The 246,427-nt window shown below is 43.6% G+C and overlaps 4 protein-coding genes and 1 non-coding gene across 10 annotated transcripts; 2 read left to right on the top strand and 3 right to left on the bottom strand.

Annotated features, from left to right (window-relative positions):
• Nucleotides 1-12,580: 12,580 nt before the first annotated feature.
• Gigyf2 (GRB10 interacting GYF protein 2) lies at nucleotides 12,581-135,172 on the top strand. 4 transcript variants are annotated; one of them, XM_052192301.1, is made up of 29 exons: nucleotides 12,581-12,665; nucleotides 20,672-20,736; nucleotides 40,238-40,320; nucleotides 49,466-49,595; nucleotides 50,532-50,627; nucleotides 60,420-60,534; nucleotides 65,998-66,109; nucleotides 66,995-67,035; nucleotides 90,149-90,328; nucleotides 93,436-93,653; nucleotides 93,741-93,903; nucleotides 93,985-94,170; nucleotides 97,155-97,351; nucleotides 98,211-98,370; nucleotides 103,449-103,615; nucleotides 106,023-106,114; nucleotides 107,213-107,320; nucleotides 108,702-108,802; nucleotides 110,854-110,954; nucleotides 112,502-112,663; nucleotides 116,066-116,224; nucleotides 119,212-119,448; nucleotides 122,203-122,325; nucleotides 126,327-126,551; nucleotides 126,656-126,861; nucleotides 127,949-128,103; nucleotides 129,471-129,691; nucleotides 132,245-132,392; nucleotides 134,967-135,172. In XM_052192301.1, the coding sequence occupies exons 3-29, from the start codon at nucleotides 40,280-40,282 to the stop codon at nucleotides 135,032-135,034; spliced, it is 3,912 nt and encodes a 1,303-aa protein (XP_052048261.1). In that variant the 5' UTR covers nucleotides 12,581-12,665; nucleotides 20,672-20,736; nucleotides 40,238-40,279; the 3' UTR covers nucleotides 135,035-135,172. The 4 variants fall into 4 exon arrangements, with proteins under 4 accessions (XP_052048261.1, XP_052048259.1, XP_052048262.1 ...); XM_052192299.1 differs by having other exon boundaries at nucleotides 93,982-94,170; XM_052192300.1 differs by lacking the exon at nucleotides 20,672-20,736 and having other exon boundaries at nucleotides 12,590-12,665; nucleotides 93,982-94,170.
• Nucleotides 73,907-77,446, bottom strand: Kcnj13 (potassium inwardly rectifying channel subfamily J member 13). Its single transcript, XM_052192314.1, has 2 exons — nucleotides 76,987-77,446; nucleotides 73,907-74,632 (listed from the first exon to the last, which is right to left on the bottom strand). Exons 1-2 carry the CDS (start codon nucleotides 77,444-77,446, stop codon nucleotides 74,010-74,012), a joined length of 1,083 nt encoding a protein of 360 aa, XP_052048274.1. The 3' UTR covers nucleotides 73,907-74,009.
• LOC127693102 (U6 spliceosomal RNA) lies at nucleotides 101,756-101,863 on the bottom strand. Its single transcript, XR_007979582.1, has one exon. It is a non-coding gene; the product is annotated as a U6 spliceosomal RNA (small nuclear RNA).
• Nucleotides 135,173-149,266: 14,094 nt separating the features above from the next.
• On the top strand, nucleotides 149,267-154,252 carry Snorc (secondary ossification center associated regulator of chondrocyte maturation). Of its 2 annotated transcripts, none has more exons than XM_052192313.1 (3): nucleotides 149,267-149,339; nucleotides 153,840-154,019; nucleotides 154,143-154,252. In XM_052192313.1, exons 1-3 carry the CDS (start codon nucleotides 149,267-149,269, stop codon nucleotides 154,250-154,252), a joined length of 363 nt encoding a protein of 120 aa, XP_052048273.1. The 2 variants fall into 2 exon arrangements, with proteins under 2 accessions (XP_052048273.1, XP_052048272.1); XM_052192312.1 differs by having other exon boundaries at nucleotides 153,837-154,019.
• Nucleotides 154,253-155,771: 1,519 nt separating this feature from the next.
• Nucleotides 155,772-220,820, bottom strand: Ngef (neuronal guanine nucleotide exchange factor). 2 transcript variants are annotated; one of them, XM_052192304.1, is made up of 14 exons: nucleotides 220,495-220,820; nucleotides 216,723-216,837; nucleotides 187,257-187,399; nucleotides 181,702-182,000; nucleotides 168,159-168,319; nucleotides 166,354-166,506; nucleotides 164,735-164,864; nucleotides 163,338-163,412; nucleotides 161,497-161,586; nucleotides 160,220-160,383; nucleotides 159,681-159,836; nucleotides 158,824-158,903; nucleotides 158,076-158,180; nucleotides 155,772-156,683 (listed from the first exon to the last, which is right to left on the bottom strand). In XM_052192304.1, exons 1-14 carry the CDS (start codon nucleotides 220,754-220,756, stop codon nucleotides 156,493-156,495), a joined length of 2,124 nt encoding a protein of 707 aa, XP_052048264.1. In that variant the 5' UTR covers nucleotides 220,757-220,820; the 3' UTR covers nucleotides 155,772-156,492. The 2 variants fall into 2 exon arrangements, with proteins under 2 accessions (XP_052048264.1, XP_052048263.1); XM_052192303.1 differs by lacking the exons at nucleotides 216,723-216,837; nucleotides 220,495-220,820 and adding an exon at nucleotides 188,104-188,328.
• Nucleotides 220,821-246,427: the final 25,607 nt, after the last annotated feature.

The raw sequence follows: 246,427 nt of genomic DNA, 5'->3' as shown, positions 1-246,427 counted from the left end.
TACATTCCAAAGGATTTCTCTCTCCGCCCTCCAGTTAGGGCTACAAATCTCTAAAAAAAACCAAAAACAAAAAGTAAACAAACAAACCGCATGTGTTTGGTGTGTGTGTGTGTGCATGTATAGAGGTCAGAAAACAACACACAAGACTCAGTTTTTTTTTCACACCTTGTGGGCCCTGGGATTGAATTTAGGTTGTCCGACTTGAAGGCACAGGACTCTGAAGGAAGGGCAAAAAATCTCCCTTATGCTCTGCTGCTCTAGGTCTACCCCGTAACCAACCAGCAGCCTTGTATGTAAATTTTGTATGCAAATGTATATGCAAATATCATGACGCCATGCCAAGTCTGTTGAATAGATGGATAGACAAGGCAGGATGCTCATCGCTGACGTCAGAGAACTTTCAAGCACCTATTGTTATAATAATGAAATGCCCAAAGCCAAGATGGCATCAGTTCATCCTGTTGAGGGCACTCATAGGAGACCATCAGCAGAGCAGGATCATGTGTGTGGGTTAGTCCTGTTATGGGGCAGATAGGACTTTCAGAGTCAGAACGAGGAGAAAGCTGGGATTACTGTTTTCACAACAGTTCCCTCAGAACCAATTCGTGGGCCTCTGGAGGAAAGTGTGAATCCCCTCAGAAGCTGTACTATCAATGACCTCAGGCTCTCCCTCTCCCTCTCCCTCTCCCTCTCTCTCTCTTTCTCTCAGACAGAGTCTCTGGTATTTCAGGTTGGCCTCTAACTTTCTATGTAGCTTAAGATGACATTGAACTTCTCTTCCCTGACTCTTATTTGATAAGTTCTTGGATTCCTGTTGGCATAGGAGCAGCCCAGGCAGAACATATATCAGGGTTATTGACAGGGAAGTAGACAAACTAACATAGACGGTTGATATCTGCACAGCTCTAGAGCTTTAAGGCTTTTTATAAATATAAAGATTTTGTGTCATTTATTTAGGAACTAAAAGATCTAAGATGAGATAGAAACCCCCAAATAAAGTTTACCGCAACAACATACATGCAAGGAAAACATTCGTACACACAGATATAATTGCAGAACATCTGGCTAAGGATATAGGTCAAGGGGTCGAGTGCTTGCCTCCAATATTCATGGACCTAGATTTGATCACAATCGTTGCATAAACCAGGTGTAGTAGCATGCCTATAACCCAAGCACTTATGAAATAAGAGTGGGGAGGAACAGAAGGTCAATGTCATCTTCAGCTACATAGAAAGTTTGAGGCCAACCTGAACTACCACAGACTCTCTCTCAGAGAGAGAGAGGGAGGGAGGGAGAGGGAGGGAGAGAGAGATTGGTCCTTGGGTCACTGAGAGCACAGCCTTCTGAGGGGATTGCTCAGAGGGTACACTACTATTGTCCCCTTTGCTCATCTGTTTGAGGTAGGGTCTCCATATATAGCCCAGGCTGGCCTGGAACGCATCTTTCCTGCTTCAGTCTCCCAAAGACTAGGGTTATCACTTAGTAACCAGAATGCTTGGTCAGTTATTGTCTTTTTTTTTTTTTAATATTTATTTACTATATGTAAGTATATTGTAGCTGTCTTCAGACACCAGAATAGGGTGTCAGATCTCTTTACAGATGGTTGTGAGCCACCATGTGGATGCTGGGATTTGAACTCATGACCTTTGGAAGAGCAGTCGGTGCTCTTACCCGCTGAGCCATCTCTCCAACCCCAGTTATTGTCTTTTTTAAAGGTTTATTTTTATTTTTCATATTATTCTTTTTATTATTTTGAGACAGAATCTGTCTATGTAGTCTTGGTTCTCCTGGAACTAGTATGTAGACCAGGCTGGTCCAAACTCCCAGACATCTGCCTGCCTCTGCCTCTATTTTTATTATTTTTAAATTACATGTATATTTGTGTATGAGCATTTGTGAGTATAGATACCCACAGAATCCAGAAGAGGGCATCAGGTGCCTTGGAGCTGGAGATGTGGTGCAGGTGGGTGGTTTGAGTCTTCCAATATGGATGATGGGAACTAAACTTAGGCCCTCTGGAAGACTAGCATCTCCTCTCAACTGCTGCCTCATCATCTCACCAGAATCTGTATTGTCTTTTTGACAGATAATTTAGTGATTCTTTTTATTTTTTAACATTGAAATTTCTTTCTGTGTTAGCTACTTATTTCAGCATTAACAAACCATCGGATGACTCCATGGCTTAAAATAATAATTAACATTTATCAGCTCACTGAGCATCTGAGAGGGCTAGGGATTCAGAAGCAGTTTAATTGGGTGAGTCTGACTCAGGATCTCTCGTGTGGCTGCAGTTAAAATGGCAGGTGGGGTGCCGTCATCTAAGGCTGCACTTGGACTGGAAAGCTGTTTGCAATGTGACTCATTCCTGTGGTTTAAAGGTTGGTCCTGGCTGTTGGCAGGAGGCCTCAGTTGTCCGCCATGGAAACTTCTCTGGGTTTTTTCAGTGTCTTCCCAGCATGGAGAAGCACTTGCTGCACCTCTGGCCCTTTCCCAAAAAACCAAGATGTCTTTTGCTTTCAATGCCTGTTTGTATGGATGTGTGAGGCACCTGTGTGCAGACTACCTGATTGTGGTTAAGGGTTTTCTTGTTAGAACACCAGCTGGGGTGGATTTCCACCCAGCACAAGTGCTTCAAGAGAGTAAAGTGTAAGTCATTTTGGACTTTAGATTCAGAAAGCACATTACATTTCCCCTGTAGCCCACTCATTACATAGGCTGGCTTTATTGAGAAGAAACCGGGAGCCATCTTGGAGTTAACCATTACAGGATCAGAGTTCTTAATCACCAGTAACAGGCGCTAAGCCAGACTGATTGAAACAGGAAAGGAACCAACTGAGAAGACATTGATGAGCTCCCAGAAAGACTAGCAGAGGAAGGGGGGTGGGTATCAAGCTAAAAAAAAAAAAAAGAAAAAGAAAATGGGCATGAAGCCAAGCAACTGGGACACAGGCCAAGAGCCCAGCCTGAGAATGAGCCAGGGATAGCTGGGGCCTGCTGCTCAGAACTGTGGTGGTGTGTTTCCTCGGGTCATTGACTTCAGCTCCAGACTCCAAAGCTAAGCTCAGTCATGTGCCAATGAATTGGGGTTGAGGGGTAGCATTTGGAATTATTATTTTCTTCTGTAAAGAAAAGCGGGTGCTGCCAGGTCCTGCTTCCCATTAACAGTCTTACTCTCCCCAAACACGGGGAAATCTTCCAAGTGCAGAAGTCACTAGAAAGTGTCAGGTGCCCACTGCAGAGGCACCCATGGGGTTTTTTGTTTTTTAGTTGGGGTCTTACTGTGTAGCCAAGGCCTGGAATTCACAGTCTTCCTGCCCCAACTTCCCCGGTGCTAAGATAAGAGTGTGCATGGCTACTCCCGCCTTTCTTCATGACTTTGGACCTTGGAATATTTCCTGTAGGTAAAAAGGTCAAAGTAGAAAAGAAAATATATTTAAGGGAACATATATAGTATTCTCTCTTCTTTTAAAAAAAAAGATGCTATTTTTATTTATTCTTTGAGAAGGTCATACACATATACAATGTATTTTGATCATATCCACTGCCCTACTGCTCACCCCCTCCCCACTTCTCCCCAGGCAGTGTTCTTTTTAATGGTAAAACCCTTGAAAGCAAACAGGCAGTCTGTCTACAGGTGGATCACACATCCCCACAAATGGGCATTGTAAACAAAAGACGCCTTGTTTGTCAGGGGCTTGAGGTGGGGGAGTCAGGGTTACAGCAATAGGCACGGTGGTATTACATGTTTAGCTTGCCTTTTTTAGACGGAATGCATACAACCATGTCTCTGCCCAAGAAGACTGGGTGCTTCATGACAGCAGCAACCACGTGGGTTTTGGAGTAAGTAACTACTGTATCCCCAGAACAGAGTAGCACTGAATATGCAGGAACCCATTGTTCTTGTTCATATATGCAAAATTGTGTGCACATGAAACAGAGGGGAAAAGACCCCATAGTCCCATAGGCCAGGGTGAGGACATTCGGGTTTTCCCCCTTTATGTTTTTGTTTATAAAAAGAAAATGTAACTGTATGATAATTGCTTTTACACTATAATACCTTCCACCGCCATCACCACTATTTTTATTTTTCAAGGTAGAGTTTTTGTATTTCAGTCTGGTCATGAGTTTGACATGTAGCCAAGGATGATCTTCAACTTGTGATTCTCCTACCTCTACATCTCAAAACTAGCATTACAGACTTGTGTTTTGTTTATGAGGTACTGGGGACCCAATTGTGGAGAAAATCTTAAGGAGCCATTAAGATTCCTTTGTCTGGAGAGACCCAGTGCCCAAAACATATCCTCTGACCTCTGTGTGCATCATGAGATGGACTCCTTCCTCCAGCATGCTCAGTAAGTACAAAAATGTAATAAAAAAATAAAAATAATTCCTTCTTCCCAGATAACTTTGCCTTTTATCAAGTTTAAAATTGGCCAGCCAAAGCCGGGCATTTGTGGTGCACACTTGTAATCCCAGCACTCTGGGAGGCAGAGGCAGGCGGATTTCTGAGTTCGAGGCCAGCCTGGTCTACAGAGTGAGTTCCAGGACAGCCAGGGCTCTACAGAGAAACCCTGTCTCAAAAAAAAAAAAAAAAAAAAAAAAAAAAAAAAAAAAAAAAAACAAATCCAAAAATCCAAAAAACTAAACCAAACCAAAAAAAACTGGCCAGCCTAATGGCCTACCTAATGTGTGAAAGACTTTTACTGAGGAGACACAACATATACATGTCTACTCACCTCAGATAGGGTCCCCACTACAAAATACAGATATTACTAAAGTGCAACTTGGTGAACCAATGAATTTTATTGGTGTTGCTTACAGCAGTATGGGTGGAGGTTACTTACAGGAGTAGAAATGACTTAAAGACACCAACGTCAATAAAGCCTGCCCCAGCATGGGTGACAGCTCATGAGAGCTGGGAGACTGCAGGCAGCTCATAAGGGTTGGAGAGTGTCCTTTCCAGGTGCTCAGTTGGTCTAATCCTCTTCCAGGCAGCTCCACTAGTATCTGCTTCTTCCAGGAGGCTAGTCTGGTCTGGTCTGAGAATCTTTGTTGCAGCTTGGATTGTCTGAGCGACTCTCAGTAGTCGTCAGTGTTTATTCTTGGAAGGGAATGACCTAGTGAATTCAGTGAGTTTCAGGAACTTCCTGAAGTTAGTTTGTATTGTTTACTTCCCTAGGAGACAGGATGTTTTAACATTGGAGGAAACTGCCACAGAACACCTAGACTATGTAAAACCATATCTCAACCTTTCACCTCCCTACAAAGGGGGAAAAGGGCCCGTGAGATGATTTTATAGATGAATTGCCACCAAGCCTGATGACCTAAGTTCTACATGGTAGAAGGAGAGAAGCAACTCCCGGAAGTTGTCCTATAATCTCCACACTTGGGTTGTGGCATGCATGTACATGCACACACAAAGTCATTATGCTATTTTTTTTTTAAGAAATAAAAAGAACAGAGTCTGGAAGTGGTGATATATACTTGTAATTCTAGCATTCAGCAGGCTGAAGCAGAAAGATCTTCAGTTGGGAGGTCCAGCTGTGTGACAGAGTTTCTTTTTTTTTTGGTTTTGGTTTTGGTTTTTTCGAGTCAGGGTTTCTCTGTGTAGCCCTGTCTGTCCTGGATCTCACTCTGTAGACCAGGCTGGCCTTGAACTCAGAAATCTGCCTGCCTCTGCCTCCCAAGTGCTAGGATTAAAGGAATGTGCCACCACTGCCCATGACAGTTTCAAGCCAGTATAAGTTGCACAGACCCTTTCTCAACCTCCCTCCTAAACAAATTCACAAATAAGAAAGAGATGGTGTCTCAGTTTCTTTTTCTCTTGCTATGATCAAATATCTCAAGGAAAACAACTTCCAGAAGATTTAATTTCTTCCAGCATTCAAAATAGACTGTCATGGCTAGGAAGTCAAGGCAGCAGCAGCTTGAAGCAGCTGGTCATGTCCCATTCACAGTGAGGAGACCAGGATGAAGACATACCGCTCCTTAGTTCTCTCTGTCCATTATACAGCCCAGGATCCTGGTCACTGAATGATGCTACCCACAGTGGGCAGGTCTTTCCATCTCCACCAGTGTTATTACAATAATCCCCTATATGTATCTACTATAAGGCCTGATCTTCTCTGTGACTTTAGTTGACAGTTAACACTGAATTATCACAGATTAGAATAGACATCCAGAAATAAAATGAGAGAGAAAGTTCAATAGTGCTCCAGAGAACTCTCTGGGCTAGCAGAAATATGAACCTGAATATGAAAAAGATTGAGAAAACAGATAATGTTTTGGGACATATCATGGACCATTAGGTAAAAGAACACATTTTTTTTCCAAGATTTCTTTATGACTTAATTTTCTTAGCCATCCAAAGTTTTGACAAGAATTGAAAATGTCCTAGAAGTTTTATAGTAAACATCTGTTTTGGTAAAATGTAAAAATGGATTTATCTCCACAGTTATCATCTCTATGGCCTTTCCTGAGCATGTTTCTTCAGCTCTGTCATTTGGTATCTTCAGTCTTCCTTGTATTTTCCCTTTGCTTACTAGCCCAACCCTCTTAGAGTTCTATGTTGGCCCATTTCCAATTAGTATAATAAAATACTGAAGCCTGGTAACTTTTTAAGAAAAGAGGCTTATTTTACTCACAGTTTTAGAGGTTAGTAATCCAACTAGCACAGCACAAGCTCTAGTAAGGTCTCTAAGGTGTGCCACAAAATGGCAATGGCGTCATGATAGGTGTGTGTGTGTGAGGAGGAGAGCACCTGTAATGAGACAAGAAGTCAGGATGTGGGTTCCGTTGGGCTCAATCCTCTCCTGAGCTACATGTCTCTATGCTCTCAAACCGCCGTCCTACAAACATGGATCAGGTAATGCAGTTTGTCCAGCCAAGTTGGCAGTTTGTAAAGGACTCAGTTTGGCTGGTTAAAAGATGCACCAAACCCGACAGAAAAGAATTCCAGAAGATCGCCATGGCCACAGCTACTATAGGATTTTCTATCGTGGGATTCATTGTCTTCTTCGTGAAGCTGATCCACATCCCTATTGATGACATTATTGAGGGTGGCTTAGTCCTTTCTCATCATGGGACGAGTGAACCAATGAGGGGGTGACAAGCTCATGAAGTAAAACGTTGCCTGGATGCATTATGGTTTCTTTCCTCCTTCCTGTGAGGTTTTCTAGTTCTAAATTTAAATAATTTCAAAATTGAAAAAAAAAAAAAAAGAAGTCAGAATGCGAGGAGAAGCTCTTTCACAATACCCTCTCATGGGAACAATTGGAATCCCATAAGATCCCATAAGAACTACCTTAATGTGTTCCAGGAAAATACCCTTAACACTAATGAATTCTCATGAGGACTCAATCCTTGATGATACCACTACTTCTTAAGCTTACTCAGTGGAGACCAACCTTCCAACATATGAGTCTTTAGTGGTATCTTAGTTAGGGTTACTTAGGGTTACTGTGAAGAGACATCATGATTACAGTAACTCTCTCTCTCTCTCTCTCTCTCTCTCTCTCTCTCTCTCTGTTTTTCAAGACAGGGCTTCTCTATATTGCCCTGGCTGTCCTGGAACTCACTCTATAGACCAGGCTTGCTTCCAGCTCAGAAATCCACCTGCCTCTGCCTCCCCTCCCAAGTGCTGGAATTAAAGGCATGCACCCCCACTGCCTGTAGACCAGGCTGGCCTCGAACTCAGAAATCCACCTGCCTCTGCCTCCCGGAGTGCTGGGATTACAGGTATGCGCCACCACTGCCCGGCCTACAGCAACTCTTATAAAAACATTTAATTGGGGCTGGCTCACAGTTCAGAGCTTCAGTCCATAATCATCGTGGAGGGAAGCATGGCAGCATGCAGGCAGACATGGTGCTGGAGAGGGAGCTCCCTCTCCTCTAGTTCCTGCTCCAACAGTTCTACAACTGTCAGCAGGCAGCAGGAAGAGCTAGGTACTCTAGGTCTTGCTGGAGCTTCTGAAACCTCAAAGACTGTGACATACTTCTTCCAACAAAGCCACACCTACTCCAATAAGGCCATACCTCTCTAACAGTGCTACTCTCTGAGTCTACGAGTTTTTTTCAAATCACTACAAGGGAACAAACTTCATGCAAACCGTAATCTTAGTAGGTCCTAATCTGAGTGGCTACTGGCCTCTGCACCAACAGTTCACTTTCCTTTGCTTCTACTTTTAAACTTTCCAGACCTCTTCTTATCATCATCTCTTTCCTAACTTTCTGTTCCTCCTGCCTGGACATATCTAGGCACTAAATCCAAGACCATTTCATCAGCCCAAACCTCTTGACCCATCTCTAGTTGGCACTACTAACTGGTCCTTTCCTGATTCTGCTGAGATGAGCTCCTTCTTCTAGCCTAATGTACCAGACATCTCCCTCTATCAACAACACTTTTCCTCCCAAAGGCAGGAGCTTCTTACTTCCCTGCTGAATACAGTCAGTTACCTGGGGTTTCAAACACTCAGAGCCTCAGCTAGCATTACCTCTGACCCTGTCTTTTCATCCTTATGATGATTACATTAGTTTGCTAGGGCTGTTATATCTAAAGTGGCTTAATACAGATATTTTAAATCATGTGTGGAGTTTGAACAAGAATGGCTCCTATAGGCTCATATATTTTAATGCACGGTTTCTAGTTGGTGGGATGGTTTGGGGAGTGTATTAATCAGAGTAACTTAGACAAAATGATGAGATAAAATACACACATATATACAATGTAAACATTATATAAATATATAAATATACAATATCTTATATAAATGTAGTATATAACTTTTATATATATACATATATATGTATGTGTATATATATACATTTATATAGTTAAAAAGGGTTTATTACAGCGGCTTACAGGCTGTGTCCTGTAATAGTCCAACAATGTCTGTTTCCCAAGAGCAAATCTGAGAATTTAGTAGCTTTTTAGTTCATAAGGCTGGATGTCTCAGCTGGTATTCAGTATATGTGGGAATCCCGAAGAAATAACCCATAATGCTAGTGAAGTGAGATTGAGGGCAAACAGGCAAAAACCAAAAATCTCTTACTTCTGTTTCATTCCTTAGGCTGCCACAAGGAGGTGTGGCACAGTTTAGGGTGGGTCTTCCTACTTCAAATAAGCCATATAAAAGCAACTGAGACATCATGTTAAATTAGCCAAGTAACTAAAAATCTCTTACAGTGCCCAGTGATTTAGTCAGTGAGTAGGGTTTCTGGTCAATTCCAGAAGTAGCCAAGTTGACAGCCAAGAATAGCCATCCCAGGAAGGATTAGGAGGTGTAGTCTTGTTGGAGGAGGTGTGTCACTGAGAGCAGGCTTTGGGGTTTCAAAAGACTTGGCCATTCCCAGTGTGTCCTCATGTAAAAGTGCTTTTTATTTGCCTGAATAATTGTCATCTCTAAGGTTTACTGCCTCTGTCTGCTAACCTAGGCCTAGTCCTGGAAGTGCCTAGCCTCTGTACAATCTAATCTAGAATGTTTTCAGCCACTGAGACTTCCTGCTGAAAAAGCTCACCCTTTCTTCTTCTTTCTCAACTCTAGCTGGCTGGTTCAACTCAGCTGTTCCGGCTCAGCCTCCTCTCCCAGTCCATTTAGTCAGTTTGGCTTCTTTCTCTGCCTCCGAGTTGTTCGGCTTGACCTCAGACTAACTCTATCAATCTTTTCTAATCTTCTGGCTCCTCCTCATTCTCTGTCTTTACCTGTGTCTAGCATGTTCTCTCTTCAATCTACCGCTGTAAAAATCTCCTGATAAAACTGCTTCCCTCTCCCTCTCTCTGCTGCTCTATTCTTGCTCTCTCAACTCTGTAGCACTGCTGTCCACGAACTCTGCTGTACCCTGTACTGTGCTCTCTTCTTCCAGTCCTGTCTGTTGCTCCCTTAAGTGGCTTCTCTTTCCCCTTTCTTGTGAGAGCTGAGCATTTCCTATTCTGTCAACTTTTTCTCTGATTCGTCACTTTTTCTGCCACTCAATTAGACATGGCTTTCAAACATGGATGTTTTCTTCTACAAATTCACTTTACCTTCATTGTTTGGAATTAAAGGTGAGTACTAAGGGTGTGTCCGTATTTCAGCCAGAGGGATTAAAGGAGTGTGTTAAGAGTTGAGCCATTCAGGTTCAATTATCCTGTAACATTCTCTCTCAACTCCTTGCTTATGGATTGGGATGTGAGCTCTAACATTTCGTTATGCCATCATGCCATCTAATCTTCTGTAACTGGAAGTTCAATTAAGTGCTTTCTTTTGTAAGTTGCCTTGGTCATGGAGTTTTTTTTTTGTTTGTTTGTTTGTTTGTTTTTGTTTTTTGTTTTTTCCACAGCAGTAGATAAGCAACTAAGACATCATGTCTATTTTGGAAGTTGGTTGTCAAATTGGTTGCTGGTTGATTTCAAAGGCTGTGAAAGAGACTGTGTCTCATGCCTCTCTCACTGGTTGCCAGCAATTTTTGGTGTTCCCCAGCTTGTAGAAACATCACCCTCGCTTCTGCCTTCATTTTCAAATGATATTCTCCTTGTGTGTATTTTTGACCAATGCTCCCCTGCTTCCATGAGTTTTGAAAGAGAGTCTTACTATATAGTTCAGAGTGGCCTTGAACTCACAGTGATCCTCCTCTTCATCCTCCTGAGTACAGAGATTACAGACCTGGCTTTATTTCCCCATTTTTATAAGGGCACCAGGCATATTAGATAAGTGCCTACCCTAACTCATCTCATTTTGTCTTGAGTAGCCTTTGAAGGACTGTCTTCAGATAAGGTCACTCTGAGGTACTTGGGGGTTAGGATGTCAGCATATCTTTTTGGGAGACACAATTTAATCCATAATCATGATGTTCCAGACACTGTTGCTGTAAACAAATTACTCCAAGACTTAATGGCTTCAAATGTCCATTTTATTATGCTGAAGGAGTCAATGGCTTAGGAATTCAGACAAAGTGCCACGAAGGTGCTTGTCTCTCCTTCATGATGTCGTGGGCTTTGATGCCCTGGGATGACCTGACTGGCAGGGCCAGATTCATCTAGTGGTTTTTTTCCACTCAGTCTTCTGGCTGTTGATGATGACTGTTGGCTGAGGCTTCAGTTGGGGCTGTTGATGAAAAAGCCACATACATGGGACTCTTCTTGTGGTTTAAACTCAAGGCGGTATTCTAATTAACCCTAATTGTCAATTTGACACAGCCTAGAGTCATCTGAGAGGAATGGGTTTCCGAACATTGGGGAACTGCCTAAATTAGAGTGGCCTGTGGGCTTGTTAGTGGGGGATTGCCTGAGTTGTTAATTGATGTAGAAGGCCCTGGCCCATCACAGGCAGCAAAATCCCCGGGCAGGCAGTCCTGGGTCGTCTAAGAACACTAGTAAGCATGGGCCTAGGAACAAGCTTGTAGGCAACCCTTTCCATGGTTTCTGCTTTGAGGTCCTGCTTAAATTTTCATTGTGAGTCTTTCATAAATTTGCTCAGATATTTGTTTCCATGGTGATTCCAAATCTTATCAAGTTGACAGTCAAGATTAATGATTACTCTCTGAATTTAATGCTTTTTTGTATAGTTTGACTTTGAAAGGGAATCAAGGCTCAGGAAGGGAGGCAGAGGGGGAAGTTGGTATATATATATATATGTTTCTGAGTATTGAGTCCAGGGCTCCCAAATGGCTAGGTTGGGAGTCTACCACTGTGTTTTGAAACTTAAGTTTTTCCTTTTAAGATAAAGACATTTGAGTATGTGTGAAAAAAAAAGAGTTGATGGGAAGCACTTTGATAAATGCTTGAGGATGTTTTCAATGGTTGTGTGAAACTCTTGAGTTGATCCCAAACACCAAAGGTGGTAGAAAGGCAGGAAAAGATTAATGGCCCCAGAAAGACCCGGACGACTTGAAATGGTAGATGAACCAGGTTTAGTAAATCAAAGTATATAGTATGTCCAGGAAAATATGAGTTCCAGAAAGACAGCAGATAATTTCCTGTCTTCTGTGTTGCCTGGTTTCCTATTCGTTATGTAGCAACCCTAAAGTGGGAAGTCAGTATATAAATATATAAAGGTGTTGTAGGTCCGTCCACATGTAGTCCACATGTAGTGCAGGAACTTTAAAACTCTTCCCAGCTGTCACATTCCAGCACGCCGGAATGAATTCCCACTTCTACAAGAAAGGGAACTGCTTAGAATTTCAGCCTCACCATTTGCCCCATGATGAACAAAACTGGCAGGAAAATGCTAGACCAAAAGGTGTGGAAAAGTTCTAGCTTGGGAAACCAGCTCATAAGTGATGTAGAGATTTTTGTACTGCAAACGGGCACTGGATTGGGTGCATTGGACAGTGAGTCATAGAGCCTCTGGCCAGGTTCCAATTAGAGACACCAGCTCAACTCTAAGGCCCTAGGAGATGCAGCTAAAGGCCCCACTGTGCGCCTGCGCTACTCCGGCTCCACCCTCTCCCAGCTCTGCATCCGGGTCTCAGGAAGGGGCGTGTCCGAGTGGAGGGGCGGGCCGTAGAGGAAGGGAACGATGTCGTGGGAAGCTGGAGAGCAGGGAGGGAGTGAGGCGGGGATGTAGGCGGGGCGGGGGGCGGGGCAGCTCGCGGGATCACGTGACGTGCGTGGCGACGTGTCGGCCATCTTGTGTTGTTGAGGCTGAGGATTGACTTGGGTTCTGAGAGACTCCTGTCCCGGACCGCAGGTAACCAGTGGCTCGGTGTGTCTTCCCTGCCCGCGGCCATCCCGCGCCCAGTCCCCGCTATAGCGCCCGGAGCTGCCGTGGCCTGGCGCCCACCGTCGCGTCCCCGCCACTCCGGTCCGAGCCGGCCGCATGGACACACTCTGGCTGCCCGGCAGTGGCCGCGGCCGGCTGGGGGCGTCAGACATGGGGACAGGGCAGGTGCGGGGTCGGCAGGAGTCTTCTCCCGTGCGAGGGCCGTGGCGGGCCGGGAGCGTCCCGGCCGAGGGCGGCCCCCTGCTTTCGCCCCCGTGGCATCGCGGGGGAAGCCGAGGAGAGGAGGCGGGAGGCGGGGTGGGCAGTGTCAGGCCGGAGGGCTCGCCTTCCGCTGCCTGCTCCTCGGGGCCGGTCACCCGCTCAGCCTCGGGGTACCCCGGCTAACAGCTGCTGCGAGCCGACAGCTGCTCCTGCCGGCGCTCCTGCCCGCACCTGCCCCGGGAGGTGCGCCCTTGCCTTCTCCACCGAGCATCTGGACTGGGGAAGTCAGCTTCCACGGCTGGAGGACTGGTCTGGAGCAGGCCCCAGGCAAGGTGGAGTCATGGTCTGATCCTGGGACTGAGAGGCTTGGGAAAGTAGAGCCCGGGGCAGCTCCAGGGACCCGAATGTTCATACCGGGTTGAAATGGGCAAGCAGTTTCCCACGAAGCACTCTTGAACACTTCGGTTTTGTAGCTGGAATAGCAATCAAGCCAGCAAGGAAGGGGAGGGTGTGAAAGGAGCAGGTTGTGTGACCGACCGCGTTTGGGAAACAGTAACGTTGCTTTGCATTTATCTAGTAACGTCTTCCCTCACCTCCAGTTTTCTTGAAAGTCAAAGCACTTAAACACACCTAGTGGTTCTTTAGGAAGGTAAGTATTCCAACATAACTTAAGACATTAAGGGACTCGAATCAGTGATGGTTTCCCACCTACCTTGGATTATAGGTAGTTATGGCTCAGAGTGTTGTATTCAGGGACTGTAGTCCTCCTTATATAGTTTCTCCTCTTTAATAACAAACGACTTCCTAAATTATAAAAACGATTATCATACTTTTTGTACAAGAGTTTTCATCCCCTTTTGTGGCTCCGACGGGCAGGATTTTTCCTTTTTGGTTAGAACACATACTTGGTCTTCATTTAATGATGTTTTCCTAGTGTAGCAGCTTTTGGATTGCTTAAACTGGGATATGTACTTCATTGTCACATTAGAAGACACTAGAAAAACGTTTAGAAGTGACATGTGTCTGGAAAAATACCAACATTGAAGATGTTAGTGATCTGCTAGAAAGGAAAAGACCATACCTTTTTTGATACTTGACAAAGGCTTTAGGGTTTTGTGGTTGGGGAACAAGAGACTATGTACTATATGTTTCTTTTCTTTTCTTTGTTTGTTTTTGTTTTGTTTTGTTTTTTTTCGAGACATGGTTTCTCTGTATGGCCCTGGCTGTCCTGGAACTCACTCTGTAGAACAGGCTGGCCTCCTACGCAGAAATCCGCCTGCCTCTGCCTCCCAAGTGCTGGGATTAAAGGTGTGCGCCACCACCGCCCAGCTCTGCTCTGCTCTGCTCTGCTCTGCTCTGCTCTTCTCTTCTCTTCTCTTCTCTTCTCTTCTCTTCTCTTCTCTTCTCTTCTCTTCTCTTCTCTTCTCTTCTCTTCTCTTCTCTTCTCTTCTCTTCTCGACTACAAGTACTTACAGTGTGTATGCTGAGAGACAAACATTTCTGTTTCTCTTGAGTTCCCTTTTAGACATCTAAATACTTAAGTAAAAATATACAAATACTTCTTGATGTAATGATGGGACTGTGTCCCTTAAACTGATTGAAAGTTGAAATATATAAGCTGACAATGCATTTAAAGCTATCAGTCTGCTGTCCCTTAATAACAGCAAAGCCTATAGAATCTTGATTATTTCCCACTTATAATTGTATGGTTAGAGTTTATGTGATTTTGTGATTCTCTGGTCCTAGCCAGCAGTGCCAGGGAGTATTGTACTACATATTGTTAACTCAGGAAGAAATCATAATTCGAAGTATGAAGAGTGATTTCTACTGAGTCCATATTGTTTTTACCTCATGGTAAAGTGCAAAAACTCTTGTTAAGGCGAACCATTCTGTTCAGGGACCATCTGTTTATGTAGGAGTAACAGAAAAAAGAAAAAAAAGAAATAGCGAGACAGGATAATAATAGTGGGAAGGGTTAATTTTTAAATTTAGTCCTGTGAGGAGACTTTACAGGTAAGCTAAAATCTGAGGAAACACCTGATAGGTAGAGGGCAGGGTACTTCACCAAGAGGCAAAAAGGGCAAAGATCCTGAGACAAGAAGATAAAACTTAGGTGGGACCTATCTAGGGCTTGCTAGGAAGAGTACTGAGTACTATCTAGTCTGGAGAGACTGGAAGAAACTGATCAGAATGTATCTACACACCTCTTTGGCAGGAAGATGAGGTAGATCATTCACAGCTCTGGAGTCTTTTCTTCAGAGTGTGTGTGTGCATGTGTACTCCAGGCGCACCTGAGACTTGCCCTTCTCTTGCCTCAGCCTCCCAAGTTTCTGAGATCTATGGAAAAGTCTTAGGAAAATCAGATTCTATAGACTTGAGCCAAGATCCCTCCCTCCCATTCATTTGGAAAACTCAGGATGTTCATCTGTTTCAGGAATTATAATGAATTTCTTAAAAGTAAGCTTTTAGCCTGGTAGTGGCTAAAACCTAACCCCCCCCCCCAAAAAAAAGAGAGTTTTTAGGTGTGATTGGTGTTAAGACTGCCCGGAAATTCATTCATTCATTCTCTCTCTCTCTCTCTCTCTCTCTCTCTCTCTCTCTCTCTCTCTCTCTCCCCCCCTCTCTCTCCCTCCCCTTCCTCCCTCCCTCCCTCTCTCCTTCTCTCCTTCTCTCCCTCTTTCTCTCTCCCCCCCCTCCCTGCCTCCTCCCCTCCTCCCCTCTTCCCCTCTGTTTTTCAAGATAGGGTTTTTCTGTGTAACCCTGGCTGTCCTGGAACACACTCTGTAGACCAGGCTGGCCTCAGAAATCTGCCTGCCTCTGCCTCCCAAGTGCTGGGATTAAAGGCCTGTGCCACCACTGCCTGACCTGGAAATACTTTTTAAAAGGAATGGCCTTTTGTTTGGTTTAGGTTTTTGGTTTTTGATTTTTCCAGGCAGGGCTTCTTGTAGCCTTGGCAGTCCTGGAACTTGTTCTAGACCAGGCTGGCCTCGAACTCCTGCCTCTGCCTTCTGAGCACTTTGGTTAAAGATGTTTGACAACACTGCCTAGCAAGAAATGGCTTTTAAAGAAAGGTATCTAAGCCAGGCAGTGGTGGCGCACTCCTGTAATCCCAGTACTTGGGAGGCAGAGGCAGAGGCAGACAGATTTCTGAGTTCGAGGCCAGACTGGTCTACAGAGTGAGGTCCAGGACAGCCAGGGCTACACAGAGAAACCCTGTCTCTAAAAACTGAAGGAAAAAAAAAAAAAGGAAGCTTATCTATCCCAGTTTTTTAATTGACTAGGAGCATTTTGTAAGTTTAGGGATTATCTAGTGACATTGTAACTAATACTCAGAAGAGCTAGGAATATAGTTTAGGGGTAGATTACTTGCCTAGCATGCCTGATGACGAGGTTCAGTCATTAGTACTGCCTAATCAAAAAAGAATGGAGAATTCAGAATGTTTGGAAGTAAGGAGTTGTTCTCAGACACTGGTGATTAAGGAATATGATCAAATGAATCAATATACTAACCCAAATATCCACAGTTGGTTAGTGGATATTTAACTCTATACAGCCCAGCCTAGTTTTAACTGGCTCTCCTAATTTTTGGGGCTATCTCTTACATCATTTTGCTTGTGTAGAGTGTTTTCTTTTTGGTTTTTTGGATTTGGTTTTTTTTTTTGAGACAGGGTTTCTCTGTATAGCCCTGGCTGTCCTGGAACTCACTCTGTAGACCAGGCTGGCCTTGAATTCAGAAATCTGCCTGCCTCTGCCTCCCAGAGTGCTGGGATTACAGGCATGCGCCACCACTGCCCGGCTTGTAGAGTGTTTTCTATTTTTCTTTTTTTACCTGTTAAGCTAGATTTCAAATTAATTTGCTCCTTAATAGTCTGGGAACTTTTTTTCTGAGGACCTTCCAGTTTATTTTCATATTCATAAATGGTCGATTTAATAACCTTTTATTTTAACTTACCTGATAAATTTAGTATTGTGACTTTTGGAGCATTTTTTTGCTGATGGATTGGCTGTATGAAAAATAGTAGACCTGCTTCAAAGTCATATGAAGATAGAAACTGCACAGCAGAGTACGAATGGAGCTTTGCAACTAGAGGGCATGCACAGTGATGGTGCTGCTGAGGTGGGGTTCTCACTCTCTGCCTCTACATCCTGTTCCCTTGCTCAGTTTTTGAAATGACATTTTTAAATTATACTCTGATGTCATATCAGTTTATTTGTTCTCATGACTCTGCATTTTAATACTCTGTACATGCATTCTTTATGTTGACCTTCACAGTGGAAGATGTAGTGGTAGTAATTACTGTCTGGGAAGACCTTTTTAGGTGGAAAAATACGTTGTTTTATCCCAAGCCCTCCTCAAAAGCTATGATTTGTGCCATTTAAAAAAAAAATGACTTTTTTTTTTCAGTTCTCCTTTAGTTTATTAGGTTTTCTATACTTTCTGCTTTATTCTATAGTTTGGCCAGTCTCATTGTTAATTAATCTACATATTTTACGCAAGTTAAATGTCCCATTTTCTTCAACAGTTTGAAATGTCTGTCTCTCTCTCTCTCTTTTTTTTTTTTTTTTTTTTTTTTTTGAGACAGGGTTTCTCTGGTTGTCCTAGAAATCATTCTGTAGACCAGGCTGGCCTTGAACTCAGAGATCCACCTGCCTCTGTCTTCCAAGAGCTGGACTTAAACATATGTCATCACCCACTAGCCTTGAAAAATATGTAGCTGCTGGGCAGTGGTGGCACACGCCTGTAATCCCAGCACTCTGGGAGGCAGAGGCCTGCAGATTTCTGAGTTGAGGCCAGCCTGGTCTACAGAGTGAGTTCCAGGACAGCCAGGGCTACACAGAGAAACCCTGTCTTGAAAAAAAACCAAATCCAAAAAACCAACCAACCAACCAAACAAAAAAATACGTAGCCAAGGCTGGCCTGGAGCTCATGTTCCTCCTGCCTTCACCTTCTTTAGCGAATCCACCGCTGTGTGCCACCAAAGCTGTCTGAGCTTTTCTTTAAGGATGCTTGTTAATTCTTGTAAAAATTTGACCCCCCCCAATTTCCCCTTAACCCTTATTAGTATTATTTTAAAATTACATTATTCAAGGTGTGTGTCTGTGTGTATGTATGTGGGTATGTGAATGTATCCATGTCATTGAGTGTCTGTGGCAGTTAGTGGAAACTTGTGGAAGTTGGTTTTCTCCTTCCACTGTGTGAGTTCCAAGGACTGAACTCAGGTTCTCAGGCTTGGCAGCGGGTGCCTTTACTCCCTGAGCCATCTCAGTGGCTCCCTGGTTAGTGTTTCCTGGTAGATATTGTAGTTTTGCCATTGGATTTTGATGCCCTAAAGAATTGTATCTCTAAAATAGAATTTTTTATTTTATAAGTTTACTATTGTTGTTGTTATTATTTTGTTTTGTTTAAAAAGAATTTGTGTGTTGTGTCTGTGGAGGTTAGAGGACAACTTTGTGAAACTGGCTCTTCCCTTCAGGCTCCTGGAGTTGGATCGCAGGGCATCAGGCTTAGGGGCTGTACCCACACCACTGGCCTGTCTCATAGTTGTGTCCTTCCACCTCCACTAGGCTAGGTGAAGGCTGAACTATGTAGCCGAGGATGACCTTGAACCTGATGATCCTCCTGCTTCCAGGGTTACTAGCCTGTGCTTCCTGCCTCTCCCTATGCCCCCCTTATGCTGGGGAATCAAACTAAGATTGATTCTCCAGCCCAGATCTGAGTATTTTGACTAGATTATTATTATTTTTATATTGTCATGCATTCATATGAATGAAAATTACACTAATTTCATAGGATATAAAATAATACCATTAGTTTTCCCTGACCTCATTGTGTGAGGTCAGGAAAAAAGGGAAGAAATCTGAAAAGAAAAGAATATTCTTGTAAGTTAACAAACTTAATTTTGTAAAAATGTTTTCTAAACAGCCTAGTAACCCAGCACTTGGGAGGTGCAGGCTGGAGGATCAGGAGTTCAAGGTCACCTTCTAAGTAGTGAGTTGGAGGCTGGCCTGGGCTACAAGAGAGACCTCAAAAAACAAGAAAACAAGTTTTCAAGGTTACCTCTCTATACTAAGAAACACTTTTTTTTTTTTTAAACTGAAAGGTTGTTTTTATTAACTTGAGCTTAGAGGATATCTTGAACTTAAATTCTGTAGGAGAGTTCTTTGTCTCATTCTACTCCCTATTCTCTCTCCTTTTAAAAACTGTAGAGTTTATGGGGCTGGAGTAGTGGCTTGGCAGCTAGAGCACTTGCTCTTGTCCCACAGCCAGTGGTTCACAACTGTCAGCTCTAGGATGTTCTATGGCCTCCGTTGGCACTCCCCACTTCTGAAGGTGCATGCACCCCCCCACGAACATATTAAGAAAAAATATGTAGCTTTCTAAGGCTATCTGGTGAATTTTATGACATTGTAATATGTCTTTTGGGGGAATTAAAAGTGAAGTGGGGTTTCTTAAGTTATTTCCTTACAGTTCATGAAATTGTCAACTTTTTGTTTTTAACTAAAAATTTACTGTTTATGTGTGTATGGGTGCTTTGTTTGCATGTATTTCCGTATATCATGTGTGTGCCTGGTGCCTGTAGAGGCTTGAAGAGGGCATTGGAGACGTGTGGTTGCTGGGAATTGAATCTGGGTCCTCTGGAAGAGCAGCCACTGCCCTTAACCACTGAACCTTCTTCCTGTCTAGCCCTTTGAGGCAAGTTCTTGCTGTATAGTCCAGGCAAGCCTCAGTGCATGGCCCTCCTGCCTCTTTGCCTTCTCCGTACTGGGATTACAGGTATGTGCCAACATGCTTGAGATTTCTTGCACAGTGTTCTTGTCATCATTTTGGCCAAGAAACTACTTGACAATGTGCTTTAAAACACCTTTTTGTAACTGCAGATCCACTTGTGGGTCATTAAGGTTCTAAGCAGCCCAGTATTTAGGAGGCAGAGGTAGGTGGATTTTTATGATTGCCAGGACTGCATAGTTGAGACCCTGTCTCAAAAACAAGCAGGTTGTGATTTAGCCCCTGAAGCCATACCTGAAGGTTTTACTTGTTAGACATTGTATACCAGTCAGATTCTGGGGCCTCTGGTATTATTTTCATAGGACTCACATTGTTGTGGTGCTGCTGTTTTTCCCTTCCTGCCATCAGATATTCTTTAAAGGTTAGTACCAGAGCTCTATAAAGCAGGGTTTTTTTTGTTTGTTTGTTTGGTTTTTGGTTTTGTTTTTCGAGACAGGGTTTCTTTGTGTGGTCCTGGCTGTCCTGGAATTCACTCTGTAGACCAGGCTGGCCTCAAACTCAGAAATCCACCTGCCTCTGCCTCCTGAGTGCTGGGATTACAGGCCTGTGCCACCACGCCCGTTTATAAAGCAGTTTTTGAAAGGAAACCTCAAGTCATCACTTGTGTTTCTAAGTTGTGTTTGTCATTGTCACCAAAACCACTTAGGACTTTAGTTTAAGTTCTGTACTTTTTCTATCTTTTCATAGAACTAGTGAGGTTGTCTAGATGTGGCAGAGTCTAGTTTGTTGTTGACTTTAGTTGTTTTCTGAGATAGTCTTGCTGTACTGTCTAGGAATCCTCTCTTTCTTAGTCTCATAAGTACTACAGGCACATTGTTGTTGTGCTGGGCAGAGGGTCTGATTCACAAACATACCAGATGCTCTTAGTATTTTGATCAGGCTTGGAAACTATTTCCTGTAAAATACATTCATGAGAAAAACTTTTTCTTGTAAAGTTTACTGAGACTGCTAGATGATTTACATTGATACTTCTTATAATTCACAGTGTTAAAAAGACCTGAAAACATTTGCTGAAACCTCTTGCTGTGAGAAAGCAGAACTTTTGAACAGGTAAGGTTGAAGGGAAGCACAGAATGTATGTTTATGACAGTAGTCCCCTGTCCCCTAAGGATCCAGGCCAGCACCTCGTGTGTCCTAGGTAAGTGCTTTACCACTGAATTTTACCTAGCCCCCAAATAGTAGAGTTCATGTTTGCTTTTAGGGTTCAGTTTTTTTTTTTTTCATTATTTTTTCTGAGGTTACAGATAGTGAAAAGGTACCTGAAAAAGTACCTTTCAGATCCTTTATGAATCAGAATAACATACCCTTTCTGAATTGGTTGTAGTGTGACTTTGTGGAGCAGGAAGAAGAATGCTTTGAGTGCAAATGTGCTGAGAGGTATTTATTTTCAAGAGTTGCGGCTTCGAGAGGAACTTGGACTAGGAGTCATGATGTCTAGCATGTACTTTCCCCCAGTGGGATAAAAGCATCCTTTTTTTCTGTTCTGTTTTAGTTGTGTTTCTGTAGTCAGGACTTTCACGCTTTAATAAACACACGGAAGAATATGGCTGCTTCACTCCTGGGGTTACAGATAAACTTGAGCAAACTGATGACTAGCTCAGGGTCCCAACTGCTATGAAGGGAGATAGGATGGATTGCATTTCCTTTGGTTTCCATCTTTGTTTCATCTAGTATGGCAAAGGTTGGACTCTAGAAGGACAAGTATAGCAAGCTGACAGTCTGCGTTTGCCTCCAAGACTAGTGGCAGATCTCAGAGAATGCATATTGGTAGTTCTAAGGTAGATCCAGTAGAAACTTCTAGACATTTTTCTGTTCTAGCATTCTAGAACAATTTTTATATGTCTTGCTAAACTTAAATGTTCTGAAGATGTGGTGTTTCTTATGCATCTTATTTTGGAGATGAGGCCTAGTAATTCTTACCTTGCATCAGTGTTGGAACCTCCCAGTTCTCTCTCTCTCTCTCTCTCTCTCTCTCTCTCTCTCTCTCTCTCTCTCTCTCCCTCTCCCTCTCTCCCTCTCTCTCCCTCTCTCTCCCTCTCTCTCCCTCTCTCCCCCTCTCTCCCTCTCCCTCCCTCTTCCTTTCTTTTTCCCTCCCTCCCTCCCTCTCTCCTTCCTTTCCCCCCCTCTCTCTCCTGTCTTCTCTTAATTACATTTATTATGTTGTGTATATATGTGAGTATGTGTGTGGGAGTAAATGCCACGCCACTTGTGTAGAGGTCAGGGATTGATTCTCTCCTTCAACCACACTATGTCCAGGGATTATTGAACATAGGTTGTCAAGCTTGGCAACAAGCACCTTTTCTGGCTGACCTGTTTTTGTTAGCCCCAGTTGACAAAAAGTTCTAGATTTGGGGGGTGGGAAAGCCCAGGCTAGAAATTTAGCAAAGTAACAAAAACAGATGACTTTGGTTTGTGGAAAAATTGTTGATTGCTTTTATACATTTTAATTGTTGATACTTCTTACAGTATTAAGCTCATGGGCAGTATTCAGAATTTATAGATGATATTCACAGTATTACAGGACTGTGTAGTGAGACACTTCTCATGGCAGCCTCCCTGACAAAAAAAATGAAAGAAGCAAGAATAAAGAGTAATAGTACTTAGCTGTTGGAGAAGATGAGTGACATAGTATAGATTTTAGAAATTACATATATCTATAAATTATTAGGAAATTTAGAAGTAAACTTAGTGTTTTTAATATGGTATTAGGGATCTAACTCAGGGCATTGGGTATGTCTAAGCACATGATTTATTATTGAACTACATCCTTTGCTCCTTAAGTAAACTGTGTGTATGTGTCTGTATATGTGTAAAACAGGGTCTCAACTGTATATCTGTAGGACTAAGGGGCTCCCCTCCCATTGATGCCAGATAAGGTAATCCTCTGCTACATATGCAGATGGAATGATGACTAATCTTAACTGTATCTAGAATCAGCTAAAACCAAAGATTCTGGGCACACCTTCAAGGGATTTTTTTTCCTTGAGGGAGGGGTTAAAAGGGTGGGGGAGTACCCTCTTAGAAGCAGGGGGGGGGACAGGGGAGGGGATCGAGATTTAACTGGGAAGGGGGATAACATTTGAAATGTAAATAAATAAAATAACCAAAAAAAAAAAAAAAAGGTTAGTCATCACAGTATTGAGGGCCATATCATCAAATAGTGAAAAGCAGAGAGATGTGTGTTTAGTTTTCTGATAGTAGTAGTAGTAGTAGTAGTAGTAGTAGTAGTAATAGTAATAATAACAACAGAAAAAAACTTATTATCTGAAGGTTTAGACAAGTTAAACATTTGGAACCTTAATTTCATAGCCTTAAGTATACTAGGGAAATTGTGAGAATTAATCTAAAATGTCTAAGCAGTTCCTAGCATGAAGTAGTCATTCAATGAATGTGATAACTTTTATGAATGTTATAAGTAAATAAGTAAATCTTGAGTCTAAAATTTTATATATTTTTTTAGAAGTTTAGTTTTTTGCTTTTTTGTTAAGTGTTTTACCTACATGTGTGTATGCACACCACGTATGTGCCTGGTGCCCGAGGAATCCAATTAGATTCCCTGACACTGATTTAGAGTATGTTTGTGAAATACAGTGTGGGTGCTGGGATCTGAGCCTGTCTTCTGCAAGAGCAGTTAAGTGAGCTTAACTTCTAAGGCATTCCTCCAGCCCCCTTGGTATTTGTTGTTGTTTTGAGATAGTTTTTTTTTTTTTTCTTAAGATTTTTTTTATTGTTATATGTAAGTACACTGTAGCTGTCTTCAGGTGCACCATAAGGTTGTGAGCTACCATGTGGTTGCTGGAATTTGAACTCAGGACCTTCAAAAGAGCAGTCAGTGCTCTTAACTGCTGAGCTATCTTTTTAGCCCTGTGTTTGGACAGATCTGGCTTCTTTTTCCTGAGAGCTCAGATTCTAGGCATGTACCATTATTTAAAACTTTATTTTAGGGACTGGAGAAGAGGGCTCAGTGGTTATGAGTACTGTTGCTCTTACAGAAAACCTGGGTTTGGTTCCTGGCACTTACCAGGTGGTTCAGAAACATCTGTAACTTCAGTTCCAGGGGATCTAAAGGCACTAGGTAGCACATGGTGCACAGACTTGAATGCAGACACACAGAAAATTAAAATAATACATCTTTAACAAAACCCTTTATTTTTATGTGTACTAGTATTTGCATGTATGTATGTGTGTATGTATGTGTACCGTATGCATGCCTGGTGAATGAGGAAGCCAGAAGAGGGCATTGCAGCTCTTGGAACAAGATGTAATAGAGCCTGGGACCTCTACAAGAACAACAAGTACTTTTAATCATTGAGCCATTCCTTACTGTATCACCATTTAAAGTATCTTTTCTGTTCTTGTTTTCAAAAATGAGGTCACACTCTATATCCCACTACATGTATTTCTGCATGCAGTGCCCAAAGAGGCCAGAAGAGGCTGTTGGAATCCTCTGGAATTGGATGGTTTTGAGCAGTCATGTGGGTGCTGGGAATTAAATCTTTTGGAAGAACAGTCAGTACTCTTAACTGCTGAGGCAACTTTCCAACTCGAGAAAGATACAATTTTAAAATTGCATTGTCACATTTTAAATCTTAGGGATGGCCAGGTGATCTTTTATGCCCCTTGATAAGCTTTCCAGGGTGTGTGCATGAGTTTATATATTATAATTTGATATTTTGTGGCAGGATCATGCTGTGTAACCCCAGCTGGCTTGGAACTCATTGTGTGGATCAGACTGACTGTCCTTGAACCTGCTGAGTTCTTCCTGCCTCTTGAGTACTGAGTACTGAGATTAAAGATGTGTGTCATCATACCTGACTGTTTGTTTTAAAAAAATTTTTTTTTTTTTAATGTTTTCTTCTTTCTCTGAGATATATGCTGATTTGCAGTTGCTGGGGATTTAACCTCAGGGCTTTGGACATGTTAGGCAAACACTTTTTTTTTTTTTAAAGATTTATTTATTATTATATGTAAGTACACTGTAGCTGTCTTCAGACACACCAGAAGAGGACGTCAGATCTTTTTACAGATGGTTGTGAGCCACCATGTGGTTGCTGGGATTTGAACTCAGGACCTTCAGAAGAGCAGTCAGTGCTCTTAACCTCTGAGCCATCTCTCCAGCCTCAGGCAAACACTTTTTATCATTGACTACCTTCATTCCATTTTGATCTTAGGACCTGCATTAGTCTGATTGTTGCAGTAACAACACACAGGTGTGAACCCCAGTGGAAACATCGTAGCAGCATCTACATAGGCTTGTATTCAGGGTGTACCATCCCATGGTGGAAGGCAGCAAGACAGGGAGGAAGGCAGCAAGAGAGGGAGGAAGGCAGGGGAATGAGGAGGGATTTGAACTTGCTTTCTAATGACTCTCGTTAGTGATGCCTAACCACAGTTAATAGCATTAATTCATTCATGAGACAGAGGCATTCTTTTTACTTAATCATCTCTTGTGACTGTTTGGGAAATTTCCAGCACATGAACTTTGGGGGATGTATTCAAACTGTACCAGGATTTGTTTACTGCTAAAAAGTTACTGAAGACCCAACAAAATCAGTTGTTTTCCTTGTGGTAATAGTCTCTTTGTTTTCTTTGAAAAAAATGACCTAACTCTGATAACCATTTGTCTGTCACCTGTTTTATTTTGTTTTATTTTTTTTTCTTCCAAAATAATCTCCCTTGGGGGGGCGGGAAAACAAAACAGCTTAGTTAATCTAAAACTTATGAGTGGTTGTGCCTTTCTTGATGACATTGGTATGCAGGAAAAGTTAGTGCTTTAGTTTATTCCCTATTTCATCAAACATTATTAAAACACACACTCAGTAGTTTGTTTGTTTGTTTGTTTTTTTACTTGTCAAACAAGGCATTCCTCCCCCCACCCATCATCCCAACACCCCCAACAAGGCATTCTTTAAAAGAGGTGCTTTTCCTCTTTTGTGATGTATGCTGCTAGCAATGAAGAATAGACTGGTTGCTAGTGTGGTTCATTCTTAATAATGTTGTTATAATAACAGTAATAGTACCACTCATTGCATGGTTAGTATGGTGCTGACTCAGAGTAAAGGCAAATAATATTTTGGCAGTATAATGGTCAAATATTGATATTATAAATATCCAATGTCAAATGTTATATAATTACACTGAATTTTGATTTTGTTGGTTCCCTCTTTTTGAGACAGGCCACATGTATTCCAGGTTGGTCTTGAACTTCTGAACCTGTGTTTCCACCTTCTGAGTGCCAAGTTTACGTGTATGTCTTAGTTCTGTGAAGTGCTTGGCATTGAACCCAGGGCTTCATACATGAAAGGCAAACACTACCATCTAAACTACATCTCTAGTTCATATATTGAGTTCTTAAAACCAATTTAAAATTTGTTTGAATTGTAATCAGATATCATTGAGGTTTAAATTTTGTTGTTGCTAGGGATTGAATCCAGGGCCTTGTGTAAGCAAAACCTGTTATTTCCACAGTTTTCAACCTAGAGCCTTCATTGCAGGTTTTTAGGGCTGAGTAGGTACAGATTTTGTGGAAGTTATAATCAGTTACAATTCCTTTAAAAGTACTCTCCAGCACTGTTAAATAGGATTTATGCTATGATGGACTGTTTTGTCAGTCACCATTGACCAGTGCAGTAGCTATACACAAATATGTTTAATGAACTGTGGTTGTGACTGAGGAATTTTTATTTACTTTACTTACTTAATAGTAGTTAGTAGTTCAGGTTGGTCTGGAACTTTATGTGTCGTCTGGGCTGATCTGAAATTCATAGCAATCTTCTTGTGTCTGTCTTGAGTGCTAATACTGTTGGAGGGAATGTGTTAATCACACTTTTTTTTGAATGTTACAAAATGGCTGGAGATGCTGGGTAGTGGTGGCGCACACCTTTAATCTCAGCACTTGGGAGGCAGAGGCAGGCAGATTTCTGAGTTTGAGGCTATTCTGGTCTACAGAGTGAGTTCCAGGACAGCCAGAGCTGCACAGGGAAACTCTGTCTCGAAAAACAAAACAACAACAATAACAAAACAAAATGGCTGGAGATGTATGTAGTTCAGTAGTAGAATCTGGCATGGTCAAAATTGGATTCCATCCCAAGGAACACCAAAAAATGCCGCCAAACCAAAATAATAAGAATTGAATGCAAAAAAGTTAACCTTTGTAGTTATAGTCTTAGCTTTTTTTTTTTTTTTTTTTATGATAGGCTTTAGTTTTAAGAAAGGTTGTAGAAAATTGAAAAGAGAAAAAAAGGAAAGAAGAACAATTGTAGAAAATTGAGAGGATACTATTTCTCCCATGTCTACTATTTCTCCCATGTCTACTGTTTCTGTGATACATTATTATACTTAGTAAGCCAAAATTGGCACCTTGTTGTTAAAATGTGTCATTTGTTCTTTCCCTGTTTGTTTAGTTTTATCTGGTACTTTTTGTTGGCAGATAAGTGCAGGACACCATATGACATTTAGTTTGTATCTTTACCCTTTGGCTCTGACTGCTTTCTTTGTTTTAAAATTCTTGATGAGTTTAGCACTGGTCAGGTGTTTCTGTAGAACTTTATTAGAGTTTGTCTGATGTTTTCCTTATGATTTGATGGGGGTTGTAGGATTTTAGGAGATCACAGGGTAGAAAGTGCCATGTATATCATACTAAGGGAATACATAGAAGGTAGAAGAGGATCTCTTGACTTCAAGGCTAGCCTGGTCTAGTGAGTTCTGGGCTAGTTGAGGCAAAGTGAGACCCTGTCTCAAAAAAAGGGGTGGGGGAATACACTGATCATGTGGTTTATCATATTACTCTTGATAGTCGCCTTGATACATTTGGTCATTGTAGTTATTTCTTCTAAGTTAAGCTGTGGCTACTTTGTTTTCCCTCTTCCCCCTCCCCCCTTCTTCCAACCCTCCCCATTTACTTCTACCTGGTTTCTCAACTGTGTTGCCTCTTATTTTTTACACACACACACACACACACACACACACACACAATCTGTATATGTATTCATCCTTTTGGAATTTTTTTTTTTTTCTGAGACAGGGTTTCTCTGTGTAGCCCTGGCTGTCCTGGATCTCTGTAGACCAGGCTGGCCTCAAACTCAGAAATCCACATGCCTCTGCCTCCCAAGTGCTGGGATTAAAGGTGTGCACCACGAACTGCCCAGCCCTTTTGGAATTTTTAAATTAATTAAATTAATCTTTCTGGAGGCATTTAACTCTTTACTTTTTAAAAAATATCAACCTTTTTGGGCTGTTGAGATAGCTGGTAAAGGTGCCTGTTGCCAAGCCTGCTTGCTGATCCCTATTCCTGGGACCCACATGGTGGGAGGAGAGAACCAATTCCTGCATATTGTCCTCTAATCTCCATAAATGTGCCCAAGGTATGCATGTATCTACACATATACATATATAATACAAAACAAATAAAAACCTTTTTGAAGGTTGGGTGATACTTCTGTTGCTAAGTAACGAGTAATAAGTTTGATTTCCAGAACCCATGTAAAAAAGGCCAGGACTGTAATCCTCTAATGCTGGCCAGCCAGTCTCTAATTTCCATAAGCTTCATTCAGGTCAGTGAGAGATCCAGTTCAAAAGATGGATGGTACCTCAAGAGCAACACCTGAGGCTTTTCTGTGACTTCCATGAACAGTGACTTACATGCATCTCCTGACCCAAATCAAAAGTTTTGGTAACGAAATGTTTGTTTGTTTGTTTGTTTAGTTATTTGGTTTTTTTCGAGACAGGGTTTCTCTGTGTAGCCCTGACTATCCTGGAACTCACTCTATAGACCAGGCTGGCCTTAAACTCAGAAATCTGCCTGCTTCTGCCTCCCGAGTGCTGGGATTAAAGGTGTGAGCCACCACCGTCCAGCTCATTTTTATTATTTTTAATTATGTATATATGTGTTTGTTTATGCTCCTGATCCTTTTGTTTTCCATTTTCTGAGTACTAGGATTATTCAATTTTTCTCTTCATACTCAAGCTGTGGCATGGGTACACACAGACACACACACTGTTTAAAAACAAAACACATCTAAAACTCATGGGCTGGCCAGAGGACTTAACAGGTAAGGATGATTGCCACCAAGCCTGACAACCTGAATTTAGTTCCTGGGACTGGCATGCTGTCCCTCTTCCCCCCAACAGGTAAACAGATATAATATCAAAACGAAAGTAAACATTGTTTTGGATACACACATGTGTGGTCTTTTAAATTGTGTTGGGTGTAGTCTCTGTAATTTTCCCTATAGTCCTTATGTCTGCTTTTACTCAGTTGCTTTTACTAGGCTGGTGTCTTTACTAGATAGTGCCATTGTATTCCTTATTTTAATACAGTCAGGTAGTCTGGTTTTGTGTTATCAAATAGTGTTATCTGAATCCATTAGATTTTTATATTGGACCAAAGGAAATATTATACATTTCTTTTAGAAAACTTACCCTTAAATACTTCTGTGCCTGAATGTTACTCTCTAGAAGCTGGGCCTGCTGGGAAAGAGAATAAGAGAGTAGAAGAGCTTGGGAGAGGGATGTCCTGCTCTGTCAGTAATAAAGTTCCTTCTAGTAGGAAGAATGGCTTTTGCCTTTTTGCAGTTTGGAGTTTTAAAAAAAAAATAATCAGTTGCCGGGTGGTGGTGGTGCACACCTTTAATCCCAGCACTTCGAAGGCAGAGGCAGGCGGATTTCTGAGTTCGAGGCCAGCCTGTTCTACAGAGTGAGTTCCAGGACAGCCAGGGCTATACAGAGAAACCCTGTCTTGAAAAAAACTTAAAAAAAAAAAAATCAGTCAAGATGTTCTTTTCTCCCAAAATAGACACCTTTTTATTGGAAATTAGAAGTGCAAGGTAAGCCGGGCAGTGGTGGCACATTTAATCCTAGCACTTGGGAGGTAGAGGCAGGTGGATTTCTGAGTTCCAGGCTAGCCTGATCTACAGAGTGAGTTCCAGGACAGCCAGGGCTACACAGAGAAACCCTATCTCGAAAAAACAAAACAAAAAAACCCAAAAAAACAGACAAAAAAGAAGTGCAAGGTAAAAGAAAAGCAAAGAGGTCTCATAAACTATGAAGATTTGATCATTTTTTGGGATTGCTCATCAGGAACATTTAAATTTCATAAGCTTTTACGGCAGGAAAACCCTTGGAGTATTTTTATTTGATTTTCATTAGTGATTAGATGGAGTTTCATGAGTTTAAAATTCATTTGAAAATATTTGTGGCAAGATAGTACAAGAGACTAATAGCAAATGCTATGCTTAATTTTTTGGAACAAACAAGGTTTTATTGTTACCCTAGGCTGGCCCAAAACTCATGCTCCTCCTGCATTGACCTTCTTAGCTGGAATAGGAAAAATAGGTGTAGGTTATTTCCTACAACCAGTCATTCTCAGAGAACTAGTGTTTATGTTTTATGTACAGTCTATTACTTTTTCATGTGTATACATTGTATATTTAAGAACATGAATACAGTGCTTTTCCAAAAAACTAATATTTTAAAGTTAAAATTGATTTGTGAAATTAGGCTTTTATTTAATGATTTATTATTATTTTATGTGTATTGGTGTTTTGTCTGAATGTGGAGAGGAAGTGGAGTTACAGACAGTCCTGAGCTGCCATATGGGTGTTGGGAGCTGAAGCCTGCCTGGTCCTGGAAGAGCAGCCAGTGCTCTTAACCACGGAGCCATCTCTCCAGCTCCTCCTAATCTTCTGTTTTAAAATTTTTTAATTGTAGGATAATAGATTGATTCTGATTTACAAGACTTGTAATGCCTCATGTATATTAAGGTTTAAATCTCTTTAATACAAAGTAAGACATTTGGTAACAAACATCTCATAATAAATTGTCAACCTGTATAATGTCAAGAACAGTTCAAGGCCTAGCTGTCACCATTTCAACCCTCTGTAGCTTGACCTTTATGTAGCAGCTATAGGATGAGCAAGGCTGTTCTCTTGATGCTGGAACTTGATTTCCCAATTTCTTTGTCACTTAAAGTGTTCCCTGGACTCATCCATCAAGTCTTCTGTTAAAATCTTGCTTTCTTCTTGAGAGCTTTGAAGCTTTTAAAAAAAATATTTTTTTTTGTTTGATGTGTATTAGTGTTTTGCCTTCATATGTGTCTATGTACTATGTATGTATGTTCCTGGTGCACATGAAGGCATTGGATCTCTTGGAACTAGAGTTCTAGATGGTTGTGAGCCACCATGTGGGTTTGGTGAATCTAACCCAGGTTTTCTTAGAAGGGCAGTCATTAGCCCTTGAGCCATCTCTCCAGTCCCTTTAGTTTCTTGAATGTAGTGCTCCTCTGTTGCCCAGAACCCAACAGGGACTGGTGTTTGGTTGGTATCTGATAGTTTTGGGAGAACACTGTCGTCTTATTGTAAAGTAGGTGCCTTTGTTTTAGACTAGATAGAAACAATAAAGTTTCTATCTTTAAGCTGTATTAGCCCATTTACGACTTTGGACACTCTTGCAGATGAGCAGCACTAGTAGTCTTAAGTTTTGGAAACTGAGTTGTTCATGTTGACTTAGTAGTTGTTTAGCTAGTTTTTGGGATGTCATAGTAATTTTGATCAATAATTGTCCTCACCTTGGTGTCTGTGTGTGTTTTTGTGTGTGTGTGTGTAACTTACACCTAACACATGCTAGACACCAAGTTATATAATCTTCTTTCCCTTTAATATATTTGATACATTTAATATAATTCATATAATCATTTATATAATCATTTGATACATTTAATACAATTCATATAAGTTTGGGCTTACGTTTTTGTGTGGGTATGAGAGAGAGAGAGAGCAAGAGCAAGAGTGAGCGTACCAGCTAGAGAATAACATCTAGTGTTTCACCTTACTGGTTTCCACCTTATTTTATGAGACAGGTTCTCATTGAGCTTAAAGCTCAATTTCAGTTCAACTGGCTATTAGGTACCCCAGTTCTTCTTTCTCAGCCTTTATTTCCCCTAGGGATGCTGTTACAGCTAGGTGCTGCTCTGACCAGCTTTTATGTGGATGCTGGCAGTCTGGTTCTCAAGTTTGTTGCTTAGCAAGCATTTACCCAAAGTCATCTTCCCATATCCTAATGTATGTTTTAACCTTTGCTATGTGTAATTGCTGTTATGAGTCTAAATATAATATGGAGTCCCTCCCTGTCTTTGTGTCTGTGTGTGCATGTGCATATTTGTGTGCCAGATGTGTTTGTATATGTGTATGCTTAAATGTAGTTCCCAGAAGACATTAACTTTTGCTCCTTGGGAACTAATCATCTCATCTTTAAATTAATTAATTAATGCCTCTTTGTGTGTATGTACCCATGTGTATATATGTGTTAGAACACGCACAAGAAGTTAGAGGACTCCCTACAGGAATCTTTTACTATGGGTTCTGGGGATCAAAATCAGCTCCTTAGGCTTAATGGCAATACAAAGCTGAGCCATTTTGTTAGTCCCACTTTTTTTTTTCTTTTTCTTTTTTTTTTTTTTAAAGATTTATTTTATTTATATGAGTACACTGTAGCTTCAGACATACCAGAAGAGGACATCCAATCTTGTTACAGATGGTTGTGAACCACCATGTGGTTGCTGGGAATTGAACTCGGGACCTTTGGAAGAGCAGTCAGTGCTCTTAACCACTGAGCCATCTCTCCAGCCCTTTTTTTTTCTTTTTTAAAGACAAGGGCTCTCATAGGCCTGAGCTCATTGATTAGGCTAAATTGGCTGGCCATTGAACCTCAGATATCCATTTGCCTCTGCCTCCCTAGCACTGGGATTGCCAATGTAGACCATGATGCCTGGCTTTTAAAATGTGGATTCTAAGGCTTGAAATGAGGTCTTACTGTTTGTTTTTTTGTTGTTGTTGTTTTTTGTTTTGTTTTTTTGTTTTTTGTTTTTTTTCCTTTAGTTTTTTCGAGACCAAACATCTGTAACTCTAGTTCCTTGGGGACCAGGAATGCCTGTGGCACACATACATACATGCAGGCAAAACATTCTTACACTAAAAAGTAAACAATTAAATCTAATTTTAAAGGATTAAAAACAAAATTATGACTCAATTGTATACATGTCTGTTCAGCTATACTGAGAATGCATGTTTCAGAATAGAGGATATAATGGGTACAGGGTCTCATGTATCCCAGGGTATCTTCCATCTTGCTATGTAGCTGAGGATTACCTTGAACTTCTGATCTCTCTCCATCTGTCCCCAGTTCTAGGGATTACAGGCATATCCCATTATACCCTGTTATGAGTACTTGAGGATAGAACCCAGAGCATTTTCCATGTTAGGTATCCTTGATTTATAGTGTAATTTTAGTTTGTGGAAATTAATAGCTAATCTCCCTTTCCACTTTGTATAGGTGAACATATAAAGAGTTATGGAGAGACACTTTGTAAGTTTTAACATGTCTGTCTGTCTTTCTTTCTCTCTCTCTCTCTCTCTCTCTCTCTCTCTCTCTCTCTCTCTCTCTCCCTCCCTCCCTCCCTCCCTCCCTCCCTCCCTCTCCCTCCCTTCCTTCCTTCCTTCCTTCCTTCCTTCCTTTCTTCTTTCCTTTCTTTTGGTTTTTTTGGTTTTTTTGGATTTGGTTTTTTCGAGACAGGGTTTCTCTGTATAGCCCTGGCTGCCCTGGAACTCATTCTGTAGACCAGGCTGGCCTCGAACTCAGAAATCCGCCTGCCTCTGCCTCCCAGAGTACTGGGATTACAGGCGTGCGCCACCACCTCCAGGCTTAACATGTTCAGTTTCAAAGTTAGAACTTAAGGGAAGCAAGAATAATCATTGACTTATTAAAATTATTATGTCATGAATATGGATAAACATGGTGACAGTTGTGTCAGCTGCAGATGTCTAGCTATGGCCTTTCTCTATCTCTAACCTCTAGCACAGAGACATTGCACGTACCTCCAGTGCTTGCCCCTTACCCAGGTTGTTTTTTTTGTTTTCTTTTTTTTTTCTCTCTCCTTTTTTAAAGACAGAGCTTGTGTAGCTTAAACTAGCCTCTAACTCACTGTTAGCTGAGGTTGACTGACCTCCTAATCCTTTCTCCTCCATCTCCCTGGGAGGACATTAGAGAGTGCCCAAGTTCCTAGAACTGGAGTTACAGGCAGTGGTGTGCTGCTCTCTGGGGGTGCTGGGAGTTAAACTTTGCACCTCTGCAAGAGCAGTATGTCTCCTAATTACTGTACCAACCCTCTAGCTTTGCAAATTGGGTTTCTACAAAATGAAATTATTTTGGAGATCGGATCTGGCTACATAGCACAGACTAACTATTCCTGAACACATTTCTTCCTTTGCCTTTGTAGTATTCATGCATTTTCACATTTAGCTTAGGCATTTTGTTATAATTAGGTATGAGTTAAAAGAATTCAGACTATTGAGAGACAATGTAAGAAGACTCTTTAAGAGTTAGCAGTAGTTGAGAGAAAATGATTAGGTGAAGGATTGAGAAGTAGAAGGAGTTTTTACATGATTGGCTTTTTCAGTGTGATTGACCAGTAAAATTTTCAAAAACTATGGTACAGTATCAGTAGCTGCTTGCTTTGAGGTAGGCTAATTCAATTGATTTAGAATGATACACAAAGAATGAAAATAATAATAAATAATAAGAAAGAAAAGTTAATACAGAGAAAAAAAACCCAAGTTTGTAATTTGTGGGATGGTGGGCTGGTCCTTCCTCCCACATTCCTTTATCCAGGCCAGTTAGAGACTTGTCCTCATTTCCCGTGTGCCCTTTTACATTTTAAGTGAGCAGAGTTCTAGCCACCTGGACTTAGTAGAAGACAGCACTTGAGCTCACAGTTAAATAAATTAGCCATGGATAGTCTGGGGGAAATTAGGAAAGGAGAAACAAAAGTTTGAGCCAAAACTATCCAGATAATACTAGTCATAGGTAGAAAAATGAACACCACCCCCCCCCCACCCCCCCAGACAGGGTTTCTCTGTATAACTGTCCTGGCCATCCTGGAATTCGATTTGTAGAACAGGTTGGCCTCACGGAGATCCGATTGCCTCTGCCTCCTGTTTGGCTTGAAGAACTGGTTTTAAAAGAAGGCCGTCACATCCCACATTTTACAAACTCAGAGCTATTTTCCAGTGGTCAGGAAGCTTGTAGAGGTTTGAGTTGAGAATATTTGGCTAGGTGGGGTTTGAAGTAATGCCCTTGGGTGAAGTGCATGCAGATTTGAGGGTAGCCTAATCTACAAAATAAGTTCCTCAGGGCAGCCAAGGCTGTGTAGTGAAACCCTGTCCAAAAATAAAAAATAAAAAAGGAAGGCTAGTCTCTCTTCAGCACTTAGCTATAGCTTTAGAAAGGACTCTTCAGAGATAAGGTGTACATTTTATTTCATCTAATTTATAATTATATATTATAATTTATAATATAAAAACTATGTAAGAAGTCCCTTCAGATCATAGAAATCTATAAATTGGCTGTATTAAATTGATTGGAATGAAGATCTAGGGTATGGAACTCAGAATTGAGTACAGTTCTTAATCTCTCCTTTAATTCATAAAGGAAAAGGAGTGGAACACTTCTGTTTGCTCTCCTGAGAATTAATTGCTTTGGTTGTTCTTAGAGTTCTCCAGAAGTGTTTACATCAGGAGATAATTCTAGGGAACTATGTTATAATTGATAGCCCGGTTCAAGTTTTGGAGCATTTGGTGTTTGTGAAGTTTTGCCATACCTAAAGGTTTATAGTGAGGATGATCAAGTGTGCTCATCCTCCCTAGGGAACACACATAGATATATATGTCCATCACAAGTGTTCCCTGTGTCTAGGAGCTTCTCTTACAGTTTAGGAGTTGAGTTCGAACCCAGTCTCAGAGGCTCTATTAGTACCTTCTTTGTTATTAGCACTGGTGGGATTTGGTGCTTTGAAAGCCTGTGTGATCATATGTGCCTTGAGGTAAGTTAAATAGGAAATTTTTTTTTTTAAAATAAGTATTTTCATCAATGCTAAGTAATTTCATTTTTGTTAGTATCTGCTTGCTCTTTAAATCCAGTCTAGTTCAAACCCTAGCTTGCTTTAGAAATTTAGATCCTCTTTGCAATAGTTAGAAGTCCCCTCAAAGTTCATTTGAAAAAAAATTAGCTTGAAATAGTGGCTTAAAAAAACCTTAAGACAGTATGCCTTTAATCCCAACACTTGGGAGGCAGAGGCAGGCGGATTTCTGAGTTCGAGGCCAGCCTGGTCTACAGAGTTCCAGGACAGCCAGGGCTACACAGAGAAACCCTGACTCAAAAAAACCAAAACCAAAAAACAAAACCTTAAGATTTAAAAAAAAAAAAAAGCATGCCTTTAATGCAAATGCTTGGGAGACAGAGGCAGGTGGATCTCAGTGAGTGTGAGGTTAGCCTGGTCTATAGAGCAAGTTCTAGGACAGCCAGAGCTGCACGGTAAGATCTACATAGAAAACAACAAACAATAGCAACAAAAAGATTAAAACACTGTGAAGCTCTTAACCTTATATATTATTTAGAAGAAAATATGCTCACTGAAGGTATGGCACACATTTGTAATCTCAGTACTCATGAGGCAGAGTTTGGGTGTAGATTGGACTATGTGGTCAGTTCTTAGGAACACTGGCACAGAATTTTCAATTTTTAAAAATTTATTTATTTTTATGTGCATTGATGTTTTATCTGCATGAATATATGTAAGAATATATGTATATATATGCATATACATACACACATACACATACACACATAGATATATATGTGCACCACAAGTGTTCTTGGTGCCTGCAGAGGCCAGAAGAGGGATCTCCTGAAATAGTAGTTACAGACAGTTGTGAGCCACCATGTGGGTGTTGGAAACTTCACCTGTATCCTTTGCAAGAACAGCAAGTGTTCTTAACCACTGAGCAATCTCTTTAGCTTCTAAATGTGTTGTATTACGAAAAAAACTTAGAAAACAATTGATACAGTTTTATTTGGTAGTCAGGTGGTTACTTTCACATTCTTGTACAAAACATACTAAGTGGATTATGGCAGTGAAGTTATGGGGCTGATTTTGGTATGCAGAAGTACTTGTTTTTTTGTTTTTTGTTTTTTAAACAGTCTGTGATCTTGTCTGATAACTTAATTTGGAATGTACTATGAATTTAATTAGATCTAACACATCCATTGTGAAGCTCTTAACCTTATATATTATTTAGAAGAAAATATGCTCACTGAATGTATTGGCACACATTTGTAATCTCAGTACTCATGAGGCAGAATTTGGGTGTAGCTGGACTTCGAGGTCAGTCCTTTTCTCAAACAAAAGAAATGGCTTTCTTAGGAACAATATTTTCAGTTTTTAAAAATTTATTTTTTTACCTGCATGTATGTCTGTATGAAGGTGTCAGATTCCCTGAACTAGAGATGCAGACCATTGCGAGCTGCCGTGTGGGTGTTGGGAATTGAACCTAGGTCCTTTGGAAGAGCAACCAGTGTTTTAAATCACTGAGTCATCTCTCTAGCCTCCATATATTTTTTTAAGGTTTATTTATTTATTAATTATATGTGAGTACACTGTAGCTGTCTTCAGACACACCAGAAGAGGACGTCAGATCTTTTTACGGATGGTTGTGAGCCACCATGTGGTTGCTGGGATATGAACTCAGGACCTTCAGAAGAGCAGTCAGTAGTCAGTGCTCTTAACCACTGAGCCATATCTCTAGCCCTAGTGTCTTTTTTTTTTTTTTTTTTTTTGTTTCGTTTTGTTTTTTTGCATTTGGTTTTTTTGAGACAGGGTTACTCTGTATAGCCTTGGCTGTCCTGGAACTCACTCTGTAGACCAGGTTGGCCTTGAACTCAGAAATCCGCCTGCCTCTGCCTCCCAGAGTGCTGGGATTACAGGCATGTGCCACTACCGCCCGGCACATCCATATTTTTAAAAAGAGATCTTTTTGAGGACTTGGGAGATGGCTCAGTGATCTAAGTGTTTGTCATGAAAGCCTGAGGACTATAGTTTGGCTACTCAGAACCCCTATATATGCCAGGTAGGAATGGCAGCCTGCCAGTGAGTCTAACCTCAGAAGTCAGAGACAAGGAATCACCAGATGAGTCTGGCTAGGGATACTTAGTGATTGATGCTGGTGGGCTCTGGGTTTGATTGAGAGACTCTGCCTCAAGGATGCCATCAAGGATGATTCCTAAAACCAGCTTTGGGTCTCTATATGCACAGGCACCCATGCCCCAGGAACATGCAAACATGCAGGCTTAAGGCATACACTACAGGAAAATTGAAAAAGGGAAACATTTTTTAATTAAGGGAGTTTTAGTAGATTTTAATTATACAGTGTATTATTTTTGTGTACCTCTTAGAAGGAACAGGGGCTAGAGAGATGACTATGTTGGTAAAGTACTTGCCATGCAAGCATTGGGCTTGATCCCTTAGAACCATTATCTAAAACCTGGGTACAGTGGTATGTGCCTATGGTTTGAGCACTGGGGAGGCAGAAACAGAAGGGTCCCTGAGCCTTGCTGGTTGGCTAATCTAATCACATTGGTCAGCTTCAGTAAGAAACCTTAACTCAAAAAGCAGTTAGTGATTGGAGAGTATACCAGAGAGCCACCTCTGGTCTTCACATACAACGTGAAAGAACATAGTTCCCACTTCTCCTTTCCCAGATGTGCAGTAGTAGTGATGTGTCACTCAGAGTGGTGAGGAAGCAGTTTCCTTAGGCTCACTCTTGTAATTCAGATTGACCTTGAACTCAGATCCTCCTGCCATAGTCCTCCCCAAGTGTTGGGATTACATGTGTGCTGGGATTACAAATGGCCTAGAATCATAGGTATGTGCATGCCTGGCTCCAGTATTATCAGTATAAAATTCAGTGCTTTGTTTTTTTTTTTTGACAACTTTGGAAACAATATAGCAGTTTAGTCTTAAATTATTTTGACATATTTGGTGTATACTATGTGAGTACTGTGTATATTTGAGTGTTCTGTGTGCATGTGTGTGCATATGAGTATGAAGGCCAGAGGATATTTGGTGTTTTCCTTAGTTGATTTCTACATCATCAACACATCATCAACACATCATCATCGTTTCATCATCATCAGAGACAGGTCTCTGAACCTGGAGTGCACTGGTTTGGATTGACTGTCCAGCCAGCAAGTCCTAGGGATCTTCCTGTCTCTGTACTTTTATAACGTCCATTTAGCAAAACAATCGTAGGTTCCTCTCTAGGGCTTATGACATTCTGAGGGCCATGGGCTTCTGACCATGCTGACAGTACTAGGCATAGATTCCCTTTGGAGCAGGCCTGTAGTCAGAAAGTGTCCAGCTTACCTCCATCACAATCATGTAACTATTGTACAAGTGAACACATTGTACCTAGCACTGGTGTCAGCAGCATTCAGGATTCACTGCTGTATAATACCTTTGGTGGCTTTTCTCCTCCTGCATAGCACTTTCTGGCACTGTGAAAACGAGCCACCAGGAAGGCAAATTTTCTATTGGTTCCACCTTGATTTCTCTATGTCCTACAACCAAAGTGTTATAAAATCAGTAACAGGGTCTTACCATGCTGTTCTAGTAGGTAACCAAGAGCAATGACAAGTGCCTCTGTTATTTTGGGGCTTTGGGGCATCCCTGACTACTGATGGTTTCACTTAATAACTCATGTCTTCTGAGGGAAACATTGCCTACTCACTCAGGGTTATCTGCCCTTAAAGCAAACACACAAAAAATTGTATTTTAACTTTCCAAGTAGTGGGTTTCTATAAGCATTTCCCACATATCCTTTGTTTTCATCCTCACTCTCCACTCCATCTTTTTTTTTTTTTCATGATTTATTTACTCATTTAATGTATATGCCCTATTTGCATGGACTCCTGCCTGCCAGAAGAGGGCATCAGAGCCCATCACAGGTGGTTGTGTGCCACCAGGTGGTTGCTGGGAATTGCTTTTAACCATTGAGCATCTCTCCAGCTCTCTACTCCCATTTTTATTCCCCTTAAATAAATATTAAATATTAAATAAATATTAAAATCAGTTTGAAGACATTTTTAGTGGTAGTTAGGACCAAATTTAGGCCATGTTTGGATAGTAGATACATTTACATCCCAGATATATTTTAATTTTATTATATTTTATTTATTTTAAGGTCTATTTTAATTTTAAAGAAATTAAAGATGAGAAAGATAACTGGGGCTGTTGATGGTAGAGTGCTTACATAGCATGCAGGGGGCTGGGTTCTACTCCCAATACCACATGGTGATTGATAGTGGACCTATTGCAAGAGAATGACAGAAACCGAGATGAAAGTGTTGCTACCATTTATTTGCTCTTCCCTGCTCTAAGGCTAAAGTGGAATAACCACCATGTGGCTCCAGGCCCCTGCATCTGTTTCTCACTGTGTCACACTTTGATGGTACTCCACGCCTCCTTCCCAGATACATGCAGCAGGAAGTTGAAAGAGAGGGAAATACTCACTTCACTTGGCCAGCTGCATTGCCGTAAACAGTCATTAAGCAATCTCATTCTTAGGAGATTATAAGCAGGTCACACATTGTCTGGCTATATGTTCTGGCCTGGTATTCTTAACTTTTTCTTCACATTGTTTGACAAAGATATGTTTCTATTTAACAGGTTTCTCCATACATAAAAAACTTTTTAAAAATACGGAGAAGAATGGCAGCAGAAACACAGACACTAAACTTTGGGCCTGAATGGTGAGTTTTCAGTCTCATCCTGTTTGATATTGGATGACATATTTACTAGTGTGACACATACAGGTGCTGGGTGGTATATAAATACACATATTTGAGACTTGGTTTCATGTGTATAGCTAAAAAATGTGACTAGCTTATGGTAACTTAAATTTGGAAAAGGACTGCATTCTCTAATTTAATTTTTTCATGGTTTGGTTAGGTGTTGATAATGAAATTAAAACTGTAATTTATTACCCTAGAACATTATTTTTGAGCCTTTGTGTATATACCTAAATATTTACAAACTATCATAGTAATATTTAATATCTATGTTTTCTGCTATAAATATACCTATTAAAAAGTTTTAATAAAGCATTTGAAATTTTTTTATTGATGGGCTAGGCAGGTGGTCCAGAATTAATACTGGCTATTAGCAGTAGCCCATCTAGAGCTGAGTTAGCGTTTGCCATAATAACAATTAATTGACCTTTGAGTCTCTTACAGATATGTTTGGACCCCGAATATGGAATTCTCATGGAATTTTGAGATCCATCACATTATAGTGTGGCTTTCCCCCCCTCTTCTTCTTTCCCCCCCAATGTTGGTGATTGAAGATCCTCTCTTCAGTGGCGTGAATAATGATAGTTAACTTTCCATTCACACTTGGAACAAACCCCTTTGGTAATGTCAAAGGCAGTACCTAAACCAGGGACTGAAGTAGTGTCAACATTCTGTTCAGGTAGTAGTTTGTGAGATTTCTTCTGTAAGAGGTCCTTGTTTGAGGAGTCTTACAAACTTAACTGCTCATACATACTTCTTTTGATATGTAATTCCTAGATATTCTTAACATTCATAGTTAACATTCAGAAACTGAAAAAGAAAGCATTTGAAATTCTGAGAATCAACACACTGCCTATAGTTTGAGTTTATTTTGAAATGTTGATTTAAACAATGCTGCACCTGTTTCAGTTATTTTATATTGAAATACTTTTCTTATTATTAAATCATTTTGTTTCTAGAAAGATCAGAAGTTATAAGTAAACAAGGAAAAGATATAATTACCTTAATTTGATTCTTAGTACACACTGTTCATATCTTGATATATCTTTCCAAGTGGTTTTATGTATCTTGCTTGTATATATGTATATTTTACTTCCACAAAACCGGATCATTCTGTGCATTCAATCTTGTAACCTTTAAAAAACGAAGTAAAAAAAAAAACTTTTAATAAATGTTTTTTGGTTCTATTTAATAGTTTCATTGTATGGATGTACTATCATTTAACCAATTCTCCAGATGGAGCATGTAGAGGCTGTTCTCAGCTATTAGTATTATAGAAACATTTTAACATTTTTATAGATAAATCTTTATTCATATCTTAGTAATTCCTTTAACTAGGTGGATTTAAATGCATATAGTTCACTTTGTAAACCATGATTTTTTTGTACAGCTGTTCTGCCATTATTTTCTTTTGTATTTATACATCCTATACATTTTTCTTTGTAAAACCATGATTTAAATTGTTAAGTAATTTAAAGAGTTTTCTTCTTAAAGCGCTTGATAATAATATGTAGTGGAAAAGCAACACCAGAAAATTTAGCCAAAACCAAAGAATTAAAAACAAAACAAAACCAAAACAACCAAACTGGTGATATTCTTGAGTTTGTTCTTCCATCACTGGTTGGCATGTAGAATCCTATTGAAGTGTAAGTAAAATTTTTGTAAATAAAGTTTTATTGGAAGACAGCATGTTCTTTTTTGTTTCCATGTTACCTTGATGTTTTTGTGCTACTCTGGCAAGGATGAGTAGTTCTATCAGAGGTTGTCTAGTTCTCAGAGCTTGTACACTTCCTTTTTGGTCTTTTGCAGAAAGTTTGCTGTCCTACAACATGTGTTACCAAGCTTTAAATCATTTCCAGGTGTTTCTTTGCCATTGGTCCAATTTGTCTGTAGTGCCTTACACGTCCTCTTTATTGTTACCCTGAAGTATTGTATAGTGTTTGATTTTAACTGAGATAACTTTAGCAGAGGATAGTCATCACTTCCATTCCTAAACAGTTGTTACTTTGGCTAAGCTTGTAAGCATTGGTAGCTCGTAGCCTTTACTGAGTCACCTGAAGTGCAGATCTGAGGAGTGGGAGAGCTGAGTAGGCACCGCCTTCTTTGGATATCCATGAATTTTTTTCAGCCAAGATAGTTTATGAGGTCCTTAAACAACTGAAGTACTCCTGAGATAGAAAGCTGCCATGTGCCTGGAGACTGCTGGAATATGTTTATTCCAAATACTGATGTGAGGGATGGTGTTCAGAATAGTTGATCATCATTGAAAAGAGTGATTATGTTGAGTTATATTGTAACTCTGAACCATATTGAAACATTTAGTGAAATTCTTTATATTGAAGTTATCAATGCTTAATGAGCAATGCATAAAATGAATTTTTATGTTTTATTTTTAAAAATTGACTTGTAATTGAAAATTTTATCTTCCCATTTCTCCCTCTAGTCCTGTTTGGGGGCAGTTGTGTTGATAGAAGAACCTTGAAAATTGTGGGGAAGGACCACACCTTCTGTAGCCTTACTAAAGCCAACAGAAGAATCATTAGGTTGTAGATTGTTTAGGATAAGGAAACACAGATTAACCAAAATAGTGTAAAAGGATATGACAGATTTAATGAAGAAAATCATTACTAGGTATTAAAACAATACTCAATTTTTAAATGCCTTCCTACAAATATTACCACTTTAGGATTTCTGACTGTATACCTTTCCCCCTCACTCCCTAGACCTTTAGTGCTCTATATCAAAATGTGATTTGCTAAGTACTTTCTTGCTCATAACGTAACCTCTAGCTCTCACTAGACTGTGAGCTCCACTGTGAGCAGGCATTTGGTCTGGATTGTTGTATAGCTTGTTACTGCTGTGGTTCCAGTGCCTGGCTCATAGGCACTCAATAAATGTTTATTAAATGAATGAGTGAATTGCTGGAAAGTAAAGATGTTTTCAGTGTTTTGTTATTGTAAATGATATATGTATATTTATGAATGATTTTGTTTATATTCTGATCATTTTCCTTGGATTAATTTCCGTGAAGTAGAACTATTAAATTGAAAGTTGGATTTTTAATTTAAGGTTTAGATAACACTTTACAGATTAACCACCAGAAGGACAGTGTGAACTTAATTCACTTCTTCTTTGTTTATGTTGTCTTTGACAAACCTTTTTGTTGTTTATTTGAGACAGGATTTCTCTGTGTAGCCCTGGCTGTTCTGGAACTCTGTAGACCAAGCTGGCCTCGAACTCAAGGAGTTCCACCTGCCTCCTGAATGCTTAAAATACTATATTGAAAAGCTGTTTTGTTGTTTGATTTAGATAGGTCTTCTAGATTTTTTTTTTTTTTTAAAGATTGTAGTAACCAGGAAATCTGGAGGAAATAGTAGTACAGAAAAAAAAAATTGAAAAGGTCTAAATTACCTGTCGTCCTACCTCTTAGTCTGTGCTGACATGTGTGAGTTTATATCCTATGATACTGTATTTGCAAATGTGTATTTCAAAACACCTCAAAATCATATTTAACTTGAGAAAAATTTAAGAATCAGATATCTACTTAGATAATTCCAGATGACTTTTTTTTTTTTTCCTATTCAGCTGACTTTATTATAGGGAGAATAATTATGGACACCTTGCTTTCTGGGGAAGACTTCACAGGAATCTCCCCTGGGGTTTCTGTCATCCTCCCCATTCCCCTCAAAGAAGTCTTAGGTCTTTGCTTACGAAAGAAGGGAGCAACCCTTCCCTCCCACCCACTCAGCACTTCATTTATACCTTTGTTAAAATAGTTAAAATATCCTTTTTCAATTTGATTGTCTTAGGAAAGAACCAATTTCGTTATTAAAGACAGTTATTTTTCAGTTTTGGTCAGTACATCAGAATTATTAATTAGGCAGTTCACAATCTTTCCTTGAAAGAAGGCATTCAGGCTTTACTGGCAAAGGTGGGTAGGGGCAAGAGGATGTCCCCGAGAGGCTGCTAGGTTACTGCCATACTCAGCGAGAAAAAGAGAAGTTCTGTCAGATGGCCTTCTCAGAAAAGGGCTAAGGGGAAGGTGAGTGAGCTGCTAGCCAAAGGAGCTGTGTTTTAGAAGAGAATATTAAAATTTATTTAAAAAAGAAAACAAAGCCCAATTGACAGATATGCCCACTACGGCCTGCCTGCCTGCCTACCCACCCCCCAGCCTCTTGCTTCCTTCCAGTGGCATTCTGCTTGTCTTCCCTGTATTTGAGAGCTAACTTCTGCTGCCCTTAATATCTTTGCTTTCCTGATAAAGGTTCAGAAAAAATTTTAAGTAATTCTGACTGAAGAAGGGGCATGTTAGAAGACATGGATGCAAGAGATTGCAGACTTAAGATGAAGACATTGCCTTTAATGTAGTGTGAAGTGTGGGAGAGGTCAGCCTGTAGGCACACGTCATGTGACTTGTTGGAGTTTTATATGGCCATTGTGCACCAACAAAGAATCAGAGAGTTTTAGTCACATTTGCATTGGAAATGAGAAATGTCAAAGATAGAATAATTGTTCCTAATATCGTTTGAGATGCTTACAAAAATAAAAATGTGAAGAATTGGAGATAGTGTGAGAGATTTAGGATTGAGATATTGTGAGTAGGTGTAGGAGATGGGAGAAGGTGAAGTGTGAGCCCTGAGGATGAAGTGATGGAGAGATGCAGGCTGAAAAGCTGACGATGAGTAAAGGGCTGGGCATGCTGAACCCCATAGACTGTCTGTGGTTGTATATGAAGACCTGCCTCTAAGGGAGAGATCATAGCACAATTAGAAAATCAAAAGCTTATGCAGAAGTGGTTTTTGGTTCTCATGCTGTCACACAAATGTGGACATTCCAAATTGCTTTATAAGTTTAAATGAATTTTGAATAGTCTTATGTCTGGATTCTATGTCTTATTACATATGGTAGGACTGGACTCTTGTAGGTTGGTAGGTGAAGGTTGCAGGATTAGAACCTTTGTCTTGTATTTTTGTTGTTGTTATTGTTTGTTTTTGTTTTTTGCACTTTGTAGAGTAATGCAGTGGTGAGAGAAACCAGGTTGTATTGGGTCTTGAAATTATAAGAAAATAAGTAGAGACATTTCTAGAATGAAGGACAAATAGTTCAGAGCTATAAGTAAGGCGCCGTACTAATGAGTCACTGTTGTACATTATTAATAAGTCACTGTTACATGTTATATTTAAAGACTAGGGAAGGACACAGGAGGCCAGATTCCAGAACGGAGGACTGTTGAAGCGGTTAAAGGTCCCTGGTGAGCTTTGGGGACGGCTATTCCTCCATTCCGCCCAGCTTTCCCATGTGTCTGAGTAGTGGGCCTTGGAATTGACTTTGCGTCAGATCAGTGCTTATTCCAGCTCAATAAATGATCTTTTTTTTTTGTCTTTTCTTTTTTAAATTGCTCTAATCTCTTCACAGATACTGGAGAGGCAGCTCTGATAGTGTTACTGTTAGTGACTATGGTGCCTGTGAGAAGTTCTTGGTCCTTTTTGAGACATCATTGGGGTTCAAGGAAGCAACCAGGGTAGTAAATGAATTGGGAAACTTGATATGAGGAGCTGTTTTAGAATTAGGGCTCTCAGGTTATCAGGGAGTTTCTGGTAAAAAAAACATGGTGACTCTGAGTCACCAGGATTTTCACATGAACTAGCTTAGGTGTACCCTCTGGTGTTAGAAAAACTACTGGGAATAATACTGGCTTAGTATGATACGAAAGATATTAAAACTAATTTCTAATATTTTAAAGTTAGTACCTGGCAAATAAATTGGCTATTCAAAAGAAAAAAATTGGCATCTTTCTAGTATAACATAGCCACTTAAATCAGAAATCCTAGGCTTGACTTTTAGTTCTGTGTGACTGCTCAGATGCAATAGTTGCTCCCCCCCCTTTTTTTGGGCGGGGGCATCTTTTCAGTGCTGGGGACAGAACTCAAGGTCTTCTGTATACTTAGCCAATGCCCTGTCACTGTGCTTCATACTTCTCTTTTGTATTGCAGTTCTTCTAAAGCTTAAGTTAGCAAATATGCCAACATGTATTTATTTCCCAGTTTTTGTTCTAAGAGGCAAACTGCCTACTTTTTCAGGGCAGTCCAATTCACTGTTGTTTGTTTATTGTGTGCATGGCCTCGTGTACATTTATGGAGATTGAGACCAGAGGTTGAAGTACTTATGTATGTATGTATGTATGTATGTATGTGTATATATATGTATTTCAGACAGATTCTCTCATTGAACTTGGAATTTGTTGGGATAGATAGGCTGCCTGGTAAGACAGTTTCTACCTTCTCCACCCTCTGTCCACCGCTCCTGAGCTGTGAGTGTAGACATCTGCCCTCACACCTGTCCTTTTATGAAATGGTTGCATGGGGATCTAAGCGCATGCCTAGGAAGTGCTTTGCTGGCTGAGCTGTGTCCCCAGCAGACCGAGCCCAACTCTTGCGGTTTTGATGGAAAGCAGTTTCTTGAAGGTCTTTATCAGTGGTTGGCTTACTCTTTTGTGGAGTGTTTTCTATCTTTAGTATGTTTTTTGGACACTGAGCAACATCTCTGTCAAGATTAATTTGAAAGTAAACAAAAGACCAATTCAGTAGTAGTGAGTGCTCCTAGTACTTCCTTTGGAGAAATGGGGGATTCTTGAATTGATGCAAGAAGTGATACAAAGTGACTCTGGAACACTTGGTACTAGATAGAAAATAAACTGTTAAAAAGACTAAATAGGGTTGTATTGGACAGCAGGAGCTGTTCGAAGAGTTTACTAGCTAGTAATGAGATGGGAGCATTGTTAAGAGTAATTTCAGTGAATTTAAGTATATTGAGAAGTAATATGTTAGTTAATGTTGGGTTTGCTTTGAAAATGAGACAGGGGTTTTTCCTTCCTTTCCTATGTAGACTATAACATTGAGTTACTGTACCAAATGATATAAGAGACAGGTTTCTCTTTGCAGAAGTGCTACAAGAGAAGATGATGTAGAATAGAGCCGCTTGGCGGCAATTGTAGTTAAGTTAGGGACCCAGGCATTGATTATCAGTGTATGCTAGCTGTACAGAACACCAACCTGGCACTATGTGCCTCATGATGGAGAATATACTACCACAGGGGAGGGATTGCCAACATAACAACATATCTTACTAGTCTCTACACTCACTAGTCAGTTTAAATGGAGAAGAAAGAAGCTTTAAAAACCACATCATAGATAAGACCAGCAAATTCAGACTTTAAATTAAACTCTGAGGTAATTTACATATAAAAGCTTTGTAATACTTTCTTATGGATTCAGAATTTTTAAACAGGATAAGAAGATAGAATCATTCTCACTGTACTTTATTAGTGTCTATTCTTTTTCAGTATTCTCTATGTAAACATGTTTACTATGCATGTACATTTTTGAATAATAAGCAAATGTTTACTCCCCTTTAACATTTTAGATTATCTGTTGAATTTTCCTTTAGGGTATACATGTTGAATTAAAGTAACTTAGTCTCTTTCAGGTATCTGGTATCTGTTACTGGGTCGCCCAAACAGCCAGCTATTTCTAGTGAAGTACAAACCATTCGTCTCATCTCAGCCTTGTCTTGCCTTTTATTTATTTTCCTTTGTTTTTGAGACGGGGTCCCTCTGTGTAGTTCTGACTGATTTGGTAATAGACCCTGCTGGCCTTGAACTTAAAGAGATCCTACCTTGGTTTCCCAAGAGCTGGGATTAAATGTCCTGCATGACTGGCTATTAGTAGCTTTCTTTTGCTAGTTTTGCTGAACATTCCTTTACTGCCCCAGGTTGGTCTTTCTTTATAACATTACTTTGGGTTGGGTAGGTTACCATTATTACCCTAGTACTACTGAGTAGGTTCTTTAACAGCTTAGTTAACAGCGTAGTTAAAGAAACTACCTAGCTGCTAGTATGAATCCCAGGCACTGCCTAGAACTAGGCCTGCTCTTAGACCTTTATATAGGAGGTCAAGGTAGAGGATTGGAAGCTTATGGCCATCCTTGGCTACATAGTGGTGAAAGCAAGTCACCCTAAGCTGTGTGAGACCGTGTCTCACAGCAACCATCCCCCAACCAAATCCCAAGTTGTTTATTATTTATTTTGGTAGTAGTGATTCAAACCTAGGATCAGCTGCTATGCTGATGACTCAAGAGACTGTTAAAATTACTTTTTATTGTAAGTTTCTGTATTTAGCTTTCTTTTTTATGTTCCATACTTTACTAAATATTTTGCTATTATCAAGTAGCCGGAGAACTTTTAAATGCTTAACTGTCTCAAAAATCTTTCTTGGAAGTTGCTATTACAATTTATAATCCTGATCACCTTCTGTATTTCTCCTTTTAGTCTTAACTGTCAGTCAGAAAGTCTGAGGACAGCTTCATGCATTCATATGCCTTATAATCCTTTACAATATTTTTAATTTTGTGCATGTGCATGTGAGTACAGGCTTTAGATTTTCTGGGGCTAGTTATAGGCTCTTGTGAGATGCCTGAAGTAGATTCTGGAAACCAAACTCAGGTACTATGCAAGAGCAGTATGTACTCTTAATTGCTAAGCCATCTCTCTAATCCTAATCTTTTAAAAAATTAAAAATTATTGTTTATATGCGTGTGTGTGTGTGTGTGTGTGTGTGTGGGTGTGGGTGTATGTGTATATATGTGCACATGTGTGCTTAGCTCATATGGAGGTCAGAGGACAGCTTCAGAGTAGGTTCTTTTCTCACCTTTTTTTTTGTTGCCTTCCGGGGCTGCCTTCTTGCCTGTAGACTTTTGAGCAAGTGCCCTTACCTGCTGAGTTTCTGTTATTTCACATCTTCACCAATACTTAGTTAACTTACTCTGAGTCCAATGCTCTCCCTGGTTTGTATTTTGGTTTAAAAAAAAAAGTGTCTTATTTCCAAACTTGAAGCTTCTTAGAGACAGTGGTGGCACCCTTGTAGGTACTGACTGTCTGGTCAGCACTGAGTGCGCGTCTCAGTGTGCTGTGGCAGAGATTTGTGTGAAAGGTAAAAATCTTTGCTGCTTAAGATAACGGAGTTTTTGCTTTTTTAAAAGATCTGCAAAAAGCCAGTGGTGTCAGAATAGCTGTCACTTCATTTTATATTCTCTGTTTTTCCTATTTTAGGCTCCGTGCTCTGTCCAGTGGTGGGAGTATCACGTCCCCTCCTCTTTCTCCGGCCCTGCCAAAGTATAAGTTAGCAGATTATCGATATGGCCGAGAAGAAATGTTAGCCCTTTTCCTTAAAGACTACAAGGTAAGAAAATACAAAATGACTTGAATTGCCGCTGAGCCAGGGATGAACAGTGCAGCTAGTCAGTGTCTGCTGGCCTCCTGTTTCCATCTCACTGCTTTTGGAGTACACCGTGGTTGATGTGACTGATGGATGTGCTGGCCTTAGAGAGGACCCATGATGTCAGTGTGGGAACAGGTGACTGTGCAGCAGACCGGTCAGCACTGTTGATAATCTCCTCTCTCTCTTGTTCGTTCCTTTCCTCTATCCGTGTTGTATCTCTTACCTTCCTTACCAGTTGGGGTCTAGGGGTGAGGAAGGAGCAGCTTTCTTCTGCCTTCCTTAAGTAAAATTAAAAGTTAGTGGGGAGACATCTTGAAATCTAACACTTGTTTCACTTAAAAAAAGATCAGACTGAGACAATGTGAAATAGACTTTTCTTATCTGACTAGGGCAGATAATATCTTCTTTTTTTCAATATACTTTGTTTTTAATTCATTAATGGGTAGGGAATCTCATATTTTACAGATAAAATTGCTTTGAAATTTCCTTAGTATCTGCTTTAAGTTAAATGTGGAGATACTATTCCTTTACTCTGTACTTTGGAATACCAAATTCAATGTCTAATCCAAAGGAAGTGGCTTCATAGGAGGAGAGGGTGGGTGGCTGGAGTATTTTATTTTTTGAGATGGTGTCTTAAAAAATCCCGCTGGCCTAGATCAGACTGACATAAAAGAGGTCTGCTTTGCCTCTGCCTCCCTCTGCTGAGAGTAAAGGCGCGTGCCACCATGCCTGGCTATGCCTGGAGTTTTTAAGTACTGCATAATTAACAGAAATTAATCAAATAAGCTCATTTGATTTTGTAATCAAATAAGCTCATTGCTAGATAACAGTGCCTTTTGTTGAGTTTATCTTGCAGTTGGAGAAATAGCAATCTTTGGCCTTATGTTTATCACACAGATACCTTTTGACCTTCTGGAGAAAGAATTCCTGCCTATCCTACAGGAGGAGCCCTTGCCACCATTGGCTCTAGTACCCTTTACAGAAGAAGAGCAGGTTTGTACATAGTTCTGAGCCTCAGGCCCAACTCTTACTGCTTTTGATACTGTAAGGATATGGAGAGTCGTCATTAAGGTTCTAGGGATAGATAGCCCCTCATCCGCACAGGTTGGCATCTTTACTGATGCTTGCTGTCTCTAAGGCTGTGTGACTTGTCAAGGTTTTGCTTTCTCTGAATTTGTTGAGTGTAATGCAGAGCTCAGAAATTCTTTCTACATTTTTTTAATTTCAAAAATTTAACTTATTCATATATGAATATTTTGCCTTTTCTATATATCTGAACCACATATATGCCTGGACCCCAAAGAGGCTAGAAGAGTGCATCAGAGTTACAGACACTTGTGAGCCACCATGTGGGTGCTGGGAATTGGACCCTTGTCCTCTGGAAGAGCAGCCAGTGTTCTTAACTGCTAACCTGTCTCTGAAGCCTTGTTTCTAGATCTTTTAAGGACATTGGCAATTATTCCTTATGAAATAATCAAGTTTAGAGGAAATGCTCCCCTCTCATTCCCCAAGAAGGAAGGGGAAGATCATCTTTGCAGAAAAGCATACTTTTTCCACAGGTAATTGCCTACCTGAGTTCCCAACAAAGAATTCATTTAACTACTATTTTATTATTGTTTTTCAATTGCATATATTAATTAATTAAATCTTCAGCTTAGAACATACCTGAAACTCACTCTGTCAGCACTGTGCTTGGTGGTTCTTTTTTATAGGTGTTGTGGTAATGTAAGAAAGTAAGGTTTTGGTCTAAAAAGTCGCAGTTTTATGTAGTGACTTTGTTTATTGATGAAAGATTTATTTAAAGGAGTTTATAGATACTACACTACAATGGAGAAAGTGAGATTTTGTTGGAATTCTGTATTCCATGTTAAATGAAGAATCCCCTCAGCTTCACTATTTTTAAAGGTAGATTGTCTCTTGTAACACTGACTGGCCTTGAATTTGAAATGTATCCAAGGATGACCTTGAACTCTTAATCCTCCAATTTGTACCACCAAGTGCTGAGATTGTGTATATTGAGTAGTAAGTCTGATTTTATGCCTTACTGAAGATCATACCCAGAGCTTTGTGCATGATAAGGAAGTGCTGTAGCCATTTCTCTCTCTCTCTCTCTCTCTCTCTCTCTCTCTCTCTCTCTCTCTCTCTCTCTCTCTCTCTCTCAATAGCTTTGATACAAAATCCCCATCATAAAATTGACCTTTTAAATTTTTGAGACTGCCTTGAACTCACTTGCATAACTAAGGATAACCTTGAACTTCTGATCCTACCTTCATCTCCCAAGTGTTGGAATTATATATATCTATCATCACACTCTGTAAAGCCCACCATTTTGTGTGTACAAATATACATGCATGTTCAGGTGCATGTGGAGACTAGAGGAAAAACTCATCATTTTTCAGGTGCTGTGCACCTTCATTTTGTTTATTTTTAATTTTTATTGGATTTTCCAGTTGCTCATATTAATGAATGCTTTGCATGGTGACCATTCTGACCTTCCACCTCCCCATCTCCCCCACTCTGCCCCATCTCACATATCACTCTTGGCTCATCATGTTGGTGACCAATCAGGGACACCTGTGTGACCATTGGCACTGGGTAGGTTAGAGACACAACTGCAGACAGTGATTTCAAACCCCTCTCCCAGATGTTATTAAACATAATAGTTAAGAGGTAAAGGATTGAACCCTGGATCCACCCCCCCTTTACTTGGCTGTTGATCGAGGTAATGATTGCAGTAGTTTTACTAGTCTAGGGGATGGCAATGCTTGGCCCTTCATGCTGTTTTGTATCGGATAACCCTCTTCCTCAGGATTTGTGAGTCTTAGAGAGGCTGATATTAATGGCTTGATTAGCACTAGTCCATATCTGTGACTTAATTTCTGAATTTGGGGCAAGCTGCCCCCCCCCCCCCCCACGTTTGGGTTTTTTTGTTGTTGTTTTTGTTTTTTGAGACAAGGTCTCTAAATTGGAACAGACCAAGTAGGTGTGCTAGCTGGCTGGCTGGCCAGCGAAGCCCAGGAGTCTTTCTCTTCCTTCATAGCTCTGAGAGTTTAGTGTGTGCCAGTAAAACTGCTGGACAGTTATATTTTTTTTTAACTTTAATATGTATTTTAATTTATATTTTAAAACTTATATGTATGTGTCTATATGCAGGCCTGTGTGCTTGTACCCCTAGAGGCCAAAGGTCAGATCCCTGGGAGTTGGAGTTGTTAACTGCCTAACATGGGTGCTGGGAACCAAACTAAGTTTTTCTAGAAGATCAGTGCATACTCTCAACCATTTAGCCACCTTTCCAGCCCCAGTTTGACAATTTTTATGTAGGTTTTGGGGACCCAAACTCAGGTTCTAGTACTTGGGCAAGCGCTTTACCAACTGAGCTATTTCTCTAGCCCAAAATTTACTATTTTAATGAGTATACATGCGTATTAGTCAGGGTTCTCTAGAGTCCTAGAACTTAAGGATAGTCTCTCTATATTAAGACTTACAGTCTAGTCTAACTCCCCAGCAATGGTCAGCTGTAAATAGAAGTCCAAGGATCTAGTAGTTACACAGTCCCATGAGGCTGGTCGGCTGGTCTTCAGTAGCAGTAAGTTCCAGCAGATGTGCTGGTAAGTAAATGCAAGCTGGGAAGTAAATCCTAGAAGAGTGGATCTTCCTTCTTCTAATGTCCTTGTGTATGTGGTCTCCAGCAGAAGGTGTGGCCTAGATTAAAGGTGTGTACTACCTGGATCTAGGACTTGCTTTGTCCCAGGCTGACCTTCAACTCAGAGATCTCCTTGCCTTAGTCTCCTGGGATTAAAGGAATGTACTACCTTGCCTGGGCCTAAGCTTTTCATGGCCACTATGCCTCAAGATCTCTATGCCAAGATCCAGTTCAAAAGCCTGTGTCTTCCAGCTTAAGATCTGGATCATAGGTGAGTCCTCCAATTCTGGATTGTAAGTCATTCCAGATATAGTCAAGCTGACAACTAGGAATAGCCATCACAACACTTCATTGGCGTTTAGAGTATTCACTAGAGTCCTATAGCTAATAATGGTATCTTGTTGAAGAGCATTCTCTTGAATCTACCCTCTCTCGCTCCCTCACTCTTGCTTCTGTCCTCTTTCCATCCCTCCTCATAGCTTTCCCAGTGTGTGCTGTAGGATGTCTGGGTGTTGTGATCATTCTTTTTCATTGTAGATTGTGCTTCAGTGATACTTTTGTGTTCTGTGGTGATGTTGCTGGAGTTAACCCAGGGCCTTATGTATGCTGGGCAAGCCCCTTGTCATGCTGCTCCTGCCGTGTCATTTTGTAGTAAGTGTGAACTAGAAGAGTGGACTATTAGATTTTAGTTCTTAACAGGTTTTTTAAACTCTTTTGGATATTATCTATAGGGTCTATGACAGACTCCATTTGGGTATAGTTTTTCTAGTTCTTGGTTTTTAAGTTTTGTCCAAAGTAGTTGCAATGGTTCTCTCTGTCTCTCTGTCTCTTTGTGTGCGTGCACAAGTGTGTGTGTGTGTGTGTGTGTGTGTGAGACAGTTTTTTTCTGTGTAGTTTAGGGTTGGCTGTAGGTTTGTCATACATAGCTTTGCATTTTGAGATATGCTTCATCTGTTGTTAAGTCTCTAGGATTTTTGTTGTGAAGGTATATTGGACTTTGTTAATTATCCATTCTGCATCAATTGAGATTATATGTTTGCTATTCTTAAGTTTATGATATATTACACTTATTAGTTTGAGTATGTTGAACCAACCTTGCAGCTTTGGGATGAAGCCCACTTGATTATGATGTATCGTCTTCTTAATATGCTTCTGAATTCAGTTTCAGATATTTTGCTGAGAACTTTTATATCATTTAAAAAACTTACATATTTTATTAATGAGCAAGAAATCAGGCGGTTTTAATAGAAAAATATACAGACTGGGCTGTAGAGATAGCTTAGTGGGGAAGAATGATTCCTAGCATCCACATGAAAGCTGTGTGAAATGGTACATGCCTGAAAGCTCAGCTTTTGGATGTGTAAACAAGAGCATCTTGGGCACCTGCTGGCCAGCCAGTTTAGCCTAAATGAAAATATCTGCGTTTAGTGAGAGATTTTTGTCTCAAAAAATAAGGTTAGGGAGATAGGAAGGGGGAGCTGGCTCCACGGTTTAAACATCTGTGCACAGCAAACACTTTGAATCTGCATTCAGATCCTAGTAGCTATGCAAAAGTTGTCTGCATGCCTATAATTTCAGTGATTTTTTTTTGGGGGTGGGTGGTTTTGGGACAGGGTTTCTCTGTGTAGCCCTGGCTGTCCTGGAACTCACTCTGTAGACCTGGCTGGCCTCGAACTCAGAAATCTGCCTGCCTCTGCCTCCCAGAATGCTGGGATTACAGGCATGTGCCACCACCGCAGGCAATTTCAGTGATTTTTGAGGATGGAGACAGGAGGTTCTCTAGAGCTCACTGACTACTGAGAGACCCTGCCTTAAGGAGTAGGCGGGAATGATAGAGCATGGTGTCCTTGGTTGGCCTCCATTCAAGTGTGTGCCAGAACATACACATGTACATATACCACACACATAGCACTTCCCTGCTTACATGTGTGCACTCATTCCTTCTCTGTCTTTCTTTCCCTCTCTGTCTCTCCCTCCTCCTTCCACCCCCGGAAGTAATCAGAAGAGAAAAGGAAATTTAAAAAAGAAAAGGAAATAAAGTAAATTGTCCCATGTTGATTTGGCTTCTGTCTGGGTACACATACTTCACCCCGTACATACATATATGAATACGTATGTATGTACATATACATGTATTCAAATGTTCATCAGGTGAATACCCTTGCTATACAAGCTTGTGACCTGAGTTTGGTCCCTGAAACCTTTGTTTAAAAAAGCAATTCACTGTGTGCAATGGATCACATCCATAATCTCAGCTTTCCTAAGTCAGAAGAAACAGGAGAGCAATCAGACGCTCTGAGGCCAGCTACTATGCAGTATGAAGTACAATAGCAAAAGCAAGAGGGACAGAGACATGATAAAGAGACCTGCTGCCAGACCCTGAGGTCCACATGGTGGAAGGAAAGAATTGAATCCTTGAGTTATCTTCTGCCCTCTATGTGTGGGTAGTGGCACAGGTGTACCTTGCATGTGCAGGCACACACACATACAACTAAAAACATATAATAAGCTGTATTATCAAAATAACTCTTAACAAGGTAGAATGCAAGAATTGGAATCCTAAAGTTGTCCTTTGACCTCTATACATGCACTATAACACATGCTTTCCCTGCCCCATCAAATAATAGATGAATAATAAAAATATAAATTTGTAAGAGATGCTTGAAAATAGAATAAAAACATAGAAAATAATAATAATAATAATAATAATAATAATAATAATAATAATAATAATAATAATAGAAAAGTCCTCTGTCTTGTTCCCTGTATATGCCCTTTTTCTTCACAGGCTACAGTGTTAGCTATATGTATTTGTGTATTTGTTGAGACTAGGTCTCCATATTGTGTAAGTTGGTTTCCAACTTGTGGACTCAAATGAGTTTTCTTCTGTGCAGGGATTACTTGTGGGCATCACTATACCCAGTTATTGTACATTTTCCCAAGTAAATATGTATTTTCCTTTTTATGCAAATGTTATGATATATTATTTTCCCCTTTTGACAAAAGCTGGTTTTATTAAAAGAATTCTTTGCTCATTGGGAAAAAAAAAAGGTTTCCATTGTTTTGAGTTTGCTTTCTGTCCATGTTGATGAAATTGTAGATCCTTACCATTCATATTTCTCTTACAGTTCTTGTCTCTGAATTTTTCTTTCATAGAGGTAGTCTTTACTGGTTTTTATTATTTATGTGAGTTCTTTATATTTTTAGGTCTGTTGTAGAAGCTTTTGAAAATTCTTACTACATTTATGAATGTAGCTAAAGGGGGCTGGAGAGATGGCTCAGTGGTTAAGAGAGCAATGGCTGCTCTTCCAAAAGACCTGGGTTCAATTCACAGTACTCACATAGCAAGCTCACGCCTGTAACTCCAGTTCCAGTGGATCTGACAGTCTCTCACACACATACAAGCAGGAAGAACCCAAGAAATTAAAAAAGTAAATAAGCCATAAAGAAAAAAATATATACATAGCCTAAGGCAGTGAGCCCAGGGCCTTAAGTGTGCTAGCCAAGCCCTTGACCACTAAGCTGTGTTCTAGCCTGATGCACTAATTTTGTACTCCTTATGTAGTTTGCTGGTATTATTTTGTGAACTTTCATGTTGGGAGTTGTTTGTACTTATTGAGATTACAATTTTTTTTCTTAAAACTATTTTTTGATTTTTAGAGATAACAGTGGCCAGAAAAGCCAGATTGGGAGGATGTTTTACTCCTTGTTAAAAATCATAAAAATCGTGCTAGACTCAGGATCAAAAAAATGAGTTTGAAAAGAAAAAAGAAAAAAAAAAACTGGGGCTGGAGAGATTGCTCAATGGTTAAGAGCACTGACTGCTCTTCCGGAGGTCTTGAGTTCAAATCCCAGCAGCCACATGGTGGTGGCTCACAGCCATCTATAAGGAGATCTGACGCCCTCTTCTGGTGTCTGAAGACAGCTACAGTGTACTTTCACATATAATAATAAATAAATCTTAAAAAAAAAAGAATGAGTTTGGAAATCTCCCATAACATTTCTTTTTTTCCCAAGGCAGAGTTTCTCTTTATAGCCTGGCTGTAGCAACTTGCTTTCTCAGGGCAGGGTTGACTTGAACTCACAGAGGTCTGCCAGCCTCTGCCTCCTGAGTGCTAGGATTAAAGGATTCCTGCTTCCATAATATTTCTTAAGAAATCAGGATTTTGTAATTGACTAAATGAATCGTTGGGAAAATTTTAAAGATTGTTCAACAAATATGCTTGAAAACTGTTGGTTAATAGTAGTGAACCAATAACTGGAAATGATGGAATGCTGACTTTATTTTTTAAAATATGCTTAAATTAATGTCTCATCATCTCTCAGGAAATAGTAAGAAGACTTCCAAGCCTTTGCTATTTAAGGTAGCCATTATTGGTTACTATTAGAAGGCTTCCATGTTTTGCCTTTATAAACAGTACTGCATTTAGTAATATACTTACTTATTATCTTATGTGTATATGTAGTAGCAATTTTGCATTAGAAATGGATGAACATTTAAATACCTGAACATTTAAATGTATGTTGAATTTCCCTTTTAAAGAGATTAAACATTGTTTGTACCCTAGCAACAAAATGTGAAATTACATGCTTCTCTATTATTTTTATACATGATACAGTTGGCTTTTATACATCTGTTGAATGGGATCCTGGTATACAAAATGTCGTTAGTATTGATCTTGACCAGGCTGGCCTCGAACTCAGAAATCTGCCTGCCTCTGCCTCCCAAGTGCTGGGATTAAAGGTGTGCGCCACCACCGCCCTGCTCTGCTCTTCTCTTCTCTTCTCTTCTCTTCTCTTCTCTTCTCTTCTCTTCTCGACTACAAGTACTTACAGTGTGTATGCTGAGAGACAAACATTTCTGTTTCTCTTGAGTTCCCTTTTAGACATCTAAATACTTAAGTAAAAATATACAAATACTTCTTGATGTAATGATGGGGCTGTGTTTCTGGGATTACAGGCGTGTGCCACCACGCCCAGCAGTATTGATCTTTCTTTTTTTAAAAAAAAGATTATTTTATGTGTGTGTTAGATTGCATATATATCTGTACATCATGTGTATGCCTAGTATCCATAGAGGTCAGAAGAGGGTACCTGATCCCCTGAAACTGGTGAGCTGCCATTTGATTTCTGGGAACTGAACCAGGTCCTCTGCCAAGAGCAATATGTGCTCTTAACCACTGAGCCACCTCTTAGCCTTGACCCACGCCCCCTCAAGTATTACAATATATTGGTTGAGATTCTGGGACTTTATGGTCTTGCTTAATTTTTGTAATGCCAAGAGGCATATTTGGTAGTCCAATGATTACTTTTAAACAAAAGGTAAGTTAATGTGTGTTTCAACCACTTTTTACTAAAAATTTTTACTAAAATACAGCTTGAAATTCATGATTTTTGAGTTAGGTATTTTCTCTTAACTTTAGTTTTCTATTTTATTGTATGTTTTTTGAAGTTACCTGACTATATGATAAAACAACTTTTTTACACTGATAGTTTCTAAAAGTTATTTGAACAAATTACAGTTAACAAAATTGAAAGATAAGTGATAAGGAGAAAATGATCCACATATCAAAAATTCAATAATGAAGACAGTTTTAATCAGTTGCATGATCTTTAAAAGTGGGTAGTATAGATAAGGTTTTAATTGATTGGAATTTAAGAACGGGGGACTAAAGTAGAATTGAGGTTTTTAACCTTGGATAGTATTGGGAATTGAACCCAGGGGTTCATGCATGGTGGCCACACACAGTACCACTGCCCTACATTCTAGTCCCCCTTTCTCTTTTAAAGTTTGAGATAGGATTTTACCAAGTTGGTCAAGCTGACCTGGAACTTAGGGCTGTACAGGCCTCAACCTCAGAATCCTCCTGAGATCTGGGATTATTGGCATGTACTTCCTCACCCAACCTAAAGTTTACATTTTATTCCCTTGCCTGGCGGCCTGGTTGGTGACTGCAGCCATGTCCAAGGTTTCTTTCTTCATTGTATTACACCTGCACACATCTGTCTAGGTGTATAAGGGTCAATTAATCTGTTACAATATTTTCGTTTAAATTTTCTTGCTGTATTCTCTATTACTTATCCAGAGTTATATATTTTATAGTTCATCTGAAGATGTTTAATACTTGTTGTTACCTTTTCCTAAGCCTCTTAATTTATTTAGGTGTAGTAACAGACATATTTTAAAACCTCTGTGCATCCCCTTTCCCATGTGGCTACCCACTTCCTACTCTAATTGTGCTTGATTATATTCCAGATTGGCTCTGGGTGCAATGCAGGTTTGTATCAAATGATTGTGATCATATACACATGTGCACACACCTCAGCACACATTAATCACATGATTTACACACACACACAAACACACACGCATGCACACAGGTGCACATTTCAGGTGATTGACATCATAGAGATCTTTGCTTGACATTTTCCCATTCTAGCAAATACTTCTTGGGGTTATTGATCCACATTGCTGAGTACTGTCAGGCAGAAAGGGGGTCTTTCCTTTTTATATTACTTTGCTTCAGACGTTTTCGTGACAGTCTTTTCTCCTTTTATAAGTTGAAGAGACATTCAAAAATGAAATGTAATCACTTTATTATAATGAACTCACAAAAACCTCCCACAGCTAGGTTTTGATAACTACCCAAACTTGTCCAGTCCCAAACTTCATGGATCTCTATACAGTTAGAATGGATACTCTTAAAAAGTACCAACCTAGCTTCCTTTATAAAACTTTCTCTGCTGTGTTCATTTTGTCTGTATCTAGATATGTCAAGTACATTTAATTTGTTTCTTGTATAATATCTCAACAAGCCTAGCTTTGTGTAACACATTGGTGTCAACTTGGCTGATCTGAAAGGTCAATTTGAAATTGTCTTTAAGGCCAGCCTGGTCTACATAGGGAGTTCCAGGGCAGGCAGTACTACATAGTGAGACTCTGTCAAAGATAGAAAGAAAGAAATTGTCAGGTAAATAGATATGTGTTGCAAAGTTACAGTTTCTCATTGCTTATAGTAATTAGATACCTTTACATGTATAAGTGCAGTGGGAGGTGGGGAGAAACAATTTGTAGTTTTGTATGTTTTTTCCAGTTTTCTTTTGTTTCCTTTATTTTTATTTTTATTTTTATTTTTTGGCAGAGAAACTTTTCCATGTCTGTAAATAGTGCCGCTGTCCTGCGATTGACAGGACGAGGAGGAGGAGGAGGAACAGTGGTGGGGGCTCCTAGAGGTCGAAGTTCTTCAAGAGGGCGAGGTGAGCTATGTGAAAAAAATAACCCTGGAAGAGGAGCAGGAGGCTAGGGAATCAGTAAATACTTTAATGCCTAATTGAAACATGAAACCAACTGCTCTTTGATGTTGACTGCAAATGCCTGAACATTTATTTTCTGCAACATTTCTGAGATGCTTTCTCTACTGCCCCTGCTTTGGAGAGGAATTTGTTTCTAGCTATATAGGCTGAAGCAAGAAGTAAGATAGTCCAGTTAACTCTAAAGAGTAATTCTTCTTCATGTTCTTTATCCCTCAAGTTTTGCATGTTGGCGCTTGAACATCCTGAAGGTTATGGTTGCTTGAGGCACCAGTGTCCCTGTGGAGCTCTCAGCAGTATAGCATTTCTTTCTAAGGGCCACGTTACATATCACCATAGCCAGGAGGAATTCAGTGAGACATACCATACCATAGGAGGCAGAGCCAAATACAAGCAGGAAGCATCCACTGGTGGGACCTGCAGTTTTATGAATTTATGCCTTAGAGTTTCTGATTTGCTTGTTTTTTGTCATTCCCTATTTTGCATTCATTGGCTTTCTGTTAAAAATAATTCTTGATGTTTATAATAGATATTCTTCCTTTAGCATTAAACTGCATGTGAGTTAGATCATCACATTAGTCCAAACATATGTTGTAATTTTTCTCTAAGAGATGTCTTAGAAGTAGAATTGGGTGTCAGGAGTGGCCAACAGGATTGCCTCTGCATTATGTGTGGGCGTGATTATGGATGTGGAATACCTCCATTTTTTTTTCAATTTTATTTATTAAAAAAACCTGAAAGCCTAATGAATAATTTATATACAAGTTCTTAAAATATGGGGAATATATTGCTTTTCTTTGAATGTGACTTCTCTGCAGGTTCATGAACAATGAAGATGCTAACTACAACTTTCCTTTCCCCCACCCCCAGCTACAACCAGTCTTTTATTTCCCTTTTCTTTTTTAATTTTTAAAAATTTTTGAAATAATAATTTATTTTATGTATGAGTATACTTTGCTGTCTTCAGACACATCAGAAGAGGGCATCTCATCCCATTATAGATGGCTATGGGCCACCGTGTGGCTGCTGGGTATTGCTCAGGACCTCTGGAAGAGCAGTCAGTGTTCTTAAACACTGAGCCATATCTCCAGCTTTTCTTTGTAATTTGTCTTTGTTTATAGCAAAATTTTTAAAATGACTTATTTATATGATTACACTGTATCTGTCTTCAGACATATCAGAAGAGGGCATCAGATGGTTGTGAGCTACCATATGGTTGCTGGGAATTGTCTGTAAGAGCAGTCAGTACTCTTAACTGCTAAGCCTTCTCTCCAGCCTCTAAAGCAGTAGTTTTTAACCTGAATATTGTTGTAGACTTCAAAGAAACAGTATTGCCACAGCCATTGAGTTGGTAAGAGCTAGGCATGTCTGCATCACAAGCCATGTCCACATGCTCATTGTCTGGGATCTGTGCATATTGGTATGGAACAGTATTTTGGAGATGCAACTGACTGGTCACGGGTCTAGTCTCCCTGTGGACATTTCCCTTGCTTTCCTCTTGTGGGAGGTGGTGAGAAGAAGTTTAATTCTCAAAACTTTGCTTCCTGTGTACTTCAGGTCAAGCCAGAGAAAAATTTCCTTAATCGAGAGTGCAGACCACACACATCTTCCACCTGCTCTCTGTAGGCCTTAGAAAAATCTTACGGATTTAGAAGGGAGCAGATCTGGGTGTGGAAATGTACTCCTGTAATCCCAGCACTTGGGCGGTGCTATCCGGAGGGTCAGGAGTTGAGGCCCAAATTTCTGTTATATTGACAGTTTAAGCTAGCCTGAGCTACATTAGGCACCCCCTAGAGCAGCAACAACTAAGCTGTGTCCCCCACCCCCCAACAACAGTATCCCAGAGCAACAGCAGATAGAAACAAGGTAGGGATCATGAGTTGTCTTTTTTTGTTTGTTTCTTTGAAGTAAGAGTTTTTGTAATCAGAGCTTACATAAAGCCCATATAAATGACATATGCTGTGACTTACAAGTCAATTAGTGTGCTGATGCTGAAGGGTACAGAACTAGTCAAATGGATGGATGCTCTTAGCTTTGTGAAAATCCTTGGAATGCTATAGTCACAATGGCCTGTATTGGGTGTGTCTTTGGGTTTTCACTTAATTTTACCTCACTGGTTAAATAATGATTACTGTGACTTTTGATTGCAGTATCTCTTTCCAACTCAAATGCAAATCTTTTGGTTTCTAGACTTAAAGATACCCTGTCCTAGTAATGTTTAAGAGAACAAGGGGCTATGTAATATTGTGCTGTCTTTCCTTTTTTTCATGGTTTGTATGTTAGAAAGAATCCAATATACTGTCAATTGCACCAGTGGCTTTGTTAGAAGGAAACATATTTTATCCTTAAAGAATAGGGTGAGCTCTCAAGTAGTAGTATAGTCCTTCAAGTTGAAAAGGCTGATCTAATGTTTTCCTGCTTGTTCTTGTGCATGGGAGCCACATTCGTAAATGACTTAAATATGGAAAGATCTAGAATCTTATTTCTCTAATGCTGACTTCGCAGTAAAACTTCTTTCACACAAGCAGGGATGGAGCTAATCAGAGTTGCAAAACCCATTGTATGTGTTTTTCTTGATCCTCCCACCCCCCCACCAGTCACCCAAGAGCTATTATTTATATTCTTTATATTCATCTATTTCAAGACTACAATGGTTTTCTCAAAGTGCTTCTACAGAATAGGCTTTCCTGAGAATTTTTGTTTGTTTTTGATTTTTCGAGGCAGGGTTTCTCTGTGTAGCCTCTGTGGCTGTCCTGGAACCCACTCTGTACACTGGGCTGGCTGCACCTGCCACTGACTCCCAAGTGCTGGAATAAATACTATTTTTAAAAATTATATTTATGTGTGGGAATGTGTATTTGAGTAGAGGTGCTGTCAGGGGACAGAAGAAGGTACTGGATCCTCTGTAGTTGGAATTAAACAGTTGGAGCCATGTGGTGTGGGTGTTGGATGCCGAACTCAGTTCACTCATGTGCTGTCAAGTGCAAGGGTTTTTTTCCTTATCTTAAAGTCACTGTTGTGGAGAAATATTCTCATATTAGAGTAGTTACTATTAAATTATTTTAGGAATTTAAGTAAAATGTATGCATATTCTGAATGTAGGGCAGAGGGAAAGCTACTTAAACTGTAAGTTGACTTTAGGTTGACTTAAAGTAATGAACTTGGAAGATAACTTTATTATAGTTGGACTGTGTTTTTCACTTTTATTTTATAAACAAAGTGGATAGTAGTCTAGTCAAGAGAATATGCTAAGATTACTTCTATTCTCTCTCTACACACACACACACACACACACACTTTCAGTATTTTGTAAGAGTCGTAGAATTATACCTGTAATCTGAATCAGTTCCTGATGAACACGTAGAGGAAGTACATGGATGTTTGAAGTTACTTGCTTCGTTGGGAACCTTACTCAGAGCTTATTCTTTTCGGGTTGGAGGTGTATTTTTTGTGGCAGAGATTTTGCCTAGCATTTGCAGTGTGCTCGATTTGCTACCCAGCACCATACACAAAATAAAGCTCTGTCATTGTCTTCTGATCATTTTGATCTATGGGAGAAGTTAAGCTTGGGACAGCTGCTAAGGTATTTTTTGTTATATATGTACCCCAGACTCCCATGCCTCCTCCAGTTTCCTCATCTGTGTCAGTACAGGTCAGATGTTCATTGAGAAAACTAAAGAATGTCCAAAGCTGAAAGTGCATACTGCACATATACATTTCCATGTGTATCCTTTTCTCTTAGATGTGCAGCAGTGTGGACAAAATCAATCTCAATCTCATTCTCTCTCTCTCCCTCTCTCCCTCCCTCCCCCCCCCCCCTCTCTCTCTCTCTCTCTTCCCTTCTTCCCTCCCTCCCTCCCTCTCTCCCTCCCTCCCTCTCTCCCTCTCTCCCTCTCTCCCTCTCTCCCTCCACACACACTTCTTGAGCATGCTTTTGTCATTCAGTAGCACAGGTCTAAATTAACATCAGTACCTTATTTCTGTGGATTCATATTGTTCTAGATGTTTTATAACAGTTTATTTAGACAACCATTATTAGGTTGTTTCTAGTGTTTTGAAATTCAATTGTTTGTTTCCATACACATGTGTAGTCATGCCTTATTTAACAAGATACGAGTCTTATTAGCTAATTGTATTTTCATTAATATTTGAACGTTATACTTTATATAGGCTTATATGGATTAGGTTATTTACTTGGCTTGGCCTCTTGATACAGTTAAGATACAATGATTATAAGGTATATGCTGCTGCTTGTGGTATAAATGGGATATTGTTTTATAGTAAACTTAAAATAAGAAGTACACTTGAAACTATAATATATAGTATATCCTCAAATAACTGTTCATTGTCACAATCACATACTGTCTACTACATTATGCCAAATACGCTGTGTTTTTATGTGACTGACAGTTCAGTGATTTCTTTAGACCAGCACCATCACAAATAAGAAGTCTCTAGTTACTTCAGAGACTTTCAACTCCATTATAATCTGGTTGAACAGTGGTTATAGTAAGTCTTATCACTGGTTGAAACTATATGCAGTGCATGATGGTTTACATACTTGTGAGTGTCTCCTTCTCTTTCCCTTTTGTTCTTTTTTTTCTTCTTTCCCTTTCTGTCCTTTTCATCTTTCTCAGGCTTTTTGAGTTATTCTTGATGTAACACAGGCTGGCTTTGAGCTTTCAGTTCTCTGCTTCAGCCCCAAATGCTGAGATTATAGGTATGTCCACCCCACTTGACTCTGTAAAGGCATTTCTCCTGGGTTAAATTATGAGCAGAGTCACAGATTGATAGTTAACCAGATGGCCTTCATTAGAAGCATGCTTACATTTGATTTGCAAAGCCTCTACATCCCTATACTCCAGCCACTCTGTGGATTAACTTTCATGTGGTTTATTTTCCTTACCTCAGTGAAGGTAAGGAAATTTTTTCTTGTAAGAATGTAGTTCACAATCCTACAATTGTTCAGTTCACTTCTGCTATTTTTTTTCCCTAGAATTGGATGAAGGAATTTTATTGTGCTTGACACTTTCTACTATAGTTTCTCTCTAGAAATTTCCCATATTACGATTTTCCTCAATTGTTACTGAAAATAATCCATTAAAACATTCAATTTAAAATGGTTTCTTGGACTTCTTAGAATTCTGCTGTCACCTTTGTCACTGATGAGTTTCCTGCTGGTGCTGTTTGTTGCTCAGGTCCGGGGTTCCTTCAGGAGTGGCTGGTTTACTTTCTTCATACCACAGCTCAGCTCTATCAGAGCCATTGTAAATCTTGCTAAATACCCAAATGTGGCTGTCTTGCTCTGTGCAGAGACAGAACTTCATAGAGATTAACCTTCAGTGTTGAACATACTTGTTGGATATTGGTTTCTAACTATTTCCCCTCCCCCTGTTTTCTTATTTTCAGGCAGAGGTAGAGGTGAATGTGGTTTCTACCAAAGAAGTTTTGATGAAGTAGAGGGTGTGTTTGGGCGAGGAGGTGGCAGGGAAATGCATAGATCACAGAGCTGGGAAGAAAGGTAACTAAAGTGTTGAGATTATAATGTAAGCATTTGCTGGTCTATAAAACTCACCCCAGTGGTATTCCATAGGACTTGCCTACGGTGCCAGTTATTTGGCAGGATGAGGAAGGAGATTCTGGAGTACTGGCTATCCTGCACAATTTAGCAAACTCCTGAACTCAAAATAAAAATGGACAAAATGGTTAGGATTCTAACCCATTGGTAGCTCTCTGGGGAGATTCAGCCCTCAGTACTCCAAACAAAACAAAGCACACTGCGTTCCTTTCATGAGCGGTACAGGGTTGCATGTTCCTGTGATCCTAACACTTGGGAGGCCAAGCAGAAGAATCAGGAGTTCCAGACAAAAATGGACTGCATGGTGTGACCTAGAGAATTACAGAAATTGGGTGGGAGTACTGTCTCCCCTGACCTTCCCCCTGACCTTCCCCCAAGAAAGAACATTTTGAAAACATAGAACTTAACCCTTTTCTGCCTTTTCTGAAATTTCTGTACAATAAATTTTAACATATAATTATTACAGTTAAGGATGATCCTTGATCTCAAAATAAGAGTAGAAGGGTTAAAGTTGTAACAGTGGTGGCTGTCTTGCTTAGCACCCTGAGGTTTAGTACTTAGGACTACAAACAGGGGAAACAACAATGTGGGAAAATATTGCCAAAGTAGTATATGTCATGTTTCCATCTAAAATAATAATATTCTAGTCATTAGGAGCTAAGTTTTGGTGTGTGGCCTGGTGGAATTTTTGTTCTCATCATTGCTTTCCTGTATGCTCTAAATACTAACTGGCAGAACTGCTGCTAAAGGGACTGCAGGAGAGGAGTATCATGATAGGAAATCTATGTTGCTTTTAAGGCATTTTTGAAATGTATTTTGTCTTTTTAGGGGTGACAGGCGCTTTGAAAAACCAGGAAGAAAAGATGTAGGTAAGGATCTTACTGTTTTGAAATACCTTCGGAACTTTCCTGGTGTTAGTGCTAACAAGGCCCATTCAGAAGGATAAACTTAGCACAGATTAACTGTTACAGCATACATGGATCCAGTAGATGGAGCTGTAACACTGATTTAGAGTCCTGTGGGTGAGACCAGGAGTGATGGATACAACCATTAAGACATACCTGACTCAATGTTTTAGGGTTGTGTTTTTGCGAGGCATGTCTGTCTTTTTTCCATAAAGCTCTTTAGTGGGACTGAAATTCTAAATCAGGAACTAATTTGATCACTCGTTTATTACAGAGAGAATCTCTCAGGTAAGAATAGGGAAGGTATGGCTTTTTGTTCGAGGAGGCAAATTGAATATTTTTACTTTAATCAATGATTGTACTGTTTCTTTTATTGTGTATGTATGGAGGATATGTATATGGAGGTGGGACACACACACACACTACGCCATGCCTGTGAAGGCCGTGGAGTAAGTTCTGTCACACCTTCATGTGGGTCCTGGGGCTCAAACTCAGCAGCACCTTTACCTGCAAGCTCTCTCCAGCCTGGCTGTCTTCTTTCTGTATATATATTTTCCTTGTGAGTGCTTAAGATAATTTTGTCAATTTGTAAAGCTAAGGTGGGCTTTCTGATTGATAAATTGATGATCTACATTAATATTTGGTGAGAAAAAAGTGCCAGTATAGTATTGGTGCTGATTTGTGATCTTTCAGTTTCTATATTCATTCAAATATCAAAAATGCCCTACAGAATATGGTTATATCTGATTGTAATGTTTCTCATAAATGGTAACTCTGCAAACACTGATCACTACATTGAATGTGCATGGTTTTAAAAAGAAGGAAGGTAGAACGATCAGTTTGATGTCACTGTTTCACATATAAACCTCATTGAAACATATTTGTGATTTAAAGTCTTTATTCATTAACATGTCTTTGGAAATTCTTGGTTCTCATTATTGAAATAACATTAAATGAGTGTTGCATGAAGAAATGTGAATTTGACTAGGTAATATATTAACATACTTTACCCATTTTTGTGAGGGCTGCATGAAAAGAATTTGTTAGGTCCTTTATTTCCATCCTGATCTGATTCAGTACTTTAAAAACATTTTTTAAAAAGATTTATTTATTTATATATGTGAGTATACTGTTGCTGTCTTCATACACGCCGGAAGAGGGCATCGGATCCCATTACAGACGGTTGTGAGCCACAGTGTAGTTGCTGGGAATTGAACACATGACCTCTGAAAGAGCAGTCGGTGCTTTTAACTATGGAGCCATCTGTCCATCCCCTTTTAAAAACTTGTGTGTGTGTGTGTGTGTGTGTGTGTGCGCGCGCGCGCGCGCGCGAGCACATGCACATGCCTGCCTGCGTGCCTGCCTGCCTGCCTTTTGTGTGTGCCCGTGCCTACTGAGGCTAGAAGAGGTTGTTGGATCCCTCGGACCTTGACTTACAGGTGGCTCTGAGCCACTCTATATGGCTGCTGGGAACTGAACGCAGGACCCTTGGAAGAGCAGCAAGCAGTACTAACTGCTGAGCCTTTTCTACTCAAGGCCCTGATTTAGCACTTTTGCTCTTGATTATGGAGAGGTGATGAAGGGTAGTTAGTACAGGATTCAAAATCATGTTTAATCTTTTGTATTTCATAGTCTCCAAATAAAATGAGAAGATAATAACGTAAAAGAGTCTTTGATCTCATTGATTCATTCAACAAATATTGAGGCCCTAATTATGTCATAGGCTTTGTGCAGGTGCTAATGTTTTCTTTGGAGGCTATTGTTAGCTGCTGATCAGATTTTTTAAATCACTCAGTACTCAGAGTCTGTGGAGTAGGAAAAATTTAACTTGAGATCAGAATTAAGGTGTAACAAAAAGCCAAGTCTAAGGAAATGAAAATTTAACAGTAGAAAATGCAGTCTTGCCGGGCAGTTGTGGTGCACACCTTTAATCCCAGCACTTGGGAGGCAGAGGCAGGCGATTTCTGAGTTCAAGGCCAGTCTGGTCTACAGAGTGAGTTCTAGGACAGCCAGGGCTATACAGAGAAACCCTGTTTTGAAAAAACAAACAAAAAAGAAAATGCAGCCTTATATAAATATATTAAAGAGTTGAAAGAAGGGGAGACTCAGACGTCTTTCAGATGATCTCAGCTTCATGTTAGTTAGCAATTACCTCACAGCTCAGAGCAGGAATTACTAGATCTAAATTACCCCAGTGAGCCAAAAGAGGGAAAGCTCATTGCCTTTTATTTGTTTAAGATTTTTTTTGTATTTTGTATTTTTTGTCTATGTATGTGTGAGTGAAGCATGGATTGTGTGTACTGTAGAGGCCAGAAGAGGTTGTCAGATCCCATAGAGCTGAGTTGCAGGCACCTCTAAGCAGTGTGATGTGGGTGCTGGGAAACTGGTCTGCTGCAAGAGTAACAAGGGAGTCATCTCTCCAGCGAATACCCAATTCCCAATTACTGTTTGTGCTATTACATAGCCTAAGTTTGGGCAGTCACATCTCTTTTTTTAAAAAGATTTATTTATTTATTATATATAAGTACACTGTAGCTGTCTTTAGACACTCCAAAAGAGGGCATCAAATCCCATTACAGATGGTTGTGAGCCGCCGTGTGGTTGCTGGGATTTGAACTCAAGACCTTTGGAAGAACAGTCAGTGCTCTTAACTGCTGACCTATCTTTCCAGCCTGGGGTTACATCTTGAATGAAAGTAAAGGGTCATGCTTTACCATTGAAGGCCAAGGCACTTGAAACCTTTGTTCTTGTGGTGATTGCATTAAAAGATGACATGGGTGTTCAGATAGGAGACTAAACTGTGGGCTGGGCAGAGCTTGGGGGTTTGGGAGGTCACTACAAATACTGGCTTACCGGAATGACCAAGAAAGAAGGCTTGGCCTGCCTGAATTTCAAAGTCTGAACAATGGGTTCAAGGATGTATTAAACACATTCTTTTTTAATTAGTTAACTAATTAATTAATTAATTTGTTATTATTTTTCAAGACCACATTTCTTTGTGTAACCTTGGCTGTCGAGGCACTCACTTTGTAGACCAGCCTGGCCTTGTACTCAGCGAGATCTGCTTGCTTCTGCCTTCCAAGCACTGGAATGAAAGGTGTGCGCCACCATCAGCTAGCTAAACACATTCTTAAAATGATGTAACAGTTTTTGAAATTTTTGGGAGGCTTGGGGAAGTAATATATTGTCTTTGTGAGATTAGCTTTGTTGTTTGTGCGGAGTCTCACTGTTTTCTCTGGCATTAACATATAAATCTAATTAGTTTTCCTAACTAGCCTCTATTTTAAATAGTAAAGATATTTTGTATTACCCTATGCATGTCTTTGATAAGGTGAGTCCCAAATATGTGTGGTGTTGATGAGTTTAATCATAGCAGTTGGGAGAAAGAGGTTGACAGATCACCTTTAAGTCCAGCGCTAGCCTGGACTAGTCCCTCCCCATAACTCCAACATAACAACAAAAGAGAAAAGGTGAATCCATAAGAGCTCTGAGACAGAGTTTGTCACTGAGCCTGCAGTTGTTGTGGTTAGGCTGGTTAGCCAGCAAGTTCCTGGAATTATCTTGTCCTGTTTCCTGTCATGCCTGGTTCTGGGGTTAGAGGTACATGGTGATATCTATCTTGCTTTTTTACCTAGATTGTAGGATTTGAACTCAGGTCCTTGTGCTATATAGTGGGCACTCTTATCCACTGAGTCATCTTCTCAGCCTCAACTTGTTCCTTTTAAAATTAGAGAAAGGTCATGCTATATATTTGTTTTGTTATGGTGGTTGGGTGGGGGGTGGGGGGGTGGGGTGAGATCAAACTTTAGGATATCATGAAGACTAGGAAAGTACTCTGGCATTGAGCTACAGACTAGCACATGTGCTGGCTTTCTTTGTGAAGATAAATGGGTAGAATTACAAACATCTGGGTAAGAGTCATGGCTTACCCCTGAGAACATTGGTGGGAGAATAAATAGGTGGAAAAGGGCCTGTATCACTAGGTTTATAAGTCCTATTCAAAAGGAATTGATTGCTGCAGAGGAGAGATTGGTTCCTGTGATCATCTTGTAGTATGCTTCTGTGAGAGTGCAATGGAATTTATCATTAAAAACAAATACTCCTCATGTCATCAGTAGGCTCAGTCAACTAATTCATTACATTGTGAATCTTTATGTGACATATCTAAAAATAGCACAGTACTCCTTGGAAATCCACCAACATGGATACCTGTCAGGTTGAATTGCAAGGTACAATATGCATTTGATGTGAAGTACTTGGAAATAGACATTGATGCTGTTGTTACAGATTTTTTCCCCTGGCATATAGTAGTATATTCTTTACAAGCATAAATCTAAGCTGAAGATTTTTGGTAACTGCTTGTTTTCAGTTTGTTAAAACTGTCATATGTTGTTAATGGTTTCCAAGAGTAACTTTGGTTGTTAAGTGGTCTTCATTGTTGAATATATTAGTTCTTAATGATTTCCTCCTTTCTTCCATTTATATTCCATATTTCTGAGGGGTTAATGGTCTTTCTTCAGAAAACTTAATTCTAGGACCTATGATTCTTTGAAATAAATGAATTACAGACAATACTCCCAGAATCTTTCTGGTTTTTGAATAATGATTTTGGATTACATTTGTTGTAAAAATTTTTATTTCATGTATTTGAATTTTTGCCTGCATGAATTTCTGTGCACTATATATGTGCCTAGTGCCTGTGGAGGCCAGAGAAGGCATCAGATCTCCTGAAACTGGAGTTCAACGGCCGGTTGTGAATTGCCATGTGGATACTGGGAATCAAACTAGGGCCCCCTGAAAGAGCAGTGCTTAACACAGCGCCATCTCTCCAGCCCCTACCAACTAAAAAGTTGTTTTTGAGGCTGGGCGGTGGTGGTGGTGGTGCACGCCTGTAATCCCAGCACTCTGGGAGGCAGAGGCAGAGGCAGGCGGATTTCTGAGTTCGAGGCCAGCCTGGTCTATAGAGTGAGTTCCAGGACAGCCAGGGCTATACAGAGAAACCCTCTCTTGAAAAAAACCAAATCCAAAAAAACCCCCCCAAAAAAAGTTATTTTTGGTGTAGCGAGGAAGTTGTACTTAATTTTCAGATGTCACATTTTGTCTGACTAGTAACTATGGAAGCATAGTTATCTGATTTAATTGAAAAACATGAGTCTCTATAGAAATTTCGGTTTCAAGTCTCTCAGTGTATTCACGGTCTCCTCAGACAGCTTGATAAATTTGAAATCTTTGTAAGTGTTCTTTAGGAAGCAGCATTCAGAGGAGTCTTACATACAGTTTATTTCCACAGGTCAGGTTAATTGTGTTAATAGGAATTTCTGCTCTTTATCAGCAGTCTTAAGTTGGTCTGCCTGCCAAGTGTATGCCTCCTTTTTCAAACAGGCAAACTTTATAATAAATAGGTTCTGTGTTCTTAATAGTCTTCTGCTATTACCATTCTTAGGGTGCTCCAACCATTTTTTGTTTTTGTTTTTGTTTTCTCATCTTTCTGTCAAAGAGTAGAAAAATGAGACTCAACTGCTGTTCGTAACATTTACTGTTACATAGTATATATTCCAAGATGATCGTGCTTGGTTCATCCACTGCAGTGAAAGTTAATCTGTCACTTTTCCCATTTAATTCCAAATAAGGGAAGGATGAGAAACCATGCAGATCTCTTTGAAACTTGATAGTATAACTTTGTTATTGTTTTTGTTTTGCTAAAGGATAGCTCAGCTCAGTTTTTTTAATTGAAATGAAAATTATTAAAGAAGTATTTTAAGCTGGATATAAAAAGGGGATCATCTTGGTATATGTGAAATAAAAACAGGCAGAGAAAGCATAATTTTCATGGAATATTAGACTTGGAATGAAATAATAGAGATCATCTAGTCCAGCCTCCTACTGGTGAATAAACACTCATTTTGTGTTTATAGAAAAAACTATTTGATGTTGGAAACAGGAATTTGGGTTTGAAAATACTTTGTTACCTAATTTTTTGCTTTATCTATTGGAGATTTTTTTCCTAGTTGAGTTACATATTTAATTAAGGCCTTGATTTATAAAACCTAATTACGTATTTGTATTTAGAAAGTTTGTAGGACTCTGTTATATCATTGAATGGGTCATGAGTATGAAGATAATCTCTTACTCAGGGCGGAAGCAGCTCAGACGCCGAGGTGATTAGCTTTTAGATTACTACTTGAGTGTTACGCAAGATTTCAAAGTAGTTAGAAACTACTTTTTTGCATCTCTTTGTCAGAAATGCCACCCTGCAAGTTCGTTCTCGGCCAGAGCTTTTCTTATTTATTCTGAATTTTCTACCACAAATACATGAATATACATACATGTGTTTGGGTGTTGTATTCAAATGCTTTTGGGTTTCTCTATAAATCCATATTGTTTCTTTTCTTTTGTACTTTTGTTTCTAGTTGTAAAAAATTGAGATAGTACTTATTCTAGTTTTGTAGTTTAAAAACTCAAAGGAATGATGTTTGCTATCTTGAAAAAAATAAAAATTGTACAAGGATGTTCACTAAATATTGTGAAATCAGCTTTCCACCCAGGGAGCTAGGTTTGAAACTAGACTGTTGTTTCAGTTACAGATGAATGTGAGGGGTGATTTTTTTAAGAGTTCAACTGTGTGTTCCATCACTGTCCATTTTATCTTCGTTTCTGATTCCATGCAGATTTGCTAGCATGGATATCTGTCATATTGAGTTGCTTTGATAAGAGTAGATTACCACTGATATAAGTAGGTAACTAGACTGTTTTGTTTTTTGGGGTTGTGTATACTTAGCTTAGCCTTTTTTTTTTTTCCTCTTTGTGGGCATAGACATGATTACTATGATATAATCAACACTGAGAACAAGGAAACATGAGATAGAGTAAAGGAGAATAGCTGCATAGCTGGCTGCATATATTTAATACATTAAGAAGTAGGACGGTGTAGATGAGTCTTATTCTGTCAGCCCTGTTTCAGCAATCTGAAAATTGTCAATGCTTTGTCCGTTGATATGAATATCTAGGTCAGTCCTGTGTGGACTCTTAGAGACCACAGGAGTTGTATGTTCAGGAACAGTCTTCTCAAAATTCTCCATCTTGACTTGATACTCACCTTTGGAACCTCGAGTCATTAGAGCTGCAAATCGGTGATGTAACATGATCTCAGAGGGCAGGTAGGATGTCCTCCTTTGGCAGATTTCCCCAGTGCCTTCTTGCATTGCTGAGAGGAACACAACTAATTCAAAGTGTGGAGGAATCTCATGCTGGAGCAGGGTAGCTAGAGGACTTGATGGTGTGATAGTATGGTAATAGGTTAGTGGGAAGATGAAGAACGGACATTCTTCAGAACTGATGCCATCAAGGTGGAAGTCCACACTGGTCTGGTAGAGTTCACCATTTTCTCTTTCCTGATAGAGTACAGCAGAGACCCGAACACTGGTCAGAGGGCTGGGCCGGGTGTTGGCCACTTGGAAGATAAGATTAGGTTTGCCATCTTTGTGAGCTACAACTGCTAAGTCAGTGAATCGAATTGAGAAAGCTCTATTTTTTGGCCGTGCAATCTTCGCCACAAAGGCACCTAAATTAAAAACCATTGAAATGTTTTTGTTCTATTTTTCTTTGAAACAGAAAACTTAAATCTCAATACATTTTTTGAATGAGAAGAGTATGTTATGTAGTTACATATTTCTCACATCCACTGAATAAGAAATTCATCTCATTATAATTTAGGGTAATCATACATTAAAAAAATTATAGTGCTTCTGTGTATTTATTCTATTAAGAACCAACAAAAACAACTCCATGATTTCAAAATGTGTAAGAAGAATTTTTGATTTGTTATGAAGAAATGTAGAACTTTATCTTGTAAGTTACAAAGTTCAAGAACTGAGCGTGGCTCCTGCTGTGTAACTTAGGTTGGAATGAAGAGGAGAGAGGTTTCAAGAGGAGAGGCTCCAAGAAGGAGTGATGCAGTAAAGAACTTGTAACCCTGAAACTTTCAGAAAGCTAGTTTTTGGGGAAACTGGCCATAAGGTGGTTCAGTGTATCTTTTAAGTATACACTCATATCCCACTCTAAGCTGTAGATGAGGATATCCTAAGCATTCTTGTGGCACAGAGCCTGTTGGCAGGCCGTTAAGGCATATAGCAATCATTATAACAATTGTAGCTTTTTTCAAAAAATTATTTTATGTGTATGATGTTTTGCTTGAATGTATGTATATTCACCATATGTATGTCCAGTCACCGAGGAAGCCAGAAGAAGGCATTGTTGTAAGCTGCCACATGTGTTTTGGGGGCTGAACCTAGGTCCTCTATAAAAGAGCAACAAGTGCTTTTATCCACTGAATCATTTTTTACAAACCCCATAATTACATTGTCAGTGCTTATGTTACAGGTTGTGTGAGGATATCAATTTATCCTTCCATCAGTTTATTCATCATTTGTCAATCAGTAAGTCAGTCTACCTAATCTATATAATTATGTATTTTTGTTTATAACTTTATAATTGAAGGAAATGGCAAATTTAGTTAGAGGTTAGCACAAAAATTTAAACATGTTCCCATCTAAATATATAGGTTATCTTAAATTTATCTAAGAGCTGACCCAGTGTGGAAATTCTTATAAAAGTTAAGTGATTTGTTACAGGATGCAGAGCACATTGGGCCATCTTTGATGCTCAGTGCATATCTATTAGTCTATTAGTGTGGTGTTTTTTTTTTTTTTTTCCCCCGAGACAGGGTTTCTCTGTGTAGCCCTGGCTGTCCTGGAACTCACTCTGTAGACCAGGCTGGCCTCGAACTCAGAGATCCGCCTGCCTCTGCCTCCCAGAGTGCTGGGATTACAGGTGTGAGCCACCACCGCCCGGCTTAGTGTGTATTGTTTTAATTGTGTATTGCATACAAAGAACCAATTCTATGAAGGTATATATGTTACCAGTCTTATAAGTGAACATTTATGGCCATACTCACATTGCATTTGGCACTGAATTGTGTTGCTATGGCTTCCTTGTATTGAGTACATGTTGAATAGGTGATCTTGGAGGAGAAGGTTATATCATAAGAAGAAAGATAAAAAGTGAGCTATGGGGCTAGTGAAATGGCTCAGCAGTTGGGAGCACTGACTGATTTTTCCAGAAGACCCAAGTTCATTTCCAGTATCCACATGCTAGCTCACAACCGTCTGTAATTCCAGAGCTGATACTCTCAAGTAGTCATATATATAGGCAAAACACCAATTCACATAAAATAAATTATAACAAAAAAAGCTAGATATATATCAGGTAATATGACTTAAAATTTGCATTTAATTTCCTTACTTAAAATAACTTCTGTGTGAATTTATGCTTACCCCTTTTGTTATTATTTTTACATAGTATGTTCCTGCAAGTTAATGACATACGGTTTTTCTTTTCTTTTTCTTTTTCTCTCTCTTTCTTTCTCTTTCTCTCTCTCTCTCTCTCTCTCTCTCTCTCTCTCTCTCTCCTTCCTTTCTTCCTTCCTTCCTTCCTTCCTTCCTTCCTTCCTTCCTTCCTTCCTTCCTTCCTTCCTTCCTTCCTTCCTTCCTTCCTTCTTTCTTTCTTTCTTTCTTTTTTGAGACAGGGTTTCTCTTTGTAGCCCTGGCTGTCCTGGAACTCACTCTATAGACCAGGCTGGCCTTGAACTCAGAAATCCGCCTGCCTCTGCCTCCCAAATGCTGGGATTAAAGGCATGCGCCACCACTGCCTAGCTTCTTTTTTCTTATTTAGTTCCAAAATTCTTTATGTATTTCTATTGTTTGTCTCTAGATTGTTTCATTTCTTTCTTTGGCATCACCTGTTTATAATAATGCAAATAAATTACTTATAACAATATAACAGACTTGCCTTAAACAACTATATACTTAATAAAAGGCTTGTGGTATTTAACAAAAAAAAAACAATAAACATAATTACCTGTGATAAAAGCCTCTAGCATGAGGCCTAGGAGCATTTGTATGGCAAGTAAGGCGATTGCACTTGGACAGTCACCACTGGGGAACATGGTGCCATAACCAATTGTAAGTTGTGTCTCCAGAGAGAAGGAGAATGCAGCTGTGAAACTGGTAATGTGCTTCACACAGATAGTGTGGTTTTCAGGTGGGACGTCGTGATCTATTTCCAGATCACCGTTCATCTCAGCTACAGCATACCAGAGGACTGCAAAGACAAGCCAATGGACGACAAAAGAAGCAGAGAAGACCAGCATCATCCAGCGCCAGCGCATGTCCATTAGGATTCCCCATGCATCTCGAAGATACACAAGACCTCTTTGAGCACCATCCATTTGAAGTGTGCTGTGGCCATCTTTTGTGACCATCCTCCGGTATCTTTGACTTAGGAGAGGAGCATTAACTTTACAATTACTGCTGTCCATCTCAGGCTGTATTTCTCTGAAACAAGAGTAAAGTAGTGAGCCTTTAGCTGATTTAGTTAACACTCATAAGTTATGAAGCTTTCTTACAGTGTTTACATGAGAGAGCAACTACTGGTCAAGTCATTTGTTAACTAGGTATGTATTACTTTAGGATATGTTTTTACACTTTCCTTGATTGACTGTAAAAATACCATTTGATACTTTGTTTTCTATATATAATTTTGAATTCCAGGGGGTGAGGCTTATAATTTGTGCTTTCTAAAAACAACCTACATGCTGTCTTTGTACAAATTTAGTCCTTAAGTATTGAGTTAACAATATTATTTTTAAATAACAAAATTTTAAACTTTACCGATAATTTTGAGTAATGATAGTTAAAAAGACTAGTTTTAAAAACATACACATTTTACTCTATAAGTAAGTAAAAATCATTTGGAAAGCTAGCATTAACTGTCTACAAATACTTCATTTTCTTGCAGTTGTTGGTGTTTGAACCCAGAGCTCTGGGCCTTGAGCATGCTAGGCAAGCACTAGACGTTTGATCTAGGGCCCCAGCTCTGCATGGTTTAAAGTTAGACTTTGTAGTAGGATAAGACTTACATTATCTTAAGCTTTTAGACATTCACAATTTTTTCTCATTCATTGATTTAATCATTCATTAATTCTTTGTGTATGTGGTAGTGGGGAGGGGGGTACATTGCATGTGTTCCACAGCATGCTTTTGAAGGGCAGAGGGCAATCTGGGAATCAGTATTCTTCCACCTCATGTTTTGAACTCCAGTCATCAGGTTAATAACAATCTCCTATACCCACAAAGCCATATCTCACTGGCCCAAGATACACAATTTTAATGTATGCTTTAGAATTAGCCTATTTAAAACCTTATAAAAATGTTTTATAAATCTGTCATCGTAGATTTATTAATATATTATTTCTGTCCTGGCTGATGAATGGATAGCTGTGGGGTACATAACATTCTTAGTTCATATTAAATCTTGGCAAAGTAAGAAATTCCTGGCTGGAATTCTTGGTAAAGTCCTCCTCTAACATATATAAGGCCTTTGGTTCAATCCCAGTATGACCCCTGCGCACCAAAGAAAGACATTCCAACTAGATGTATCGAGATAATATCACTTGCCCCTGATGCTAGGACTGGACCCCGGGACCTTGTGCACTCTAGGTGAGTGCTTTCGTACCAAGCCCTCTTTTCAGCTTTGAAAGATAGTAGCTTTGAGAATAAGGAAACCAAAAGAAGTAGTTTTAAGACCTTAATAAGCAAAAATAAATATTAAGAGATCAGATGACAAATTTGAAAAGATTTTGCTGTAATCAGTTCTTGTGAACATTTTTTATGAAGGGTTAGTCATTTCTCTATATTATCAATAGACATCTACTGTATGACTAACCTTGGACATGGTAAATATATATAAATATATCAAGACTCTCAGGAACAAATCAGGAACGATGGCCTTGCTTTCATTAAGGGTGCTTCTTCAGAAGTAGTTGAGAGTGCTGCATACCCACTTGTGCTCTTCTCTCATTCCCACTCCCCCATTTTTCTTAGGTAGCTCAGGCTGATCAATTCTGGATTCTTCTGCCTCAGTCCTCTTTAGAAGACTAGAATTACAACTAAGTGCTATCATGCCTCGATGTTTCCTTCCTTTTGTATGATACTTATGAAGGTGGTGTGAGATTGCTCAGGTTTGATGAGTTAGTCTGTCTGAGACTGGGGTTTTGTAGACTTTTTCTGTGTTACTGGATTTGGACATTGGACAGCTAGGTATGTTTGACTTTCTCTTTTGTTCTGAGGCTGTTGCAATCTTTGTTGATGGTACCCAGGGCATTCTTTTTTCATATTGTTCTCAGATTTGAGCTAGAGCTGATGGAATACTGCATAGTTCTTCAATTTAGATGAGATGGGCATTTCAGTTTCATGTGATAGACTTTAAAAAACAAAACTGTTGTTGTTGTATCACTTACTGCCCTACTGAGCTGTCATAATCATTGGGTGCATTTTTGTTGTTGTTGTTTGGCAAGTGCTGACAAGTGAGCCACACCTCAACCCATATTTCATGCTCCTTATTTGTTAGATTCTTAAAATATTTTTAAAGGCCTCTTTCCTTTTAGAAACAACCAAAGAGTCTTTGTAGACACCATGAAGATACTTTGATACTATTCACCCATCTTTACCTGTGCTTAGAAGATAGACATGACTACCTCCATTTTTTTATATGTCACCACTGAAGTGTATAGAAAGGCAAGACGTTGAACATATGACATGAGTGCTTGGAATTTTTTGGATTACTATTGTCTGGCTAACCACAGCAAAATCAGTTAATTTACTTTTAAATTTTTTTCTACAGGAAGCTGTATATTCAGCCTTCACACTCTACCATAATCTAAAGCTGGTCTTTGGTAGTTTCTAGCACTTTTAGTAAGTGTTCTTTTTACTCCTATAACTCAGGTAACTAACACAAACCATGCTGGCTTTATATGCACAGTTGTTATGGTGGAGATGATTTGTAATAGTAGCTGATATATGTTGTTTATCCTGTGCTAAGCATCATTCCAAATTCAAGGGAGGCTAAAAGGCAATACCTTGAATAGGGTAAACAGTATTACTTGCTTTGTTGCTTATTGCTGATAATGCTTAACTTTTATAGTTATAGCTACTTATGCTATTCCCATTTCATAATGAAAGTGAGACTATAAATTTTCTGAGATCATAAAATTAGCAGTTTCTGAGTATTATTCCCAAGCATACCAGAATCTAAAATTAGTACTAAAACCCAAAGCATTTGACTCTGGTTAGCCTTTGTGAACAATGCTGTGTTCTGTGTTCTGTGAACCACTACAGAGGCTAAGGGTGGCAACAGCATGCCCTTAATTCCTGAACTCCAGAGGCAGAGGCAGGAGGATCTCCCAGCCTCATCCGCACAGTAAACTCTAGGCCAGGCAAGGCTGCATGGTGAGATCTAGTCTCAGAAAGCAAAAAAGTAAAACAATCAAAGAACCAGGAGCCACTACGGAATATTGCTTCTTCAGGAATGCTTATTAGGTTCAGACTTTGGAGCCCTACCCCTGGAAGCAGAGCAGAACAAGCTTACCCTTGCTTAAGTCTCACTGCTGTAGAACCCCACACTAGAAGGAGAGCCTTTCTGTACATACACTGTGCCTTCAACACTAATTAGTTTTACTTGATTGCTGCTGGTTATCTATAGTTTTTGTAGCAGCATTTGTCTAGACTCTCTACAATTTCATTTTTCCCCCTCCAGCAACTAAATAACATGGAAAAAAAACCATTGGCAGGGAAGTCAAAAGGCCAGTATCAAAACAGTGAAACAATTTTGGTTTTGTTTTTCGCCCATGACAGATTGTTGACTTTTGATGGGATCATTTTGGCAAGAAGTTGAGAAAAGAAAAATTTTGATCCTTAGTGGATTACCCGGTGCATTCATATAGTCAGTCCTTGCTGTGTAGTGCAATACAAGGTAGGAAGGCGCTTGCTCTTGTCTATACAGCTCTCTCATTTTGGGCAAGCTACCATGTCCTCTCAGCCACATATTGTTAGATTAAAACAAAGAATCTGGTTAAAAGGGAGATTAAATTAAAATTAAAACAAAGATGTGATTAAAAGGGAGATTAAAGTCTACCTGCCACTTTAGAAGTTTATGACTAGTTTCTCAACTGTTTACTACAGGATGGCTTCTGTGTGATTTTATGTCTGCCTATCTGGCCTTAAAATTTTTTATTGCTGTTGCCTGATGTTTAAAGAATTTCTTCCCCTTCCTCTTCAAATGTAAGTGTCTAAAGAAAGGGCAGACAAATTTTCAAATAATTTTTACATTATCATAAGCACACAAATGCAAAATTATCTCCTCCCTTTCTTCTACCCCCTCTCTTTCTGAGACTGGTCTTATACAGTCCAGGTGGATCTGAAACTCAGTATTTATAACCAGATGTCTTTGAACTGATGTTGCTGCTTGTATCTCCTAAGTCCTAGGGTTACAGGTTTGTACTATATAACTATGAGTGCATTTGGAGTGCATTTATCTAGATTTAGATTTTTGTGTGATTTTCATGAACTGGTCATAGCAAGAAGTAGAATAGACAAGTAGAAGATTTATGTGTGTATTTATGTGGGTCTGTAAAATATTTATAAATTTATAAATTGTTTGATGGGAAAGGTACTTATTTTAAAAATGGTAGTTTGATCGCTTCATTAATCATCAAAATAACAATGTTGCTCTGTTCATTAGGTGGTAACACTTAAAGTTAGTTTTCTGTTGCTGTGCTTCTAGAGGAGTGCTGTAATTCCTGTTCCTACAGTTAAGATAGAGGCTGCACTTAGAAATGCTAAATGAATACAGTGTTTGTTCATGCCTTATGCAAACATTTTAAAGGCTGTGTTGAAAGTCTCATAAGCACCTTTCCTGGCCTCTATAATTAGAGCAAACAATATGAGTATTAACCCCATTATGTAAGCTCAGAGAGTAGTTCATATTTTATTTTCTTATATACAGAATCTTTTAGTAGTAATTCCCTGCTTTAAAAAGAAATTTTAAATTAGGATACACATCTTTTTGAAGAGTAAGAAAATTAAAATAATAGTACTTTACTCCTTTGGCATTTATTTCCATATGCTTACTTTGAAGTTTTTCTAATTCTATCCAAACAACAACAATACCCCCCCCACACACACACACACACATTTCTTTTTTAAAGCCACTGGATTTTTATCTAGGATCTTTTCCTACTCATTTATACATTATAACAAAGAATTAATATGGATTTACTAAAACAACTGAGAGCTAACCTTTCACTAATTCTTTCAGCATGGCGGTTTGCCAATTCTAAAATTTAAGGAAAAGAACAAACCTTAGCTCTGACTACCTAGGTAATGTCTGTTCAAAGCTCTATTGTAAGCAGTCTAGCTTTGCTCTTATCTGCTGTCAGCTTCCTTGCTTGTTCCCCTAAAGGAAAGCATAAGAATGAAGGTTACTTAAGTACTCACCAGTTCTTTTGTGCGGTCAGCCTACCAAAGGTCTTAAGGAAGCTAGCAGACTCCTGTCTTCTCAGGTGGTTTTAACCTGCAGTGTCTGTTGTAGGTTCTCGTCTTGGACTGGCTTTGCAGCTTACATTCCTGTGTTTATAATGTCCGTGAGGGCTGGTTTCAGCTGAAGCTGATGTGATTGGTCACTTAGCCTGCAGGGGGGCCAATTAGCTCTGATCATGTGGAAAAGAATGCTGGTTTGTTAGGAGGTCTTTCTTTACCCAACACAAACCTTAACAACTCTGGAGAAAGCCTCTAGAACTGACGTGGAGAAGGGGTGCATTTTTTCCCTCTAATCAGGACCGGTTTTTAGTAAGTTTGCATAATCTTATTTAAGAGTTTATTTGAAAGTTCAAAGGGATAAAATTCCCTGCAAGATTTCCTTTCAGCCCTCTCTCCTTATATTGCGTGTTAAAGTGTGAGATATCTCTTTCACTAATCTTTTTTCCACCATTTCTTGAGGGGGGATTTAGTTGGATAAGGATGTTTAGGCATAATTGATGAGTTGATTTTTCTGGTTTTCTTATCAGATTCCACTTCATCAGTATGGCTACGATAGTAGGTATAGGTCATTTAGTTACTTGAAACAGTACCTCCCCCCTTCTTAATTGCAAAGGAAGAACTTTGGTCTTTGTTTGATTTTAAAGCTGTGTAGTAGGCTTGACTAGGACTATGATTGCTTGATGCCGTGCGCTTCTCTTTAAGGTGAATCCTGGTGAAAGAAGTAAAGCATTTTCTTAAGGCTTGCTTTAGTGATCCTTAGGGGTCTTGTCTTGGTATATGTGATGAAGTAGAATAAAACAGTATTCAGGGTACATGATCTGTAGCCCAGTGCTGAAATTGTATTTACCTGGAAGATGTCAGCAGTCCAGCTTGTAGCAGCCTCTACTTGAGCTGAAAAGTATGGCCTTGTGTAATGCTTGGTGAGCAGTATTTTCTTCTCCTCTCTTAGCTGCCAACTTTAAAACTTTGATCAAATGTTACACATAAGAGGATCTGAAAAACAAAGACACTGTTTGTTTGAAGTAAGAGCTTGGGAAGGCCTGCTGGGAAAGTTATGAATGTAGACCAATCTAATGCTGCTTAGGAAGGGAAAGCCGACTGTAGATTCCTCTCCTTTCCTTCACAAGTTAAAAATACATTAATTCCTTCTTTGTTTTTATTAATGCCAGACATTTCAATACAAGTTTAGACAGAGTGCTGGTAACTTTGACCTTCAGAACCAGGGAGAGTAATCAAGGTGAGATTTGAATGTAATAAGACTTACTCCCTGCATGTGCAAGTAGGGATTTGTATCATTTTCTAGCTAGCTGATTGAGGAAAACACCTAACTGAAATAACTAACATACTAGAGCAAGTAGTGAGATATTCTTTCCCAGAAAACAGCACATTAGTATATCTTCCATTGTCATGGCTAGTAGGTAAAACAAAAGCTTGTCATTCAACTTAGGACACCTCCCCACCACTGCCACCACCTTAAAAAAGGGCATTTTGACTGTATAGTTTACTGTACGTAAATCCCCCTGCATTAGCCTCCCTAGTACTGAGCTTATAGACCAGTCTTTTTCAGACTGTTTTGACACAAAATTGATAAGAGTGTTAATAATACTGTTACGTTTACCCTACACATACCCAAACATGCACCCACACAATGGCTTATGTGTCGTATTTCTAAATCTGGGATGCTTCCAACTTGAAGACCTGTCATGGACAGTGATGATCACTGATGGCTGACTGTGGATGTTATACTTTGACTCTGGAGCCCAGTCAGCATCCTATGACAGTCATTTGAGCATGTAAATTATTGTAAGTTTGTTCTATCAGCTTGGCTGAGGTGACATTGAAAATGGCACAGAAGATACACCACCGTCATCCTGAAACACACAGTAGGTATGTCATTGTAAGGTAGTTGGAGTTGGATCTAAAGCATCTCTTATATATATGAACATGAATGCTACTGTTCCATTGGTGATTTGCTTTTTATTAAAAATTGTAACGATCATGCCAGGTGCCATATACAAGTAAATTAGTCTTTATTAGACCTAATCTATGTCCCTAAAGGAATTGATTACTATTTTAGCTCAAGTAATTCAGTATTCAATCTAGAAATACACTACAGTTTTCTTTAAAATGACAAAGGATTTGTTGGTGTTGTAGTGTCTTGCCTACTCTCCCATCAAGTCTGCCTGACTGGCTGCCAGTATTCCTAACTGTGTTAAAGATACCTAGACTCTTTCCAGTTAGTGTTATAAGTTGACGGGCAGCTTCTGGGTGTGTTGTCTGTTCACTGAGCACAAGGGCTGTGGGGACAAGGACATGTGCCCATTGCTTGAAGTACTTTTTCAGAGACAGTCTTTCAGGCTGCAACTTCCTTAGTTGTTGTCCAGCCAGAGCGGCTGTGTTTTCATGACTGCTCACCGCTGAGCAGAGGTTAGGCTGCAGAAGTTCAGACTCCTAAGGGTAGACTTTCAACTGCTATTTCCACCACTCGGGAATTGTCTTTACAAGTAACTATTGAGAGCAAGGGGAAGTAAGTCGCCACACTTGGATGGGATTCCCTTTCACTATTTAATAGAGAAATATAAAGTTACTTGTTACAAAAATTTGCACATAAACAAGCTTCAAAGTCTGTCCCATAATTCCACTTTTGCTTTTGTAGATTGGGTCCTTGTAAGCTCCAAGTTTCACAGCTGTAGATTTTGTTGGCTGAGTGCCTCTGAGCTCCATCTGAAGTTTTCCATAAACACACTTTTTGGCTGTGAGTCAAACACGCACACAGGTGCCCTTTTACCGCTCCTTCTCCTTAGGAAGTCCACCCAGTCAGACTAGGCAGAAGCCAGCACTGTTTTCATTTCATTTGTAGAATACTCCTATCTTAATATATTATGCTAGAAACAAGTTGGGGGATACTACTTGTGCATAGTATGCTACAAATGTATTTTAACAGCTTTATATGCCTTAAGTAACTATGATTTAAGAATGTAAAATATTCTATAGATAATACAGTTTCCTGATAAACTGTCCTATTTGCTATATTGAGCTGAAAATGCCAAAAAACTTTTAATTGGTTTCTTTTCCTTTTTTTTTTTTTTCCTTTTAACCTTTTGAAGATCATAGATGCCATTAAGCTTAGACTGCTTGCCCTGAAAAACGAAGCATCCTTGGTCACAGCATGCTTCCAGTCTAGGGACTTTCATCCCTGAGCTCACCCTTGGCTGTAGCTTGGGAATAGCTGCCTTGCCTAGTCTCTCTTTCCAGGTTGGTGTGTTTAAACCTCCTTGGTGACTGCCTTCCCCAGATATTCTAGGTGTGTACCAGCAGACAGCAAGCATGAGGGCTTAGGGGTGGGGCCATATTCCTATTGCTTGAGATATTTTTTCAAAGAAAATTCTGACCTGCTGTAGTCCTCCCAGTCTCTCTGGCCAGGAACTGTACTGTTTTCATTCATTAGATTTAGATTCACTTTTAAATCACCTTGTGTATAAAAAATCACCTTGTGTTTTAAAAAGAAGTTAGCCAGAGTTCTCCTTTACCTAACTGTCATAGTGCTGATACATTACAGAGAGGATCTGAGTTTGAATTCTGAGAAGGGCCCATGTGGGTGGCCCTCATTGTGGCCCTGGCCATCAGAGAACACTACAGTTATTAGGCATGAAAAGAACATGAGATAGAATCTTTTAAACTGCCTGTGAATAACTTTGATGTTTGTCATCTAAGGTTCATCAGGAATACACAAATGTACCAGGCATGGTGGTTCATGGTGGCCTTTAATCCCAGCATTCTAAAGGCAGAGGCAGGTGAATCTCTTAAGTTCTAGGACAGCCTGAAATACACAGAGAAACCCTGTTCTGAAAACTAAAAACAAACAGAAAAATGAAACACGAGTCTATAATTATTTTAAAACAAGTGAACCTCTTTGATATTTCCACTGCTTACGGCTTTAATTCGACAAGATGCCTACTGTAATTAGATTAGAAAGGATTCTGTTAGTGCAGTTCTTCATTTAGTGTCAGGTTTTTGTTTTGTTTTGTTTAGTAGCAATTATAAATATAATTTTGGTATTTGTTTGAAGCCATATTTTCTTCTTAAATTAGTTTCTAGAACCACTTTCTTTCTTAATATACATTTTAAAATTATTTCTCAGGAACTATTGAAATAAGCTTAGTTCTGCCTATAGCTGCTGGCCAGCAGCCTGTAAACTGTACCAGCTGCGGTCCTCTGGAACTTGGCAGGCTTGTGTCCGAGAGCTCCCTCTTCCGACTGCAGTTTTACTAGACTTTCTGGCTGCTTCCAGTGGGCTTAGCTGTGAGCAAACCACTGAGAGGAATGCAGGAGAGATGGGCTAGGAGGCTGCAGGCCCAAGTTCTGTTTCTGATTCATGACTCAGCTATGTGATCTTGGGAAGCCACCCCACAGGTATCCCTTTCCACACAGGAACAATAGAGATGGTGAGGTTTAACTTAATCTCCTGTGGTTATTAAGACGATCAGGTGAAGTATATCAGTGCATTGTATCAACTATACTGTATCAGGTCCTTTATTTCCATGTGTATCTCTGGTCTGTGGCCTAGAGGGCAGATGTTATGTTGAAGCCTGTCTTTGTAATCCTGTGTGCCTAATTGTGTTTGTTTATGGAAGAAGCAGCATGTTAATTTGTACGGAAGGTTTGAATAAGACAGTCAGATGACGAAGAGATACCATTAAATTCTGTTAGGAAGACTTAGAATTGGTGTGTGATGAGTTCTGCATTTCCCATTAGTGGTATTGCTTTCTCTTACATGCTCACTACTCAAAGGCTCCTGTAGAAAAGCGGGTGCTGTAAATGAGTGGCTCTATTCACCATTTGCAGTTAGCACTGTTCTCACAGCCCTATAGCATGTGTGATGTGGTTCATTTATCACTCATTGTTTTCACATTTGATACATTAAGTTTTTTTTTCTTCTTGTTTTCTTTTGTAAGGGTAGCTAGACTTTTCATGAAGCCCAGTAGCAAACATAGTGCTTTGTAAATAGTATTGACCCCTCTTAATCTAAGCAGGAGAACCTGGGAGCTCTTACAATGCAAGGAAAGCGTGTGTTGAGTGATCAGGAGATTAACATTTGAGTTCTGCTATGCTGTTTAATAATGTTATGTGATTAAGCCTCAATGTTCTCAGATTGGAAGATTAAATAAGTTATATTCTGTGTCTTTGTGTAATAAGATGCCCCCACCCCCCACCCCCAATAGCTGAATGACTTGTGAATTAAGGTCTTATCCCAGGCTGGTTTCAGACTTTTGTTTTGTTTTGTTTTGTTTTGTTTTGTTTTGTTTTGTTTGAGACAGGGTTTCTCTGTATAGCCCTGGCTGTCCTGGAACTCACTCTGTAGATCAGTCTGGCTTGGAACTCAGAAATCCACCTGCTCCTGCCTCCCAAGTGCTGGGATCACAGGCATGCGCCACCACCACCCTGCCTGGTTTCAGACTCCTAAGTGAACTCCTGATCCACCTTCCACTACCTCCTGAAAGCTGGGATGATGGACATTTTTGTGCTCCCATGCTCTGAATGAATGACTGATGTTTATTTCTCTGCTTCTGTAGGCAAGAAGTAACTTCATTTATTGGCTGCATGGCTTGGGCTCTAGTGTCTCATGGAATAGCAGTAGAATTGTCTGCCTACTCTTTGGTCATTTTAAAGTTCTTTTGGAATTAGAACCACTTTCAATCTTAAGTTTGTGGAAATGAAGAGCCTCAAGGCTGTGTAATGTGACCTTCACCGTAGGTACCATTTGGTAACTGGCTTCCTTCAGAGAAGGATTCCAAGATGCTTGATGACAGAGGCCTTTTAAATTGTAGATTCCTATCTAGGCATAGTAATACATAGCTTTAATCTCTGTACTCAAAAAGGCAGCCACTGGTTAGCCTGGTCTACATGGTGACTTCCAGACTACCCAGGATTACATAGTGAGAACCTATCTCCAAAAACACAAAACAACCAAAAATAACTTTAGATTCAGAACATAACGGATTATTATTTCAGGTATATTCTATTTTTTAGTAGTAAGTTCAGCTCACCTTTAACGGAACAGTATTTCATGAATAGCAGCTAGGGATTTGGGGGAGGGGACGGGGGAGCTCCTGGAAGCTGTTGACCACAGCAAAAAGAAATTAGTGATTTTCCTAGCAGATATCTTTTCTAAGAGTTTTTTAAAATTACATTTCAAGTCTGTCTGTCTTTCTCAGCCCCCCCCCCCCCCCAATGTATGTCTGTGTATGTGTGTTTGTAGTAGGGTGCATGTGCATGGAAGTCAAATGACAATTTGTGGAAATCAGTTCTCTGCTTTTCCACCATTTCGGTTTCCGGAGTCAAGCTCAGGTTGTCAGGTTTGATAAGAAATGCTTTTATCCACTGAGCCATCTAGCCACGCTGGTCCTAAGGCATTTTATTACTTAGTTAGAATGATACCGTCTAACATTCTAAAAACTGGGTGGACAAACAGTATTTTAAATCTTAGTATGTATAAAATGTAATATAGCTAGAAATAAGGATTTCCTCATATTCTTTTTTTCCTTAAAACTTTTACTATGGTATAATTGAAATTACTCGTCACCAAGAGAACATGTAATTGTAAGAGTATCAGTGCTCTTAATTTTTAACTAATAGTGAGATTTGCTAAGATGTTAGGAGTTATATGTTAGCACCTACAGTATAAAATAATTTTTGCATAATTGAGAATTATCTTCTTTTAAAGCACCAGTTTAGTTTACTTTGCCTACGATTTTTCAAACCAGTTATATAGCTCTTAAGACAGTTTTAGACAACATAGCTTTGAATTCTGTCCCAAATTCAATTTGTCATAGTGCTATATTGCTGAGTAAATGCAACCTTTACAATGCACAGCTTTCACTTTTGAATTTCCATTTTTTTAAATAAATGGTTGATTGAAATGTATACATTACACAATTTTGAAGAGTCATACACGCTAGATGGTTAAATAAGTTAAGGTAGTCATATAATAAAAATGTCATTTTAAAAAGGTATGTACTGATAGGGAAAGACTGACAAGATGCACCATTGTCTGAAAATAGCAATAGTTCAAAACAGTATGATGTAACATCTTTAGGGTATATGTGTGTAGTAGTTTATATGTACATGATCAAGTGTACCCATGGGCAGTTTTTGTAAGATTTATAAGAAACTAATGATGGTTCTTCTTAGTTCTGGGGACCAAGTCTCTTAATTCTTATGTAGAAGGAAGACTGAATATTAATTGTATGACTTTTTGGGTAAAGGATTTACTTTTATTATTTTATGTGTATTACATGCATGCATGGTGCCCAGAAGAGGGTTTTGAGCTGCTCTGTGGGTTTGGGAGCAGAACCGGGATTCTAAGAGCAGCAAATGCTCTAACCTGTGAGCCATCTTTCTAGCTCTTCATTGTGTGCCTTTTAAAATTGCTCATACTATTTTTGTTTAAAAAATAATTGCCCAATCTTTGACCATTCAGCCATAAGAAATGTGTAATATTTGTATATACACAGTCAATTAATACTTTTTGAACATTGAAAGGAACAGATAGGGCAGGAGTTTTATTTAAAGTATTACTTGATTTTCAGAGTCTTCACTGGTAGGAACTTATGTTAATTTTCCATATTTTCTTATCTTGTTTATAGGGAGACCAAATTTTGAAGAAAGTGGACCAACGTCTGTGGGGAGAAAGCATGAATTTATACGGTCAGAAAGTGAAAACTGGCGAATCTTTAGAGAGGAACAAAATGGAGAAGATGAAGATGGAGGTTGGCGATTAGCTGGATCAAGAAGAGATGGAGAGAGGTGGCGGCCTCACAGTCCTGGTAAGAGTTGCATTGTATAAAGCACAAAGGAGCCAAAATGAGAGCTTGCTGAAATGTTAGGGATTTAATGGAAAAAGAAAATAGTTTTTAAAAAAGAAATCATGTATGCTGCCACAGCCCAGTCTTATTACTACAAAAACATTTCAACAGAACAGTTCCCCAACACATCTATCCAGTTGATTGAAATCACTTTTCTATTTCCCTGGGGCGAATAGTACGGTTTAATAGGAAGCACCTGCCTGCATCTGCAAACATGAGGGAAGATTTCATTCAGTTTGTCTACCTCTTAATCTTTTAATTTATCTGTAGCATTCTTTAAAACTTAAGAGGGCATTAAAAAAAAATAAACTTATAAATGTATGTGTGTTGTCTTCATGGGTATTTCTCTTGAACAAGAAAGGATTAATCTTCCATTTTTCCTGACTTAAAAATGTGATTTTTTTTTTTTTTTTGAGGGAGGGTTTATTTGGAGAATAAACTTTAAACTCAGGTCAAAAATAATCACGTTTATTCTTATGTCCTTTTGACCTTAGAAAAAGAGAACAAGAATAGTAATGATTAGTAAATTTCTTAAGTTGTTTTAGACTCATAATGTTTCAAACCATTCTTGGGCATTAGCTATGCCAATAATTGAAGACACTGATGCTTTGTGAAGCTCCTTGTCATCTGACTTGCTGCTTCCATCCTCATGATGTTCAGGTGTTTGCAGCTTGATTTGTGGGGTCACACAAACAGAAAATGTGTCTGCCCTATGAAGCATAATAATATTAGCTATATGCCAGAGGAGCTGGCATTGGTAATGGGTGATAGTGAGTACTATTTATCAATGTAAGTATTTTCCTCTTTTTAGAGTCAGATTGTTAGCCAAACCTCTAACCTAGTCAATACACAGTAGCAAGCGTTTACTTTGTTGTCAAGTGGCATGTAGAGAGAGGTATTGTGAATTGAACTTTAGATAAAACCTTATGATTATACCAGTTCTTCAGAGCTGCATCCTAGGCAGGATTTTTGTCATGAGCAGGCATTGTTTATATCATAGGATCTAGGCAGTTCTTTTTAGTCTGTATCCTAGGCAACTGCATGTCATAATACTCCTCAAGGCATTGCAGCATTTTGTGCTGAGCTTGCCTGCAAGGAGAAGGGTTGTAGACTTATGTTCCCAACAAGCATTCAGTGAAGAATGGACAGAATCTGGGCTGAAGAAGAGAAATTCCAGCTAGTCAAAAACAAACAAGGTGAAGGTTTTGGAAGGAGACCGTGCTTCCGGGCCCACGTGTTGGTGTTGACTGTGGGGAAGGGAGCTAGGTCAGCTTTGAGTGCTGGCTTCTGCCTCTGTACTCTCCACAGCTTAGAACTTCACATGCTGTTTTCCTCAGCTTTTCTAAACCTTTCTCCTTCATTTATAGTCTCACATTGCTGTCAGCTTCACAATCCATTCCTGCTCCCCCTGTCCATGTATTTTTAAAAGGTCTTTTAGGGGATAAAGATAAAATAGATCTAGGAAAAAAAAAAACCAAAACATTTGTGCTGGGTGCTTTGTTTGTTTGTTTGTTGTAAATTAGACATTTTGCTTTTAAGTCCAGCATGTTTTGTCTGACTACTTAGGTGTGATAGGTTAACTTCTACCTTTTAGGTTATAGTAAATATTTTATTAGAATTAGAATAAAAATTTTAAATACAATATTTATCCAATGAAACACCCTCACTTTATTCCAAAGGTAAAGCCCTGATGCTTGTCTGCCTTACCTGCTACATTTAGTTTCCTGAGCAAAATTTTACTAACTCTTGGTAAGACAGCTTACGGGATGTAGTGTTATTAAAGCAGGGCTCACTGCTGGATATAGCTAGAGATAGGGCTCAGAGAACAGGGAAGCCTCCACTCTGGGAGATGAACTTAGGAAACTCAGTAAGAGGGAAACAGGAGCTGAGTGCCTAGAAGGATAGATTCCTATCTCTGTGCATACTTAGACTGTTTAGAAATGATAGCAGTGGAATCCAACATTTGATCATGAAGACTTCTTTTGAGTAATGGCTCTAGGCTTACATTTAAATAGTGTGTGTGTAAAATTCTGGGTTCTCAGTAGGTAGTAAATGTTTTACATATCAGAGGGTCTGTCTTTTTTTGAACATCTTATGTTTTTGTATTTGGCATCTTAATGTTTAACAGTATTTTTTAGATTGAGAATTTTAGAAAATTTGACCTTAGGAATAAGAGCATTTTACTTTGGCCTCATTTCTTTCTTGTATTTTTTTTTTTAAGAGTGAGAGTCAAAACTAGAAAACTCATGGAGTTAAAAACTATTTTTCATTTTATGACTCTTTTAGATGTGGATTGGACAGATGTAGTAAGAATGTCCCTTCTTTCAGAAGAGCATTTCTAAAAATGAGCAGGCAGTCCTTTTTTGTTGGAAAGTAGATTCGGTAAATAGTATGCTGGGGTGGATTTAGGAATGCCCCTGAGGATGTTAGGAAGAAGGAAGAGCTGAGGAAGGTGGAGGGGGAGGAAATTTACTCCTGTGGGGAGGCAGCCGAGCATGCAGACTGAACACTCTGCTTTGCCACAGCTACTGTTGTTTTCAGAAGTTAGGAGATTTGCCATCTAAAATCCATCAGTAATGTAATTTCATGAATTTTGTTGTTGATCAGAATTATAAGTGAAAACTTAGCACTAGTAATTAGGCAAAGTAAGTTTGAGATGAGTTAACCCAGGGAGCTGATAGAATTCGTAGAGTGATGTTTTTGTGGGAAGAAAGGAACTGCTTTAATACAGAGAAGGCATAAACTTGTGTGTAGAAAGACAGCCAGGGAGTGCACTTGTCTAGGAGTAGGCCATACAAGTAATTATTCAGTGCTCATTGATTGTCTGAATATTCCAAGTATCCTTTCGGTGTGCTTTGTTCCAAATTGATCCTGTAAAGCTCAACTTTGTAACATGCCATGATACTGTGAAGATAAATACTGTTGTCACTTAGTCACAGTGAGTGCTCTGAACTTTGAGATCTTCAGAAAATTGACCATTACAACTCATAGCCATCTTTGTTTTTTCTATGATTTTCTTTTTCCAATACTGTCATAAACTAAGGTTTCTGTCTTTCTCCTCAACCCAGATGGCCCTCGTTCTACAGGCTGGCGGGAACACATGGAACGGCGCCGGAGGTTTGAGTTTGATTTTCGAGATCGAGATGATGAGCGGGGTTACCGCCGGGTGCGTTCTGGCAGTGGGAGCATCGATGATGACCGGGATAGCTTGCCGGAGTGGTGTTTAGAGGATGCTGAAGAGGAAATGGGCACATTTGACTCATCTGGAGCATTCCTCTCTCTAAAAGTAAGAAGTCTGCTTTAAATACTGTGATAGGCACTAACCTCACACCAAAGCTAAATACAATGATAAACTTTTATTTCCTTGCTACAGAAAGTGCAGAAAGAACCTATTCCTGAAGAGCAGGAAATGGACTTTAGGCCTGTGGAGGAGGGAGAGGAGCGCTCTGACTCTGACAGCAGCCATAACGAAGAGGCCAAAGAACCGGATAAGACAAACCGGAGAGAGGGGGAGAAAGCAGATATAGCAGGGGCTGGTGAGAGCCATTTTTGTCTTCTTGCACACCCTTAAACAAAGCCTTCCTGAATTTATTTATGATTCCTTTATGTTCCAGAAGCTTGTGAGGAAGTACCCCAGACGTTATTGTCATCTGCTAGACCAGGTACCCCTTCAGATCATCAGCCTCAAGAAGCAGCACAGTTTGAGAGAAAAGATGAACCCAAAGCTGAACAAACGGAAAAGGCTGAAGAAGAGAATCGGTCAGAAAATAGTCTCCCAGCCAAGGTCCTCAGCAGAGGGGATGGTATGTGTGTGTAAGAGTGGACACTGCAGTGGGATTTTCTGAGGCCAATTGGTCACTAGTGTGACTGCTTTTACCTAACCACATGAAACTATTTCCAGGAAATGAATCATTGTAATAGGTACCAGTACCAACAAATGAAAGCATCATGGCTTTAGATCAACATTCATGAGAACAGGGTTAAAATCTGCAAGAGCAGGGATAAGAACTTTACTTCCTCAGGTGATGGAGCTGTCTCGACTGCACTTGGCACATTTGTTTAGGATCATTGTTTGGAAGCCCATAGCAGATAGTTGCCTTCCTTCTTGTTGTATCATATATTTAAGCTCACACCAAAATGCCACTGTCCCAAGGGAGCAGAAGGAGCACTTAGGACAGTCTGGAAGCCCTTCTTCATCTTTGCTAAACAGCAAGTCTTTGCAGATCTTCTCTAGTGTTAACTATGCTTGTTCAATGGCTCATACTCCTTAAAAGCACCATTGTTGTTTATTTCTGTAATTATTCTTGAAAATAGTTAAAATTACATTGTAATGCAGTGTTGATGAACTGTTGGACTCAGTTACCGTAAGAATCTGCCCTTGGTAACACAGCCTGCCAGACTTGGTGGGATCTCACAAGTGGATCCTTTGCAGTTTCAGAATGAGCCACATTATCTCCCCCTTGCTGGACTCAGTATCCTGAAAATGTTGTCGGCCTTGATTTGTGCCCTATTTTTTTGTGTTGTGATTCTCTACATAGCTGAAACTTTAATCCTTCCTAGTTAAGCTGTAAATAAGGTTTTATATCTACTCTCCCTGCTCCCGTGTATGTTTACATGCACATGTGTACCTACAAGTAGAATTAGAGGCTAGCTTCCAAGAATCACTTCCCATTCTACCATATAGGTTCCAGAAATTGAGCTTAGACTGTTAGTTTTATTTAGATAGCACCCTCAAAGCACTAAGTCATTTTGCAGTCCCCTCGGGCCCCCTTCAACCACTATAAAACATAGGTACTATGTGTGCTAAGCAGGTTGGTAGAAAATGGTTGGAACTTAGATTTGATAACTTGCATATGGTATCTTATGACACATATGACCTGCTGAACTTCTGAATAGACACAATGAGGCATGCAATGCCCATGTAAAATGAAGTAGTGGCAGCTGAGATTTTAGTCAGAAATTGACAGATTTTAGTTATATCAGGGTGGAAAAGAGGTAGAGGTAGCTGAAGTAGCTCATAAGATTAGGGACTTGGGAACAAGTGGAAGTTGAGTCCATTTGAGAAGGAATGATTAGATTCAGTTTTAAACATTGACTATGAACCCTGAAGAAGAATGAGAGTTGACTAGGAAAAACTTATGAGGGGACTCTAGCTGGATGGGAGTAGTTTAGTGCTTGGGAGATAATAAACCCAGCAAGCTATGTCTTTTGTGGTAGCACAGGCCTGTAACCTGAGCAATTGGGAAGTGGAGGCAGGAGGATTGAGAGTTAGAGGCCAAGATGGGCTAAGGAGTAAAACTGCCTCAAAAACAAAATAAAGAGCACAATAACAAACCATCTAGTTGGTGGGGTGGTGAAAAGAGAGAACCTTGGGCAGTTTCTAGTTTAGGGAGAAACTAGAGAATCAAAAGTAGAGCCAAGAAGAGTAGCGTGCAGGGAGGAGAGCACTCGGGCCTGAGAGCGGAGGACTGCGGCTGCTGTGGAGGACCAGCCGCAGCCTGCAAGAGGATGCATGGCGAGGGGAAGCCATTGCACCTGGCAGTTTGGTGTCACAGTTTAGCTTTGAGAGGTCCTATCCATAGGGTGGGATGGGCAGGTGGTGGTGACACAGGCAGCACCTGTGTATAAACTAGGCAGCACTTGAAGAGGCGCAAACATTTGAAGTGGCTCATTAGGATTCAACAGTTGAGGTTTTAAAGGAGAAACTTGAATTTGATTTAGTTACATGGTTTTCCACACTTAGTTTAGGAGCCTACATACTGAGAGGTTAGAACTAGGAACTGAGGCGAGGGCAGAGTGATTGCTCAGTAGTTTAAGCATTGGTTGCTCTTCCAAAGGACCTGGATTTAATTCCCAGCACCCTCATGGCAGCTCACAACTGTACATAATTTCAGTTCCAGGGGATTTAACACTCTCACACAGACATGAATGCAGTTAAAACACCAATGCACATAAAATTTAAAAAAGAAAAATTAATTTAAAAATATGCTTAAGTCAGGTTGTGGTGGCTCACACCTTAAGCCCAGCACTGGAAGGCAGAGACAGGTGGATCTCTGAGTTTGGGGCCAACCTGGTCTATAGAGTGAGTTCCAAAAAACCAAATCAGTCAACCAACCAACCAAACCAACCAAAAAGGAATCAAGAGAAACTATGTTTACAGTTTCTAGTCTTAAAAATACCCTGCACTGTTGATACTCTTCAACTTAAAACATGTACTATATTAGCATTGAAATAAGTACTTAAAATCAGTGTTTCCCATAAATGTTTTGATGAGATGACATGTTTGAGAAGCTTTCGGTTATTTTAATGTTTTTGAGTATTTAGAGGCATTATAGAGAATGAATTGGTTCTTCCTCTCATCTTCTCTTGCCCTTGTGGTCTTCTCCTCTCTCCCCCCACACCCCCCCACACCCCCGCCCCCAAGTACTCATGACCAGTCTCTACTCCACTACTTACTCTCCCCCCTTTCTGAGTCTCAACTCCCTCAGCTCTCCACCCCATGCCCTAAATAAATGCTACTCTATACTTTAAAGACTTAGACTAACTGACGCTGCTGACTATTGCATAGATGCTCTAGGGACATAGGTAGAAAGAAAGACACTCTGGGGACTTTTAAGCTTTTCTGTCATTCTAGGGAGAAACCCTACATTTCTCCATAGAGAGGAGCTCCAGGATTGATGTCTCTTGGGCTTCCACAGCAGACTGCTCAACTTAATAATGTAGAGTTAACATTGAGAAGTCTCCAGATTTCTAAGAACTTTCATTACTCTACATACTTTCCCTTTAGAAACGGTGCCTGACTCCCAGCAACCCTCCACCCAGCTTCCTACAGACACAGCCTCTCCTCTCCTCATCCTGCCACCTCCTGTTCCTACTCCTAGTCCTGCCTCACGGCCAGTTGAGACAGCAGTTGTTGAAGCCCCTGGTATGAGCAGTGTTCCCACAGAGCCGGATGATGAAGAGGGCCTCAAACACTTGGAGCAGGTAGGCCCACCACACTCCCACAGCCCCATCAAGCCTTTCGTGAGTGACCCGGTGGTGCACAAGTTTCATGCACTAGATTTTAAGGACTGGAAAAATTGTTTGGTTATTACTGTTTGTGTGAGTAATTGTCTTTCAGATCACTTCATGCTTTTAAGTTTCTGCTATGCAGTAGTCATTATGTCAGGTTATGTTTTGCTTTTTTTGAGATTGCCCTCAGCTGTTTTCCTTTCTTTTCTTTTTGGATGTTAATGGAATGCTAAAAATGGTGAACACAAGCAGCTGTGGATGATCCCTGTGTCTTCTGTGCTTTTTACTTCAAGTACAGCAGGAAGATGGTTAAAAGCTTCAGGATGTTAACATTCTTATCATGTCTGTGTTTCCCTAAAATTGTGTATAATATAATATGTAAATATCATGTAAATGATGAGTTGGCTTTCTACAGAAGTTGTCCTCTCCTTGGGGTGGCATCGTTAGAGACAGGAAACAGAAGGAAAGGTTAGTTATGTATTAGTGGGATTTGTGGAATAATTTATTTGAAATTGTATTAGTTGAGTCTTCCATTCTATTAACATCTCTACTCAAACATGCAGGTTTGTGAAAACAATCTAGAATGGTCCAATATCATATTTTAAAACCTTATTTCAAGACTGGGCTTTGATCTGTACCAGTTTCTATTTCAATCTAGTTGGTTTTCTTTGGGTCTTTGATTCATAATTTTTTCTCCCATAAAATGGGATCAGGTTGATAACAGTTTTGTTCCTTTCATAAATCAAGTAGTCAAAAAACTGATCCTTATTAGCCTTATGATATTAATTCAGGAGTATTTGTTTACTAGTATCCTTTTGTCTTCTCTTACTAGCAAGCTGAGAAGATGGTGGCTTATCTCCAAGACAGTGCACTAGATGACGAAAGATTGACATCAAAACTGCAAGAGCACCGAGCTAAAGGAGTGTCAATCCCACTGGTGCACGAAGCAATGCAGAAGTGGTATTACAAAGACCCTCAGGGGGAGGTCCAAGGTCAGTGGCCTCTCTGTGCCTTAAATACTCAAGTGTTGGTGCTCCTTCCATAGCCTCTTGCTTCTTTAATGTTAGTCTGCATAATGGAAAACAAAGTCAACAGACTTGCTCTATAAATACAAAGAAGACAACCTAGGAAAGAAGCACAGGTAGAGTGATGGCTAGAATGGCAGCAGGGTTTGCAGAGAGCTCAGTGCACACTGAGCTCCACAACCCAGCCAGGTGAGAGCTGGCACATCACTCACCATCTCTGCTTCACATCTAGACCAACAGAAGGAAGGTGCTGGCAGCAGGGGTTGGAGAGCCAGAAATGATTTGCTGAAGTGGACTTGCTATAAACAACGAAGAATTACTGAAATGACTAAGAAAAGACTGTAGTTTACCAATGCATCCCTTAAAAGGTTTGAATAAAGTAGACGAGAGGAGAGAACGTTGTAAAGATTCATTTCTGCTTTAAAAGTAGATGAGAGGAGAGAACGTTGTAAAGATTCATTTCTGCTTTAAAAAATGTTTACCTCCTGAATTGGTTGTTAGTATGTTCGTGTCAGTTTTAGCACAGCACTTAGTGAATGTATCTTGTGAGGGCATCAGCATGTTAGTGTCTCCCACTTCAGTTCCCTTACCCTGCCTCGCTCTACTTTGTAGGAGTTACCTACTGCACCACTGCCTGGTCTTGTTAGATGTTCATTATTGACATCCAAATACAATGTTAATCAGAATCTTTGCATTTTAGCAGCACTGTTGTCCTCTTATAGCAACATGCATTTCCTTTCATACTTCTTTGTTAATCTGTGGTAAACACCAATCTATTAACAGTTTTATATTTTACCATTTTAGGAATGTTGTATAAGCTTACAATGTTTGGTGGAGGTTGCTCTGTATAATCCTTGAGATTCATCCAGGTGGCTTCACATGTCCGTACTTTTGTTTCCTGCACTGCTGAGTCATTTTCAACAATGTCGGTGTATTATATATTATAGCATGTTTAATCATTCATTTGGTGAAGGACATTTGAGTGCTTCAAGTTTCTTGGCTGCTACAAATAAAACTGCTGTAAACATTTATGGGCTATGTGAAAGTATGTTATTCTTTCAGTATAAAGCCCAGGAGTGCAAGTAGTAGGTCAAGTGGCAGTTGAATCTTTAGTTATTAAAACTGCTTTCCATAGTGTCTGAACTGTTCTATATGTCCTCTGATGATGTGCATGCGTATCTTTACCAGAGTTTGATGATGATAGGTTTTGTGTTTCATTGTTCTTGTTTTTGTTTTTAAATCATTCTAGCAAGTGTGTAATGATACTTTACTTTGGCTCAGGATCTCCTTTCATTTTGAACTTTGAGTAGTCTCCTGTTTCTCAGCCTCTTGAATGCTAGCACTATCTTTTAGTCTCCTGATTTGTCATCTCTGAGGCTTACTTGCTTCTGTCTGCTAACCTAGGCATAGTCCTGGAAGCTGTAGCCTCTGTACAATCTAATCTAGGCCTAGAGTGTTTTCAGCCTCTGATACTTACTATTGAATAAGCTCACCCCTCTCTAGCTCTTTCTGATCTCTAGCAGACTGACTAAATTCAGCTGATCTGGCTCAAACTCTCCACTCTAACCGATTCTATCTATCCCACTTGGCCTCAGATGTTGGCATTTTGTTCTAATCTTCTGGCTCCTTTTCATTCTCTGGCTTGTTCTATCTTTATATCTATGTCTAACTTGTTCTCTCTGTAAAACTCTCCCATCTAAAAGTGCCCCCTTTCTCCTTTTTTTTTTTTTCTTTCTGCACTACTCCTGAGTAGCCTCTTCTTCCTCTCTCTTTTTATGAGAGTTTGGTATATCCTATTTTGTCAAATCAGTTTGTGTGCCACTCAGACACCACTTTCAAACATGGGTATTTATTTCTACAAACTAACTTTATGTTAGTTATGTCATTGTTTGGGATTAAAGGTGTGTGTACTAAGGGTGTGTCTACATTCCAGCCACAGGGATTAATGGTTTAATCTAAGGACTAAGCCACACCACAACTAGAAACATTTTTTTTTTTCAGTAAATAAACAATCTCAGAGTTCACAGTGTGACCAAATATCCTGTAACAGACATGCTCTGCCATACCTTCTATATCATGAAACTATTCATCACAGTTTCTTTTTCTCTTTCTTTTTCTCTTTCTCTTTCTTTTTCTTTTTCTTTTTTTCTTTTTCTTTTTCTTTTTTTCTTTTTCTTTTTTTTTTCCCCAAGACACAGGGTTTCACTGTGTAGCCCTGGTTGTCCTGGAACTCACTCTGTAGACCAGGCTGGCCTTGAACTCCGAAATCCGCCTGCCTCCGCCTCCGAAGTGCTGGTCATCACAGTTTCTATAGGTGCTGTGCTGTTTTATGCTCTAGCCAAAGGTACACGGGATTCTAATTTGTCTCCATCCTTCCTCACTTTTGTTATTTATTTTGTAGTTACTGGGATATCCCACTGTACGTGGGGTTTTTTGGGTGGAGGAAGTTTAACCCATGGTGACCTCCAATTCTTAATTCTCCTGACTTAGCCATAAGGATGCTGGGATTATGGATGTCTTCTCCCAAACTTGGATCGTTATGGTGTCTCGTTCTGATCGCTGTGTTGAGCATCTTTGTCTGTGTGTGTGTCTAATGGAGTTTCCCTTTCTCAGCCACCATCTCCCTGTTTGAAATAATGTTTTGTATTACTTACACTGATTTCACACTTCCGGGCTGAAAGCCTCTGCCCCAGCACTCCGAAGTAGCTAGAAATAATGAAGTCAACAGACAGAATTTTTCAACTAGGCATGTTTTGTATATCTGGTGGTAGATTCTGTTTTTGTTTCTAAAGATTATTATTTATTATCACTATTTATGTATTTGCATGTTGTGTAAAGCCAGAGAACAATTCTTTGGAGTTGGTTCTGTATTTCTACCTTTCCTTGAGTTCCAAAGGTTGAACTCAGGTCACTAGGTTTAAGTGCTCATACTTACTGAGACATCCTGCTTGCCCCAGATCTTTGTCTTCTTATATATGTTTCCAGTTTTTTCTTTTCATTTTAAATTTTATGTGTGTCTGTGTGGGGGGTAATATGCCCATGTGTATCAGGTGTTTGTAAGCTGCCATATGATGATGGAACCCCAAACTGCATCTTTTGCCAGAGCAATAAGTGTTTTAACCATCTGTGTGTGTGCGGTGGTGGTAGTAGTGGTAGTAGTGGTAGTGGTGGTGGTGGTGGGTGCACGCATGGTGTAGAAGTCAGAGGACAAGTTGTAAGTGTTGATTCTTTCCACTGCGTGGTTTCTAGAGATTTGCCTCAAGTTGTCAGGCTTAGTGGTAAACATTTTTACTGACTTCTTGTCTTTGACCTTTTTTACTTCTTAGTGTTTTTAGTTCAACTCTTTGGCATATATGATATATAATGCTTCACAAATGTGGATGTCATCCTTGCATAGGGACCATGCTATTCGTCTTTATATTGTTCCAGTTTTTTTAGTATATGTGCTGCCAAAGTAAACTTCCCCATCTTTAGTATAAAATGGGTGTTGTTAGATATTTCTGCACCAACTGAAATAATCATATGCTATATGTTATGTACCATATAAAATATTGATAATCATTCCCACTGAGTATTGAGGTTGCAGGTATGCACCATTATAGTCAGCTTACTGATGAATTTTCATAAGTTGAACGAAGTATCCTCTTATTCCAAGTGTAATTTAACTTAGTCATTGTTTATTTAGTGTATGTAGAGTGTACAAGTACACACAGAGACTCACACATTTTTTTTTTTTTTAGCCATGAATTATTTGGAAGTGGTTTAAGCTTTTAAAGTAGGGATTTTCCTAATTTTGTGTGTGTGTGTGTTTTATGTGTGTTTGTTATGTGTGTGTATATATTATGTGTGTATGCACACATGTGCACACATATGTATTTTGTGTATGTGTGAGTGTATATATATATATATACACTCACACATACATACATATGTACACACACACACACACATATGTGCTGATAATGTGTATATCGGCACATATATACATATGTGCCGATACACACATATTCTGTGGTGTTTGATTTTAATTAAAAATTTGGAGGGGATCGGTTGTGGATGTGCATGCCTTTAATCCCAGCACTCTGGAGGCAGAGAACAGAAGCAGGTAGATCACAGTGAGTTTGAGACCAGCCTGCTCTGTAAAACAAGCCCAGTGCAGCCAGGGCTATTACACAGAGAAACCCTGTTCAGAAAAACCAAAGGAAAAGAACAAAAGAAGCAAAAATGGGATTACTGGATAAATGACTCAACAGTTAAAAGTGCTGCTCTTCCAGAGAACCCAGGCTGGCTCCCAGCATTTACACAGTGAGTTAGAACCATCTATAACTCAGGTTCTGGGGATCCCACACCCACTCTGGCTTCTAGATACCAGGCACACAGGCGGTGCGAACACATTTGTTTAGGCAAAAAGCCTATTCACATCTTTAAAAAAAAAAAACATTTTTTAATGCCTAGAAAAATATTGAATTTGTCTATGTTTTTATGTTCAAAATACTCAACTAAAGAATGCTATTTTTTTCTCAAGGCCAAATTTAGTCTAGTTGGGAATGTGCATTGTGGTTTGCCTTAGTTCAGTTGATTATTGCTTTTCAAAAATCACTAGTCTCCAGCACAACATAACAAAAATTGGACTTTGTATGTAGCCCTGAGCATTTAGTGATCAGAGCCAGCACATGCTCAACAGCTCTTCGGTGCTCTTTATTTATTCTTCTGATGTGAGTTGTTGCAGAGGGTGAGACAGTTATTCTGCGTACAGTCATTAAAGCTTTGGTGACAGTTGGAGACATGTCAGGCTGGAGCTTGCTCAGGGATGAGACTCGGCAGCAAGGTACTTGCTGAGAATGAGCAATGTCCTGACTTAGATTCCCAGCTCTGTGAGACAGAACATTGTGCATCTCAAAATTTAATTCCTTTTGTATCTAATTCTTAAGAAACCTATTTGTCACTCTTTGAAGTAAGCTGGTATTCTATAAAAATTTGAATGAACATGAGACTCAGGGAATATATTTACTTTTGAGCCTGACAACATTCTCACTCCCCTTTAGGTCCTTTTAACAATCAGGAGATGGCCGAATGGTTTCAGGCGGGCTATTTTACTATGTCATTGCTGGTGAAGAGAGCATGTGATGAGAGCTTCCAGCCCCTTGGTGATATCATGAAAATGTGGGGAAGGGTTCCTTTCTCTCCAGGCCCAGCTCCCCCTCCTCATATGGTGAGTATCTTCCCACTGGCCTGGGATTCACAGTAGATACAGGAGTACTTGTTTCTCTCTGAATGACAGCCAGGGTTGCAGTGAAGGAAGAAAGAATGGTAATTTCTCTTTCTTGTTTCTTCTTAGATACAGAATTTTGCAGTTTAACAGCTGGCCTAGAACTTGCTTTGCAGACCAGGTTGACCTCAAACTTGTGGTGGTTTCTTGCTCCTACTGAGTTGCTGGGATTATAGGCATGAACTACCATAACCAGCCTGGTAGTTTCATAAAGGAAATTGAGATGATAGTGGGCATTTTGAATGGGAGAATTGTATCCTGAACAGTAATGACCTTTTCAAAACTTACTGTGTGTTCATCTGTACATACTATATAAAATCTGTCAGTTTTCTAGCCAGTCCAGTAAAGAATGAGACCAATATCTTATCCTGACCTAACCTTAGGTCCTTCATGGTCTGACTTTCCCTTTCAAAGTTCATGTCAAAACTTTTATCTTTTGTGTTTTAATATGGTTGGCCTCTGAAAATTCCTTATTACTTTTACTTAGAACTTACACTTTTCCTCTCACCTCTATTTCCTTCTTATTTTCAATAAAATTTATTGAGTTTTAGGCTTATACAAATATAAGTGCCACTACTGTGTTAGGATATTTTGAAGGCATAATCCTTTAGCTGGGAAATATTTTCTCTTGAGGCCGGCCTTTCTCAGTTGAGTTGCTAGTAGAGGTTGCTAGCTGTGTGACTGTCTAGCTATGTCTTTATTAAATAGAACGAGTAGTGGTTGTCCATTGATAAAAATGACCATAGTTAATTTACTATGAATACTGGATTTCTGCAGTAACCTACCATTACACAGCTATATTGAGGCTACCAGTCATATTTTCAGGGGAATTTTTTTGATAGGTGACTGTGAATGTGATACATCCTCTGTCATTAAAGGATAACACTCACTGGCTTGCTGGCCATAATAAGTTCTCTTCCATGATTCATACAACATCACTATGATGATGATGATGATGATGATGATGATGATGATTTTGGTGGGGTTTTTGTTGTTGTTGTGTTGTTGTTTGTTTGTTTGTTTCCCCCGAGACAGAGTTTCTCTGTATAGCTCTGGCTGTCCTGGAACTCACTCTGTAGACCAGACTGACCTTGAACTCAGAAATCCGCCTGCCTCTGCCTCCCAGAGTGCTGGGATTAAAGGCGTTTACCACCGCCTTGCTGATTCATACATTATTTTTGAGAATTGTTTCTTTTCAATCACAAGAACAGTTGTAGTGTATCATTACTCAAATTTACCTGACAAGTTTGAGCTTTATTTCCTGTCTTAAGGTTGAGCTGTGACTTTGCTGTGTCAGGAGCTAAAATCTGCTCCCATGGTTCTTGGCATGCTCTCGCCCCTGTCTTCTCCAGTCAGAGCCTGCACCCCTTCAGTTGAGTCTGTACCTAAGCCTCAGTCTGTACACTTCAAGGGGACGCCTTTGGGAAGCTCAGCTTCCTTGTTATCTGCTACCTCCTTCCTCAAAGCACTGAAAAGAGAGTTGACTTTCACCAGCAAAACTCTTAAAACCCAGGTTTTCATGTGAAGTGTTGACTAGACCTTACTCCTGATGTCTCTGAATTTAGGATTCTTCTTGCTCTAACCCATTGTATGTCAGACGCTTTATTCCAAGCTATAATCAGTAAGTAAGAAAGATACAAGTTCATACATGGGTTACCTGGGGGTTAGTCTTATCTTAGGTTTTTATTTTTATTGTTATATACCTTATATTTTCTTTGTCTCTTATTATTACTTTATAAAACTAAAATTTCGGCCATCGTCCTTGAATTATTTTGAAATACAAAGAAAATACCATTAGCCTGCTAAAAACCATTAGCACTCCGCCTTCTAGTGCATTACTGGCATTAGAAATACCTTATTAGAAATAAGGGAGGCATTCTTATCCCATCAGCTGTTAGGTTACTTTACTCTTTTTCGTGCTGTCTTGTTCCTGTGAATTCTATGTGATCTTTAAAACAAGCCACCAAGATTTAGAGTGCTGGGTAATTTCTCATTTGTAGTAACAGCTCAGTAGGTGACAGTTCAGCTCTCAGTTTGAGGTAGTGGAGGACAGTGCTGTTACAGTTCTGTTTTTGTAACCCCTTGTGACTTAGGCTGGTAACACCACCTTACTCCACTAGGTGGCATTGTTTAGTTTTTAAAGATGGGGCTTTTAGTTAAGGGTTTAAAGGGCACAAGTTTGGAGTAGGAAGCAAAGGTCATGGGTGTGTTGTGCTGTATACTCATATGCATACTTACGTGTGTGTGTGTGTGTGTGTGTGTGTGTGTGTGTGTGTGTGTATACTTCCTGCCACTTATGCTCACTGCTGTTTATTTCATGGTGCTTCTTCCTGTACCTCTTTTCTCTCAGGGAGAATTGGACCAGGAACGCCTGACCAGACAGCAGGAGATCACTGCCTTATACCAGATGCAGCACCTCCAGTACCAGCAGTTCTTAATCCAGTAAGAGCAGTGATGCAGTCGGATGCACTGCAGCACCAAGGGAGCCTGACATAGAATCCACTCCAAGTCTCACCCGTTAGAGTGAGAACTCAAGGCTTCTGTGATACTTGAGTAGCCTACTAGTGACGTGTGTACCACTGTCATCTCATTGTAGCTCGCCTTTTCACGCTAGATTGCAGAGAATGACATCAGGTTTGGTTTTCAGGATCTTTAGTTGCTGAAGAAAGAGCCAAACAATCATTTTAAGGACTAAGGACTTTTTGAGAGGCACAGAGAAAAAAAGAGGAGAAGTAGGCAGAGTTAGAAGAGTTTGTTGTTAGAAATGGTCCAGAATAATGACCAGCTCACTAAGTCGTGATCTTACTTTAATTTTTTGTGTTGAGATAGGATCGATTTAGCTGTATAGGTCTGACTGCCTTAAAACTCATGTTCTGCGGCCTTAGTCTCCTGAGCACTAGCCTCATGGGAAAGGCGTAACATTTGTGCAGGCAGATGGGTTAGCGCTGTCTCGTGTTCGTAGCCTGCTGCCTGTTTTAAGCAAAACATTGGATCACATGACTTACCTGTTTATAGATTGTCTGTGACTACTGTTAAATTACAGGAGAAGAACTGAGCAGTTGCACCTGTAAACCTGAAGATATTTACTGTTTGCAGCTTTCAGAGCCAGCAGAAAATATTACCCCAAAATTTACAAGCTGAAACAGAAAATCTGAGAAAATTTTGTAGAAGTGATTTTAGTTTTGCAGAGTTCTTCATTTGGAAATAAGTGTTCAAATTTGCTTATTGACATTTACAATCTAGGAAATCTTGTGAGTGTTTGACAGTTTTTTGACATTCTGCACTATGCAGTATGCATATATCACACATGTCATTTGTTTCATATGTATATGTACACATGTATATATCTGTCCTTCAAGAACATCATCTATGATGTGGATCAAAAATTTTTGTGACTTTATAGAATTATAAAATATATTTGATTGTTATTACTGAGTTTGGTGGCTGGGGGAGGGGATGAGTTGGGTTTTGTTTTCTATTCTTTCAATCGTGAACTGTATGTGAGTAGATAGTTTATACTTTTTTTTTTAACTTTTGAAGACAACAGTATGCACAGGTGTTGGCTCAGCAGCAGAAAGCAGCTTTGTCGTCTCAGCAGCAGCAGCAACTGGCTCTTCTTCTGCAGCAGTTCCAGGCTCTGAAGATGAGGTCGGTGGTCCTTCCATTATGTCACATTTCTGTGTGTGTGTGTGTGTAGGTAATTTTACTTTTACCCACGATGTCTGATTAAAAAAAAATTGATAAGGCACACAGGGTCATGGTTCACTGAGATTCCTAAACCATTAAGGCAGGTCTGTTGGCAAAGCAATTATGGAGACATTCTTTAATTCCTGGTACTTCAGATTTTCATTCAGGGCGTTTGTCTCAGCTCCTGAAGTTGTATCGGTAGTTAATCTTCCAAAGCTGTACTGTGTCTTAATCAAAGTGCTTCACCGGGGTGTGGTGGCGCATGCCTGTAATCCCAGCACCTGGGAGGCAGAGGCAGGTGGATTTCTGAGTTCAAGGCCAACCTGGTCTACATAGTGAGTTTCAGGATAGCCAGGACTAAACAGAGAAACCCTATTTTGAAAAACCAAAAAAAAAAAAAAAAAAAAAAATCAAAGTGCTTCACATTTCTCATGTGGGTCTTAGCCTCTTACAAGGCAAGCAGGTTAATGATGGAGTCTGTCCCTACCCTCTCCTACCCTCCCCTCCCCTCCCTCCTTCCCTCCTTCCTTTCTTCCTTCCCTCCCTCTCTCTCTCCCTTCCTCCCTTCTTCCTCCCTCCCTCCCTCCCTCTCTCTCTCCCTTCCTCCCTTCTCCCTCCCTCCCTCCCTCCCTCCCTCCCTCCCTCCCTCCCTCCCTCCCTCCCTCATTCCTCTCCCTCATTCCTCTCCCCCTTCCTCCTTCCTTCCCTCCCTCCCTTCATTAGTTTGTTCGAGGCAGGGTCTCTCTCTATATAGCCCTGGCTGTTCTGGAACTCTTTCTATAGATCAGCTTAGACTCAAACTCAGGAGATTTATCTGCCTCTGCTTCCCAAGTGCTGGCCTTAATGATGGGTGCCCCCATGCCTGACTTGGTCTCTATTGTAAAGAAAAGCAAACTGAACCCTTGAGGTACTGAAGGCTTGATTAACCTGATATATGAAAGACCTCAGATACAGAAGTGAAATGCAGTTCTCAGGTGTCATTGTTGTTTTAAGACGGGTCTCACTATGTACATCAGACTAACCCTGAACTCAGAGATCTTCCTGTCTTTCAAGAGTTGGGCTTGCACCACCACACCCAGCTTTCATCAGTTTCAAAACAAAGCCTTATACTAGTGAAGTAGAAGCAGGTAGATCTGTATGAATTTGAGGCCAGCCTGGTCTATATCATGAGTTCCAGGTTACCAGGGCTATATAGTGGGGCCCTGTCTCAAAAAACAGCACAAGGCAAGAGCAGCAAAGTGTTGGCGTCCAAGTCAGATAACCCGGGAGCCTGCTCAGAGCCCCTCTGTATCTTACTTTCCGAGTGACAGGAACACATTGACTTTTTATTTCCCTTTTGCAGAATGTCTGATCAGAACATCATTCCCTCAGTAACTAGGTCTGTGTCAGTGCCAGATACTGGCTCTATCTGGGAGCTTCAGCCATCAGCCTCACAGCCTGCAGGTAAAAACTAAACTTTCCTTATGTTACAAATGAATGGATTTAGAATGTAATAATCATTTTATATATTTCAGTTTTTTAAAAATGTCCTAGACATACTGATCCATTATTAATTGAAATTTAAGAAGTTCCATCTTTGGTACATCCAAAAAAGACTTTGTAGGAAGTATTTAGCATATAAATTGTTTGAATTAGGTTTATGTTTTTATTGCTCTAACTAATGTAGAATTGTGCGTGCGTGCGTGCGTACCCTCCCCCCCATCTTTGTTTTTGATGGCTTTTGAGGTTGGGATGGAAATAAAGCCTAACTAAGTACTAGGCTTTAAGTAATGTTCTCTCTGTTGGAATTAAAGATGAGTAATAGCAACCTTGCAGGTGTTGCCAAATTTTAGGGTGAGAAACACCCACTTTAAACCTTCACTTGTTCTGTTTTTGTTTGTATCAAATTAGAGTTGGGTTTTTAAAAATCTTGGCAATTGATGGAACAATCTGTTGTTACTGTATAATATCTACAAAAGTGGAAAGCTTGAATAACCAATAGTACTTATAAGAGAGAGCAGTTGGTTGTTAGAACCTATATCTTTGACAGCTTTTGTTTTTTAGCGTTGGTGAGATAGTTCTAGAATTGACCCTACAGAGCACGACAGTAGAGAGCTTAGTGTCCTTCTGAAACCTTCCCAAAGAAGAGATTGAAGCAGAACTTTCATACTGTGTATATTTTATTTATTTATTTGTTTGTTTGTGTGGTTGTGTATGGTGTGTGTATGTGGGTATAGATAACACAGTCCATTCATGGAGGTTAAGACACCTTGTGGGAGTTGGTTCTCCACTATCTTGTAAGTCCTAGGGGGTCACACTTCTGTCATGAGGCTTGATGGCAAGGGCCTTCCTTTTACCACTGAGTGAGTCACTGGGCCAGCCCACATTATTTTTTTCTTAGTATTCATTTATACTTAGGATGCTAAAATATTCTTCAGTGTTTTGAAGCTTCTAAATATTTCAAGCAATTTATATGTAATCATTTTAAATACTTCATTGGTTTTGGTATACTGTATTTAGTTTGCGTAGATTGTAATAGGTATGTAGAGAAATAGAGTAATGGATGTCTGGGGCTGTAAATTTAGTGATAGAATATTTGTCTAGCATATGTAAGACTTAAATTTCTCTAGTATGACAAAAAAAGGAAAGTAGAGAATTAGTGTTAACAATTTTAACTAACAATAAGAAAATAGACTCAGAAGCCTTTATTGTTGTATTTTGCTTTTCCTTGAGAGGTTTTATGTAGCCTTGATCTAATGTGTAGCCAAGGCTGGCCTTGAACTCAAGATCCTCCTTTGAGCTCTACCTTCAAAGGATTACAGAAATTTATCATATTTGGCTTGGAACCCTTAGTGTTTACATCTACATCTGGCCTGTGCTGTCTTTTAGATTTGACAGATCAAAGGTAATTTATAAGACCTGCACAGAGTCTTTCCAAAGAGATGTAATTTAACAACCATAAGCTGAAGAATTGAGTAACATTTAATAATTAATTCATAGTGTGCAAACACCTGGTTGGTTCTCTACTTGTATGGCTACTAGAAATCCTCTGGCATTTAAGTTATTATATTGTCATATTTTTATCATGTTCCTTTTGATGTTTTAAAACTAGTTCATCTTTAAAGACACAGACATATCAGGTACCTGTAGGGAGTGGTACAAGGATGAAATTGGTTCCTTAGTAAATGTCTCATACTACATTTTCTTCATGGTGTGTTGAGTATTGATGAAAACTTGCTGGCTTAATTTCTCTTAAAGCAAACAGCCGGGCACATGGTGGCACAGACTATTAATCTCAGCATTTGGAAGGCTGAGACAGGAAGAACTCACATTTTGGGCTGTTCTGCGCTATGTAGCAAGACAACCCCATGTACTCCTCCCAGAAAATCAACAGTTGTGTATGATGGAGCATGGTCAGGTTCAGGGAGCAGCTCTGTTGTTATTTAACACCTGTGGTTATGTGACTGTGCTACATACACTCTTGGACCATTCTCAGTTTTGTCTTTGTCTTACAGTTTGGGAAGGTAGTAGTGTATGGGATCTTCCCCTGGACACCACAACACCAGGTCCTTCCCTGGAACAGCTTCAGCAGCTAGAGAAGGCCAAAGCTGCAAAGGTCTGAAACTTACTCCTCACCACTGTGTGCCTGCCTTTTAGCTACAGAATGCAAGGCTTTTTCCTTTCCTCTAGCTACCTGTTCTGTCTTTTTAGTTTAATCTGTTGCCTCCATTCCAACATTGACACTTGATAGTCATTTTCTAGTCTCTTCAGGTATGAAACTCAAATGTTCAGCAGATCCTGGAGATATGCTGACAGGCAAGCTTAGAATTTGGCAGTGCATGGTGTGAGTCTAATGTTTTCCTGGTTCTCACACCCTAGTAGAATCACACATGATACATGTTATATCCCAAGAAGGCACTGGACTCTTCATAGAACCTGGAGTGTGGAAAGGACCATAGTGAGAGCTGTCTCCATAAATGAATGGGAGACTGTAGTTCTTCACAGTTCTTGACTTTAGAATCACTAGTTCCTCAGTGCTTTGAGCTGAGGTCATGTGAGTAAGAATAAGATCTTTCAGGTAGTCCTGTGGTGGGCAGAGAGATGAGCAGACACACAGGGTGCTCAAGGGTGCAGGAGCTACTACCTATCTTAGAGAGGCGATAACACTTTTGATAGTCAGTGATTCCTAAATTAATTTGTACTTCAGCATTAGTAGGGGTTTCATTTTATTTGTGACATAATCACACTATTGCAACTCTGTCTTGGGAGTTGCTCTGTAGACCAAGTTGACCTCAAACTTGAGGTGGACATACTGCCTCTGCTTCCCAAGTGCTGGGATTATCAGTGTATCCACCATGTCCCAGCATGGGTTTTAAAATAAGAAAATTAAATTGCAGTTAAAGAAAATAGTTCTGGCTAGATAGATTAAAAAACATTCAGGATTCAGGGAGCAGCTAAGTAATTTCATCTGACAGGGAGCCAAGGTACAATCAGAGAAATAAGATGAACAGAGCTGTCATGAATACCTTGCACATTTCATGATAGCATTTATTTTCATGTTGCCAGATCATCCTGTCTTCCCCTGTACCTTCCCCCTTTAGGTTTTGAGCCGAGGAATGTAGATAGAGAATTAAGAGTGGGAAGGCAGGGTACGACTCCTAGAATATATGTGAGGAAAGAGAAGACCTGATGTGTAGTTGACAGTGCTGAGATGAGGAAGCCCTGTGCTCATTCTTAGCATCCTTGCTGGTAGTTGTTGAAATTTTAGAGACACAGTTAGATCCCAGTAAGGAGTGTTTTGTAGGGACTTAAGAAATACCAGACACACACTTTAGGACACTTCTGATGTTACTCTTAATGTTGACCAGTTTGTGTCCCACATCTGAAGAGATGTGACATATTGTCATGTCAAATGAAGAGGTTTTTAAGATAAGAAAAGGTCAAGAAAGGAGGAGCATGCATGTTGCTTAGAAGAGCAGAAAAGTGATTGATGTGCCCCATTGGAGCTTCGAGTCAGTCAGGGTTTCTCTCCTCAATGCAGCACAGCAGGGTGCTGCTGAGTGAATAGGAGATAGATGTACCTCTCATCTCTGCAGTTACTTGGTGCTTCGGGGCACCCCATGCTTGCTATAAAGCTGACAAAAATTCATTTTCATTGTCCAGCTAGAACAGGAGAGAAGAGAGGCAGAAATGAGGGCAAAAAGGGAAGAGGAGGAGCGAAAGAGGCAAGAAGAACTCCGGAGACAGCAGGAGGAAATCCTTCGGAGGCAGCAGGAGGAAGAAAGGAAAAGAAGGGAAGAAGAGGAACTTGCTCGAAGAAAGCAGGTATATCTATCGCTGGGCGTTCGGTGCAGAGGAGAAGCTCTGCCCCATGGTGAGGGAGGCCTTGGGTGATGTGCTCCCTTCCATATTAAGAGGAATGGGGAGACAGAGCTTTAATAGCAGGATTAGAAGACTTACCTTCAGAAATGGCACCCACTGAAGTGCAAATCATTAGTCTTTTAATTTTTCATAAATTACTCATAACCTAATCAGATTTTAGACATTCTAGCCTTAGTGATAAAAACATGAAGTAATTTTTGGTGCGCAGCATTACTATTTTATAAAGTCAAATGTGCGTTCTAAAAACTGTGTGATGGCATCTTACGTTTTCACTGTCACTGAGGCCGTACCCTCTGTCACTGAGGCCGTACCCTCGTCCAGGTGCAGGATTGCCTCATCTTCCCAAACTGAACGTTCTTAACCCACGGAACAGGGACTTCTTCTTGGCCCCTGGTGTCCACATTTTTCTATGTTTCTATGATTTTGACTACTCTGGGTACCTCATTTTGTCATTTGATGACTGACTTAAGTTTGTGTCATTGTCATAGAATATGATCAGAATTTCTTTTCTTAAAGCTAAATAAATTTGTTATATGTAGATAGCACATTTTTATTTACCTATATGGACATTTGGAGGACTTCATATGTGTATTTTGAGTATGTAAATAATGTTGCTGTAAACATGAGCATATAGATAATTGAGCCATCACTTTCAGCTCTACATGTATACACACCAGAAGTATATTTACCACATGAGACATGAATTCTATTATAAATTTTTTATGTGCTCATTTTCAGAGCATGAGGGTTTGAGTGTCTTTTTCTTTTTTCCTACACTTGTTATTTCTGCTTGTTTGCTTTTGCCAAATAGTATAGGGTCTTCATGGGGTTTTGGTACATTTCCCAGATAGTATAGGGTCTTCATGCAGTTTTGCTTTACATTTCCCAAGTGATAGTGGTCTGAGCATCTTTTCACATGCTCAAATCATTCAGCTAAACTTTGAAAAAAAAACTTTATCTTTGACTAAGACTTTGGCCCTCCAGTCGATATTAATAAACCTTTTTAGCTCTCTGCTGGTGATTAGTATTTCAAAAACATGGAGGACAAACCCTCTCTACCCAGAACTTCATAGTTATCCCTAAATACAGGGGTTTGGTGTCAGGACCTCTTACAAACATGAAATGCACAGATGCTTCAGTCTCTGATGTAGACTGTGTTTGTACAAGCATGCCACCCCCTGAGTACCCTAGATTACTAACTCATCAGCATGGTGTGACTGCCGCGGGAATTGTTGAGCTGTCCTGTTAGAGAACAGTGACCCAGTATTGATGCATTTTCTTTGATTGAACTACTAGTAGATAAGAAAAAGGCAATTGGGGGTGATCACTTAAGAAATAGGTCATTTGTACTTAATGTTTCATATCTTGACTTTTGCCATTAATGAATTATGTCATCATTGATGCCAGATATTACTTATATGCACAGATCTACACCATCACAGAGGCTGTACAAAGTTTGCCTTCTGAATTTATAGTTTAGCCAGCCTACCATAATGAGATACAACAAGACTTCATCCCAATGTTTTACTAAGGATGTCTGAAAGTCTTTTATAGTGCTTTTGTTTTTAATCAGTGAGGCTAACTAGTTTTTAATGGTGTCTTTACTGTTTGCTTTTGAGGAGTCTGTTCTTAGCTTGCTTAGTCTGCTTTTCTGCTGGAGTTTTATAGACTCCAGTGGGAATATGCACTCTGGGGGTCTGAGGCGTACCTTTAGTTACACGGTTGTGCTTGTTGGCTGTTAGATGTTCTGTGAAGAACAGAAGGATCCATGACAAGACAGAAACAAATTTATTTCTTGGAGTTACACTATGCATCAGTGTAAGATAATGGTAGAAGGCTGGAGACATGCACAGCATGTTAAGAACACTGGCTGCTCTCCCAGAAGAATCAGGATTTGATTCCAAATACCCACCGTGGTCCACAACCATTTATAACTCAAGTTCTATGGCAGTGGTTCTCAAGTTTCCTAATGCTCTGATCCTTTAATACAGTTCCTTACCCCCAACCATGAAATTATTTTGCTACTGTTATAATCAAAATGTAAATATCTGATATATAGGATATCTAATACATAACTACGCCCATTGGATCATGACCCACAGGTTGAGAACCAATGCTCTGGGGTATACAATGCTCTATTTACTCTCTGAGGCCACCAGACACACATGTAGTATGTAGCGGTAGCCTGGTCTACACAGACAATCCCTGGGAGGTGGAGGAGATTAAAAAATACACATTTAATTCTATAGTACATAGTGTTCCCTGTATGATTCTGTATGGTACTTAGTGATGGGACATGAAGATGTTTTGGGATGCATGGCTTTTCTCACTATATTAGGTTTTGGTGTATGTTGATTTGGCATCCTTTTTCTATTTGTTTTATTTTATTTTAAAGATTTATTTTTATATATACGAATACACTATAGCTGTCTTCAGAAAAAGCCATTGGATCCCATAACAGATGGTTGTGAGCCACCATGTGGTTGCTGGATTTTTTTTTTTTTTTTTTTTTTTTTTTTTTTTTTTTTGAGACAGGGTTTCTCTGTGTAGCCCTAGCTGTCCTAGAACTCACTCTGTAGTCCAAGCTGGCCTCGAACTCAGAAATCTGCCTGCCTCTGCCTCCCAGCTGGTTGCTGGAAATTGAACTCAGGACCTCTGGAAGAGCAGTTAGTGCTCTTAACCACTGAACCATCTCTCCAGCCCCCTCAATTTGGCATCCTTATGATGTATATTTTTAGGTGATTTTTTTTTTTTTTTAAGAGCTAAGGATACCAACAGAGAAAGCAAAGCCTGTGCTCTAGTATCCTGTCTAGGGTCAGTAGTAGACTTGTGGCTATCTAAGCCAGGATAGACTTCGTACTGCATAGCGGTCCACTAGTATTTTAAATAGTTGTTATTCATCTTATTTCTTGTGGAGACAGGGTCTTATTATGTAGATCAGGCTGACCTTGGACCTATAGTGAGCCTCCCACTTCCATATCTGTGTGCTGGGTTGTAAGACCTGTACCAGCACGCCCAGCTTCATTCCTTTGTTCATTCGTTTTCCCCAAGATAGCGTTTGTCTGTGTAGTGTTGACTGTCCTGGAACTTGCTCTATAGACCAGGCTGTCCTGAGACTCAGAGATCTGCCCCCTGCCCCTGTGTCCTGAGAACTGGGATTAAAGTACACCACCATGCCTGGCTTTCTTTTTTTAATCTTAATATACCTGCCTTCTCAACTTAACCTGGTACTTTTCACTCCAGATCCTGTTCTGTACTTAGGAAACTTAGTAGTTGATCGTCTACCCCTCTTCAAGTACTGGTAAGCCAGAGTTTCATATGCACTGCACTCCTCGTTTTCTCTAGGAGGAGGCTCTGCGACGCCAGCGGGAGCAAGAGATTGCACTAAGGCGACAGCGAGAAGAGGAGGAAAGACAGCAACAGGAAGAAGCTCTTAGAAGATTGGAGGAGCGGAGGAGAGAAGAGGAGGAAAGGCGGAAGCAGGAAGAATTGTTACGCAAGCAGGTAGCCAGATCCTTACTGTGCTCTGTTTCTTAAAGCTGGGGCAGGGACAGCTCCTTACCTTCTCAAGGTGCTCACAATCATCAAAAGAACTGATTGTCACTTCTGTCTGTATAGCTTATCTCTTCAAATGAAACTTGTTTTCTGAGGGAAAAAGAAATACATCTCTGATTTTCTTCATTGCTATGGTAAAGGCACACTATGGTGTGGGAATCTTAAAACTTATTTTTTCATTTTGAGATGGTGATTAGAGTACCCCCCACCCCCCACACCCCCACACCCCCGCTCTCACAGAGCTCTGCCCACTTCTGCTTTCCAGGTGCTGAAATTTAATGCACCACCATTAAAAGGAAAACCCATCTGTAATAGCATGGATTACTGGGCTTTGTATTCTTTATAGGATTTTTTTTTTTTTTTTTTTTTGTGACATGCTTTAAAACACTAAAGCTTTTTAATTTTTGGTAATGTTTACATTCCCCCACTAACTTAGTTTTTGCTTTCTTAGATATAGAATCTTTATGTTCTGAAGACATTCTTTGTTAAGTAAAGATTTGCATCTTTGTTCTTCTTAGGCTGTGGCTTGGCTGTTTGCTTAGTCTGTCCTTAGTAGTATCTTTTTTACAATTTTAGAATTTTGTAGTTTTTTGAGAATTCATACCAAGTATACCGTATTTCTACATTATTTCCACCCCTGTCTCTTCCTCTCCAGCTCTTTCTTTGCCACTCTCCAACCCTTTTGCACTCATGCCCTCTTTGTTCTATAGCTATTTATATTTGTATACCTACACAAATAACTTACTGAGTCCACACGTGTTTAGACTTGAACACTTAGAACTGGTAATCTTATCAGGGGAGCTTGCTTCTGGAGAAAACTGATTCTCTTTCTTTTGGGAGCCTTTGACTACCTGTGGCTCTTTATATTGAGGAGAGAACTTTTCTCTGTAAATGTTTTCTCTATTTGTTGGTATGTTAATGGGTCTTTTCAAGACTCATGTAGTCAAGTCAGCCATACTGAAAGTTGGTATAGCATCTGCTGTGTCTCTAAGACATTGTCTTGTAGCAGTTGTCCTGATCCTTTGGCTCTTCCAATCTTTATGATGTTCCTTGAGCCTTAGGTGCATAGGATGTAAATGTCCCTCTTGGAGCTGGCCATATTACAGTCATTAATTCTCTGGATTTTGAACAGTTGTGGATCTCTGTAGTAGACTGCATCTACTGCAAAAGAAATTGCATTGATAAGGGGTGGAAGCTGTACTTAATCTATATATAAGCATACAGTTGGAAGCTGTAATGATTTAGGAAGCTGGCAGTAGTATGTTCGCTACCGGGGACTGTGACTGACCATTCTAGCCACAGGTTCTTTGCTAAGCTTCTCTCCTATTTAGCAGCCATAAATCCAATTAGACATCTCTTGATTACTGCCAAGATGTAAGTGCCACTGTTGCATTATTGGAAATATCTTTCCCAGCTTGCCGTTGTTGTGATGTATGGGCTTCAGAGCTGCGTGAGGCTATGGGTTACCTTTCTCCTCTGGCAGCCTGTAGGTGCTATGTATAGCACCTTTTGACACTATGAAAACCAGGGAGGGTGGCTTCTAGGTTAGTGCCAGCTTGATCTCTCCATTTCTGTGATCAGAATGTGTTGTCTTTAGCAAGAGGTTCTTACCTTCAAGTTCTAGGAGGCAACCAAGGTTGATGGTTATAGCCTCTATTGCCTTTGGGGGTCTCTTAGTCCCCTGACCAACAGTTGGAAGTGAAGTGTTCCTTACTGGCACTTTGATTTTTGTTAGATTGTCTGTGACTCTTGGGCAGTGTAAACAGTATCTCTCTGTGTTGCATGACGGCCATTTGTGAAACTTTTCCTTACTATAGCCTGCAGCAGACAGCTGACCCTCTCAGTTCTTTCCGCTGCTCCGTTTCGGTTCAATCCCTCTGCGGCTTAGGTCAGCCACTGGTTTCTGCAGCTTTGAGGGCTTGCTCGGCTCTCATGTGGTTCCTTCCATCTTCCCTCCTTTCTAACTTACAGCCATTCCTTTGTCCCAGAACTCACACCTTGGCTTAATCTTTACTGTTCCTAGTTACATTTGAAACCTTGAAATAAAGTATAGCATTTTAAGTCTCTGAGGTGGCAGATTTGCAAGAAAGATGGATGGTAACTAGTTAGGCTATAGGCTAAAACCGGTTTTGTTTGCAATGGACATGTCCCTCTTGGAGGGATGGGGCAGTGGCAATAATAGTCTAGATGAGGTGTCTTTGAAAGAAAAATCACAAAGAAAATCTACCTACCAGAGGCTCACATCTAATCTCTGCTTAGGAAAATGAGTTGTCTGGACAAAGAGTATTGCAGATATAGCAAACCCTTTCTGCCAAAGGTAGGGCACTCAGCACTGAGACAAATGAACCAGGAGACATGGTGAGCTTGTTTTGAGGGAAGTCACTGTCTCCAGGCCCAGCTGAGGACTTAGTGGCTTCTTATAAAGCACCCTGGAAAGCTTACTCAGCCCATAGTACTGAAATGACGTTTCCAGGAGACTTTGTCGCGCATATGGTGAGTGAACTACTGGTTGGTTTTGTGTCAACTTTATACAAGCTGGAGTTATCACAGAGAAAGGAGCTTCAGGTGAGGAAATGCCTCCATGAGATCTCAATTGGGGATCAAGTGGGGAGGGCCATTGTGGATGGTACTTGGGTTGGTGGTACCTGGCTGGACTGGTAGTCCAACTTGCTTCTTGGTCATGATGTTTGTGCAGGAATAGAAACCCTTAAGACAGTGAGCTACTTTTGAGATCAGAACTTCTACCACAGACAGTTGATAGTTCTATAATCTGTGACCCCTGTAAAACCTGTTTCTTCCTAGTGTCATACTAAACAGGATTTTGCTTTTATCATTTCTGTATACCATCATGATTGACACCTTTAAAAGCAATATGGCTTATCCCTCTACAATTAATAAAACATTTTTTTCCCTCTTTGGATTTTCCTTCTGCAAAGGAAGAGGAGGCTGCCAAATGGGCTCGGGAAGAGGAAGAAGCCCAGCGCCGACTGGAAGAGAACAGGCTGCGCATGGAGGAGGAGGCAGCCAGACTTCGGCATGAAGAAGAGGAACGAAAACGGAAGGAACTGGAACTGCAGCGGCAGAAGGATCTGATGCGCCAGAGGCAGCAGCAGCAAGAGGCTCTCCGAAGGTTGCAGCAGCAACAGCAGCAGCAGCAGCTTGCACAAATGAAGGTATAATTCTAGATACAGGAGGAACCACTTTGGTTAAATATTAGGTTGGCTATTTGGCTTATCAACAAAACAGAATGTGATACATACATGTTACGAGTTTAAATGAAAGCCAGACACATATGAGAGTGGGACAAGCAGCGGTCTGGTGCAAACAAGGTGTCTGCCTGGTTCTTTTCAGTAGGGTTCTGTGGCAGTCGAAGTCACTCCTCTTTACCATTTCAACACCACTGACAGCAAAACTGAAAACAGATTGAAGAGAACATTCAGCTGCTGGGAGAGTAGCAGGCACAGCAGCGCCCCACTCTCCTAGTGGGACCATAGCAGGGCGAGCTCAGAACAGGTGCCTTTGGGGGCTTGTTAAAAATTGGGTAAAAATCAGGCCAAGGATGTGGTAGCACCGATCTTTAATCTCAGAACTCAGGTGACAGAGGCAGGCAGATTTTTTGAATTACTGGTGAGTGTGGTTTACAAAGCAAGTTCTTGGCCAGCCAGGACTACATAATCTCCTTGCCCCTTTCCTTTGTTTTTTGGGTTTTTGTTTTGTTTTGTTTTGTTTTTGGATTTGGTTTTTCCGAGACAGGGTTTCTCTGTGTAGCCCTGGCTGTCCTGGAACTCACTCTCTAGACCAGGCTGGCCTCGAACTCAGAAATCTGCCTGCCTCTGCCTCCCAGAGTGCTGGGATTAAGGCGTGAGCCACCACCTCCCGGCGGGTTTTTGTTTTTGGTTTTTGTTTTTTTTAAGTGTAAGGAAGTGGAAGAGTGAAAGTAAGTACTATTGAAGTTCAAAATGAATACTAAGAGTCTGAGAGTCTTCTAGAAAGGGTGTGGTGGTGAGGATGAGTAGGAAGGGCCAGTGGGAAAGAGCTGCCTTGATCCAGTTGGCAAGCTCATTTGTTGCCTGCTGAGATCTGAAGGTGGAGTATGGTGAGCAAGCACTGAGGGCTGCTCCAGCCATGAGTGGATGGGAGGTGTGCTCTGCTAGCTTCACATTGAACCTGAAATTAGGGTTAGTCTCCCGTCCTCAAGGAACTCACAGGATAAAGATATGAGGGACTTGGAATCCAGTGTACTGAGCAGAGAAGAGATGACATTAACAAGGCTCTCAGATCTTGTAAGACAAGAAAATTATGATTAGAACTCCGCAAGCTTGAGTTTAAATATAAACTTTCAAGAGACTCTGATATTTGTAAAATATGAAAGTCACAATCCATTCAGACTCCTTCCTGAGCTAAGGCAGCTTTGAAATAGTCATTTGAGGAATAGAAAGAACTTTCAAGTTGAGTGGTTTATTTTGGGGATGAGGTTTATGAGAGAGGCATTACAGTGAGCAAGTCTTGAAAGTTAGAAACACTCTAGGGGAGATCTTGAAAGCAAGTTGGAGAGATGGCTCAGTGATTATAAAAAAGTTCTTGCTAGCTACTTTCCCAGAGGATCTAAGTTCTGTTCCCACTGACCACACTACAAAGCTCCCAGACAAGAGCCTATGGCGTGAAGGGAACAATTGCTCCTGGAGCTTGTCCTCACTTTCCCATGTGTTTCTTGAGGACTCAGCTCAGGTCCCAAGGCATGGTGGGAGCCATCTTGCTGGCTGCAAAAGACCTTTTTAAGAGGCTGTATTGCTGGCTGTGGTAACTGAGATAAGGGGAAGACAAAAGCTCTGAATAGTTTTTACCATGTATACCTGTTTCCTTTTTTCATCCAATAAAGATTTGAGATAATTTACAAATACACATTCTAAGTGAAGATAAAGATAGTCCCCACCCTCCTTTTGCCTGTTAGCTTCCTCTGATCCTTTTTTTTTTTTTTTTTTTTTTACCTCATCAAAGGACTGCTTTGAGAAAACTGCCATACTGTTACCATATTGGAGCAGATTGGCTAGGGGCTGAGCTTGGTGATTTGTTGAAGACATTCATATTGTTAACATTCATGCCTTTACCTGGCACTGTCACCTCTGTCCTCAACTGTCTCTGTTATTTATAGACCGATTTTCCTGGGGTGTTGTTTAGTGTTTGGGTGTTTTCATCCATGCTAATAAATACTAAAATCAAAAATTGGGTTAGCTTTTGGGTTTCACTGTTACTTTTTGTTTAAGCATCGTAAGATGTTTCTAAATTTGAGTTTACCATTTTATTGGTCAAAGGAGAACACAGAATTCTCTTTAGAAAACCAGACTTAAAAATTTAGGTTTTCAGGGCCACATGTTTATACTCTCTTTTGCTAATTAATACAAAGGATAAAGTAGAATTGTTGATGTTTAAAAGCAAGGTTAATTTTCATGTCTAGAGCTCCATAGCAGCCTGGTTGTATTAGCCCCCACTCCCTTCATGAGAGACTGGATGGAACCTGCCTGGCCTTTCATTTGCTTTCTGCCACAGTGTTCTGTTCAGAAATTCTGGGTTTCAACCCACTCATTAGGTCCTTAGATGATGGCCTTTTATGGATTTAAAAAAAAAAATCTTCAACTAATTTAGTCACACGTTGTCATTCCTTTTGATTTTGACTCTGCTACTAGCTGTTCAGTGTAACAGACTTCTACCCAAATGGGAGGACATGCAGACATTAACGCATATGTGTGTTTTTAGTTATTTTAAAATAAACAGAGGTTAGGAGCACGAGAAGCACAAGAATGACGTGGAAAAGGAGTTTTGAAATGAATGTTGTCAAGTTGAGGAAAGTAGAAGATCTGGGCATAGTGTTGTCACCCTTCCTTATCTCCTGACTCTCACCCGCTTTGCCTTGTGCTTGTTGTTTTTAGCTTCCCTCTTCATCAACGTGGGGTCAGCAGTCTAACACAGCAACATGTCAGTCCCAGGCCACACTGTCCTTGGCTGAGATCCAGAAGCTGGAAGAAGAACGAGAACGCCAGCTTCGAGAAGAGGTAAGCAGTAAAAGACCCTGGGTCATGGTCCAGGCAGCTTAGTGTGCACTGCGGACCAACAGCTCTTCTTGGTGGTTACTCTCAGAATTGCTTTATGCCAGAATTTGACTCATTATTACTAAACCTTGTAATATGGTTTGGGCCCTTTGGCATATATGAAGAATTTAATAGGAGTAACATAAGATTTGGTAATATAACTGTTTCCTGGAACTTTTTTTTTAAGTTTTTTAGATATATTTTTATTATTTTATGTGTCTGAGTGTTTTGCCCACATGTGTGTCTGTGCATCACATGTGCTGCTGCTTGAGGTAGTGAGCCTCCATGAAGGTCTGGGAGTCGAACCCAGGTCCTTTGCAACAAGTGCTCTTAACCACTGAAAGTTCCCGACAGTCCTGGAACTTTCTAATATAGCTTTTCAACTTTTATTTACTTCATAAAGAAAAGTAAATAGCCTTACACTTCTGTCTATATAGGTAGCGCTAACGAACTCAGTGGGTTGTTTTTTTAAAATAAATAAAAGGAAGAGGATATGAGATTGGGAGGGATGTTGAAGTGAGTGGGAGGCAGACATTTCCAAAATCCATTATATGCATGTTTGACATTGTCAAAGAATAAGAAAAAAAATACTATTAAAAAACAACATAGGGTGTTGAGAACTGTGGAGAAACAACATAAGGGGAGAGAGGAAAGTGAAGACAGCAGGGCTTGAAGTAGCTGGGCACATCGTGTCCACAGTGAGAAAATGAGATGAGGTCATGCTACTCTGTTCCTTTAGTCCTTTGTCCAGCCCTGGTCCAATCAGGGGCCATCTTCTCATCTGAGCCAATGTGATCAAGATAATCTCCCAAGCCCGGAGTTTGCTGTCTTGTAGTTCTAACTCATGTCAAATTGCCAGTTACTACTAATGATGGTACATCCATTTCTGAATTTGTGTTGAAGGCAGGGCATATTTTTCTGTAAAGGATATTGGGTCCTCTGACTAACCTAGAAAAACTTGTAATATGACAAAAAGAATATCTCTGCTTTTAACTTTATATGTCCTGAAGTTCATTGTAGGAGAGGGAGGTTATAAAACAGTGAAACATTGCGGAGGAGAGGGGGAATAAGTTTTTAATAGAAAAGAAGATAATCAACTCACAAGGCCTGCTGTAAGGTGTCTCTTTTATTGATCAATTCAACTCATTCACTCACTCATAGTCTGGGAATGCAGCCAGGTATAATGATGGCATGCTCACTGTTGTGGACTAACGGCCACAGAGATGACGCAAACTACATGGTGATTTAGAGACTGAGAAGTGTCAGAGAAAGAATTGGTAGCAGGAAGGAGAGGCCATGGGGGTTGTTACTGGGGTGGGATGATAGATTGACCATGCTTAAGTAGTGTGCCTGCAGAGGCCCTAAGACGGACGAGAGGTGTAGCCATCCTGAAGAACATGCTCCATGTAGCTAGCACTTGAGGCAGAACCGTCAGTTTGTTAGAGAATGCACGCTGTCCTGTTCGCATCTGCATTGTGCCATTCACTGACCTAGGCAGCTGTAGATACATGAGAGGAATGGGGGGGGGGGGGTACATAGATGAATAGATGACAGATAGATAGATAGATAGATAGATAGATAGATAGATAGATAGATAGATAGATAGATAGATAGATAGATTATACTCATGTCTGTCTATCTGCCATATATAGTATAATCTATCTATAGTGGAAATCATCCAATAGGTAAAAGCATTTCTCTACCTTAAAATTGCCTTCTCACTTTAATGTAAAAGCAAAGGATTAAACTTTACTTTTGGATAACCTTCTCTAAAAGATTATCAGCAAATGGGTGTCTGAGAGCAGAGTATTTCTGTTTTCAAGGCTAGAAATTATTGTAATGATTTTAGTCTGTATTCATTGAAAAGTTAATGTGAACAACAATCAAGAGTCCACTCAGGCTCCCCATGCAAGCTCCGTAGGCATTCTGTTGCTGAGCAACGTTCCAGCCAGTGTTTTGCCCTCAGCCCTGCTTCCCGAAAGTTAGCGTCTCACTCTCTCTTCATTTGAGTATATTTTTGGAACCTTTTGTTCTCCTGTATCTTACAAGCATGAAATGCTTTGCTATGCTTAGTTGTCACATAGAGAAACCCAAGATAGTGTTACTTGTTTTGTCTTCTGGAGCATGCTGCCTGTGGCTCTCTAACCTGCTCAGTTTGGACATGCTCAGTGCTATGCATCTCTTGAATTTTTTCCCCCCTGTAGTTACAGTCAGTTGCATGAGTGTCTTAGATAGATTTTGATTTCTTTTTCTTTTTTTTTTTTTTTTTTTCTTTTTTTTCTGCTTGTCTTTGTACCTACCATTATTGGTGGGCACATTTCCTCATTTTTATCTTTTGGATTTTCTGTTGAACTTTTAGCTTATACTATCTTGTTTTAAATTTACAGTGTATAGTGTGTTACAGTGTATAGCTTTTTATTGTTTTAGTGAATACACCATCAACTCTCTGGGGCAGTGTTTTTCTGCCTTCCTAATGCTGCAGCCTGTTAATAAAGTTCCTCATGTTATGGTGACCCCCCCAGCTATAAAATTATTTTGTTGCAACTTTACTGTAATTTTGCTACTGTTATGAATAGTATCTGGTATGCTGGATATCTTGATTACCCCCGTGAAAGGGTCATTTAGCCCCTTCAAAGGTGTGGAGACACACAGGTTGAGACCTTGTGCTTTAGGGATATTATCTGCTGAAAGCTTTTAAAAAGCCAATTCAGAGATACAGAGATGGCTTAGCAATTAAGAGTACTTGCTGCTTTTGAAGAGGGCCCAAGTTTGATTCCTCACACCCACATGAAGGTTCACCACAATCTGTAACTTCAGTTCCAGGGGCTCCAGTGCTCTTTGGTCCTCTGCTGGTGCTGGACGAACATGGTGCACATACATATCTGCAGGCAAAATACTCATACACATTGATTTTTTAAAAGGCAGTTCCTATTTTCTCTTGTTCACTTTTATTGAATTTTATTTATTTATTTTGGTCCCTTGCTTTTAGCTCATGAAGCATATGCTAAATGTTTAGTATTCGTTAAGGGTCTCAAAACCTTATCAAAGGTTCTGCTATACATGTCATATTGATACTATTGGTTTTTCTGTGGGCTGTGTGTTGGGAGCACCTTCCTTCATTTATGCTTCCGTTTATTGGGTGTGCTACCCTGGAGATTAATACTGTGCTTTCCAGCTTTACACATGTCTATTTAGATATTTATTTGTGTATGTGCACATACAGACGAAAGAAACATCAGGTGCTTTGTTTGTTTGCTTTCTTTGGTTTTTATTGTTTTGGAGACTATCTCATTCCCCTGTAATTACTAAGTAGGCTAGGCTAGTTAGCCCATGAAACCCAGGCATCTGCCTGTCTCCACCTCTGTAGTGCTGAATTGGTGAGCAGAGCATATACCACTGTACTTACTTTCTCATATGGGCTTCAGGGACTAACCTCAGGTCCCCAAGCTTGCAGAGCAAGCACTTCACTCACTTAGATATCTTCCCTAGCCCTACATTATGAATAAAAAATCTTGTCTGTATGTGTTGTCCTTTACTGGTTTATGCTTTTAAAGAAGTATATGTAGCTGGGCATGTGGTACACACTGGCAGTGTCAGTGTTTAGGAAACAGGCAGAGAGTTTGACTGCCAGACTTAGTTGGGCTCTGTATAGTGAAATCCCATCTCAAGTCCTCACACAAACAAATGTACAAAAGTATATATTTACTTTCATTTTGTTGGAACTTTGAGAACATTTATTTCATTTTTGCACTTAAGCCAAAAAACCTTCTTCATTTGTAAGAATTCTGTATTTAGTCTTTTAGTTTTCCTCTCAGTACCACTTGGCATTTCAGTCTTAATTTAGCCAAAAGAATTAATCCTTTTTGTATTTTAAACAGCTGTTGTGTATTATATTGTATTATATTGTCCTGATGCATATAACTAGTGTAAAAACAAGTCCCGAGGTGGCTGTCCTTTTCCAACAGCAAAGGCGGCAGCAGAGGGAATTGATGAAAGCTCTCCAGCAGCAGCAGCAGCAGCAGCAGCAACAGAAACTCTCAGGCTGGGGGAATGTCAGCAAACCTGCAGGTACCACCAAGTCTCTACTGGAGATACAGCAGGAAGAAGCCAGGCAGATGCAGAAGCAGCAGCAGCAGCAGCAGCAACAGCAACAGCAACACCAGCAATCAAACAGAGCCCGGAACAGCACAGTGGGTTTCTCTTCCTGATCACATGCTTGTTGACTGCTTCTTGTCTATCTTTTCAAACTATCTTTTTGATATTGTTAACCAAAGTCTTTTTGTCTTTTTAACAGCATTCCAACCTGCACACCAGCATTGGGAATTCTGTATGGGGCTCTATAAACACAGGTCCTCCTAACCAGTGGGCGTCTGATCTAGTCAGTAGTATCTGGAGTAATGCAGACACCAAAAACTCCAACATGGGGTTTTGGGATGATGCAGTGAAAGAGGTGGGACCTAGAAATTCAACAAATAAAAATAAAAACAACGCCAGTCTCAGGTAGGGCTCATAATGAGTACACCCATGTACTTTGATGGGTGGGAGAGGAGGGAATGTGGTGGTAGAAGGGATATTAATTAGATATAGTGACTATTTACTTTCATCTATGCCCAAGCATGTAACTCATAATTTTGGTGATTATTTTCTACCCAGTGAAACACACTTGATTGTTCCCTGAGGTTTTCCTACTGCTGAACACTTACTTCCTTGCCCACTACATGGTGACTGTCTGATAATAATAATTAGAGAACACTTTTTGATGTTAACAATGTTTTCTCTAGGTAACATAGGTGGGTTTTTTGTTTGTTTATTTTTTCTAATTTGTACGTTTAAGCTGTACTAGAATGAGCATTCCAAATACTTCTGCAATGGCTCTAAACTTACTGTATGGCAAATTAGTTATTTCATCTTCATCTTTCTTTCCTTGATAGCCAGTGCTGTTGAATGAGCATGAGTCTGGTCCATTCGTGAACTCAGATCCCAGCACTGACACTTAGTAGCTGTGTGACCTTGGGCAAGAGAGAACCTCTTTTGGGCCTCAGTTCCCTCATGGGTAAAATGAAGATAATAACTTTATGAGTGTAGTTGTAAGGAGTAAACAAACACATGTGAAGTAGTAAAGTGCCTGGCATATAGTAAGTACTTAATAAATGGTGGTGGTGTCAGATTGACTTTGATTGAAGACTTAAAGAAGGTAAGCACGTTAGTTTACTGAGCTCCTTTGCCAGGCACTGTTATGCTCAGGCCTTTGCTCGAGTGTCTTCATTCCTTGTTATAACCCAAAGAAATATTGGCGCCATTTTACATATGAGGAAACTGAGGCTTAGTAAATTAAACAGCTTACCTAAGGACATGGAGGAAGAACGTCATTATTTTCTCAAAATAGAAGCCCTATAAACTAGGATATTAGCAGAGGCTAGTTTTTAAGGAGGTATCCAATCAAAATATTTGAATTTTTTTCTTGTATAGATCTAAGAATTGGCTTACTGGGCAGCTCTCCATGTTGCCTGTACAGTATTTATGGTATTATAGTATCACGTAGTAACAGTTTCTGGGAATATAATATCGCCCTATTGTTTTGCTTTAGTAAATCTGTAGGTGTGTCTAACCGGCAAAATAAGAAAGTAGAAGAAGAAGAAAAGTTGCTGAAGCTCTTTCAGGGAGTAAATAAAGCCCAAGATGGATTTACCCAGTGGTGTGAACAGATGCTTCATGCCCTTAATACGGCAAATAACTTGGATGGTAAGAATTGGGGAGGGAATCCCAGCATGTGGATTCACAGAGCAGGACCTACAACAAGGCTGGCAGGTTGGAGCAGTAAGCCAGAATGTAGTTGATGATTCTGTGGGGGCCAGACTGCACCGTCCATTAAAAACTTGAAAAGTCTATAAAACTATGCTCAAATAAACTATGAGCAGTTACCAAAGAATAACAGCTGAGGCTGCCTTAATAATGAACAGGACAAAGGAAGGCATTGTTTCCCATTTCCTGGGAAATATTTGCAGCTACATTATCATGTGTAAGAGAAACTTAACTGTCATAGTTGAGGACCAAAGTCAGCCTGCCCAATAGAGTACCAAAGCAAAGTGAATGAGTAAGGAGACTTGCTTTGTATGGGCCGAAACTGCAGAAGTAAAAGCGCAATTTCAAGAAAAGCATGTTTGCAAACAGAGAGCTAGCTCTTCAGATAGAAGAGTTCCCTTCCCACCCCTACATGATCAACAATGACTGTTGGTCGTACCATAGAAGGGATTGTCTTAGCTGAAGAGACCAAGATGGTAGCTGCCCAAAGCTGCCCAATGTCTTTAGCATGGAACAGTGAAGAATTGACCGGCTCCTTTGTGGCATTGGAACGTTAGCTAAGCATCTGAAGGCCTTCAGAGACAGCAGATTTGCATAGGAGTGATGCCTGCCATCCATTAAGCACCTACCATGTGCTGGGCACTAGCTGGGCTAACAGGACGTTATCCCAGACAGACACTTATATTTTTGCAGTAAATTGTGAAGATACCTTTACAAGGTAGGTGATATTATCCCCATTTTATAAATTAGGAAACAGAGGCTCAGAATGGTTAAGTAACTCATCAAGGTCACACAGCCAGCAGACTTCAGAATCAAGTTTTAAACCCGTCTGTCTAACTCTGGTGTTTGAAACCATACAATTCCTATTTTCCACTTAATGCTCTCTAAAACATGTAATACCCCAATTAATTACAAGTTTCAGAAGATGTATATCTGGATCTTACATAACTGTTATGGTAGCTGGTGTCCATCATTGCACTTAGTAAGTTGAATTAAAGGAAAGAAGGGAAGAATCCTCAAATTAGGTTCAGACACATGCCTGTCAGTCATTGTAACATGTAATTCAGCCAACATAACTTTTAGTGAAGTTCGGTGTGTGTGGTGTGTTTGCTGCTCTTGTGGAATTCTCAGCACTGATGGGTCTCTTCCATCTGTATTAGACAGATGAGAGTCTCCCACAGCAGCTGCGGGGCTGTCACGCTCCTGTCTGCAGTAGTGTGGTGACGTAGTAACCCGGAGGCTGCGTCTCCGTGCATGGGGCTTGTTTTATTATCCGATCTCATGGTGTCTTCCCTCTTCTACTGCAGTTCCCACATTTGTTTCTTTCTTGAAAGAAGTGGAGTCTCCTTATGAAGTCCATGACTATACCAGGGCCTACTTAGGAGATACTTCTGAGGCCAAGGAGTTTGCTAAGCAGTTCCTTGAGCGCCGTGCCAAACAGAAAGCCAACCAGCAGCGGCAGCAGCAGCAGCAGCAGCAGCAGCATCAACAGCAGCAGCAGCAGCAGCAGCAGCAGCAGCAGCAGCAGGTATAAAGTAACAGTGTGCCATCTGTGAGAGTAGGAATGCCTGTAAATGTTGAGAAGACAGAGAAGTTAACAAGAACAACAAAACATTTTTATGCATCTAAAACTTTTCAAAATCTGTGTGTCCTTCATAGTACATGTCTGTGTAAATGTTCCAGATAGCAAATACAGCCAAGGTACCTGAGTGTGTTTTCTTGATTCATATACATGGTTTAGTGGGCTGCAGATCATAAGCCATGTGTTCCTGTATTCAATCCTGACAGCAGTGTTACTGTATATGGGCTATGACAGGTATTTCCTGTGCTGCTGAAGGGAATGTGAAGATACAGTTGATCTTTGTGCCTTGTAGATTTGTTCTAAACCAGTGCTTTTCAGCCTTCCTAATGCTGCAGCCCTTTAATACAGTTCCTCAGGTTGTGGTGACCTCCAACCATATAGTTGTTTTCATTGCTACTTCATAACTGTAATTTTGCTACTGTTTTGAATCATGATGTAAATATCTGAAATGCAGGATATCTGATATACACCCCCTGTGAAAGGGTTGTTTGACACACACCCCTCCAAGGGGTCACAATCCCCTTAGGTTAGAACCACTGCTCTATAAATACAGTCCTAGTGACTAGTTAATTAAGAGTACTGGCTTTGCCTCTACAGATTACACAGGGTTAAGTTCTGCAAGTCTCATTAACACAGCATCTAATCGGCGCATAATGTTTCTCAAGATTTTGTTAGAGACATTATTGACATTGTTGACTCCTTAGTACTGATCCTTGCCAGTGCAGCTGTCCTTCTCACTTGTACGACTCCTGCACATCTTCTCCCTCAGCTGTAGCAGTCTTTCTGGGCTAAGAAGTGCTCCATAGCACCTAGGCCTTAGACTGGGAGGCCCTAAGAGTGAAAACAGTCACAGAGGCACAGAGATGTGGAAACACTGTACTTAGATGACTGACAGGAAGAAACGCTTGCTTACAGGGTGTGAGCTACAGTAGGAAGGTGGATGCTTCCTTATCCTCCTGCAGCTGAGAGCATGAACCTTTGGTGTTAAAGATTGTTGTGCCTTTCTGAGCATGTGTGCTCGTAATGACCATAAAAAATAAACAGTTCAGTGACGTTACAAATGTGGGATCTTTGAAGGCTGGTAATATATGTTTTCTGAATGATAAATTGGCAAGGTTCATAAAGAGGCTAAAAATAGTCATGTCCTTGAACCACATTATTCCACTAGACAGGATAACTGTGTTGTAGATCCTTTCTGAAGATGTGGGCAAATACAGTGTAGCACAAGACATTTTAGATCTAACTGTGTGAAACAAACTTAGGGCTAAATTAAGAGGTGGTGTCAGGTGCAGTACCAGACCATGGTAGACAGATGTCTCAGGACATCTCATGCAGGAGCATGAGGTCTGAAGTAGTGCAGGAAGCACTGCACCTGTGGGATGCTCTCCTGTAGGTAAGACAGCAGGAACGCGTTCATATCCTGTGTGCCCATTGAGTACACCGGGTTTTCTCTGCTCCTTCTGTGGCGGAGCCCCTGATCTTTGAACTGGAGTGTAAGAACATCAAGAACAAAGGATTAGTGGGCTGTCCTATAGTTTAACCAGTTAGCCAGCGTGTGGTAACAAATTCAAGTTAAAAATCTATTCTGGGATTGCTAGTATAAGTAGCATGTGACTTTGGCCTCTGGTGTACTGGCAGCTGGTTCTCTGACTTGTGTACTAGAGAACAAAGATGTTTTGCTGTGAGTCAGGGGTGTGTATTACCATAGTGTTGAAGCCTGTTGCTAGCCATATACTGTGAATTGCATTTCTTTTGTTTGTTTCCTTGTTTGGTTTGATTTTCTCCTCTCCCCCTCCCCAAACAAGGTTTCTCTGTGTAGCCCTGGCTGTCCTGAAACATGCTCTGTAGACCAGGCTGGTAGCGTTGATCTCACAGAGATCTACCTGCTTCTGCCTCCTGAGTGCTGGGATTAAAGGTGTGGGCCACTACTGCTCAACTATATTACATTTCTTAATGGATGCCGCACGCGCTGAATCTGCTGGAACACTTAGGACATCCGTTCTGATAGAGCTGGAGCGAAAGCTTGAAGTTCTAGGGGAGACTGTAGAGGCATCAGGCGTCGAGTAGAGCATTGTGAGGGAGCGCTGCTAGCTCAGGCCCACCCTCAGTGCTGGAAAGGGGTTAGGCCTGTTTTTTTGTTGTTGATTTTTTTGTTTTGTTTTGTTTTGTTTGGATTTATTTTTAAAATAATCTAAAATTATTTTCAATTGTATGTTGTGGGTCAGTGAGTACGTACACATAAGTACCCACAACATCAAACATGCAATCCCCCTGGAGTTACAGGCAGTTGTAATCTGCCTAGCAGGGAGGTAGACTCAGGTCCTCTGCAAGAGTAGTGTGCACCCTTCACTGAGCAATCCCTCCGCCAGAGGATTGTGGTTAACAGACTCACTTGACAAGGAAAAGGCAAGCCGGGCATTCTCTTACAGCCGCCATGGCCACGTGCGCCGTGTGACTCCGTGTAACTGTAGCTGTGCTGCTTTGTGTCTTGTTTCATAGGACTCTGTCTGGGGGATGAACCACAGTACACTCCACTCGGTATTTCAGACCAATCAGAGCAACAACCAACAATCAAATTTTGAGGCTGTGCAAAGTGGCAAGAAGAAGAAAAAGCAGAAGATGGTTCGAGCAGATCCCAGTTTATTAGGTAAGACTAGGCCTGGACCCTCAGGTGGGGTGGGTGGAAGGTTTTGGGTGCTGAGAGTAATCACTACAGTCTTTCATGTAAAGATTTATTTTACTATCTGGTTCTAAAAATAGTAGACAGTATTTCTTGGGCATGTGATGTGCCCATGTGCTGGGGAAGCAAACTGACAGTACTCTGGTCCTTCAAACTATAAAGCCTTGGTTAGCATTTCGGACAAAGATAATGAAAGTAGCGACAATAGAGCTAGTTGAGAAGTTCAGATGCTTATTTATGCTGGAAGCAGATGTTGAATGAAGCAGTACTTGTTGCGTCCAGTTTCTGTAGGTCCTGGGCGACTGCACTGCCAGGACACCCACTTGTCTGCCAGTGAGCCAGAGCTGCAGGCCTTCCCCACTCTTCTGTGGTAGACGCCTCCCTGTCCAGTACTGAGGGCTGTTGTCCTCACATACAGCAGCTTCCTGAGAAAGCAGATGCTTAAATTAGGGCTTTAAAAGACACCAGGGATGGTAGGGAACAGTATTTCATAAGTAATGAATGTAAGCTGCTGTGTTCCTTCAATTGGCCCAACAAACCCACAAATGGTGATGACAATGAAATTCTTTGCACTTTTTGAATGTAAAGTTAATGTAACTTCATGGTCTGACTTAACTGATTTAGATGCCCAGGCCTCCCAGCTTCAACAAGCTGTCACAGTCCATTTTCCTCTCCTTCTCTAGGATGTTAATACTAAACATGGGTTGGAAAGTATAAAATTCAGGCAGGTAGAGCCGAACAGATTTCTAACTGTACTTGTAGCTGAGAAGCCCTTGTAATTTAGCTTACAGGTGTGCGAACTTGCTCCACAGATGTGGTCTAGCTGTCCATGTTTGTCCTTGCAGTGTGGTCTTGGTCTTCTGCCAGAGACTCCAGCAGAGAGGGACGTCAACATCCCTCAGTACAGTGGGAGATGGGTCAGTCCTCTTAGAGTTGGAGTCCTCCCTAATCCTTCAGGGAGGAAAGCCAGCACTGAAGGAGGCAGAGCTTCTTAGTGAAGTGCTGAGGAGACACACTTGAGGAAGCTTTGCATGTGAAAGTCACGGCCTACTTACCCATCTTTCTGGGAAGGCCTTTGATAGTTTTTAATTATCTTTTAAATTTTCTGCTTATTTTCATATATTACTTTTCAATGTGTACGTTCCTTGCAAATTTATAGATTGAGAAAAATCTTCCATTCACGTACTGGAAAAATAGATTCCAACTTGATCTAAAGTGTCCACTGAAAGAGCAGACTGAAAAGGAACCAGCAGAGGGAGTCCCAGCTCTCTTCACTCCTAGGTGCCCTTCACTCTTCTCTGGTTATAATAATTGTAGGGGTTGCGGGGGGTGGGGGGCAGTGTAAACCATTTGGGGGTGATAAAATATATAGTTTCCTCCAGGTCAGACTCCCCTTTTCTACAAAACCATTGTCATAATCCTAAAAGAAAGCATCCAAGTGAGTGTCCTAGACTGAGTAGAAAGTGGTAAACTCTTGCTTTGTGAAGTTGGGAGGCAAAGTTTATGCCTGACTGAGCTTTTAAATCAGTTAAGACAGAGCATGTCTGCTAAAAAGCAGATGGTCACTTGGTGATCAGCACATATAATCTTTATTTCTCAATAGCTTTCTCTTTTCCTGTCTTAATTAAAATCAGTTGATTTTAAAATTACATTTCTTCTGTTGCATGCAACTCATTATTTCTATTTCACTTCATTTTTTCTTAAACTGAACAAACCTTCAGAATAAAGGCAATAACTCATTTCATAGACTACTGGTCTTTGGGTTTTTCGACTTAACAAATAAAACCATCACCTGAAAGATGAAAACACTAACCCTTTCAGTATTTCTGAGGGGACAGCGGGCTCTCGTGGTGGGTGGTGGGCGCTCAGTTTCTGGTTGAGGCTCTGGATGGGCTCTGGTATGCTCCCTTCTCCCTGGGTTTGGCCTTGTCAGACAGCAGCTTTTTCCACCACTTCTCCGTTAGCAGTAAACGGGCTTGTTTATTTTTTTTTAATCTTATTTTTGAGTCTGTTAATTAAGCTATCTTATTATGCAAGGCATTTTTGCTTGTTATTGGAACATTTCAAATGTGTATTTATTTGAAAATTTGAACACAGAAGTACAAAATGAAGGTGTGAAGAACCCACCCAGTACCAGCAACCGCAGTGGAGTGGAGGGAGTTGCCTGTTTGCTTTTGGCGGTCAAACAACAGCTGAACAGTTGAGGATTCATCCAGGGCAGAGCAACTGGGAAGCTTTCTTGAGTCACTCACTCTCAAGAGGCCTATCACTAAAATTCTTACCAACTTGTGGTTATGGATTTTATTGAAAAAGTTCTTCATGTGACCAGTAGCATTAAGTATCCCAGTGTCACGGTGTTTGTGAATACTGTTGGTGATGCTTCTCCTAAGCTGATTCCATTGCAGCCTGATCAGAGATCCTTTTCTGCATTGGCCTGCTTGCATCTTTCCTCCTAAGAGACTTACATTCCAGCCAGCTGCTTGAAATTGAACCACATGGCTGTCAGAGCAGTCACTTATAAACTTATTTTGTCTCTTGTAGGATTTTCAGTCAATGCCTCGTCGGAGCGACTGAACATGGGAGAGATTGAGACTCTGGATGACTACTGAGTACCTGCTGCTGTGCCAGCCTTCCCACTCCTGCCTAGTGACCATGGTTTCTCCTCATTGGACACAACATACGTTCACCATTTGCTCTGTCACTCTGCAACAAATCACAGAACCAATCATCTCAGGCTTTTTTTTTTTCCTAGCCCTTTGTGTCCAAGATTACTTTAAGTCACTGTTGGTGAGCACCTCAGACTGCACCTAGTGGAGCAGACCCTTGTCTCGGGGTGGCAGTTGGGATTGCTCCCCAGCAGAGCTACTGTTGCCAGCACACATTGATGTCATCTACTGTCCCCTGGAAGTGTGTTGGAATCTGCCAATAGCAGATCACTTTCTCTTGTCACTTTTCTTGTTCTGTTTTGTTCTTTCTCCCCCATCCCTCCATCCTACCACCCCATACAGGCAAAGGGCCTTAACTGGTGCAGTCGTGAAGAGAATTAATGGTTAATAGACATTGGCCAGCAAAAAACACCCCCTGGACAGTGACTTCTCCATTGCCACAGACAGGCAGAACTCTGTCTGGAGGTTGCGTGGCCATTGTTAACGTGGGAATTGCATCAGAGGCCCTGAAGGGGTGTAGATTGGCTTGTTTGATGTTGCATCCCCTCGCTGTTCTTTCTGGAGAAAGGATTCATGTGTTCTTCATTAGATAGTGACTTTCCAAGCAAGCTGTGCTCTTCCCTGACAGACTTCCAACCTTACTACTGGACAAAGGAAACCCTATGGCCTGGGACAGGGACTTAATTTTCCTTTCATATAAAACGGATCTCCCCTCCACGCATAAATATTTTTACTTCAAAGGACTAGGACCAGTTTGTTTTGGGCCCTTATGTGAAAATTTGTCTCGTTTAAGAGGCATCTTTACCATATGTATGAATTTGTGTAATTTCAACTCAGATATAGGGATAAACTTTTGCTTCTGATAAAAGCTGGGGAAACATCTGTCCCTCAGAGCACCGTGTGCATGCTTTGCCATGGCCCTGAAAAGGTCTTGTGAGAAGATTCTGGGATGGCAAGTTGCTTGCCTTTTCTGAAAAGAGAAGGTACAAAGCCTGACCATCTTTAAGACCTTCATCCATGGAAACCACTCTGCAGGAGGATGCAGTGGGGTGTGGGATGGGCAGGCCCCGGGGCAGGAGGCCTGCGCCTACACTTCCATAGCGAGGCCAAGTGTACTCAAGCTCAGTATAAACAGACTCTGACTGCTGCTGCTCCAGCCTGGCGAGCACCGCCTGGGATAGTCTAACACCTTGGCTGCAGCTGTGGGTCGGCTGGGCCTGTGCAAGAGGCGCTGTGGTGGGCAGCTCAGCATCCGTGCCTGGACAAGGCTGGGGCTGCTCTCAGAGCAGTTTGGTATTGGAAGATTCTATTTGGTTTCTATTTTTATTATTTTGGATCACCATTCTCCTATCCCTTCTTGCCTCTCTCCCTCCTAAATGTGTATAATAACTATACAGAGACTGCTACAAACTTGTAAATAGTTTTTGGATCAAATAGCATAAGGAGATAGGGAACCATTAAAATGTGAGACTCCTCTCCTTTGCTTTGTAAATTCAAAAGGGGGGGTGGGGAAGAGGGATAGTTAAAATGTTTACAAAACTTTAAGCTCCCTCGGAACTTTTGCCAGTGTGGAGGAAAATAAAAACCTTAAATAAAATGTGGTTGTGGTCCCTCTGAGCGTCCTATACTCGCCTCTCCTGAGGCTGAGCTTGGCATGAAACCATCCCTCTTGCTGGCCTGGGGCAGCCATTGTACCAAGGCTTTGGAGAGGAGAGGCAACCCCGGCCACTCTGGGAGGAGTGGTGACCAGGCGGCCCTGTGTTTGCGAAGGTGGGGGGTCCAGCTGAATGTTGGGAAGCCTCCCCCTGTGCTGCTTCCGCAGGCAGTGTGCTGAGCTGGAGACTGGAGACTGCCTTTGAACCGCAGACCCTCAGAATGTCCTTCCCTGAACTCTTCTAAATCAAACTCTTGTTCCAGCAAGATAAAAATAAACAAAAACAAGCTGGAGTTGAGTGGACATATTAGAATAGCGCCTTGGTCCCCCACCCCACCCCACCCCCATTTAACTAGGAGCCGTTTGCCTCCCTTTCTCCTTTTCCCTGTTTGCTTCCCAGTTAGTCAACACCTCCTTTCTGGGGACATTTTCCATTTCTTGATTACAGAGTTTTCATACCCTTTTTCAACTGCTTTCTTTATTATTTCCTGCAGGGGTTCTTTTGTGGAGGGGTTGTCAAGGACTTGCTGGGGATAGTACTCTGGGCATGGTGCTTGTTAAGCTTACATTCTGCCACTGGGTGACACCCCTAGTCCTTAGTTTTAAAGTCGTTGGGTATATTAGAGGATTGGGTCGGAAACTTTTCATATAACAAAAACTGTCTAATTCAAAGAGGTGTCCTTTTTTGCATATAATCTACATCTTCCAGTATACTTTAAAAATTACCTGTAGATTATTTGAAATATCTGTTTGTGTAAATGTTATGTAAGGAAATAATGACTTGAAAAGTATGTTCAGTACTGGTGTGATTTCCCCAGAATACTTTTATCTGGGTTTAGGTGGGTTTAACTTGGCATTGTAGAACCTTTGGGTGCTGAGAACCAAGTTTGTGTTTAGGTTTTAGGGTTTTGTTTGTTTTAAAGCAAACCAGATTGATAGAGACTGTTTCCAAAGTAACTTCTGTTATGGTCATTGTTGCTTTATAGAAAATTTTCAACAAATCATAGCAGGGACCTTGATACACTGATAATTTTTTGGTTGTAAGTTAAGGTGGGACTGCTTGCTTTCTGAAGCTTAGTGAGATGGACTTTTCAGGACTGCCTCTCGAGTAAGTGACAGCTCACGGTGGTGGTAGGCTAGACGTCGGCTGCTGCTTACAGGAGCTGTTAACACTGGAGGAGGAGGGTGGACTTGGCAGGCGATGGTGGGTCCTCTTGCCTTAGGTTCCTTGTTGTGATGCCGTATTTGATTCCACGGTAGGAGCATGGCCACTGTCCTGCTCACATTCATGCAAAGAGTGGCAAGGCCACATTGCCAAGAGAGAGTGTGCTTATTTAGGGAAGGACCAGGAAAGGGAGTTCATCTGTCACCATCAAGGACTGTTTTCCTGTTGGGAGGAAGAATTGTGCTTTAAATCTCAGGATCATACTTAAATTTTTTAATTTTTAAAACTGATAACGTGTGGAGGTCAGATACTTTGGTCTTCAGGACTTGGCAACAGGCACCTCAGCTAAGATATCTTGCCACCCCCAAAATACTTAGTGCAGCCATTTTATTTAGGTATGCACAGCATACAAATAACACATACTACCCTGTTTTAAAATGGGCATGGTAGTGATAAAACTGATGACAGTTCTTCAAGATAAAAAGCCCATGTGTGAATCTAATGAGGCAAGTGATACTTTGAGATGAATATTCTTGTGAGGTTTGTGAAGTAGAGCTTCAAAAGAGTAGCTGGTGTCCAGTGCAGCCAGCCAGCCATGTCTGTCCCTCACAGAAGCTGGTCATTCTATTGATGAGTTTGGTCGGACTCCAGTGAGCGCCTGCCTAACGGTGTCTCTGGTGCTCCTTGCTCAGTTAATTCTTGCTATCCTAGTTTGCTTCTCTGTCGCTATGACAAAAACCACAACCAACTTAAGGAAAGAGGTTGTTACTCATCTTAAAAGTTCCAGGAACAGTTCATTGAGGAAAGTCAGGGAAGGAACCTGGAGCTGGGAGCTGAAGCGGAGAGCAGAGAGGAGTGCTGCCTGCTGGCTTGGTTGCCATGGCTTGTTCAGCTACCTGTTTGACACCATCCGGGACCACAGATCCAGGGTCGGCACTGTCCACAGGAAGCTCATCAATGCTGAATTGAGAAAGTGGCCCGCAGATAGCATAGACTTCCCTATGGGTCAGTCTGATAGAGGCATTTTCTCAATCACATCTTGCTTCCCAAAACTCTAGTGTGACCTACAGGACACTTTACAAATGATAGGCTTTAGTATATAGGTAAGGCACAACATCTCGTATGGGGGACAGCCACTATTTTGATGGCTTTAAATTGATACAGGGAAATGTAGCAATCTCCAAGGCTATCATGGCTTCGAGAAGGCTCCTTTTTTTTTTTTTAACATCATCTAGTAGTCATATCTTCCTGTCTTGTCTCTGGGACTGCAATACTCATTGGGGATCCTGGATTATCATCAGAGAGCAGTCAGATGTGTAGTGTTCATTTTCAGATATTTGATTCCCTAGGATTGGTGATCATATACAACTTCTGGTAATGCTAGGTTCTGAGAGAGGCTAAAGTCTGCTGGGTAGGGATTTCAGCTATAAGTTTGTCAGTGAAACTAGAGTTTCCCAGTGAGACAAACAGCATGTTGACTCTGAGGACATGGGGTGGCTCCTTCCCCGCAGCTGCCCTCCTGCTACCTAAAAGCTGCTCTTGCTGCAGGGCTGGCATTCTGGAGATGGACTACATAACTGAGTCTGGGCACTCGGTCCCCTGCTGTTGTCCTTAGAGAACAGACAAGAATTATTTGCTCTTTCCCCAAATACAGGACATTGGTGCCCCTCCCCACTGATTTTTCTAGATTTAATTCCTCCATAACTATTAGAAATAAGTTGTCAGTGGGTCTATAGTGGGTTTAGTTGCATGTAACAGGAAAGGCCAAGCAACAATTTCTGATGGTTTATTTCTCAAGTTGAATTGGAGATCATCAATCTTAAGGCTCATGGTGACTCTGAGACCTGGATTCTTTCTACTTTATCAACAGGACTATGGCTTTCATCCTTAAGGTCATTTCTGGTCTGACATGACTGTTTGTAGTCCCAGTCTACATTTCTGTATGTGAGGCAGGAAGAAAGTGCAGACAAGGCAAAAGCTTAGACAGAAGTTTGAAGGAACTTGCTTGGGAGCCCCGCTCGGTGTTTCACACCTTACCAAGTACACATGTACTCCATATAGTTAGTTGTAAGAAAGACTGGGAATAACATTTGGAATTCTGAGTATTTGCAGTCCTAAATTCCATTGGGATTCTGGCACTAAGAAATGGGAAGCGTAGGTGGTACATTGATAGCTCCCACAGTTGTCTCTTCTTCTGGAAGCAAGATAGCTGTGTGAAGTGGTTGAGCTGGTACAGATTGACCTTAAGAGACCTGCATAGTGCTTCAACAGATTGACCAGAGGAACAAGGATCTTCCATCGAGAAGATTCAGAATCTGAATTTCTGCTTTCTATTCTTGCACAGGGACGGTGGTGACCCAGGTAGTTTCCAAGTGACTCTACTGGTACCCAGTCCTGCACATAGTCGAGTTCATTTGGATACCCTGTGTTTGGAGCCTGTGTTTGCGTGTTGGTCCTATCACCTGCTAGGATGGTAGCTATGGCAACGTTTTTTATTTGTTTCTACGTCTGTGGCATCAGAAGATCAGAGTTAGTAACTTAAAGTCGGTTGAAGAGTCGAAATCCTAGCGTCTGAATAGGGAAACATGTTTACAAGAGACAGTACATAGGAAGTAGGTAAAGTACTTCATCACAAGTGGGAGGTAAACACTATCTTAAATGCCGTTCAGTTTGATCAGAGAAGGCTTATCTTCAAGGTAGTTTATTATGGCTTCCCGAAGCCTCCACCTCAGCACCTTCATTATCAACTATTTTTGTTTCACCATCAGGTTGTTTGGGGGTAGGCTGTGCATTGTCTGGTTGTTGGTCTCTGTGTTAGTTTCCATCTACAGCAAGAAGCAGCTTCTCTGATGAGGGCTGAGAAAGAATTGATTGATGAATACAACAGTATCAACAGTATATCATTTGGAATCATTTAATTGCTATGCAATAGTATACTTACATAAGCCGAGGAATAGAATTAACCCTCTATTCATGACCTATGTAGTCTCAGGTTCTTGGCCACTTTAGCAGTGCCACGTATTGGTTTAGTCACATGGGGAGGGTCTTAAATCCAATTTTAGAAGTGGCCTTAGCATCTGCATGTGTTTCTTGCACTTTTTCTTTGGCTCCTTTTATTTTCATGTTTTGTGTTTCTTATTTTTATTATTTATATGGCTATTTATGTTATAATGAGAGGGGGTGGCTGGGCGGTGGTAGCGCGTGCCTTTAATCCCAGCACTTGTGAGGCAGAGGCAGGCAGATTTTTAGAAAGTGCCTACTTTGTCTTAAAAAACTGGAGTTTCCTTATCATTTAACCACAGTTATGCCATTTTGAAGGGGTGCTGAAAACCCCCATTACATGACACATGGTGTTGGTTTAAGCCTTAACTCAGTAACTTGCTCAAGGTTGTGTGTACCGAGTCTCCTCCACTCTGAGGGGCTTGCCATCTTTTCGGTAGCCAATGAAGACCTAGTTCCTCATCAAACTTCTGTCTACTTTACACCCCCTGCTTGAACAATGATTATGTTGCCGACATTACTTTAGCACTTAGAGTTAACACTGTATGGTGAACTTTTGATACAACGCACACATCCTAAACAGGCTGTAATCTGGTACTAGCTGTTATTCAGGGTTTTCCATTTGCAGGTGGCTTCTTTCTGTATCCTTTTGCTGCATTTTCCTTCTCTGGCCACCTCCTCTTTTAGCACAGTCTGCCCTCTGCTCACTTTCTGCAAGCCTTTCCAAACAGCGATTAGCTGTTTTCACATATCTACACGTTCCCTCTATATTTAGTGTTCTTGGCATCACACATTCCAATGTGCCACCCTAGAATCACCCTACTCTTTCTCCCTCTGTGTCTGCAATTTTCTTCACCACGAGAAATCTGGTTTCCACCGTCTTCATTGTGTGGTTCATTCTAGAACAGCATGGGCCAGAACTCCATGGACCCCCTTTGAACATGTATGGATATGGGGCAGAGATTTCTGAGGATTTGAAAACAAAACCTTGTAAACCATATAGCCTAGAAATATCAGATAAGAGGAAAAAGGAGATCATGAATCGAGAATAATCTTTTAAAATTTTTCTACAAATTATTCCCAGCCAATATAAAAATGTATCAACCCTTACAGACTGAACATGGTGTTTTGTAATCAAGAAAAATGTGAACAAATGTAAAGATATGATATTAAATCATAACCACAGAAAACCAACATTACCTTCTGTGGTGCCAATTTTGTAGCCACCTCACATGGCTTGCGACACACTAAAGTGCTGGGAGTATCCATTAAAAGCACGGTGTGACACTAATTGTCCCCATAGAGGCAGCTCTTGCTCTCTAGTAGTTGCAGATGCCAGTAAAATAATCTCTCACCCACCCTCGTATTTTCTACTGGCTATAACACAGAAAATATGTCACCAGGCTGTTTGCTATCAATTTGCCTTCAGAATAACAGCATGCCATTAGTAGTAATGTCTTGGAGGAACAAACCCTCTAACTTCAGTATTGTTGAAGAGTCAATTCTCAGTTGCTCAGCTCTACAGTTCACCAAAGTAGTCTTGTAATGGCTAATCCATGTCTGAGAGAACGTTGCAGCTAGAGCTCAACAGACTCGCGCTGCCTAGCAGTGCTTTTATCATCAAGGACTGTGGTCCCCATCAGGTCACATAGCCTAGTGATATGTCAGCCATCTTAGATTGCATAGTCTTGTATTTCGTACAATGGTGAAGTTGCCTAGTATTTCTAATGGTATGCTATTATTGAGTGATGTATTGCTGTACTTACAGAAATAACTCTGATGTGAGTAGCAGTAGTAGGTGGCAGGGAGGGGGGGGAGGGGAGGGGAGGTGGGAAGGTGGTTGTGGAAAGTGGGAAAATGGATACGTGAATTTAGCCAGATAAGGAGGTATGGAGCCTATCTCAGAACAGATCGGTTGCACCCCTCGCTAGCAAAGGGTCCCTTTCTGCAGGCCAGTGATAAGTGGCAGCTCTGTTGTGAAGGCAGGATGAGGAAATGGGTGGGTATTGGTCTCTACCAGGGAGGGTGAGTGTGGGCCTGGATTCACAGCTAAAGCATTGCTGGAGTCCCAACAGGAGGTGGGTTTTCTGCTCCCAGGGGCTGCTCAGCCTCCACTTTAATCTGGTCAGCTATATCTCCCTGTGACCATCTGGAACTGAGAAACAGCACTGGGTACCTGTTAGGATCTCAAGAGCCCAAACATCTGCTTGGCTCTCTGTTGAGGATGTTGCCATGGAAGAAGAGTTAGTATCTCAAGATACTCAGTGAACCAAAACATTACTGATCCAGGATTCTGAGTCAGGGATATTTGTGACCATAGTGAGATCATTAGAGATTAAAGGTGTCCAGATATGCCCTTCTCAGCAGAGTAGGACTATCAGGTGGATGTGCACTGCTCTAGGACTGTAGTGTGGTGATGTCCTCTGGATGACTCTCAGGGCTGAGGCAAGTTGATTTGAAAAGTAACGGCAGTAGTCATGCTCTGACGTGGAGAGCAACTTAGTCACGGTGAAAGGGAGAAAGACACTTGACCCATTTGCCTCCCCCCAAAAGAACCAAAAGTCAGAAAAAAACAGAAGGCCCTGGGGGTCCAAATTCAGCTTGATGGACAAGCTACATGGCATCTTGCTCCTTACCAAATGGAGCAAGATCGGAATAGACTGCAATGCTCTGCTGGTTTTCCTTCCAGTGCTCACACAAAACGAGTAAGCCTATACAACGGTCCATTAAACTGTTTACAGCACTGAGGGCTTTTCAACCCCAGAGCCCTAAACATTCATGTCTTCTGCAAGCCAGCTCCAAAGGCTGAAGATTTGTAGTTTACTTCTGCTGTGATACTTCGACAAAACTGATTTAAAGGGAAAAGGGTTTTCTTTTGTTCACAGTTCAAGTTCACCATAGCCAGGAAGTCCTAGCACCACGATCTTGAAACAAATCATGCTTCATGTTGGCACGTTACCTACATAGTCACCGTCTTATCATGGGGAAGAGACTTCATGACCAAGGTAATTATTATACAAGGACATCATAGCAATTTCAGAGGTTCAGTCCATTATCGTCATCACAGGAAGCATGGCAGCATCCAGACAGGCACAGTGCTGGAGGAGCCCAGAGTTCTACATCTTGATCCAAAGGCAGTCGGGAGGAGACTGGAATTCCACACTGGGTGGAGCTTGAGCATAGGTGACCTCAAAGCCCACCCCGCACAGTGACCCCTTTCCTCCAACAAGGCCATACCCTCCCCACTCTACAAGGCCACATCTCCTAATACCACTCCTTATGGGCCAAGCATTTAAACTCATGAGTCTATAAGGGCCAAACCTATTCAAACCACCACAGTGAGGGAGCAGGGAAGGTGAAGGATAACACATCTCTCCCTTCTTTTTATTTGTTGGCAAGGTGGATCTTCACCGTCAATTAACCTAATCTGGATCCCTCATAGGCCCACCAGCATTTTGGGGGTTTTTTTTGCTTTGTTTTTTTTTTTTGTTTTTTGTTTTTTTTTCTTGGCAAGCCCATGGCGTCTATATAGGCTTCTCAGTTTCAATGCATCAAGGCCTAGTAATGAGTTTGGCTTTCAGCCATTCAACCCATTCAGCCATTTCAAGCCATTCAGGGTGCAACTGTTGGTGCCCTGGACTTTGAATTTTGGTAAGCACCCTGTCAGTACGTGTAGCTGGCTCTAGTCTTCATCACACCCTGTCATCTGAGAACTCTTGCCCCCTTTCCGGGCTTATAGTAATATAAGTGAGCAAAATCTTCCTACAGAGTACTTGCTCATTCACTGCTAGTGCGCATTAGCAGAGTGGTTCATACTTGAGCCTTCCTAAGTCAGGCTCTGTGCTTGTCTTCTTCGGGGGTGCTGTCATCTGGCTGGCTCCTGTGGATAGGAGGAGGAAGAGTTACCAGAGCAGGCGTCCTCTTGAGAGGGAGTGTAGCAGATGAGACTGTGTCATAAACGAGAGCAGGCCAGGCAGGTCTGCACACTTGGTGAGACAGTCTTAGACTTGTCAATTCTGCCCAGGGATCCCCACCCGAATCTCAACGTCTCCATGATTCCAAGGTCACATATGAGAACCTGACAATGCTGTGATCCAGCTTAACATCACATTCTGTGATCTCAGTTAAGTGCAGACCCTGATTTGCAGCCAAGGAAGCTCTAAGAAATAAGAGGTGCTTGTGCCAAATCTCTAGTTCTCTGGTTGGCGTGCTTAGAATCTAAGTCCTGAGCTTATCACTTTGTGTGAGCATTGAAGACCATAAGACTATAAGAGTAACCATGGCCTTGTTCTGATCATACCACTATAAACATCTGTATGGCTTTCAAATCATCTTCTGTGATCATATTGGCTCATGTCTATAATCCCAGCACTTAGATGAGGCAGGAGGATTGCCATGAGTTTGAGGCCAGCCTGGGCTATGTAGTGTGATCATCTCTCTGTCTCCTCTGTCTCTCTATCTCTTTATCTCTCTGTCTCTCTGTCTCTGTCTCTTTCTCACACACACACTTTATAATGCTTATACTTGATAGCACTTTATAATAAACTATAAGTCTACATATAGTATGGCATGTTACGTCACCAGTTTCTCACTTCCACTGGCAATAGATCTTCATAGCACTCAAGGTCAAAGGGCAAGCAAGCCAGAAATAGGCCTCTGGGGGCCTTTTTTCTGGGACCCTCTCAGGTATATCCGTCTTGGTCAGACTCTGACTACTCTGGGTATCCCAAGCAGAAATGATTCAGCTGGAAATTTGCTGTAATGTTTAAGGTCTATCTCAGGAGAAAAGGAGGGGACTTCAGGTTTGTAGCTCAACTTCCTGTCTTGTCCCTGCTTCCTGATCTGGATGCAAGTAAGAAACTTCTGCCAACATGAGCTGTGTCTGTCACCATGCCTTTCCCCCATGATGGACTGTCCCCCCCACCCCAACTGTGAGCTAAAATAAAACCTTCCCTCCCCGAAGCTGCTTCTTTTAGGTGTTTTACCACAGCAATGAGAAAAGTAACCAACACACCACATGCCCTGGTGTTACAGCTCCCCAAAGGGATCCAGAGCCTGACTGACATCCAGCTCCTGGGGCTGCACAAGCAGCTACCGCCATGGAAGAGTCTGCCACTGTCACCATACAAGATGGTCTCAGAAATCTGAAGCAGAACCAATGCTCCCCCCTCCCCTGTCCCCTTCCAGTGCTGCTTTGCCTCTGGTAAACTCACCAGGAAGTCATCTGGGAATCACACTGCAGGGCACAGGAAGGGGGGAATGGGGGAAATTTAATGAAATTTTATAAACTCCTTTTATTAAAGACAAGCCCCCGCTGTTTGGCGATTTATAGTCATAGCAGAAAGACACGGAGAGGCAGGGGAGCAAGTGTTTACTTCATTGAAAAGAACTGTTCTGTACGTACGACAAAGAATTTTTATCTGGAAGATTCAAAAATATCCTAAAAATGATTTGTAAAGCCTTAGCGTACTTAGATAAATAAGCAAAAAGACAAAACAACCAAATCCAAGCAGACGCTCCCATTTATTGTCTCGGGAAGGCAAATGCTCTTAACGACCTGGGCGAGTGCTAATGAGAGGCAAAGCTTGGAGATGCTTTGGCAGAATGGATAAGGTGCTGCCACCCAAGCATGAGGACCACAGTCGGATCCTCAGCACCCCCATGAAAGCGGGCTGAGCGGGGTGGCCTGGCTGCCAGCCCAGACCTCAGGAGACAGAAGCATCCCCGAAGCAAGCCGGCCGGCTGAAGTAGCTTGGTCAGAATGTTTGGGGTTCAGTGAGATCCCGCCTCAGTAAATAATGTGGTGAGTGCTTGAGGAAGATACCTTCTGGAGTCTCTGACTTCCTTAGGCGTGTGTGCAAGGGCATGTGTACCCACATACATGTGAACATGTGTGTGTGGATATGTAGATAGATAGATAGATAGATAGATAGATAGATAGATAGATAGATAGATAGATAGAATGGACAGACGGATGGACAGACAGACAAATTGATATATAGATAGACATTCCTCACATATACGTACAAAAAGAACTTTTAAAGTCTACTAAAGTAAGTGTCCGTGAGGACACGAAGCAGCTGGGACCTCAAAGTGTTGCAGACAGATTGCCTGCGCTTGCACCCGGAAGGTTCATTTCTGGATACATGGCCAAGAGATACTGGCATCCATGACCGAAGATGTGCATGGCCTCCACCACCAAAGAAGATGTGCGAGAACATGGAAGCCGTATTCATAAGAACCCCAATGTGGAAACAGCCCCGACCACTGCAGATGCTCTGTGACACTCTTAGGTCAGCGTATGTTTCAGCAGCAAAAGTGAAGGCTCCCATCAGTAGGGCGCAGGCTGGAGAGGAGGCCTGCTGGTGTGTCGGGCGTGGTTTTGGTTGATGGGGGCAGAGATGACACACATTTACAAAAGTTCGTCGACTTGTAACCAAGATTTCTTGTAACAAGATTACTTGTAACTGCACATCTTTTATGGTTTGGATATGAAGTGTCATCCCAAAAGGTTCATGTGCTGAAGGTATAGTCCTCAGCTGGTGGCACTATTAAGAAATGATTAAATTATGAGTATGGTAACTTCATTAGTGACTTAGTTGTTCCACTGATGAGTTCATAGCTGAAGGAAGCAGAACCTGGTTGGAAGAAATAAACCTCAGGATGCCTTTCAAGGTGTGTCTTGACCCCAGCCGCATCTCCCTGCCTTTCTTCCTCTGCTATGAGAGCGGCAGCCTCCCCTGTCCCTGCCACCACCACGATGCTCTGCCTCTCCGTAGGCTCACAGCAACAGGGCAAGCGGCTGGTCGAGACCAGAAACCCCGAAACCATGAGCCAGAGTAAACCCTCTTAAATAGCCTCTCTGGTACTGTGTCACAGCGACAAAAGGTTGATTCATGCACCTAGTATGAATGCTTCTCCTCTGAAAATGAACACACAAGAGGAGTGATAGGAAAATTCATAAAAGTGCAAGTGCTTCACAGAGCCTTAAAGTGTCCCAATGACAGGACGCAGGCTGACTGGCCGAGCTGAGACCTGGAGAAACACGTGGTGGACGCCCGATGAGCATCGCCACTACTTTCTAGGGAAGGAGAGAGAGTGCAAAGGCCCTGGGGCAGGAGCCACGTTAGTATCCTGCAGGAGTCACGTCAGGACCAGCAGCTAGACCATAGGGAGGGAGCAGGAGAGCAGAGGGAAGACTGGCTATGGGGAGCCCTTGACTTGGCTTTTTGTTTGCAAAACTATGAAGTAGCAGGGCCTCAGGGGTTTGAAGGGGCACAGGGGGAGAGACTTTGGGAACTTGCATGATGAGCACACTTGAGGGGCGTGGCGTGCTGAAGTTCATCCGTGGGTGTGGGCAGAGGCTGAGGAGGCCAGCATGCTTGGTCATGAGTGGAGGCTCAGCAGCTGCCTCCACTGACCTGTTGGGAAGGCAGTGAGCTGAACTCTGGGCCAAGCCCAGGCCAAAAGGTGAAACTGAGTCTCAGGATTAGCGGAGAGTGCCTGCAAGAACAAGGGAGTCGGGGAGAAGGACTGTGCATCCAGGGATCTTCCTGGAAGGGGCCTAGAGCAGCCGAGGGGCTTTAATAGAAAATGCCTCTCTACAGCACGTAGATTTAATAAGTGCTCAAGCCAGGCGAGAACTCAAGTGGGAGGCGGCTGAGCAGGGTCTCCCAGGCTCGCTTCTGGGCCGCTCAAGAGTCCTGGGCACAGAGGCTCACGGCGTTTGTTGTATCTGAGTGAGGCTTCTGTCTTGGGAAGCTGGGAAAGTTTGTACTTCCACTGGTCCAAGAATACGTGTATGTGTGTGTGTATGTGTGTGTGTGAGGGGGGGGGGAGAAAGACGAGGGGAGCAGGACAGAGACAGAGAGAGGAAAGGAACCTCTCCTCTCCTCTCCTCTCCTCTCCTCTCCTCTCCTCTCCTCTCCTCTCCTCTCCTCTCCTCTCCTCTCCTCTCCTCTCCTCTCCTCTCCTCTCCTCTCCTCTCCTCTCCTCTCCTCTCCTCTCTTCTCCTCTCCTCTCTTCTCCTCTCCTCTCTAGGGTGGAGCTATTTGGTAGTTCAGGACTGCAAGTCTGTCTGAGTGCTCTCTCTCTCCCTCTCTCTCTCCCTCTCTCTCTCCCTCTCTTTCTCCCTCTCTCTCCCCCTCTTTCCTTCTCTCTCTCCCTCTCCCTCTATGTGTGTGTGTGTGTGTGTGTGTGCATGCGCGTGCATGTGTGGGGGGCGGGCACGGTGTCCCAGGAGGACAGAGTTTGCATTGATGAAAACCCTTCCCAGATCTTTGAAGCCTTTTTCCCGCTGCCTGAGCCCAGCCGCCCAGCCCTCCGTGTCCCATAGCACTGCTCACTCACTGACAGGATGGCATCTTGTCTGGCCCTGCACATGGTGCTGCTGCTCGTCTCTGGGGTCCTGGCCCCTGCGGTGCTCACAGGTAAGGGGCGCAGGCCCTTAGCTCTGCTGCTACCTACATCTCAGGGCCAACAACTACCACTGGGACCAGATTCTCCAGTACCTATGCGGTACAAGCCCCTAACACAAGGTGGGATGCCCAGCTGCGGTGATTCTGGGAAACTCCCACAATGCTGGTTGGTAGAAACTGAATAAGATGATGTATCTATCTGGTGACTGTTAGCAGAAAGATGGGTGGCCATTGAGAGAGACCTGGGTATCAGGGCCTAGGATATGCGGCTGTCTGATGTTCTTGGGGCAATACTTTGCCGCTAGAACATCTAGAGACTTCTGGACCTGGGGGAAGGGGGGGGGTGCTCATCCGACAAAGGGCAAAGGGGCTAAGAGGCCAGGGACCCTCCAGGCAGAAAACCCAGAGACTTGTGATTCCTTTAAGTTCTTCAAACCCTGTCCTTCTGGCTACAGCCTAGGTGCCATCCCCATAGAGATAAATATTTCTCTGAGTCCTTTGAAGAACAGTGAGGACACTGGACCGAGCCCTAGGTGGCCTCTCTGGGGTCTGAAAAAAGACTGTGTGGCAGGCCTGCTTCAGAGCAGAGACATAGGCACAGATAGGCTTTGCCTATGGGAAAATAAATCTTGTGCAGTTGTTCAGTAGTCTGCAGAAAGGCAGCCTGCCCCCCGGGCCCCCGATTGTCTTACAACCGTTGCAGCCTGAATTTTAGGGGTGTATGTGTCTACAAAGGAAAGAAGTCACCTCTGTTGTAGAAGCCTAGCCTAGGACCTCCCAACCACACCCTAGGATGCTGATGTGGTCGGTGGGTTCTACTTCCCCTCAGCTCCTCAGGAAATAGCTTAAGGCCTGACTCTGGCCTGCCTGGCTCCTATCTCTCTTGGCTATTTCCTAATCTGCAGAAGGCAGCACCCACTACGCTGCCTCTCTCATAGGGGGATGCTAAGACCTCACCAGGTCTTCACATAGGGCTCTGGGGATGGCCAAGCACCTGGTCAGCACTCAGTGTTTGGATTTTGAGCAGAGTTCCCAGCCCCTCAGCTAAGCCCAAATGGATCTTTGAGAAAGCCATCTCTTCCCACACGTTGGGGAAGAGCTTCTGGGGTGGGAGCAGTGCCCAGTGATATAGCCTGAAGTACCCCTGATGCTGGGAGACACGACTTACAGTGGAAGGAGGTATTTTCCTTTGCCTAGGACTAGGAGCTGAGACCCACGCCGCTTCCTGCCACAGCCAGGCTGTTGCCTGGCAGGGCCCTGTAGCTTGGGCCTTCCTGGATAGTGGCTCCTATCCAGGCTCCCGCTGCCTCTTCCAACCCAAGGCTCTAGCCAGAGCCCCGGTCAGATCGTACATACACAGCTTTAGTGGGTGGGCTTTCTGTTCCCACAGAAGCTTTGGGAATAGCCAAGACCTCACTTGACCTCACCTCCCTCTTTTCCCAAGGGTTCCTTCTCTCCCCCCAAGAACAGGCAGGCCCACAGCAGACATGAACTTGCTAACCCCACCTTGAGTTTTAGGGTTCTGTCTGTTCTGGGAGTGGGGAGATAGGAGGTTCTCAGAACTCAGAACCGTGGATACACAGGTCTGCTCAGGTGTGTATGAGACCCATGGCCCTGCCTCTCCTGGGCTGCAGCCCTGTATCAGGAAAAGAGGGGACGGGCCAGCCTGCCACCCTTCCTGCCTCAGCCGGTGGCCGCAGCCACTGAGGTAGGGGAGCAGGCCAGGTTGGGTGGGCAGGAGGCCAGGGTGGGGATGAAAAGGCTCTTCATGGCTGCACAAAGGCCGTCTGTGAGCATGGGCGCCTGGCCTGGGAGCCTGTGGTCAGACCAACTGTTGAACAAACTTATTTACCAAAAGGTAAAGCAGTTCGGGGTGGTGCAGCTAAGGGGACAGCCTGGGGTATCCAAGCTTGTGACACTGACACCATGCCACCTCTGACAGAGAAGAAACTCCTGTGACCTTGCTTACCCTTATGGTGTTTGCGTGTCCTTGTGGCCAAGGTGGACAGAACAGAAATCTCCTGCCATGCCTGCCTTCCTTCCCCATTACCACTTGCTGTTACTCAGCCTCACCCGTCCACGTCCTGCTCCCCGGGGCCCCTGTGCGTGCCTCTCAGGCCTCCTCCTTCCCACCCTCACCTCTCTCCTCCGAGCACACTGGTCCATAGTTTCTGGCTTCACCGGGTGAATTGGAGGCAGCTGGCTTGCTGCTCTTTCTTAGTGTTCCAAGTCTGGAGAACATGGCATGCATAGGAAAACGAGATAACGGCCTTGGCTACGGCCCACAAGTGCACCCTTTCCTTGGTGGGTTGGGGCAAACCCAGTCCCTGGCCAGGAAGTACGCACTGCTTAGGCCGGCTGGCCCTGGCACTCAGAAGCCTTTGGGCGGCCTCTCTGGCCAGACGCCTCACACTGAAGGTAAGCTTCAGCCAGCAGAGGTGGGATAGGGAGGGGCCGGCCTGCTTGTCTATTTTGGGTGTGTCGTGAAGAGTCTCAGGGCAGACAGGCAGAAGTCCAGGCCTCAAGGCCTGTTGAATAGTAGGCATGCTCAGGAGACATTTTTCTCCATCCAACCCTGGGAGCCTGACACTAGATTGATTGAGGCCTAAGGTCCTTCATTGTGGCCAGGTCACTTTGGCCTCCTCACAGGGCACTCTTCATGCTTAGAGGGAGGTGGGTCCTGGGTGCCACCCTGTGAGAGGGAGGCCTCCTGAAGTGGGAGACAAAGGTCTTCAGAGGCCTTTTGCCGGTCTTTTCTGAAAAGGGGGTCCAGTTTTGGGAAGCCCTGGGGCATGTGATGGCAGCCTTTGCCTACAAGTTGGGTTTCTGATCTGGCCCAGGCTTGTGAGAGGCTTTAGGATAGATCCTGAGGGGCCTGCCAGAATCCTAAGGGATCTGCCAAAATCTTACAGTGAAAAGATTTCAATTTTACAAAAAAAAAAGTTGTAAAATTGTCTTCTGAACTCTGGCACAGCCGTTACCTGGTCACCAGTCACCAATATTTGCCACATAGCTCCCTGGCCTCAAATGCAGAAGCAGTCCAAAGTTGCCTCTGTTGTTAAGAACAAGGGTGCTCTCTTTCCTAACCAGAATGTGGCTTCAGGCTGGGCCAGGAACCCCAGCAGTGTATTTACCAGCCTTACCCAGAGTCTCTGACAGGACACACGACCCTGCCCTGTCCTGGTCCAGAACAAATCCTCACACTTCTCCTTCCCAGGCCCTGGTGTTTTCTGAAGGGCTTGGTTATTTTGAGGCTGACCTGAGTCAGGCTTTGGCTGTGTGTCCTGTTTACCCTGGAGGATAGGAGGGGAGACATGAACAGGAACAACCCAGTCCCTTGGTTCTGCCCTGAGCAGTCCTTATTCTGAGCCTGTCCACAGAGGGACAGAGGCATCCAAAGATGGAGCCCTTAGCTCGAAGGAGTCCCAGAGAACGCGAGGGCTGGTCATAGAGGTGCAGCTGTCCTGGAGGTCCCTGGGGACACAAAGCCATCACCAGCCTACCCAGGGCTTTGGACCACCCCACCATGGCTGTCTCCACTTAACCTGAGCCTTGACTTTCTTTTGTCTGATTCGGGATAAAATGATTCTCTGTGCCACAGGCAGCTAATTAATGAGATGATAGAATGATATTCATCGGGTCTCTGTATGGAACCTGTTTGGGGTTAAGTGCCCCTGGATCATTTTCCTTCTTCCCAGGTATAATTGAGGCTTGGGCAGGGACCAGCCGAGATGCCTGATGGACAGGCTAAGGGGATCTTAGAGTCTGCTGACCAGTCTGGTCTTGAACGTGTCTTGGGGAAGACGTTGGCCCAGAGCCTGGTGCTCAGGGCTTCACAGGCTGGGTTTCTTATAGCGGTGTGTGTTGTGGGGGTGGGGTGGGGTGCAGGGGGGACATCACCATCCTGTGTTTCCTGCCTTTTTCTTTCACTATGGTATTCCCCGGGTACCCCAAACCATGCTGACCCCAGAGGCTGAGGACTATTGAAAGACAGTTCAGGGTGTGCAGGCTGAGATGGACAATGAGTGTGGGAAGCCTCCCTTTGCTGACCACCCCATCTTCATCTGTTCCCCCACTTCCTGCAAGCAGCGATATGCTGTCTTGAGTTGAGGGCGGGGTTGCTAGAGTACCAGGGTTGGCCTCCTGATCTGAGGCTATGTATGGCCTTTGCCTAAGTGGTGGTGCCCTCAAAGCTCCTTGACTCTCAGGCTTTGCCCCAGGTGATGGCTGAGCTGTGTCTGCCCCAGGGGGGTGGGGGTGGGGACAGAGCAATCCCCATTTTTTTTTCAATGATCCCTGGCTTTCTGGCCCTATCGATCTGTCTCGAATGCTCAACAGGTGTTTTTGGGTCACATGTGAATGGTTTCCCAGGCTTAGGAGAGAATTCTCCAGCCAGGTGCCCCACCTTGTGGAATGTGGATAGGGCATCCCTTGTTGATCTGGTGGAGAGCTCGCATCCCCGTCCACAGACTACCTGAGCTCCGCTGTCTGTTTTTCACTTCCCCGCAGCAGAGGGTCCTCAGCAACCTGATCCCACCCTGTGGAATGAGCCTATTGAATTGCCCTCTGGTGAAGGTCCCCTGGAGAGCACAAGCCACAACCAGGAATTTGCTGTCTCTGGCCCTCCATTCCCCACCTCTGCTCCAGCACCAGAGGACAGCACCCCTCCGGCAAGGGCGGACCAGGACGGAGGTAGGGCTTGGGCGGAGCAGGAAGAGGGGAGGGAGGAGGGTGAGAGGGAAGGAAGGCATGAGGGGCCAGGCCTGGGCTGGATTTGGGAGGGGGAGGAGTAACATGGTCCTCTGTCCTCCACAGGATCGCTTGGGCCGGGCGCCATTGCAGCCATCGTGATCGCCGCCCTGCTCGCCACCTGCGTGGTGCTGGCACTCGTGGTCGTCGCGCTAAGGAAGTTTTCCGCTTCTTGAAGTTAATAAAGGAGCCGCGCAGGCCGGCCCGCGGCGACTCTGCACCTTGTACTCTTCTTTGTCCCCTCCGTGTCCCCGTGCGTGTGCGAGCCCGTGTGCAGATGCAGTCGCGTGTGAACCTGGATGGGGGCGTATTGCTGGGCCACGCCGCGTGCCTGGAGTCGTGGGTGGAGAGCTCCAGGGAGGGAACGTGTACACGGGGCCACGTGCATGTGTTGTGCCCCAGTGAGTGAGTGTAGGTCGTCAGGGCACAGGTGTCTGCTAAGTACCACTCGCTGTGCCCCCGTTGCAGCGTGACTACATGTCCCCTGCCCCACCCCCCAGTGCTTCTGCCTAGTGTGAGTGGGGGAGGGGAAGGGAGCTGGAGAGCTTGGCTCAGATTCACCCTATTCCTAGAGACCAACTCTAGCAGGACCAGTCTCTGGAGGATTGACATCGGATGGGGTAGTAAAAGCCTTTGACTTTGACTCAGGCAGGAGGGGCCATACCCTAATTCAGAACCCCAATCCTTGTGTCTTCAGCCACCTCCCAGGGGTCAGAATTTTCCTGACTCCAACCACTCATACTCCTGGGGCCTTGGGTTACTGTATATGCTCTCTCTGGGGACTGTTCTTCCTTTTCCAGCTGACCCAGACATTGAGGAGGACCCTGGGATAGAATGGGGGGTGGGTTGGGATGGTTGGGTAAGCCCGGGTAAGAGCTGTGACCCTCTGGTTGCAATATAGCAAGTTGTCATATCCTTCCAGGAATGCTCAAAGGACTGAGGTCTCAGTGTCACCAAGAGCTGGATTGTGATCTGTGGGAAGATACTCCAAAGTCCAGTAGCTTGACGAGGCGGGTTCTGGGCCAGGCAAGGCAGTGCGTGCCTGCAGTGAATGGCAGTACTTAGGAGGCTGAGGCAGGGCTGGAAGTCTAAGGCTAGCCTGGGCTCTGCTGGAAGATGGTCTTAAGAAACAACACAAGCAGAAGGCCAGTTCTGACGTAGAGCATCTAGCAGATACCCAGTGCCCTGGACACTTTCCTAGGACGTTAGTGGGAGGGATGGACACTCTAGGATAGAAATGGATAGTTAAGGGTGCCTGCGCAGGCAGGCCTTGGGGTGGGGGTGGGGTCTCTGAGGAACCAGCTGATGAACGAGCATTGGAGGCCAATGTCTGGATCAGGTAGGAAGTCTGGATCCCAGGCCTGAAGTCAGATCCCCTAAAGGACCTCTGCTTACTGAAACCTGAGGCCCCAGTGGCCTTGTAACCATGTGCTCGTGCTACGGCAGGAGGAGTTCCCCATTCCCTCAGAGAGCCCTTTCCCTCCATAAGCAGAGGCCCAAATCCATTCCCATTCTGAGACAGGATGGTGGCTGCTCCCCCAGGAAGTGCCTGCAGCCCCTCCTTGGGAAAAGGCCTCTCCTATTGGCCTAAAAGACTGCTCCTCCCTCCCAGCCCAGAAGCCAATGCCTGGTTGCTGTGTGCATCAGGGCAATAAAGAACAGCTTTCTGCCTCTTGTTTTATACAGGATGCTTCTTTTAATGCAGCCAAAAATGATATTTGCTTTTCTCAAAACCATGACCATAAAGGATGCAGTGACCAATTCATTCTGCAAAACACCTGGGCTCCTTCAGGGGCCAAGAGACACTAGTGAGTAACATCAAGTGACATCAAGTCCTTCAAGGAGCTAAAGGTGGCATGAACCCTCAGCTAAGCTCTGGGGGGGCCTGCTGAGGGCAGGGCTTGGCCGTGCAAGAGAGGCTGGCAGAGGCATGGGGAGGGCAGGCAGAGTCACCACTGCTCACCAAACTCCCTCAGGCAGGGGAGGCCCATCGTCTGCGTGCCTGGTAGACTCTTAACGGCTTCCAAAGAAGGGAAGGACGCGTGCAGTTTGGGGGATCCTCACAGTGGTTACCTTCCGCCTGCCTGCTGCCAGGGATCCTTGTGTGGGTCTCTTTCAGTCCCTGGAAGGTCTCTGGAGCATGCCTGCCCTCTTCTACCTCTGAGAGGCTGGAGGGAGGTGGTATAATACTGCCTAAGTACTTAGCCTTTCGCCAGTGTGTAAGCGAACGAGTGGCCAGGACACTAGAGCTTCCACTGTGTGGGCAGGGACAGGACAGGCTGAAGCCATTCCTGCTGCCTGAGAAGGCACAGACATTCTTCCCTAAGACCCTCTGAATCTGTCTGGCGTCTCTGCTGGGCCCACTCCCCATCCCTGCCCAACCCCTCTTTCAGACTGGTGCCTGAGCTGGGGAGGTTCACTGCCGATTCCGGCTGCCCAGCTTCCTGCGGTCCTTATTCTGGCTGCGCTGAGGGTCCTCCATCTTGTGTACTCGGAAACATTCCTTGAGGTTCTGGGAGCGGATCTTGGGGTTCAGGATCTCCTCTGTCATGGAACTGGGGAACCAGCCTCTCTCCTGGTCATGCAGCCTCTCACCGAAGATCCACCCTACAAAGAAGTCAGGGGGTTCCAGAGCTCTACGGGGACAGGGGAGGCAAGACGAGGCCTTCCTCTTAGCTGGGGTCCCCTCTGCATGGGGAACAAGGATTGAGCCATCCTCAGGAGTTCAGCATTCCCCATGGGCAGTGGCTTGGCACCCCACCTAAGTTTAGATTGCCTCCACAGTGTGCTAGAAAGTATACAGAATGTAAGCGCCAGGCTGCAGTGTCTCCCATGGGTGGTGGCCTATTTTGAACCTTCCCAGGCTACCCCACACCAGGACAGGAGACTTAAGGGCCACTCCTAAAAGAGGCAGTTAAGGGACCAATGTAGGAGGTAGCTGACCACTGACTTAGCAAACCTAGACAGTGAGCTCACCCTCTCATTGGGCGATTCTCTCAGAATCTCACCCGCAGAGCCAAGCGATTGCCGTGGGGTGGCCACTATAAATTGGGGAGACCCTGAATCTCCAAGTGCCCTGATCTCTTTTCTCTGCTGTCTTCCCTCTCCTAAAGGTCCGTGCCAGGCTTGTTAAATGGCCTGCCCCTACCCAGCATTCTTCAGGCCACCTTAGGATGGGTACGAGGCAGTGTATTATGTGATGGCTATGAGGCAGTGTACTTACTATGTGGCAGAAAGGGCAGGGGAGGCCTGGGACCCACAGAGGGATCCTGTGGAGATCACTTGGTTTTCCAGCCATAACTCAGGACAAAGGAGAGGAAAGGAGGGGGCCTTTGTTCTCAGGTATTTTGATAGTCTCTGTTGTAAAGACACCAGGCTATCACATTGTGCCTAGGCCACCATAAAATTTCAGGGATTCCCCTGCCTTTGCCTCCTGAATGGTGGCATTACAGGTGTGTGCCATCTTACCCAGCTACTCCTGGGATTTTGATCAAGAATAGTTAATACACAAACGTGGACAGTATGGAACAAGAAAGGGCCTGGAGTTAAACTGGGCAGGGGCTACAGAAAAACTCCAGTTGGAGCTAATTCGGCCCTGCCAGCCACGGGGTGGGCAGGAGCAGGGCTTCTTGGCCTGGTGGTCACAGACACCCCCAAGAAAGTTGGGGGCAAACAGGTTGAGGTCAAAGGTCACACTCCCTCCTAGGGGAGGCTATAGCCAAGGCTGGGAAGGAGACAGAGAACCACCTGCTAGGCCTGCTGTTAGGGAAAGAGCCTCGCAGCTCACGGGAATGGAAGGAAGGCTCAGAAGTCTGAGGAAAGGCCAATGAATACTGGGCCCCCTGCTCAGGCAGAATGTCCTAAGTACTGTCAACACCCAGCAAGGATGAGGAGCTCTGCCTGCCCACCTGCTAACTGCAACCTCTAGTCCTACATCTAGGCTATGGCCCTCCCCCCATGGCTGGCCAAGATGAAGAGTCCCCTGGGTGGGGGCCTCACCGTCCTCCGTCTTCTCCAGGATGTTTAGGATATCTGCCAGTTCCAGCGTCAGCTCATCAGGCTGCTGGGCCACATATGGGTGCACACACTGGACCTGGGGACAATCTGCAGGAGGGAGGAGAGTGGTGTGGTGTGTCCCCATCATGGGTTCCACCCTGGTCTACCACCAGGCAGTGGTGCCAGGGACAATTCTGCCATCAGCAGGTGATTGAGTCTTATCTAAAACGGGACCTGGGGCTGCACAACAGTAAGAAAGGTTCCCTCTGAGAGGGAGGAGGTCACACCCCAGGGAGGCCTCATCAGACTATAGGGAATTCTGGGAAAGGGAGGAAGGGATTCACTAGCAGTGATAGGGCTCTCAGCCCAGAAGACAAGAGGAACCTTTTGTTCTTAGGTGTGACCCTGTGGGGACAAGCCAGATGGCTGGGACAGTAACTTCTTCACAAGGCAGACAGACTCGTGCTCCTTTGGGGTTTCTGTGAGTTTTAGACTCACAGCTGGAAAGCCCAAGAGAACACTGGAGTCTGGGTCCAGGATTCTGCCACCTGACTCTTAGGACTCTGGGACTTCCATTTCCTTCTAAGCCATCCAGTGTACAGGGGTTCTAAGCTCCTGCTTGGTGCCAGAATGGACTTCTGTGGGGGAGAAGTACCTTCCCACCAGCTGCCAAGGAACCCTGAGGCTGAGGCCCCGTAGTAAGTCCTAGCCAAAGGCAACCTAGAGTATCCTTTCCAAGTGAGGGACTCACCTAGCAGCCGAGATGTGAAGGATACAAACTTGGTCCGTCTGTTGGGGGCCAGTGAAGTCATCCAACGCTTCATCTCGCTCCTGCACAGGAAGGGGACAGAAGCGCCCAACTGCAGAGCCAACAGACTCTGACCGATGGTGTGAACTTAGGCCTCTAAGCCTGGCTCTTGCTAACACCAGGACAGCTCAATTTGCTGCACGGGGAACCCCTCCACATTCCCCACAGGCCAGGGGTTTGAAGTCCGACAGTGTGAGGAGCCACCCGTGAGGTCCTGCAAGCTGCTAGCTCTCAAAGGTCTGTTTCAGGGAAGCCACAGGGAACGCTAACATCACTTCCTGTTAATCCCTGTGATCTAGAGCCTGGGGCTTCAGCAGGGGAGGGGACCACACTCCTGGTGGGGTGTGGTGAGGGGCAGCTGAGCACTGAGGAGGGGGAGAGATGAGGAGAAAGCCGGGGCTCTGTGGGCCACAAAGCAATTCCTAATGTCTCGTGTATTCCCCCAACTGCTTGGGGCAACGAGGCAGCTATCCTGGCCGCTCAGGAACGGGGGAATAAAGAACTTGAGTCCACACAGAGAAACAAAAAACGGGAGGAGGGGGAGAGTTAGCTCACTGGCACATCGGCAAAAGTATCCATTTGACAAGATGGACTTGCCCTCCTTGACCACAAGAGCCCAGGAATGTACAGCCACCCGTGCCATCCACACACCCCCAACATGAAGAGCCTTCAAGAGCCTCTACCAGAGTCCCCACCGGAAGAGGCCAGCCTCCTGCAGATGCGTGTTGAGCCCTGTTTTACCTATGGCAAAGATTAGCCTACGAGGGGTGCTGGGTGTGGCTCAGGGCACTGGCACTCACTGGGAGGATGCCTTCAGCATATAGGTGGCCTCCCGGTCATTCGCATTTTCCAGCAGCCGCAGGATGAAGACATTCGCCAGCGTCTGGCCCTGGTCCTCCAGCTCCTCCACTCGCAGCAGGCCCCTTGGGGCTGAATCAAACACCTGGTACTTGTCTCTGGGGAACAGGGGGGGCAGGGGCACTTGTTGGTCTCAGGAGAACCTTTTGGCTGGTGGGAAGAGCCAGCACAGGGCCCTGGCCCTTCATTACGCACCCTGGGAAATCCCAGCACGCCTGTCCCCTGGCCCTTAGAAGGGCTCCTGTCCTGGGTTGTGGCACAGCAGTGGCCACTCTACTGAGCTCAGTGTCAGCTTTCCACATTTGCAGGAGGGAAACTGAGGCTCATTCAGAGAGGCTGCATCGTGGCCCATAGCTGGGCAAGAGCAGAGCAGACCTTTGGAAACCTGACCCTAAAGCTGGCTACACCGCCGCCTCACTGTCTCCCACCATGGTCACACTCAGGCCGGGCCCTCTCCAGGGCCCGTCAGTGCCAGGCTCACCCAGGGATCTGCCGGCAGATCACCAGCAGGTCATTGAAGAGGAAGAGGTAAATTTCTCTGAAGAGCTTCTTGGTCCGCAGGGTGCGGGAGGTCTTGGGGCCGGACATCTGCTGCAGTTCCCCCTGCTTCAGCAGCCACCGGGAGTGTGAGATGATGGGCACCGACTGGGGGGGGGAGGGGAGGGGCATCAGGCGGCGGCACCCTGGCACCCTGGCACCCTCCCAGGGGATGGGGTCCTACACATGCCACACCTGGAGTAAAGCTGTGAGACAGCATGCAAGGACTGTGTGAGGCCGTCATACTCCCTGCCACTGGCCCTGCAGCGGAATAGCAGCAGGGGTAAAATTTTACATGAATATATGTGTCCTTTGTGTGTGTGTATGTGGTGCATGTGTGCACATGTGCTTCTGTTCATGTGCACTGTGTGTCTCTGTGTGTTGTGCTGTCTACGTACCTACACTTGGGCTTCTGTTCTCATGCCTGTGCTTTGGCATTTCCATGTGTGTTGGTGTCTGTGTGAATGCGCATATGCATGTGTGCATGCGTGTATATGCACACGCATGTGTGTGTGCATGTGTATATGTGTGTGTGCATGTGCATGTACATGTGTATATGTGTGTGCATGCATGCATGTGTGTATGTGTGTGTACATGTGTGTAGGTGTGTGCTTGTGTGTATGTGTGTGCATGTGTCTGTGTGCATATGTGCATGTGTGGGTGTATATGTATAGCCCTAAGAGGTTGAGTTTACAGAAGAAAGGAAGTAATGGTGCCCCACAGTATAAGAAGGTCAGGACTTCAGGTGCAAGGTGTTTTCAGGCTTGCTGGGCACACTTCAGTCAGTCCAGCAGGTGCAACCCCAGGAGATAGCAGACGATCCCTCCCATCCTCCAGATGAACTTCCAAACTCTGACCTCTGGGACCCTTTTAGTTTTGCTCATGCTAGACCAGTGCTCTCCTCATGAGCTACATGAACCGCCCTCCAGGGTCCTCAGTAGGTACCACGTGCCAGTATCCGAGTCACCAGAAATCCAGAAAAGTGAGTAGCTTGCAAGTCCCTCAGCACCAAGAGTCCCTTGACCAGTCCCTAGCCCTGCTCCTTGACGGCTCAGGATCACCCAGGTAACAGTGCCACATTCACACAGGCAGGCAGACGTGGGCCCACGACTCCCAGAAGGTAAATCAGGGCAGAGTGCCTGATGACTGGCTTCCAGCACTGGGGAGGGTGCACAGGGGTGCAGGCTGGACCTCCTACACCCCTGGGTGAGGCAGACTCACCTTGATCTTGAACTCCATCTTCTTCTGGATACTGATCATCTGTTCCGTGCGACTCATCTTCCGGACACCCTCATTGCACGCCTTTACCACCTGGCACGGGGATGACTTGTCAGGCCAGCCCACCAGGATGTCCCCAGCCACCACTGAGACCAGTATGCTCATCAGATGACACTGACTGTCTAGCCTCGGGTTGGCAGGAACTCCTTCTCTACCACACTCTGGAACTAAGTGAGGATGCCCTGTGTGGTCTGGGGGGGAGGGTCTCAACCTGTGGATCGAGACCCCTCTGGGAATGGAACAACTTATCACAGGGGTTGCATCTGCTGCAGGTCTGCATTACAACTCATAACAGTAACAAAATTACAGTTATGAAGTAACAATGGTTATACTTTTATGGTTGGGGGATTACCACAACATGAGGAACTATACTGCAGCATTAGGAAGGCTGAGAGCCGCGGGTGTAGAGGGTGGTTTATCCCCTTGTCCTTGACTAGAAAGCCAACCTCCCAGACCAAGAGGAAGGGACCTTTCTTCTTAGCTTAACTAGGAAAGGAAAGGCTCCTCCAGATTGACTGCACACCCACTAGGGGTGCACTGGCTCCCCACTTTCCTGGAAGGTAGTCAGGAACCAACAAGCCATTAATGCTACATTTCCCCAGACCCCTGGCCTACATGTCCAGGATCAGAGCCTTAAATGGCCACAGGGTCTAGGACAGAGGCTGGCCTGATACAGGTGTTTCGTCAGGTTAATAAGTGCAGGGCAGAAAGAAGCACACGAGGATGTTCCTTGCAGGGTAGCTTACAATGAGAAAATCTGTCACTAGCCTTAGTTGTTCATTAAGTAACACTGTCTGAAACACAATATATCCATGTACCCCAGGGCTCTGAATCACATACTCAACTAAAGAGCAAAGGCTGTGCTTTAGACACAATCTCTGATTGTAAACAGTATAGTGGTAAACTCTCTCTCTCTCTCTCTCTCTCTCTCTGTGTGTGTGTGTGTGTGTGTGTGTGTGTGTGTGTGACATCTTTGCAATGTCACTTTGCAATTTTCATTTTGCTTAGGCTAGTTTTTTAAATTTTCTTGTATTTGATCATTGATTACTTTTATGAATGAGGAAAATAAACCTCTTTTTTTAAAAAAAGGTAAGCAAGAGAAACAGAGTATCTCTTTCATCAACAGGAGAGGAGAGAAAAAAAGCAGAGAAGAGCTTAAAATAGGAAATACGCCAGGCCCTTGTCCCACCTCTGAGACTGCTCTCTGGGGCAGGTAGGCCCAGGGCAGGTCAAAGGTCACCAGACCCATCCAGGATGCTGCTACCCAGAAGAGCCTAGAAAAAAAAGTCATATGGCTCATTGGTGGGGGCCAAGGGCCCAAACCAGCACTTGATGGGCACACAAGGCTAGAGAAAGCTGCTGATGCCTACAGACAGCCCATCTCTGCCATAGGGAGTCAGCCAGGAGGACCAGGAGTTGGCGACACCCTGGCAGGGCTCTGGGTCAGGGTGAACACCAATATAAGCTGGACCCTGGAGGATGGGGTGGGAACAATGGGCTGCAACAGATGTTGGGATTGTAACAGAGTTCTATGTTGGCAAAGAGTGCCAGGCAAGTACCCCCATATGCAACCTGGGCACACGAACGGGGGCAGGGCATTGCAGGGAGGCTCTGACAAAGTCACATTAGGTATGAATTCCCCCATTCCCCTTCACAGTGATTCTTCTGGATTGCAAAAGTAAATCTCAGAATAAATAAATGGAGTCACAGTAGCAGAGGAGGTCAGTAGGTAGAGTGATCTAGAGGGAACCAGCTCCCGGGACACACGGGTGAAAACAACTCACCATCTCTAGCTCCTTGTGGGCATCTGAGGCGGTGCCTTCACGCTCAGACCTCTCCTCCACTCTCTTCAGGATGTTCTGAAGGCAAGATGAAGCTGAGTTACCCCACTCTTCCCCCTCCCTGGCAGTGGTGCAGCTTTAAAGATGCAGCACATAAGCCTCCACTGAACGGACAGAGGGCATGGGGCCCTCCTGTAGATACTCTATTCCAATGCAGTCACCGGCTCACGAGCAAAGCACAGAGGCAGTGCAAAGCAGCCAGGGACCCTGGTCACTCAGGCAGGGCTAGCTCTGTCCCCAGGAGAGGCATAGTGTTTACACGGGGAACCAGACCCTCCCTTCCTCCCGGGGTAGCTACTGGAGACTGAGTCATCATGGTCCTGGGGGGCTTTGCTGACTGACTGCTCTTTTTCCTATAAATTGTCTTTTCTTCCGATCCTTCTGTTTTCTTCAGTTCACAGTTAACTCTGCTTCTCAGGCTGAGTATAATAACCCTGTCTACTTTTGTAGTGACTGGTTTTATGTGTCAATTTGACACAAGCTGGAGTTATCACAGAGAAAGGAGCCTCCCTTGAAGAAATGCCTCTATGAGATTCAGCTGTAAGGCATTTTCTCAATTAGTGATGGGGGGGGGGACGACGGCCCATTGTGGGTGGTGCCATCCCTGGGCTGGTAGTCCTGGGTTCTATAAGAAAGCAAGGCAGGGGAAGCAAGCCAGTAAGCAGCACCCTCCATGGCTTCTGCATCTCCAGGTTCCTACCCTGTGTGAGTTCCAGTCCTGACTTCCTTTGGTGATGAACAGCAAGCCTTGTGGAAATGTAAGGTGAATAAACCCTTTCCTCCCTAGCTTGCTTCTTGGTTGTGATGTTTGTGCAGGAATAGAAACCCTGACTAAGACAACTTTCCTCTATGCCTGCTCTCACCCTCTGTAACAGCCACAGTGAACCCTGATAAATGTCAGCCACATCAGGTGAGGATGGAAGCTGAGACCTCAGGGCTGGCCCTGCTCCTATGAATCTTGTTTCCCCAGGACCTTTGAACATCCAGGTTTCTCTACATAGAGTGTTCTTTCTTCCAGATGTTGATGCAGCTGGCTCCTCTAACCTGAGCCTCACTTAAATCTTGTCTTTCTTGACCCCTCTGATTGGCAGTAGCCAGGTAGGCACCCTTGACTGGGTTAACTTATTTCTAATATTCACAGCTATGCCGGCTTTTCTGGTTATGTCTGCCAATCGTTTCTTCTGGAATATAGCTGAGCCCTCATTGCTTGCAGCACAATAGGGCCCTAATTGGCCCTTATGTAACAAGTGGATGCCCTGAAATACTAGTGGAGAGGTAGAAGCAGCAAAGACTTGGACAGGGGAGGCCTGCAGAGCCCAGGGCACGGTCAGGGGTCACACCTGGACCAGCAGCTTGAGTCTCGTGATCCTCTGGAAAGGCAAGATGAGGAAGGAGGAGAAAGGCAGGCCCTTGCACTTGGGGTCCAGCTCCAGCTGTGCGATCAGTTCCCGGAAAGCCGCCTTCTCCTGTCTGAAGATCCAGACACAGGAGACTGTTTCTGAGCTCAGGCCCTGGAGGTGTGAATAGAAGATGCTTCCCCCACCCTCTCCTCCCTCCCCCTCCTCATTTTTTTTTTAAAAAATGGAAAATAAACTGTTCATGTAAACGTCAAGTAACAATAGTGGCTTCATATGCCATGAAGACTTGGCAAAGCATGATTTGTGTGGGAGGGGTAAGAATCCCATTGTAGCCCAGGTTATGAATCAGACACACAATTAGATGACTTCACCCGGCAGGAAGCTAGGCAAGGTAAGCCCACGGACGATGCAGCCTGCAGCAGGCTCGAGGCGCCTGCCAGGAGAGCCTGGGCTATTTTTGACAGGCAGGCTTGGCCACGTGGCCCAGTGCTGCTGAAGGCCAGGAAGACACCTGCCAGAGACTTACTGCAGGGTAGCAGCAGACATCGGGGCCACCCATACTGTACCTGCTGCTAGTGGGAGCAGATCCCCCATCTGCACCCACAGGGCAAAGTTACGTGGTGACCAGCTACCCTGGGGATTCTTGGGAACTGCAAGGCACAGACACCTATTCTACTCGCTGCTTAATCAGGGAAACAGCACCTGATTCCTGCCATCTTCCAAATAGTCACTGGAAAGCACCCAAATGAATGCTTGGATACTCCAAGTTTAAAATGCCCACTTCAACCATGTGGCTGGACAGAAAAGCCATCAAATCCAGATGCTATCTGGACAGTGGGCATGGGGCACACTGAAACCTTTCTGGCTCTACAACAGAGCCTAGAAGCCATGGGGAACTGACTCTGTCATAAATGCCTAGAAATCCTCCCTCTGTGCCAGCTGCAGGATCTTCTTAGTGACTGTCCCAGAACTGCCACCTTTGAGCCACAGGTTCTCCACACAGAGGCTGCTGCCACGTGCCAGGCAACTTGCGCAGACCTGTCTGTCCTAATGAGGCCCCCAACCTTGCCTTTGTTTTCAGGGCATCCCAGAGACCCGTGTATCTGTACTGTGTCTGGGGCCACAAACCTGGTCTTGCTCCTCTACTCTAGGTTCTCATACTGGAGAGACTTTCATTTGGTTTTGTTTCATTTGCATGGGTACCAAAAGGGAAGCCCCTCCCTGTGGTCCAGAGCAAGGTCATGAGATGGGAGATTGGCTCCTCGTTCCCATGGAACACATGGCCAGTCACAGCTCCTTTCTCCCCACCGTCGGCTTTCTTATTACTTCACACCCATCTTTCCAATGTTCTAGACCTTGGATCATTCCTGTAGCTACACAGTCTTTCCTACAGGGATTTCCTGGCTGCTCTGGACACAGGTCTGGGGTCACTGGATGACTCCCCTGGAGCACAGGTGGGCTACGGATTATCTAGTGACACAGATGCTCAGGGAACACGCTAGAGTTCAATGCTCTCACCCACCTGGCTAAACTGTGTGACTTAGTGTGGCCCTGGGGAACGCCCAGGCCAGGATGGCTGAGCCCGGGCCAGGTATACTCACAGGAGCTGCTTGTATGTCCTTTCCTGGTAGGTCTGATTACTAACGTAGGTGATATAGACGGAGAAGTGATCAGCTGCATAACGGTACACAATGTCGCACACATCCGAGATAACAATGTTCTCCTCCATGCGGTGTTCCAGCTCCAGCAAAAACCTGCAAGAGGCAGAGGCTGGGCTGAAGGCACCTGAAGGTGCCTGGAGATCACTGCGCCGGGCCGGACAGACCAGTGCTCCCTCTCGTGGTGGGTGGACTCTGCACACTAGTGGTACATCAGAACACATCACAGAGCGGCTGTGGCTTTAGGTGGATAACACCACCAGAGTATGCAGGGAGGGAGAGGGCATGAGGCTCACCTTTATCTCTTACATGTGTACTGATGAGTTTGTAGGCCTAACAGAATGGTGATCGAGCTGTGTCTCACAATGGTCCCCTGGGTACTAGGAGAGGCGGGGATTGGATGAACCTAGACTGGCCCCCAGCCCACCACTCATTAAGCCACTCATCAATGCATGAGGCGTGTAACATGGGGATCTCTACTTCTGTGTTGTGGGATTTTTCAAATAAAAACCGGAGTTGGTGTGTAAAAACAAGCTCAGAGGTCTCAGGGGTTGCTCTGGCATCCATGAGCCATCGACCCTGGAAGTTAGTGGATAGGGGACAGGACGGCTGCCAGCAGAGGCGGAGACTCCAAAGAAAAGGCAGGTGTCTGTGCAAAGGGGGTGCCTGGAGGGCCCATGCACAGACAGCAATAGCAACGGGCTTCCACATGTGACAGAGTGACCCTCACTGCACGGAGGGATGACTCGGCCATGCCTCGCCTAATCTGAACATGGGACGGGAGCCTAGTGCTTTCTAGGTTGCTGGGAAATGCTCAGTGAACCCTTCATCCTAATTTCTCTCCTCCTCCTCCCCCTGCTCCCCCTCCTCCTCTTCTTCCTCCTCCTCCTCCTCCTCCTCCTCTTCCTCCTACACAGGAGCTCACTTCCTCCTTTACCCAAGTCCAATTTAAGGATCACAGATCCTGCATCCTTTCCTGGACTGCTGGATGCCTCATAGGAGAAGAGAAGGAAGTTGCAATCTGGGCTGCACTGGCCCTGGCCTGCAGGGAGCTTAGGCTGGGGTATTTCTGGGTGAGCAGTCGTTCCCAGACGACCTTGGACATTGTCATAAGACCCATATAGATTTGCATAAGAGTCAACTCAACATCACTCTAAACAGCTAGGAGAGTCCTCCAACTCACAGCACCATAAAGATACACAGGTCCCAGAGGTTACTGGGATGAGACCAGGGGCAATAACTGGCCAACCTGCTGGAGAAGACAGTGGGCCTTTTGGTTCACATCTCTGTGTATGCATATTGTGTGTGTGTGTGTGTATAGGTCGTAGGTCAGAGGTCAAATGTCATCTTCAGGTGTCATTCCTCAGAAGCCATCCCCATGGTTTCTTTTGAGACAATCTTTCATTCGTCTAGAGATCACCAATTAGGCTAGACTGTCCAGCTCGCCAGCCAGCACCAAGGTTTCTCCTATCTCCCATCCCTAGCCCTGGAAAGACAAGTGTGTCCCACCGCCTCTAGCTTTCATGTGGGTTCTGGGATCAAACTCAGATCCTCATGCTTGCAAGACAAGCATTCTTCCCACTGCACCATCTCCTCAGTGCCTAGATTAACAACATTATCCACCCTATTTCTTTATGTAAAAATCCAGAACATTCAAAGGTATAGCCGCCCAACCAGTGAGCATGGGCCCTGGCTTAGCCACACCCTGGCAGGGAGAAGACGGAAGAAGGCGGCCCTCCAGTGCTCACCGCTCACTGACAGCCATGACATCCAGGACATTGGAGAAGAGGATGTGGGCCTCGGACGGGTGCAGAATCTTCTTCAGCCGCTCGTTCTCCATGAAGTGTGACACCAGGAGGTTCAGGCTCTTATAGTAGGAGGCCTCGGAGGTGACCAGCTCAAACATGGCCTGCAGACACACAGAGGAGACCTTGTGACTGCTAAGAAGAGCTGAGGATGTCCTTAGAGGCAGACGTCCTGGCGGCAGCTGTGTGGCAGACGCCAAGTCCCCCTGGTGCAAAGGAGAAAGCCCTTCATTCTTGGCAAGCACACTGTCACACCTGCCACCTGAACGCCGGAGGACAAGCTAGGGATCCACCTATAGAAGAAGAAACAGCATGAGAGGCAGGCCTTATGACAGGTGGTGACAAAGATGACCCTGGCCTGAGTTTATTGGTGTAGAGATGGGCAGGGCACTCACTAGGGGGCAGGACTCTGCCTGACCCCCACTTTACAGGAAATAGACCACGATTCCCATCAGGAAGGGTAGAGTTTTGGGTGAGTTTTACTCATTTTTTAGCTTTTGAATTATCAGAAAAAAATCCTCAGTAAGCCTCTGTTATTTCTTTTAACATCTGATTTTATAATGTAATTTTTAAAAAAGCAATTTTCATTAAAAAAAAAAAAAAACGGAAAAAGAAGCACAAAGTTTTACTCCAGCCTTCAGGAGTTACCTTTCTCCTGTATCAACATCAACTTGCCAAAGACATGAACTCAAAACTTGGCTAGCTCGCCTCTAGTGCTTGCCAACAACCTACCCCCAAAACCAGCGGGAGCCACGCCCACTGTCTGTCCCTGCATGCTCCACTGTCCTTTGACCCAGGGCTGGTTTAGACTCCTGAAGGGACAGTGTGGTAAGCTGAACTATTGACCCCTCCAAAAGCCTGCTCACTCCATGGTCTCCAGGACCAGCAACTGTGCCCTTGAGTGAAATTGGGCCTTGGTAGCTGTGCATGAATTGAAAGTCTTGACGTGAGACTATAGACCGTTCAGGATTCACGGTGGGTCCTATCCCTAGTTCCAGGTATTAAGTTTTGCTTCTGTTGCTATGATAAAATATCAAGTCTAAGAAAGGTTTATTCCACTCACACTTCCAGGCCACAGCTGACATTTCGAGGAAGTCAAGACAGGAGGTTGAAGCCGCTAGTCACACCCACAGTTAAGAGCAGAGAGTGAACCCCATCCCCTCATTCATCTTGTTTTCTCCTCTTACGCAGTCCGGGACTCACTCAAGCTCAGAAATGGTACTCGTAGCTTTTAGCCTGGGTCTTCCTATGTCCTATGTCAATAGGCAATAGAACAATTCCCCACAGACATACCAACAGGCCAACCTGATTTAGACAGTCCAAATGATTCTAGATTGTGTCAGTTGACAAAATTAATTAAATGGCCATAGACATCTCCATAAAGGAAAGTAGAGGAGACACAAGTATGCAGAGGACGGAGGTGGGGACCAGGGTGGCACCTGGAGTAGCAAGAGACTGGAGGACAAAGGAATGATCCTTCCTTGGCACTCAGGAGGGAGGGCAGCCTGCTAACATCCTCATTTCAAGCTTATGGTCCACACTTTGGGAGTGTGCATTGGGGGGGGGGGTAAATTTCTATCATTCTATGCACATTCTTTGGACATCGTCATGAGACCCATACAGATTTGCAGAACATTCAACTCAACATCACTCTAAACAGGTAGGAGAGTCTTCCAACTCACAGTACCATAAAGATACACAGGTCCCAGAGGCTACTGGGAAGAGACCAGGGGCACCAACTGGTCAACCTGCTGGAGAAGACAGTGGGCCGTTTGGTTCACATCTATGTGCATGCACACTTGTATTTGTGCACTACACTGTGATAGCAGTCCTCAGAAACAAGTACACCAGACTGAGGGCAGACAACAGCAGTGAGCAGGGGTCTGGCAGTGGATGTTCCAGCTCCAGGAATTATGGAGGGAGGGGGTGTGGAAGAGGGAAGTCTGGTGTTTGTTCCCAGAACATACCGGCCTGGGTGAGGGTGGTGGAGGTGGGCAACAGTCTTTCCACACCATTTCATTCAGTCCTCAGGGTCCTCCAGAAGGGATGTGTAAATGATCCTGTTTCATCAAAGTCACATGAGCAACGCTCTGGAAGTCATGGGACTTTGATTTGAGAACCCGGCTGTTAGGACTCCTGCCAGGTTGGATCACAGTAAAACAGGATTAACTGGATGGTTCCAGTCACTTCCTCCCTGTGAAGCCCTGCCAGCCAATGAGCCTGGTAAGGCCTTTTGAGACACAGAATGCATTTTTAAGTTGGAGCTGCATTGAAGCAACTATAAGAAAGTTCACAGAGGCATCATAGCCACCCCAGGTGCTTGGTCTACACTTGACTTGAGACAGTACCAATCAGGGAAGATGCCATGAACTGTGGTCCTGGGACCCAATGATGACTGAGAGTTCATCTTTGGTTTGTATAGCTGCCTGTGTCCATCACAGACAAGAAGGCCACCCTGGACATAAAGTTTTCTGGAAGCTTCTCTACTACAAATGTTATTAACTCACCTTCCAGCTACTAAGTTTAATTTCTCCAAAGAATGCCAAGATAACCAGGCAGCCAAGCTCAGAGCACATGTGACTAGGCCAACTGACTACAGACAGCTCTCTCACAGACTGAGAGATCCACGCCCCCCCCCCCCCCCCCCCACACACACACACACAGCAACACGAGAGGATTGCCTATCAGATGGCGTGGCTCTGAAGAGTAACCTACCACTATACTTGCAAGTACCCACCTCACCCTGCTGGCGACAGCTTTGTCCCAATGACTATGAGGGCCAGGGTTTGGGGACAGCTGGGACTGGCTATGCTGTGGTTGACAGCAGCAGGTTTTGTCCTGAATCATACAGCTGATGCCTGCTGGGCCCATTCACTAACCTCCCACCCCCTTTATCCATTTATAGGTGGTTAGTCATCTATGAATTTTCCTTGGCCAGGATGTTTGTCTTTATTTAGCTCGCCACATCCGCGGAGCTGTCTTTTCCTTATCAATATTGCTTTGACTCAGTCACGTGAGCTTTTACATGCATGGCTCTACAGGGATCGGGGGATGTAGCTCAGTCGTGGAGTTTTTGCCTGCCGTGTGGAAGGCTCCCAGTTTGATCCTGGTAGAAACAAAACTTTAAAAGAAAGAAGAAAGGAGAGAGCCAGGCCCTCAGTGCTCCCCTCTTAGGCATCCATTCAGCCATCTGTACCACACACTCCTTGGACACCTGCTACAACTGGTGGAGCACCAAGCCCTGTAGGTGATCATGTGATCACAGCACCACGGATATCATTATGCAGCTATACCTCAGAGGAACCAGCTGACTGACATCTCTCAGGCAACTTCAGGTAGTGAGGTGTGTCAGTATGTGTGTTTCAGAGTGTGCAGATGTGGTTTGGATAGGAGATATCCACCCGCCCTGGGCTCACATGTTGGAAGCTTGGTCCTCAACTGCTGTTTTCCGAGATGGTGGAAACTTGGCTAGAGGAAGCCGGTCCCCGGGGGTGCTCACTCCTTGTCCTAGCCTCTTCCTGTCTCTCCCTACTTTCTGTCTGGCACGAGGTAAGCTGCTTTGCTTCAAGACACTTTCTGCCGTGGGATTCAGCCTGACCTCTAGCCCACAGCAATGAAGCTGGATGACAATGGGCCAGAGCCTCTGAGACTGTGAGCCAATATTCTCCTCTTCCTTCTTTGGGACAGGGTCTCTCTATGTAGCCCTGGCAACCCCGGGCTGCATAGTAGATTGCAGAGTAGCTTGCTATTAAGTAGACCAGGTGGGCCTTGAACTTACAAACATCTGACTACCTCTGCCTCTCAAGTGCTGGGATTAAAGATGTATGCCATCTTTACTTCTCAACTATCTCATCAAATCGATGAAAAGGTGACTCGGGTGTGTGTGTGTGCATGTGTGTGTGTATGTGTGTGTGCACATGCTCGAGAGCACATTCACATGAATGTGTGAGGATGTGTGTATGAATGAATAGCCAAGAATGAGTATGAATGTATAATTGTGGAAATGAGTATAGGTATGAATGTTTGTGGGTATGTATAGTGTGTATGTGTGTGTGTATGGGAAGAAAGAAAGAAAGAAAGAAAGAGAGAAAGAAAGAGAAAGAAAGAAAGAAAGAAAGAAAGAAAGGAAAGAAAGAAAGAAAGAAAGGAAGAAAGAAAGAAGGAAAAACTGACTGACAGACGTTTCAGCACTGTTGCTGCATTTTATGAATTAGCCAGGCCGGGTGCCATCATAGCTCCCCTCCCGGTAGCTGCTTTGTAAGCCCTGCCGCAGGATGGTATCCTCGGAGAACACCCAATTAGACTGACCCAAATTTTATGAATCACAGCGTGGTCCCTCAATGGTGCTCTCAGATCTCAACTCTCCCATTTCTTAGCTGCCAAGAACCATGAGAATCACAGGATGCCCTGCCTGGATTTTTTGTGTAGTTAAGAGCTGGTTAATACTTGCTCTTTCCTGGACAGCCAGTCCAGGCGGTTCTGCCATTGGTGAGGACTGAGACGTGTCTGCTTGCTGTGAGCAGCTAGGGTGCCCACAGACATTGGTCTTGGGTGGTCAGAACCCCAGCCCCAGGGATAACGGCTCAATCTTAATAAGAATGGCAGCTGTGCTCCGTGGGTGGCTGTGAGAGGCAAGGGTCACGCACAAGCAGTCTGGGGGCCCAGCCTGCCACAGAGCATCAGACAGACAACCTGGGCATGACTGTCCGTCTGGGAACTGCTTTACCTAAGGGTAGAAAGGCAATCTGGCCTCTAGCCATAAAGGCAAGATATATCTGACTCAGGAGGTGAAATTGGGGCTAAGAGGCAAAGGATGACAGGGTTGATTGAAATGGGATGATCTACCCTAATGTGGGTTCGAGTCCTGGTCTGAATAAAAGGGAGAAGACGATCTGAACCCCAGCATCCACCTTGCTTTGCTTCCTGACTGTGGACACACTGTGAGTACAGACTGCTACCACGCTCCCCTGGCATCTCGCCTTCCCCAACATAGGAATATGTTTATATTCCTATAATAATATATATTTTCACACTGATCCAAATTAAACTTTAGTTTGTTTTTGAGACAGGTCTCTCTACACAGCCTGCTCTAAGGTACAAGAAGAGAAGCAGAACCAATGGAATACAAGACTTATTTCCATGCCTGAGCAGACGCAGGTCTGTGGCTGGCCTCAGGTCCCGCCCATCTCCTTCCTCAGAAGTCGAGGCTCGTCCGTTCTTGTCTAGGCATGCTGGGCCTTGCTGCCAATCCCACGGCCAGCCTTCAAGGTCACTCCACGTGTGTGTGTGTGTGTGTGTGTGTGTGTGTGTGTGTGTGTGTGTCTGTGTGTGTGTGTCTCTGCTTGCCTGGAGATGCCCAAAGCACCACACCCTGCTCACCTTCCTCGTTCTATCTGGCCTGCCCCTTCGTATCAGAGAAGCCCCTTTGCAGAGACCAGGTCCTGAACGGACACTCAGGCCTCCACAGCCAGAGCAGCAGCCATCCAGGCACCTCTGGCTTCTTCATTCCTATCCAGGCCAGGTGGCAGGTGTGCACTGTCAGGCCGGCTGAGGTCCCGCTGGGTGGAGAGCCTCACCCTCCTCTCCACATCCCCCCTCCGGACATCCCTCCTCCCTGATCTGTAGCCTCCTTCCATTCCTTCTCACCACCTTCTGGAAAAGCCCCCTGCTCTCCCTTCTGGAAAAGCACCCGACACATTTTTTTCCTTTTCTTTTGAAGTTCAAGATCAGTTTTGAGTTTAAAAGCAAAACCCTAGGGCGGTAAATTTAAGTCTCTGGAAGGTACTGGGAGAAGAAACATGGAGGAGAAAAAGGAGGGGAAGGCCATGTCATTTCAGTGACATCATCACGAGGCTCGCCACACTGTAGACAAGAAGTCATATGGCGGGGAGGGGGCTTTGACGAATGAGAGAGCCCACAGCACCAGAAGAAGCAAACTGAGGCTCTGGCCAGCATCAGACAGACAGACAGGACAGACAGACCCAGCTGACCCTCATAGCAGCTCGGAGCCACTGCCTCCCGGACACTTTTTATACACACCTTCTTCCCAGTCTTTCAATTTGAATCAGTTTTGTTTGTTTGTTTGTTTGTTTTGTTTTTCCAAACTGCCCTGCTCTTAAACAGTGACTCAAAACCCAAGGATTCCAGAGCAAGCTAGCAAAGGAAATTCAATGGAGAAATCCCCCCAGCGTAGCACTTGCTTCCTACTGGCCTCTGCTTGAAGTGAAGAAAGTATACAATTTTGTTTTGAATCCTGATTCTTCTAGAACCAGCTCAGACTCAGGCTTACCCGAGGTTGTCATGGGGATGAAGGGACCATGGACATCTCCACTTATGTAGCTAAGGAACCAGGGATGCTCTGGCCATAGGCTCGCTTGGCGAGACCCATAGGTTCTATCTCAGCAATACAGACTGAAAAAGAGGTCAGAAGGGGCTGGAGAGAGGGCTTAGCGTTTATAAGTACTTATTGTGAAATCAAGGACCTGAGCTGGAATCCCAGTTCCCAGGTAAAAACTTTAAAACCAGATCTTTGCCACTGATTCCAATAATAAAATGTGAATATCTCAGGGTACATTGTCAGTGGGGAAGGACACATTAAGATCTTTAAAATCTGTAAAGCCAGGCCCTAAACAGTCAGGGCAGGGCACATGGAAGTGGTATGTCTGTGAGAGAGCATATGAGTTATGTGTAGTGTGTGAGTGTGTATGTGAGTTGTTTGTATAGTGTGTGAGTGTGAGTATATGTGTGTGTGAGTTGTGTGTATGAGTGTATAGTGTGTGACTGTGTGTGTATGTGTCTGTGAGTATATGGAAGCTGTGTTGAGTGTGTAGTGTGTATATACATGTATGTCTGTGAAAAAGTGTGAGTGTGAGTCGTGTGTGAGTATATGAGTGAATGTATGTGTGTGTGTGTGTGTGTGTGTGTGTGTGTGAGTGACTTGGTGTGTGTTGTATTATGTCCTGCTGAATATAGCCAGTGAATACCCACGTGGCCTCATTGATTTTTTTCCATGTATCAAATCTGATCCATGGGAAATTGCAAAAAAAAAAAAAAAAAAAAAAAAAGAAAGAAAAGAAAGAAAAGAAAGAAAAAGAAATGTTTTCTTTTTTTTAAATTACATTTTGCTAGTTTGTGTATGGGTCTGTGTACGCTGCACGTGTGTGAAGCAGTCAGAGGATGGCATTCTGAAGTGGGTTCTCTCCTTCTACCATGTGGATCAGGGGATGGAACTCAACTTGGTAGCAAGCCCCTTTACCTGCTGAGCCCTCTCGGCAGTCCATCTACTAAAAATGTGATATTACACTCTGGAAAACATTCTATGTTGTGAATATTTACCTTCTTAAATCTTTGAAAACCTGTTTTTAACTCCCTTTCTCTCCCTCCCTCTCTCCTTCCCTCCCTTTCTTTTGCAGAGTTGAGGGTAGGACCCATGGCCTTTGTGCAGACATGCAAATGATCTACCACTGGACAGCACCCTGGCTGTTGAAAACAACACCTTTTTAAAAGTCTGTAGCTCTGATTATTTTAGAAAGTTCTGGATTGATATAGACAGGGAACTATGCAAATATATTTTTTCTTGGGGCTAGGTACAAATATCGCCATGTCCTTTTGTCGGACAGTGCCCACCTCCCACAGTAGGTTTTAGTGTACGTATATGCGGGAGCTGGGGATGTAGCTTAGTTGACAGAGGGCTTGGCTGGCTTGCATGAAGTCTTGGGTTTAACCCCAGCACTCTGTGACCCGGCTGTGGTGGTACAAGCCTGTAACCCTAGCATTTAAGAAGTGGAGCCCAGTGGGGTGGAGAGTTGGCTCAGTGCACTAAGAGCACTGACTGCTCCTCCAGAGGTCCTGAGTTCAATTCCCAGCAACCACATGGTGGCTCACAACTAACTGTTATGGGATCCTATGCCCTCTTCTGGTGTGTCTGAAGACAGTGACAGTGTACTCATATAAATATTAATAAATAAATAATAAACAAACATTAAAGAAGTGGGGACAGAAGGAAAAGAAATTCAAGGTCACCCTCTGTCATTTGGAAGCACAGAAGACAGCATCTTGGTGCAGTCTGGCTTGGATTCTTTGATTTTTAGTGAATTTGACTTTACTTCTTTCATTTACTTAGTGGGCATTCATAGTGTTTTTTAAAATTGTGTGTAGTGTGTGTGTGTGTGTGTGTGTGTGTGCATTTGTGTCTCTGTGTGTGCACATGTGTGCAGGTACCTACAGAAGTCAGAGGCACTAGATGCCCCTGGAGCAGAGTCGCAAGCAGTTGTGATCCATCTGATCTGGGTCCTCTGCAAGGGGCAGACACGCTCCTAACCACTGAGCCACCTCTGCGGCCTCTTGTTCTTCTACATGAACAGCTTTGGGCATGTTTTTCCCCCTCTGAATGTCTCAACATCATTTTATGAAACCATGTATGAAACCAACACAGCCGTCTTTGTGTTTGTTCATCTTAAATCCATCCTTTTGATTAAGACAGGGTCTCTCAATGGCCTGAAACTAGGCTAGCTTGTCAGAGAGCATGCAGGGATCCACCTGTCTCTGCCTCCCATCTCACCATTGCTGGTATCTGGGTCAGACCACCATGCCTGGCCTTTGACATTGCTTCTGGGTATCCGAACTCAGGTTCTCACAACCGAGGGACAAGTACGCTGCCCAGGGACCTCCGCCCCAGCCCTCTATCCTTCAGTATTAGAGCACAGAACATTGGGGGTAGGCCCCAAGTGCAGCTCAGGCACCAGGAGCCACAGGACTGCTAATATAGCATCCACCCTCACCACGGTCACTGAAAGAGACTGAAGTTGTACAACTTATTTTTCCACCCCAAGGTGAGGAACATCGGAAACAAGATTTAAAGTTTGGGGTTTTTTTTGTTTGTTTGTTTTGTTTTTTATATTGGTTCTGTTTTTGAGACCGGTGTTACTATATAGCCCGAGCTAGTCCAGACTATATACCCACGGCTGACCTTGAACTGGAGATACTTCAGCCCCCTAAATGCTGACATTACAGACTTACAGATATGTGCAGCACACGTGGCTCAATGTGAAGTTTTTATGGTATTTACATTTAATTTTTTTGTTTCACTATAATAGAAATGTAGCGAGATATCACAGACTGTGTAAGTTTAATACTTTCTTTTTAATGTGAAAACTTATTTTATATATATATATAAATATGGGTAATATATATATAAAATATATATGGGTATTTTAAATATATATTATAAATATATATATGGGTATTTTGTTTGCATGTATATCTGTGCTCTACATGCATGCCTGATACCCTTGGGGGCCAGAGGCTGGTATTAGATCCCCTGGAATCGGGGTTACTGATGGTTGTGCATTGCCATATAGGGTGCCAGGAATTGAACCCAGGTCCTCTGGACTGGGAAGCTCGTGCTCTTAACTGTTGAGCCCTTTTTTAAAAATGGTCACTGGAAAATAAATACTAGTTCTCTTTAGAGCAATGTGGTTCTACAGAAATAGGCGTCTCAGTTTGGGTAGATGAGTCAGCGGGTAAAGGTGCTTGCTGCATAGGCTGGGTAACTTTTGTTTGCTCCCTGGACGCCATATTGAGGAGGAAGGAGAAAACCAATTCCACAAAGTTGTCCTTTGACCTCAATCTACACTCAGTTTCACACACACATGTACACACACACACACACACACACATTGAGTGTGCACATACACACAATAATATATATGTGTGTGTGTGTGTATTAATTTGAAACTATGTAAAACAATGAAAGTTATATGGGTCTCCAACAATCCTCCTGCCTCAGTCTTTGAGTGCTAGGATTACAACCACAAGCCACCACACCAAAGATTTTTAATGAGGCGGCTTCTATCCTCTTTCATTGCACAAGATCTTGGAGTCTGGTGAGTGTTTTACACAGACTACCCTATGATCCCTCTTCAGGCTCCCGTGTCCCCACTCTGTCTCTCTCCACAGAATAGCACAGTGTTCAGCAAAGCACTGGACCTTAGGGCCCCATTCATCATGGCTCTACCTGCCGAGACGCCAAGCAGAAGACTAGAAAGAAACCTGTGAACAGGCTGGGAGGATTTCTAAGAAAAATCAACACCCAGGCAGGTGGATGCCAGCACAGGTGTGAGTATCATTGTCATGTCCCCTTGCCTATACTGTGGGGAAAATATTACAAATGTCAGAAGAAAGAATACTCAGAATATAAAAACTACTGCTCAGTCAAAAGCATCAATATAGAAGCTTAACAGGAAAAGAGACAATGAGGTTGTGTTATATGTTACATATACCTCAGTGGATGAAATGTTTGTCTAGCATGTGTCCTGGGTTCCATCCCTAACACCAGCTAATCCTGGCATGCCTGAAAGGAGGGTGGGGCTGGAGAGATGGCTCAGCAGTTAAGAGCGCATACAGTTCTTGCAGAGGGCCTGGGTTTGGTTCCCAGCACAGGAACGGCAGCTCGTAACCACCCATAACTACAGTTCTACGGGATCTGATGGGCACCAGGCATGCATGATGTGCACAACACACACACAAGCAACATACATATAATGTAAGTATTTAAAAATAAATAGAATACAATTACTATTTTTAAAAAGCCCATGGTCATTCTCCACTAACTAGTGAGTTTGAAGCCAGCCTTGGTTATATGAGACCCTATCTTGAAGAGGAAGAGGAAGAAGAAAAGGAGAAGGAGGACGAGGAGAAGGAAAAAGAGAAAGATGAAAACAAAGGCAAAAATGATACCCAAACAACAAGTACTGTTTACTGTTGGATCAAAGAGCACAGGAGGGTTTGGTGCTGGAAGCAGAGATGTGTGTGATCGCAATCTCTCTCACAGTTGGCAGCAGAGTGAAATTACAGTATTTTTACCCCAACCCTTGGGACCAGAAGAGTTTCTGACTTCAGATTTTCATTTTTGGGTTTGGGAATATTTGCATGTAAATGATGAGCAGTGTTGGAAGTGAGACTTGGTTTAACTGTGGAACTCACTTATGTTTATACGAATTTTATGCATACAGCTTAAAAAGTAATTTAAATTTAATTAATTTGTGTGCATCTGCTGTGCAAGTGTGTGTGTGTGTGTGTGTGTGTGTGTGTGCATGCTCACACAGAGGACAGAGGATGTGTTGATCCCACAGAGCTGGAGTTGCAAGCTCTTTTGAGCTGAGCTGATTGTTATGGGTGCTGGGAACTAAACCCCATTTCTTCAGGAGAGCAGAGTGTGCTCTTAACTGCTGAGCCATGTCTCTAGCCCCCTAAAAGTAACTTTACATAAAACACTTTCAACAGTTTTACATGTGAAAGAGTTTGCTGGTGTAGAATTGACCATGTCACATCATGTCTGTGCTCAAACATGTCTAATTTGGGAGCATTTTAGATTCAGGGTTTTCAGGCTGGGGGGCTGCTCAGCCCGCACTGTCTTTTGAATGCCCTGTGTTGGAATTTGATATGAGACATACTTTCACTGATTCGAGGTGTCCTTGGTCTTGCAAGAGTACAAGGATATACTAAAGACATGCCTGAGTTATCTGGAGCCCACCTTGCCCCACCCCACCCCTGCACTGTGTCCACAGAGCCCCCTGGATAGCCAGGGCGCAATGCTGGCCCCTACGGTCTCTTGCCCTCCTCTGTCCTTGTTTAAGCCGCTTGTTAACTGCAATGCAGTCATGTCCTTTAAATGCCTTTAAAAGGCAAGCGGATGGGGTGCTGAGGGAATGGGTCATTTTGAGACAGGGTTTCCATGTGCGGTCGGAAGTCTGCCTTCCAGCCGGGAAGGGATCACTTTGCTCTCATGCCCAGCGGAGTAGGGGCTGTTTTCATAAAACTTCAGCTGAAAGCTTCGAGGGGCCTGGTGAAGGCGTTTGTATTGTCTGCTTTTGAAAAAAAATAATAAGAGTGTCTTAGTGAGCTACTTATGGAATTTAAAAACACTTAGAAATAAATGGTACCTTAACCCACCTAAAGGGCCTTTGACAATATTTTCTATGTCTGATAACATGGCAGCTTGGTTTTCTAACCTACTAGAGAGTCCCCCATTGCTCATTCACCTTTATAACTGAGTGCCTATGAGCTCAGTCACCAGATTTCTCTATCATCATCATCATCATCATCATCATCATCATCATCATCATCATCATCATCATCATCATCATTTTCTTCTTGCTTCTTTTTTCGGTTTTAGTTTTTAAGGCAGGCTGTCTTGTAGCCCAGGCTGGCCTCTAACTGCCTATGCAGGTGAGGATGACTCTGAACTCAGACTCTTCCTGCCTCTGGCCACCGTGTACTGGGATGACAGGCATGTGCCCTATGCCCAGTCCTGCTTCTTTGCCGTTTGTGACCTTCCTGCGTGGTTGAGTAAAGACAGACTCCTCTGTGCTTAGCTCCATTTATGCTGGAAAGGGCTTTAACTGTGTTTCAAAGCTTTAAAGATATGAACTGACTTCTAAGTTTCATTTGACAGCAACCACCACCCAGAAAGAGTCTTGATGCGCTCCCATGCTAAGGGGCTTGTCGATATTTAAATATGTTTCTTCTTGACTCTGCCAGACAGCATGCACAGGTGAACCCTAGGTGGTCTCCTCCTTGGTAGTGGAGCCCGTATTGAACTGGATGACACAGACAGGAGCTAGACTCTGTCCCCGTCCTTAGTCCTTCTGTCATTGTGACATGATTTCATCTACGAAGTTCATGCATGAACAAGTTACCAAAAAATTATTTTTTCCTCTTTCTGTCTGCCCATTGACCGTGCTTTCTACCAGTGACCTTCCTCTCCTCTCTACCACACATCCTGGAGAATCACAAGATCAAGAACCTCACTCAGCAGAAGCAGATGCTTGCTTGCAGGCTAGAGAGAGGGCTCAGCAGTTAAAACACGGACTGTTCTTTCAGAGGTCTTGAGTTCAAGTCCCAGCAACCACATCCGTAATGGGATCTGATGTTGTCTTATAGTGTGTCTGAAGAGTGTACTCCCATTCATTAAAAACAAACAAACAAACAACATTTGCTACATATTTCTGTTACTGACAATTTCCAGCTGATTATTTTCTCCTGCTCACAACCAACCATTGTACCTCCCACTGCCTCTGCCTCTACCTCCTTGACCTCAGAGAGAGTGGCCTGGACCTTCACACAAAGGAGCTCTTGGATGCTCGGCCATCCAGAATCCACATGGCCCTCTAATGTGGGAACAACCACAACTGACTGTCACTTACACAATACTGGAGTTATTTCACAGTCACAAGTTCTATGCTTCGATGTCACCAAAACAGAAAAATGGTCACCCCCTCTAATGAAACATCTAACACTCCTCGAGGGGCATTGAGTCAGCTCAGAACGTTCCTGGGTGGTTTGTGAACTGTGAGATGTTTCTTTCCCTATCTGTGTTAGAGAGACAGGTTCGGTTCAGCCCTGAACTGCTCAGGCGAGCCAGGACTTCAGTCCCTTAGTGGGTCCCTCAGATTCCCTGCACCCCCAGCCTGGGAACCTGCATTACCTCCTGCAGCTTGATCTCCTCAGGCTGGAGGATGTCCAGGACACCGCTGCTCTGGATCTCAGGAAGGTCTTGCCAGAGGTTGAACCTGGAGTGGGGGTTGCTGAGTAGGCAGATCTGAGGCAGAGCTCTCCTCTCAGGGGGGCTGGCCAGCTCTTCCTCCTCCTCTTCCTCCTCCTCCTCTGCAGTGTCTTCCCCAGCCTGGGACCCATCCGAGTTGCCTTGTATTTCTGCATCCTGTTGCCTCCGCGTTTCGATTTCTTGGAGAGTTGATTTGTCTCTATACTCTTGATACAGGAGTCCTGGAATCAAAGCATTGCCACAAAGACAAGGGCAGGATGTCAGATGGAGGTCCGTCCAAAGCCCCTCCCCCCACACACATACAAAGAAAGCCAGCGTGCCCCAGGCCACACCAGCAGGTTCCATCTCTGCAAAAGAGACCACCCATAGCCTCCATTTCTGGAGGAGATTAGCACATATAAGCTTCTTTTGACAAGTAAAGAAATCTCTGTGTAGGTTTAAAATTGCATTCCCACACACACACTAGAAAAAAAAAAAACCAAGAATACAGATCTTGATGTGTTAATAGGCATGCCTGCAAAATTGATGAGAATATCCCAATTATGTTTTAATATCCCGTGAGGGTCCTCCCCCACTTTTAAATGATTCAGTATTAAAACTTAAGCCTGTGCATCCCTTAATGGGGAGTGGCTGTGAGTTTTCATGTTGAATCAGTGTCTCACCAACGAGCCCAAAGGAAACTGTTGCCTCTGACACTCACACTTGAAGGCGCCATTCCTGACCAATCACACTTCAACACAAATGTGACCCAAATCTCTGAGGGAGACTAGGGGTGCTGAAGAATCAGTGTAAAGACAGCACCTCACAGGAAAGAAGAGAAATAAACATTTGGGATGTTCTGACTACAGAGCAGAGGGAGAGTCTATCCCCACGGGCTGGCAGGGACAAGGGCATGTGACACTGCCCACAGAGAGGCTGGACGAAGGGGGATAACTCCAGAGCTCTGCCCTGGGGACCTGTGCAGACCCCAGATAGGCATGCTGATATGTCTGCATGCCTGGTAGGAAGAATAGGGCCATGGCACTTTCCAAGACTTTAAGGGCATCAATTAAGTGGGGGCAGGGCAGAGCCAAGGCCCTAACTCATGGTGTGGTTACACGGTAGAAGATGAACCCTGGCAGCTGGCTGGCGCTGGATCACAAACAATATTCAAGCAACCAGCTAGGAAAGTGGTCTGACAGCACCATTGGCAGAAGCAAGGACCAGAAGACTGGGGTGACAGAGAGATGTAAGTTTTCTTGGGGTGACAGGGACCCCATTAGGCAGCCAGACACACTGGCATGAAGCTTTACCCAGACATAAGGTTAAGTGGGATCCTTGCAAAGTCCTCGCTGTGGAAGCAGTGTGGATGTGAGGCACAGTTCCTTTCTGTGAAGTACGCAAACAGCAGAAAAGGGGAAAAGAGAAACAGATCACCGTGGAAATCCTGACAGCGGCCAGAGAAATTGCAGTCGCTGGTGGGAGTCGCGTAAATCCATCCCGCTGATTAAATTATTTGCTTCCGGCACTCAGTGACTCCATGACTCTACATTATGAAGCCTTTACAGCAAGGATGGATAGCCCTGACTTGGGGGGAGGGGGGGGACTCAGAGTCTGTGTTTTTAATTGTTCTCCTAGTTGCAGAATGCAGCATTTAGTTCATTGTCCAAAGAGGTGCTAATGAGCATTAGAGTCCAAGCCAAACTCCACTCAAAGCTGACGCTCTCCAAGGAGGGTCCAATGTCGACATAGAAACCAGTTCAACATGCACACATGCATGTCTGTGCATGTTAGAGTGCACATGTGTGTGCATGTGCATGCATGTGTGCTTGCATGTGGAGGGCATGTGTCTCTCTTCAGGTACTGGACACCTTAGGTCCTTCTCATTTTTTTTTTTTGAGATAGAATTTCATATTGGCCTGAAGCTCACTAGTTTAGGCTAGCTGGCCAGTGAACCCCAGGGGTACTCATGTACCCTTGTACTAGGATTACAGACATGTGCCGGCATGCCTAGTGGGCTCTAGGGGTTAACCCAAGCCCTCAGACTTGTGTGGCCAGCATTTTGCTGCCTCCTCAGCCCTCCAAGCTAATTCTCATCCAGTGGTGCTGACGAGGTTTGCTGGAGCTTCCTCACGGTGACTTAGCAGAGTGGGTACTTAGTCGTGGTTGAACACCTTTTAAAAATCACCATTTCCATGCTTCCCGGAAGTGTCTAATTTAGCATGTTTTAAAGGCTCAAAAAACACATCTTATGCCACAGCCAGCAAACTGCGGGCAAATACTACCCCAGACTTCCCGGTGGCACATGTGCTGGTAGGAGACAAAAATACCAGCACTGTGGGTAGCGGTGTTGAAAATGGTATTTCTGAAAGTGCTGCACAGTGGACACCGCCTCTTCCCTGTCCCTTCCCACCCCTGCCTTCCACTGGGGAGGAGAGGGCTGGGCTGGACATTGTGTGTGCAGGGAAGCAGGCGGAGACTGATGGAGGCTCTCACCAGTGGTGATGGGTTTGGGTTCCGAGCCTGCCTTTGATACCACTGACAGACCGAGGGCTGAATGCTGACGCTTCCCCTCCAATTCCTATGAGGGGATCTAAAGCCCATGTGGTAGCATTAGGAGGAAAGGCTGTTGGGGAATTGGGTTTCTTGGATGGGATTTATTGTTCCGCATGCCATGTGGGACTCTTTCGTGATCCATGAGGCAGAGAGAGCAGCTCAGTAGACACAGTTCTACCTCTACCGGGGAATGGGATTATTGGCTGGCAGCAAAACATCTAACTGTTTATACATTACCAGTGTTAAGCCTTGGGTGTAGCGTTTTTTCCCCTAAAGGCGCATGTGCTCTTTGGCTTGGTCTCCATGGTAGCAATGGTGGAGGGTGGCCTCAGGGAAGGTAATAATGGACACAGACCTCACCTCCTAAACGGTTCATCAGAGCTTTAGATCAAGAGAGATTGTTCTGAAATCAACTGTCTGGCCCAGGACCTCTCTAACCTCCTTCTGATGGTCTTGCCCTGATACCATTTCCTGTGTGTGGCATGGCCCTCACCAGGGCTAACAGAAACTAATGACCTGCTCTTACACCTAAAAATGTGAGCTAAATAACTTCAGTTCTGTATAAAGTTCCTAGCCTCAGTTATTTTGTCACAGCAATACAAAATATACCGAGATTTCCAACACAAGGTAATAGAACAATATGCTAGCCAAGGAGGCAGAAATGGGGGATATCTTCTAAGGGTCTCTTAAAATAAAAAGGAATCTGTGGTTGTTTGAATAATAATAATACCCCCCACCCATGTATTTGAATGCTTGATTACCAGTTGGTTGGCTGTTAGAAAGGATTAGGAGGTGTGGCCTTTATTGGAGAAAGTGTGTCACTGGGGCTGGGTTTGGCCCATGCCAGGCTCAGTATCTCTCCCTGCCTGCCTGTGGGCCAGGATGTGGCTCTCTGCTACTTCTTCAGCTCCTGCCTGCCTGCTGCCATGCTCCCCACCATGACAATAATGGACTCACTCCTGAAATAGTAATGAAGCCCCAATTAAATGCTTTCTCTTATAAAGGCTGCCTTGGTCCTAGTGTCTCTTCCCAGACATAGAACACTAAAACAGTAGCCAGTCCCAGTAGACATATGAAGACAAAGTATCTATCCTTCTTGCTATTACAGACCTTGGCTTGAAGATGTGGTAGCAGGAGCTACAACAGATACCTTGTAACACAACAAAACTAAATAAAAGAGGGAATGGAGAACCAGGATGGACCACCCCCATTGCTGAAGACCTGTTGTTTCTGGATATTGTTACTTCCAGCCAAACACGCAACACTCGCCATGTTAGAACATTCAAAGGACGCCATGCTTTTTCCCACGCCAGCTGTACCCCAGCTCCTGCCCTCCTGGGGTTACCATGATCACAACTGTCTAACCATTTTTCATAATCTTTCAGTTTTATTTGTCTTACATTCTAATTTCCATAGAAATAGATTTATCATGTGCCACTTCTGTCCTCAATGTATAATGTCTCATGGTTGCATCCTATGTGTGCCAACAGTAAGCACACCTTCCCATGGATGTTAGCTTTCCCTGTCAAAGCTCCTGCTTGTGGGAAACACAGGCAGAGCAGAAAGGCTTTGTTCTCTTTCTGAACTGATCTGTACTGGGTCGGCCTTGTTCTGTTGGAAGGGGAGTCCCCCAGCTCCTCCAACTAAATCTCTTTCCACCCCACCGCTCAGCATCTATCTTCCTGAAGAGAAAGCATTCTCCTTTAAATCTTCCAAGCCTACTTGTAAAGGGCAAGCTACTCAGTTATTATTTAACAAGCAATTTCTACATGCCAAGCACCATGTTAGGCGCCAGAGACAACAGACAATACACGTGTATCCCCAGCACCCACGGCCTGACTGCCACTATAGAACCACAGAGACAAAGCCAGAGTGGGCTCAGTTTCCCCTCAGGCAGCAATGGATCTTCCAGCCTCCAGCTCTCTCCTCTCAGGGCCAGGGTAGGAAGCTCCCAACTCAAAAGAGTAGCCTCACTAAGAAGTCTCCCTACAGCTGGGCCTGCTCCACTTCAGTTCTGGAGACATTGTGTCCCTTACAGGGTTCGGCAGTGGATGATAATCATTACATATCATATTTATTTTTAAAATCTACAATTTTCATTTAAAAGAATAGATTTTTGATGGCCTTGACAACACCCCAGAGTGTTTTCAAAGCAGCTAGCATTGTTTCCTGATTAGCAAGAACCAATCACTGGTGGCCCTGGGGGGTAACATGAGAAATCATTTGATGTCAGTAACATTTTAGAAGTGCAAATGCTTCAGCTCTTGGGATGCCTCAATTCTCGGAGGAATCACAGAACTTCCTCCCAGCTCTGGAGGAGCAGGATTCCCCAAGTGCTGTTCCCTAGAGTCCTCCTGGGCAGCCTTCTGGAAAGAGTCTTCTGGGAGTCGGTGGCACTCCTGCCTCTCGATTTCACTTGTGCAAAAGAGTGCAGGGCCAGCCTGGCTTTCCCCAGAGTTCATTCCTGGCTATCTTCCAGATCTTCCTAGGACCTCCCTGATGAGGTCAAGGAAGGCTTCATCCTCCCTCTCCCCAGCTACTACGTTTAGGAAACAACGTTTTCTGCAGGAAAGGGTTGGACCAAGAGTGTTCTCCAAGAGACATCAAGATCAATACCCACTGTTAAAGCCCAGTGTAGAGTCTCAAGCTCATAACCCTAGAACTGAAGTCCTCACTGCAGGAGGTCCAGGCTAGCCTGGGCTACTGTGTAAATTCCAGGCCAGCCAGAGCTGCAGTGTGAGACTCAGTCTCACAAATAAACCACAATCCCCGGCTAAATTAGCTCAGTGGTGCAGCACTAATAAAACTCGGCAGTTCTGCCTAGGAAACCATTAGAACTACTCATGTCAAAAGCCACATGCCAGTCAGCCCAGCAGCCAGGGTCCCCTGGAAGCCATCAGGCTCACATGGCCCAAACGAGTAGCTGCCTGTCCTGGACCCACCTATTTGTTCAATGAGGTTTCTCCAGGAGTCGGCGGGAATCGGATGGATCATCTGCAAGGCCTCGGTGAGCGTGGTGGGGCTGTCGGTGAGGGCCGGGCACTCCTCGGGTGTGGTTCCATTTCCAGGGGTGGAGGATGACTCGCTGCAAGAGAGGGAGGAGAGCGAGGGCTGTTTATTTTTAAGCATCGACACACCTTGGCTAGATCGCAAGAGGCGACTGTCTGTCCACACAAGTGGCTATTGGCCGGGGGTACTGCCCCTAAGCTCTTCCAAGCCAAGGGGGGTCACAGTGGCCGCCACGTGTCCGGACCGGGCTCGCCCGACAAACCCTTTTTTGTCACCATACCAGGGCGCGACGGGGTGATTCACTCCCACACCAGTCCGCCCAAACCTTCATGTTTTTCGAGCTCGCGGGCAGGCATCGGAAAGTTGGCGTACCCTGGCCGCTCTACAGCGCGGAAGGCCGCCCCAACGGGTCCTGCCAGCCAGCTGCCACCCCACTCCCTTAGTCGTCGCGCACCCCCTGGCCCCACTGGGGGGCTCTGTCCCACAGTCCCAGAGACTGGGAGCGCAGAGAGGGGCGAAGGGCGGGACGCGCATACTCTGGGAGTCCAGGGAGGGGGTTCAGGAAGCCACCCCGCGCTGGGACTGGGTGCTAGTGACTGGACCAGGACGCACAGCTCTCCCGGGGGAAGGTCCGTCGGGTTAGAGTTAGTGGGGGACAGCAGGAGCCCGAGGGCCGAGGACCCGGATAGGCCGCTGGGGTCCGTGAACAGCGCCAGGAGCGCGAGTGGGAGGGAGCACGTGGGGACCGTGCGCGGGGGCCGGGATGCAGCCGGTCCTCACCTGCCGGGCAGGTGTCCCGCCGCCGAGTCGCGCGTGTCGCTCTCCGAGGTGGAGCTGTCGTGGTCCACGGCGCAGGCGGCGCTGAAGGCTGCAGCCAGCAGCTCCATGGGGACCAGTGACCGGGTAGGCTCAGGGGCCGGTGGGGGGCCGCGCGGGGGGCCCAGGGCCCAGCCGGGGACAACGCGCGGGCTCGGAGCGAGGTCGCAGCGCGCGCGGCTCAAGCCGGAGCTGCCGCCGCCGCCGCTGTAGAGCGCTCCCGCGGACGAGCGCGCGCCTGGAGGCTCCCGGGGTTGCCACGGCAACGGGGGGAGGCGGGCGGGGCGCGCGCGGCGGGGGCGAGGCCGGCGGCGGCAAGGTGGGGGCGCTGGGGCCGGGTGCACCCGGACCAGGGGGCGGTGACTCCCCACAGGGACTGGAGCCCCGCAGTGCCTGCCTCCCCCGCGGCCGCTGGGTGCCCGGAGAAGCGGGGACAGAGGGGACAGAGCTGCCTCCACCTGCCTCCCCCTCCTGCCAGTGGGTCGTTTGTAGTAGCTCCGCCCCGGGTTTCTGGAAGGCGCGGGCGAGGCGACCCTCTGTCCCATCCCTTGCCCGTTACAGTTCAGTCTCCTAGATCATGCCTTGGGAATGTATACCCTCTAATCCCGGTCGGATGTTTCTCCTGCGCTCGTGCTCTTGACTCTCAGGTGGAGAGGGGTCAGGGGGAGACCCCAGTGCAGACGTCTCTCCTGAGTGGGTCTTTCTACTGGACCAAATCTTTCCCAGAGATGCTCAAACGCTGCCAGGACGGAGTTAAGGAGAAGGAAGGAAGTTCCCAGAAACTGCAGTAGGATTTCCCTACCCACAAGTAGATCTGCACTACTGTCCTTTAGCTAGTACAGTGCTCAGACAACAGGATAAGCGAGAGAAGTATTTCAAGTCAAAGAGTAGCTGTGGCCAGTTCTGTAGGTACCTGGGAGTGAGGGAGGGGCACAGTGTTCCCTGCATGGTCCCCTCCACACTCCACCTGTGGGCATTGGTTATAAGGAACCTGTTTCTGAGGTTTTGAGGCAGCTGTGGTTGTTGGGTTTTATGGTGAATAAGTATTTTTGTCTGCATGTCTGCATGTGACCAATGTGTTTGCCTGGTGCCCTCCAAAATCAGAAAAGGGCATTGGATCCCCTGGAACTGGAATTACAGAATTACTGGAATTACACGGCTGTGAGCCACCATGTGTGTGCTGGGAACGGAACCTGGGTCCTCTTAACTGCTGAGCTGTTGCTCCAGCCTCAAGTGCTGCTCGATCTTGCATGAGTAGATAGGAAACAGGACTGGCCACACAGAGGCCTTTAAGGGAAGGGAGGGTCGTTTTATTTGGAAGGGACAATGGTTAGTTTAACTGCCCTTGGGCACAGCCTAGCAGGCATAACCACAGAAGAGTCTGAATGAGGGCTTGTCTACTTCAGCCCTGTCTGTGGGGAACTGTCTTGACCAGGTTAATTAAGGTGGGAAAACCCAGTCTACCTTTGACTGTGCCATTCCCATGAACAGTGCTAGACACAAACCAAAACAAAACAAAAACTGAGCTAAGTGGTGTAAGTATGCATATGTTCCTCTCTCTGCTCTTGAAGGTGGATGTGTTGTGACTGGCTGCTTCAAGTTCCTGCCTTGACTTGAGCAAAAATAAACCCTTTCTCTCCTAAATTACTTTTTGGTCTGGGTGTTTCATCACGGCAACAAAAAAGAAAGCAAAGCAGGAAGAACCTGCCATTCCCAGGTTGCAGGAGCTGACATAATCCCCCATCTCTCCAGATTAGAGATGGCAGAAAGCTCTCTGAATCCCAAAGCTGCCACTCACCCTGCTTTCCTGGAACACAGTTCTCTCAAGGCCTTATGGATGTTGAGATACAGCCCCCAGTTTGTTTCTTCCTTCCCCAGCCCTGCACGTGTGTTCATGATTCTTCCTGGACGTGGTTCCACTCAACACCTTCCCTTTACAACTCTGCTTGCTCCTTGGCTATCCTCATCACTACCCTCCCAGGCTCTGCTCTGGCCGCCATGATGAACTGCCAGAGATGGGTGGTTTCTGTTCAACTGGCGCCTATATCTTTTACAGCTCTGGAGGCTGACGTCTGAGCTGTGCCGGGTGGGCTCTGGTATGGCAGACTACTGATTTCTCATTGCATTCTGGCAGAAAGGGAGGGAGGGTGTTCTCCAGGGTTTTCTAATTTCATTTGTGAGGGATCCACCCTCACTTTGTAGAAGCTTCCCAAAGGCCTCATGTCCTAATAACATGAATTTTGGGAATACGGACATTCAACCCATAGTGTTCTCCCATTGGAGCCCCCCATCCCAAATTTATTTCTGTACACTCAAACTACATTTCATTATCCAAAAAAAAAAAAAAAAACCCAGTAGTCTTAACCATTCCCAGCATTAACCTTAAAGTGTTATCTAAATCAAATGTCATGGGGAGAATAATTCAGTGGTATAGTGCAAGGCCCTAGATTGGATGCCTGTTCCTGGGAAAAAAGAAAAGCCAACAATAACTATGTTAACTATGGTTAAGACTCAAGACCTGGCTTATCCTCAGGTAATGCTCTCATCTGAAACCAAACATGATGTGCCCTTGTATTGGGACAGGTAGGGATCAATGCCCTAGTTATAGAAGGAAGAAAGAGGTGACATGTCAGAGTCCTGGTATGATGGTCCATCTTCATTGTCAGCTTTATGGCTTTAGAATCACCATGGAAACATACCTTCAGAGGAACCTAAGAGAGTTTCCAGAAACAAAGAAGATTCACCATGAATGTGGGCAGCACTGTCAATGGACCAAGGTCCCAGGCTTAATGAAAAAGAGAAAGCTGGTTGAGCCACTCCGTTCATCTCTGTGCTTTCTGACAATGATGCAATGTGGTCAACTGCTTCACACTCCTGTGGCCTATCATGACTTCCCTACCACTATAGACTGCATCCTCAAACTGTGAGGCACCTTCAAACTGTGAGGCACCCTCAAACTGTGAGGCACCCTCAAACTGTGAGGCACCCTCAAACTGTGAGGCACCCTCAAACTGTGAGGCAAAATGAATCCTTCCTTCCTGAAGAGGCATTTGCTGGGGATTTTGTTTTGGAAGCAAGAGCAGTAGCTAAAACATCTGGTCAAAGAAAATTCCCTGAGGCTTGGGCATGGTTCTCTCTGGGTTGTGGCTCTGCCTTGCACATCACTGGAGAGGTGGCCTGGTCCTACCTTGAGATCACCCAGTGGCAATGCTGCCTTGCTGCTTGTCAGGGACTGGCCTATGCTGTGGCTCTCCATGGTCTGTACCCACGCCCCACCAGGGTTTGTAATGCCCAGGCCACAACTCTGTCTATGTGTGTAGGTGTCCTTAGAGATGAGAGCAGATCAGTGGTTCTCAACCTTCCTAACACTGCAACCATTTAACACAGTTCCCCATGTTATGATATCCCCGAACCGTAAAATTATTTCCCTACCACTTCATAACTGTAATTTTGCTACTGCTGTGAATCGTAATGTAAATATCGTAATGTAAATGCAGGATGTCTGATATGTGACCCCTGTGAGAATCACTGGAGTAGAGTCAGCTCTGCCCCAGCCTGTGTACTTTGCTCTGTCACTAGCCCAGGGTCATCCTGAGAGCTAGCCTGACTTCTGTGCATCCTTGCATGTGCTAAGGGTTTACTAGATGTCCATTGGTTCCCCTGCCCCAAACCCTCAGAGCAAACTCTTTTTCCTTGGTATATGCACAGTTAAAACTCCTTCCTCCCAGGAGTTCTGGGTCTGTCTGTCTGTCTGCCTGACTCCAGGTTCCTTGATAAACCTTCTTCAAAGACTACAGCTGAGACAGTACAGGACACCTGATGTCCTCCTTTGTCCTCCAGGCACAGATACACAGGCAGAACAACTCCTCCCCATATACACAACACACACACACACACACACACACACACACACACACACACACGCCACCTACTCAATACAAACATAAATAAAAACAATTTTGAAACACTTTTGCTCTATCAGTCTTTCTCACTGAGGGTCCTCTTCTTGAACTGGGGGTTTGGTTTTAAACTTTGCTGTTAGAATTCTGTGAAGGCAAAGATCAGCCTTCTCTTGAAGTCACAGCCTCAGCTGGGCAGTGGTGGCATATGCCTTTAATCCCAGCACTTGGGAGGCAGAGGCAGGCATATTTCTGAGTTTGGGGCCAGCCTGGTCTACAGAGTGAGTTCCAGGACAGCCAGGGCTACACAGAGAAACCCTGTCTTGAAAAACCAAAAAAAACCCCCAAAAAAACCAAAAAAAAAAAAAAAAAAAAAAAAAGAACAGAAAAGAAAAGAAAAAAGAAAAAAAAAAAAGAAGAAGTCGTCACAGCCTCCCAGGGTCCCCTATCTCTCACCAGGCCTTTGGGTGCATACTTTCCTAGGCTTGTTAAAAGACGTTCCCTCCTCTAAGGCTTTTGGTGATGTCCTCCAAGACTCCTGGAAAGGGAGTCTAAAGGGAGGGTTGGATGAGGTTGGCCGGTGGAGAGCTGTCTTGAGTGACTTAATTCATGTGGGGAGACCCAGCCTGAAAGTGGGCCCACTATTTGACTTGAGACAACCGTGCGGAAGGTTGTCCCCCTCCAGGCCTCTCCCTTTATCACCAGCAGTGGCCACTCGCCTTGTGGTGCTCTGTGAACCAGGTATCCCTAGGAAGAGAGAGCATTTCGTGGCAGTGAGCAGGGCCTGCTGAGTTACATGGCTCTGTCCCTTGAATCTAATGTGACACGAAATGGGAGCTGTCACCTTCACACTCCGCTGCACCAGAGAATAAAGATTCAACTTTTCTAAAAAAAAATCCAAAAATACCACGGTGAAATTACATACATTAACATGAATATAATAAAATCTTCCAGTTGAAAAATAAGCTAAAAATATGCTCCTAATTATAAAATCAGTTTAGAGACTCACTGAGTTCTGAGACATGTAACCTTAAGCTAAATTCCCCGTGTTCTAATTCCCATCATATTAGGGCTTATTAGGCAGGCTGTTATTAAAATCTCTACTTCGCTGACATTTTGCTCTGAATCATTCACAAAGTAAAGCACTAAATGATATTTCAGATGTTTCTATCTGGCTGGCACACAGTAGGTTCTCTACATGTGTGTGAATAATTTTATGGTACATTTTAAAAAAGAAATATTTAGCATTTTTAGACAGTTTGTCTAAGAGTTATTTATGTCTTCTCTAAGGTTGTAAGTATTGGTTTTCTTTTTCTTTATTTGGCAAGCCTCAGCATTCTGGCATCTTATTGCTTTCTGAGCTCCAGGTCTCCTTGGTGACTCACAGCAGAATTGGAAGCCTAGTGCCATGGCTAGTGTGGTGGTTTGAATACGCTTGGCCCATGGGAAGCAGCTTTAGTAGGAGGCGTGGTCTTGTTGGAGGAAGTGTGTCACTGTGGAGGCAGGCTTTGAGGGCTCCCAGTGCTCAAGCTATGCCCAGCTCGGAAGAGGGAGCTTCCTCCTGGCTGCCTGTAGAAGCCAGTCTCCTATTTCTGCTTTTGGGTCGGGATGTAAACTCTTGACCCTTCTAGCACCATGTCTGCCTGCTGTCATGCTTCCCGCCATGATGATAATGGACTGAACCTCTGAAACGGTGAGCCAGCCCTAATGAAATGTTTTCTTTTCTACGAGTTACCTCGGTCATGGTGACTCTTCACAGCAATAAAACCTTAACTAAGACAGCTAGTGGCTTAATGGTCAACTTGACACAATGTGGAGTCATCTGTGAGAAAAAGCCTCCTTTGATGAAGTGACTATGTCTCGTTGGTCTCTGGGCAGATCTGTGGGAGATTGTATTGATCATTAATTGATGTAGGACAGCCAAGCCCACTGTTGGCAGCAGGGTTTCTCAGGCAGGTGGTCCTGGTCCTTAAGAGCTAGTTAAGTATGAGGCAGGGAGGAAGCCAGAGAGGCAGCCAGCAAGCCATATTCCTCTTTGGTTTCTCCTTCAAATTCTTGCATGAATTCCTGCCTTGGTTTCCATTAATTATGGATCATAACCTGGATGTGTAAGAAAAAAAATCCTTTCCCCTCCAACTTGCTTTTGTCAGTGTGCTATTACAGCAAAAGAGATGAAACCAGAGTAGTTTAATTCTCAACTAGACCTAAGAATCATCTGGAAAGGGAGTCCTAGGAAGGGATGGTTTAGATCAAGTTGGCCCATGGAGGATTGTTTTGATTGACTTAATTGATGTGGGAAGACCCAGCCTAAAAGTGGGCCCACAATTCTTGGTAAGAAAGCAGAGGAAGCTGACTGGGTCCTGAGCCTGAGTGATTTTACTCTCCCTGTCCGCACTCCCTGCTCTTGGCTGTGGATGTGATGTGTTCAGCTGTTTCAGATGCTTGCACATTCCACAGTGATGGACTGTGAGCTAAATAAACCCTTTCTCCCCTAAGTTGCTTTTTTATCGGGGTATTTTATCATGGCAACAGAAAAGTAACTAGGTCACACACATCATCGTAAGTCAAGATGATTTTTGTGGAATAAGGAGCCACAGTTTGTTTTTCCAAATAGGGAATTAAACCCAGGGTCTCTTGTATGGTAGACAAGCAGGCACACTACCTATGACCTGCATAAAAACTGAGGTCAGCTTTCTTAAAATATATACATACACACACACACACACACACACACACACACACACACACACACACACACACACATATATATATATATATATATATATATATATATATATATATATATATATATATATATATATATATATTTATATATATATAATCATATGTAAGTACACTGTAACTGTCTTCAGACACACCAGAAGAGGGCATCAGGTCTCATTACAGATGGTTGTGAGATACCATGTGGTTGCTGGGATTTGAACTCAAGGCCTTTGGAAGAACAGCCAGTGCTCTTAACCACTGAGCCATCTCTCTAGCCCTGAGGTCAGCTTTCTGAGTAGCTATCAAGTTCCTGTGTCCCCAAGGCTCTGGTAAGGTCTTTTGGTTGGCCTTTTCCTTCCTTCCTTCCTTCCTTCCTTCCTTCCTTCCTTCCTTCCTTCCTTCCTTCCTCCCTCCTTCCCTCCCTCCCTCCCTCCCTCCCTCCCTTCCTTTTCTTTCATATGCATGTTATCATTCTTTACCCAAGAAAGCTAGCACTGTCCCAGGTTCCACGGCAGACCGTGGGTGTCTATCTGTGTGAGGAAGTCCCTTGGTTCCACCCTGCCAGCGTGGTGGTCCCTCTGCTGATTTGAATGTGCCCTTTCATGGTAGCCACCACAATGTGAGTTTAATAGCCATCTGTGGAGTGTATGTGTGCTTCCTGCAAATTATTCAAGCTGAGAGTGGACCCACGGAGCCCTGGTACACTCGTGGCTAGCCCCTGGGTTTGCATTAAGTGCAGCAGCCACCTTTCCTACCAGCCTCCTCTGCTGTTCTTCCCTCTGCTTCTGTCTCTCCTGAAGACACCCGCCAGGTAGGTTTCCTCCAGCTAACTCATCCCCCACACTTGTTTCCCTCAATGGCTCCCCAGTGCCTTGCTGCCAATTCAGTGTGTGGTAATATCAATGCCCACTGATGCTAATGGTGGTAGGGTCATTTCTGACAACTCCCACAGCTGGGCCCTTACCTCTGTTAGTGCCTTCTGATACCCCTGAACTTCTTGGAGCTCACTGTGAGCCATGACAATGTTATTTATTCTCTGCAACCCAGGTCTCCTGCACATCCAGGGGCCACTGAGGGAGACTATCAGTCAGTACAAGGAATGCAATTAGGTGCGTACTGAGAGGCCTGGCTTTAGGCTTTCCTCTTCTGTGGTGCCACACAGGTGGCGCTTGCATTGCATCTTAGGTATCTTTGTTGGAAAGGAGTTGACAGCTCCAGGATGAGTGCCTCGCACTCCTGCCCCCAGTCAAAATGAGGTAGTATGATTTGCTGTGAGAAGCCCTCCAACCCATTCCACCTGGGCGTGGCCCCTCTGAATAGTCCTTTGTTTTGGTTTTTACTGTTTCAACACGATTGCTATGGGGGTGTGGTTGTGCTTTTGGCCAAATAGGGGAAAGGCTGGGAGGGATAAGGAGACACAAACAAGACTTGCCTGGCACAGGAAGACCTTGCCTGAGCTCTGGGTGGGTTTCAGCAGCTGTGGGAAGCAGGCCTGACCTCTTTCATATTACATGGAGAGTACATTGTCTGAATCAGTAAGAGGTGGCCAAGAATTTTGTTGTGTTTTCAAACATGAGGGGCAGCATGGAGACTGTCACTTGGCTGGCCAAGTGTTAGATACTCATGTGTCCCTGGTATCGTTAGAATCCTGTGGGGACCAGTGCCCATATTTTCAATTATGAGATACTCCCCATGTATGTTCACCCCTCAAACACCTAAATGCGATGCTATACCATTGGTGCATTTTCCTGAGATGGGGGTAAACAAGGGAGGACCTGGGAGATGGGGTTCTCTGGAATATTTCTAACCAAGAGACAGCATATAAATACAGCATATAAAATACAGCATATAAATACAGCATATAAAATACAGCATATAAATACAGCATATGGGGATTTTGTTGTGGGTGATATCTCAGGCTTTTGACCTAAAGGAGAATCCTGAGGCAGGGGATGATGAAGGAATGGATCCCAGACATGCTGAGGATGAGATGAATGAGTTCTCTAGAGGCACGTGATTTATGCTGTGGGTTATAACCACAGGCCGATGGAGGCTTAAATAGACTCCCCGCCATTTAGAGGGATCCATGTGAAACTGTCCTGTGAACTATATGCTCATCCCATTCAGGCTCACATTGCTGTAGCACGTTGTAAGCGACAGTCTCCAGCACACAATAGAACGTGACATCGCTGTTGTCCTTTGGTGGACGAACACACAATTCCCAGAGATGGAGATGACGTCATCAGAAGCATTCATTCACACAGTACAGGAAAATTCTCCTGGGCCTCTGGGCCTCAGGCTTGCTTTGTAGCCAAGGATGACCTTGAATCCCGGATCCTTCTGCCTCCAAGCTCCGAGTGTTGGGTTTTATTTGGTGCTCTAATTTCAGCCCCAGGCTCAGCAAACCCTCTACACTGAGCTGCTCTCTAAGGTATGAAATAAGAAAGAAAAAAACCCTGCCCATTCATAAAGTAAACTTGAAAAGATGGCCTGTAGTTTAAAAAAATGAATCATTAGAAATCCTTCAGCGTGGTGGTGCACGCCTGTAATCCCAGCATTCCTGGGAGGCAGAGGCAGGAGGATTTCTGAGTTCTAGGCCAGCCTGGTCTACAGAGTTCCAGGACAGCCAGGACTATACAGAGAAACCCTGTCTTGAAAAAACAAAACAAAACAAAAAGAAATCCTTCCTAAAAGGTTGCCAATAGCTGAATTTTAAACAATAAGCCATAGACTGTGGAGCAACTTCTAATTTTGTTTTGAAGCAACCACCTTGCTCTTCTTATCCTGCTTTCTTTGACTTCTCTGCTCAGTGCTCAAGGGTTCAGGGTTTTGTAGAAAGATCAGCATGTTTTTTGAAGGAGATGAGCTATGTTAGAGACCTAGGGAGGAGGTGTGGGATGCTAAGTCCGGGTCCTTGCCTGCCTTGAATCAGGCTGAGAAAATGGTTCTCCTTCCTGGAACTCAAAGCTTTGTAAGCAGACGTTTCAAAGAAAAAGTGTGACATGTCAAAAAGCATTTCAGAAACGTAACAAAGGGTCTTTCAATGCAGAGTTAATAGTGCAGTGGCATGCACACAAGCCCCAGGATGCCGCTGGGAGGGCGGGACGGAGGGCGAAGCTTCCTGAGGGCAGCTGGGTAACTCTACTGCAAATCTGGGATTGTTCCTGCTCTACGGAGAAGACAATCTACTTCTAGGAATATATCCAAAAAACTATTATGTCTGTGCAAAAGAAATAGCTGCAAGGATATGCTATTTATAACTGCAGCAGTTAGAGCCACATAAATATCCAGTTACTGAAGATTGATGCTGTGTGTATATGTGTGTGTGTGTGTGTGCGTGCATATGCATACATGTGCTCATCCGTGTGTGTATGGAAGCCAGAGGTTAATGGGAGGTGACTTCCTGAGTTATGGTTCCTATCTGTCTGTCTATTTGTCTATATCTATCTATCTATCTATCTATCTATCTATCTATCTATCTATCATCTATGAATCATCTATCTATCGCCTATCTTTCATCTATCTATCTATCACCTATCTATCTATCTATCTATCTATCTATCTATCTATCTATCTATCTATCTATCTTTCACCTATCTATCTAAGACAGACTCTCACTGAACCTGAACCTTGCTGATGAGGCTACACTGGCAGATCAGCAAGAGGCAGGGATCCTCCTGTCTGTGCCCAGGGTTGCTGTGGTCAGCTTTCCACATGAGTGCTGAGGGTTTGAACCCAGGTCCTTGTGCTTGCATGGAAAGCACTTTACCAACTCTTCTTTGCCCCAGTTTACTGTTTAAATAGTAACATGTCTGTCCAATGGAATACTGTATGGTTAGAATGATTTTAGAATAATACTTAATGATCTGAAAAGATGCCTATATATTTTAATCAAATATATAGATGCTTATATCATTTTATAGTTTAAAAGCAAGTGTCATGGCGGCTGGTTTGGCTTGCTTTTGTTTCATAGACTGGCTTGTTCTCTGCTGCCCGTGATAGTTTGGAATTCACAGTGTAGCCCAGGCTGGACTTGAACTTGGTGCTCTTCGTCTTTAACCTCCCTTCCCCCAAGTGCTAGATTATAAGAATGAACTGCTACATACTATTTATTTTGCTTATAGGTTGACTTTTAAATGTGGAATTTTACATATGTATATGTCCTTTTAAATACAAGGACCTTGGAGGAGCCAGCAGGATGTCTCAGTGGCTAAGGACACTTGCCAAGGAGCCTGAAGACTGAATTGAATGGTGGAAGGTGGCATGTGGCCCTGTCCCTGCACATGACACGTGCGTGCACTCACAGTAATAATAGAGGAATTCCTGGGGTGGGGGCTGCACGAACAACCACAGAAAGTATTGCCTGGTACTTGTAGCTGGCTGCCTGGGTTCTGAGGGAATTTTCTTCTTTGTACTCGTGTGTTTAAATCTTTTTCTCTACAATAAATGTGTCACTTACATAATAAGGAGAAAAGTTACTTTAAAACAACATCAACCTTTTGATGTGCATAAATTTAGAGCTGAATTGAAAGTTCGCTAATCACGACGAACTGGGTAGGGGCGGGGCTGCTTCCAAGTCTCGCAATTTACCTGAGAAAAATATCTCAATCTGTCACATCCATCAATCTCTGGGGAAAATTTTTTTTTCCAGAGAATCATGAAGCCAAATTTTACAGTGAGCTATTTCCTGGCATCCACAGAGTTAAGGCACTTACCAGATATGCTCATCTGTCTGGCTTAAAAAAAAAAAAAAAGAAAAGAAAAGAAAAGGAAAAAAAAGTCCCTTTTCCAGAAATTGCCCTTTTCTTTCCAAAAATTTTAGTGTAGGAGTTCTAATCAGAACGCTGCTTCCATTTCAGCCAGAGCCCGCGCTCACTGTCTCCCAGTGAAGGGGGAAGGAATCCTCCAGCTCCCCAGGCCCAGGTTCCTCCTGCCGCCTCAGCAGACGCCTCCCACGCAGGAAGCCCCTCTCTCCTTCTCCTGAGACAGAGCTGGGGGCTCTTAGGGCCCTGATCTCTCCTGATTGGAAAGTTAACTTGCTGCCCTAATACACTGCTTACAGTGGGGGGATGGCCTGACAGGTGCCTGCCGTACCCTTCCCCCAGGCTCCTTGTACATCTGCTGATTAAGGCGAATCTGGGAAGGGAGCCTTCCTACTACCCCTCAGCAAAGCAGCCACAAACACCATTCTACAAGCTCTTTCCTTCTAGCCTGTTCACACGGATGGGTCGCTCCTCCTGGCTTCCTTGAAAGCGAAGAGTCCCTTTAGCTAACACACTATAATTTCCCAGGGACAAAATCCGATTGCCAACAAGAGCTGCCGGTCCACTCCTGGTTTTCTCCCCGCTGCTGCCTGTTGGTTCCTTCCCGGGACTGACCATTGGCCGATTTCTGTTCCATTTAAGCGGTGTCTTATTTTTTCCATGCCTCATGCTAAGTTCTTGCTGTTTCTAAAACGTTGCTCCTTGGAGTGGCTCTGCTTTGTGACAGTCCCATGGCTTTCTAGGCTTAGCTCTCTCTGCTTAGCTCAGGCTAAAAAACTGACCCATAGAGGCTCTTTTTCCTTTCTTCCTCTTTGTTTGTTTTTTTGTGGGGGTCTCGGAGGAAGATCCTTGACTTGGAAGAACAGTCTTCTAAATGCAAGTGTCATTTGTTCTTGAGGAAGGAGCCTCAGCTGTCAGCAGCTATGTGTCCTCTACAAAGTGACGGGTTCTTCCCAGGAGAGGGGCAAGTCTCCTCCACGGGAGTGAGTCAGGAAAATGACAGCACAGAGTGGAAAATTCCTTCCCTTCAAGAGCACCTTGGAGCATGCCTGCCCTGTCTCCAGCCAAGCCTTGTGTCTCTTCTGGCACACCCCGTGCTCCTTGTGGGTGGCCATTACTCCAGCCTCTTAAAGATAGAACAATTGGAATTTTCTTCATTGAAATCTATTGTGATTATTATAACAAAACTCTGAGAAGTGTGCACCAACACACCCTTCGGTTTTGAGGACAAATCACTCAGGCTTTTATGGAGGGGAATTGAGCAAAAACTTCTAGAAGCATCCATGCTTTTATCCCAGAAATTCTATACTAGAATTTTCCCTGAAGACTTAATTCTAGAATACAGAACAACACACATACAAAGTTAAGCGCCTTTCGATGCTCTATGTTAGAAACAACCTAAATGCCCACCTAAGGACACTGGTTGGACAAACTGTATAGCTTCATACAACCAAGTGCAATGCTACTGTAGAAATGAGCGTGAGAAAGAAGTCACCAGATGGAGCTGATTTCCAGGGTTGAGCTGAAGAAGCAAGGCGGGAAAGAGTGTGTGTGGCTGCTATTGTAACAAAACGGAGTCAGAAGATGTTAACTCGGAAGATGGCTCAGTGGTGAGAGCACCTGCTAAAAGCCTAGTGACCTGGATTCAGTCCCCAGGACCTACAGTAGAAGGAGAGAACTGAGTCCTTCAAGTTGTCCCTCTGACCTGCATATGCCCACTGTGGCATATGCGTGCACACACATAAACAATCAAATGTTAAAAACACCTCTTAGCCCGGCGGTGGTGGCGCACACCTGTAATCCCAGCACTCTGGGAGGCAGAGGCAGGCGGATTTCTGAGTTTGAGGCCAGCCTGGTCTACAGAGTGACAGGACAGCCAAGGCTATACAGAGAAACCCTCTCTTGAAAAAAACCAAAATCCAAAAAAACAAACCAAAAAAACCCACCTCTTAGATATGTATATCTTCACCCCACCCCCAGCCCAGGTATAACTAGTAAAAATGACTACTTCCAGAGCAGAAAGGGCACAGTCTAAAACTTTCCTGAATGTACCTTTTGAGTTGCAGGTATTTTTGAACACACACACACACACACACACACACACGAGAGAGAGAGAGAGAGAGAGAGAGAGAGAGAGAGAGAGAGAGAGAGAGAGAGAGACTAACATATGCAGTGACTTGGTTACATCTTGGACCACAGTGCCAACTGTGACAGTTGGTCTGGGGACATCAGGAGCATGTGTGCATAGCCAGGCATTGGCTTTACTGTAGAGTGAGTGTGGTGGACCACTGTGACTATGTACGGAGCTGTTTTGGGGGGTGGGGGAGTGTTTAGGGGTGGAAGACTTGGGAGTCCTGTTCACTTTCACACAACTCAGAGGAAACAAAGCCTGGAGAAATATGCAGGGGGCTGCCATCTTTTGAGCCTGTAGTGAGAGCACTCAGGAGTTCAATGTCTTTGAGTTTATATGTTTAATACCTCCCTCTCTCCCTCCCTCCCTCTTTCCCTCTCTTCCCTCTCTTCCCTCTCTCCCTCCCTCCCTCTCTCCCTCCCTCCCTCTTTCCCTCTCTTCCCTCTCTCCTTCCCTCCCTCCCTGAAATGGGCTTCATTCATCCTATGCAAATGTTTTCTGATGAGCTAATGTCCCCAGACTTTTTTTCTTTTTTCTTTTGGCCACTTTTAATTTTGAGACAGGGTCTCTCTACATTATTCAGGCTGACCTTGATCTTGCTTGTAGCCCACTGAGTCCTTGATGTAGTTTTTTGCCATGTCCCCCTCAGTCCCTGATGTAGTTGGGATCACAGGTCTATACCACCATGACTATCCTATTTAAAAGTTTTCTTTATAAAATCTAGGGAAGGTTAGCATGGTGACATTTTTTTGTTTTTTGTTTTTGTTTTTGTTTTTGTTTTGTTATTTATTTATTTATTTATTTATTTATTTATTTATTTATTTATTTTTGTCTTTTGGATTGGTTTTTTCCAGATAGGGTTTCTCTGTATAGCCCTGGCTGTCCTGGAACTCTGTAGACCAGGCTGGCCTTGAACTCAGAAATCTGCCTGCCTCTGCCTCCCTGAGTGCTGGGATTACAGGCATGCGCCACCACCGCCTGCGGTGACATATTTTTGTAATCCAAGCATTTAGGGATCTCAAGTTTGAAGCCAGACTGAATTACACAATTGAAACCCTGTGACAAAAATAAACCAATAGGGGCCAGTAAGATAGCTCAGCAGGTAAAAGGGGCTTGATGCCAAGTCTTGAGCTTGATCCCTGAGACCTATATGGTAGAAGGTTTAAGAGCTGATTCCTACAAGCTGTCCACTGACTTACACACACACACACACACACACACACACACATACACACACACACACATACACACAAATACAATATAATAAAAAATTAACAAAAAGTCAGGGAAGGACAAGGAGTGTGGTTCAGTGGGTTTCATTCCATACTTCAAAAATCAAAGCTGGGGTTAGAGGTGTGACTAGAGAAATGACACCTTTGACGTGGAGACCAGTCAGGCAAGCAGTCTGCATTGTCATTGCAGAGGGAGCAGGGATGAGGGGGGAAGAGCTCACTGCAACAGGAGCCCCACAAAGCAGGGCTGCCTCCTGTCCCCACCATTCTCTGCTAAGTCTGTGGCAGTACAGAGCCTCCCACAGTGGGAGCTCCAGGGGAACAACTGGATCAACTGCAGCATCTCTGGCCGAGCCTCCACATGGCCGAGCCTCCACATCTGGCCTCTGAGCAGTTCATCTCTGCGGCCTCTTAGGTAAAGATTAGAAGCAGTTCTTATTGCTTTTCTACATTCAGATGCCAGGCAGCTCCAGATAGTTTGTACTTAATCTCTAGGCTCTCCACAGTGCTCTTTCAGTATCAGAGCTTTGTTTCTGACGTGCCAGTTAGCTCAATGAAATCAATGTCTTGCTTTTTTTTTTTTTTTTCTTTACTCGTGGAGCTAGTTTTTAGTCTGGCGAATAATCTTTTCATGTCTTTTTCTGGTTGCCAGTTTTGGATGTTTATGTTTTTCCAACGGGTTTGTAAACACAGTGTGTTGTGCTGTTTCCATGAATATTTTACATACATTTTAAACATGACCCACTTCCTTGGAAAGGAACTAACTTCTAAGACTCTGTGAATCAAGAGAGCAAAGAGGGCCAGGTATGGTGGCACATGGCTGTTCGGTCAGCACTTGGGAGGCTGAGGCAGGAACATCACAAGTTCAAGGCCAGCCTGAGCTACATAGCTAATTTCAGTCTAGCCTGAGCTGTACAACAAGGTCTTGTCTCAGACAGACAGACAGACAGGCAGGCAGGCAGGCAGGCAGGCAGGCAGGCAGATAGACAGACAGACAGAAACATAATAAAGGGAAAGGCAATGATCGGCGCTGTGTGGTGCGTGCTGGATGTGGGCTGTGGTCCGGCTGTGTAGTATCCATCCTTCATCACCCACACTCATCCTGAAAGTGAAGGCTGGAAAGAAGGGCACCTCACAGGTCTTGTGGTCCAGCCCTTGCCTCTGTGCTGACAAGATAGCTGAGTTGCAGAGACCTCTGGTGAGTCATCACAGTCAGGTCCAGGGACAAGACTAGGGAACCTGTCAGAGCCGGTGTGATCCAGAACTGTTGTCATCAAACCTAGACCTTCCCGGTCTGTTCAGCCTTTTCTTTTTCATGAATACGTGATTAAGTCAACACGCTTCAGAGGAACATGAAAGGGACTGATGACTTGACATTGCTGGCAGCTCTGGGATGAAGTTATTCTTAGCCAATGGCTGTTGTGAAGCCCCAGCAGGTCAGACTTCAGGCCTCTCATGTGGCTATGGTTGACCTCAGAAGCCCACCATCCCTAGGCCCAAGAGTCAGACTCTGAGAGCAGATGATGGTTCTCCCAAGCCCTTCTGGAAAGGTCTCTAGGGTTGGAGAGATGGTTTAGTGGTTAAGAGCACTGACTACTCTACCAGAGGTCCTGAGTTCAATTCCCAGCAACCACAAGGTAGCTCACAACTATCTGTAATGGGGTCTGATGCCTTCTTCTGGCGTGTCTGAAGAGAGCAATGGTATACTCTTATACATAAATAAATAAATCTGGAAAGGTCTCTAAAGAATTTTCTTTGTTAGCTGGGTGTGGTGGAATGTGCCTTTAATCCCAGCACTCTGGAGGCAGAGGCAGAGGCAGGTAGATCTCTGAGTTCAAGGCCAGCCCCAATTCTAAGACAGCCAGGACCACACTGAGAAACCCTGTCTTGAAAAACAAAACAACAACAACAAACAAACAAAACAAAAAGAATTTTGCTTTGTGGTCACTTCTCAGTGGCCTGGCAAATGCTTTTTGAAAAATAATTGGATCAATTACATATTTGAATTTATCTGCTTCTGTTTTCTTGGTTCAGGAATCATCTTTGCGAGTTATGAGAATGGAAGCACATCTTTCAGAACCTGATATTGCTTTTTTGAAAACATTTTTTTTTTCAAGGAGGCAGAGTTCAATGCAGGTTCACAGGAACCTGTCTTGAGTCAGGTTCCTATGAGATCCAGGGACAAGAGATCCAATAAGGCAGAGCTTCCAGAAGCTTACAAGGGTGCTGAAGTAGGCAGAAGGGCAAAGAAGCCTTGCTTAGACACCATCTTGAAGTCCTGGTCTTAGCTGCTCCCAAGAAAGCACAGAAGACCCTTCAGGGTTCATCCCGGCCTGTTTGGAAGATCTGGACTGTGGACAGCAAGCTAGTCCCTGTCTAAGGGCTGTGAGGACGGCCAACCACAGGGATCCCATGAGAGGACGAGGAAGAAGCAGAGCTCTGAGAGAGACAGTGCCCGGCATCATTTGCTTATAAAGAATCACCTTTTATCTCTAATTTCTAGAAAATACTACCAATGTATTGTTTATTGATCACCCCATAAAAATGGGGTGATCATATAAAAATAGCCCAAAAGTTTGCATTTATTCTCTTCATTGGCTTCCGTGGACCATGAAGCTAGTGGTTCAGCCGCTCACAAACTTGTGGGCAAGTTGCTGGCTAGATCTGCAGACTCCTCTTCCTAGTTCAAGTGCCTGCCCTTGGCAGGAAGTCTCTGTCACCTCAGCCTTCCTTACCACCAACCAGGCCCTTCCCTGGGCTGCCACGAGAAATTACATACACACACACACACACACACACACACACACGCACACGCACGTACACACAGGCATGCACACATGCACACACACACACACTGCCTTGCAGAGTTAGCCAGGGTTGATATCTTTCAGGTCTTGCTATTTCTAGAACAGTCACTAAAGCTCCATCCAGTCCTGTGGTTGACTGCTGCTCTTAGGTGTGAATACTTGGCTGGGAGGCCCTTGGACAAAGCTGAGGTGGTCTTCTGCACACTTCTTTAGTCTTTGCTAGAAAGGTAATGAAGACAACTTGGGAACACTCCAAGGAGCAGGCTGTCTCTCTAACCTGCTCAGAGAAGTTTCGAGCTGAGTTGGGTGTGCCAGGTCCCCCCTATGGTCCTCTGAAAACCAGCCACCTGCAATTTGATGGTCTGACTTGAGTGGAACACAATCTCATTTCTTTTTTCTTATACACAATTAGCTCTCTCCAGGCCAGGGCAAGGCAGGCTTTCCGGCACCCACGTGACCTTGCAACCTGGCAAGACTTGAATCTTGGCACGGTCATTAAACTCAGCCAAAATAGAGCATGTTATTATTCTATACCACAGAGTCAAGGTCTTAATTTAGAGGTTTGACAATCGCATGGCGGGCAGTGTTGGAATCCAGGACTGACAGCACCAATTACTCAAGTCAGAGAGCAAAAAAAGGAAATAGGAAGAGGTTGTATTCCCTCTTAGGACGCAGTGTGCAAGCTGAACCCTGGAACCTCCCAGATGCTGCAGGCCATGTAAGTTACTCCTTTTGGTCTCTGCAGCACTCTCCCAAATCTCTAACACAGGGAAGCCATCCTAAGACATTGTTCAAAGGGGAACTAAGAAAGTCTCCCATGGGTTCTTGTGCTACAAGAAGAATATAGCACTTGGTGAATCGCTGTACTTGGAGGAACAAGGGACTCTGTGATGGGTTTGTTCCCGGGTTTTGGCACCAATGAAAAGGGTATAAAAAGAGAGAGGGGTTTAGGGAATGTGGCATGGCGGTGTGGGGGAAGGGGGTGCCTAGGCAGGTCCATGCCCAGGCACCTGTTCCCCCTGAAGGACCACACGCACACAGACATGGTATAGAATAGATTATTCAGGGCAGAGGATGGGAGTTAATGGGGTAGTGGAGGCAGAGAGAGAGAGAGAGAGAGAGAGAGGAGGAGGAGTAGAGGCCAGCCATGACCAAGTGGAGAGGGGGGGGAGGGGAGGAGAGCCCAAGAGGGGCAGAGAGGTGAGAGTGCCAAGAGGCGAGAGCATGAGAGAGAGAGAGAGGAGGGGCAAGCAGCCCCTTTTATAGTGGGCCAGGTCTATGGGGCGGGGCATACCTGGCTGTTGCCAGGTAAGTGTGGGATGGAGCTCGGACAGAATACTAATACTTTGAGTGTCCCTGTTTAAAGGGTCACTCACCATAGGCTGCAGGCACAAAGCTGGAGACAGCTCTTTGTCCACAAGAGGAGAAGGCTGGAGGAAAAGGGGAAATGATCCCTAGGTGTAGCCCAGATGCCTGGTACAGCACAGGAAGAGAACTCTCGTTCTCTAAGATGTGGGCTATGGAGCCTTGAAGGGCCTTAGCAGGCCTCTGGGATAGGGGTGAGGAGGTGAGAAAGTGGGGCTAAAGCCTCAAGATTGCCTGGTGATTAGGGCAGGTCTTTAAAAATATGGCTAGGAGCTGGTCATGGTGGTGCACACCCCTTTGATCCGAGGCAGAGGCAGGTGGATATCTATGAGTTCACGGCCAGCCTGGTCTACATAGGGAGTTCCAGACCAAGAAGATTGCATAGTGAGACCCTATGTTGAGGCACAAACAAGATCAACAACAAGAAGGGCTGACCAGGGGCTGGAGAGGTGGCTCAGCAGTTAAGAGCACTGACTGTTCTTCCGAAGGTCCTGAGTTCAAATCCCAGCAACCACATGGTGGCTCACAACCATCTGTAACAAGATCTGACACCCTCTTCTGGAGTGTCTGAAGACAGCTACAGTGTACTCACATATAATAAATAAATAAATCTTTATAAAAAAAAAAAAGAAGGGCTGACAAGATGGCTTAGCTAGGTGCTTGCTGAGTAAGCACGAGGACTTAAGTTCAATCCCCTAGAACCCCTAAAAAAGTTGGGTGTGCCAGATATACCTAGAATACTAGTGCAGGGTGGTGCTGGTGGGAAGGACAGTGACAGAAGGGTCCCTGGAATCTGGATGAGTTATTAAGCTCCTGTTTACTGAGACAATGGAGGGGCATTAAGGAAGACACCTGAAATTAATGTCTGTCATACATACGTCCTGCAACCAGTGGGTCATCCTTAGCCACATATTGACTTTAAATCTATCCTGAGCTACATAAGACCCTGTTTAAAGGCCAGAGGGACACCCACAACAGCCAGAAATGTGTTTATAATTCCCAGGGTTATGAAACATATAAGAGCTGTGCCATTCGACGAGACGGGAAATCGAGGCTATTCCGGCTTCAGGGCTTCATTATTGATTGAGCACTGCAACGTGGGTAGGACCCTTGACTAGAATGTTCTTTTTTCAATCTCTCTGCACATTGCTAACACTTTCAAAGTCATAAACTTTCTTCATTAGTAAGGTTCACTTGCTTTTTGTTTTGTTGTTATCGTTTGCTTGTTTAATATGTGGGTTTGGGATTTTTGTTTTGTTTTTGTTTTTTCGTATAGCTTTTCCTGGGATTTCCATTCTCAATCTGGATAGATAAAACACAGTGGGTTGTCTGAACATGTGACCTCTGCTCTTTACCCTCACAAGACCATTTCTACCGGGAAATGCTTTTGGCTGTCTCCCCACTCCCCCAGCTATCCGGGAACTCACTCTGTAGACCAGGCTGGCCTTGAACTCTCACAGAGATCTACCTGCCTTTGCCTCCCAAGTGCTGGGATTACAGGCAAGTGCCACCACTGTGCAGCTTGCTTTTGGCCTCTGAGTCGCCATACAGTTCAGGATGACCTTGGGCTCTTGCTCCTTCTCCTCCCTGGAGTGCTGGGGTTACAGGGTTGCTCCAGCATGCCTACCACGGAGCTTCTGCCCAGCCTGTGTAATTATGGCAAAGGGGATGGGTGGGCTGTGCCTTCCAGCACTTTCCATCAGAATTACTGGAGTTCTCAGCTCCTGTCTGTTTACCTACCACTCCTGGCGTAAGGTGCAGACAGCCAGAGAGACTCATTCACCTCCAGGGTCACACCTGACAGAGAGGTACTTGACCTTCTGAAGCCTATATCTCTAAGGCCTTGTGGAAAAGGGCATGCATGTCTCTTCAACATCAGGAAGAGGAAAAAAAAAGGTTAAAAATTCTGCAAAGAAGACACAGCCGTCAAAAGTATATAAAATTAGGAGCATAGGAATGTCACAGACAGTATAAAAATAGACGTTCATAGGTGAAACCTTCCCTCCCATCAGTCTCCACAGCTGAGTGTCTAGAATCTTCTGTGCTTCACTGGAGGTCCACAGAAAGGGACAGGCCCTCTGGTGAGCTTGGCTGGCTTCCATGCGGACTCATGGCACGGAGAAGACTGATGTATATGTCCCTCGCTAGGCAAATGGTCGTCACCTCAGGTGGCAGTAGAAATGTGAGCTATAAGGCTTAGGCGGGTGAGTCCTCTGTGCTGGATAGTTTATGTCAACTTGACACAAGCTAAAGTCATCTGAGAGGAGGGAACTTCAATTAAGAAAATGCCTCCATAACATCTGGCTGTAGCCGGGCAGTGGTGGTGCACGCCTGTAATCCCAGCACTCTGGGAGGCAGAGGCAGGCAGATTTCTGAGTTCGAGGCCAGCCTGGTCTATAGAGTGAGTTCCAGGACAGCTAGGGCTATACAGAGAAGCCCTGTTTCAAAAAAACCTAATCCAAAAAAACCAAAAAAAAAAAAAATGGCTGTAAGCAAGACTGTGGGTATTTTTCTCAGTGATTTATGGGGGAGGGTCCAGGCTATTGTGGTTGGTGCCATCCCTGGGCTGGTGGCTAAGGTCACTATAAGAAAACAGGCGTCAGGGATCTGTGACCTGGGTAGCTTCTCTGAAAAATTGTGCCGATTTCTTTTCTTTTTGTAATGTTTTTGGTTGTTTTTTTTTTTTCCAGATACGCTTTAGGATGTGGCCCAGTGCCCTGAGCACCCACCAGTTCTAGCACAGAATGACCAATAAACAAACAACAACTTTAAAAGCTTTCAAAATGAATCTGATTTAAAAAAAAAAAAAACTAATTTTTTTTTTTACTACGGAGATTTTCAAATACGCTCAAGTAGACAGAAAAGTCTGAAGAATGTCTCAAACATGCACGCCAGGCCCCAACAGACCTGCTCAAGGGTTGTGTTTTATCTCCACTCCCTCCCTCCCAACGCTTCCTCAGCCTGTGTTATTTTGGAGCAAATGTTGAGCATCATCTTGTCCCGTTTGGATTATTCCAGAGTGTCTCTCAAAAAGATGCAAAGACTTACAAGGCTGAAAAAATAACTGTCATACCATGAGATTGTCCGTGGAAATAAACTATCATTCTTTAGCATCTTGAAATATTTGATCAGTGTCCAAAATTGCTTGTCTTTTAACACTTGAGAACTCCTTCCCTACATCCAACAGTCTTCCTAACCCCCACCTCTGGTCCACAGTGTACTGTCTGAAAAAGGAATCTTTTTTTAAAAAAAGAGTTTCTGCATTGCAATTAGTTAATACATTGCAGTTAGTTAATACTTCTTAATTCTCTCGGGGCTTGTTTACACTTTTGTTGTATTTTATTTTAAGAAACGTTGTTACTGTAAGACTCTCTTGTAGCAACAACTGGAGCAAGCACTGATGAACAAACTGCCCCCAGAGTAACTGTTTGTGCCATTTGTGAGTTTCCATGGAAACAGTTTTCCAATATGGAACCTGGTCCTTGTCCAACTTCAGAAATTCAGACTCACAGTGCCACACTTGAGTCTTTAGTGGCGCTAGAGAATTCACAGCAGTGGCTATGTTTGAGACGGATCAGTGGTTGATAGTCACAGAACTTGACTCCGCCTAGTCAAGTTACATAAGCAATAAACCACGGCTGGGAACTGGCATGAACTAGGGGAGCCTTTAGTGGTGTAGCTGCCCGTAGCTTGCATGGGGTACTCCAGCGATGCGGTTTTCTGAGTTGTTGCCCACGCTGGGATAGGATTGGCTGTGATGTTCTTACCTGATGCTGCTGTGTTCTTGCAAGTAACCCCTGACCCATGCTCCTGTAAGTAACCCCACTGAACTCAATTGGATCACCACACTGGACTTGGCAGAATCATTTCTTTGCTCTACCTTTGCCCTCTGTTTGTACAGTGAATAGAAATATACTCCCTTGGAGAAGTCACACAATAGCGGTTCTAATAATGATGTGTTATAGTTAGGCTCGACAAATAAAGCACCCTCCCAGTGTCTCGCTGTAAGGAGCAGTGTTCTGCCTTGACCAGCATCACTGTAACTCGGTACATGGAAGAGGGCTCAGAACATTGGCTGAGCTGCAGACAATTCTAGAACCTGGTGGGTAGGTACTGATCATGAAGTGTTGCATGCCTCTTACCAATACCACCCAAGCTTTTCAGAGACTAAAGGCCTGTGGTTCTTGCAGCCATTCTGAAGACCCCAGTCCTCTAGTCCTCTGATCTGCAGCCCAGAGTTTCTCCTGTCTCTGCCTCAATCTGTGGCTTTTTACTTCCTGCATGTTTCCTTTAGTATTCTCTCGTGTGAGACCCAGACCCTAACAGATAGCACTAGATATACCAAGGTTTGCCTGGCTCTTCCTGACTTTTTTTTTCTCAAGATTTATTTCTATGTCTATATATTGGTATGAATATATATCATACATGTGTGGATACCTGCAGATGCAAGAACAGGGGATCAGATCCCCTGGAACTGAAGTTGCAGGCAGTGGCGAGCCATTGTGGCTGCTTGAAACGGAACTGTCTCTTTACCACTGAGTCATCTCTTTAGCCCTCTACTTGGGTCTTGCAGACCCAGGCCCTACTGATGATGTGGGAATGGTCCCATTAATCCTCTCCCCTGTTCCTTTACCTAATCAGCACAGAGGTAGATACCTGACCCAAAGGTGGACAACCGAATTCTCTCCTTTCAAAGGTCAGGGTGAAAGGTTATCTTGGCAATGGCTGCCATTTTGGTTATGGGCAAGCAGGGAGAATTCTCTTGTCTAAAAAGAGACTGAGGAGAACAGAGCAGTTCACAAGAGAAGAGGGGGAAGGGCCCTGGAGAAACTGACTGGGTGTTTCTGGTTCCTGATGCTGCTCCAGTTCCTGTGAAGACAGGCTTCAGTTTCTTAGACTTAGATTCTTTGGGATCTATCTATAATATAATTACTTGAATGAGTTTGTATGGGTTTCTGATCTTTGCAATCAAAGCGCCCTGTGCCAGGGAATGAACAAAGATGTCTAGCATAGCCATATTGATTCAGCATTGCTGTCAAGGCTGTACTTGCCTGTGCTATATGTAAGGAAAAACAAGAGTCCCAAAGAGTACAGAAAAACACGAGAAATGAGACTGTATTCACAGAGGGTAAGATTCAGTGCGTAGAAAACCCAAAGTGATGTACTGGCTGGTTCTGTGTCAACTTGGCACAATTAGAGTCATCACAGAGAAAGGAGCCTCAATTGAGGAAATGCCTCCATGACATCCGGCTATAGGGCAAATTCTCAAATAGAGATCGGTGGAAGAGGACCCTGCCCATTGTGGGTGGTGCCATCCCTGGGCTGGTAGTCTTGGGTTCTATAAGAAAGCAAGCTGAGCAAGCCAGGGGAAGCAAGCCAGTAAGCAGCATCCCTCAATGGCCTCTGTATCAGCTCCTGTCTCCAGGTTCCTGCCCTGTCTTTTTTTGGTGATGAACAACCATGTGGAAGTATAGGCTAAATAAACTCTCTCCTCTCCAGCTTGCTTTTTGGTGGTGGTGTTTTGTCACAGCAATAGCAACCCTAACTAAGACAGTGACAAAAAAAATAGAATAAGCAAATCTGTCAATATCACGGAAAAAATGTGTTTTGTTCATCAATAAATAATTTAGAAACAGACATACAAAACACTAGTATATAAAAATAGCTTTTTTTTTTTAAAAGCAAGAAATAGCTAGGGACAAATTTAATTAAAATATGTATAAATCCAGGCTGGGAAGATGGCTCAGTGGGTAAAACACCTTCCTCACAGGCTTAAGGACCTGAGTTCAGGTCCCTAGAGTCCACGTAAATCCAGACACAGTTGTGCACATCTGTGATCCCAGTGTTTCCATGGAGATGTGGGAGGCAGAGACAGACGAATCCTTGCAAGCTCGCTGTAAGTCCTCACTGCAGGGCAGTGAGCAGGTCAGCTAGCCCAGCTTACACAGTGGTGAACAAGGGACTCCGCTTTAAACGTGGTAGAAAGTAAGGACACCCCAGGTGGTCCTCTGACCTCCACACTGTAGCACATACACATACAGTCACACATGTGAGCACACACACATAAACTTCAGAACACACAAGCATGTATGAACAATGCATTCAAGAATTAAAAAATATTTCTAAAACACATCCTCGACCTACAAATAATCACTGGCTTAGTTTTTAAAGCATCTAAACAGAGGGGATGTAGCCAACTAAATAAGTTGGGATATATTCATGGGTCGAACAATTTAAGGAGTCAAGGATCCCCAAATTTATCTGGAAGGATAATGCAATTCCAACTGCATATTTTTTGAGAGTAGCAATTGACATCCTGATTCTAAAATTTATATGGGAACACAAAACTTAAAATAGTCAGGCCTGTCTTTAAAAAGAATGATGTAGGAAGGCCCACACTACTAGGTTTTAAGCACAAAGCTACAGAATTGAAGGCAGTGTGGTTCTGGCATAAGGGTAGTCAGCGAGACCGGTGAGAAGTCTAGAGACAACCCCCTGCCCCCATGTACACAGTGTGGAGCTCAAAAAAAAATCAACAAATTGGTCAGAGTGGCTCATACTTGCAATCCTAGCACTTAGGAGACTGAAGCAGGAATGTGGTGAGTTCAAGGTCAAGCTAGACTACAGAGTAAATTCAAGTTGCATAGCGATTCATGGTTACACAGTGAGACCCCTATCTCAAAAAAAAAAAAAAAAAGAAAAGAAAAGAAAAGAAAAAAAGAATAAGAAAAAAGAAAGAAAAGAGAAGAAAAAAGAAAAAGAAAGAAATAGAAAAAGTAAATAAAAGACAAGGCACAAATACCACTCAGTGACAGATGCTGAAGGCCGTTCATGTAATGGCACTAAAGGGTGGCTGTATGGACTGAGAGAGCTCGAGGTATGAACGTCTATGGAAGTTAGGTGTTTGATAAATAGCAAACAGAACAGTGGGCTGGAAGAGAACACCACTGATAAGCTAATGTCAGTAAAACTAAAGCTCTATGCTCCTTATAATGCTAGAAAAGTATGATACATGGGTAGAAATTCGGGATAAGAATGCTCTGATTTACTTTGGATTTTTTGAGCCAGGTCTCACTCTGTAGCCCCGGCTGTCTTGGAACTCACTATGTAGGCTGAAGTGGCCTTGAATCTACCGTGGTCCTGATTACCATGCTTGACTTGGCCACATTTTTTTTTTTTAATTTGACATGTAAAGAACTATAAATGTAAAAATAAATACACATGCAATGGGCAAATGACCCAAAAGAAAGTCAGGTGAGAACCAGTAAATGCACAGAAACACACTCAACCTCATGGTCAGCACGGAGATACAAGTTAGAGCCATGCCGAGAAACCTCGATGCTTTAAAGTAAAAGTCAGTGTGCAGAGGAAGAAAATCGAACTTGGCATGGAACAACTCCTTTCCCAGAGTCCTTTGCAAATGGAAGTGTCAGACAATGTAAACCACGGAGCCATTGAATAGCCAATGAGATGCAAGTAGTGGTCAGCCTTCAAAGAATCCACTTAGAAAGAAAGGCGGAGAGTTAACAGAACCACTTGCCCCTCCCGTTTTCCCTCCTCAACTGTAGATGTGATGTCTGGAGCTCTGGCAGTCATCTTAACAGATGACAGAGATGCTAGAAAGAACCTAGGTCCCTGAAGGTATGAAGGAACTTGTGTCATGATCTTCAGACGACTTTTACACAGGAACCAAATAGGCACCCACTATGAGGAAGGAACCTCAATTAAGAAAATCCGCCCATGAGATCTGGCTACAGGCAAGCCTGCAGGGCATTAATTAGTGATCAATGAGAGAGGATGCAGTCCGTTGTGAATGGTGCCCATCCCTGGGCTGGTGGTCCTGAATTCTGTAAGAAATCAGGCCGAGCAAACCCTATGGGCAAGTCTATAAGCAGCACTCCTCCATGGCCTCTGGTCAGCTCCTGCCTCCGGGTTCCTGCCCTGCTTGAGTTCCTGTCCTGACTTCCTTTGATGATGAAGAGTGATATGGAAGTGTAAGCCACATAAACCCTCTCCTCCCCAACTTGCTTTTGGTCATGGTGTCTCATCACAGCAATAGAAACTCTGTCTGAGACAAACAGCTAAATTCAATTCTGATAGAATATCCAAACACCCAGCAAGCCAGAACTCAGTGAACACTCTGAAATCCCATCACAGTACAGAGCACTGCATAGCTGGGTGTTCCAGACATGTGCAGAAAACTATTTAGAACACAGGAGCGAATAGACAACAACAACAAAAAAATTAAATACTAAGCTCTGTCTTATGGCATGAAAACAAGCATAAAATCCATAGGAAAAATACCCAGCACATGTGCAATTCATTAAAATCTCTCTAAGGTAATGGCACCATAATCTTCCTTTTCTGTTTCTTTGTGTACACAACATCCCCAAATTCCTATATTGTGAGAGAATAGATTTTTTTTTTTTGCAAAAGGAAATTGTGGATTGTAAAAACACAAGTAATCAAGTCACTGTAAGAGAGGTTAAGCAAGCAGCTGTGAGTATAGCTCGGCTAGTGTTCATCCAGCACACAGGAGGCCTGGGTTTGTTCCCCAGCATCACACGAGCCAGATGTGGTGGTGCACATCTGGAATCTCGGGACAAGAGGAATGGAGACAGGAGGATCAAGAGTTCCAGGTCATGGTTCAGCAGGTAAAATCTGTAAGTGTAACTTTTAGTCTTCTGTTGCAATTGTCTCCAAGGCTCTCTGCCTCCATCTGCTAACCTAGGCCTAGCCCTGGAAGCTGTAGCCTCTGTACAATCTTATCTAGGCCTAGAACGTCTTCAGCCTCTGAGACTTGCTGCTGAATAAGCTCACCCTTTCTTGTTCCTTCTGAGCTCTGGCTGGTCAACTCAGCTCTTCTGGCTCAAACTCTTCTCCAAGCTGACTGATTCAGTTTGGCTTCTCTCGGCCTCTCCTGAATTGCTCTGCTTGGCCTCACACTAACTCTAGCACTCTGTTCTAATCTTCTGGCTCCTTCTCGCTCTCTGGCTCGTTCTGTCTTCACCTATGTCCAGCCTGTTCTCTTCGACCTGTCTCTGTACAACTCTCGAGATAAAACTGCCTGCCTGCTTTTCTCAGCACTGCTGTCTTAAGTAGCTTCCCTTTCCTCTCCCCATGAGAGTTGGGCATAACCTATCCTGTTAAATCTTTCTCTGATTCGTCACTCTGACTGTCACTCAATTAGACATCGCTTTCAAACATGGGTGCTTCCTTCTACAAATTATTGCCTTTGTTTTTGATTAAAGGTGTGTACTAAGGGTGAGTCAGTATTCCAGCTAGAGGGATTAAAGGTGTATGTTAAGGACTGAGCCACACCACAACTAGAAATACATTTTTTCCCCAGTAGATAACACAATCTCAGGGTTCACAGTGTGATCAAATATCCTGCAACCAAAAGTGCTTGCTTGCCTTGCAAGACAAACTTCTGAAAATTGCTTACACCGAAGCTGATACATGGGCGCGCGCGCGCACACACACACACACACTCACTCACTCACCTCTGGCTATATAGTGATTTTCGAGGCTAGCCTGGAATATATGAGACCCTACCTCAAATCAAAACAAAACGACTAAAATGACAAGCAGCATCCTACTGCTCCAAGAAGACGTGGTGGCAGAGATGCCTACCGTGCCTTTTAGTCCCAATCACGGCTCACCTGGCTTCCTGCGCTCCTGCATCCCTCTGTGCTGGTGTTCTCCAGGGAGGCAATCTGCCCTGCGGCAGATTGGAGGCCAACCGTTCATTTACAGATTTCCCCATTTTTGGCAAATCTGTGGCATTTAAAAAACGGAGCAAGTTAGAAAATATGCATTCCACCCCCCTTTTCAGGCAAATCTATGACTGACAGTTCTGTCATCCTGAGAAGAAGGTAGGGTGGGAGAGACTACTCTTCTCACTCCCCAAAGGGATATTTGCTATGTCTTATGCTGTATTTGGTGACCTGGAATGTCACTGCGATGGAGCTTATAACTACGACACCAGCAACTTTATATATATATATATATATATATATATATATATATATATATATATATATTTATATATATATATATATTTATATATATATATAAATATATATATACACACACAAACCCGGAGGGGAGAGGTGGGAAGGAAGGGAGGTATTGAAAATATAATAGCAAGCTCACATGCAAGCCTGGCTAATGTTTACAGGATCACAACGCTTCCAATGTGAGCTCACTTCTCCTGGACAAACTCCCCTTGTAGCTTGTCAACATCTTCACACCTCATCTCAACCCCCGAGTCCTAATCCATGGGTAATCACACCAGATCTAGAATGTCACATCCAGAGTGCCCAGTAGGCAGGTGAGGCAGATGCTGTCTCAGGGTTCACAAGGGGCATGTGTTTGTTCCACAGAGGAAATGGGGAAAGTCCTACGTCTTCTAGCTCCAATCTGCATGTGGTGAGCCCAGAGTATGTGCTGCCTTCCTTCCCTAGGACACAGATCAGAGAAGCCTGGTGGCCAGGGCCATGTTGTTTGCTCCTAGTCCCCCTCCCTAACCTGTGCAGTGAAGCAGGCACGGGGTTCCCTATGGACCTGGGTCTGGGAACCTCAGACGGCTGTGGTTAGTTAACTCAGAGAGGAGTTGAGGAGTCAGGTTAATAACCACCGTGTATCTAATGACACTGACTTATCTGTGGGCTGAGCACGAGTGTTGGTGACAGGGAAGGAGGTGACCCTTCTCTCATCTCCATTTGTGCCCCCAGGTGTGCCTCAGGGAAGCTACAAATGCTCTTTGGATTCACTTGTTTGCTTCTTCATCCTCCTCTGGGACACGCCCTGTGCCACCCTCAGAATTTGGGTGGGATGTTCCCAGAGGTTCACTTGTTAAAAGCTTTGTCTCCAGCTGGTGGCGCTATTGGGAGCTGGTGGACGCAGAAGGAGGTGGGGCCTGGGGAAGAAGCTAGTCATTGGGCAACTCCTCGGGATCTAGCTTATCTTTTCTTAGACCCTCCCTCTCTCCCTCTTCCTCTGACCCCCTCTTCCTCACTCTCCTTCACAGAAGTTTTCCACCACCACCTAGATACCCAGCCTCATCACTGGCCAAAGCGATGGATCCCGAAGATCCTGGACTGAACTTTCTTGCAGCTATGAGCCCAAACACTTTTCTTCCTTCCAGTTGATCTATCTTGAGTATTTTATCACAGTAGAGAGCAGATGAGTGCACCTACCTTTTCTCCCACCAGGGAAAGACCCGTGACCCCAGATCTGGCAGTTACATGTATTTTTCTGTGTCCGGCACCCCTGCTCTGTCCAATAGGGTAGCCGCTATCCACACGAAGCCCTTGCATACTTGAGATATGGGTGGTGTGGTTGTAGAAATTCATTTTCCATTTCATTCAGCTTAATTTAAACCCAAACGTGCAAACAGAGCGGCGGTTCGATGATTGGGAAACTTCTAAGAATATTTGGAACAATTTGGGTATGTAAATTTACTTTTTTGACTGTACATTTTATGAGATCTAAATCCAGATCGGGTATTTATTTCCAGTGATGATTTGGCAAGTTAACACAAAGGGCTGTGCTATAAAACACTCAACAAGTTTCCAAGGCAGTGGATGCAAAGGACCTAAAGCAGCTCACTGATAAGTTAACTTTTAAAGACAGGTCTCATTTCGTAGGCAGGCTAGTCTCAAACTTTCAGACCTCCTGCCTAGTCCTGGGATTACAGTAGTGTGTGAATGAATATATATATATGTATATATATGTATATATGTATATATATGTGTGTATGTATTTATCAGTATCACTGATAAATGTTATACTAATTATTAACTGTAGGTATATGTAAGTATAGATAGAATATTTTATTTAGGAAGTGTTATATTTAATAAGACGCACTACTACAATAAACTATTCATTTCTTTGCCATTAAAAATCTTTTAGATTTATTTTATCACTGATAAATGTTATATTGGTTATTAACTATATTTATAGGTATAGTATTTTGGAAGTGTTATTATAGTTAATAGACACACTACTACAATAAACTATTCATTTCTTTACCATTAAAAATCTTTTAGAGCTAGGCGGTGGTGGTGCACACTTTTAATCCCAGCACTTGGGAGGCAGAGGCAGGCAGATTTCTGAGTTTGAGGCCAGCCTGGTCTACAGAGTGAGTTCCAGGACAGCCAGGGTTATACAGAGAAACCCTGTCTCAGAAAAAAAAAATCTTTTAGATTTATTTTATCACTGATAAATGTTATATTTGTTATTAACTCTACGTATAGGCATAGTATTTTGGAAGTGTTGTTATAGTTAATAAGACATACTACTACAATAAACTATTCATTTATTTGCCGTTAAAAATCTTTGAGATTTATTTATTTCCTTTTATTGTGTATAGGTATTTGGCTTGCATGTATGCACGCAGACCACATGGATGCCTGGTGCCTACAAGGGTCAGAAAAGGGTGCCGTGCCTCATGGAGCTGGAATTATGGAAGCTTGTGACCTATCATGCAGATGCAGGGAACTGAACCCTGGTCTTCTGCAAGAGCAACAAGTGCTCTTAGCCACTGAGCCATCTCTCTGGTCCCTCTTTGTACTTTTAAAAATATGACCCCTGGAAGATGTAAAATGACATACGTGATGGATGTGTATCATATTTTCACTGGGCTGCACAGTTCTTGTATGTGTGCATGTGCTATGCATGTGCACAAGTGTTTATTTTAATTTTATGTGTATTGGGAGTAGCTTGGCTTCAGGCTGCAAAATACCCAATACAGAGTTTAATGAATATTTTTTGAATAGTCACCAAAGCCTCTGGTCCCAAAGCTGAGTTGTACCTCTAGCACGCTAGGGATAGCACACTTTCTGAGGAGAGCTGTCATGCCCAGGCTCTGGGAAGCTATCCAACATTCTGCAATCCCAGCATGCACCGTTCTCAGCCCTGTGGTCTGTCTGGCGGAAAGATGTCCGCAGCTGTGTCATACCCCGCTGTCAAGAGTTTCTGAACTTCATTCTACTCAACAAATATATATATTTGAGCAGATGAAATGTGACCAGAACTGACATGAGTCAGGGGCCTCCCTGTAAAGATACCCCAAAGTTTAACTCTCATTTATAGCCATGACAACAAAAACCCCAACATTCGCAGGAACAGAATAGGAAATATTTGTGTGCCCAAAGGACCCAGGATGTGGACAGTGCCATATTCCTACTAGGAAATATATTTATATATAACTTGATTGGGTCTCTTCAGGAGAGCTCTGTTGTGTATGACACCGAGGTGATACTTTCTCAGAAGAGGACATGTTGTCACACTTTGGGAAGGTGAATTTTTTAGACTTCAAGTGCTCCACCTTGTTGGGTCCTGACCATTTCCAATGCCTTTTGTTCTCCCGTTTGTCTAATGAGACTCTGAGCGTCAATAACTCACGAGGCAGGTGTCCCTGCTACTGACCTGCTCGGTTGCCGGCTCTCCGTTCGGACACGCTCTTGGATTTGTGCTTGTGTCTTATAGCACGATTGAAGATAGAATTCCTCTGGATAGGGATGAGACAGCGGGGCTCTTCGTTTTGAGTTTCCTCGTCAGTCTCAGGCGCCTCCCTGTTCTCCGGAGGTAAAGCAGGCCTCATTTCAGTTGGGCCGTGATTGCTTTTCCAGGAGCTGCTCACTGATTTCCTCTGAGGTTTTCCCCAGTCTTCAGAGTCTTTGGTCTCCATGGCAATGGGACTAATGGTCTCTCAGCAGGACTGCTAGGGGTCAGCAACCTCTCTGACTTCATCAGTTTTCAGTGCTGTAGAATAAACAGAGAACAGTTATCAGTTAGAGTCATTGGGCTAAGTGGTCCATTCAGAGTATAGAATCTTTTACCACTCCGGTTTGATGAGATTTGGGATAATCTGCACACCCTGGCAATTGCGTCTTTGCCAATAAGAATCACGGTGCAAACTGCTCAGTTGCAAGCAGTCGTGTGTCATTGAGCAATTGAAGCTTGCTTGTCCCATTCACAGGCTGTGCTTTAAGGAGACTGCTTAAAGTGGTTTGCATAACCAATTTGCACGTAAATGTTTCCTGAATAACTCTAGACACCGAGAGCACCAGATAGCAAGAGAATTGTAGGAGAGCGGAGAAAGGGGGCAGTCGGGCCAGATGCAGGGAGGCAGGCATAGGGCCAGGGGAAGTGCTGGCTTTGGCATGTCTCACTAGGGTCCCTTTATGTCTGAGCAAAGTTGAACTCCACAAGGACAGAGTCCTTCCATCATGTGATGGCCAAGTCCAGCTGGGCTGGTAGCCTCTTTGTATAAGAAGATTCATCCCATGGGCTAGAGTCAGATAGGGCTTCAGGGCAACTGTCTAACATCATTCAAGCTAAGACACTTGTAACAGGGAAAGGCAGACGCAGTAGAGTGACCCAGGACTACACAGTTCCCTTCTGATGTGAACCTCCTTCTAGGACAGGGATCTGAGGGGGTGAGGGACCTGAGGGGGTCTTTTGAGAACGCGTACCACACTGGTGGGACAATGTCCTGGGTAACAAAGCCATGGAGACTTTACGGGTACCAAAGTCATGCACAAAAGCCGTGTATGCGGGAACTGTTTGCTGGGTCGTGGGTCGGAGCTGCCATTGCATTCTGTGTGGGTCAGGGACTCAGGAACACTTAAGCAGTTTCATGCCTTGTTCTATAAAACAGGGACAGTAGGAACAGTACTCCAGACCCGCCCACACACTCTTTCTTACCCAGTCTCTAGCCTAACTGCACACCTTATCCTTGGGGTAGCAGCTGAGCTAGGGGTTCCCTGGAGATGGAGAATGGATTTGCCCAAGGCGAGATTTGAGCCTGAAGCCCACACCCTGGAATCGAGTGCAGAGGGCCACACATTCTCCTCTGCCTGCCTGCAGGTCTGCTTACATTCCACAGTCATGTCTACACATAACCAAGCAGATGCAGCCAGCAGGGACCCGCTGAGGAAGGGCCTACACATGGCCAGGCACTGGGGGAAGGGGGCTGCCACTTCCACCCTGGTTACCATTTCATTTTTTGCTTGTTTTGTTTTCAATATAGGGTCTCACTATGTGTGTGGCTGGCCTTGAACTCACAGACATCTGCCTCCCTCTACCTCCCAAGTGCTGGGGCTAAAGATGTGCTCCACACACACATCTATGCTTGGCTTAGATTATTTTTACATCTATCTATCTATCTATCTATCTATCTATCTATCTATCTATCTATCTATCTATTTATCTATCTATCTATGAGATCGGGTCTCTCTCATAGCCCTGGCTATCCTAGAACTCATCATTTCTTGATCCACAAAAATACTGTGAAGTCCCATCTAGCAAAATGTAATGCGGCTACCTCGGGTGTCCAGAGAAGGTTGTTGCAGTGGCTAAAAGACCACACTGAGGTCAGATCATTCATGTTCCATCCCTTAGAAGAGTTCCCAGAAGGGATGACACTTATCAACGTCTTGAGGAACTCCCAACCCCAGCAGCACGGAGGGATGATTCCCATAGCATCGAGTTCAGTGTGGGTGACTGTGACTGTAGTAAAAGGTAACGTGTCCCTGAGACACAGACAAGAACTAGAGTGAATGAGCAAAGCAACTATCCAAGCCAAGTGAGCATGGGACCCTGCCCTGGCTCTGTAGCAGAGAATATGTGTTCAGGCTACAGGGAGAGGGAGACAGGGATCAGTGAATCAGGAGCAACTAGGTCTCCCTGGCCTCTGGGAGCAGAAATGAGGGGCTGGGATGAAAACCACGGCTACATATAAGGCCGGGACTTGGCAGTTCAGAGCTTTTCTCGGGAGGAGCAGCTGCAAAGGGACAAAATTCCTGGTCCCTGGAGGAGATAGAGAGCTTTGACATGTGAGGATTCTGTGGTACCCACCTATCCTGACATCTCTTTTCTTCTCCTGCCCGCACTGCCTCTCTTCCTACCCCAGCCCCTTCGCTGAGGCTGTGTGCTCAGATCAAAGCTGGATCTGAGACAAGAAGAGGGGGATCTCAGGGAATGGGTAGAAGAGGGGTGTCTAGGTGTGGTACAGCGTGGAAGCCTTTCTGAATTTTGCAGGCCTTTGAAGAGACTGATCCAGCAGATAACAGGATCCTAAGTCTAGTGGCACAATGATCATGCGGAGGTGTGGTGAGGTGTGGCAGGGCGTGGCAGGTGAATACCTGAACCAGGGTCTGGGAAAGGAAGGGTATGTAAGGAATCCCGGATGAGGCCTCACACGGGAAAACCAGTCAGAGCTAGTTTTGGTACCCAGAGTGACAGGGCGGTGAGGCTATCAGAGATGTGGGTGGGGCTGGTTTTGGGTTAGACTGTGCTGGTTTCAGGGTGTCAGGCTAAGGAGAGTCCATAGCAGGAATGACTGCCTAGATGCCATCTTTCTTCTCTGACCGGGCAGCATCCAGAAGCTTCAAGGCCATTATTCTTACACTTGTCTCAGTTTGGTTTTTGTCTCTATGACAAAAATAACAGAGACTGAGCCCTGATAAGAGCTGGGTACGGTGGCGCACATGTTTAATTCCAGCACCTGAGAGACAGGCGGGTCTTTGTGAGTTCAAGGCTAGAATGGTTTATATGTCAAGTTAGGTTCCAGGTGAGCCAGGGATACATGGTGAGACCCTATCTAAGAAAGACAGAAAAAGAAAGGAAAGAAAGGAAGGAAGGAAGGAAGGAAGGGAGGAAGGGAAAAGAACTTGAAGAAAGAAAATATCTCTTTGGCTCAACATCCTAGAGATTTGAATCCATAGTTGATTGGGCCTGCGCGGAGTTATGGGCACACCCAGGGAAGGAAATTGCTTGCCCGCTGGAAGGTGGAGGGAAAAACCCAGAAGGGGCCTGGACCCCAACATTCCCTTTAAAGGCACCTCTTCAAAGACCTAACTTCCTCCCCCAGCACCCTCCCCAGGCCTGCTTCCTCCAGGTATTGCTGCAGGTTGGGTACCTGACTGCACTTACTCAGTCACTAGCAATTATCACAAGGTCATAGTAACATCACTGCGGGGGTTGATCTCAGCTGTCAACTTGACAGGCTCGCAGGAGAGACAAACCTCTGGGTGTGTCTGTGAGGGGATATCTAGATTAGATTAGTGTAGGTCTCACCCTACATAGAGGCAGCAACATCCACTGGCTGGCTTTGTGGACTGAATAAAAAGAAGAAACCCACTGCCGGGCAGTGGTGGTGCACACCTTTAATCCTAGCACTTGGGAGGCAGAGGCAGGCAGATTTCTGAGTTCAAGGCCAGCCTGGTCTACAGGGTGAGTTCCAAGACAGCCAGGGCTAGACAGAGAAACCCTGTCTCAAAAACAAAACAAAAAAACAAAAACAAAAAGCCAGCCAGCATCATCGCTCTTCATGTCCTGACTGTGGATACGACCGACCAGCTGTCTCACGCTCTGCTGTCGCGACTTCTTTTCCTCTCTTAAGTTAAAACTTCTTCCCAGGTATTTTGTCACGGAGAGAAAAGGTGGCTTAGATGTCATTTCAAGCTGCATTTCTACAAGTTGAAACCAGCTTTACACAGAGTAAAAGTGTATTGTTTTTGACTGTATTTTATGAGTTGACCAATGTCCAATGACCAATGACCCCATCAACATACAGTTCCTTTGCCCCAGTGAGTTCCCTGGCATCCATAACAGCCCCTGGTAACTATGGTCAGTGAAGGCTCCCTCCTGGTTGTCTTTTCCTGATGGCCATGGAGGTAAAGCTAGGTGACAGGTGACCTCTTCGTCCTATTGATCCATATTTTCAAATCTGTCCACCACTGTCTGGTCACTGCTGGACATCAGTATTCACTGCATGCTGCTATCGACATATGGACACCCTCAGGACGTCAGGCCAAGGGTTCTGAGCTAGGGCCCAGGACCTGGGTTCTAATCTCTACATCCAGCTGCCTTAACATTGGGTGAATCAGGCTTCAGTTTCTTGTCCAGGAGACTGTGTCTGTGGGGGTGGGGTGGCAGTAGGTGGAGGTGGGTGGGTGTGGGTGTGGGTGTGGGGAGTCTTCGGCTCTATAGCCTCTTCTGGCTAAAGGTGGTCTAGGGAAGCTGAGGATGGCACAATGGTTGTTTTTACAAGGACAAGGACCAGGGGTAGATCAGAAGCCATCCCAGCCAGTTCCTCTAAGAGGCAGGAGCTGTGAACCCTGGGAAAATATATTTCCAGATCCTACCATCTTTGGGGGACACAGAGAGCAAGGGAGGAATAATCTATAAAACTATATGGAAGTCAGTCTCATAGCTCACTAGCGGACTGGTGCAGGCAAGAGAGGATCAAGTTTGGAACCTCGTTGTAACTGCTGTTCTATACTCACTCACTAACTGCTAGAAAGCCTAACAGCCCTCAGCCCATCTTCTCAAGTTTCCCTTAGAATCCTAAGTAGCTTTGAGCCCTGGGTCTTTTCTGATCCAGGTATGACTTCTGGGTAGAGATTTGTGAATGGAAGTAAGGAGGGGGGTGGAGGGAGAAATTTCCATTTTCTCAGCAAACATCCACTTAGTGCCTGCTGGCCTGGGACACAACACAGATCCTTACATCCCTCCCTGTTCCTTGCTCTTTAGAGATGGGACTTGGATTGGTTGGTTTGCTGTTGGCGCCCTGCAGAGCACGGTTGACCTCTGCTGCCCATAGTAACAGTAATGGTGGATCCGTGAATGACCTTCTTTAGGCCCACAAGTACCCCGTGAGGCCCACAGTCATTAACACCCCCTCCTCCCACCCCCGCCTTGTAGGCAGAAGCTGCAGCTGCAGCACACACTAGTGGCATGTCCAAGGCCATACCATTGGTAACTGGTGTGGCCAGGATCACGATCCTTGTGTCTGACTCACAGTTGGGGAGAATGTAGTCCCTGAGGGGGAGAAGGTGTGGTGAGTCAGAGGCAGGAGTAGCCTTCATTTATACGCCTTGGTACTTGGAGGCCACATGCCAAAAGTGACTGTTAAGGCTCTCAGAGCTGAGCTGTGGGCCAGGGCCTCCTTGGTGAGTCAGAAGATCGGGACTCTTGGAGGGAAGGTTATAGGTGTGGCAGGGAGCTGGCTGCAGGCCTGGCTGTGTCATGTGAAGCCAGCTTGTGAGATGAGGGAACCCAGTGAGCAGACAGGGATCCTGACCCGGATCCCTTCAGACTCCCCAAGAAATCACCTGGGTTCTTGTTTAAAGCCAGATTCTGACGTAAGAAGTCCCACTGCTGGAGTTCAGACTACATTTATGACAGGTTCTCTGTGCACATTCGTTTTTTCCAGCCTGTGGGCCACCCTCGAGGAAAGCCCTAGAGGACAGAACCCCAGCACTGCAGCAGATATGAGACGGAGAAGCCAGCCAAGTGAGCTGTACCTGCTGTTGTCCCTCGTGACAGCTGGGTGTGGGGAATACGGGAAAGTCAGAGGCAGAGGGAGGGCTGGAGAAACGGAGGGCTGGGGCAGAAGGAGGAGGAGGCAGGACACACAGTCAGGCTGCTCCTTATCACCTTATCACTGCTTTCCAGAAAGAAAGAGGTAGGGACAAATCCTCCCTAGAGCTGAGGGTCTTCAGAGACACACAAAATACTTAACTCTTTTGGCAGTAGGCCGCTCTGGGTGTCAGATAGCCCCAAAAAGATGAGGCCCAGCCTCCAAGAATCACAGGGGGCACCAGAAAGAACAAGAGGCTGCCAGGGAAAGAGCTGGGTCACAGGAGGCTTCAGCACAAAGGGAGGTCCCAGGTGGGAGACATCTTCCTGTCAGTTGTTCAAACTGTGCCCATAAACCATCCAAGGAAGGGCAGGAATTGGGGTGGGGGGAGGTGCCGTTCAGTGAGCAGCCCCGGGGGCGCCTCGGAGAGGGGACCCAGAACAATATGTTGACCATGCAGAAGCACATGTGGTCTTAAAGAAGAGCATGACTCAGGCAAGAGGAAGAGAAATGGTTGTTCTTGTCCTTTGCCCCACAAGTAAAAGGTAGGGTTATCCTGGGCTATCAACAACAAAGGCTTGGGGAGGAGGTGCCAAATGTGTCTGGGACTCAACAGGAAGCTTTTAGGCTGCAGAGAAAGAAGCAAGTGACATTTGCAGTGTGGCTGGAAGTCCCCTCCAGGATGGAGTTCTGGGTGGAAGCCCTGTGCCCTGTGTACCACACACACAGCTTTGGTGTCCAAAGAAAGGATGGAGTTGGGCCTTACCCTGAAGGAAGGCTGATGGATCTCAGGGAGCAGACAGGAGGGAATTAAAGGTCTCCAGAGAAATAGTCTGGGAAAGTGAAAAGCTGAACTTTAGAGATTGGGGTATTAGAAGTGGAGAATGGGCCAGAAGAGGAAGAAACAAAAACCTGGGATGGGGGTGGGGTGGGGGTGGGTCATTGTATGGCCTGGAAGCCAGCCAGCGGTCTGTGGGAAAGCCCTAACTACCGACCTGTGGTCATGTAGGCTCAGTGTGGACTCGGGAGGTAGAAGGGAGGATGCCGAGAACTGCGAGGGCGAGAAGACCCTAGGGTGAGGGTCACAACCAAGACCAGGGCCAGTGCGGAAGGTACTCTTGATGCCTGAAGGGAGCTGAGACTCTCGTGGGGCTGCTGGCTTGGGTAGGGGACTCCTCTGTGCTTGAACAGACACCTGAGGAAGAAAGCCAGGAAGGCATCCAGGGAACAACACAGGAAACCTTTCTAAGCAGTACTTGTTGGCTTGTTGGCTCCAGAAGGAGGGGAGTGAATGGACAGTTTTCCCTTGAGGCAAAGGGATAGGAGAGATGGAGAGAAAGAAAGAGGGGAGAAGATAGATGATAGATGGATGGATGGATGGATAGATAGATAGATGATAGGTAGATGATAGATAGACAGACAGATAGATAGATAGATAGATAGATAGATAGATAGATAGATGACAATACATTTGGCAGAGGTTGAAGCGGAACATGGTTTGTTGTGACAAGGTCTAGTCCAGAGCCTTAACCAGAATGTGACCTGGAAGGTTCAATAAGAGTTATTCCAACAGTTTGTTTAATACTCTCCTAGCACTTATAGTTTCTTTGTGCTTTGGGTTTTGCGCCACAGTGGATGAAACCCTAAGGCCTCCAGCCTGCTAGGCAAGCGCTCTTTCCTGAGCCACACTGCAACCCCAATCCTAGTTTCTAATGCAAGCACGGTCTCTTTTTGGTGAAGAAAATAAAACACGTTGAGGTTTAAGAACCAAGCCATATCCCAGTCCCTAGACTCTGCTAGCACCTACTGCCTGGCTGCTGTCTGTTACAGGTCCCTGGAGTCTACAGATCAGGTGGAATACCAGCAGAGGGGACATTCATATGCAAGCACAGTACCTCTTCCTGATGTGCTGGCCCAGGAAGCCTGAATGGATTCCTATCTAAAAGAATTGAGCTGCCAGAATACTGTGGGCTAGGGGAAACAAAGCCAGAGAACTGGAATGAACCAGACATCCCTGTTGGCTAGAGTGGGGCTGAGTGGAGCTGGGACTGCCGAGGTCCAAGGGCGCAGAGCCAGTGTGGGAGATGAGGAGGAAGGCCTCGGAGAAGGCTTTGAGGGAGGAAGCCTACAGGGCTGGCTGGCCAGAAGCCACACAGGCAAACTACAGAATGTAAAACCTAAAACACAACAACAATAAAACCCTCAACATGCTACAGTCACAGAAAAACTGCAGATGCTGAGCTTTTGAAATCAGCTCTTCAGAGAGCCTGAGGTTAGGACATTCTGGATTTGGGGATTTGGAGGGACGAGTGTTTGCATTTGGTGGTAGAAGCAGAAGAGGCTAAAGGAACAGGCAGGCCAGGAGGAGAAGGAGATGAAACTAGAAGCTGAGTCCGTGAGAACGATCAGAAAAGCTTCCAGTATCCTCTCTGTTTGCTGGAGGGTCAAGGTCACCAAGCTATGCCCCTCTCTCAGCTTTCCCTTCCTGTGACAAATGCCTGAGTTTATTTATAAAGATAAAAGGTTGCTCTGGGCATACAGCAGCTACTGATGGACAAGTGGGCAGGGAAAACGTGGTCCATCTACACAGTGGGATACTCTACCACAAATAAAAAGACAGCCTCGCTCTTGGCAACCACACAGGCGAACCTCAAGAACTGTGTGCAAGACGAAAAAGGTGCTACACACAGAGAAAGAGAGATACCTCTTAGTCATGTGTGGAAGCTAAACCAGTCAAAGTCTTAGATGCAGAGGGTAGAGTGGTGGCTCCTTGCCAGGACCTGGGATGGGAGAAAGGGAGATATTGCCATCGCATAGGCTTGGCCATAAGATGGGCAACACTTGAAGGCCTAGAGGAAGGCAAAGGTGGTGACGGACGAGTTAACTGATTTGATGGTGGCAGCCACTATGCAATATATATATATATATATATATATATATATATATATATGCACCGAATCATTGCATGCTGTATCTTCAATCTTTATTTGCAAATTAAATATCTGAGAAAAGTTATAGTCATGATTTATACATCAGCCTATCCTTTAGTACCCAGCCCAGGGATGGCATTGCATTCACAGAGATGGGCCCTCCTACACCAATCATCAATCAAGGAAATGCATCAGTCTTGCTCACAGGCTAATCTAACAGGGACGTTTTAACAGTTGAGGTTCCCTCTTCCAAATGACTATAGGTTTTGTTCTCTTGACAAAAACCTAGCTAGCACACTACTTGTGAGTACGAATAAAGGATGCCTGTCTTTCTGTGATTAACTTACCTTATGTCACATAATATCCTTCATGTTCAACCAATTTTGTCACAATGACAAGAGCACCCCCCTTTTATGTCTGGATACTATTGCACTGCATGTATCCCCACAATGTCTCATTGCCCTGTCTTGAGCCTACGTATTGGTGGGTATGTAGGTTGGTTCATAGTTTGGCTTTTGTGAATAGAGATCTAGTAAGACAATCCTTTGACATCTTAATTTCATCTCTTTTGTGCATATACCCAGACACAGGCTTTCTGCATTACATAATGGTTCTAGCTTTTAACGTTGTTGAGGATGGAACTGAATGGGAAATAAAAAGCAACTTTTTAAAGACATGGAGAAAGATAAGGGTACCATTTCCCAACACACCAGTCTTAGTGCTAGAAGTCTTAGCTGTAGTGATTAAGGCCACCAGTCTGAAAAGGAAGGTATTACATTGTCTCAGTTTGCCTAGGATCTGATCGTACAGAGAGAATATCCCTAAAGATGCTGCTGTAAAACTGTTAGAACTAGTCAATCATTTTAATAAGGTTGAAAACTGCAAAATCGACTTATACAGTTCAGCAACCTGTCTGTACACTTCATTAACTATCTGAAAACAAATTAAGAAAAAAATGCCATTTACATCCACAAAACCCTTATCCAGGAATAAATTTAACTAAGGGGATAGACAATCCCTGCTGTAGAAATGGTAAAGCATCAATGAGAGATACTGAATAAGATACAGATAAATGGAAAGATAATGTGTATCCATGGATTCAAAGAATGAATATTGTCAAAGTGCATACCAGCCAAAGTGGTGCATAGATTCAGTAATCTCTGCTAAAATGCCAGAATCAGAAAAAAGATTATACAGAACAGTATATATCCCAAATAGTCAACTCAATCTTGAATAAAAAGAAAGAAATATCATAGTATCTCACTTCAAAATATACCATAAAGAAATAGTAGCCAAAATGCCATGGTACTGGCATAAAAATATGTCACAAAGCTGAGAGCCTGGGATTAAATCTAGCATTACAGCCAGCTGGTTTTTGACAAAGTGCCATGAACACATATGGGGAGAGGAAAGACCCTTCAGTGAGTGGCGCTGGAGAAACTGGATGGCCACGTGCAGCTGAGACTGAACACTGTCTCTCAGCCTATACTGCAAATCGTCAACTAAAAGAGAATTAAAGTCTTGAACAGAAGATGTGGAACTAAAGAAGACACAGGAGAAATGAGGCCTGACACTGGGCTGGGCCAGGAGTTTTTGGATCAGACCTGAAAAGAAACACAGGTTATGCCCACAGACCAGCCTAAAGGAGATAATTCCTCAATTGAGGTTCTCTCTTCCAAGATGATTCCAGTTTGTGACACAAAAACTAACCAGCACAAGAGTGGGAGACCCGTAACTAGAACTCAAGCCCAACTTCCCGGCTCTAGCCCTAACCCCTTTTACCAATGTACAGTCCTGTCTGTGAGCCTCAGTACAAAACAACTTTTAAAAATGATGCTTGTTTAGCAACTATACCTAAGTGGCATCTGTATTTTAATTTTTTACTAATACTGTAGGGTATTTTTATGATTTTTATGATTCATATGGGACGGGTCCAGTTCACTATAGGCTGCTGGTCCTGGGTGCTATAAGAAAGCAGGTTGAACAAGCAAAGGGAAGAAGCACGTAAGTAGCACTTGTCCACGGCCTCTGCATCAGGTCCTGAGTCCAGGTTTCTACCTTGCTTTGGTTCCTACCCTAACTTCCTTCAATGATGGACTGTGATGTGAAAGTGAAGCAAACCTTTCCTCCCACCGTTGCAAAAACAAACAAACAAAAACAAAACAAACAAACAAACAAAAACCCCAACAAAACCAAAACCAAAAAACCCCCACAGGTTACAAAAGCAAAAATACACCAAAAGGATTTGATCCAACTGATGAGTTTCTTTCTAACACAGGCAGCAAATAGCAGAATAAAGGGAAAACTCACAGAAAGGAAGGGATTGATTGTTCGTCAGCTGTTGTCTTAGCCACTGTTCTAGTGCTGTGAGGGGGCACCATGACCAAGGCAACTTTCACAAGAAAGCATTACTTAATTGCTTGCCTGTAGCTTCAGAGAGTTAGTCTATAACTACCATGGCAGGGAACCCGAGGGCAGGCATGGCGCTGGAGCAGTAGCTGAGAGCTCACTTTTGATCTGCAAGTTGCATGTTGGAGGTGGGATGGGTAGGAGGATGGGCCTGGTGTAGGCTGTTGGAACCTCAAAGCCACCAGTGACCCACCTCCTCCAAGGCCACACCTCTTAATCCTTCCTAAACAGTCTACCAACTGGGAAGCAGACATTTAAATACCTAACCATATGAGAGTCTTTCAAACTACCATAGCTATGCTAGAGGGTTGCTATCCTAAGCCCCAAAGAACTCAATAGAACAGGAACAACAGCAGAAAGACAGCCAGCCCAGTTTCTTAAAGCGTGTGTGCTGGTTTGAATGAAAATGGCCCCATAGGTTCATATGGAGTAGCACTAGTGGGAGATGTGATTTTATTGGGGTAGGCGTGGCCTTGTTGGAGGAAGTGTGTCACTGGGAGCGGACTGTGAAGTTTCAAATGCTCAAGCCAGGCCCAGTGTCTCTCTCCCTGCTGCCTGACCATGCAGATGTAGAACTCTAGCACCATGTCTGTCTGAATGCCGCTATGTTTCCTGCCATGATGATGATGGTGGACTAAACCTCTGGACTGTAAGCCAGCCCCAGTTAAATGCTTTCCTTTGTAAGAGTTGGTGTGGTCGTGGTGTCTCTTCACAGCAATAAAACCCTAAGTAAGACAGTGGGCAAAGGACCTAAGTAGACATTTCTCCGAAGAAAACATACAAATGGCCAACTGATGTATGCTCGATGTCACTAATCAGCAGGAAAGGGCAAATCAAAACTACAGCCAGATACCAATGTACCTCATTTAGTATGGCCATTAGAAAAGATAAATATGGGCTGGAGAGATGGCTCAGTGGTTAAGAGCACGGACTGCTCTTCTGAAGGTCCTGAGTTCAAATCCCAGCAACCACATGGTGGCTCACAAACATCCGCAATGAGATCTGACGCCCTCTTCTGGTGTCTGAAGACAGCTAAAGTGTACTTACATATAACAATAAATAAATCTTAAAAAAAATAAATGTGAGCTTGTAGCTGATGAGAGTAAATCTATATAGCAATTATGAAAAACTGTATGGAGTTCCTCAAAAAGCCATATCATACAAGTTGTATGCACATGTTTGTGGCAGTACGAGTCAACACTGTGAGAGGTAGAAATACCCCAAGTGTCTATCAACTGACTAATAAAGAGTGGTGTGCCTATATAGTAGAATATTCTTCAGCCATGAAACGTGTTGATATAGTCTATATCATGAGTGATCCAGGAACAGTTTGTCAGGTGCAGAAAGCCATTCACAAAGGACCACACATTATAGATTGCATCTAGATGACACATTCGTGACAGGAAACTCCACCGGGAAAGTAGGTGAGAGTTATACAATAGCTATAGAATTATCCATTCTAAATTGGTGGATTGTATGAAACTTCAATTAGGTTGTCACTTAAAAAAAAAACCATCAATAAAAGTTTAGAATTAACAGTCATGGGGAAAAATCCATTTAAATTCACAGAATCAATGTCCTCAAATAAGTTCTGAAGGAACTGAAAGAGTTTCTTCAAAACACAAAGTATTTTAAAGAATTGAGAGGTCCCAAATCTTGCGGTACAAGGTTCCAGGAACAGAGTGTGGCATTGAGTGTGAAGCTGGGAGCCAGTGAGTGCCACCCCTCAAGTCTGCCTGGCCTCTTCCTGAACAAGCCCACTGGATGTCATTCTTTTAGGGCTTCCGTTGCTGCACTGTCATAGAGGAACAAATGAGGGTTAATACAAGCTTGTAAAAGACCAATCCAGGAACCCAGGAAAGAGGGATGGGACTTCTATCTGCCCTGGAGCAGAGAGTCTGGCCAGCATTTGGTGGTGATTATTTTAGGATGCAGGTCCTAGGTAAGTATGCACAGGAGGTGGCTGTCTCAGTTAGAGTTTCCATTGCTGGGGACAGACACCATGACTAAGACCACTTATAAAGCAGTTCGTCGGGGTTGGCTTACTGGTTCTGAGGTTCGGGCCGTTAGCATCATGGTGGGACGCATGGCAACACCCAGGCAGCATGGTGCTGGAGGAGCTGAGAGTTCTACATCTTGTTCTGAAGACAACCAGGAAAAGGCAGGCTCTTCTGCCTTGGGCGAAGAAGTTTAAGCACAGGACCTCAAAGCCCAGCCCCACAGTGACACATTTCCTCTAACAATGACACACCTATTCTAACAAGGACACACCTCCTAATAGTATCACTCCCCGTGAATAGTGCCACTCCCTGTGCAGTGGCCAAGCATTCAAACACACGAGTCTGCGAGGGCCAAACCTAATCAAATCACTACAGCCTGTCTGTGTGTCCAGAGAGCTGCTGGTCTGAACAGAGCATGGGAGGAGATAGAGTACGAACCCTCAACAGGGCCATGAGTTTTCTCAAAAGAATGGCTTAATCTGGGTATACACACCTGCAATTCCAGCACTAGGAGGTGGAGGCTGGAGGATCAGGAGTTCCGGGTTATTCTGGGCTAGATGAGACCCAGGCACAAATACAAAATAAGGAGCAGATCTGAGTCTGTTCTATCTTACGGTTGAATGGTAGAGCCCTCTGCCTCCCATTCTATAGAGTACAAAGTTCTGACAATCCCTCGGTACATGACACCCCGTTCTTCCCCCAACATTAGGATAAAAACATGTTCCATGGTATCAGTAGTGAAGGGGACAGTCACAGCTCTATGCTGTCATCTCCGTCAGTCTCACAAGTCCTGATACCTTTCAGGGAGTCCCTTTCATGACTGATGGAGGAAAGGATTTCAGACCTACCTAGCTTGAGGCAGAGTTGACCATTTTTATTAAAGATATTTCAGTGTAGGCTTGATTATTAAGGTTAGGAGGAAGAGAGACACCCAGACATACCTGAGTGTGGCACAAACTTCTCAAGGGACAGTCATGGTTGGCTGTCCTTCTGGCTCTCCATCTGCGAAGGCTGCTAGAAAATCTTTCCTCCCCTCCTCTTTTGTCTCTTGATAATAAAGATTATAGGGTGATTCCAGAGATGGCTCTGGATAGAGCCAGATCTGATAAGATAAAACCCCCGGAGCAACTAGAATAGAGTAAGGTATGTAGTACACTTCCTTCTTTTGGGGGTTTTGTGGTGATGTTTCTAGAAACTTGTGGGCTTCCAGTTAACTGTGCTGGAAGGCTGGTGAGAAGGCTGGTGAGAAGCTTCAACCAGACTTCAGAGAAAAGGGCTCCTTTCTCTTCTCCGGTCTGATTTTCCTTATCTTTCTATCTTGCCTTGATGGGACCCTAATAGAGCAGTGGTTCTCAACCTTCCTAGAGCTGTCGCCCTTTTGTACAGTTACTCATATCATGGTGGCCCCCAACCATAAAATGATTTTCTTCCCTCCCCCCAGACAGGGTTTCTCTGTGTAACCCTGGCTGTCCTAGAACTCACTCTTGTAGACCAGGCTGGCCTCGAACTCAGAAATCTGCCTGCCTCTGCCTCCCAAGTGCTGGGATTAAAGGTATGCGCCACCACCGCCCGGCTCATTCATTGCTACTTCTGTATCTTATGAATGTACTGTTATGAAAGGTAATGTAAATATCTAATATACAGGACATCTGATATATGACACTGTGAAGGGGTCATTTGATACTGCCCTCCCGAAGAGGTCACCACCCCCTGGTTGAGCAAGGCCGCTCTAAGATGAAGTTTGTGAATGCCCTCTTTGGTGATTGAATGAGGACCTCCCCCTCCTCTGTAAATAGTATCCTCACGGACAGAGTAGGGCAGACATATTTACCAAAAATGGCAGCATTAGTTTGGGCTGTGTGAGTTAATAGCTTCTCTCTGGTTTTAATTAGCTAGCCTAGCCTGTCATCTGTTTAGGCCATTTTTGGTTGAATTTGTGGTACAAAAAAAAAAAAAAAAAAAAGCTTCAGCCAAGGATAAAAGAATGCCCAGTGTTTTAGTGTCTGGAGCACGTGGGGGAGCCCCTAGCTCCTTCTCCTGTGATTAGGCTTCAGGGTGAAGGCAAGCCTGCACTTGTTATATACTCTTGTGTGTTTTTAACATTAAAACAAATGTCATCGAGCCAGGCGTGGCGGTGAATGCCTTTAATCCCAGCATTAGAGGGGAAGAGGCAGGAGGATCTCTGGGTTCAAGGCCAGCCTGGTTTACAAAATGGGTTCCAAGACAGCCAGGGTTACACAAACCATTGTCTTGAAAAACCAAAATCAAAACCAAACCAAAACAAATTTTAAAAAAGTCAGTGGTCTTAGCCGGCTAGCTCACGGTGCCACATTAAGTGTACAAATCGCTGAATGTTGACTGTGGTTCATTGTAATATGAAAATGGGTGCTTCTGGTGAAGACTCACTGTATTGTTCTAATTTATTCTTGTTGCTGTGATACTTTAACCAAAAGCAACATGGAGAAAGAGTTAATGCCATGTGAAATTCCACATCAAAGGCAAGGCAAGAAACACAAGGCAGGCCTGCTTGCAATTCCATCCCATGTTACCTCTGTGCAAGCAACTCACTTCACAGTCAGTGAAGTACAGCAGGAACCATGGGAGAAACTGTGTGCTAACTGGCTCACAAGCTAGCTTATACTCAACAAATTTCTTACACAGTTCAGGACCACCTGCCGAGGGAATGGGCTGAACCCTCCTACGTCAATTAACAATCAAACCAATTCCTCACGGACACGGTTACAGGCAGATCTGATCTAGGCAATGCCTCAGTGAAGGCTCCCTTCCCAGATAATTAATTCTAGGTTGTATCAAGTTGGCAGTCAAAGCTCACTAGGATAGATGCTGAAGAAACACGGTGTGTAAAATCATTATAGAATTACACCTAATAGAGACAGGGTGCTTGGAGAAGTTTGTGTTATTCAAATGGGAGGAAAAAAATTGGTCCTGTGAAATGTATGACACCTCCCTCCCCATTGTTTGTGCATTAGGACAAGTAGAGTTTTTCAGCTTCCTCCCCTGTGGGGTATCTTTTTAAAAGGAAAAACAAAAAATAAAAAAAAACCAAGAAACAAAACTGTATTGGCTTCAGTTATAATTGTGTTTCTCTGATATTATTATTATTATTATTATACCCCAAAACCTAGAGTCCCACTGGAGGGGACTTGTGTCCTCCTATATTAACTAAGTTGCATCTCTGGACCAGGTGAAGGGAGACCCAACTAGAGTCCTGCTGTGACACTGGTCTTTGCAGGTAGGCTAAAAGAGTTTAACTTTGCTGTGACCCCTTATATGGGGATTGAGACTCCTGCTTTGTCATTAATCAGCCAACCAGGTTCTCTCTAGAGTATGCAAACCTGTGGCAGAGATTTCCAGGTATAATTTGGTCAGACCATAGTCAGAAGGCTCCAAGTTCCTGTCATAGACATCAAAAATTGGCCTTCCCTTCCCCTACCAGTAACATTGTCACTAGCTTGGAGGGCAGTGGCAACTTGGGTCAGAAGGTGATGGCGAAGACAGAACCTTCTGGAAAGAAAGCACTAAGTCTCAGACCTCAGAATCTTCTGGCTGGCTGCTGGAACTGCCCACTCAACTCCTTGGCTTTTCACCACAACCTGGGACTGGAGGATGTGGCAGGGCCTTTGTGGGTTCTCTCAGAAGCTCTGAGATGCTCGGGAATTTGCCTAAGATCACACAGCTGGGAAGAGGGTGAGGCAGATTAGAATCCAGGTTGCAGCACAAAGGAGCAGCTGCTGCCCAAACAGGACCGGAGAGGGACTCCTCCGGCTGAGGAAGTTTAGTTACCTTTACCAGAGAACCAAGGTCAGAGCCAGAGACCTGGGACAAGACCATCAGGCTCCTGAGCCTCTGTGCTTAGAAACTCCTCCTTCCACACTGCAGCCCTCCACCCAGGCAGCCCTGAGCCATCTAGGTGTAGGAGCCCGAGGCAGGTGCAGTGAGTCCGTGAATGCCTCCCTACCCGCCACGCTTAAAGAGCGCAGTGTGAGCGCAGGTCTCCTGCTACTTCTCCTGTGGGCCGGTGGGTGCGGAACGAGCCTGTTCATCTTCCCCTGATCTCTAATCCCCCAGAGATTGGGGGAGGAGAGAAAAGGGTATTCCCCTCAATATGCCCTGGCAGGATTTGGGGACGGGCCTCCATGGGTGGTTCACACCCATGATGCAGGAAGAGGCCTCGTACCTAGCTCATGATACCAGGTTCAGCATGGGTCCCTCGCTGTGAGCATCAGTGTGTCTCCTAATGAGACTGGCCTGTCCCTCTCTTTCAGGCTGCAGCAGAGATTCCCTGGCTTCCCCATCATCCCAAATATGAACATGGCCTCCTCTGGCCTCCTTTCCTTCTGTGTGTGCAGTGATAGTGCAGGGATTAAGAAAGATCATGGTGCCTCTTTCATTGCACAGGCAAGGCTTAAACAAATCTTCCCAGCTAAACAAATGGTCCACTTATCTAAATTACTTTTATGTCTCTGTGTGGAAAGAGTCAAAGAAGGTGAAATATATATATGTAATGTGCAAAGGTTGTTTGAAAAAATAAATTGAGGGATTAGAGGCTTTCCATTTGTAACAGAATAAAATGTGTTCTGTGACTGAGAGCCAGTCCCCTGTGGATGTGCCGAAGGCAGCAGCTCCTCTCAGCTGAAGGCAGAAGGGGAGGGGAGAACTCAACCTTCTCTCCAGTTTTGTTTCTTTGGTTTAATCATTGTTAATTTCTAGGTCTTACACTGTAACACAAGGTTGTTTAGAACTCTCTGGATAGTCCAAGCTTGCCTCAAACTCATGGCAATCCTCCCACATGCCGAGATAAGGGCTCGAGTCAGCATTCCAAACTGCCTAAGTTCTGTCCTTCCTTCCTTCCTTCCTTCCTTCCTTCCTTCCTTCCTTCCTTCCTTCCTTCCTTCCTTCCTTCCTTCCTTCCTTTTGGCTTGGTTTTTCAAGACAGGGTTTCTCTGTGTAGCCCTGGCTGTCCTGGAACTCACTCTGTAGACCAAGCTGTTCTGGAAGCTGTGGGCTTAGCTGGATGTGATGGCTCAAGCCTTTAGTCCTAGCACTCAAGAGGCAGAGGCAGGCTGATCTCTGATTTTGAGGCTCGCCTGGCCTACATAGTTAGTTCTAGTCCAGCTAGGGTTACATCAGATCCTGTCAAAACAAAACAAAACAAAATAAAACAAAACAAAAAAGAAAGAAAGTAGGAAAGAAAGACAGAAAAGAAAAAGAAAAGAGCCACAGGCTTGCAGGGTTTGCTCGGCCTCTTCTGTGCATTCTCACCCTTAGACAGGGTGTGATTCATGGGAGGAGTGATCTGGGTACAAGAGTCAGGCCTAAGGAGAGGCCACACCTACCTGTGGGCTAGGCTGGCTGTCCCTGCCAAAGAGAAGAGTGCTGGCCTTGTAAAGTGCAGACAAGACCAAAGCTGAGACTGCATGGTGGACTTCCCATGGCCACACAGGGAAGTGAGTGATGGAGAACCGCCTCCCTCTGCTGGGTCTTCCTGGCAGTCTGAGGGTGGGCAGTTTGCTTATCTGAGTAGCTAGGACTCATCCATCTGGACTTCCACAGGATTCATAGAGGCCTGGCAATGTCTAGGCTAATATTGCTGTTCATCTGCCAGGACTGTCACAAAACAAAACAAAACAAAACAAAACAAAACAAAACAAAACAAAACAAAAAAGCATATAGGACCCGGTGACTTAGCAGAAAAGTCCAGCTTCCTAGCTCGGAGGGCTGAAATCCTGAAGTGAGGAGGCCAGCATGGTGGGGCTCTGGAGAGCAGATGTCTCCTCTGTTCTCCTTGTGACCTTCCCTCTGGGTGTGGTGGCATGAGAGAGGGCTTTCCCCCCCTTTTTTAGAGGGATATTATTCTTAGCATAGGCACCTACCATCCTCACCTCATCTGACACTAAATACCCTCTAGACTCCCATCCTCATGCCCACCTCACTCTGGGTTAGGCAAAGGAATTCTGAGGAGACAAATACTGGGACTGCAACCATAGAAAAGGAATGGAAGTAAATGATTAACATTCGGGACCATGAAAAGAAGAGGGGAAAAAAATCACAACGACAGCCACACAGGAGAGCTTTTCAAAGTAGAGTCAGGAGACTGTCCTTAAGCAGGGACCCACAAATCACAGCTCTGGTCTCTCCACCTGTGACAGAATCTGGTGCATCTACACTGGTTAAATGCACTACGCCCCAAGACTTGCCAACAGACCCAGGACTTGTGGGATTCTGGATCTGTGGGCGCAACCATTCTGCTGATATCTTCTTTCTGTGTCTTTGGTCAAGCAACCCCTGTTCCTCCTCAGAGTCCAAATTGTGCTTTCCCTGATGTTCTTGCACTTGTGTCTTTGAATTGCAATTCCTACTTTTTAAAAAAATATATGTGTATCCCCCCCAAAAGTCCCAATTCCTAAAGCCACAAATAAACTCCCCTTTTCTTATGTTGGGAGTTGTTTTAGTCAGGAGTCTCTAGAGGAACAGAGTCAAGGGGAAGGATATATGTGTATATATATGTGTGTGTGTGAGAGAGAGAGTGTGTGTATACATTTGCAATCATATATAATCACATATATATGTATAATCAGAAGTTATTAAGTGAGCTTTAAAATAGTAATGCTGGCCAAATCACACCTGAGATGCTGAGAGCCCCGTGCTTGGTCCTTGAGGCAGGTAACTCTATCTACTGAATGAGTCCCAGAACAACTGTCTCTCACCTTGGGAGCAATGATCAATAGTCATTCGGTGTATGAGGTGAGGTGCCACAGTAGTCCGGCACACTTCCTTTCTCCAGCAAGTACCCTTTGCTCAGCAGAGATGTGTTAAAACTCAGAGCATCCAGCCTCAACCTGTCCCTGCTGGTTACGTCTCAAAGGCCCCTAAGAAAGCCAGAAACTGGAGGAGGAGGTGAGGGGAGTTCAGCTTCTCAGTTTTGAATCCTGCCCCACCTCTTTCTCTCTTCAGCATCCTTGCCTCAATCCTGGGAGAATCCTCTGGGCTGACCCCCTGCCTCTTTTCTTTTTTCCTGGAATCTTCACATCTGCGCGTTCCTTTGGAGCAGGTTGCACACTCTCGGGAGCCTGCACCCTCCAGCCATGTCCAGCCCTGACCAGTCTTTTCCAACTTGTCAGCCTTGACTGAGGGCTGATCTGAGCAGGAACTACTCTTCTGCCTTAGTACAGCCCTCCAGGCACCAGGACCTTTTCATACAGACGCTGGGAAGAGAGCTCTCCAGGGCTAATAGACAGAAAACCAGTATATCCTGGGGGGCCCAGAAAATGTCCAGTCTGAGACCTTCGCAATGAAACTCATTGTGTCATGCTCCTGCTGACAACTGAGATGTGGGTGTACTTGTGAGCAGGAAGGTGCGTGCATGTGTATGTACAGGCCACAGACAACCTCAGACGCCGCTCCTCAGTTCCTTGACTTTGGTGTGGAACTCACCGAGTGGGCTAAGACTGACAAGCCTCCTATCTCTGCCTTAGCAGTGCTGGGATTACAAGCCCATGACACAACAAACATTTCTTTTCTTTCTTACTTTCTTTTTTTTTTTTTTTATGTCGGTCCTGGGGATTGAACACAGGTCCTTACACTTATGCAACAAGCACTTTGTTGGCTGTCTCTGGGCGCTCCCCTTTTTACCATACGCTTTTCTGGGTTTTGTCATAGTTTTGGTTTGTTGTCTGTTTGTTTGAGATAAGATCTTGCTACACAGTCCTGTCTGGCCTGGAATTTGCTGCAGAGCCCAGGCTGGCGTTCGACTTGTAGGATCTCTCAGCCTCTGCCTCTATCCTCCCGACCCTGCTTCATGCGCCCACCTCTGCCTTGTGCTGGAATTACAGGTTTGAACCACCACATTCACCCTCCATACTGACAACTTTAAAAATGCCTTTTCTAGGCCCTCCCTGCCCTTTCTGTCTCCTCTCCGTTCACCCTCTCCCTTTCTTCCCTTGGCTATGCTGCCAGTGGGAATCTGAGGCTGAGCATAGTCCGTCCCTTCCCTGGAACCAGAGCCACTCAGGTAAATTTTATTGCGTACTTGCTTCATGCTGGGTTGTGGGAAGTCGTCAGTTCCCATCTGTGACTGCTTGGGGTGCTACCAACGTGGTAACGCGGCCCCAGATATGCACTGCTGCTCCTTGCTCAGCCTCACCTGCAGCACCACGTGCTCCTGGCCCAGGGCTGCTACTGCCTTGCCCATTTCATGGTGTCTCTCCAACCCAGAGGTCTTTCTCCAAACCTCTACCTTCCCTGCTCACACAAGTGTCTTTAATGCCATCCAGCAGGAGTCCACGGGGAAATGATGCAGGCCCAGGACCCATCACCAAGGCAGCCAAAGACTGCCTCTGTTCCCTCGGGCCTCTGTCCCTCAGATACAAGGTTGGACAGGTTGTGACACTTGGTTCTATCCTTGACCCACCATCCACTAGGGGGTCTGGAAAGGGCTTCCCCAGCTTCTGTCACTTAAAGATGAGGGAGCAGATCCTGCACCAGCCTGCACCAGCCTGCACCAGCCTGCACCAGCCTGCACCAGCCTGCACCAGCCTGCCCACTTAAGGTCAACCTTTCCTCAGGGGTCCTCAAAGCATCTGTCTGGTCGTAGACTTCTTCCCCTTCTTCTCTATTAGCAAAGGCAGGGTGCATAGACCACCTCTTTGTCAGGACAGACATTATTACTTGGATGTCCAAAGACAGGCAAGCCTAGGGAATAGCTTAGCAATTTGAGACTCCGCTGGGTTTGGGTTATACACTAATATCTCTGCTAATTACACTTAGCAGCCGACACTGTCATTACCTGCAGGCACATGCACACATACCACCCTCTGAGCAACGCGCCTGGCAGCCTGACATCAACACAGGACTCCCACTTGCATGAGATGCACACTTACCTCTCTCTGAACACTGGAGTAAGTTTTTCTTCCTCATAACAACTATCAGACTTAGAACCCAGTCAACAGTGCTCCAGTTATGTTTTGACACAGGGTTAGGGAGTAACCTAATTCTGACCTAGACTAGTTTGGGGTTTATGCACAATAAGGTGAACTTTGTACTCTGAATGAGCTTTTAGGGAGAATTCACTGTTTATCATCTGTCTTAGTTAGGGGTTTACTGCTGTGAACAGATACCATGGCCAAGGAAAGTCTTATAAAGGAGAACATTTAATTGGGGCTGACTTACAGGTTCAGAGGTTCAGTCCACCAACATCAAGGTAAGAGTGTGGCAGCATCCAGGCAGGCATGGTGCAGGAGGAGCTGAGAGTTCTACATCTTCATCTAAAGGGTGCTAGTGGAAGACTGACTTCCAGGCAGCTACGGTGATGGTCTTAAAGCCCACGCCCACAGTGACACACCTATTCCAACAAGGCCACACTTCCTTGTAGTGCCACTCCCTGGACCGAGCACATATAAACCATCCTATGCTTATGTATAATTAATTGTGCATGCATATGATTAAAATCAGATAAATTATGGGAAGGGGTATGCATTGTGAGCAGAGATTTTACATAATCCAAACCTGTCAGTCAAAACAGAGAGACACCTGTGCTCCACACCTTAGTAACCAAACTCCTCCCTCTTGAACTTCACCAAAGGAAGCCCTAAGTGGGAGCTTTGAGCACCTGTTCACTCTTGCAGCCCACTGTCAGCCCTGGTAATGTGTGCAAACTGTATTATTTCTTTGTTTTGAATACATATCTCTTGTTTTGAAAATCTTGTGTGCCTTTAATTCATTCTTTAAAAATACATCAAGCCAAAAAAAAAAAATACATCAAGCTGGGTGGCACACACCTGTAATCCTAGCACTCCAGGAGGCAGAGGCAGGTGGATTTCTGAGTTCGAGGCCATCCTGGTCTACAGAGTGAGTTCCAGGACAGCCAGGGCTATACAGAGAAACCCTGTCTCAGAAAAAAGAAAAAAAAAAGAAAAAAAAAAAAAAGAAAACCAAAAAAACCCCCCAAAAAAACCAAAAAAAAAAAAAAAACAAAAAACAAAAAAAAACCCAAAAACATCAAAATCTTGGAAGCACCTGGCCCAGATCCCAACCCCAATGACAATCCTGTACAGTCACTGTAACTGTCCCTGTTCTGCTTCTGCCATTCTTACAGAAAGGGACATGGACACTCAGAGATGTTAACTGACTCATTCAAGGAAGTAAGAGGGGCCGGTGTTCAAATCAAGGCTGCTGGGCCGAAGGAACGTAGCTCAGAGCTACATTGCCATCTTTAGTTTAAAACCAACAGCCACCAAGAACACACAGCCTTGCAGAAGGGTAGAGAGGACCTGGGGTGAGTCTCAGTTGGTAGAATGCTCACCTGGTATTCATGAAGCTCCGTGTTCTGAGTTTAATCCCCAGTGGTGCACAAAGCTGATGTGGCAGGTGATGCATTCCTGGGATCCCAGCCCTCCAGAGGTAGAAGCCAGAGGATCAGAAGTTCAAGATCATTCTCATATATATTAGAGAATTATATATCTGATATAAATCATATCTATATCAGAGAATTATATATCTGATATATATCGTATATATATCAGAGAATTATATATCCGATATATCTGATATATATGATACATATATGATATATCTATCTCTGAGATTTCTATCTGATATATATATATCTATGTCATTGCCTCCAACAAACACACATGTCACCCATGTTTCCCCAAAGAGAACTAGGCAGATCTGATTTTCTGTGAGCCTCAACACGGCTTCATTTGAACCCTACACCAGAAATTCCTCATGGCTTGAGCTCAGCTTGTAGCCTAGGATGGCTGAGTGCAAGAGATGTTGCTTTTGACTCAGAGCCTGCTCCAAAGAGGCCAGAAACCCCTGTGGAGCTGCAGGCAACAATGCTGATCATTCCAGACAACCAGGAAGACTTGTCCTAGGGCCAGACACCCTTTTAAAATAAAAAACAAAAGATCTGAGAATCACTGTAAGAATCAAAGGTGACTTCCTAAAAAGGAGTTCTGCAGAAATGAAGGCTTCTGTCCAATGTCCTAGTATCCGCCCAGAAATGTTTTCCTTTGAAACATGGCTTTATACGCGTCCACACTTCCCCTGATTTCCAACTAGAGAATATTCAGGATGAAATAAGATCCTGTACCGAGGTTTTAAAAACTGAGAATAGTTGAGGGACTGTCTTAGTTAGGGTTTTACTGCTGTGAAGAGACACCATGACCAAGACAAGTCTTATAAAGGACAGAGAGTCTCTAGAACAAGTCATTTGGAGAGTGTCTGGAAAGGAACAAGAGAAGCTTGGGAACCCTGAGTAAGGGACCAAAGAGGGGAGGGAAGGCCACATTGAGTGTAAGGATCCTTATCCCCATCCCATCTGAAGTAGAGGCAGTCACCAACAGCTGATAGCCTAGGGTAACTCAGCCTCGAGTATAATCCTAAGCCATCTCCCTTCAGGGGACACTTAGCCAGTTAGCAGGTGTGCCTCCCTGACTCAAACAGGGAGGATTCTGAGCATCAGGAGATCTTCCAAGCTCCCACCCTCAGCTCAGGTTCCTGGCTACATCTTCCTTTTTTATTGTTGTCTGTATAAATAGACTAAGAAATCTGACTCCCTCTGGATGCTGAGTTACACTCCTACATCCAAACAGAGCCCCACTTCTGGAGACTCTCTGTCCATAGACACCTTCATTAGATAATGAACCAGAAAATCATTTGTGGGCTCTTTCAGGATCTAGACAGTGGGTATTTCAAGCTACAATCTGTGGTAGACACCATGACTGATGCATGTGGTTCCTACCAAAGAGGTGAAAGTGACAAAGGCACAGTCAGCCTGCTGTGTCTGCAGCTGAAGGGTGTATCTCCCGGGATGCACATTGTCCCCATGTGCAGAACCTCCTCCCTAGGTCAGTGAGTCCCATGAATAGGAACACCTCCACCTTCCCCTTACTTCAGCAGTCCTATTCACCAAGCATCCTACACATAGACTTCTGCTTCCCCCGGGAGCTTCCTATTCTATTCATTAAGACCCCAACCCCTCATCCCTAGGAACTTGAAGCATTTAGCTAGAGTGAGTGTGGGAGTTACGTTATTTTCAAGTGTACACAGGCAACCCATCAGCTATTTCCTCAATAGAAGCTCACCATGGGACATTCTTGAAAAGACCTCTCATTATTGTTCACACTCACTGTGGTGTCCCTGGCAGTGGAGCCACAGGGACTGCTGCTACCCTTAGGAAACAGGATAGGCTGGGTGTCTCCCTGAGCATTTTCTCTGCTCTCGAGGCTGAGAAAATGTCTCCTGCCCATGATCTCACTTTTTTTCATGGTTAGAGTGACAAAGTCACCAAAGCCAAGATCAGGGGAAAATTCATCCTGGAGCCTGCGCTGCCTTGCATAGACTTTTTCTCCTCGGGTCATGGACAGGGACCCTAAAGAGATGCTCTCTGTTGGCTTGGCCAGTAACTATACGTGGAGTGAAATCCACTCCTTTGCTTTGCTCAAGGAAGGGCTTCCAGCTGACCTTTGGCTTGGGGCCTGATGGTCACTGTCCCCAGCACCCCTACAAGACTCACAAGTATAGGTGTTCGACAATTCCTGATAATCCCAATAAGGGAATAAACAAATTGAGGTAGTACTAATGAGTAACTTCAGAATACCTGAGCAGTTAAGTCACACACACTGTTACAC

Source organism: Apodemus sylvaticus, chromosome 9 (genome assembly GCF_947179515.1).
Source record: "Apodemus sylvaticus chromosome 9, mApoSyl1.1, whole genome shotgun sequence".
Classification (NCBI taxonomy): Eukaryota; Metazoa; Chordata; class Mammalia; order Rodentia; family Muridae; genus Apodemus; species Apodemus sylvaticus.
This window is presented reverse-complemented; position numbering and strand designations above follow the sequence as displayed.

Bases quoted from the DNA above. Each gene is read 5' to 3' on its own strand.
- Kcnj13 (XM_052192314.1), bottom strand. From the start codon at position 77,446: ATGGACAGCAGTAATTGTAAAGTTAATGCTCCTCTCCTAAGTCAAAGA. The intron at 74,633-76,986 runs GTAATTATGTTT...TTTTTAATTTAG, and splicing joins GCTAGAGGCTTTTATCACAG to GTGCCTTTGTGGCGAAGATT.
- Gigyf2 (XM_052192299.1), top strand. From the start codon at position 40,280: ATGGCAGCAGAAACACAGACACTAAACTTTGGGCCTGAATG. The intron at 49,596-50,531 runs GTAAGAAAATAC...TTTATCACACAG, and splicing joins TTTTCCTTAAAGACTACAAG to ATACCTTTTGACCTTCTGGA. The intron at 90,329-93,435 runs GTAAGAGTTGCA...TCCTCAACCCAG, and splicing joins GTGGCGGCCTCACAGTCCTG to ATGGCCCTCGTTCTACAGGC.
- Snorc (XM_052192312.1), top strand. From the start codon at position 149,267: ATGGCATCTTGTCTGGCCCTGCACATGGTGCTGCTGCTCGTCTCTGGG. The intron at 149,340-153,836 runs GTAAGGGGCGCA...ACTTCCCCGCAG, and splicing joins GGCCCCTGCGGTGCTCACAG to CAGAGGGTCCTCAGCAACCT. The intron at 154,020-154,142 runs GTAGGGCTTGGG...TGTCCTCCACAG, and splicing joins AAGGGCGGACCAGGACGGAG to GATCGCTTGGGCCGGGCGCC.
- Ngef (XM_052192304.1), bottom strand. From the start codon at position 220,756: ATGGAGACCAAAGACTCTGAAGACTGGGGAAAACCTCAGAGGAAATCA. The intron at 182,001-187,256 runs GTGGGTCCAGGA...CTTTGATTCCAG, and splicing joins AAACCTCATTGAACAAATAG to GACTCCTGTATCAAGAGTAT. The intron at 158,181-158,823 runs GTGAGTCCCTCA...TCCCTCCTGCAG, and splicing joins CTTCACATCTCGGCTGCTAG to ATTGTCCCCAGGTCCAGTGT.